This window comes from Aythya ferina (assembly GCF_964211825.1).
Source record: "Aythya ferina genome assembly, chromosome: 14".
Classification (NCBI taxonomy): Eukaryota; Metazoa; Chordata; class Aves; order Anseriformes; family Anatidae; genus Aythya; species Aythya ferina.
In genome coordinates, this window is record NC_140312.1 from 13,726,119 (window position 1) to 13,949,218 (window position 223,100).

A 223,100-nucleotide genomic window follows, 5' to 3' on the forward strand; every position below is an offset into this window, starting at 1 on the left:
CCCTTGGTTTGCATCCATGAGCGACTCTTACTGAAAAAGAATTTATGGAGGACTTCGACATTTTAACCTCTCTGAAAAAGGACAGCCAACTTTCAGAAGGGATGCGGTGCATATTCCGTCCATACCCAGCATGCACACAAAGAAACAACCTCAGCCCAAGGTAACGGATTTGGGGAACTCTTCTGCCCACAGATGGGCCATGCAGGGGGTGGATACTTTACAACTACACTCATTTGACAGATGAGCACCAAAAACACATGAATTGATGCTCAGGAGGACAGAGCTAAGCCTCAGCACCACGACATCCAGTCGCAGCGATGAGCAAAGGCAGGATGCAGCTTCAGCCACACGCTCCAGGGTAGAGCCTGGAAGCACAAAGCACAGAGCCACACCACAATTTTTGGACATATAGATATGGATATCTAGGCCACAGAAAAGCTTAGCAAGCAAGGCTGTAATTTCTAACAGAAACTCATCCATGGGGACGCTGAGCCCTGCAGGAGACCAGAGCTGGGAGAGGGTCTAGCCCGGGACACAGCCCACAGCACGAGTCCCATTGCTTCCCCAGCAGGGCTGCAAAGCCCCTGCAGCCCCTACCCAGCCTTCTGTCTCCACCGAGGGACCCCATGACTGGCACCACTGATCTCAGGTGTGCAAGGAGAAGTGTTGACCACGTCATTGCTGCTGGGAAGCCCAGCTGGAGAGAGAGGAAGGTCTCTGCCTGCAGCCTGGGTGAAAAAAACAAATCCATCGAGCAGCACTGAGCAGAGAGCTGTGAGGGATGCCCTGAAGTCCCTGGGCAGCCAGGGAAGAGTGGAATAATGTGCAACGGAATCGTAGAAGAACAAATCATTGTAAATAATGGAATATCAACCTTGGCAGCTTTCATTTAGCAATACAAACGGGAGGGACAACCAGCTGGGACAGCACCGAGTCCCACAAGGAGGGAGCTGGCCAGGACCCCCCAGCCCGCCCAGCTGGCCCATGGAGAGCAAGGCTGCTCCCAGGAGCTTCCTGGGCTTCTTGGGAACAGTGGCAATGGCATCGCTGCTTTACCTTGGGCTTTCTCTGGTCCCACCACCCACAAGCATCACAGGTCCCCTGGGAGAACATGCGGCAGCTGCTCGAGTGCTTCTGGAGGGAGGAAGAACAGACAAACCTCTGCAGAGGACCCTACACAAACCAGTGGGAAATTCCAGCCTTCGCACTGCATTAAATCCTAGAGCTTGGCTCCTTGGATTTATATTCCTCCATGGTTTCATTTTTCCCAAAAAAAAAAAAAAGTTGCAAGCTGTTAAGCTTCAAAACTTAATATTTCCTTAACTCGGAGCTTTTCAGCTCAACAGCTCTTAAACATAAACCTCTTTAACTGAAGTCTCCTGAATTAAGCTGTCTCCAGCAAGTCCCCACCTCAAGCCCAGCCCATGGAGCCTTTCTTCCTGGGGGAACAGGTCCCTGCCCACGCCACCACCACAGCTCCCAGGGACTGTCCCACGGGCAGGACCTCACATGGAGGCTGCACGACCACGCGTGGCCCCGCGGCTGCCATGTGCCACCCCAGGGCAGCTTGGGGCTGATGTGATTTGGAGCAATGTGCAGCCCTGGGCGAGGGCTTTTGGTTCAGCATCATCCCTCCTGGATCTCCAAGGCCTTCTACCGGAGAGCATCAGAGCTGTAAGCAGTCAGAAGCAGACGTACCTGTGCAGGATTCGGCTGGCAGCGAGCACCAGCAGTGAAGGTGTGTTGTGCTCCTGCGCAGGGCTGCAGGGACAGCCCTGGGTACTCTCCTGCTGGGATCCAATACGTAAGGCAGGCTGCTCGCTAGGAGATGCTCCTCAGGCTTTATGCATCCCCCCTAACACAGCAGGAGGAAAACTCACACCGGTAACCGCACACTCAGACTGCCACTGAAGACCAAGCAGAGGCCACTCAGCATATCCCACTGAAATCTTTTCTTAGCTTTGCAAAACAAAGTTGGGCAGGATGATTTTTTCCTTTCATGTACCTGCATCAGGTAACTTTCAAAAAAAAAAAAAAAGTCAAAAGAGCTCAGTTCTTTCTAAAACTGAGGCTGAAAAAAGTACATTTCTACCAAAGAGCACCTGGCTTCAGAGCCAGAACTTGAAGTGTAACAGATGGATGGGTCGTCTTGCTGTTTCCACAAAATACACCCAGACAGGACCCTTCCCTGGAAAATCCACCACAGCTCTGCAAAAAGACTCCCTGGAAGTCCCAGTGTCCAGCAGCAGGACAGGGCTGGACCCATTTACCTCTGCAGCTCTTCATCCTCTCAGGGACACTCCATGCTAGAGCCACGCAGCAGGGAATGGATTCATGCAGGGGCACGGGGTTCACATCAGTGTTCAAATGTTGTCTAAATACTGTGAGAGCAAGAGGGACCAGGAAAACAGTGCTGTAAGTGGGAATGAGTTGGCAGGGACTGTTCTGAGCCACAAAGCTAGAGGGAACAAGCAGAGGCATCTCACCTTAGTCCGAGACCCTAAAAAAGCCCAAATCCTCCAGCCTCTGTGTTGTTCTGCAGTCTCGGGATCACAAGGCTCAGTTTCCTTTGTCCTGGTGACCCCATAACGTGTTACTGCCCTCAGTAATGGCTTGTGGCAGTGGAAGCCTCTCGGCAAGGACGCTCATGGCATAACAACACGTTCACCATCCCCGTTCCCCCAGCTTAACAAGCCCACGGGCAGCACGGCACTGCCTGCCAGGGCACCTCTGCAAGCTGCAGGCACCATCAGAGCTCCGTGGTGACCATCCCCTGCAGGGTCTCCACTCTTCCTGCCCTCATTTTGATCCTCAACCCCATTTGCTCTTTTTTTGAAGAATTGCCCTTTCTGATTCTTTGTTTTCTCCTGGGATCCTTTTCCCACAAAGACCCTTTTCTGGCTGGGTTCAGGAGAGCTGATAGATGTGGCGCAAGGGGAGAAGAAAGTTTCTGAAGTAAGCAGCAGCACAAAAGTCATCCCAAAACAGCTGACCACAGCCCATGCATGCAATTAGAAGAGTCAAGTGGTCTCCACATTGCACTTTTATAACATCTTAATTAACACACAATATATTTTTGATTGACTTATTTGGTCCAAATAAAGCACAGCTTCAAATCCCCTCTTAAAAGAACCACTTGCATAACAGACGACCAACAGCCAGCCACTGAAGAGCTGATCCAACACAACACACCAAATTGCTTACAAAAGCCTAAGTGTAGGTAAAAAGCAAGCAGCAAGCAGAGGGAGGCTGGGGGATTCCCTCTGCTGTCCGAGAAAGGAAGGACAATATCAGCCCTCGCAGGCACCTCAGCACATCCTGTTCTCATGTGCCTGCCCACGCAGGCTCTGCTCTGCCCTTTCAGATGGAGGAGTCAGTGCTCAGACAAAGCAACCCTTAATAAATACCAGATCACAAAGCCTCCAAACCTCACTCAACACAACCAGTTGCGCGTGGTGCCGCTTGCCAGGACCAACTGCCCATTAGACCGGGACAGGGAATAAAGGCACTCCATCGAACGCTCAGCTCCAAACCACCAAAATCATTTGGCGCTTTGTCTACGACATTTCACAAGCGGGATGCAGCCTTTAATTCCCCTTTGGGGAAGCAGCAAGAGGAATAGGGATCGGCTTGTTCCACAGGGAACGAGGGAAGGAGAAGTTGGGAGAGGTTGGCTGCAAGTCAGCAGTGGCACGTTGGAAGGAGACAGGACACAGCCTGGGGCACTTGGTAACGTTACTAGAGGAGGGGAGGACAGAGCATGTTCCAGCATGAACTTAGCCCCGAGGGACCGTCTGGGTGGCAAGGAGCCCAGAACCACCACCCATCCTGGCCCTGCTTTCCATTACCTCAGCCCACACACGCTCCCTTCCACCCTCCTGCCAGCCATGCTGGGGTTGTGCCTCTCCAAAGGCTCCAAGCGGTGCTGAGCGCAGGTGAAGCAGCCGAGGCCCACGCTTGTCTTAGGCTCCGAGATGTCCTAATCATACGGGAGCAGCAAACAGAGCCCCAGGGCAGAGTTAAGGAAGCCACAAGCACTTTTCTTGAGCACAAGGAAGAAGACACAGACCAAGACCTCGACCTCCTGAAGAAGCTGAGAAAGGCAGTTTCACTGCAGGACCTTCCATCACCTCCTCAGCAATGAGATGTCCAGAAGCAGCAGACCTGGAGACAAAACACGTATCAGGAGCGGCTGCGGCCAACACCATGCAGCAGAGGTTGAGGAACAGCCACCTGAAGAAGTGTTGACCCCACTGTGAAGGCAAGGCACGTTGCTTTGCCATGGCACATGAGAACGCCTGTGCTTGCATCACCGCTCTTTACTCCTTCTCTACCTCTGTGCTCTCAAATAAGCTGTCCTCAAGGACCAGAACCATACAGGCTTTTGTAGTCCCTATCATTGGATGCAACTATTTCTATCGAAACATTCCAGTTTTAGTGCAATCATGCCATTAACATGTTCAAGGGAAACACTGCAGGAAGTCAAGAGCAATACTTAATACTTCAGCAACCCATCTTGTACTTGGTATCTTCTCTTCAAATCTAAGCTTAAATGCTTTAATTCAACCTTTTAGGCTCCAGTCAAAAGAACTTTAATTGAAAGAACTGGCAGCTGCCTGTGAAATCCTACCTGGAGGACACAGCTGCACAGCCCAGGAAGCCCAGAGCAGTCATCGGCCGGCCAGTCCCAACAGGACCGAAGCGTTTGGAGACGTGACTGGCAGGAGTGGGCAGAGCCTGGCTCTGAGAGGGCTGGGGCAGAGCCACGGAGCTGGGCGGGGAGCAGGCAGCAGAGAGCCACCAACTCCTCGCAGCTGGAGCTGCAAGGACGTAAACTGACAGAAAACAGAGTAAGCCAACTCACTGGAGCTAATTAGAGGTACCATTTTCATGCCACGATGTAGATGCCTCATGATGCGTAATGGCAGCCTGACAACGATGTGGCTTTACATACTTCAAGAACACATTTTCCCACTAGAATTGCCCATATAGGCTTCATCTTCCCCCTGCAATCCTGCCAAACATAGCTGCACCCCACTGTCCTGCTTTGTCAGTGACCTGTGGGCACAAAACACCCTGACTTTTCTTAAACATTTAATATTCAGAATATTTTATTGGCTGGATAACCTCTTGCTAAAATTACTGTACAATTTTAGTATGTTTCAGCCAAAATTGAGGGCAATTTTGCTTAAATGAGCCTGTCTGTGCCATTAGCTCTATTTCACTAGGGAAATTCGCGCTCACTTGTGCGTATGACATCATCTATTGACATAACCCCACCGAAAGAGGCATTTCAAACGCTCATGCTCTGCCATTTCACATGCTGCAATTATAGTCAAGCTTAAATGCATCTTTGACACCAGACATGCACTGTGGTTCAGCTTCCCTACCATGCGCAGTGCTTGGCTTCATTTTTCCCAAAGGAAGCGTTTGCTTCCAGACAGTTGCATCTGCTTCCATCGCACCCAGAATCTCCACTATAGAAATGAGTTTTTGTAATAGCAAACTAAATATTTTCATGGACAATTTTACAAATTGATATATTCTGCTTCTAGAACAATTCAAACACCCTAGAAGAGATCCCATGCCCAGCTAGCACAACCCAACATTTTGTTTCAACCATGTGGTACAAAGGCAACCTCTGTAGGACCCCAACTGTTCAAGTCCTTCAGGCAGAAAAATCCTCAACCTCTAAGACCTTCTCTAATGCCTTTCAGTTCCCAAGTTTAATATTTCTGCTGGGAAAAATATGAAGTTGCATTAATTCTCACACATAGCAAGGAAGGATTAAATCAAGCTTAACAGTTACAACTGTTTAAGTGTTTATTAAGTATCATTTAGATCTTTATACCATTACTGCAGTTACTACACAGATAAAGCATTCGAGCACCTGAAGCAATACAGCATTTAGACAAGAGCTTTGAGGACACATTCACAATGCCAGGTATATCATCCACGCTTTCCTTCCTCCCTTCACATTGAAGTACCTTTATATCTTGGCATTTCTACTTTGTATGACAATAGGAACACACCCAACAAGTAATTTTAAATCAACCTCATAGTATCCTTAGGATCAAAACCAAGAATAGCTAGTAAGGCTCCATTGTGCTATCTCAGCCACTTTAAAGGACGTTTCCTGCTTAGAAAGTTTCATCATGTTTACTCTGAGAATTATTTTTCCCCAAAGGCCAATGTTAGAAGTAGTACAGAAATTGCCCCACTTAAACTGAAGGATTAAACTTGGACAGCCATTATCTGGAGCACCTCGGAAAATGATCCGAGTAACTGCCTACCTGCCCATCTGAGCTTCTGGGATTTGCAGTCCTCAAAGACTGGAGATTAGCCCTCCACCATTCCCAGGAATTTATCCACTGGTCACTGATCTCCCTCGGTCTGAGTTCTCTAGGCACACCCTTCGGCACTGAAGCTAACTCTCCTCCACAAAACCCTTACCCCAGTCATTAAGTGAGACAACCTCAGAGACTGTAGCCCCTCAGAGGAACAGCACTGCCAGCAATTCCCAAATCAAAAGCATTACATTTTACAAGTGGAATCACAAGCCCTACAAATTTAGTTGTTAGAGAAAAACCATAAACCAAAGAGCAATGAAGCAGGTCAGAAATTGAGATGCAGGAAGGGCTGTTTTATGCAATTATATCATTAGTGGTCACTTCCAGACAAGAATAAAGTCCCGCTTACCACCTAGTCTTCTCACCAAGCTGAACGCTCAGTAGCTGTAAAACTAATACAAATTGGGATAGTTGTTTTTGAAGCTGACAACACTGATGACAAAGTTGACTGATGAGTACTTGCTGAAGAGAAGCAGCTAAAATACTTTAGAATTTTATTCTGTAGTTCCTACAAGAACTTTAAAGTCCTGTTATCTTCTGCAGTGAGTATGCAGACTACCCCAACCCATAAAAAAAGAAACGATAGTACTTTATTAAAATACTAAATTTTATTTTTTTTCCACGTACATTTAGTCTTCCCACCATTTCCATTTGTCTGACCACCACCACCACCATGCCTTATCAAAACATTCCATACATACTTAAAATGAAGCTGAGGGTGGAGTCCCATCTTTAAAAACTAAACAGGCATTTTGGACAACACATTCTTGGCAAGGTAATCTGGATGACATTTATCAGACACTGTAGGGAAAGCTCTTTCAGCATTTGTAAAAAGGACAGCCAAATAATGGTTACAGAAGTAAGACTGCAGATTTTAATGAACTGTTTAAACTGTTTTCTTTTCTTACAGAGTCTGTCTCCACTGCCAGAGAGCTTGAATGACCTGGAAGTGTACACAAAAAAGTTAGTAATTGAAATCTATTTTTATTATTTTCAGTTTACTATCTCCACTTACTCTCTATAAAATATTAACATTAAATTACAACAAAACTGTACTTCTTTCGGAGAAAATTAAGTTGAAAACAACACACTAGCTCCTTCTGCTAAAAGGCTGTTATTCACTCAGTCGCAATAGTAAGAATTCAGTGAAGGTAAGAGGATGGGTGTGGACCAGCTAGGCAAATATTGGCTGAACTCTGCCTACCCTGGCTAATGTCAGACCAACTCCAGTAGCTGAGGCTAACTGCTTTTAAACATTCTTTCAAGAACCTATCAATTTGTCTATCAGACAAGTTTACTCTGAACCACTGAAGGAAGCAGGAAAGCATAAGGAATTCTGTCACTGGAAGAAAGTCTTAACTTACAGGAATTTTGATAGGGAAATCTAAGACACATTTTAACCTAGTACATGTTGAGTAATAACTAATTCAGAAACTTGCTTCCTGATACCACCTTTTGGCTTGCCCTCTTACAAGAGTTCAGTTGACTTTGGGAGAAAACGCAGCAAGAAAGCCATAATATCAATTGCAAAACAGTTCCCCCTCCCAGACACCCTCCCCAACAAAAGGCTGAACAGCAGACTGGCCTAGGTGGCCAACTTCAGCAGCAAGGAAAACCACAGCTCATTTCCTTAGCCAATATGGTGCCAAAAGGAAAATTCTGTGGGTTTAGTAAGCAAGAGATAATTTACCAACCATATAAAAGCTGGAAAAATGTAATAAAATATTAGCTTTCTCATCCTAGCCAACTAAACCCTTAAAACTGTTCCCATTTATTTAATTTGAAGTATTGTTCGTGGTTTGTAACCCTTTGAAACAGTCCAAAGCTTGTAAAGATTAAGAAGTGGAAAAGAATCCTTAAGTCAGGTTATAAAAGTTTTTGGATTTTATCAAGTTTCAATAAATTTAGTTACCTTCTGGTCCTCCGTCCTGAAACAATTCTTAACATAGTTGGCGAATTTGGGTTCCAGCTTAGGAAGGGAAGAACCCTATTTTGAAAAAAATAAACTTTAGCGTATGCAGGCCGTTTCATCATTCCAACAAACAACTCCAACAAAGCTTAAATCCCTTGCAATACAAGTGGAATTTTACCAAACTCAACTTGCAACATCCAAAACCCACCAAACCGTTTTTTAAAAGTTTGCTTTTCTACAGCACCCAGTTATTTCTCACAGCAGCGTGCCTACACACTGAAATGCCCATACAAGCATCGTTGCTCCAAAACACAACAGCAAGCAGTCTGTAGGCAACATTCCTGTGCTTTTCAGATCAACTAATTCTACATTTAAGGATTCCTACTGCAGGGTGCAACTTGTGACACGTATCTGCTTTAGCTCTTCTCCCAAGCAAAAATTTAAGTCATCTCCCACCTACATTCCCTCTACCAAACCCCTTACATCTCATTCTGATACAGCAGTTCTAAGAATTTAATGAACTGTTTGAGATATTTTCTTTTCACCTCTGAAACTGTTTGTATGTACTCAAACATACAAAACAGACTGAGTAACTCACGATCTAGGTTCATCCTCACACCTCCCATCTCCAGGGGAGATACAGCACAGTATAATTATCCTCTTACATGCCCCATGAGCAATTCTTCAGGTACATCAGTTCAAGTATCTAGCTAACTATGACAGTACACCTACCAGGTTGGCAATTTTATGTTCAAGGGATACAAAGCTATACTAAGATCATGTGAAAATAAGATACTACAACCAAAAAGCTTGTATTTGGACAACGTCTTACCTACCAAGTACTAACACTTTTCTATTAGCTCGCTGACATCTATTTACTGGATCGGACCCCCTGAATTAAAATAATAAAAGCTGTTTCTGAAGCTGTTAACTTGCTGGCTGTTACAGCAAAAAGCCACACAAACCGTTTGACTTACTAAGGCAAACTAACAGCATCTTAGAAAGCCTTAAAGCTGCCTGCTATTGCTTCTACGGTATTTCTGCCTACACAGCACTTCCCAGTAAAAACTTTTCAGCAATGAGAAGTGTAACCTACAGCTCCCTGCCAGCTAGCTGGTGTGCATCCTTCCTTCCAAAGGGACATCTCTGCCTACTATGAATAGCTAAGCCCCTTCTGCCTACACTGCAGAAACACTGATCATTGCTCCTCCGTGAGTCATGCACGAAAACCACCCTAACGCCCATCTGATCCAAGAGGTTAGCTTGACCTAGCAGAATGATACCATCCATCACCATCAGGTTCACAATTTAGAGTTAGGCATTTCTATCCCAATTAAGTGTCATATATCACTCCTTGCTTAAGTGTCATACATCAGTGTCATCATAAATCGCTCTGCACCTACTATATACACCTAAACCTTTTTTGCTCTATTTCAGAAGTTTGTGGGACCAAACTGCCTTAAAGCTTTAAGAATCTAAACCCAAGATAAACCTAATGCTTCCGCAATCATCAGAGGGCTGAAGCACCTCTCCCTCTAAAGACGGGCTGAGATCTGTTTGGCCAGGAGAAGAGAAGGCTCCAAGGAGACCTTACAGCAGCCTTTCAGTGCCTAAAGGGGGCTACAGGAAAGCTGGGGAGCAACTCTTTGTCAAGGAGTGTAGTGACAGGACAAGATGTAATGGCTTTAACCAGGAGCGTAGATTTAGATGAGCTATTAGGAATAAACTCTTTACACTCAGAGCATGATGAGGCACAAGGTTGCCCAGAAAAGCTGTGGATGCCCCAAGCCAGGTTGGATGAAGATGTCCCTGCCCATGGCAGGGAGGTTGGAACTGGCTGATCTTTAGGGTACCTTACAACCAAAACCATTCTGGGATTCTAATTCTTTAGATGACTTGAATGCCTGCATAAGGAAAAAACAGTTCTCAGACCAAACTAAAACCAGAACTCTTTGTAGCACTGACATCAGCAGAGGCTTTAGCTTTGTCCAAAAATAAATTTCCAACCAAGACTTTGGATCAGTTACATGCTTTCTGCAATTCTGAGTCAATGAAGAAAAACACAACAGTAGCATAGTGTACATGTCAGATCCCCACTACCACCTATGCTGCAGTAAAGCTTTGTTTGTACTGTACTGCACACCTAGATAGCACACATCCAAATTTGGCTAACAAGGAAAGAATTGCTATTACCCTCTACACTTTTACCCAGCCAACCTACAGACAGAGCACCTACTAAAATGCAGTTCTTTTAATCACAAGCACCTACCTCCCCCTTCTGGAAGTTACGAAGCCTTACAGGCAGCACAGTTTAGTCATGTCATCCCCCCATCACCACAAATTAGGACAGTTCACTGACTTCACATATTGGTAGAATAACAATAGAATTTGTTATTTGTTCCTTTCCTTGTAACAATGCTCATCTTTGTCCTAAGTGAGTTTTCATTTCTGAGCTTCAACATCAATTTACTCTGCTAACAAGACTGCAAGCAGTGACATGTAAACATATCTTATCAACATTCTTCTGCTGCACAAGTATTATAAAGCTGATGAAACCTGAAGTTTTAGAAAACTCACCTTGTCTATGGAGGCCTGCATTTTTGCTTTAATCTCCTCTAACGACAGAGGGACTTTTGGTGTTTTTGGAGTTAGAGATTTATCCTTCTTGGAATCTGGAGTCTGAAAGGTATTGTTAGAAAATTGCTTATTAAGCTGTTCAGTACACAAAATCATTTTTTTTCTGAAAAAAATCGTAATTTATATTTAATAGAATAACTAGCTATCACAGACATTTCAGATTATTTTCAACAAGTCACAGAAAAAGTTGTGTTTCCAAAACATTCTTCAAAGAAAATGTAAAGAATGCTAAGTTAGGAATTTAACTGTAGTTATCTTATGCTTCTGGGCAAACGTCAACACAGCTGTTTCTCCCAACACAAATGAAACTGAAAACAGGCCGAACATTCAGTGATTTCACATTTGCTCCACAACTGCAGCCAGATTCAATTCATACTTCAAAAAAGGTACACAGCCACAGTGCTTTCCAGGTGCTATGTTGCTGTCCATCCCACACTAATTTCTGTATTGACCTTCCCTGTTTGAGTGCACGCAGGAAGGAAAAGCTGCATAAGGAAGCTTGACAATTACAGAACTGAAGAAAACTTTCAGCTCTCACATGGATCAGTTTCCGAACCCAAGATATTATTAAGCCATAAAAGCAACACTGCTGGGACAAGGTAGGCAGCAAACTAGAACCAAAAGTGAGACTCCCTAATAGCAAGGGTCTCCTGTTGTACTGCAGCTGAGTGTTGGATCAACACTCTTGTAGAAGCAAGTAGCCCAAAAAATATACACTAGCCAATTAAACAACCGGTTTGCTAACTTTCACAAGGGACAGCAGAGCTGATTACAAGTATCAGCTGTTGTAGTTGTATAGGCAGTTTTACTGAAGAGTTTCACAAGGCAACACAATGCAATGAAGCAACAGCATGGTTCCTATTCATTCAAAAACTTAGGATTAGTAGATTTTGTTTCTGGTAGGCAAGGAAACTAGCTTCCACAGCAGAACAAACATTTGACTCATTTGCCTTCACTTACTTTTGTTTTGGATGCTGGTGTGGACGGCTTAGAGTCTTTTCCATTTTGCTTTGCTTTCTGCATATTTTTTCCTGAAGGCTCACGGACAGGCTGAAAAGAAAGCATTTAAGCTTGTCATGAAAAACTGCTGTTATGCTCACTAACATACTACTAGAGACTATGACAAATACATACTATTTAACTGCAAGCAAAAAGGCACTCTCGTTTTCCATGCAGTATGATCAGTGCCTCTTATCTGAGCATAAATAACTTATGCAACAGAAACTCAAGTGACAAACTGCTGGTCCAACACAATACAGAACACAGTCAAGACAGTTTGGTTATGATGCCATACAACTATGTGGGACTTTATTTTCCATACATTTATATAATTATCTAAGGGTATATGTAAGACCATAGGGTTTTTCTGGCAGAGATGGTGCAAGGGTTAAGTCTTTTTTTTTTTTTTTTTTTAATGAATTCTAGATGTCACTGCAAGCCTAAGATCCGACCAGCACCACTTGTTATTTGTAACACAATCATTAGCTCTTCTATGTATGTTATACAGAAATCTTGTCCAGGATGTGCAAAGGCAGTGCCAAACACAGATTTAAGAATGGATTCTTGTATTCCTATATAATCAAGGGACCATTTCCTTCAGTCACACTGGACTTGATTATATAGCCAGAAACTTGCAGTCAAACAGTCTTCACCAAACATTAAGCTACCCTGCACTATTACCTAAAGAAATTCATCAGGAGAAAGAAGCATTTAGTGAAATAAAACATTAAACGTGTTTCTAAGAACGTCAATATGCAAAAAAAAGTCTTTTAAAAAAAATATGCCATCTTTCATCTCTATAACTGTCAAATTGTCTTCCTTTGTTTTTACCACCAGATGGCACTCAAGGGCTGATGTAATTTCACATTCAAGCACTTGGCTGCCTAAAGCAAGTCTTTTCCTATAGGCTTACACAGTTCAGAACTTTTTTTAATTTAAAAAAAAGTCACTAAGACCTTTCTCACAACATGCAGGACTAATTGAAATGGCGAAGCACAATCCACATGTATCACCAGCGTTTTATACATAAAACCAAAATAGCCTGACTCCTGCATGTGGGTATACGCGGACAGTTAAGAAGTACCCAGACACCCCTCTGTAACAAAGTAAGAAATCATATGCCTATTTGTCAAATTCATGAGAGTTAATTAACACCTATTTAAAAGGAGGTGTGAGTACTTGTCCCTCCTGTCCGGATGAACTGTCCATCTGGCAGTAGCACATAAAGAGGGGTCACTATGTCTACATTCAATAGATACACACAAACATGCCACTTACTTTTTTCATTGGCGTTTTGATCTCTTCCTCATCATCATCCAGGTCATCCTCATCACTAGAATTAGAAAGGGGTCACTCACCATAACTTGTTTTAACACGTGACAAGGTGTTAGGCCAAATAGTCTTAGTACTGTTCAAGTATTTAAAGGCACTCCCTTTGCTTTAGTACTCAATGTGTGAATCTTAGGGCTTTGCAGTAGTACTAAAGAAATTCTAAATTTACTCAAAGTTACTGAGTTACGGTAAATGAAGTTTCCTAACCCAGTATTACATATTTGAATATGTAATTGATTCAGGTTACATTGTGGAGATAAATTTGAGCTCATTTTTGGTAGCTAAGACCAAGAAGTAGCTTCCTCACTTAACATCTAGTTATGTCACTCAACTCATTCTTAAAGTTATCCTTGTGTTTCAAAATATATGATCAAAACTAAAATACATACTCATCCTCATCATCATCTTCATCGTCATCATCTTCATCATCTTCTGATAGTTTTGCTTTTTTCTTAAAAAAAATAAAATAAAAAATAAAAAAAATTAAGGGTTTACACTACAGTGTTTCAACAGAATCTCAAACTCTTGCAGCACACTAATGTTTATTCAAAAATCTGCACATACTGAGTTACTTCAGTGTCCAAAGTTTCTACATAAATAGCCTTCATATTAGCCTATCCAGCAAAGCTTTGAAAACAATCTGTAGCTAACACATCCTTTAACTTAAAACATCTCAAGATCTAAGTACAAAATAGCCGCCCGCTGCCGCCCCCCACCCCTCCGAAATGTCAGAACATTTATTAAGTAAATCACTGCAAATAACCTAACCACTCCTTGGCAGAATAAAGACCAAACCAAAAGAAAATTCTGCAGACCAACAAATTAGAAGAATACCTGTGGTGTTTTAGCTCCTCCTCCACTCGCTGGTCTCTTTGTTGAGGCATTCACAATTTTTGTATCTTCCTCCTCATCCTCTGATTCTGGTTCTTCCTCTAATGCTGATAAAATGATGGCAACGTGTAAAATACCCACCTCATTTAACAATAGCAAAAAGAAGATTACTAGTAAAACAAATTATCACCCGCAACTAAGTAAGGCCTTCTTGGGATGCTGGAACCAATTGAGCAAGCATCCTATCAGCACTAACCACTACGTCCAGAAGCTTTTCCAGCTGACTGGGGGCAGGTACTACTACACCAAAATCGAAGAATGGAAAAAAAAAAAATACCCATATGCTACAACACTCATCTCACAAAAAGCCATAGAAGGTAAGAGCAAGTACTTCTTCATATCCAGAACACGTTTAAGAATTTCTAGAACGATGAGCTTCAAGACAGTTCTATGAAGAAAAAGTTTATCCTTTACTGAAAAAAAAATAAATAATAATAATTCACAGAGGCTCTCCTCTGAGTCTAAGGTAAGGAAAAAGTTCCCATATGGGGAACAGCAGCGTCCATTTTTAAGGGGAGCGATTAGAACCCAAATTGAGAGGCTGACAAACTCCCCTTATCCATACAAAAATGAGGCATGAAAAGTCTATATAAGCAGTTCTCTGAACTCCTTTGCCCTCAGTTACTTCAGGCTTCTGAAGACATTCAGTGCATTGCTCAAGATACCAGATACACCGCTAAAGTTCTGGTGGTGCTGTCAGTAAGGTCTCAGGTCTCTGCCCCAATGCAATTCAGGCTCAAGCATGGGAACTTTCCAACAGCAATGCCTTAATTAAGCACATGGCACTGCTACAACATAGCATGCTGACCAGCTGTAACACGCATGTTGACTTCAAGAACATGTAAGAAGCCTTTGCTTTGCAAATTAACGAACATTAGTTTTGAAGATTAGCAACCAGAATACATACCTACAAGATGTTGACCGCTGACATAAACAGGCCCGGAACCACATTTCAACCTCAAGGTGACTGGTGGCGTGATCTCAAAGCCGCCTAGTGAAACCTAGGTGAACAAAAAAAAGCATTAACTATGGAAGGTGAGGTGTGCGTAACAGTCAATCCATTCAAGCAAAACCAGCAGCACCAACATCTGGAGATTCCAATGGTAATACAGCAATTGCAAGTTTCAAACTGGCAGAATATTTCATAAGTGATTCCAGTCTAAGTGCCACAATAGGGTCGAATTTACAACAGTCATGGCATATCATAATTAAAATCACGCTTTTCAAAACCAGACCAATCCATGTTTCTGTACAACATTGCAGCAATGATAATTTCAAGATCAACCATCACACCTGCCCCCAGCATTGTGCAGTTCCACTTGCACAACATCAACAACCCCGATTCAAATTACATTCCAGATGGCAAGAACCAAAGGAAGGTGCTTTTAATTCCACAGAAGGTAGCAATCATCTTCGCAATCTTATAAGAATTTCTGATCTGAAGGAAAAAGTAGATTTTCTCATCCCAGGCTCCAAGAAAGCAACACAGACTAGAGATGCACCCACTTGCAAGTACATACATTTGTATACACGGAGATGACATACACAATTAATGTAGCTTCTTTAAAAATGCGTAATTTGAACCGAAGTCTATCATCTCCAGGTGACTAGAACAAGTCTGCTAGGTGCAAAAAGATATATATCCATTTAGCTTGCATTCATGGCATGTGCGAAAGGTGACTCTTCTCTGAACCCACTCACTATGCCTCACTACATCACTTGCAGATCATTACAATCCAGACAACCTAGACCTTTACTAACTTGTCCTTCTCACCTGAGACCCAATTTGTAAGAGATGTTTCCTTGCTCATTTACTTACTGTAGGCTGCACAGACATTTTCAGAGATGCCAGTACTACTTTAATAGGGTTGCCTTCATAGTCCAATGCCTCTGCTTCTACAACGTGTAATTCGTCTTTGGCTCCAGCCCCTAAAGAAACCTGTGAAGCAAAGAACAGTACACATTCTGAGAACCTCAAATACTCAAAGACTTTTAGAGTACATTCACTGTTCTGTGACTCAAGACTCATGTCTGTGATTCTGAATGCTAATGACTGAGTTGCACTCCTACCCCAGCCAATAACCTCTTTCCCAGTAACACTGGTGCTTACAGGGTGCGATTGCAGACAATTGCTTCAATGAAAACACAGTAAAGCTTTCTGGGGGGTCAGTGCTAAGTCCTACCAGCACTGGAGGTGGTCCATAGGAAGAAGCACAAATACGTGACTACAGAAACAGAATCAACTACTTTCATTCCCAAAGTATCATAGCCTCAAACCTTACCTTTTTCCTACCATGCTTCATCTGCCAAATCTTTCACCACATCACCTACTCTATGCAACTACAGTATGCACTAAGTCTGAGGAGGAGTTAAGTTTTATATAGCTGCTGAGTTCAATGCTATTCTTTAGGCAGGAACCTTCTGTATTCATTCACCAAGGACAGAGCTGCTGTCCCAGCATATTTCAAGTTCCTCTACTCCTTACACCAACTACAACAATGGCATGTTCTGAAGACTCAGAATCATAGCTGAAGGGAGGCACAAATGACAGACACGGGACAGGCCTAAAATTCCTGTTTTAACCTCTGAGTCAGCATTACATCTAAGAGCTCTGAAAACCAATAATGCTCTCAAGTATTACCATTATTCCTGAGACAAGTTAACAAGGCTCTCTCTGTGCTCTTTTCCAATGGGAATGAAAAGAAAGTTTCCCACCCCCCCATGGAAGATGTGGGTGTAAACTCTTCAGGCTGACAGTGGCACACTCAAGTTCCCATTCTTTAAGAGCTGTGTTTTAGTCAAGTTATCACGATCCAGGGAAGGCTTTTCAGGCTGAAGACTGAGAAATAGGATACAAAAGTTACTAATGCTGACATGTTTTGTTACTGTAAATTTGATCAGGGGAAATTGGTGCTCTGATGTCATCTCTCAAATGGGTTAGTACCACAATGAATCACTCTGCTGGTGGGTCTACCCACCATGACAAGTTTCATTACAGAACTTGCCCCCACCCCCAGCTACCATTGTCATTTGCACAGCTCAAGCAATACTCTGGCTCCTGTTTGCTTACTGAGTGGCTGGCAAGTAGCTTTTCTTGGGCTTTGCCTTCTGCACTGGAGAGATGCACAACTGCAGTACGTAGGCAATAAAGTGGTGACCACCCTGCTTTATCTCAGCTTTCATTAATAAGACATGTACATCTGTCCCCATACAACTTTCTGCCTCTACATGCATCATCAGTCCCGCTTCCCCTTTCACTTTTACTTTTTTCTCCTCACTTTTCTGCATCTCTTACCTACATGCCCTGCATGACATGTGTCAGCCCTTGTTCACCTAGTATGTTATCATGTGCACAGATCACAGGCACAGAGCTCACTAGCTTCAAGTTTCATCTCCCAGTACCTCCTTTCTCTGCTTGCCACGGTATTTTTTGTTGACAGATGCTTCTTAGAAGCTTCCAAACTATATTCCAAGATATTTCCATTTTGTTCCTTCTTATTTCAACCCCCATAACTCCTGTGGTCAATCTTCTCTTTCAAAGACAGGTTTTTGAAGAAGACCTCTTTCCAGACAACCCTAAAAAACTAAGTACTGATTAACATTCAATCTGGTTCATCCTCAGTGAAGGATGTACTCAATCGGGACTCACTCAATCGAGAGATGCCATCAGTAACTTCCCAAATCAGAATCTGTGGATAAAGCCATACAATTAACTGTCACTCTACAATTAACTGTCACTCACACTGACACATTTAATCTGCATTAGGTGTGAGGATTACCAGATGAACTTGCCCTGCCTATACTAATTATTCTTCCCTCAAAATAAACTTTAAAAGGTTACCAATTAAGTACAAATTAGTCATTGTCAAGGCTGCAATTTTCATAAAATGCAAGGACTGAAGACATGTAATTTAAAAGACTAACGTGTAAATGAAAGCATTGTAACCATTGTTTTAAGTTGTGCCTTGGACAAGACTAGCACCCAAGTCTCCCACAGGAAGCAATTCCCAATTCTAAAGCTCTTCTGTCATCACGATGTATCTTTGCTCTTAAATGATAAAGCACAGAAACAGTACAACTCAAACTCCTTGCCTATGAAGTTGTGGCATCTTCTGCTTATGCTAACCGTAACAAAACATGCTCAGCCTTGAGCAAAGGCCTTGACATGCTGTGTCTTGCTTACTGGGGCAATAAAAGACACATGTTATTCGCTGTTTGCGGGAAGGAAAAAAAAAAAGGCACTGGAGTTTTATCTGGGAAATGTACAGAAAAGCTTTCCAAAATAAAGTTCCCATAGTCTTCTGAAGGATGTCCATTCATGATTAAAATAACCTCTTCTCCTCTTGTGCTCCTGCAGCATCTGAACTATTAACATTTGATTTGTTAGCGTGTATACTCCAGCCTTTAATACCTTTCAGCAAACACTTACTAATTTACTCTAAATTAATTTTTAAGCTTTTTCAACCTTATATCACTTCCTATAAAGCATACAATATCAGTGGACGTTTTTGTTACACTTATCACAGAAGAGAATGAATTTACACATTAAACGCACTTCTCACAAGATCACCCACCAGTACTTCAGCTTAAAACACGCATGGTACTTGCCGTTCTCAAAGACAGCTGATGCTCGTTTTCTTCATCATCTACTTTGAATTTGTACTCCTTATCTGCTTTAAGCTCGCAGCCTGCGAAGAAACCACCGAGCGATGAGCAGGGCGCGATACGAACACGGTGCGCTACTCACGGGCAGGCATCCACCACCCTTTACCGCTAATCCCACCGCTCCAAGGCTCCCCGTCTCCACGAACCCTCCCCCCCAGCCCCACCACGTGCGGCGGGCAAGGCCGCGGCCTGGTGCCGAGCACCGACGGGACCCCGGAGCGCCCCACAGCAGCACCGCCCCTCCCCGGGGCCGAGGTGCGCAGAGCCGTGCCCCCCCCCCCCCCCCACGTGCTCCCCACGCGCGGCCGGGCCGGGCGCGGAACAAAGCCGCCACGTGCCCGCCACGTGGGGCGCGCGCGGCGGCGGAGAGCGCGCGCGAGTGGCGGGAACAGCGCCACGCACCCCCCCCCCTCCCCTCACCGCCCCCCTCCCTCCTCCCCCTCCCCACCCACTGAGGCGCCCCCAGGCCGCGGCCTGCGCCAGGCCCCGCGCGGCGCGGAGGAGGCCGGATGGCGGCGGGCAGCCGTTACCGAAGAGGAAGGTCTGGGGGCGCAGCGGGCCCATGCTCTCCATGTCCATGGCGCTGTCCTCCATCTTGCGGGCCTGCAGGCGGCGGCGGGGGGGGAGCGGAGCGGAGCGCGGCGCGGTGCGTGCGGCGCGGCGGGCGGACGCGCACTAAAGGAAGCCGCGCGCCCGCCCCCCTCCCAGATATAGCCCGCCAGGTCTCGCGAGAGCCGCGCCGCGGCCACGCCCCCGCCGGGGGATGCCGCGCGTGCGCAGTGCCGACCCCCCGCCTAACGGGGCTGGGGGGGGGGGGCGAGAGCGTGGCCGTGGGGGCGGCCTCAAGATGGAGGCGTCGCTGAGGGGGCGCTGGGGCTGATGCGGCCGGGGGAGGCCTCGGTGCTTCAAACTGGATGGTTTAAAGCTAATAAAGATAAATACGCCTTACCTGAGCACCCCCTCCTCAAACTCTGAACGTGCAGCCTCAGAGCACGAGCCCCTCTGTTAACGTGAAGTGTGTAACTCGCATCCATACCATCTGCGTTCACCTTCACAGAGTAGGAAATTCAATTCTGTTGCCAAAATGTGACAAGTGACACGGTGGTGAAATGAATCTAATCCCCCAAAATGCACCATTCACCTTGCTCCCTCGCAGAGCTCACCCCGCCTTTCAGAAAGAGTAAATGCAGTTCTACAATCGCTTATTTTCCAGAGTGAGGGCTCGTATTCTGGTCCAAAACTCAATTAGTTCCCCAAAGGTGAGGTTTCGTGAGCCCTGGGTTTATCAGGATACATCCCCCTACAATTCTGTTAACATTAAAGCAGATTGTCTGCCGAGGTTTTGTCAGGTGGATTGCCACAGGCTGACTCAAATACAATAATAGTAAAATTGACTTGTGTGTGAAAACAAGGTAGAGGAATAAATAGGGCGGCTTGCTGTGTGAGTGAAGGTGGGGGACCTGCACCCTTGTACAGACATAACACCTTGATGGATGTCAAGTCACAAAAGAGGAGTTTTGCACTTCTTCATTTTAAGCCTGGTCACAGCTCCTGTGGAAGCTCTGCAAGCGCCATGCGCTGCACACCAGCTCTGTTACTGCAGTGGGCACACACTGAGGGTTGGGGACCACCATCATCCCTCTGGAAAATACATTCATGTCAGGAAAAAAAGTAACTGCATTGAGGCAAAGACATTAAGCCAGGTGCTGGGCTTGTGCTGGGAACAGTGAGGGGCATGGAGATTTGTGCTGTTACAGTGGGCACGGGGCGCTGCATTTCGGTTCAGCCCAAATTCTGTCCTGCCCTTCACACATTCTTTCTGAGGAGCAGTATTTTCCCACCTGCTGTGCCTTTGTTTCCTAACACTGCTCATTCATACCCTAGTCATATTTTCTATGCAGAACAGTTTTTGCCTCTGGATGTGACAAACCATGAATGCCCATAAGGAAACTGGAGGTCACAAGAGAACATAAGTGATCCTGAGTATGTAATAACTCATTCCATGAACCTGGAAATGCAGAACTATCTAAAATACCACAAATCTGGTACAAATAAGAAATAACTAGTAGGTCTGCATGTAAGAAGATCTGCATCTGTTTTCCATTATAATGCTAAATCTAAGAGCTTCATATAAGACATTAACTTCAAGAGAAAAAGAATAAAGATGGGTGTTTCAAAGCATATGCTTTGCTCCAAGTAAATGTAAGACAAGAGTAGTGTCTAACCTTATTATTTCATTAATTGTCCACTGGCAGATGGATGCCAAACAAAAACTGCAAGGAGTGTGCAGTTTCTTTAAACTGGTAACAAAGCCTGATTTCTCTGGAAGGACCAGAAGTTGTCAGGAGATGGAGGAAGTTTTCAAGGACAGTACAGGCTTTTCTATGTCTTTCCTAAGCTCCTGCCCTGGTGCTAGACCACAGTAGTCTTCTTTGTGATTTTTGCAGACAGAACTGCCACACCAAAGATGCCGTGGTGCCACTCCTTTTCCTCTGAGTAACAATTTTTTGGGTAAAGCTTCGATTATCAGCAACCTGAGACTAAAGCCAGGAAGTGAACTCAGAACAGAGAGAACTTCTAGCCCTCATAGCTGTGCAGAAAAACTTCAATCTTAGGAGACTCAAGTATCAGAGAGGAAACAAGCAGCCTGTGACCAGCTGAGCTGAGGAAGGCTGGCTTCCTTCGAGTGGGTGTCCATAGCTTGTGTCTGACAACGTGGCAGCTCCCCCACAAACTGCTTTCATCATCAAAGTACTGAAAATCATTCTGTGTGGTTCCTCTGGTGTCTAAGGATGAGCTCACATTTTTTGGGTGGGCAGGAACCAGGGGAGGCAGGGAAAAAAAAGTCTCCTGTCCTCCCCAGCCAGTCTTATGCACGTGTAACAGTACTTTGAGCCCTCTGCTAAGCATGTCTGAAATTCATCTGCAGTCACTTCTTGGTGTAAGGGCAGAGTGATCACACAAGCAACATGAACATCCTTTCCAATTTACTGCACTCGAAATCTCTCTAGGACACCAGAGAGGGAACAGTGTTTCATTTTCTAACTTCTGGCTTGGCTCATTTCTCATGATCTTTAAGAAGCAATTCCTTTGAAGGGTGACCTTTAAAATATAGGTAAAGAGTGGGAGCTTGGCAGTGCAGGACAGGGAAGACAGGCACAGGGATCTGTGAAGCAGCAGAGGAAGGAAAACCCATTGAGTATGGTGGCCAGCGTCAACTGGCAGAGCAAAGGCATTGTTAATTGATCAGGCATTTCAGCCAAGGGGAGCTGTACAGATACAGATAAGACATTTGTTTGATCTGGCTCGAAAATAGGAACTAGTATCAAAATCTAAAATGAAGTTTTGGCACGACCCTAACAACAAGCAGCCTGGAGTGGGAAGGAGAAATTCTACATGGTCACAGTGAAAGAGGCTGCAGCTGTTTGCACGAACACCTACCTGGTGTAAAGCCAACGGGAGTACCTGGCTGCTTGTCAAAACCACCCCACAACTTGCTCCGTGCAGCGCTCAGCAGCTCACAACGCAGGCTGTGCTTGCAGAAGTCCATCCAGTCCTGCCGAAGGGAAGCGGTGCAGCCACAGCATGTTCCTCTTCGTACAGAGTCGCTTTTAATTCAATTACAGTCTTCCATTACCGAGGAAATAAATGTGGGAGGAAACAAAGGACAGACACAGAGAAGCAAAACACGGGTAGCAAGTAGGAGATATATGCTTACTGCATCTCGTTTGGCTCCACAGGGCTTTAGAAGGGCTGTCATATATCATGACATTTATTATTTCTGCCATGTACTAGGATGAGAAGTCCATTACAATATCGATCATTTTACTCTGCTCAACTCTACGCCATCTAGTACTCACATAGCTGAAAAAGCTTACAAGTGATTTAGAAATAGCTGCACAGGGAGAACTGAGGAAGAAATCGGAGTCAACATGGTTTCCCTTAATGGAATTCTCTTTTTAGTAAGCTTTTACAAAACTTAGGAAATTGCATTTTAAACATTGTTAAAGTCATAGCACAGTTGCATTCAAGCAATCAGAAGCTACAGACACGATAAAGGTTTTCTATGCAATCTTAATTTACACACTGCCACGATGGTACAACGTTCAGCTCCCTTGCTGTCACATAACCCCCCACAGAGCTCCTCCTCCTTTCACCGGTCAATAATTCCTAGCCCAGAGAACTCCAGAAGAAATTCTTAAAAGGCATCAAAACACTTACCCTTCCTTGACATCAAAAGGTTTGACTTTCAAACCTGAAAATCCCTGTGGTTCCAGTGAACCTGGAGTAACTGCAGTAATCAGACCAGGTGGCACAGGGGAAGTACAAGCAGTACCTGGCAGCAGGACATGCTCCAGCACTGCAGCAGCAGTGAGGACACAGCTGTCCTGTAGCTGCAGATCATCTCGGTGCCTCTCAGCCTTACCTGGCTGTCTTCCCTCTTACCTGCAGTCTTCCTTTTACCTCTGAGCCTGCCAAGGGTGGCACCAGAAGTTTTCTCTATCCTCCTTTGTTAATGTACTGTCTGCCCCAGGCCCAGCTTCTCCAGTATCTCATTATTTATGCAGAGCAGCCTGAAGGTTTGCATCAGAAGATCCTTCAACTCTAGAGAATGCTGCAGTCTGGGACTGAAGCCAATAGTGGCTGGTGACCAGGTCAGTGTGCTAATGACAGGGTGTGCTGGTGCTGCTCCATCTCGTCTGTGTTCTTACACGTAGCTTTCAAGGGATCCTTTTTGCATAGGGCCCTATTCCAGAGATTCACTCCTATAAAGGAGGAATGACAGACAAGCCATGATGTCCACAGGAAGGCTCTCAGGTGGCACAAACTCGCACAGATAGATTACACTGGGTGCAAGCATCACAACAGTAGAACATGAGCTAGGCTGAGCTTTCTCTTTATTTATTTTTTTATCAAGTACTCCAAAAGCTGTAACAACAGATGCAGGGTCTAAATACTTGGTATGAATGAACAAGCCTTGAGTATGGGATAATTAGCTCTAATTTAAAAATAACACATCCAGCACCTAAATTAAGGTCCCTTTAAATAAAAAGACTTAAAAACTGTACAGTTTTTGTGTGTGTGTGTGTGTGTGTGTGTGTGTGTGTGTGTGTACAGCTTAGGCTCAGATATGGCTCTACTCATGCCCAAGTGGATGGCATGGGCTTAGGTTTCAGCTAGTTGTAATACTAAAGAGTAAAAGTTGGATTCTTGGGGTGTCTTGGGCCATACCAGCAGTATAGAGACCTTCGTACGTTCTGGGATCAGGGCTCTGAGTGACACAGGAGCCGGATAGTGGAGTACCTGGGTTAGTGGGGCCACATTTGGGGAAGGATGCTAAAAATCTGCTTTTTCCATTGAGTTATATGGCCTGATGCAGGGATGAGCAGCAAGAGCTGTCTTTGCTCGCCTGCCTTCATGCTGGGTATGAGTAAAAGCCACACCTTGAAAGGGAACAACAGGTAAAAGCTGTGTACGGGATACACTTCAAAGGGACATGGTGTCCTGAACTTTCTCACCAATATCCAGGCCCGTCCTTACCAAATGAGAGCCTCTGGTCCTTAAACAGGGTATCATCAGAATATAAACTGAATTCTAATGACCTTGTACATCGTGCACATCTGCCTGCTTTGCAGCAGCATTTCAGACCCAGGCTGCTACCAGCACGCCCAGCTGCTGTTTCCTCCCCAGGAACCACGACCCCGGGGCATGCCTTACACACAGCTTCTCCTCCTGCACTGTCTCTGGGAATTTTTGCCTGGAAAACATTGCCCCTAAAACTTTACGCACTTTGACACTTTCTGTGCCCTGCTAGTCCCAAGGGTGAGACTGCCTCCCAGCAGGACATCATTCACTGCCCTGGACCACTGCTATACCTGCTGCCAGCTCACAACAACCCTCTGCTTGTTAAACCAACGAACCTGATCCCGAAATGATGTTCTGCATCAGTGCATGAGTTCTCCTGGCTGTCTACAAGCAGCTGTGGCTCAGTCACAACTGAAGGCATGGAGACAGGAAATAATACGTGGTGCTCCACATAAAGTAGCCTGTTCTGGTGGTCACTTTTCACAAGTATTTCTTCTGCGGTCCAGGCTATAAAATATCCCCCGCCATGCGCTGTTCCTGCAGGCTCTGTGAGGGCAGAGCTAAGGCTGTGAGGTGGGACCACCGCAGACACTCGTCCAATTTCTGAACTTCCCACGTTTGATGTAGTTCATTTCTATGGCTTCAGTGTCAGAACATGAAGGGCAAGTCCATGTGGTGTTTGGCAAGCAGGTGAGATGCTGTCAGTCAGACATAATTTTGGGCAGGTGCTCTGGGTGCCATCTTCAGGAGATGCCTTCCTCCGAGCTGTCTGTTCTCATTTCAAGATCAACAGCACCATCTAGTGACCCCAGGCCAGCTCCTGATACCTGTCTGCCTCCTCTCACATCTCATCTGTTCCTCCAGGTCTCCCCGAAGGGGGTTGTCTGTCTCTTCCTATCCGCAGCATTACAGCTCGAGGTTACTTAGCTGAAGGTCTTGCATGGTGCAGGCTGAGAGCACTCAGTCACAGCCCCCTGAGCAGGAATGAGATGATCCAAATTAACTTGCAGACCAACAGACATCTCTGTGTCATGTACCAGACCCCGTCTGGCTCAGTGCAAGCCTTTTCTGCCTTCCTGGGCACAAGTCACAGCTTCTGCATTCAAAATAAATCTCTTCAGGGAAATAAATAATCCATCCTCTGTCATCTGTTGGTTCTCTGCTGTGCTTGACCTTGCCACATGTTTACACCATGTAAAGCAAGGACCTCAAACAGAGCAGTCAAAGGTCATGTTTTGTCCCCAAGTTCCCAGTGCATGTGTAGCTGATAACACAGATGTCAAAAGAACCAAAGGCATGAGCAGATTTATTTCTACTCTTGGCTTAGAGCAACAGGCAGCTCCCTATATCCAGCATGCAACGAGCCCTTCTGCTCCTCTCCCCACCAGTCCCACTGCTGCTCACCCCCAAAAAAAAGGAACACAAGGAAAACTTCCAGGATCTGCACACAAACCCGGAGAGGCACCTGTTTCCTTATCATCCCAGCCCCTGCACCACTGCAAGGTGCAGGAAATAACATTAAGTCACTGTGTGAGTGCAGGGCACAGCCACATCTTGACTTCTACAGGGAGCAGGTGTCCTGTCAAGAGAAAAAAAATAAATAAATAAAAAATAAAGGACTATTCAATGACAAGAAGCATGGAGACTGAGAAACAACTGTCTGCTGTCTCACCTAATAGAAGAGACAGAAGGGCATAAAATGAAACATGTAGGTGGCAGATTAAAGGTAAATAAATAAGGAGGCAGATCTTCACCCAACATGTAGCAGGGCAGAGGAAGTCACTGCCACAGGATGCTGAAGACATGGGAATTTTACAAACATCTGGAGAATGGGTGGGAACTGTATGTGTACTCATGGGACAAGAAAACTCATTGGAGGGAGAGTAGACAACAGACCCGATCCAAAATAACTGCTTGGGAAGACATTCTGGGGAAAATACAACCCCTTTGACTCACGTTTGTCTTCAGCCCAATATACACCACCGTGCTGGTTAAAAGACTCAGGTCCAGACTCGGGTTCAGTGCTGAGGCTGACCACGCTCTTCTCAGCGGGGTTCCAGGGCAAGCAGCAGAGGCTTAGGAGATTTGGGCTGGCCGTGTCCCTCCAGGTGCAGCTGTCTGACGCTCCCACACGTGGAAGTCTGTTGGCGTGGCCCTCCCTCTGGTTCTCTGCATTTCCCACACCAGTTGGATACTCCGGTCAAGAACGGTGCAGGCTCGTGTGATCCAGGCTTTTAAAAGGCTGATGAGGGGGTTACCAGTGGTGGCAGTCCCATGGGATGTTAGTTCCCTAAAGAACTGAGAACTTCCTTTCCAAGAAAGAGGATTTCCACCTTGCTCAGGAAATAAATAAATAAAAGAGATGGTTATTTTTCAATACTCCTACTAATCTCTTCCAGAATTTGAAAGCCTGAGCACAGGTAACAGCCCCAAAGCAAGAGCCCCCCTCTGTCTGGTACAGCACTTTTCAGGCCTGGCTCTCTGCTTGCAAATTCCTAGCGAGCTGCTGCTGACCTCTTTGCCATCTCTGCTCTGTTAACTACAAATGTGACCTGTTCGGACATAACCAGCTGTACTGCACACATCTGAGCAGTGTCCTGCGGCTGCCAGGTAGGGCCCATCCAATTCATTCACTTTTGTCGTGGCGCCTTATAGCATTTAATTACCAAGCAGCACTCCTTGGTCACTTTACTGCTCATCTGCCATTCCCGTCACCTCAGCAAGAGCCCAGAATCTCTCCAGCTTCTTCACCAGCAGGGTTTTGAGGTGGGAAGGTCTGTCCCAGGTACATCGTTAATGGCTAGCTGTTGACAGCTCAATTAGCCCTTGGCACTCCTGACGTTAGCATCACCCGCGTGCTGCCCGCTTGCAGGCCGCTTTGTCACTCGTACATTCCTGCCCAGCAAACACGCCTGGCATGGGGCAGGGACACCTCCCGTGTGCTCGGGCACTGCTCAGGGCAAGCAGCACATGGCAGCGCTGAAGCTGAGCAGAAAACCAGGTGGATGAGCTCCACAGGGGCCACAAGGTCCATGGTGGCATCCCTCTGTCCCGGTCATCGTGGCGCCCACCAGCAGGCAGCCTCAGCTCCAATCTGAAGGGAAGCAACCACGATCCACACTGTACATTAGCTGTAGGGGAGCACACGGTCAGCTGAGGGGTGATGTGCCTCAGGTGTCACCTGCCACCAGCACCTGAGGTCCCTGCAGAGCCACAGGATCCCTGCTGCTGGTCTCCATAGCACTGAGGGTGCCTAGCCTCTGCGTCACAGAGGCTCCACTGTTCTTCTTTCATAAGACGTAGCATCATGGTAGGTTTATGTTTCCAAAACTAATAGATCTTAAAATAAAAAATTTTTAAAAAGTCACTGCATGCAATGACAAAGGGGATCATGTTCTCAGCTGATACAAGCGTCCTCAGGGTCACAACCTCACCCTCCAGGTATGTCAAATCCACAGAGTCGATGCAGATAGAGCAAGGATTATCTTGTCTCACTTTTTTCTTGTTACTACACAGGAAAGCACGGATGAATTCTGCCACCACATTTGCATGGCGAGGCCCACGGCACCACGCCGAGGTACCACCACCAAGACCACTGCCCCACTAAGGACCCGTGCTCCAATTATTGATCTCATCAGAGACAATACACACCCATTTTTGTCGCAGTTTTGGGCCCTGGGATGGGCAGGACCTCAGCTAGCTGATGGGAAGCCTTGGGGTACTCAAGATAAGTCCCTGTCAGTGCAGTCGCCAGGTCGGGACTTGCACTTGGATTTGGTGCCCCCTCGGTGGACCAGGGGTGGATACCCGCAAACTGACACAGGAGTGGATCTGTCTGCACTGGAGCTGCCTGTGCACCAGAGGGCACTGTGAAATTACATATGCCGAAGGAAAATTTATCGTGCCGGGGCTGGGAAAAGACCTCGGCTGGCAGGAGGAGGGAGTGGGGTCTGAGGCTGTAAACAAGGGGTTTGAACCTTCATGCCACCACGTAAGCATCACTGTGAAATATTAAAACTTGTAAATAAGAGATTATACTGAGAAACAGATTATTTTGCTAATGATTTTTATTTTATTTTTTTTTTTTTTTTTTTAAGTCTTAAAAGCAGCATCAGTCCTTGCAGTGTTTAAGTTTGGGCTTGATTTACCTTTCCTTTATGAAGGTGTAACTTAAGGTGCAGCTTTGCTGGGGTCAAAACCATTTAATCGGCATGAGATCTGACTCCAGGGTATCCTGAACTGCTAAGGAGTCTTCCTACCCGTCCCTGCAAACCCCAAACTTCACAGTGCCACCGATTTCCTGGAAAGATGTGGGAATACAGGCACGCGAAGCTCACCGGGGATTCCTTCGGGTGGAAGCCCCGTGGCCACCAAGCAGCCCTGAACAACCAAATCCCAAAAGTGCAGGGGCTGCAACACCCAGACCCCGGCTGGCAACATCACCACTAGACGGCACGAGCAGCTATGCAGAGGAGCAGATCAGCCCTAGAAAGCCCGAAACGCTCCCCGGGGACACATCACATCGCCACATCACATCACATCTTGGCTCTGCGGACAGATTTCTCCTCTCTCACTGCGAGCGCAGCATCCTTCACCAGCGCTGGCCTGCTTGCTGCTGGTCTCCTGCTGGCACCCCAACAGCCCAACAAGCCAGCACCCCGACCCCAAGGGAGGAGGGCTGCAGGAGCAGGCAGAACAGCCCGCTGCAGCTGGTCGAGTCCACGGGGAGCCCGAGGAGGGGACCCGGGAGGTGCAGGCACCTCGGCAAGTCAGTCCGAGGATCCCAGCTCAATAACTGAGAGCCAGATAATAGCATTTGAACACTATCTTCTCCAATTCAATTGTATTGATTTATTGCCTGTCCAATGAAGCTGTGGAGTGTACAAAATGGTTAATCTTATATTTTTTTTTCCTTCTGTCTTCTCAGAGGAGTGAAGCTGTAAACACTAATCCATGCAAGTGACGGGGGGGGGGGATATCTGACTTTCAAGGCAGATGCTACAGCCTGCCCGTGCAAAGCTCATCCCATCTCAGCGCGGGGCAGGGGAAGGACACAAGCCCTTCTCTCCCACTGACAAGCTGCTCTATGAGTGCCTGGGGCTTGCTTACAAACCCCACAGGCATCGCCATAGTGCCTCAAGCTCCAGGAGCATGCAGGGCAGGAGATGGGATGAGGCCAGACCCTGCCACGCTCAAGGTTTGTGGGGCATTTTGCAGGATGCTATGGGGTGCAGCAGCAGCAGAAACATCCCGTGCTGCCCTGCCAACCCCAAAGCCAGCTGCAGGGATGCTGGGCTCCACCATACCATCAGTACACGGGGCCAGCACAACTTGCACAACTCACCAGGTCGTTTCAAAGCCCTGCAAGCAACATTTCAGCCTCGCCATCAGAGCACCACGCAGGAGACGTTGGCTGCTTGAAGCACACTGCTTCAAGGTGGGCTGCCACGATGCCCATGGGTGCAAGAGGGTGCTGGGTCCTGAGCTGGCCAGCTGGGAGAGAAGGAAACCGATTTACTTAAAAGAAACAAAACAACAAAAAAAAAAGTATTTTCTTTCAAAATGTACATTTGCAATTAAAGGCTAAGTATGCTGTATATTTTATTAATGATGTGGGATAGCAAGGCATTTTAAAGGTCTCTTTTGTTTTGATGATTTTTTGGAGGAGGGGAAGGAATTGAAATGGAAAGCTTAACACTTATAATTTCAAAAATTTGGCTTATATTTTAGGTTCTGGTAACATGCAATTACAGGCACTTAGAAAGAATTCCCTTTTTTATACTATGCCCTAGAGCATAAAATTAAGAGGCCAATTCAGGCTTTGTACTGCTTTCAGAGGCAGTTTGCTTCAGCATAGATCAACATGGAGACTGACTGTCGCCTTTCTATTGAATTAGGTCTATATTTTTGACAAGTATGGCAGCAGTATCATCACTTTAATCACCAACAATCCATTGTGTCTCTTTATGCTAATAAATAAAACATTCTGCGTTAAATATTTCCCAGTAAGCACTTGAAGACCTGCAATCACCACTCCTTCTATATGTTCCCAAGTAAAATAATACAATGGTAATAAAATCAAATGATGTCTAGGAGTTTTATAGACAACTAATAGCAGTTATTGCAAAGTGCACATCAGATACCAATTGAAGGTTACATTTCTCTTTAATATAATATAGCATGCATATTTCACTAACTGTCTCTGTATGTCAAGTGAATTAAACAATGCGATGATATAGGTCAAAAACCAGGTTCTTTAGGAGAGGCCTCCAGGCTGAAGAGCTTTGCTGGAGGTGTGTGTGGAGCACCAGATGCAAAAAATAATAATAATAAATAAATAAAAAAAAAGGAAAATCATCTGAAGTTACTTAGAAATTCCAAGGAAGCCCCCTACCCTTCCCAGACAGACTCTCCCCTCTTCGTGGGGTGCTGCTGGTCGTGAGGGTCTCACACACCGTCCCAAAAGAGGCTGGGAGAGACCCCAGCCCATCACCCTGGCCTCGGTTCAGGGGGAACATGCTGGTCTAGGACCAGAATGTAGTCGGAAAGCAGGGATTTTGGTCCTGGGAGAAATGCAAGCATCAGCGCCCAGGAGTCACCCCAAAGAAATCCTCGCTAGGCTTCAGCCCAGCTTGGCGGGGGATTTTTCCCATCCCCGTTACTAATATACCTAATATATTCTGGGGCCCCGCCTCAGTCAACACAAATTGTAAACCATCTCTCTAATCCCCTCAACAATACCCTTCCCCAAACCTTTTTTCTAGCTTAATTAGATATTCTATCCCTTTGGTTTAAAATAGTATTTAATTTCACTTAATGATTTCAACAAAAAATATTAGGATTCCCCAAACAGACATGTTCCTTCTGAATTCTCTCATTCTTTTTCCAAGGGCTTCAGTTTCATCTTTTTGTTGCTTTGTCAAAACACAGCTAATTGACTGTCCTAAAAGTACAATTTTAGTAATTTCTCTCAATGAAGCATTGCCGCCTCCTCTATTAGCACTACCTAATTGGACTTCGAATCCCCAGCCGGTGACTTCACCCATGCTACGGGCCCGAATCGCTGCAACAGTAAATATCAGCACTCCAGTTAAATGTAGGTTGGCTCACATTCCCCCAAAATTGGCTTTCTGCTCCTCGGAGTACAATCCGATGTAATATTACATTAACCGTGTTTTTTGTTTTTTCATGTTTTTTTTCCTTTTTTTTTTTTTTTCCTTTTTTTTTTTTTTTTTTCTTTTTTGAGGGGAATTGGAGGAACCGAGGGGGAGCCGAGGCTCAGCTCTGCATTTCAGCTCCCCGGCGCCGGCGGGATGGGCACGCTGCAGGGCTGCGGAGGCTGGCAGGAGCCTCCCCAGCCCCACAACCTCTCCTCAAGGCCAGCTTGCAGCAGCTCTGGCCGCAGGGAAAGCGCCAGGTTAGGGGACATCAGCATCAACCCCTGCTGGGTGCCCATCAGGACCGGCCCGATGGGCACCCAGCCCAACCCATCCATCACCCAGGGACAGGTCCCAGCCCGCTCACCATTTCCCATCCCCTCTCCTCCACCTCCCAAAAGCACAGCACATGGCTTTCAGCCACCAAAGACCTCGGCACACACGGTGTCAGCCTTCCTGGCCATGCCACACCGCAGCAAATGGCCCACGGCGTTATCTGCAGCGGCTCTAATTATCCTCCAGCATCTGCTATCGAAATGCAAGCATCAGGCCAGGCTACGAGTAGAAAGCAGAACCAGAACTCCTCGTTGATGCCCATAATAGGCACCGAAGGCGTGTAACTCTGCCTAATTGCTAATTGTTAGGAGTACTGCGTTGCTGCCAGAGGTGCCCGGAGATGCCCCTTCGCTGCTCCCCTCCCTGTGGGATTTGGGAAGGCACCGTTCCTGCTGCCACCCGTGCCACCTCCCTTCCAGGGGACTCCCCAGAGCTGCCCCATGCCCTGACCCCTTCCTCATGTGCCAAAATGGCAAAGGGAAATTGAGCAGCAAGTGTAAAAACGCAAGCTCAGAGCGGGACAGAGCGCTTGCCACACTCCGTCTTTCAGCTCCAGCAGTGAAATCCTCTGGGGCCCAATGAAGGCACTTGACCCCTTGCCCCCCCTCCTCCTGTCTGCAGCAGGGGATGTCAATGCTGCCAGCAGTGCGGGGGGCGTGGGTGGGCTCGGCGAGGGCTGGCAGGGCTGGGGCTGCACCTGCAGCAGTGTGGAAACGCCGTGAGATGCCCCAAGCATTACGCAGCGTTCAGAGAGAGAGCTCACAAATGCTTTTTTCCCTTTCCTTCGCCCTCGGAAGGGGTCAGCTGCAATCCAAGTTTGTGTTTTGGGATGACACCTCCGCCACCCACGCTGCTGCAGGCGCGATGCCCTTGCAAGGCTCACAAGCACACTCCTTTCTGCTCTGTCCTTGCACAAACCACTTGTAAACTCACCACCAGCGAGCCCAACTCCTCCAAGGCAACTCACTGCTCTGATTCTCAGCCTCGCTCCGAGCTCACTGTGGCCAGGCAGTAATTTTGGGGTCTACCCCGGGTTTCCTCCCGTGGCTGAGCGTGGAGGCCGCCGCTTAAAAGCTGTTGCTCTCATCTCCTCCCTTATTGCCAGCAAGCGCTCCGGCGATAAATGTTTTCTTGTAAACATGCCATAGATGGAGGTAGGAGCCAACGAGATGGAGATGCCAGAAGCTTTTTGTCTTCGTGATTTAGTTTCTTATTAGAACATGCTACTGGGAAAGAAAAGATATCATTGATAAGACTGACATTAGAGTCAGCCAGTAAAATTAAAACCCTAAGGACTGGCCTGGCCCTTTTCTTGTCAGCAAGGAATACAGACTCCCTGCCAAACTAACACTTTAAGGTACTCATAAATGTTAGGGACAAAACTTTAAAAAATAAAATAAAATAAAACCAAGAGCAGGATTTTAGCTGCCTCCAGCTTGGGCGGAGCAGTGTGAGATGCTCTCAGGGGTCTGGCCTTTGCCCCAGCCCTGAGAGGTGCCAGCAGCTTTGGGCTGGGGTCAGAAGAGCCTGGTGTCAGTGCTTCCTTCCAAAAACATTAGTCCAGGTGATGCTGGGGAAAGCAAGCCTTGGAGCACCACCGAGAGCTCGTGGCAGCACCCAAACCTTGCGAGCATACATGCACCAGGCGCTGACGGATTCACCCAGCCCAGCTGCCAGCTCCTCCCAAAGGCTGCGGGCTCATGAGGCTGCAGGAGGGGGAACAGCGGGCTGCTGCTCACGTTGGACTTAAATAAGCTCCGCTCTTTGTGCTTGCAGATTTTAGGGATGCGTTTATCATGAAAACAAGCCCTTAGAATAATCTTGCAACGAGCACTACTGTAGGTGCTGCGCCACGAGGGTGAGGGCGGTGCTGGGTTTCTGCAGGATCAGCCTCGTGGCCACGCGCCGGGCTTTGAAGCAGCAGCAGCAGCAGCCAGCCAGGCTCACAAAGGGCTTCCTTAATAAATTCTGATTAATAGCGAACGAGTTCCTCCTGTCCCAGCCCCTTTCACGGCTTTCCCAACAGCAGCAGCCCAGGCCTGCCTGCACACGTGCACCACACGAGCTTTACACAAATGTTGCGTGTCATTAACAAAACACAAACCAGCGGGCATATCTTAACGGGAAAAGTTAAATCTCTTTATGCAGTTAAATAAAGATACCTTGTCCAGTCATTAAGAAGTGATTAGCTTATCTAAGAAATAACAGCGCTAGTCCTGTCAGACTGGCACACAAACACTAAAAAGAGCAGGGATCAGATATCACATTAGGCTAATTATAAAGAGAAGCAAAGACAAGCAGAAGCATAAAATAGCCATGTGCACAGCATTTTGCTGCATTTTTTCTTTGCGTGGAAAAGCCTAAGTGCGTTCTGCAAAAGAGAAATTTAAGTATTAAAAAATTCCTCCTCTGGCGTTATTGATTTAGCACCGCCTGCACCAAGGCAGCGTGGACACATGCAGGCTCCCGCGCTGTGCGAAGCCAAAACCCGGCGAGGACCAAGGAGTGCCTCAAACCTGCTGGAAATCCTCGTACCCATGCAGCAGTGCTGGGGCTGCCAGAGCGAGGCGGCGATGCCCCAAATGCTCACTGCATTTAAGAGCCAGTCCCAGGGACTGCTGGAAGCCCTTGCTGTGTGCCCACCTCCGCTGCAGACCTTCAAGACCCTGGTAGCCTTGCAGGGACACCACCAGGTGCCCAACTGCCACTGGAGAATGCTGTTGAGGCAAGGAAATTCACCACCAGCAGCAACCAAGCCTGAAACCTGCAAAAATTTTGGCACTCAAGAGACCTTGGAGGCAGGTGGAGGGCTGCCCAGAGCCCCCTCATCCATCAGGACATCACCCACGAGAAAGCCACCCAACACACCCCAAGTTTTGCTGAAGCTAGCAGACTGGCAGAAATACCTGCTCCCTGCTGGGGGAGGTGGGAGGTGGTTTTCCATTTTTAATACTTGCATCCTTTTTAAAACTTTCATTTGCCAAAACCTAATATGAATAATGATGGCAGGTCCTATTTTCCTTGAGGTAATAACAATTTTAATGCATTGTGTCTTTTATTTTTTTTTTAACATAACTGTAGTATTATTGAGGAGCAAGTAGTAAATGATAGATACTTTAATGTAATATGAGTCAATATGTATTTATATGTGCTTTATGACTTAATCAATATAGCTACATTAGCAAGAATAAATATGGTGTTTCCTTTTCTGGCCTTGGAAGGAACAAATAAGGAAAGTCACATCGCGAAGTTTAGGGATGAATAAAATCTCAGATAATTTCACAGACAATTGAGGAAATCTCTGACATTCATTTGCTCTCCAGCACAGAGTGAGTATGACCCTGGGCAGCAGTGCCAGGAGGCTCAGCTTGTGCCCCTGCTTCAAGCTGCTCCCAACACATCCCTAAGAGGAGCTTAGAAAAGGAGACAGGCCCCAGCACAGCGCCTACGTCCACTTTTGGCTCTACCACTGAAGAAGATGAGGAGCCCACAGCTCACATCACCCCCAAGCTCCTGCTGCACCCTGCCAGCTCCCTAACAGGAGGGGATGGGGCAGTGCTCCTGCTCTAATCCATCGGACTCCATCCGCTGCTGCCAAAACTAGTCATGGAACATCCACTGCTATCACGGACAGAAGCTTTCCCATCAATTACTTGTTCCATGCAGAAGACACCCTCTGCATAAACGTCGAAGTGGAAAGCAGCCAGTGCTTGCCTGTTGCCCTCTCGATAACAGGAACAGACCTTACAGGAGGGGCGCTGACCCAACCAGCACACGAGAGAAGCCCGGCCCCACCAGCGAGAGGTTCATCCTGCATGTCCTACATGTTCTCCCCACAGCAGCCAGCCTTTGGCTGGAGCGAACCCACTGGGGAAGCCCGTCCCCAGCTCCTCTGTGCCCACGAGTCATAGTTATGCTTCTGGCCCCTCCTTGGGCACCCTCCTGGGGATGCCAGTTCCTACCCCAGGGGCTCGGTTACCAGCACAAGGCAATGCCACATCCCCTTGCTCTCCTTGGACAGGCAGAGGGAGCAAGAGCCAGCACGTGCAAGCTGCCCTTGAGCACCTTGAGTGGGAAGCAGGGCAAGGCTGGCCTCTCACAAGGCCTTCAGATATCCCCAAACCATCGCAGCAGAGAGAAGCTCACTCCTGGCAGTACTGCCGGAGGCCAGATCCAGGCAGCATTTGAGGAGAAAAACAAAACCAAAACCAGTGCTTGCTCATGCCCGCAGACCCCGGATCCAAGCCCATGATACGCATTGCTGGTGGCACTCCCAAGAAGGACGGTACTTCTGGGTGAAAGCAGAGCATTTACTGCTATTTACTGCTTATTCTCCCGGATGTAATGAGTTCAATGCAGAGCAATGTTGGTCTACAGAAATAAAGCTAGAAAGCGGCTTGCAGTTCTGCCTCCTCTAATGGCACTGAGGATGGCTTGAGAGCCAACTTTCAGAGCTAATGCTTCCAACACCACTTTGCCTTGAAGACCCCAGTGAGACTCCCAGCCAAGGTGCACTCTGGGGAGTTTAAGACGGGATCTTAAATCACCTTCTCTGGCTGAAGCCACTCAAAGCAGTGACCAGTGTCCCTCCACGTCACCCAGCCACCTCTTCTCCCCCCCCAGAGCCCACCCAGCCGCAGCAGGCAGCTGAGGGCCGCTCCTCCCAACACCTTAATCCTCGGCTGGAGTCACCCAGCCCCATGAGGACCTCGGGCCCGGCCATCCTCACTGCAGGCCTTCAGCAGAGGCCGTTCCCTCTGCTAACAGGGGCCGAGCTGGGCTGTCTGTGATCTGAGATGCTGTGTGGGGAGCTCCTCTGGAGAGCGAGGGCATCACAACAGCTGAGAGCTACCTATCGAGGGGATAAACCTCTGGAAATTCAGCTGCTGCTCGTTACTGTGCTTTTGGCACAGCCGGATGGGTTCTGCCTCCATCCTGCACCTCCGGAGCTCCTCGGGATGTTCACTTCTAGGGCTGGGCTGAAGGGTTTGGCCCAGAAGCGCTGAGTTCCTGCTAGACCCACCTCAGGCCAGCTGTGGCTGCCCAGAGTGAATTAGGTGCAGCCTTTTCCTCGTCCAGCCCTCTCGTCCTCTGCTGGGACCCCCAGGGTGTTCTTCTGCCATGCCGGATTTACTCGGGTTCCTGTGGGGTCAGGGCTTGGCCTCGCAGGTGACTGAGCCTGGACTCACATAAGGACAGGGACAGGAAAAACAAAACCAAACCAAACCCAAACAATATCCCCTCCAGCCCAGACCTGGGGAGTTTAGCAGCATTTGTTTATTTTTAACAGATTGCTGCTGCTGCGTTTCAGACCTCTTCCTGTTGTGATCGTTAGAACTTTTAACCGGATCATAAATCTTTTATTAACGTTTGGTATTATACTAATTAAAACTGTTCCATATATGTATTATTAATTTCTCCAGCACTTCTTGCGAGGGTGACATTTTTAGCTGGCTTAGCAGAATGCACCATAGTAAATAAGGAGAAACTCATTTCCAGGCAATTAGGCTTGCAGAAAAATAAGTTTCTTAATGGAGGGCACGATCATTACAAATTTTACCTAAATAAACAGGGTTTCTTAATGGTAACTCTTCAAGCTAAGTAAACAGATTGGTGTGGTAATGTCCTAAGCAATACTTAAATGTAACTGTTTAATAAATTGGTAAATTACTCATTTCATCTTAGAACAAAATGGTAATACTGTAGTAATAACCTAGTATATATTCTGTAAATATGAAGCATTATCACTTTAGCTCTGAAGAAATCACCACTGTGATATGTCAGCATTGATCTAAAACTGCAGCATTTTATCTCAAGTTTATTACCCATTTTTGAGAATCGCTGAGATTTTCAGAGCATAATGGCAATAAAAGAAGAATTTAAAAAGCGCTTAAATGTGCATAAGTTAATCAGAGGTATCCTCGGGGGGAAAAGGAAATTTGGTAAAACATGAATTATAAGCATCATTTAAACTTACTTTGGACACTAGAGATAATAAATGGCACCATAATTTAGAAATAGCTTTTAACATCAATGACTGTAAGTAGCACTTTACTGTTCATAAGAATTGCAAAGCAACAGTGCTGAGGCCAATTTTATTAGCCATTTTTTTCTTTATAAAAGCAATCCAACCATTTCCAAACTGAGCAGACAGGAACAAGAGTTACGTGTTAATATGCAAAATGCATTTCAGTTTTTTTGTTTTTGTTTTTCTTTCCTTTTTTTTTTAAATAGCCAGCAATAAATTTACTCAAAGATACAGTCCGAGGACAATTGAATGATCATTTAAGAAGAATAAAGCTCCTTCAGAGTTTACATATTTGGGAAAAGTGGATCAGAGGAGAACAGGAGAGAGAGAGAGAGCCTGGCTCGTAGATCCCTATTTACTGGGGAACGTCGCGGCGCTTCCGAGCGGGGGCTGTAAATCCAGGCAGCCACCAGAGGAACACGGCTTTTCCTTGCTGACTTCTCGCCACTGACAAGCCAGCCAAGGATCACAGCGGTTCCTCCACCAGCACTGCCTCCTTCCTACAGGCAGGGACCTCACATCATGCCTCTTGGAGCTGCACCCCTCACACCAATGCATTTCCATGCTCTTTGGGCACACAGACACCTGGGTGCTTGCTCTGTAGCTTGGGAGAAATTACTGTATTTTTGTCTATATTTTAATTATTTTGCTCCTGGCCACTTTAGCACAAGCAAAATCTAACAACAGCCTTTACCCTACGCTGCCCACCCAGCTCCTCCACACTCTGTCAGCCTCACCCCGCGCTTGGCCCCCCAGTAATTTCTGTGGCATGGCGCGGTCACGCACCAGCCCTCAGACAAAAACGAGCAAGGTTGCTCGCGTTATTTCCTGGGGAAACAAATCCGAGCCGTGCTGGTACCAGATGGCTGCTGATTTCGTGTCGATGTCGGGAAGATTAATTCAACCACTAAAAATCAGAGCCTCGACACGGACACTGATGCTGCGCAACAAAGTGTGTAAGGAGGGAGGCGGTGTCACGCTGACTTGTGAGCGCGGCCTCCTCTCCAGGACCTCAGCACAGCCTCCAGTGGAGCCCAGCGCCAGAGGGACGGCCGCCTCGTGGAGCAAAGGCAGAGGATGCAATGCCAGCACTTCTCCTGGCTAAGCTGAACAAAGGGAAAACCCAGAGGTGAAGCAAATCGCAGCTTCCGACACGGGAATCCAAAATGCAAACAAAACCACATCGAGCAAACAAGTGTGCCACAAATTCCAATGGCTGGAAGCAAAAATTATGCAAAATCGGGCAACAAAAATGGGAGCAAAAGATCTATTTTTACCCTGACTGTGATTTGGCACTTCAGCAGAGAATTGCTTCTCCAGCACGAGGAATGTTTCATTCAAGACTCGATTGCTTGTTAAATGACAGATCTTAGCTCAAATCAGGGTTTATTCAGGAGGAAGGCATTGCCTGTGCTATTAGACACCTAATTAGGATGAACTTGTAATGGAACAACTAATTTTTAATTTACTCTTCTTAACAGAAAGCAAATCTCTAAAAATCTTAGGGTGATTTTTTCAAGCACTCATGTAAATCTTACTGTGATTCCAAGTGGACATCCTCAAACACCGCAGGGCGGTCCCAGAACAACTTCTAGCACAGATTCGGGGAAACCTGGCCATGCAGCTTTACCCAGAGAACTCCAGTGCTGTGCTCCACAAGCTGGGAAAAGCTTCCCAGAACCGAAGAAAACCTGCAGTGTCTGTGCACTCCCAGCAGCAGTATGTCCAGCTCCAGCTGCACCTGCAGGCGGGCAGCCCCAGGGCAGCCCCTCCAGCACCCATCTGAGGTGTGCAAGAGGGTGCAGGGCACAAGCCCGCTCAGCCAGAAAGCAGAGCTGGATCTCAGCTCCATCCGAGTTCCTGCTGCCCGTCACGGGCTGCACATGCTCGTCTGTCAGTCTAGACAAGCCTTCGTACATGCCATCAGGAAAACTAAACGCGTGCAGTTATGAAGATTAAAACTCCAAACAAAAAACGTGCGCCGAAGCATTTGGCAATGAGAGGGATTGTTAAATTGTCCCCACGAGCCAGATTTTCAGTAAATCAGAAGAGCTCTGCGAAGGCTCTGTCCCAGCCTACGAGCGGTATCGCAGAGCCCAGGAAACACTCGTGCAGCAAGCACAGGCCGCAGCGCGCTCCTTGTGCCACCCCAGCGCAGGCCCCGCACTCACCACTGGCACTGGGCAGGAGGAAATCATTCGATGTTGGCTCCCTCCGAGCCACTGCAGGACTGGGGGCGGCTGCCGGGGCTTGCCCGAGCTGGCTTTGGCCTCTACCCCAGCCCTGGCCACTGCTCGAGTGCCGAGCGGGGCCGTGTCCTGCGCCGCCTCGATGGCCCCTCGTGCGCTCGCCTCCTGGCAGAAGCTGCGCCCGCTCGGCTCGGCCCCCGCTGTGCACTAACGACATGCGGGCGGCACGAGCCAAGAGCTGGGAGCAGCTGAGCTCCCCCCCTGCCTGGTGGGCTCAGGAAGAGTTACAGGTGTGGGACTTGGCTTGGCTGCTTCACTTTGTCCTCATCTATTTCCATGCATGGTTCAGCCTACGCTCCAGCCGGGGCACAGAAATCGCCTCAAAACGGATTTATTCACTAAAACATTAATGGGAAAGAAAATTAAAAATGCATTTCTCTGTAACCAAGCACACCACGAAAGCCCTACCTGGGGGCTGCCCGTGGCCAACCCTCCCCTGGGGCCACAGGGAGCACGAGGGGCCCGGGCACGCAGGCGGCCGAGCAGGTGGCAGCGCGGGCGGCCTCCCCAGCCGCCGCCCTGCCGGGCCTGTCAGCCCGCGCCATCGTCACCGAGCACAGATGTCGGCCGGGCAGCCAGCGCCGTGCCACACGCTGCCCGGGTGTGCTCCAGCGGCTGGCTGCGAGCCGCTGCCGGGGCCTTTTTGGTTGTTTTTTTTTTGGAGCATCCTCTCATGGGGGGGTTGCCGCAGCTTCCTCGCACGTGGCTTCTCTCCTTTCCCCCTGCCACTCGTGTAACGCAGCTTTCCCTGCTCTGTAGGGTTTGTCAGTGGCTCGTACCATGTCTGGGTGTGTTTGCTGCCTTCTGACTTGCTCGCTGGCTCAGGGGCTTCACCACATTGCTGTCACAGCACTTGCCATCCGGATGGGACCCCCAGGGCACTGCGCACAGGAGTTTCCCCTTCCTGCCCCTTTACATGGCCTCACCCCAAATTATTTGGGTTCCTGAGGTGATACCCGGCTGCTTGCTCATGCCCAGCCCTGCTGCGCTGGGGTTGCAATCACAAAGATGCATTTTCTATCAGGGTTCTGGGAGGTCTCTTCCTGCTGATCCTGCCTTGCATTTCTTGCTTGTGCCACGCACCCAGCGCTCCCTCACCAGCTCACCCCCACACATGGGGCAGAGGCTCCCAGAGGCATTCAGTTTGGGCAGAAAAGCCACAGAGCAGCATCAAGAGTGGGCAAGGAGATAGCAGCAAACTGAGGTGGACAAAAAAAAAGGCAGGTTCAATATTTTGCCCTATTCAAAGTGGCAAAAAGCAATTTACGCTGCATGCATCCACCCAGAGTCCCCAGGTTTATTCTCCACTTGTGGACGTGCCGCTTCAGATGCGGGACCACATCTCACACCCAGATGAAAGGCTCCAAAACCCTGCTCTGGGTAGTGGGAAGAAGAGAAGACATCTGTCTTCTCAGATGTGCGAGAGCACCTGGCAGAGCGCACAGGGAAATGGTGGCTGTCCTCATGAATTTTGAACAGGAGGCTTAGGTCAGACAGGAGCTGCTTTTCACTGGGAGCGATTTAGGAGTGGATCACACAGGGAAGGCTGGAAGCTTCACCTAAAGAGCTTTTTAGACAACCACATCTGCAGTGTTTGAAACGCAGCCCTGACATGAGGAAGGGCACAGGCTGCTGTATTTTCCCTGCCCCATCTGGTAGCGGGGGAAGAAAACAAGAAGAGCGTAGTGGTTTAGCTCCAACCCCTGTACAGCAGAACCGTATCCTTTCCCCTCTAAGCACTCAGCCAAGGTATAAATGGAGAAGGGCAACTCCGTAGATTGATGTTGGAAAGCCACAGCATGACAAGGCAGTGGAAAAACAAACAAAACAAAATCTAAAACCCCACAATTTCTACACTTGGTAAGCTCAGAGAAGGACCATTCTGCAGCTCTCCAAACAGGTCCTGTGCATGTTTTTTTCCTGAACCCTTCACTCATTCCAGGTACCCCCAAATATTTCAGCCTGGGAAGGTAGGCAAAGGTGTTTTTCCTGCTTGGGCTCTCAGGGTTGATCTCTTGCCACACAGAGTACATAGGCACCAGGTTTGATGGCTCTAATTTGGCATTTCAAGGTGAAAGTCCTAACCCTGACGTGCCAAGCCAGGCACAGAAAAGCCTCCTCGCCCACCACCCCCACGCTCCCTGTTGGCCTCCTGCTGACCAAGGGGGTCAAATTCAAGTTCAAAGCATTCCTGGTGAACACCCTGAGGACACAGGAACCTCCACAGCTCCTGGCAAGCTGGCGTCAGTGCCATGCACAACAGCTGCTCCGCTGGAGCACTGAAACCACAGAGCTCCCCAGTGCAAGGCGGCAGCCTCAGCAACCGGGTCCCCAACTGTGCAAACTGCTTTCAGAATCAATTACCCGTCCCAGCCTCTTTGGGCAAGAGGCAAAATCCTGCTTCCTTCTGCAACCCCACAAAAAGGGTTAGAGCAGCACTAGGACACCGCTCTAGCACTAGAAGGATGGGCTGCAGGAGGGCTTGGCTCCATTTGGAGAGAAAACGGTGGCACCGGGAGCAAAGCGCCCAGAGACCACCAAGGGGCTGCCTGAAAATGAGGGCTGAAGAACTGCTGGGGAGCAAAAATGCTCTGGCTGTGACCTGAGAGTGGCAGGGGATGCAGGCAGCAGCAGAGGCCATGTGGAAATGGGACACTTGCAGTAGACACAAGCGCCATGTGGAGAAGGAAGAAAACCAAGAACTCCCAGTAGAAGCACCGCCATGCAGTACTTTGTTCAGGAGCACAGGGCGAAAAGAAATTGTGAACCAGGCTGCAGGACTTTACCTCCCCTGCCCTGTTTTTGGGTGCCAGAACCACAGCACGCTGGGCTACCAGCAGGGCCCCACTGATGGATGACCCAGCTCCCACAGCAGCAGCAGCCCTGCGGACACCCCGAGATGCCGGGGGTGCAAGCAGTGATCACAAGGGGCTGCAGAGCAGAGGCCCCCGAGCTGCTGCTCCCACATGGCCTTTGTCTGGATGCAGTGGAGTCATTAGAAACACTTCCCCTTGTGGCAAAACTCCCCATTTTCCAAATTTGGAGGAAAACAAGAACTCAGGTATGGATTGTGCCATCGCTACCAGCAGCAATGCCGGGTGGAAAGGAAGGGATGCTGCCCCCATCAGCGGGGACATCCCCATCCCCATCCCCTCCTGGCACCACCAAGCCCCAGTGCAGGCACCCTCGCTCTGCCTCCTGGCCAAGGGAAGGACCTGCAGGCTGCTTTAATTATTAACCCTGGGCTTTGTCCCCTCCCCAGTGGGGCGCCAGCCCTGGTGGGACCGGGCTGTCCCGCAGCGGGGTCCCTCGCAAGCGGCTCCATTACCATTAATGGGAGCGGCGCGCGCTGGCGAGCGAGGGAGGGGAGCCTAATGTCTTTATATTATACCACCAATTAAGTACTCGGGGTCATGTCCTCAGCTGATGTAAAGTAGATGAGATCCACTGAGCTTAATGGATCTCTGCTGATTTACACCGAACGAGGAGCTGGCCCTCTCTGGCTCCTGTTAAAACATCTCAGCCCTTCCAGCAGCCTTTGTGTTTAACAGCCCCGTGCTCCAGCCAGCCTTTCCTACCACTCCAGTCCATAAACCACAAGCTTTATTAACTAATAATTAGTTTTTCAAGTTAAGTTTCACTGTCGTATTTTAAGAAGCTACTGCCCTTACATCAGGTGGGGAATTTGGAAGCGACTCGAAGCAGTGGAAAGAAAGCAGAGGAGAGGCTTGGCCAGGCTCCGGGTGCTTAAACCCCTGCAGGTGCACCCCAGAAGGGGTCTCTCCACCCACCCACCAGCACCCAGCTCCCCGTGGCAGGAGCTGGGCACCTCAGTACTACCTGCAACGCACCGCCTGAGCACGTAGGGATGTTTGGAAGGACTTGCCACAGGCTCCCCTCATCATTTTTTTCCCCCAGTCAAATACTAAGGCATCTAAAAACACCAGCTCAGGAGCTAAGCGTGTGATGAATGCCAGATTAAATTGCAATTAGAAGACTATTTTTGCAAACACAGATAATTTCTTCACACGTTAAAACACAACTTCCAGCATACGTGAGCTTCAGCAGGCACACAGATCGCTCTTTTTTTTCCCTTCTGTCACTGAATTGAATAAGGAATGTTTAGTGTATTTCTGCCACAACAAGGAATAAAAGCAGCATGCTGTACAGAGCTGGGGAGGAAAAAAAAATAAAAAAAATCACAACAGCCTACTAACACAAACGTTCTGAACAAGGAACGTAATATGGACAGCTCTTACAGACACAGTTCTCGTGCAATAACTTAAACAGTGCAGATTACTACTTGGGGAAATAAAAGACAACATAACTTTGAAACTTGAAAAGCTCTTTCTTCGTTGTAATCAATTGCAATAATCCATGTCAGTGATTTAGATGAAGATCAACTTTACCTTTCTTTGCTGATGACACAAAACTAAGAGCAATAAAAAACTTAAGTGCATTTGCGCACAACTAATGGATTGGATGTGGCATGTGCCAATGGAAGTCAGTATGTATAATGCAGCACATGCTGGATGCCAAATTAATGGGATCATTTGGGCATTCTGGAACACTTGTGGCATCGAGCTTAAGTCATCTAAGGAGCCTGGCAAGGGTTGATGACCTTCCATTTTCCAAAGCCTGCAGAAGCCTTGTAACATTGTCGGCAAAACATGACCGTGAATTTTACCCACTCCATCCAGCTGCTATTTAGTCGAAAGCAGAAAGATGACGAAACTAAGACAATGCACCCGTGCCTGGTACCCCTAATACAACAAACAGACAGAAGTGCAGGTTGACCTGGACGGGGAGCTGTGGTCAGGCGCACAGATGACAGACCAGGTGCTGCCATGCCTGCAGAGCCCGATGATCTGCATCGGGCCAGGGGCTCACACATATTTGTACTGTGTTTGCTTCCAACCTGGATTAAATCCTGAAGCAAACCGATCCCAATACGGAGAGGAATGCCCCTGCCTGCTAACAGCATCACCGAGAGATGCAGAGGTTTGTCCTAGCAGCTCAGGCTAGTGACGGAGCTGGAGATGCCATTCCTCTCCCCATTCCCTGCTCCCAAACCCTGGCAAACAGGGCCAGGGGAGAAAGGAACAACTCCTGGGGCCGTGGCACAGCTCCCCAGCTGGCCAGGCACAGCTGTGCAGAGCAGGATAAAACGGGAACAGAACCGCCTGGCCCCGATCCCTGCAGTGCAGCCACCTAATTGCAGTGAAGGTCCCAATCCCACAGCCTCGTCCACGGGAGTGCACTGGGTACTCCACAGCTCTGGCTGAAAACTTCAGTGAGGCCACCAAGGTCCACATGGTAGGCACGCCGATCCTTGCACAGGTGCTCTGTAAATGTTACTGGGAAATGTGCTGCATGAGTCCCCTATCCAGGGACAGATTTCACTTTAAAAAATGTAATCAATCAAGGTGTTTTGAAGAATGGCATGGGGCACAGCAGCACATTGTGCCCAGCTCCAGAAGAGATGCGGGAGCCTTCACCTGTGTCACCCAGAGAGCACAGGGAAGCTGTCGGGTGCCTCAGCTCCACGGACACGTGGACATCTCTGAATGCACAGCACAGAGGCTCCTTTAGTCAGCCAGCTCCTATTTTCCACAGTGACTTCAAGAGAGTATTTTACCTTGTAGCTGCAAATAAAATTCATAGGAGTAAGATATCCAAATGCCATTATTGCTCTAACCTTAACGCTGCTGCAAGTCTGAAAAGTTCAGAGCTTCGTGGCCCCCAGAGAGTGGGCAAGGGAAGCACAGCATGAAGGGAAACACCCCCAGCAGAGCAGAGCACAGCACAGGGTGCACGTTCCCCTTCTCCCCAAAATGCCCAGCTGCAGAATGCTGTCACCCCGCTCCAGTTGGCTCGAGCAACTTCTACCACTTCGGGAGCAGCAGCTACAGCAGCAGGTGCTCACCCAGATGAGCCACGGCCCCCAAATTGTTCCTCATCAGTGGTAGTGATGGTTGCAGTGCAGAAATACACGCTTCAAGGAAAATTCCTCCATGAGAGGGAGGTGTAAATCTCAGTATTATTTATGTTAGCTATAAATAAGCTAAATTATGACCTAGCTGAGTGAAACACTTTCATAAACCGAGGCTCTGAATATTGTGCAGTTTGCATGTTTACCAGGGCCACGCTTTCATCACAGAGTGGAGAAGGAGAGCTAATAACCCATTGATTTTAAGGGCCATTTAGGAAAAGGATTGCCTATGCAGATCTGATCACCGTGCATTACTTCGTAACATCTAATACCCTGGGCACAAAATAATGCTGAGAGATGCAAATTCTGCAGCCATTTTTATACCGAGAGGGGTTGCGCCCGTGCATGCGAGAGTGCTAAGGGGCTGCTTTGGGTTTTGGCTGGTAAGTCAGGAGGGACCCTGAGGAAAGGGTGAGTGTTTCACGTGGCCCTGGTTGCCCTGAGCCCTGCACTGTGCACTCACGCACTCAGCTGCTTGGCCCCACTCAGAAAATCACTTGCACACCTGATTAAGCCAAGTTAAGACAGCGATCTGCCCAGCGTTAAGTCCCATGGATAATTCAATAACACTCACCCTCGTTTTCCATCCCCATGTGTTTGAACAGGAGTTTTCCCAGGCTTGAAGCTCCGAGAGGAGGGAAGGTAAGCACGCAGCCTGTGCCTCCCAGGGTGCCCGTGCACGGAGACGCGGCCGTTCAGGCTGCTTAGGAAAGATCATCCACATGCTAAGAATTATCAGTTTCCTAACAGCATCAAACATCAACATATTAAAACGGCTCAGGGGGATGTGTAGCCCCTCCAACACTCTTAGGCTGCGTCTTTCTCACAAGGCTCATGCAGCCTCTGCTCAAAATGCACCCCCCGAGTGAGCCGGGCCCATAGGAGAGTGGCCGTGCCGCAGTATGGCTGTCGGAGCTGCTGCCCTCGCTCCCTCTCCCCCTTCTCTGGGTGTCTGCAGGAGGTTCCCACGAAGGGAAGGGGGCATTTGGCAGGGGTGGGAGGTGGGGGCAAACCAGGCTGCGTCAGAAACCTGCAAGTCAAACCGCTGCCCGCAGACAGCAGCCCGGATCGAGGTGTCCGAGGCACCGCGCACAGCCCGGGGGCAGCATGTGGGCAGCACTCCCACCAGGATCAGCACAGCCAAGCAGCTCACCCCAAAAAGGAGCCTTCTGCTCCCCGGGCATCTGCACCCCCAGGGACGGACAGGCTCACGCTGGGAGCACCAAAGGTCCCCGCACGCCCCGTGGCTGGCTTCACCTATTGATGGACATCCCGAAACGCACAGCAGGGAGCGTCGGGCAGCCCTGCCACCCCCGAATCGGGCTGCCAGGGATCGCTGCTGTCACCCACGGGGAGGGAAATGCAGCGTAGTCGTTCCCACTGGCGTTTCCCTGGCGCTCCCATGAACATCGCCCAGGCAGGGGCTGGAGCTCTCCCCGCTTCCATCGCCTTCCTCGCAGGGCCACATCAGTGCCCCCGAGCCGTCTCACCCCACACACCGCGGATGCGAGCTGCAGCCTGGCCCTTGCGCTCTGCACATCTCCGCACCCCGAGACCCTCTCCTCTGGAACAAAGACACCACGGCGAGCCCCAGCACACCAGCTCCCCGTGCCAGCACCCTGCTACCGGGGCGATTCGCACGGCAGAAACGGCAGCCACCGGTTTCTGAAGTCCTTCGGAAAGTTGGGGCCCCCCCAAGGCCCGATCCTGCCGTCGTGCCCCCAGCACGTCCCGGGGAGGAGAGCGGAGCCCTGCCGGGGCTGGCAGCACCGGGCCGGCCCCAGCGGTGCTGCGCCGGTACCGGGGCTGGCGGCGCTCGGTGGCTTTGCCGAGCTCCGCGCCTGCCGCAGAGCCGACCGCGGCGGTGCTGAGCTCTCCGACAACGCGCAGGGAAAAAAATAATAGAAAAAATATGCAGGGAAATCGGGAAAATACAGCGGCGTGGGGCCGTGGAGTACTCCGACAGCTAAAGAATAAAGAGGCGTTGAAAAAAAAAAAATAAAAAAAAAAAAACGCAGGCAGTTTGTAGCTGGCAGGGGGCACCGACCAAACACAACAAGGAACAGGCGTGAAAGCGGGGGCCCGCTTACTGCAGCCCCCTCCCGTGGTGCTGAGCTCGGCTCGGCCCCGGGGCAGCTCAGCTCGGCCCCGGCCCGGCCTCCCCCTGCCCGCTGCCGTTCCTGGCGCTGCCCGGCCCCGGCCCCGACGGCGGCGGCGGGGACGGGGATAGGGATGGGAACAGGGACAGGGATAAGAACGGGGACGGCCAAAAGCTGCGGGCAAGCGGCATTCCCGAGAATCCGTGGCCAGGGACAGACTGCCTCGTTGCTTTTTTTTTTTTGGTTATTATTATTTTTGATTTTTAATCCTCCGTTCCCCGCCAGCCACCTCCTCTCGGCCGCCGCTGCCCAGCTCAGCCCGCACACCCCCGGGTGCTGAACGGCGCCGGCCGAGCAGCCGCAGCGCAGCCCCGGGGGCAGGATTGGGCCCGGCCTTCGCACCGCCGCAGCCCCCCCCCGGGCTAAACCAACCCAAACCCAACCCAAATCCAACCCAAACCCCTGCGGCAGGGTCAGCCCGAGCCCCATCGCCCCCGGGAGCGGCGCTGGCAGGAGATGCGGTGCCGCTTCCCCCCCCCCCACCCCGGGGACGGGCTCCAGCCCCAACCCTGACCCTTGCCGGGGGTCGAGGCCAGCCCAGGAGCGGGCGACCCCCGGCGGCCCCGTTCGCGGCGCCCGGCCCCGCTCCGCCGCCCGCCGCCCCCGGCCGGCCCCGCAGCCCCCCAGCGGCCCGGCCTTCGATAACGAATAACCCAAACGCAAAATAAAAGCGGCAAACGAAAGGCAGCGGCCGCAGCCCCCCGGGCCGGCGGGGTCGCGGCAGCGGCTCCCGAAGCCGCCGACACCGCCCGGAGCCGCGGGTGCCGGTGCGGGTGCCGGTCCCGGTGCCATCCCCGGTGCCCTCCCGGTACCGCCCCGGTGCCGTCCCCGCTCCGCCGCCCGCTCACCTCCGGCTCGGCCCCGCCGTTTCCAGCCCGGCTCGGCCCCGGTCCCCGTCCCGGTCCCGGTCCCGGTGCGGCGGCGGCGGCGGCGCCCCGAGGCACGCAGGGAGCGGAGAGGCGTTTTTAAAGAAAACGTTTATTTACACGTCTCGGCAAGTACAAAGTATTATACATGGTCTGTGTCAACCCCAAATCTTCTTTATTATGAAACATAAGGCGCTTTCTCTAGAGTCGGTGGCGAAAGGAGAGGGTGCGGGTGCTGTTTCGGTGCGCTAAGCTCGTCGGCAGGAGAAGGTGAGGACGAAATAAAGTGTGTGTGTCGCCTGAAAGGAGCCCTTATTACTACGGTGAATAAATTACAGCTGACATTAACTTCACCTGGGACAGATGGAAGCTACCGCTTTTCAGCTTAATAGGGTTTCCTAAGCTAATGAGTCATCACCGGCTCCACTTAGTCCCCTCCGCTAAGTGATAGGTAGGTGCGTTTTTTTTTTTCTTTAGACTATCCTCAGAACGGGAAAAAATAAAATAAAATAAAATAGCCTTTTGTTCCAAAGCCAACACAAAATCCCTATGTCCGGATTTCGATATAAATAATCGAGGTTTTATATAATTCCATATTAATAGTGCCCAAAATCTCGATGCATAAATAAATTAAATTATTAACACTTCTTACAAAAAGTGACATTATCTCCCCTCCTAGTGGAACATCGACACGAAGATACAAGCGGAGCGCGGGGCCCCGCCGCGGCCGCCTTGGCCCCGGGGAAGCGGCGCGGGGGGCCCGGTCCTGCTGCTGGGCCCGGGGACGGGGCCGGGCCCGGGGGCTTCGCTCGCCGCCGCCCCGCTCGTGCCGGGACCGGGACCGGGAGCGGGACCGGGAGCGGGGGCGAGTCCGCTGCGTGCCCGGCGGTGGCCGGGGCTCAGACGAGGGAGGTGACCGGGGGGATCTTGGCGCTCTCCTCCTCCCAGGGCTGCAGGTTCTGCAGGGCGAACAGCGACGAGTTGTGCAGGCACAGCGGGTCGGGCTGGATCGACTCGTTCAGGGACTTCTGGAAGGCGTCGTGCTGCAGCTGCAGCATCAGCCGGCTCGCCTGCTGCCGCTCGGCCTCCCGCTCCTCCGCCGTCTGCCGCCTGCCAGGGGACACGCTCAGCCCGGCCGCCCCGGGGACGGGCACCGGCACCGCCGGGACGGGGACAGGGACCGGGAGCGGGACCGGGAGCGGGGCGGCCCCGGCGGAGGCGCTGCGGGCGGCGGAGCCCCCCGAGCTGCGGCGAACCCCCCCCCATTTTGCAGAATATCTGCCCTTTTCGGAATCAGCCGTTTGCCGGACAACCTATCCGAGCAACCCCTCGTTTTCCCGATATTTCCCCCGATTTTTCCAATCATTCCCCCGAATTTTCCCAGTAATTCCCTTCCTTCATTTTTTTCGTTCTTTCCGAATAGAACGTTATGTAAAAAAAAAAAAAACAAACAAAAACAAAAAACACAGGAAAATAATAACAATAATAATAATAATTAAAAAACCAACAACAAACAAAACCAACCAACCAAACCAAAAAAAAAACCAAAACCAAACACAAACCAAAAAGAAAAACCAAACCAAACGAACAAAACAAACACGACCCAAACCAAAGCAAATAAAAAATAAAGAAAAAAAATCCCAAACCGAACCCAACAACAACAACAACAAAAAACAACCCAACCCAAAATAACTAAGGAAAACCAAGGGAAGGAGGAGCGGCAGCCCAACGCTGAGCCCCCGGCTCCCGGCTCCCGGCCCGGGTCAGGGCGGCCGCGGCGCTCCCGGGGCTGCGGGCGGTGCCGGGCCCCGACGGGGCGGCCCCGGGGGCGCGGGACTCACCGCCACTTGGTGCGCCGGTTCTGGAACCAGGTCTTCACCTGGGCGTCCGTCATCTTGAGGGACTTGGCGAGGGCGGCGCGCTCGGCCGAGGCCAGGTACTTCTGGCGGTGGAAGCGCTTCTCCAGCTCGCAGATCTGCACCCGGGAGAAGGACGTGCGCGGCTTCTTGCGCTTCGGCGGGGTCCGGTTCTGGTAGGGGTGCCCGATCCGCCGCGTCACCGTGAACGGCGTCAGCGCCGCCGCCGCTGCCCGGGGGGGAAGCAACAGGGGTCGGCCCCGGCCCGACGGCGGCCCCGCGCCCGCCGCCCCCCGACGGCGGCTCCGTGCCGGGGAGGGGGGCCGGGGCCGCGCCGCCGCCCGCTCCTTCCCCCCGCCGCCACCGCTATTTTGTTACGTTTTTAATTTTTATTTTTTCGATTTATTTTTTTTTGTTGTTCTCCTTTTTCTTTCCGTTAGCCGCGGCCCGGCGCCGCCTTACCCGTGAAGCGGTCCTTGACGAAGCGGCGGCTGCTCTCCATCCACGGGAAGTTGAGGCCGCCCAGGCCGGGCACGGCGGGGATGGCGCTGGGGATGGGCGGCGGCACGGCCCCGGGGATGGGCCTGTGCGCCGGCACCCGGATCACGCCTCCGGGGGCCAGGCTCAGGTTGACGCCGTACGAGCCCGAGTCCTCGAAGGGCGCCGCGATGGCGGGGAAGGGCGCGGGCAGCGCCGGGTAGGGCGCTCCGCCGCGCCCGCCCAGGAAGGCCGCGCCGTCGGGGCCCCGGGGGGGCGGCGGCGGCGGCGGGGGAGCGGCGTCCGGCTCGGCGCCGCTCAGGATCTGGTCGATGCCGAAGCTGATGGGCTCGTGCTGCGGCTGCGGCTGGGGCTGGGGCTGCGCGCCCGCCGCCGGCTCCATCCTCCTCCCGCGCCGCCCCGCCGCCGCCGCCCGCGCCCGCTATAAAGGAGCCGCTGGCACCGCCCGGCGCGGCGCGGCACGGCCCGGGACAGCGCGGTAGGGCCCGGCTCGGCCCGGCTCGGCCCGGCACCGCTCGGCACCGCTCGGCACCGCGGGCCCGGCCGGCCCCGCCGAGCGCCGCGCGGGAACTTTGCGGAGCGCGCGCCGCCCCGCCAGCCCGCCCGGCATCTCCGCGGGGCCGCCGCGCGCCCCGCGCCGCGTGCGCCCCCGCCGCCGCCATTGGCCGCCGCCGCCCGGCCTCTGCGCTCCCATTGGCTCCCGCCGCCCCGCCACCGGGGGAGAGCCCCCCCCACACCCCCACCCCCCCCCCCCTCCCTCCCGCCCCGAACCGCCGGACCCGCGGTGACGTCACTCGGGGCGGGAGGACAATGGGCGCGCGCGGGGCGGGGCGCGGGGGCGGGGCCGCCGTCGGGGCGCGCCCGCGGGGGGAGCGCGGGGCACGGAGCCCCCCGGAGCCCCCCGCAGCCCCCCGCAGCCCCCCGGGCCCCCCCGGCCGCCCCGTCGGGCACGGCCCCGCCCGGCCCCGCCCGGCCCCGCGGCCCCCGGCGGCGGCGATCGAGCCCCGGCGCCCGCCCCGACGGCAGCGGGGAGCGGGTCTGGGGTTTTTTTTGGGGGGGTCCCGGCGCGGCCCCGGCCCCGGTTAATTGGCGGCGGCGGAGCGGGAGGCGGCCGCTAAGCGAGTTTGCAGACGCTCCCTGACGTCCAAATTGGACTAAAGGCGTTAAAAATTAAATAACGCTCAGCCGCATTTACTTAGTTCCCCTCTTATAAAGGGAAATGAAAACAGGGAATAGAATTTTCCTTTTAATAGAATGTAATGGTATTTGATCAGCACCTGGTAGGGCGAGCCCGTGCTCGCAGGAGCGGTGACAAGGCGGCAGTTTATTAGTTTGTACAGCCCGGGATTCAATTACCCCGGCGCGCCCAGCGATTCCTACGGCAGCGTCGAGCGCGGGCGGCCCCCGGCCCCCTGCCCCCGCCCCGACGGCCCGGGGGGGCTGTGGGTTATAGGGCTATGGGGGGCTATGGAGGGCTGTAGGGGGCTATGGGGGCCCCCTCGTGTCCCCCCCGGCCCCGGTTGAAGCCGAGCCCCGGAGCCGCCGCCGCTCGCCCACGGAGCGCGGCGCTGCCCGCGGCCGTCGGGGCCGTCGGGGGGGGGCTCCCCGTGCCCCGCGGTCCTTCAGCTCGGCCGCTACCGGGCCCCCCCCCGTCCCCTCCCGTCCCCCGGGGCCGCCCGGGGCCACCCCCGGCCTTGGGCAGCCCGACGGGGCCGTCCCCGCTCGGGGCCGCCCGCAGCAGCCGCCGCGGCTCCCCCCCGGCCCCGGAGCGGCGCTAATCGGATTTCCCCGAGCCCGGCAAGATGGTGCGGGGCCGGGGGGCGGCGGGGGGCAGCCCGCGGGGACCCCCCCTCCGGCCGGGCAGCGCCGACGGGGAGAGCCCGGCTGCGGGTGGGGGGCGGCGGGGAGAGAGGAGGGGGGGACACGGGGAGGGGAGCGGGGGGGGGGGGGCGACAAAAATAAAAGCAACCCGGGGGAGGGTAAATAAATAAATAAAGTGACACCCGGTCCTGAATCAGGGCAGGCTTTGTTAGAGAAAATTGCAGCTTGATCTGCATAATGGGAACTCTGGCTGCCCAAGGCTATCTTTTTATTGCATGTGTGTCTGCTGTTATCAATTTTGTGAACGATTTCACAGGGAGCCTGGCAGACTTGAGCTGGAATAATATGCAAAGATGAGCTTTGAATAATGAATGATGTGCTTTTAAACCAATTCCAAAGTGTCTGTGATAGTACAATATGAAAAGGGGTGGTAAGTAATAGTATATTTAAAAGGCGCTAGTATGTTTTTATTACTATATTTAAAAAGATATCTATATTATTTTTGTGAAATGGATAATATATCACAGAGTCTTTGATAATCAGCTAAACAATACATTTTTCTTTGGGAAAACTCTCCCGGTTTTACACAGTTAAATATAGAGTAGAGCTTTGTAACGCTCGGCTACCTTATTAAATATTAACTCTATTTTAATATTAGCTTTTAAATTTAATATGTTGACGTTCTGCAGTTTTACTTTAATTACGTTTTATAATTAATAACCCGGGACGTATGGTATCCTTAAATGCGGCTCCCCCGCTGCCGCCTCCTCTCCCTCGCCCCTCCGCGGGCCGGGGGCGCGCAGCCCCCGCGCAGAACCCGCGCAGCGCTGGGGCCCCGCGGCCGGGCTCGCCCCGACGGCGCGGCCCCGGGACCCCGGCGGGGGCTGCTCGGGGCCGTCGGGAGCCGGAGCCGGGCCGGGGGCAGGCAGCGGGCACCCGCGGTGGGCTCGCAAGGTTTCCCATCCCGGGAAAAGTCTTGCTGCGCCCTGCCAAAGCACTGCCGGAGCCGGCGGTGGGGGTCTGGGGAGCTGCGCCCTGGGGTGCTGCACCCTGGGGAGCTGTGCCCAGCCACCTGCAGAGGCACCGGGGGGAGGAGGAAATCGAAGGGGACAGAGGAAAATAGTGGCACACAGGAGGAATAACCAACCGGCTCCCCAGCTCCCGGAGTTTGCCCGCAGGAGGATCTGGGGGCGGCCAGGCAGAGCCCTCCTCGCCTGCCCCAAAACCCAGAGCTGCGCCCGGCCCCGTGGCTGTGGGGTGTGGAGGGGGATGTGTGACAGCCCGGGGGGACTGGGTTTGGTTGTGGGGTGCACGTGAACCCCTCAGCCCCTGCTACGTCTGTGGGATTGGATCAGAAGGCGTCCTCACAGGCCCTGCCACATGCCAGGCAGCAGCTGATGCCACCGTCCATCTGCAAGGAGCTTCCCGTAGGCTGGGAGAATAAAACCGTGATGAAATAGGCACTGCCCCAGTCCCAAACGCCTTTTAAACGAGTCGGCTCCTGCACCCCTCTTCCATTGCAGCCCCAGACATTTCGGTTCCTGCGTTTGGGGCAGGTTTGCTGGCAGCAGCCCCAGCTGTGCTGCCCACACGTGCTCCTGCACCCCATGGGCCATGGCAGAAAGAGGCAGCAATTCCTGGAAAGCAGAGGCAAGATGGGGATTGTCCCCTCTCCTGGACATGTCCAGTGCCAGGGAAAACGAAATCCCTGTCAGGAGGAGGCTGGTGCTGCCAACTCGAGCATCCCCACCTGCCCCCTGGTCCTGCTGCCACCCTGAGACCACCCATGGGTGGCTCTGGGGGACCCAGGGCAGCCCCTGGCTTTAAATCCGGCTGCACCCCGAGGCAGCATCCCTCCACGCAGCTCTGCCCCAAGTAGCCTTGGTGGTTAAATGTTTATTGACAAAATTTAGCGTGGGCCAAATGATCCATTACACTTTTTTTTTTTTTATATAATTTATTTTTTTATCATATTTACCATTAATTATTTTTAAAACGAGGCATTTTGTTTCAAAGGTGAGAGGGACAGATCTCTGGGAATGAGACCAAGAGAAACCACTGCGGGACTCCTCCAACCTTTTAAAACCAGGAGGCAGCGTTTTATAATAATGGGCCGTTAATTGATGGCACATCGCTGCGCAGCTCCTAGGAGCGGGAGCGCGGGGCCGCAGCGAGATCGATGCTCGCGCAGGAGACCTGAGGCCGGGAGGCCCGGCCGGGCTGGAGCAGAGCTGCTACAGCCAGCTGGAGAGGAGAAGCAACCCCAGAGCTGGGGAAAACATCCACCCCGAGCCCTGAAGAGGCTGTGCAGCCCACCCATGTCATGCAGGTGGATGTAGGAGTGCTGCAGCCCCCCCTCCTGCCCCATCCAGCTGTGATCCTGCATGTCCAGCGCCTCCTGCCCGGTCCCTGCCTCCTGCCCCAGCTCCAAGGGCTCCTGCTGCCAGGGCCTGGGCTGGCAGTGGCCGCAGGACCCTCACCAAAGCCCTGCTTGAGTCTGAAACAAGGTAGGAAGAAAAAAGTGTTGTGAAGGTCGCGTGCTCATGCCTCTGACCTAGCACCAGTATTCAGCAGCATCTCCGTGCTGCCTCTCTGGCGGTCTCACTGCCACAAATAAACCCTCCTCCTTTAAAGGATGCTCAGGGCACCGTCTCCTCTCAGGTATCACCCCCTGTTACCCCGAGGCTGTGCTTTGATGCAGGAATTCAGCCGCTGCAGGGCAGCTCCCCTTGCAGCCAGGTCCCGCAGCCACCAGGCCCGCTCGCAGGACCTCGCATCATAGCCAGCCGCAGGCCTGCAGGCGTGGACACGGCACCCCAAAAGCAGCCCCCGATGCTGCTTTGGGTTTTGTCTCTCTCCACACGGGGCCTGGGAGCAGCAGTGCATGCGGAGGTTTCTGCTGCAGCGCCTGGCACTGGCAGCAGGCAAGGCCGGGCTGGCTCTCTACGGCCTGTTCTGTAGGGATAAAACGGGGTGAGAATTACTAATAAATAAAATCCCTTGGGTAACCCCCAAACATGTCCTTGAACACACAGCACCTGTCACTACTTATGGACCCTCTGCAGAGGCTTTTGCCAGGCCTCGCAGGCCGGCGGGGTGAGGCTGGAGCGGGCAGGGGAAGGAGGACGGGCGGCTGGGCAGCAGCCCCCACCTGGGCAGCTCTCAGCTGTCCCCTGCCGCTGTCCCCGCTCCTGCAGGGCCCTGCCAGGCTGTGCCGTGCGTCCCTTCCAGGCAGAGCCCCCCAGCTCTGCCCCCCTTTCACCTTCCCACACCTCTCCTGGCGCAGAGGGGCGATGAGCCCCCCGCCAGCACAGGCTGGGGGAGCTGGGGTCTGCGCTCACCGCAAGGCACCAGCCTCCAAAAAGCAGAGGAGGGAGGTAAATAAACCCCATGGGTCCCTGCGGAGGGGTCGGAAGGGTTAAACGCTGCTCAGAGCAAACGGGTAGAGGTGGCTTGCAGCCTCAGACACCGAACGTACCTTAGTGGCTTCAAGTCACGTTTCAGAGTGCATTTTTATCCGGTTGGTAGCCTTACAGGTTTTATTAGAAAAGCCTGAACTTTGTTTTGGCTCAAAATCCGTGCATCGCTCCACACCAAAGCGTGAGACTCGGTGACGTGGGGAGGGCGCGAGGGAAGGAGCCGGGGCTGAAAGGAGAGCGGCAGGAGGACGCGGGGCAGACGGGGCCGTTTCTTTCTGCCACCTCTGAGCACCTCAGGCTGCGGCGGAGCTGAGGGGAATGTCCCGGTAACGGGACAAACCCTGCAGGACGCGGCCATCGGGTCCCCACGCCTCGCCAAGGGGCTGCGGGGAGGTGCAGGTGCTCGCTATGTAAACCCGGAGCGCAGCCGGTGCCTTCCTTCTCCTCTCCTATGCTTATTTTATATACCAACATGCGGTTGCTGCCAGATTTTTCTACTAAATATGACTTTTGTTGGGCAAATTACATTAGGATGGATGCCGCAGGTATCCATTAAGGTTTATTTATCGTGATACTGTTTGGATCTCACACTTATAAATAACTTATGTTATGGCTTTTGTTTGTAGAAATGTAACTTACATATTTTATTGCACTTTCTGTAAGCCTCAAAAAGAATGTTGTCAAAGAAGCGCTCTTAACAGCAATCTAAACTATGGTACATAAAATCTACACTAACATTATTTTTTAATACAGCAAGGAAGCACGTTATCCCTCTACAGTTTGAAAGGTTTGCTGTCATCATAAACTCATACTACAATAAAACATTAACAAGTCCAAGGAATTATTTTATAAAGTGTGCATATACTCACGGCTGAGTTTCTTCAAAGCCTCCTTATGCAAGCAGGACAAGATATTAAAACTTTGTGTTTTCCTTAGAAAGCTGCCTTTGCCTGTGCAAGCAGAGCGAGGCTGCTCGAGGGGCTGCTTTATTCTCCCCTCTCAGGAGGACGGATGCTTACCTGAGATTTGTTTCTTGGTGCCTCTCGCTGGGACAGCAGAGAACACAGCTGGGGGAGACTCAGAACTATTTTGCAGCCCCAGTTGGTTTGCATAACCAGACAGACTCACATTAGGCTCTTGAGAGGAAAACACTGGGGGCCAAGTACAGTCTTCCTTTCTGATTTTTGTTTTCCATTTTTTCCACTTTTTTTTTTTTTTTTTAGGAGAAAAAAAAAATCCAAACCTCTTAAGGTAATTATGTGTTAAAAAAGAAAACAAAAAACAAACAAACAAAAAAAAACCCAAAACAAAACAAAAACCAAAAAACAAACCATGCACACAAACCAAAAAGTAATTACACATCCTTTGTAAACATATGAGGAAATTCTGTGCTGTACCCACTTTGTCAGTACCCTTTTAAAGGCTGACACTAAAGACTCTCGACAAAGAATCTGGAGTCATAAAATACATTATTTGCTATGCTATCCATTTTCAACCTAAAAGCAAGAGTATTTATATGGTCAGCTACTCTAAATAAGTTCCTGTTGTCAATTGTTAACCAAGGTTGGAACGCTGTTCAAATAGGCGCATCGTGTGCCCAGTTTATAAGGTGTTCTTTAGATCTTACTTGTAAACTGTAACAAGGGATGTGTTAGAAGGGAAGTTTCAAAAACGCACTCCTGCGCCCCAGGGAGTCAGCAGCCTTATATTAAAGCAAGCCCTAAAGTCTGAGTGCCAAGTTACGAGGGCACACGGTACTCTCCTTTTCAGCATGCCAAACTTCAGCTTTCAGCAGAGCAGCTCATTTAACCAGCAAACTGACTGCTCTGTGAGCACAAGCAGCTCGTATGCAACCGATATTTATTTCCACCCTATGACAAGGAAAACCGGAATCACAGAACCCATTAGCTTTCAACTGAGCCTTTTAATGCCAATGTTGAGTTGTAAGGTTATGGAAGGGTTCGTACAGCAAACCTGCCAGAGAGGCAGCGGCACGGCTCAGCACTGAGCCCTGCAACCATTTGCAAGGTAGAACGGAGAGACTTTTCCCCAAATCCCACTCCCCACATACACACATTCATGTGTACATTCGCACACGTGAGCGTGAACCAGTCCACAAGTTTTGCGGCTTGTAAAATTTGACTTGGGAGCAAGGATTCTAGGTTCCTTCAAGGACCGAAGTGGAAGGTGAACAGCTGTACTAATTCCTATTTGTTTCAGGTGTTGATAATGATCACCCACTTACTGTGAAGTTTTCAAACCTTGGCACTTCGCAATACCAAAAAAACTCTGCTCTTTACTGACTCCATCGATCCTTTTCTCAGGTACACAGCACTCCTGGAAATCAGACCCTTTGGCTGCATGTTAAATAATTTCTCCAGCTAAGCTTAAATGAAAACAAAAAGCTGCTTAACAAAATGATTTCCTTTCAGATCTAGTTCCTGCAGTTTAAATGTGCAGAAAAATAAAAAAGAGTTGCAAAGAAAAAAAATGGAAAAATCTATAGGAAATATTGGTATGAACTTTTGCTCCCTGATGGCCACAATAAAAAAAATCATATTCTGATCTAAACAGTGGTGAAATGTTCCTAAATACAACAATGTAAGCAAGCGTGAAAAGCACATGAGATCAATTATTTACATAAAAAAAAAGAAAAACCCAACCCAATGCCGATAGCTTCTAATTGCACATAATAGCATTTGTACATTATGAACTAATTGACTTACTGCTTAAATAGTTCTAATTTTTGTTAGATTTTGCTTCAATTCATTTGTGTATTTCATCAGCCCACACAGTGCCTCGTACCCGCCACAGAATAATGACATTAATTGTTCCACAGAAAATCAGCGTGGCGAGCTTACGCGTGAGCTTCAGACTGGAGGAGGGATTTTGTTTTGGTGCACACTGAACTCTTTATGTCCTCTGACAGGTGAAGACAAATTTGCTGAATTTGCTGGTTTAGATGCATGTGTTCATCTTCATTGTGCCACAAGCCATTTAAATATGGGCAATAAGTCTCTGTAACTATCTGCTTGCTTTTCTGTAGCGGTGGATGAATTAAATCCCTTTTAAACAGTGTCATAACGTTTTGCATTTTTCCCCCCTCTCCATTTCCAAGGACCTGGAAAATTTGTACTTGTAGAATTCAAACAACTATCAGTATTTCATTAATGGTTGCTCCATCAACCATTATGTTGCACATTTTTTATTATGTGCAACATGCTTAATTTCCTTGTCATATTCATAGCCTAAAATGCTCATTTTTACTCTTCTTCCACTTTGTTATCCATGTCGTCATAAACCTCCTGTGTTGAAAAGAAATGTATAACATTTTGTAGAAAAATAGCAATTTTATTGTTTCAAAAAGATGTCATATAAAATTTGCACTGGTTTTCAACTCATTTTCCAACAAGTATGAACTCAATCAGAATGAGCTCAGGGTTTTTTATTGGTAAGAGATGTTATTTAATACTATATGCAGAACTGAGAATCATTAACTAATGCAAGTTCAGAAGGAATGCATATTTATTTTGTTCTTTGGTTAAGTACTGTTTCTATACCATTTTGTAAAGATACAAGAACAAGATAATAAATTTTGGTAAGAAAGGCTGAAAATGTTCAAGCTAAGGCTGATTTTACATTGTTTTCACTATTACAAATCCTTACGTTTATGCCAGAGATATAAAAAGGCAGAAGTTATCTTAAAAAAATAGTTTTCATAAGGGACAAAATCTAACAATTTAACAGGGTCTCAAAACTTTCAAAGTAGTTTTCTTAGCCAGTGCTCTGGTTTCCTAAGTCGATGTCAACTCATCATGTCCAAACTGCCGGGATCCGAGGCGCCTTCGCTGCGCAGAGCTTCAGCCATGTCTCTTCGAAAGACTGACATATTCTGAGTGAACCTGGGAAAAAGACAACCCAAACATTTTGTTAAATGAGACCTGATACTGAGGTATCGGTTTCAATAATTGGTAAAAGGAATAACTAAAATCTAAATTAAACTGAAAAAAGAACAGAGGAAAATGCAGAAACAAAATCACTAGGTGCCCTCAAAACCCAGTTATATAAAATAATAATGAACTTACTGGCACGTACGGAAAGTGTAATAAACTCATTTCAGAAGTCAGCTGGGAAACAAACGCATCGAGAAACCTTTTCCTCTCGTGTGACTTGGAACACGTCCCCTCTCTCCCAGCCTCCAGCAAAGGGCTCTCTGGGACGTGTCCAGAGGGTGATCAAGTCCAGGCTATCTCAGACCTACCTTCGCCCCCTCTGAGTACAACCCATCTCTGTGAAATGTGGCACCATCACCTATCTGGCACAGAATGATTCACAGAAGCATTTCCCAATAGTTCTCTACTGGCATCTGTTGGATGGGAAATCTGTCCAGTGGCATCAGACATGAGACAAGGAGAATTCTGACTCAGCTTCTATGATGGCCCAAATCTGATCTACTTCCCTGGGCTATCTTTAGCTGAAATGAAGCATTTGAATGCCATTTATCATACACCGTGTATGCGTTTTGAAAATAAAAAGATATTTAAAATGCCAGAAAAGTATATTGCACCCTGCATGTAGGATCTTTAGGTGTTCCTTTGTTTGTTGCCTCAATGCTCTTTGCTTTGTGTTAGACGTTGCTGGCTCACTATAGTGAAGCTAATAAAGTTTCCCAAAGAACAGCTCCTTAGGGCTCCTTCCTGTGAAGGGCTGTGCGGACAGGTGCTTGCAGAACTGACGGGATCTCAGGAAAGCTCTCTTTGCAGGACTGGGGTCATAACCCTTCCCTTCCTGCTTGCCTCCACTGTACTGTATGTACTTCACGGGTAGGTGTAGCAGCAGTGTGGTAAACGGGGGCTGACTGTGTGTGGAAATACAGGATGCAATTACAAGTTCATTCTTTATTCTATTCATAATTTTTTACTTTTGAGTTTATTTCCTTACTAATGGAAATTGATTTCTGCTCAAATTTAAACAATCACAGTTAAAAGAAGCCTCCTGTTCCCCAGCAGAACTCTGAAAAGGATTACAAATCATGGGCTGAAAACAGAAAAGCCATCGTATTAACTCATGCTGCCTGTTGGGGAAGTGATGGCTTAAAAGTCTTCCTAAGTTAGACAGGCGGATGCTACTGAGACAGACGAGCTGCTCGTTCGACCAAATTATCCCTAACCCCCTCACACCTGCACCCATCCCTCCCTGCCTGCACTTCCACAAAAGCTCCCTGAGAGCTTCCGCGCCACTGCCTGAGAACACTCCAAAGAGCTCAGAGATGAAAATCTGTATTAAATCTATGTGTATTCCAACCTAAGCTTTGCCAAATCTAATATCTGCCAGCAGCCTCTGTCCGTTCCTTGAACAGGGGGAGCACAGTCAAGAGCTGGATCCCCAGTGTTGTCCAGCACCCCAGGTGCCTGCCTGGAGGTGACAACAGGGGACCTCAGCCTCCTGCCCATCGTACTCCTTCCCTCAGCCTCGACTAGAGCATCCAGCGATCCCCCTTCTGCCTTAACATCTGTTGTTCTGGGAGTACGGCAGCTCAGAGAACCTGCACATCAAAGCCTGCTTTTCTCAGAAAACAATGTTATCTTAAGGACTTCTTGCCTTCAATAAATACAGTTATAGAAATAAGAAACTACCTCATTCTAAGAACAAGTTTTACTCAGTTTCTCATTTGTTCTTTTTTTTTTTTTTTTTTCTTTTTAATCAGGAAGGACTTTTCAGTCAAATGAATCCCCCCGGAACTTACAGCTGCGAGGTCAGACCATGTCCTATAGCCCACCACTATCAGCTTGGATTTAATTTGTTCTAACAGGCATTCTTCTCCTTCCTTGTGGGTTCCGTCTTTTCCCCATTTTTTTTGCTGATCCATAATACATACGAAGTCTGGCAAATTTATTGTTGACAAGGGTGCAATCTGTACTTTTCTGAGTTCACTTCCAAATCCCTCTGTCTCTGACTATCATCCACAGTCAAGCCTTAAAGAACTTATTTTAATACTGGAATTTAACAGGAAAATTAAACAAAATAAAGATGACCACAACTAAGGCAAAACTACACAAGAATTAAAAAAAAAAAATGCCATTTTTTACACTGAAAAATAGAAAAGAAGTCATGGACAAAGTGTCACCAAAAGGTTTTAGTCTTCATTTCTCTTCAAGACATTTTCCAGTTTGTTTCAGGCTTTCCAAGAAGCCCCACAGTCTGGGCTTTGATTGCCTCTCTCTACTTTCAAGGTTTGTTTTGGTTGAATAATGCATATGGAATATAAGAGAACAGCTAGCTGGTAACAAAAAGCTAGCATGCACATTAAATGCTGACAGACTCACTGCTTCTTTTGTGAAGCTTCCATTCTGTTTTTCAAAAGAGGGCAAGATCGGGTTAATTTGTGATTCATGTTAAAAAAAAACATCCTTGCCATGTTTATCTCCAATGTATAAGTGTCCCCTTCTTATTCTGTCATTTCATAAACAGTTGCTTAACTGCATCACCAGCAAGAAAAGGCTCTGTCAGGACAGCAGTACCACTGAAGACTGAAGCAAATGTTTTGTCAGAGGGGTTTAGGGTTGGAGAAGGGGAGGCTCTGAGGCTTACCTGCTGAAATGAGGCAGTTTTGCCCAAGTGAAAAAAGCAGCAGCTGCAGCCTGGCAAAGCATGACTTTGGGATTAAATCCAGAAATACATCTCTGACCAAGAATATACATAATTATCAAATGTTCAGACTCTGTTAAGTCTAGGGATGAGATCTTTGATAGGGTGTGATCCTTCTTTCAAAAGGAGATTCAGTCCACAGTTCCTTACATTGTCACTTTTTCCAGTTTCCATTTGTCTTTTGTATTTTTCACCTGCTTATGTGTTATGAACTTACCTGTCTCTGTTCTTTACCAAAAGGTTTTGCTCGACTCCTTCCATGAGGTTCCTGAAGCACTGGTCAAGGACTTCTCGTTTGCTGTCAGGCTGGCTGTTTATCAAGGTTGCCCTTAGCTCACTGAAGTACTATGATAAAAAAACAGAAAACATTAGAAATGTGATTTGGTTATTTGAAACTGGAGTTACTCACCTACACCTGGAGCATTCTTGAACAAATGCTTCGCACATTGCCCTCTGTGCAAGGAGCTTGGCAAATAGCAAGAATTGGGTTTCAGAGGCTGCCTTCCTGAACTGCACCAGCTTCAATCCTCTGTCATGACTAAAGTTTAGTGATGGGCCACATCAACAGTGGCTCTGGGCCCAACACATAAAGGTTCCAACACATAAAGCCACCTAGGAGAGGTGACATACATGTTCTCTGACTACTTTTTAAGGCTTTTTTAGAATGGTGCAAATTTGTGCACCTCACTGTGGGATCTAATCCACTTCAGCGCTGTGATGAGACAGAATCACCTTTGCTTCTTTAGAGGCTAGGTATTCTGTATCATTTTCTATATTACTATTCCCATTATATTCTGGCAGATCTACAGACTAGTTGGAATAGAACTTTTTACCACCTTAGGACAAATTTTGGTTGAGTCTAGAAATATGGAATAGGAGGGGACCTCCAGGGTTATCAGCTGCCCTACTACTATAGCCAAGGAAGTCATATAATCCTGTTTATTTTTTATTATATTGGCTATGTCAGTCATAGTTTTATGGCCTTGGGCATAAGCACATCCATGGTATGAACACTGATACAGGCAATTATTCAGAGGAGAAGGAATCATTCTGATGAACCTGTGCCCAAGTATCTGGCAGAGATTCAGAGCAGTCTGATACTGCAGTCGAGAAGGCTATTGCTGGTACTACTCTACCCCGTTTTACAGTACCTCTTCCATGCCTAATTATTCAAGAGGCAGAAGGAGCTGGATCTTTGTTAAACATGTTAAACTCTCAAGTTAAACCAAGTTTCCCACCAAAAATGCAGCTTTCCTGTACACATGAAAAAACATGGGATAACAAAAAACAAGGTAGTAAAACTGCAACACTCTAACTCCAAGCCCCTGACAACTCAACAGGATTACAGAAGTACAAATCCCTTTAATGTCTGCTTGGCAAATTACCTGCCCTCAATCCAGTTCCTTTCAAACCAGAAACATCCCGTGTTACACATCTCTGTCGGCCACTACAGCAGCACTGCAAGTGAAGGCAGCAGCAGATCAAATAGCTGGGTCCCAAACTACTTAGGAACTCAAATTTTAAAATCACACGGGAGCTGGTGTAAAAGATGAAATATCTGCTTGCAACAAACACGTTCCCCGAAGCCTTGTCTCAAGGTGACAAACACAGAGTTCAATTTAGAGAAGGCCACAAGCCTGAGATCTCCTCTGGTGCCCACAAGTCGTTTTTAGAACAGAGGTGTTCCAAGAACGCCTTCAGTCAGCCCCACAGCATCGCCAGCACCCTCAGCTAACAGTAAGGAATTACACCTTTGCCTAACATCAGTGATTGCAGCCTCCCCTGTAGGACCCTCCCATGGCCTCACTGCCCCAACACTACGGAGCTGCTCCCAGCACCGGGGTTTCTAGGGCTTCTCTGCAATAACATCACTTTTGCCCATACACTCAAATGCCTGTGGTTGTCTTCTCTGGCTGAGGGACAACAGCAAGGAGACGACACAGTTGCTATGTTATCAAGATATAAATGGCTCTCCCTGCCAATTCCTTCCCACTAGGATTTAAATTAAACTTGCTGCTGCACTTCAGTATGGGAATGATGTCAGGAGCCACCAGCAACCATCCCATTTCATACTAAGCTGATGCTGTCTCAAAAGATTTAGCGTTGTTTTAGGGTGGACTCTAAGCAAAATTCCCATTTTGGCATAACTAAACCTATTGGGACAAGCACGCCTGAATCCCAATTTTTTGAGTCCCTAAGTAAACCTGCTTCCTTCCCTTTGAGATGAATTATTGGCAAAGAAGATATCATTAAAACAAAAGTAGAAGAGAACAAGCAGTAAAACGTGGTTAATGTGTGCTTGCTATCTCAGGAACTGTAGAGACAGAGACCCTACCTGAAATAAAAGAATCTATTTTCAATAAATAAACCAGCAGTGTACTGAAATGAGCCAAGAAAAGATGACTTTTACAGCCATATATAAGTACATTACCTCCTCTTTTCTGAACACAAAATAATATCCTTGATGCAAAATGGGCAATACAAATATTGTAAATTATATTTCCCGTTCTCCACCCTTCCAAAAGAAATGCAAGACTTGTTCATAAGTAAAGGTGCTTGTACATATCCATGTCGGCTAAGCAAAACACATAATCATTAGAACTAGTCTAATTTCACTAAGAAGAATATTCCGCCAGTCACAAATTTATTTCTTATGATTTACAGCTCCATGGTTTTATCTTCAAGTGAAATATTTAATTTCTTCTTATACTGAAGCAGCTAACATCAAAAAACACATAATTAATATGTAGTCAGGCTAATACTTAAACACTATAAATCAGAAGCATTATATAAACAAAAGTGTCGTCTTGAACAAGATTGGGAATGCACAAAACTACTTATTTCCCACTTTTATAATGATGCAGTGACTCAGAGCAGATAGAAAATGATTAGTTTTCCTTCCAAAGTAGGAAATATTGCTTCCATCTGTAAAGTATAATATTGTGATGTCATAAAGTTTTCCTAAACACTGAATTTGCCCTTATTCCCTCTCAATCATTTTAAAAGAACTGCTCTCTCTTATAGAGCTTGGATTTAAATCACAATAACACACCAAGAAGATGAATGACAGTGCTATTGGATATGGCTAAAATTGGATCCTTCAGCACAGGTGAATGATGAGACAGCGCTTCTCTTCTTGATATATTTTCTTCTTCTATTAGTTTCCTTCCATAGCTGGGATTTCAGTTTGAATTTTAATGTATGCGGTTGCTGCTAATCTTAGTGTCTTATTTTTTTCCAGCACCCTCTTATTGTATAGACAATTCATTCTCCAAAGCAGTAATACACTGAGGCTTGTGACTGCCCAAGAGATAAAGCAATTCAGAATAAAGTTAGAGCTAGCTCTGAACTATGGAGAATACAACAGGTCAATATCTTCAGAAACAATGCATTGCTATACAAAAAAATGCACACATTTACATCAACTCGCATTCATTTACTCAGATGGTTTCCATTTCAGACAATATTGTCTCTATTAAGCCACAAGGGAAACATGATGGGTATATCCAAATTCATAGTTTCAGATTTTATTGAAAGGGCAAATTGCAGAGTATTTCCTGGTTTACAGAATCTGCCACAGATGAACATAATCCAAATTGCAATCAATGCTGGTACTTAAGTGTAAGAGCTCAGATAATACCCTCAAAGCTAGTTGTTCCTGTGAAACCTTTCAGAAAAAGAAATTGGTTAACTCTTTTTCTAGGAAGCAATTTTTCTGATGTGATTTCCACAGCGTTCCTGTTTCAGATTTCTATCTAAAAGCCAGATGACCTTGCCTATTATTTCTGCTTAATTCTGAAACAGCAAAGATGTAAAATCTATTTAAAAATGTTCACCATATTTGCATGATACAAGGTTGGGTGTAAAAGTTGGGGTGAAGTTTGAGAGGATTTTCTCATCCTAATTAAGCCACTCAGCTTTTGTGAACAAATCAGTAGAATACCTAGATGAGCTGATTTCTGCTCTCTGTTACTAGTGTGAGCTGAGTCCCAAGGAAAGAGATGGGGAATTTGAAAGGGCAATGGGCAACTTTGTTTTACGTGAAATAATGATTTCAACTACTTGGGCACATGAGGAGCAAAACTGGTAAAATTCTTTAAATACTTACTTTCTCATTGAGAAGTATAAGCCCAAGCAGTGGTCTTGACACAGACCATTGGTTTCTGCAGTCCTCAAAAATGATGGTGTTCATTAGGATTGACATCATCTGAAAGAAAACTCAGACAGTTTACGTGAATATGGATACTGTTACTATACTGTGTAACTTGGTGAGTGGGAAAAAAAAGGAAACCTTTACTAACTGTGCTGAAATTTCATAGATAAGCAATGGTATCACAAAAATCATTCCTCCAAACACTTATTTCCATAACAAAAACTACCAAGTGAAGAAACTTACAGAAAACAAATGTCAAAACTCAGCTCCGAAGTTGTAGTTAGAGCAGTCAAAATGAACAGGAATTAAGACTTAGAGTTGTATTAATTCAAGGTACAGACTTGGACTTTACTACAGGGATCTGCTGCTTTGTCACACGACTTCTGGGACAGTAATACACACGTGACCAGTAATCTATCATAGTCACACATTAATTTCTAGGTGCTATTCAAGATTCTGTTTTTATCATGCCTATCTTCCTTCTTGTACAATACTGCAAGGTATTTAAAGGGAATCTCTGTTGCGATGAGGCAATCCTGATTACAGCAAGGAGTCTATAAATCTCTATGCCACTTCCACAGAAGTTACAAATCCAGCCTGTGATTTTGGATGTTTCTGTGACTTAATTTGGACATACTTCTGTGACTTAATTTACGGAGTGCTGCAGTCGGGATAAAGCCACTTGATCAACTTTATAAAGCACGAAGACCTATCAACTTGTACATTTAAGTTCTTTTGGCACACAAGCAGAAGACAAATAATTGGTTTGCTTCTCGTCTGGCTGTAACCAGAGCCCTCAGCTACCACCACATGGGGTATTCTCCCTTGGAGGCCTCTGCTGGTATTGCTCTGCATCTTTACTGCCAGTGTGCATAGCTAGGAAGGGTAGGAATTATTTTAGGGATTTGCACAACTTTTGTAAAAATAAATTACAAAGTTACTATAGAATCCATTTAAAGATAAAATCCTCAAAGTCATCCTGGAGATACGTTAGTCCGAAATGCCAAGGGCCATAACATATACGAACCTAAAAACATTACTCAGAGATTAAACAGAGTGAAAATTTGTAAAATGTCACCCGTAAATAGTTTGACTCACATTTATAAAATATCTACACCCTAAAACCAAACAGAGAGGAAGTAGAAAATCATTAAATCCTTTCTTCTAGGCCAATGAGTAGCTATGAGCAGGGTCTCCAGAGAGCTGCCACACTGCAAACTAGCCTGTAATAACTGACCAAGGCTAAGTCAAACAGCATGTTTCACTAAATGAAAAAGATGAATCCTAGCACTACAAATCACCTGCAACAGAGATATCCACAAATTATTTGAGCTTTCAAGTTAGAAACATACAGACTGGCGTGGGAAAGGCTGATTTTTCTCCTGACTCCACAGTCTATAGATCAGACAAAATATTTTCCATTACTCATAGAACAAAACCAGCTCTTTGCAACTAATGCAAGGAATTCAAATGTCTCCATGCAGGCATCAGTAGGTGCTTACCATCCAGACATGAACAATAATTACAACTCCTTATAATTCATTCACCTCTAGATTTTCCTCTGTGGCACCAAAGCCAGCTGTTAGGACAGAAGCGTTTTTAAGTATTGAAACAAAATCCCCCAGGCTGTAACTCAGTCAGAGCACCAAGACTGACGTATCTGTGTTTCCTATAAAAATGCATGTACAAAGACCTTCAGTGTGATGCTTAATCTAAAAAGTGAACAAGTTCACAAGTGACCCAGAGGGAGGAAAAGTGCCATTTCTTCAAACTCCAGCATCACCAAACAACTTAGATGTCTTTTGGGTCTCTAGCCCAGAATTGCTACTTAATATCCTGGGAAAGTTTTTGGCCTCTGTAAGGAAGAGAGACCGCTGTGCACCCAGATTCACCAAGGAAACATTTGTCTCTGTGCATAAGCAGAAGAGACGCCACGGAAATAAGCACGGAATGGGATGAATGTTACAACGTGTAAGAACAAAGCCAGCACAAAGCAATCTGCACAATGCTAACTACCAAAGGTGTGCTTTAGTACTGGCCAACCAGGAGAACAGCAAAAACTTCCCTCCCAGCTCCAAGCTTTTCCTCTGACACAATCCCACCGTGGAACATTTGTAGTCTCACTTCTCAGGGTTAGTGAGAGAACCCTTTCAGAAATCAGTAGCAGTGCAGGGAGCTCTGCGGCATTCCAGTCAGCTAGGCCTCGTGCCTGGGCACACGGATGGCTGGCCCCATGGGGGTCCACCCGCCGCCTCAACCAGCCACAGTCACCACACCACCACTGCTGATGTGCTCCAGATCAAGTTATCTCCAATTACAGGAACTTCTGGGACGAGTGGTACTGCCTCACTAACACGAACAAGGCCGTAGTGCCTGCCTGTGAACAATCCAGAGCAGATTAATGCCCTTCTTGAAGAGATGTAAGATAACTACTTTCGGAGGTGGACAATTTGCAATTCCATCACATCGCCTCTGCAGATGTCTTCTAGCAAGGGTAAGACAAATCCATTAGGTGTACAGGTCAGCATGAGGAGATGCAAGCATAAAATTGAGGCAATCCAATCTATCACATCCAGACCTCTGTCTGAGGCTGTCAGGAGTGCATTACAGCACAACCCAATCAGCAAGTACTGTGCCTAATTCCTCCAAGACGAAGGGCACCAAAATCCAGGTAATAGCCTTAAACTTCCTTTTCCTGTTTTCCACACTAACTCCATCACAACTATTGCTAGCACTTTGTTTTACTGCATAGGTTTGGTTTCCTGTGCTATTTCTGCATGAGCCTACAGCAAGCTGTTTGCATTCCAGATCCTTCACTTTACAGTACTGCTGACACATGCCAAAAGAGATTGTGCCCGTGAACAAGCAGTAGATCGCCCCTGCCATAAAAAACTTAAGTCTAAGTGATGCAGTCTGCACAAATTCATCTGCAAGGCAACAGAGCTAGTCTAGACGAGGCTTGTGGTACCTTATAAAGAAACTTTGCCTCAGCAGACAGCACATTTATTGATGATGTACCAGACTAACTCTCTCTCAGGTAGAAGTACCAGGCTTTCACTTAATTTCACTAATTGTCCCACCCCTAGCTCTCTACCTTTTCCACATGAGAACAGCCTCTTCCTGTGTTGACCAGTGACATCTTCAGAGTCCTCCTTCAGACCTCACATGATCATTATTTGGCTCTGTTCCTGCTATCGTGAGTCATTGGGAGAAACAGGTTGACCCATGCAGGAAAATTTCTAGATATCTGACACACAGCTCTACCTGTATGCCCATTTTTGTTGTTCCTCTGTGTTGTTCAGATTACAAAAACTGGAACTCTTTGGCCTTCTGAAGGGGCCTCTGAAATAATGTGCCTCCCTCTTTGTATTTTATTTGCTGATGCATGTTTACATGTATTTGCATTTATGATGCAAACCACACAGAAATAATAACTGCAATGTTATGAAGACGAAAGCTTGCCCAACAACACGAAAACGAGGAGGTGAAGGCAGTTCCCAGGCCAGCAGCACTGCCCAGAGCTGCCCTGCTCGGTCCCAGGCCGGCAGCCAGACCAGTTACACGAGCAAGCACCCAGCAGCGGCAGTGCTGTTTGCATTCTTATTTCAGCTCTTTTGAGAACTGCTGAGCATTTTTTGGACATTAGTTAGCTTCAAACTGGGCCAGTGAGATACATCGGTGTTACCACTCTATTTTACAGAAGCGTTGGCTGATTGGAGAACACAAAGCAGTATAATGGCAAAATCAAGCAAGAGCCCAGTTTATCAGTCCTAGGTAGGGGTATTATCCTAGGTGAAAAATACCCTACTGGCTGAAACTGAAAGGAAAATGACTTCTCAGATCCTGCCCCAGCAGGTGTGGGGCAGGTTCAATGTCACATGCTGACTCCAGCAGAAAACAAGCTCTCAAGGTGGGGAAAGAGGCACTAAAAAGGCAGGGGGTGTGGGAGCAGATAATCTATTTTCTACTTAGTTCAAATTGGCAACCTTGCCTCTGTTCTCTTATCTTAAACATAAGGCATCACTTTATCTGGTTCAATAATGTTTCTCCTGACACATTTGTTCTGTACAAAAGAAACTATTGACAGAAGAGGCAAGAGTAAAGAACCATTCTTCCAATAAATTAATTCTTCAGAGCCTCTTTTCCTTCAGAGCCTCTTTCTTTCTTGGGTGGTGGAGGAAAATGTTGCTCAAGACACCGTTTATTCTGAAAACTTTTTCTAAAGAAGCTGGAAAAGAAACTGCCTTCCATTTTTTTTTTTTTTTTTTGCTGCTTCATGTTATCAATAGTGTGGAACTTGCATCATAGCAGGTCCCATAACTCATTTCTCTCTCCCATATGTCGGGATGAATATTTTATTCTGCTGCAGCTAATCACATTTTTAACATAAAGAACATTATGTTAACACTGGAGACAGCAGCATGTAATCCTTGACAAAAGATTTAGAACGGTCTAAAAACATACACAGCTTTTAACCAGACCCTTAGCTGCTAAGAACACGTTTTTTCCACTCAGATCTGAAGAAGATTCAGGTTTTCGTTGTTTAGCATACAAAATTTGGTAGGATTATGTCTCTAGCTTCAGGCAGTCTGCTCTTAATTTAGGAGCTGTGATTATTAATTTAAATGTCCTTTAGAGTTCTCAGTTCTTTCAACATGAATTCTTTCTATATCAATAAACGGATCATCATTTACTAATAATATTAGGAAGATTTAAATGCTCCAAGATTATTAAATACCTTAAATTTTAATCTGTTGTTTTAAAATATTTATTTTACTAGAAAAGCTAACTTTCAGACTGATATTTTTGATGTTCAGCCTTTGTTCAAGCTAAAATTTCCAGTGGAAATAAGAAACTAAGTCTTGTATTTATTACAAGAGTAAGAACGAGTCCATTATTTCTGAACTAAAAAACTTTTAAATTGTCAGAAATAGCAAGTTGGCTGGAATTTCAAATATGTAGGAGTTTAAGAACCATGTGCCTTGTCATCCTTACTTTGTGAAATGACATTAGATCAACAAAGATCTTTAAGTAAGTTGCTAACATGTAGCAGAAGCGACAAGGGCTGTCATGGGCATACATGTGTGCTACTGTCAGGACCACTGGCCTGCCACAGGATGTGACCCCAGCATCGTGCTTGCTGGACACCCCACAACTTTCTCCTGTTCTGTGGCTATTTTTTTTTTCCAAGTATATGAAGAAGGGAGGACTTACGGTAAGAGAGAGAGAGAGGAAAGAGGGCAGCAGACAGAAAATCCAGACAAACCATGAACCTGGGCTGGCGCAACCACTGTACTCCTTGCAACAGCTTTTGTACTCAGAGCCTTTTAGGCTACCCTCAGAACAAGCTTTTCTTTCAGCTTATATAGGCAAGATTCCACCAAATTTCTAGTCACATAATATGGTATTCTACCCTATCTATACATACTTCCTGTATGTATGTATAACTCAATTAAACATTAATAACTAAAATTTCGTGATTCAACAATTGAAGCTTCAGGAAATATTAAGTCTAAGAATAAGATTGTGCAGGACCCAATCTTATATCTCAATTTGGAGTAGTTCAATTGGTTCTGGACTTTTTTTTTTAATGGCAAAAGGTAGGGTATAAATGGTTGAAAAAATCAGGGCAGGACATCTGGGTGACACACTGCATCCCAAAAACTAGTATATATGTGCAGCTGGTGGACTGAAATACAATGTGAGTGTCTGTACCTTTCACAGGCTATTCGTACCAGTTAGATGTTATGTTGTGCTGGGAGGGCCTTTTTTTTTTTTTTTTTTTTTAAACCAACATTCAGAAGGGATGGAAAAAGTGGTAATACATGTAAAAAAAGGAACGGTTACAGAGCATGGAGCTTGTCATTTCCCTGAGTATGTCTTTAGAACTGGCCAAAGGGTTGCAAGTATAGGAGTGCTCACTTGAAGTAGGTCCAAATCATGAGCCAGAAGAAATAATCATACAATAAGATTGTACTAACTTATGTCAAACCCGACTTTGTATCTGAAAAAGAAACATAAGCACATACTCAGAAAGAAACATTTAGGATGATAGCTTAAGGCTAATGACAAGCACCTGCAACGCGCCCAATAAATTTGCTATACCAGAGCCACTGCAAGCGGCTTTCTATTTCTTCACTGCTAAAATGAAACTGGCACAATAACGTAGACCAACAGAGCAAAGTAGACTTCTCAAAACTAAGGTTTACTTTCAGTGTTGCCTACCTTTAGTCGGTAGTGACGTGCCTTTCAAGCAGTCGACAGGATGACAAAGCAGCTGCCTGCGCTACGCTAGGATGTAACAACCGCAGAGCTGGAGCATGGGCAGCAGCTGCATCCTGCACACAAGCTGGTCACGGTGAAACACTTGGTCCCATACTCACTGGTTTTCAAACAGAAAGTTTAAACCCTTTCCTGTAATTTGAGGACATATTATAACATGACAGACTCTGTTCTTTTCCAGTTGCATCTGTTTATGTGAAGATCTACGATACTGGGGCCGTTCTCACCTATCCCTGTATCCTAATGGAGACCCTGCTGCTGGGTGAGCTGGCATCCATCGGGGTGAAGAAGAGATGCCAGCTGACTGTTACAGCCTCGCTGACAGCAAAGCAGTGAGTCTCGTGTGACAGAGCAGATTTGCCTAGCCCAGGGGTGGCTACATCACACACTGGAAGCAGAACAGTTAACTGCGGCAACGCAGAAGACGGCTGATGAATGAAATACCTCCTCTTTCTGCAGGGAGGAGGGGATACATTTCATTAATTATTACCTTCCAGGGTATGCTGACTTGCTTCTGTCTGTGCTGAATTTCATGTAAACCCTCTGTTGAATGTCACATACTCATATGCTGCCTGAAGTGCTAGATTTTCTATTTGGATATCTGGTGCAGCTGACAGATGTTTACAAACTCATGTATCTGCACGGCTTCTTTCTGCCTATCCATCTGTGCTCCCTGATAGACAGAAAATTATTCTACCTCAGGCTGGAATAACTTATGATTGTAGCATCAACTTTTATTCTGCATTTTTAGGTGGCAGTGTTCATAGATTTTCAGTTACAGATACTATAGTGGTCATTCTGAATTAACCTGTGCTGTTTATTTAAGATTCATCTATTTCTGAACAAGTGGCCATGAATATGCAGCACTGCAGCTGTTTTTAGAGATGACAGAACTTTGATTAATTGGGGCTTTTGGAACATACAACTTGTCAACTTTGCAATTTAAACTTCAGGTTGGTTTGGAGTAATGGCTGAGCTCTTTAAAATCCTTGTAAAAAAAAAAAATATGCATTCATCTTTCTGCTTTTATCAATAAAGAGGAAGCCAGGTCCAGATCTTTGTGAAACAGTCTCATCTCAGAAGATCATCCTTAGAGTTCCTTTCCAGCCCTCAGGGTAAGAGCCTCTCCCTTCTTGTTCAGCCAGTACTCATCTAGAGGTGACAAAGGAAGAAGTCCATGTCCACTACCAGCACCTCTGAAAAAAATGACTCATTACAGATTATTTAATCCTCTTGAGAGGAGAGAACAGCAGTTTCACCTACACCAATGCCTTCCAGCAAGTCTCTCTCTTCAGGAATGCAAATGGTCCTGCATCTACATCTTCTAGTCTTCCTCTCAACTAACAGTACGGCTTACAGTGTGTACATTCCTCAAACATGAGCTGCTGTCACCCTTCAGTCCTGTATGACTGAGCTTCTGAACAATTCACTGGTGTGTTCCTTTACACTGAATGCTGATGGTGCACAAAAGCAGCAGGGGATTTTCCATGTTGCAGCAGCATTTCAGCATAGGAATTGGGATCTTTACCTGTAGGATGAGGTTTCTGAAATCTCTACTACAGGAAAGCCTACCAAAATGCCAGTCAGCTGGGGAGGGAAAATGAGGTCAGAAAATGCTAGTACTGGAAAAACAGAATTATTAGTCTAAAACCAATTTGAAGCTAATCTCAAACTTAACTACAGAAACATTCTGGATCTGTAAAAAGCTGCATATGGAAGGAAAGGCAGAGCACGAGATCATCTCCAAATCCTTCTTCCAAGGAACCTGACGGTATCTCGCACTGGGCATGTGTTAATCCCTGCATCTGAGCATGCTGATGCCGTGTGGAAGCGTGCCCAGCGCAGCCCTTGGGGACACAAACCCCACACGCCGAGCAGCAGCCGTTAACCCGCGATGAAGCTCGCACTCACCTGCAAGCCAAGTCCCGCTGGGCATCCCTCACGTAATCCACCTGGCCTTGCAGCAGCGCCACGACGTGCACATCTTTTACGAGAGCCCTGATGTTGCTTGCCACGAGGCAGCTGGGATTTGCAGGCGGATCAAGTGTGGGCTCAAACTGTGTGGATGTCTGCCAGCAGCAGACCTGGAGGCGTCCCCCACACAGCAACAGTAATCAGTAGTATCGAGAAAATTAGAACCAGGGTAATTGTTTTACCCATATTTACCTTAGTTTAGCACAGATACAGATATAATCAGCAGGGACAGAGAGGCAGGCTGGCCTTTTAAACCACACCATGAAGGCAATTGGGGTTTAAGAAACCCACAAGCGTGACTCTAACCATTATTCAAGGACCCTCCATAAAGCAACGTGACCTGCTCAATTTGAGCAGCCTAATTGCACAGAACTTAAAAAGGCTAATCACAGTATTAATTACCGATTGCCTAACACACTTCAAGCATCCTCTGTTTTCAAATTGTTCATAAACCGGTCCTAATTTCTACTGTGGAACAATTAAAAGTGTTTTCGTTATCCTGGTGAACTGAACTGTAACCAAAGCTGTTGCGAATAAACATAAAAGACAGATGATAAAGATGGTAATAAGCATATTGCTACTGTGTCTTGAATAGTCACCAACACTTCTTAGTGAATATCATCTTTCACAACAACAACAAAGGATAAGAGCACAAGGCTATTTCATGCAGTCATCAAAACAAAATGCACTGAATATTATATTTCATACTAAATACATTACACTGGCAGTTTGACACTCAACATTTCAATAGATATTGCGTCTCTCTCAACATTCTCCCTGAATTTCTGCAGATGGACTTTTAAGTATCAATGGAAGATTACTTTACTTGTCACACTAAAAAGATTTTAAAGGATGGCTGCACACACTTCATTTTTAATTTTTTTTTTTTTTTTTTAAAGGGAAATGAATCATGAATTGAGAAACATGGTTATACTGAAAGGTCAGATACTGTGTTGTGCAGGAGTCCTTTGTGTGTATCGCTCCTGCAGTAGCTAGCTGCCTCTTGTCCCTCGTGTGCCCAGCAAAGCATTGCAAAGACCTTCTGAAGTAACACTACGCTAACCTACACCATTCCAAGCTAAGCTAACAGTATTCCCAAATTGCATCAAACTGTTGCAATTTTTTATTTTTATTTTTTAAAACTATGCATGCTCCTGGAGATACATAAATACAAAATAATCTCAATTTTCAGTGAAAAGAGCCACAAACGAGTAAACACAAGGACAAAACCCCAAAGATTTCAGGTTTCATGATCTCAGAGGACTCCCTGAAAACCCAAGTATCTCTGCGGATCACAAAAAACAAAATGGAACAAAACAAGCAAATAAACCCCCACAAACCAAAGACAGCAACCATTTATTAGCCTGAAAAAAACATGGATTGAGGTACAATCCCAGAATCCTGAGAACTGGGTTAAAAGGTTACAACAAGGTTAAGCAGAACAGGTATTTAGCCAGCCAACTAGAAAGTTTTCTGCAATGAAACAGCCCCCATCACCTGCCGCCTACCTTTTCATCTGCTCAAAACGAACACCAACGAGGTCGGAACGCCTCCTCGAGCACCGGATCTCTACGTGAGCATCGCCTCATCCGCTATAAGGCTTGGTGGGCCGCTGCTATCGTATCCAGCAGCAATTAAACATCTTTGTAAGCCACTGCTATTCTAGAATTTTAAATTTGATTTTTTTAAATGGGGGAAGGGGAGGGTGTTTGTTCACCGAGAGTGAGTTTCATTACTCACATGGCAAATCTGCCAGTAGCAGACCATGGAATGGATTGTTACCTTTCCCTATCCATTTTGTAAAGATATTGCTTTCTTCCAGACTGCAAGCATCACTTCTAACTGGATTTTGAATTATAATGTGAACTTTACAAAATTATTGGTGCTATTCATATCGCTAGTTAGATTCTATGGAATGGCAATATTTTTTGCCCTTCCCCTAACCAGCACCTCTTAGTGTTTTATATAAAACCACCACGGCCAGCAGAAATCGAACATTTCCAAGTAATGTAAAGTATTACATTGCACTGAGTAAACAAGGAATAAAACATTTTTATACTTCTCCTTAAACTTATTTGCTTTTTGAAAATATTTATGCAGCGCAGAAGGCATGAGGTTATTGAGAAATACAGCCAGTTCCTCTTCTTTAATTGAAACATTTATGGTTTTTGTTCTGCTAACAAAAAGCAATGAACAGTAATAACGTGAGATAAATATACAAGAAACTTATAGATATGATTGTAAAACAACATCATCCTAATGTTTTCATTTAATTACCCTGAAATGTATTCTATTTAATATTCATTACTCAAAAGCCAATTTAAAAGAGAAAGAGGTGAAGGGACTTATTCAGAAAGACGGACTGTCATTCACTGCAATAGTTATCTAATATACAGAAGTTAATAAAGCAGATTAATCTACAAGTCCCTTTAAGCCATCACTGAGTTTAGAACAACTGCCTCTTTGACCCTTAACCCTCCCGCTGTGCACCAGTAGCAGGTGCCAGCTGCACTAAAATGATGGCTGACGCATTTTAACGCAAAGTCTTTTCTTACTTTGCTTCTGACCAGCAGCTGACCCTGTAGGAACGATTGTTTCATGTGCTGGCCTAAAGGCTACATAAACCAGTAACTGATAAACAAAAGCATACATACACCAGCTGCCTAGCCCGAGGGTGCACATCCAACACTGACACCTCTAGCAGTTTGTGCTGCAAGCCGAATTGCAGCTTTTTGTTTCCATGCATGAATTCTGTACAATACTTGTTACATCGTGGCCCTAAACTTCTCTCCATCCCCAAAACTGTTTGTGTAAACTATAGCACAGCTTGAATGATTAAGAGGAGATGCCCAATTTGATTTAGCACCATTATTAAGAGCGTGAAATCTTCAGATACATCACTAATGATGATGCATTTTAACATTAAAAGTCTTTAAATCAAATTACTCGATTCACATGACAACGAATCACAACAGGGCTTTAAACAAAGCAGGATCAGAAAAGACACTAAGCTCATTAATATTGTTTGATTTCTTAACTGACAGCACTCATGTAGTGAAAGCTATACGTTTAGCAATATTCTGGAGGCCGCTGCCGCCTTTACACGTGTGCAGTGAGACGCACGTACAGAAGAGTAACCTATTTTTCATGAAGATAAGATGACTTTGACATAGTTATTTTGGTGATACAAATTACACAACCACAAAAACAATCAGAGTAATGATTAAATGCAGTTATGTACATGGGAGACTACTAGTGCAAATGTTAACATATTTAAATGGGTTCCCTTCATTAAAAAAATTATATATGATATTAAACCATCAATCAAATCGAAACACTAGAGTCTCAACGTATTGTCACTGGTTAAAATAAATGACTTTGAGACTGAATTTTGGCTCACTCAATATGGTGCCTTTTCTGTTGCTTAGCCACCCAAGTCTCTGCTGGCTTGGGCTACAGCTGGTATATCTCCATCCCTTTCAATTAATAAAGAAAGTTATGATAGTATTGGATAATATTTCTAAATTGTGCTAAGAGGTTGAAAACAGATGTCCCAGGGAAAATCCCTTTCACTGCCGTATCAAACCTTTCAAGCCTGCAAAAGCTGAGCACTCTGCTCCTGATAAGCAGAGCCTTTTAACACATTTAATTTTAAGCAAAGGAACAGTTGTACCCGCGGGTTCGATCTGCTCTTAAAACTAAGCATATGCTCAAACATGTGGCTTAAGGTGCTCAGGCACTCAGCGCCTTGCACAACTGCCCTCTGTCAGTGCAATGCAGATTTCTTTTTGTGATGTGCTCATACACAAGTGCTTCTGCACGTTTCTCTGCATAGGGCCAGGAAGGATGCAGTACGAACACATCTCCTCTGGATGTTTTTATTTCAATTACGTTGCATAGCTCTACACTAGCTGTATATGGCACCGAGGTTTATCTGAAATACAAAACCCTAACTGATTTTACTGCATAAGAGGGAAAAAAGGAAGATGGCACTTTACAATGTTTTTATTTTACTAGTAATGCTTGATTTTTATTTGCAACTGGCATCTTTACTTTCTGTTTTACATTTGCTATGCAGTGCTGCCGGGCTGCTTCATTTAGTGCACCTTTGTCACTTGCTGAAGTTGGAAGTCACGAGTGCTCAGCTCCAGCAAGCAGCCTGCATTAAGCTGCTGCACATCCTCCTCTTCCTGCACTACTGCCTCCTGCCCCATCCTTGCCCAAATCCCTGCCATTTTTCCTCTACTGCAGCTCTCCTCACTTACAGCCCCCAGAAGGGCTCAGAGCAGGCACAGCCCCCTACCAACAGCCCTAAAATAACTGCTCAGCACAACCGCTCCCAGCTGTGGGCCCACGTGGGCTGGGAATACACAGGTCAGATCTAATACAAATGTTTGTCCAGCATTTGAATTTACTAAAGCAAAAAAGTCCATGGGCTTATCCAATACTTCTCCATACCAAAACTAAGAGTCTCATGTGTACAACACCACAAGATGAGCATTAGTGGAAGATAAAGGCAGTGTTTTAAACCCCCAAATTACACTTTCATTCATAGAGTGGAGCAAACACTTGCTTGAACTGTTTTAGATGACATCAGAAAGTCGCTCCTGAAATAACAGCAAATGACAGTGGGAGCCTTTTAAAATTATTTATGAAAGTGCTTATAACACAGCAATAGCTGACTGTAATACATTTAATACTGCTTTCTACCCATATATCTCAAATTACTTTACACATGTTAATTCAGTTTAGTTGTAAGACATCATCACAAAGCAGTTGTTCGCAGATTAAGCTTGGACTAAACAGCTCGCCCTAGGGAGCACAGCAGAAAGCAGGGCCACAGTCAGCAGCCCCTGTTGGCTTCGGAAGGACACCGCTACTTACACCTAAACCTTAAAGTTGTTTCACTTCTGTGCTTCCTATTGCTCCTGTCTTTGTGCAGTCACACCTACTTTTTCAAAAAAATAAATCACAGAGCTGCTGTGGGATGTACCTAGGCAAACAAAATATCAATTAATAGGTTTTAATTATACAACTCCACTACCCTAGGGGCTAAGAAAGACGCGAGCATCAGCCATGGATACACACCTATTTACTGAGCCGTATCCCGACGCCGAATCGCCTCGTTTACCAGTGAGCGAAGGCTCGGCTGTAACCTGCAGGCAGAACGGCCACGGCACTGCTGGGAGCCAACAGGTTCCCCTGCAGGGCCTCCAGCAGCACGGCCCCGCACGCCCTCGAAGAGGGGCTCGGGGCAGGGGCAGCGTGAAGCCCCCGGCCCGCAGGATGTGAAATGTCCTGGGGAAAGGCCCCAGCAGCCACTCACAGGTGAGCTCGGAGGTTGCTGCTGCTTGCAAGGAGCAAAGCTGGTGGGGCTGAGCCGTGCTGCAGCTCCTCAGCTACCGGGATGACCTGAGGAGGGCTATTCCTGGAGTGCCCTTGGAAATTTTCATCATCCAACTACTTCTACAGATCCAAGGTGGAAAAACCCCATGTTCTAACTAGTAAATAATTGCAGTTATCATTGCATCAGTTTAGTCTAAAGAGCTGACAAACCCCTCTAAACTCTAAGCACAATTAGTCATTAGGGTCTAGTTTTTCAGCACTGTTAAGCAATTTGTAACCCATTGCTTTTAATAGGGTTATGCATTACTTAACCGACACAGATGTCTTGAAAACTGAAACCGCTGGTTATGAAGCAGCAACCTTGTTCATTAGCTTCCATGATAGTCAAATCATCTATAAAACCAGTGTTTAATGGCCAGCCGATGAATAATCAATGTCTCACTTTTCATCTGAGTGTGAAAATGAGAATAACCTAATACATCGTCCCTTTGGTAGAACGCAAGGCCTTGGGTTCCGCTTCTATTCAGGGCTGATTTATAACCCAATGGAAACCTGATGTAAACATATGATCAATGAGTCCCATCATTGCTGATAATAACCCCCAACCGGCCCACTCCCTCATCTCAAAAGCCATCCCTTTAGGCTATTAGTTTCGTCCAGCTAATCCTCTCTACTATTTCTGCCTGCTGCTTTTACCTTGGCCATCCGTTCAGTCCGGCAGACTCAGAAGTAATTTTATACGCAGCAGAGAGCGGGTGGAATTGATTTTTCACTCAGTGCTCAGTTCCCATCTGAATAATTATCAATTTTACTGCCTCATAAAGGGAAGAGTCAAAATTTCAAATCAATTCAAAAGAGCTTCTGAGACTACAGAAACTGTGCATGAGAATAAAGGTCAAAGTTGTCAGTGACCCCGGGAGATGATGTCAGATATTAGTCCGCTGAGCAGTTGACATCAGAGGCACTCAATATGATATGACTAGTGCTAATGCAAATCATATTTATGCTGACTACTGGAGACCGGCCATTAATATTTAAAAGAGTACGTGAAAGCCTGCATTCAAAATAAATATAACATATTCCGCAGAATCTGAAGTTAATAAAGACAGATCACTGCCCGGTCATATGCTGTAAAGTGAAAGATTACTGCATATTAACAGACAAACTATTACATTAGGGTCGCCACAGATGCAGACAAGTCCAGCGCCTGGGCTGCTGCTCTGTCCTTTCTGCCCAAATCACAGTGTGCACGGCGCAGTGCTGAGTAATTTCCAAACACTGACTTCACTGCTAGTGTCTGTGAAACCCCTACCAGGGAGAAAACACGAGCACTTGTAATATGACAAGGGAATCGTCCTATTCTGATAATGATGCCAATAATAAACATCATTAATATTCTCCCAATATGCAATATAGTGCCAAGAATATATTAGTTCCTTTTCACCTTCAATTAGACCAGTAAATGAATGACAACAATGCTCACGTGATGAAGGTGACTATGCCAGCTTTTTTCCAAATGACAGCGTATCTATTAGGGAAGCAGAATGACGACCACACTCATCATTTGCATTTTGTTAATAACTTCCGTTTTCATTAAAAGCCTCCAGACCTGCGAAACGCATCTCCTGAAGTGGCATCTTTGCAACTGCATTAGGAATCCAAGGAGTCTAGTAAATACGCATCTCCAAATAGCTTAATGAGATTTTAAGGGAACGTGGCATGGAGCAAATGTGGAGAAACGTAGCTAAGATCATCTTAATCTCCTCTTAATGTACTCAGGCTACAATAAACTTGACTGAGCTGGGAAGGGGAAATCTTTCCTAAGTACTGCAGCGACCGCTTCCTTTTCAGAAGTGAGATTTAATTTCTATCGTATTCACCTTTAACTGAAAAATCCAACTGTGAGTCACCTACTGCAAAGTAAACATTCACACTCAATAGCATACAACCATTCAATTTAGACATTTCATTACCAAAGTCTGTGGTTCAATGCCATAAATTGTTCTTCTACAGTAGAGAATGTTCCTCACCGTTTTTCTACAGAAATGTATTGATGATGTTGCATACCGCATCCTTTGAGCACAAATGGAAACCAAAGTTTTAAGATCCTGTACAGCCAAGTTCAGTATCTACGCTTTCCAGTATGACAAAAAATGTCTTCAATCTTTGGTTGTCATGAGAACACAGCTGAAGCTACTCTGGGTTGCATACCAGCCCAGGGAGATTTGTTCTGTTACTAAACAGCCTGCACTACCCTGGCATTCAGTACCACAAGGTCCACAAATCAGAAAAATTTATAAAATTAATGATATCCCACAGAGAAGACTGACAATTCACCTGCTGTAGTACTTCCGGGTTCTGCTGCATGAAATTAAACAATCTTTGTCCATCCTGTGAAATTTCTCTACATCGTAGGGTCTTCTTGCCTTCTTTAGCTATGTGCTTGAAGAGGTATGTGACAATGTAGTCTAAACTAGCGCAACAGCTGGAGGAGACGATTGTATCTGCATAAAAAATGAAACAGTTCTGAAATTGTTTCCATAAAAGAATAACTAATAATGACATTTTATAGTACTCAGAGCTCAACTTTAATAATCTGCTTGACATTAGCCTAATCAATACATCAACAAGACTGCTTTTGATGTATGAATGGACCTGCTTTGAAGACTGTCTTTATTAGCACACAGTGGTATTAAATCTTTGCTGTATTAAACCTTTCAAATTCCTGAAAACTAAAATTCTGTTTTGATCTATTTACCAAAAAAGTGAGGTTGAATAAGTAGAGCCGTTGCCCAGTTCTTTTCCCCAAGCAGCATTTCACAGTGCTTCTCTGCCCCAAACAGCCCACTGGCAATGGCACACAATGGACAAGAGCCATGCCAGGTAGTAAGAGGGTGACCACAGAGCAGCCTGGTGGTCACCGTGGTTAACAACTAATAATTCAAGTAGGTTAAAATATATTAAATCTGGCAAGCAACAACGCAACTGCAGTCACTGACCAACACTTAATGAACGTCCCCGACACAGAAAGTCATGACAGCAAGGAAGGATACTGCTGAAAAGCATAAGCAAAAGCCACTTCATATCTTTAGTTACTGTTTCTATAAGTAAGGGAGATTAAAAGCTTAAACCTATTTGCAAAGTAAATATGTCTGCCTGATTTATGTAAGTTATTTTGTTGCTAGGTGTTGCCTGCTGTGCTGCTGCTGTGAAAGAGGATTCTGTTCACTTGTGTGCATCAGCATGATGGCAACGGTGCACTGGTCCTGGTTTCTCCTCCTGAAAACAGTGGTGAGCCCCTTCCCCTGTCCAGCTGCTGTCTCCTCCTGCCCTGACCCCTGAGATGCTCCCAGGCCCTAAGAAAGGGGGCAGCCACCTAACCTCCCCACTCCATCTCTCCTGATGAGAGCCACGGTGTTAATGAGCTGCCGGCTCCTCACCACACCACCAGCAGCTGAAGCTTTTTGCATACTTGCAGGGGTTTGACATGCTGGGTGCAAGGTTTAGCCAGAACTGATATTCCCTGCAACTGCGAAACCAAATCCAAACGTGTGGATTTCGGCCCCCATCCAGTTCCCAATGACTTCAGCTAGAAGTTGTCTAGGCCTTTTATAGTTCACAGCATTTATTTTAGATGGGCCACTGGAGTAAGAGATGTGTGGGGGTTGCAAAAGGAATTAAACTGTTAAAATGCTCATTCTGAGGGAAAAGGGATTAGAAGGATCCAATTAAATGTACCTTGAATTCTTTAAACTATGCTAATTTGGAGGCCTGCCAACCTTGCAGTGTTCATTTAAACACATCCCTCTAGACACTGAAGTATTTTGATCTGTGTCTGTTTTAACTCCTTAAGCTCTGTGCCAGCATTATTAACTCTTTGCCATCTAAAAACTAATTGTATTTTGCTAGCAGTTTGAAATTAATGCTGAAGAAGCAGTTGCTAGCGAAGAAGCTACAAAAGGTCTCCTAAGACTTGATCTTCCAGAAGTGCCAGGTGACTTCGCAGCAGGAGCTGAATGTGGTCTATCGGATTCCAGGAGCGAGCTGCAGCGTCCCGACTCCGTCTCAGACTGACGCTGGGCATCCCAGGGCTGCATTCAGCAGAGCCGAGTCCTAAGAAATGTTGCCTGCAGAAGGCTGAGTTCAAAGTTATGAGTCTTGCCAAAGTAAAGACTGCAGAAACTGGCACTCATCATGTTCTCAACCAAAACAGTCCTGCATATAAACTAGAAATGCAATTCATAGTGGAATTGAATCACCATCAATAACAACAAGTGAGAGATTTGAAAATACATATTTCATAGGAGGGCTCTGCTGTATTTCTAAACCAGTGCTTAACTCTATTTCTTTTTAAATTGAATAATACAAAGTAAATCACTATCATCAGTTTACAAAACAGCAGTAGTTCTAAACATGCTGATACTGTACAAGTAGATATTTTACATTCGACAGTAAGTGATTTTAGCAGGACAGCAGACAGGTCTATGCTATCATTTGCTCATGAGAATCTGATATGAGTGTTAAGAGCTACTTAAATTTGCCCATAACTATATATCAAATATGCTTCCCTATGCTCATTTTTCCTTTTGATTGCAAGGATATAACAGACAGGGAGCGTCAAGCAAACTCCCTTGAATGACTCTTCTGGGCATGAGGAACCTCATGCTGGAGCAGGCTAGCGTGCTCACTAAATCTTAGTGAGACAAGCCAGGCAACCAAATAAATAGAACAAACAAGTGCAACAAGGAGCTACCATTTCTGGGCTGTGAACAGAAGAAATGGATGAAGAAGACATAAGATAGAATAATAAAAGACACAGAGGTAAAAGCTTGGGATAATCAGGAAAAATGCAGTCAAACCACACTTCTCATTTCTGGTCAGCTCAGCTCCACCACCTGTGAACTAATCTTCTGGACTGTGAAGCAAGCAGGCCGTGGCTGCGGCAGAGGCCAGGAGCAGCTCCGAGTGGGCAGCAGGGATCCAGCAGCAGGGATCCAGCAGCAGGGATCCAGCAGCAGGTCCGCAGCTCTGCCCAGTGGAACTGAGCTCCCACAGGTGCTGGTGGCGGGGAGGGGACAAGGGCGATGACCCTGGTGCCAGTCACCATCACGTTCAGCTGCCTCTTTTAGTTCTTTCATTTCTCCTCTGCCAGCATGCATTCATTTAATGTGCTTAATGCTGACTCTACCTGAACTTTTTTTTTCCATCTCCATGTTTTCTCATTACGTATGTGATTCCAATTAGCCGTTAGCTCAAATAAGTGGCAGTAGAGCTTATACATTAGATATTATTACGAAAAAAACAACAAAGAAACCAAACAACTTTTGGTCTAAACAGTATGACAACAGCATGCTGAATGGGAATTATTTCTGAATGGTTTAATGACCTTCCTGAATCTCTGCAAATTAAAAGATTTTGTTTTGTTTTCCACATAAAGGTAAGGAGAGGGAGTTAAGTGGTATTTTCCCTGTCCATCAATCGCTTACAGTTCAATACCGACGTTATTTGCCTTTGAGACCAAACCTAGAAAGTAAAACGATTTAGCAATTTAACATCTAAATTAGGCAGCAAGACAGAAAAAATGTTTTACTTTTTCCTCAATGAATAGCATAGTACACTATTAATCATATGAGAATTAGAAAAGCTTTGCAGAGATTAGTGACAACATGCCAGGCAGACTACATTAAAAGGCTCTGATCCACTGAGTCAGCTGTGAAAAAGCCAGGTAAACACTTTAGAAGAGAACTATTGGAGTGTTTATCCTCACAATAAAAGCTTAGATGAGGGCTTCCATTACAGCTGATTTACAGCTAGGGGCTTCCAAAGGAATACATATTCTTCCACAGTATTTATAAAGTGTGGAATCAAGCAAGGTATTTACTCAGAATGAACACTCCTAAGAAATAAGGATTTGGGGAATGTTTATCCTACAGCTGACAACAATGAAAATCTCAAATGTTTCACACGTGAAGGGAATAGAGAAAAAACAGATGCTTTTCTTTCTGTCAAACGGAAGCGATCTCCCAGTATTTAATTTTTAAAATAAAAAGCCAGCTATTTCATTTTTATAAACATTTTGGAAAATGACTTGTATGTTCTAATCAGTTTAAAACACAATTCCCCCTCAGATGGTTCACAGCCCTGAGCCCTATTATTCTGACAGTGTTCTTGTGGCACTGATGTAATTCAGTGAAAGAGGCAACACTTGGGTATACTTACCCATTTACTAAGGGCAGAAGGATGCATGTGACCAACTAACACAGAAGAAACAAAATTTTATTTCACTGCCTGACAATTGGTAATGCCCAAATACCAAAATTTTAGAAGGGATGAAAGATTTAGAAGAAGCAGTTTAAGAAAATGCATTGAGAGGTAACAAACTCCAGAGATGATTAAAAAAGACCTGTAAGGTAAGGGCTACAAACTCAGCAAAAAGTAGTTCATCTGGACATGGCATTATAAGAGCGTGGAAAATTATTCAATACATAAATAAAACTTCTAGAACATAAATGAGGAATATAAAGGCCTACATCAATATCATTTTTTGATATCTGCAGAATTAAGAAATGTGGTATTGAGGAAAAATCATCACTTCAAAAAATCACTTCAACATAAAAAGTAAAAAAAAATAAAAATAAAAAGAAGCATTTTCTAGCTGACTAACTACAGTAAGTACTTATTGCTTTTAATGTGCAAGAAATGTTCACAGAGATTAAGGGCTGCATAGGCATTTAGACAGGAAAAGATATTTTAGAAAGCTAGAGAATGAAAGTAGAAAATCTAGGGAAAATACCAGTGGGATCCTACAGGTGGTGGCAGAAACCAAACAGAACCAACCCTCCAGTCCAAGCTCCTGCTCAAAACAGGGTCAACATCACCCAGGTTGCTCAGGGCCCTGCTTATTATCTTGGAATATTTTCAAGGATGGATTTTCCACATCCTCTCTGGGCAATACGGAAATGGCCTGGTCTTAGACAGATCTCACAAGTTTCAATCAAAGACTTAAAAATGACTTTGGAGGAATGAGAGTAAATGTAGAAAAAAAAAAAAAGAAAAAGTAAATGTAATAGCTTTTGATGGACTGCATCAAGCTGTCAGTGAAATTAAAAAAAAGTCTTAAACACTTTATTTTGGTCTTTATCAGCAGTCCTGGCGATCGGGGGAGGTCCCAGTTGACTGGCGGCTAGCAAATGTGACGCCCATCTACAAGAAGGGCCAGAGGGCAGACCCGGGGAACTACAGGCCTGTCAGTTTGACCTCAGTGCCAGGGAAGCTCATGGAGCAGATCCTCCTGAGAGTCGTCACGCAGCACTTGCAGGGCAAGCAGGCGATCAGGCCCAGTCAGCATGGGTTTATGAAAGGCAGATCCTGCTTGACGAACCTGATCTCCTTCTATGACAAAGTGACGCACTGGGTGGACGAGGGAAAGGCTGTGGATGTGGTCTACCTTGACTTCAGCAAGGCTTTTGACACCGTCTCCCACAGCATTCTCCTCAAGAAACTGGCTGCTCTTGGCTTGGACTGGCGCACGCTTCGTTGGGTTAGAAACTGGCTGGATAGCCGGGCCCAAAGAGTCGTGGTGAATGGAGCCAAGTCCAGTTGGAGGCCAGTCACTAGTGGCGTCCCCCAGGGCTTGGTGCTGGGGCCGGTCCTCTTTAATATCTTCATCGATGATCTGGACGAGGGCATCGAGTGCACCCTCAGTAAGTTCGCAGATGACACCAAGTTAGGCGCGTGTGTCGATCTGCTCGAGGGTAGGAAGGCTCTGCAGGAGGATCTGGATAGGCTGCACCGATGGGCTGAGGTCAACTGCATGAAGTTCAACAAGGCCAAGTGCCGGGTCCTGCACCTGGGGCGCAATAACCCCAAACAGAGCTACAGGCTGGGAGATGAGTGGTTGGAGAGCTGCCTGGCAGAGAAGGACCTGGGAGTGATGGTGGATAGTCGGCTGAATATGAGCCAGCAGTGTGCTCAGGTGGCCAAGAAGGCCAACGGCATCCTGGCTTGCAAAAGAAACAGTGTGACCAGCAGGGCTAGGGAAGTGATCGTCCCCCTGTACTCAGCTCTGGTGAGGCTGCACCTCGAGTACTGTGTTCAGTTTTGGGCCCCTCGCTACAAGAAGGACATGGAGGTGCTTGAGCGGGTGCAGAGAAGGGCGACGAAGCTGGTGAGGGGCCTGGAGAACAAGTCCTACGAGGAGCGGCTGAGGGAGCTGGGCTTGTTCAGCCTGGAGAAGAGGAGGCTCAGGGGCGACCTTATCGCTCTTTTTAGGTACCTCAAGGGAGGCTGTAGCGAGGTGGGGGTTGGTCTGTTCTCCCACGTGCCTGGTGACAGGACGAGGGGGAATGGGCTTAAGTTGAGCCAGGGGAGTTTTAGGTTAGATGTTAGGAAGAACTTCTTTACTGAAAGGGTTGTGAGGCATTGGAACAGGCTGCCCAGGGAAGTGGTGGAGTCACCATCCCTGGAAGTCTTTAAAAGACGTTTAGATGTAGAGCTTAGGGATATGGTTTAGTGGGGACTGCTAGCGTTAGGTCAGAGGTTGGACTCGATGATCTTGAGGTCTCTTCCAACCTAGAAATTCTGTGATTCTGTGATTGTACATTTGCATTTGTTTTTAGGTACTTAAGATGAAAAATATCTTATTGGCTAAGCAAGTTTATGGTTTATAAAAAATTAAAAAAGTGCGTTTTTTTTTGTTGATACTCTTCTCATTAGAAAATCAGGAATTTCACCAAATAAACATTTGATTTCCCAAAATTTATTAATTCCTCATGACACAACTCCCAGATACCTAAAACACAAGACTTGTAAACTACAATTGGAAATACACACAATTTTCTTACTCCTCAACACTTTTTGAGAGGGGAAAATAAACAACACATGCAAGCTGAAGCTTATATAGCTTTTAAATTTTCTTCTCTCTCTTTTACATGAATTCAAATTGTGTTTCAAAGAGATGGTTAAAGTAAACTTGGTATGCTAGTGAATTATTAAAATGAATATATCCAATACCTCAAATGGAAGAGATGTAATGTGGAATAATACCAGAGATCAGGAACAGAGCTTACTAAACTAGTAGCTGTCAGTCAAGCCAGCACTGAGTACAACATATCCATTTGCAAACAATCAACAGGCAGGCTCGCAGCAGAGCTAGCCAATAGGCAGAAACTGCTGTACCATCATTACAGGTGACAAAGCACTCAAAATATCTGGGAGAAGATGGATTTCAGCATTATATAATAAAGTGACCCGAATACTACTTTACTACTGTTGCTTAGCTATTTACTACCCATTTTCTTTCTAAGAGCAGTTTCCGTCTTGCAGCAAAAACTGCTGAATGTGTTTAACATAGCAAATGCTTTGGGAACCTTGGTGCATTCGTGCATTCCTGTGGGGCTTGACTGACACTTGGCAGTAATGAGAAACACCGGCTATTATGGAGTAACATCCATACACACTAATGTTATACATTCCTATTTTTTTTCCTTAATAACCACCCTAATCAATACATACTACTGTAGGGTTTTAAACAGCTTCTCAGTTGAAAACCATATAACTGCATGGTATTCCAAGGTCACCAGGATACAACTGCATGCTTTATTTTTTTTTCTCCCAAATGCCCAGTCTCCTCTTCCATATTCCAAATGAATTTAAGCTATCAAAAAAGAAAACCCATCAACCCCCCAAATGTTTAAACAGTCATCTGGTTAAAAATTGTATATTAAATTGTGCAAGAGAATAAAATGAACGACAGTCAAAGTGCCACATTTTTATTGTTAATCCAGGTATGCTTCTGTTACACTGATTCCACTCTGAATTGCATTCAGGAAGTACTGAATAATTAAAAATCTAGTTTTTTTTTCTACTTATAAGGGCATCCTGAAATTTCTCCAATCATATCACAGCTGTGCAGAATAAGCATGTATACAACAGCTATGTAGAGCAAATAAAACAAAACCTGGCAGATTCCTGTAGACATACTGATATATTTTACTTCTGAGGAACAAATGCATGAATTTCCAGTACAATTCTAATGGAGGCAAATGAATAATTTTACTAGTTCTGGTTTGTAAGAAAAGATCATTTTAATTAAAATACTACCTGCACAAACCTACAGGTTAGATGTTCAGAAGAACTTAGCTCCGTTAACTGAAGAGTCTTAACATGTTCAAAATCCAGCATCTTCCACTGTCACTTGATTTTCATTTTTTAAAGTATGAATGAGTGTCCTAGTAAGGTCTGAGCTTCTTTGAAAATCTCCCCATTTACTTTAAAAGTTACAAATAAACTTCAACTACATATTCCTTCAATTCCTTCTTCAGCTGTATGCAAGCAATGCTTACCTATTGCAGTAAGTCCTTCAGATATTGACGTAAGGATATAGATTAGGACACGAGGCTCTAAGCTGGTAATGAAACTCATGTGATCCTGGGTCACACATTCCAAAAGTGGGTAATAAGACTGGCTTAGTTTTCGATATTGCTAGGGGAAAAAAAAAAAAAAAAAAAAAGATATACATTGATATGAATATTATGATTAACTAATGTTAATGACATTAACAGATGACAGAAGATAATCGTATTTTTATGATGTGATAAATTCTAATTTAGCCGTTAAATCAGAACATTCAGAGAAACAAGATGTTTTCTTGTCTTTGGTAGTTTTTAACTTTTCAAATTTACCATAGGATATAAACTCTATTAGTTTAAAACAAGTTCTGGATAATACTGTCATACTTTGACACTCTACACAGCATTCAGTCTAGTAAAAGTAGTGTAACACCCTGTTTAGAAGGTCAGTTAGACAGGATTGGTGCCTGTATCTTACTTTCTGCAGGAAATCTGACCGAGGTTTATCACAGATTTCCCCAAATCATCTCAGAGATGCACATTTTGTGCTTAAATTATTTCCTGTAACAGGCTTTGCAGAGGAAAAGGCACTTGCCTGACTGGCACTAGGTAACTTACTCTTAGGGACCCTTATTTAAAAGAACATATTTTTGCATGGCTAGGAATGTGACAAATATGTAGTCTTTACTATACAACCAAAAAACTGGTTTTCACTGAGAGAAACTTTTCCAGTTCTAAGGACTTTTTGTGACAGGCACAAGTTTGGGTATTAACTATCCAGAATTTGTCCCTTCCTGCAAGAAAATGACAGTTCTGAACAAAAATGCCTCAATTCAAATTAAGGCTGATATTGCACAAGATCTGCTGTCTTCCCACAGAGATGTGGGAACATTGTGTACTTTAAAGTTTTAAATTCTATGGAAAATACATAGTGACAATTTACAGACTAAAACTAATTGCAGAGTGGCTGAATACGTGAGGACATGTTGCAATGCATGCAGGCAACCTAAATAGGTTTTGAAGTATAGAAAGGAACAAAATTTTACATTTCTCTTTTTTCAATAAAAGCTTAACGAAAATTCTGGAAAAGCTCCAATTTCATACGGCAGTTCTATCACACCTGTATTTTGGATGTCGCTATATAAATAGATCCAAGTAATTGAACTGAAAACTGCATTTGAGCTGTTCTAGATCCCTCTGTCTCATTATAACAATACAAAGCCTGTGGTGGTGTTATTTCATATTTTACGTAAAGACTCCCAAGATGAGTAATTGCTTACTAGCAAGTCACTGTGGGATACTGAAAGCAGCATTTTGACAAAGGCCTGAAGTACATTGTCAAAGTGGTTGTCCCCGTACAACTTGAAGACGCCAAAGCTGACATAATTTCCACATAAGGCAGATTTGAGTGCAGAGTAACAGATGGAAATGCCCTTGAGTTTCAACGGATAAACCTGATCTTTTGACAAAGTCCCAAGAGAGAGGATCTGATTACCTGTTTTCATAAAAAGAAAGAGAGAAACTTAAATAAGCAGCTGCAAATATAAAATATTTTGATGGCACTATCTAAACTCATTTTTTGTCTTTATTTTCATTACTATTCAGAAGTATATTGGTTTCTGCATTTGGTGTAAAAGATCTCTTAAATAAGCGTGACTAGAGCTTAAAAGCCACCAAGGAATTAGTATGCAAAAATTAAAATATAAGCGGTGGAATTGCCATCGTTGATTTACATCCAGACCGTGACTGAGTCTATCAGCATGAATTCCTTAATCTGAACAGAGTTGCAACACATGGTTTTATAGTTTCTCATGCTGCAGCAAAGCCTGGTTTTGATCCATTAGCATGATGGTCTCTTGGGATAGTTGCTGATGTATACACACACTAAATATATCCCTCAGAAAACAAATATGTCCATTACAAAAGCCTCTATTTTACCAGTCACAGATGGGAATGATTTTTTAATTAAAATCCATGTTTATACTGTAAAAATAACAGCTAACTGTAAATATTTGCTGTTGCTATTACCAGGCAATAGTGACTTTTGGATCCACTCTGCAGCAGTGCAGCAGATCCCGCTGCAATCCTCTGTACAAGGCCTCATTATCAAGTTTTTTTTAAAGGATCTTGTAACAATTTAATACTTATCTTCACAGCACCCCAGAGTTAGGTTGTCTTCATGACAAAAATGCATTATTATTTTAAAAAACATTAGGAAATTAATGAAGCAGAGCTGCAATAGTAGAATAAACACAGCAAAGATTAAGTGTTTCAGTTCTATCATTAAATAGTCTTGCTAGGTTGACCCCATCTGATGTTAACCTTGACAAGCCTGGCAGGCAAAAAACCCCAACCTGGTCTTCACTCCATTGCTACTCAACAGGAGATGATTCTAGTTAATTTTAACCAGTTGAAAATAACACAAAACCTTGCATTTTTAAAAGCATTCCTACAAATGAATGCATACAATTTGGCAGATCAGATGCTCAGCTCACCTGCTTTCAGCATCTGCCCTAGCTGTCACGGCTATTAGGGCACCTCAGAACAAGCAGCACACAGGTGACCTGCACCATTAATTGTTCAGAATTCCAAACATTGCCAGATGAGGGAGGTATTGGTGGTGACTCAGTTTTGGTTCTGTCATAGGCAAATCAAATACACCCCTGAAAACTTGCCTGACATCACACAATGCACATCTCAGGTTGCACAGCATTGTTAATCCATACTAAGGCTTGATACTGAACTGCCTCTCCCCATAGATACCCATACCGATTTTCACCTCCACTTACCTGCCTTATTTTAAATATTTTTCTTAATATTATTGATTGGTGCTAATTAGAAATTTACCTCATGTAATTAGAAAAATGAGGGGAGAAATCTTGTTTCTAAACACAGCACATCAAAGCACCATGTGTTTGATATTGTTCATGCAAATAGGGAGAGAAAGTAACGTGACACCATTTAAAACATTAATGTTCTTCACCACTCCAGCAAGTACAAAGCATTTTATCCATCAGGTTGTGAAGGAAGAGCAGACTTAAAAGACTGGGAGTACAATCGGGGATTACTTTGAAGTAGTAGCTGGGATGTCGAAGAAGTAGGAATGGCATCACAGAATTATGGAAGGTAGGAGAAGAATCAAATATTTTGCTAGGAAAGATGGTCACTTGCAATCAAAATTGAGGTCTCAATTTAAAAACAATTAATATCTATGCATGAAAATACAGACTGTTTTTGATACTTTAAATGGTCGTGGATAAGCGTCTCTAGTACCCTGAAAGTTACAGACATGAATATGATGCAAGTGGGGACGAAGCTGCAATTCCAGTGACTGCTACCACATAGAAATTCCTTCCAGATGGTGTTAAATCTCTGTTATACTACAAATGACATGTATCCAAACGATCCCTTTTGAAAAATAAGACACAGTAGGAAAGAAGAATGTCTTGTAGTGTACTTGAATATTCACTTATTGTAATACTTTACATTACTGATTACACTTAAATAAAATGAAAATAAAATCCATTTAGCTTCCTACAAGTGCCCAGTTTAAGTTATCCCAGCCAGGTCATCTTAATTAGTATTACTCTTTTTGACACGACCTAGTCTAGTTACTGAGAGTATCAGTGAATTTCAGATTCTATAAAATCAATCAATGAATCAATCGGGCTGTGAGATGAAGTGGAAAGGTACACACTATTTTTGAAAGCCACTACATATAAATAGAGTACAATTATTGCGGCAAAAGTCAAAAAAGTAAGCATGCTGTAAGCTTCCTTATCTGGTTTCCTCCACTATTAAACTTTGTGTTGAAAAGCTTTACTTTAGTAACACCGAAGCGCAGAAGTTCTCCATCCAAGAAGGTACCAGCCCAGAGTTAATAGCTGTGCTCTCCAAGCACGACACCATGAAATCACAGCTCCTTCAGTGTAATATGCAACAACAGATGGAAAGAGCTTAGTAGTTGTCAACAAGGCAATTATGTACTTAATATGGAAATTAATTGGAAGCCAATGGAAAAAATAGAATGATGAGAAAAGAAGTTGAAAAAAACTAGGAATCCCTGAGCCTGGGAAGATGAATTCTAGGAGTTACATTCTACTGCTGATCTTCTAGCAGTTTTATTACTTGACCAGGAAAAAATCACCGTATAATTATAATCTTAAATCCATTTCTCAGCATAATCCATTCAATTTAGGAAGGCACAAACTCCAGCCCCTCACACTGCCTCACCCTGGGGAGCCATGGCAGGGAGGAATTCAGTGCCCATCCCCTCTAATGAAAACATCGAGAAGAATTTGCGACTAGTCCAAGATTAAAAGCTGTTTTGTGCAAGTGGACAGAGTCCACAGAGAACTGTTCTGTGTTCATGGACTGATTTTAAAAGGGCCTAAGAGTAGGAACAGCTGATTTCAAATTAGCAGCAGAGGTGAAAGACCTCGCGGTCCCTGTTACCAGTGCCCCAAGCCATCAGCCTGTGAGTCAATGGATACTGTGCTGCAAAGACGAGTGTTTTAGCATTAGTTATTGAAAAAAATATGAAGTACGGTGCTATGCCTGACCAGATAAAAAGGAAGAATGGTCTACTTGTAACATTTAGCAGGAGCTTCAGGGGAATATTTTCACGCACCATAGACACTACTGAACATAAACTAATTTACGGAGGTACTTGGAATCAGGTCAAGAACAACTCCTCAGCTACTGAGGATACGTTTACATTTATAATCCTTGTAGTGGAGGACTGGAGTACAATTTTATAAACTCCTATTGTTAAAAGAAATGACTTAAACTAAATCAACATAAAAATGACCTTTGATATGCACAACTTTTAAATTGTATTTGAAATTCATGGCACCTGTCAAAATGTAGATCTCTGCAGAGATTAATCAGTGAAATTTCAGTGTTATGACTGAGTATTAAAACCAAGTAAGTCCAAATTACACCCAATTCTTTTTTATATAGGAGAAACTGAATTTACAGAGTCTTAAAAAATACCCGACTTTCAGAATTATTATGAATCTCTTCTAATTTAACCTTTTGTCCAGCATTTGACAGCAATATGTCACTGACAAAAAATTATAAACTATTTCAGCCTCTGAGGTGATACTAAATTCTTGCAGGAATGAGAAAAGGATTTTTAAAGATATTGGGTAAAACTGGCAGGTAGGAAATAAGGGTTTCAATTTGGCTGATAATTTACACATTACTGAAAGAATCCTCAGTAAATAAACAAAGGAGCTGTAGGAAAAAGGGAGTGCATGCATAGAAGGAATACAAAGGCAGCTAAAACAACATCTTGGGATGCTCTGACCGAAGATAACATCACCATGCCTCAGAATCCCACAGGCAATATGCACCAGAGCTCTTTGCACAGCTCATTCCCTCACTCCCTCCTAGATGTGGGAGCATGTCAGGACAGGCAGCTTCCCTTTCAGTTCTCTTGCTTAATTGCTTTTACAGTAGGAGCTATAATACAGATATGATTTCCTTATGGCTGAGTTCCATTTAAGCAGGGTTTGTTCTAGAATTCAGTCCAATAAGCAGTATTTGTAATAATACAACTAAATAATGTTTTAAAGTGTGAATTGGATTAAGTTAAAAAAAAAAACAAACAAACACCACACAACACTTTGGTAAGACTAAATAAAGGATGTGAAAACTTACCATATTTAGAGGGGAAAGGCGTTGGGGTTTTTTGTTGTTTTGCCTTTTCCCCTTTCATACTTACTATTATTCATTACTGTCCCATAAAGATGGGTTTTGAATGGATGCTTCCCAGGCATTCAGAATGCTAGGGCAGTATAAAGAAGTGGCCACATAAAGAAAACTAAAGGAAAACATTAATCACAAAGATGAGAGCAAGCTTCAAAAACTAATTTGTTAAAGCTTCCACAACAACAAAACATGCATAAAACCTCTCAAATCAGCACAACAAGCATGAATACTGCCAAGATAAATTTGCCAAAAGAAACGGATTATGAAATCTGAGTCAGTAATGAAGAGCAATATATTATGGGACTAGTACTGCAGAAGGGAGGACAGCAGAGGAACAGCCACTGAGAACAGTGAGCACTTCACTTTTAAGCAAATCTACTGATTAAAAATACCTGTTATGCAGCACCAATCAGTTTAAGCAAAATTTTGAAGAAGAACTGCTACCTTATGAAGTTGCTAGCACTGAATGAATTACCACACTAAGTTCTGAAATACATGTTCTAGAAGCAATTTAAAGCTCATTAGAAATAATCGTGTCTGGCTACTGGAAAATGTGGTAAAATTTAATCCACATCCAAATGCTACCTGGGCTGTGAGAACAGGAAATTGTTTTGTGCTACTGTGGCTAACCTCATTGCTGACCTTGAGCAGTAACTGCTACAACAGCTGAAAGCTGAAGCAAAATTAAAAACTTACATCAAAGTATATCATGACAGAATGTAGATAAATAAAAACAGCATATTGAAAATATTATTTTTATATTGGTCTCCTATAATGAAAGGCAAGAGGTTTACTAAAATGTAAGGAAACCACAAAACAAAAATAGATGGTCCCGAGATGTACTGAAACATCATTCCTATACCACTGGGAGTTCAAAAACACATAGTAAAGGGACTTGTACATACAGAATTAAAAGTGAAATATATTGGGGATGAAGAATGGTGGACTACACTCTTCCTACTCCTTTCAATTTCCTTCCCTCAGTTGTTTATTTTAAATCACTATCACTCAGTTGGCCTGGCTGTAGCCATAATGGACAAGACACAACACCCTTTGCCAAGCAGCTGCAGAGCCCTAACAAGGCTAATTGACTACCTAAGTGCCTTTTGCATCCCATGCCAGGGTTTACATCTTTTGAACATACAACATTTGTGAAGACATCTTAGGATTGTCTTCTGCACTGTATCATTGGTGGCTAAATCATCAGGACAGGACACACCGCTACTACCCTCATCGCAGCGCTGGATCCGTTAAGCAAAACGAAGCACTTGCTGAGGTGCTAATTTTCAGAAATACAAAGATTTCATACTTTTATTCAGTGGCAACTGACAGTGGTTAGTGTATTTTTAAAATAGGCAGTTTAGATTTTTGCTGCTCTCCATTCAAAAACGAGCTCATTGTACACATGTCTACAGGAGAAAAAAATGCATGTGCTTTGGACAAGAATTACAGAATCACAGAATTTCTAGGCTAGAAGAGACCACAAGATCATCGAGTCCAACCTCTGACCTAACACTAACCAGTCCTCCACTAAACCATATCACTGAGCTCTACATCTAAACGTCTTTTGAAGACCTCCACAGATGGGGACTCCACCACCCCCCTGGGCAGCCCGTTCCAATGCCTCACAACCCTTTCAGTAAAGAAGTTCTTCCTAACATCCAACCTAGATTAGAAATAGATTTCAGCAGCCATGCTCACATGCATTCATGAACGCCCCAGAAACAGTTCTATCCTGCTCCCCTTTATTTTCAGCCCAAGCACCTATCTTACAGAAGATAAATGAGGTAAATGGAGGTGCCAGGTAATAATCAGGCATTGCAAAATTTGGCAAAATTTAAGATGGACAGAAAGTGGGATGCTACAAGATGTCTGTTTAGGAAAGTTATTCTGATTTAAACAACAACCACGTGTTTAAACAGAACAATTCCATACATAAATTCTAGATTTTCATAACCTTAAAAAGGCCACATTTACATTATCAAAAACTGCTTTGATCAGTGTAGTCCAGACTTAGGAAAAATCAGCAATATCCACCAGTGCACGGTGCTCTGATGCTGGTGAGTAAAATCACCTGATGCCACCCTAGTTCAGTTACTAATTCCTTGCCCAAGTGTTAGCAGGATGTATTTCATACCAACTTTTTATGTGTCTATAGGTTGATATAGCAAGAAGACTCCCACCATACCTAACCCGCAACTGGAACGTTTCTTCTTGCTGAGTTTGGTGCTAGTGAAATTTCTGAATGTAGTTGTTAAATATCTTGGTCTATGCTCTCAGTCACACAGCCTGAATGCTGATTTTTGGGTAGACCTGTGTGGAGCCAGGAGTTGGACTTGATGATCCTCGTGGGTCCCTTCTGACTCGGGATATTCTATCATTCTAAATACTTTTAGTAGCACTTTCTGTACAACACCAGAAGTGAGGGAGAAGAAAAATTCCAGATCTAAAATGAACTTTAATTTTGCTGACCATAGAAGCACAATACAATTGCGCCATAGTTTCATTTATGGTTTGTACATTGGATTTTTTTTAAGAAAGCAGAGCAACCAGGCTAGGAATCACCCTCTGGAGGTGAGGGCCAAATCTCACCCTGGAGAGCTGCTGAGCTGTGGAAGAGGAGCTCTCAACACCCAGGGCAAGGTGAGCAGGAGAAGTAAGAGGAAATGAGCGAAGAGGTAACAAGCCCGGTGTTCATGCAGGGATTGCCAAGATGAGCAAACACAGACAGGCCTCCAGGTGACGGAAAGACCTTCCCAGCGATAAGAGGAGGCTGGGCAGACTTTGTGGCAACCTGCTACGTCAGTGGATTAACTCAAAGGGAGACGGAAAGGAAGGAAGGAGCTTTCCGCAAGGACAGTGCGATGAAAGAAATATGTTTGCTTCTGGTTTTTCCCCTCTGTCTCATCTAGTCACTCTGTGCTTCTCTTAGTAAAAAAAAAAAAAAAAAAAAAAAAAAAAAAAAAAAAAAAAAGTAATTATTGTAGTTTAGATTACAATCAAATCTACCCTGAGTTTCAAAAGTCTTTTTGATCAACTCTGAGGAGCTCCCTATGACCTGCAGGCGCATACAAGAGGTTTGTCTGACTTGATAAGATAAATAGCAAACGCTTTCTGTTGTCATCTCTTGACATTTACTGTACATCTTCTGCTTGTTCACTAATGCTTCCACCATAAAATCATGCTGAATGTGAGAATCTCAACTATCGCTTTCAAAATTTTATGCTATTTGCACTTATGGTACAGCAGAATCACACTTATCCAAACGTGAGGCTGAAAATACTGCTCAGGAACACTGTACTGAATTTTATGATTGTCACTTGGTTTACTTGTTTATCCTTCCTTATACGTCTGCCAAGATTACATATGCTTAGAATAGAAATATAGATTTAAAAAAGCCAGAGTATTATGGATTAAAGTTTTCCTTTAAAGCACAACATAGGTTTTAAGATTTTTAGAAAGGCATTTGAAATTAATGAAAAATCTCTGAATATCAGTATTTTTATAGAGATTTGTATGTTCAACGTATCATACAGAACTGAATTAATGAATCCTCGCAACACATCTCCAAGAGCTGCATCTATTCTATCCACTGGAACAGTAATTCCATGAACTGGTGGTAAATGGTGATAAATGCTCTAAGTGTTAATAGCAGTTATTCAAAGGTGACTAATTGTGAAATACTTACAGTGGTCAGTAAAACCTTCCCAGAGTGTAAACCAGCGACCACTTCAGAAATAGCTATAGCAATCTGAAATAGCGCTAACCTAGGATGTTTATTACAAGGCCCACAGCTGAGCCGTGCTGGTCAGAACAGAGCTGCCCATCTGTGCCAGCAGAGCCAGCTGGATTATTTGAAATCCCTGCTTTAAGAGGCTGATTCAGCTGACTGCGCTGGGGGCTCTTTCATGTTCATTTTGCGGTGAGTCCAATCCTGGAATAAATACTGACAATCACTCACAGAACACTCAAAAGAGTTTCTCTAAATGTCTCACCAAAACAGTGGAAGGATACTGCTGTGATCCTTTCAGACACTGATGACAGTATGGATATGTTTTAAAAGCAAATTGGAAATAAAATATTGAATATTTAAATAAATATATATAATTATACACATACACATTGATTGGAGGTTTTCTCCCACCTCCACATCTTTCTTCCAATTTCAATTCATAGGTGACCTCCACACCTTTCTTCCAATTTTAGTTGATAGGTGATTTAAAGTTATTATTTTGAAGGAAATCAAGGACAGTTTTCCTCTTGCTACTTAAATCTGTTGTGAGTAAAACATCTTTCCATAGCAAAATAATTACAGAGGACAGGAAAGGAAAATGTGAGAGAAAGCTCTTATCACCGTTTCATTTCTTTCTATGCCACACATCTCCAAATAGATGCCACACATCCTCAACTACTTTTCACAATAAGCATCGTTTAACTAAGAAGGCAACAGGTGTTTGGACACGGGCTTCAACAGACCCTGTGACTCCATTGCTTAATTTACACCTTAAATTTGCACTGTCCTGAAATTTCCTTTTACAATACCTAATTAACTTCTCGCATGAGCCAGAAGATGCTATCTGGTCTGTATGTGCAAGAGCTTTAGGGCTGAGAATTTTATAATTTTCATATACACACCATAAAAACTGCACCTGAAAGCTAAAGGTTTCTTAATAAAGTGTTTTGTAGACCTTACTTTGGAATGAAGCAGGTTGAAACCAGCCATTGTGGCTGACTAAGCAAGGATTAGAAACTGGATGCCAACAGCTGAGAGAAATGGATGGCCAATGATAAGGTAGCTTTCTCGGAAGAGCAGAAAGGATGGTAAAGGCTGATTGAAATTAAAAGGAAAAAAAAGGATCAGGTACCGTAAAACAAGTGGGCTTGAAGCACCACCATAATTACATTTATATTTTTCTGTATTGTTAAAAGAAAGTTTAAAGCAGTTAAGTATAAATTAAGTACACGGATAATAGAAGTTTAATAGTAAATTCTAAAACTTTACCTCTTATCTTCTCTTATAAGGAAAACCTGTTTTTTTTTTTTGTTTATTCATTCTAACAAATTAACCAAAAAAACGCATCTTAAAAACTAGTGCCGGCTATGGTATATTTGAAAAAGAAAACAAAGAAATGATTTTGCAAGGAGAGAGAGTTACATGGTTGTAATTTTTTCTGTCGTAAGTATTTGTTTTATGCATTCTGCATATACTATTTCCATACCCTGCAGATCAAAAGCAAAATTACACTTGTATGCTTTTTTTTTTTTTTTTAATAAAGGCAGCCATGTAACAAACAATTTCCAGACCTAAAATGCAACCTGAACACAGTGAAAGCAAATTCAATGCATAAATTTTCTTTCATTAAAAGTAACAGGACACTTACAACTATTCCTTTTTACAGAAACTACAAACCTACAAAAACTTGGTAACGTTCCTTTCAAAATATTTAAAAAGCGATTGTAAGCGATGAAGTTAGTTGGAGTCTAATATAAACACTTGGTGTCGAAGACCTGTTGCAACTGAATACTTGAGTGGGAGCAGTAAAATGAAGCAACTTATTATGAACAGTTTTAACAGCGCTCTAGGGTAAAGCTGTTATGGTCCTATTATGTTTTGGAACTGCTGGAATATAATTTGAATACATAAAATCAACCCACACCTATCAATCAGTAGCCCAGATCAAACACCTCACGAGTATTTGTATCTTTGCTGAAATCCAGTTAGAGCTGCTAAAAGACAGGCATTCAAGTTAAAGTGATAGAAGCAACAATTTTACATGAATGGACACTGATCTACGAAGGTAAATGAGCTCCAAAGGTCTGCCATGTGAACCCTGTACCTTACAAAAGGCTGATATCAGCTGTACTAAATTGCAGTCCTGCTACACACTCCAAAAATCAAGCAGTGCTCAGGAATATGAACTAACAGGATTTTTATATTACAAGACAGGCAAAGAATTACATTGCAGAGGAAATGTTAATGAATACCTACCGTATGTGCAAATCATTTTACTAGCTTCTCTGAAGAGAAGAATTCCATTTGGAGATGATACATCAAAATTTAAACGTTGTGATCTAAAAAATAACAGCAAAAATATTCAGATGGTCATCGAAGCAGAAAACTGCAATGGATTCATTCCCTAAAACAAAAGAAACGTATTTGCTGATTACAAAGTACACTTACTTGATAAATTATTTCTAGCTTTCAGTCCAAAGATGTACAGTTTCTTAGGCAACAGATTTAGATAACTCATCATGTGATAAAATACAAAAAGAAAATTAACCAAAAATAGTGACCAGACATCGTGTGTTTCCTTATGCAGTGACTGGTGAGTATATTGTGCCTTATATAATCCAGAAGAATGCTGCAGATTTTCTACGATCCAAGTAGTTAGGCTAACACCTTGCTTCTGTTCAGTTTTTAAAATCAGCTAAACCCTACTCGTTATTCTGGTACATAAAGTCCGTGGCCATCATGAGACAGTTCTCCACGTGTAAATTGCAGTAAGCACTTGCCATGAACATTCAGACCTGAAGAAGACCAAACCATGTCGTCTCCCCTAATGCAAATGCTTCAACAAAGCCAACAAAAAACATTTTGTTCCCAATTTGGAAACACAGTAGAGCCCTTGCCTAAGTTCCTGTTGTATCTTTCTATTTTTTTTTTTGTGATAAAGAAGCCTAACTTCTAGTTTATGCCTAAATGAAAACCATTAAGTACTTAAAAATTAATTTTCAACACAGATCTTAAACTTCTGAGTAACTTGCAAAGTTACCCTTAGTGTTTATTTAAACCAAAAGGGAAAGGATACATCACTGAGTGATGTACAACAGGAAATCCCCTGCTGACCTATTTGGTAGTCCTCACTTTTGATGATATGTGTAGTACTTGTACAACCCTTGTCACAGAGACAGGGGCAGGCATCTTTCATTCCTGCAAGTCCAATTTTTTTTGTTTTCTGAGCCCATATCTGCAGGGTTCTGTGCTGCAAATTCTGGAGTAAATCTGGGTGTTTATAAATAAATAAAATGTGCCTTATATAAAACATTTGTGTATTCCATATGCACGACATGATAATGGCTTGCAGAGGCAAAAAAAACACACAACAAAAACAGCACATCTTCTCAATGTCAGAGTGGCATAATGCACAATCTGATACTCTGTAACATATTTTAACCATGTCAAAGTATATTGTATAATGCATTCTAACCTGTAAAAGCTAATGCAGTACACAACTCATGAAGAACTCCATCCCAGATGATGTTTTCTAAAGGGAACAAGGCAGATTTTCTGAATACCAATAGGCAGAAGAATAACATGAATATGGAAAGTAGCTTGAAGAGCCATCTTTTGCATAAGATTTATTGTTCCAGTTCCTCTTTGCTTTCGTTTACTATTATTAGAGTTCTGTGTTTAGGTTTTAACAATCTCCTCCTTGAAATGCGTTGCAGCCCCATTAGAGCATACTGCTTGTGCCTTGCATCATGAATAAAAATAGGTTCAACTTCTCCAGCCTTTATTATACTACGACCAGGACAGAAGACATAACGAACCTACACAAACCAAAGAGGAAGCCACAGCGAGCAACTCAACACAAACGAGCAGGGAGCTCTGCCTCGAGGTCTGTGTAGCCATTGAGGGATTAGGAGTACATCACACACACTCGTGCTTGACTGGGAGCCAACTCGGAACAAAGCACCGATTTCCTATCACTAGATTAAACTAAATATTATTTCAAACTTCAAATACTGCAACTTTTGTTCTTTGTAAGTTTGATTTGCAAGGCAAAATGAAAAGCGGCGAGAACACATACTTTTCTGCTGAAAACCCTAATTACTTTGGTCATGAAGATAACCAGTACAGAGACATTACGTATCAATTTTTCATTTCAAAGTCTTTTTTTTTTTTTTCTTCCTTTGGGCAATACACTAAATATTTCTGAGTGTAATGATAGTTTCCCCAAATAAATTGTTCTGTTAATTGTGGTAAAACAAAAATTTCATTCTAACACCTGCAATGCAAAGTATTGACATCACCTCCCAGAATTGTTCTGAGGTCTCTTTAGCGAGCCCATGGAGAAGAAATTAGACATGGGAGAAGTTACCTACAAGTCGGTTATAAATACTGCTGTATTGGATAATATTCTTTCCTATTTGGCTAGAAGAGTTGAGCTAAGGAAAGAAACTGTAAAGGGAGTTGCAGTTTAAGAAGTACATATGTACACTTGTGCTTGGCTTAAGGCAAAAATTCAGCCTGCAGCAAATCTTGACAGTAGACTATTTTCAAATATTTAATTATAAAGTCAGAATTTAACTAGCTTTTTTTTGTTTTGTTTTTCCTAGTTAAAGCATACAATTCCACTAACGTGTAATATAAAAATCACAGCAGTCTCTCTTTCTCACACATTCCCGTTGATAAAACAATACATTGACACTGAAAGCTGAGCTCTGTTTGTTAACTTTGCTCCAAAATACAAAAGTAGCAGTGTTAAAGACAAAGTCAGACATCATAAGGATCAGCAAAAGACAGAAAGATAGGATGCAGAATGCATACCACTGCAGTATTCATCACTTACATGATTCTCATGTGATTCTTACCTGTTTTGCATGAATTCTGCCATCAGCTTCAAGATAGGAGTTGTACATGCAGGTTCCTGGTACCACAATTCAATAGCTCTTTGCAGAACAGAAATGTATGCAGGGTATCTTCACCAAAATTAAGGTTTGTACTGACAAAACAATGTCTTCCAAAACTAAATCTAAATCTAAACCACGGTGTCAGACGGGTGGGCCAGATACAGACCCTGACAGCTCCTTCTGACAAGGAGACTACCAGAGCTGTAACAAAGGAAAAGGAAAACGTTTTGTACACGTGAAGCTAACTTACCAGTATAGATATGAGGTTGGCTTTTAATGAATGGCAGAATTTAATTGCATTTAAAACTAGAAAAATTTACACATCAGCAAATCCTAGGGTCCACAATTTCGGTGCCACCTCCTATGTATTGCATTTGCTATATAGTGGTTGGGAATAGCTGCCTTGCATGAAGTTTGTTTCCAGAGTATTCAAGAAAAAGAATTCAGATAAACTGTGCGGGGGAGGCCAGGAGTTAGATTTCTAAGAACTCTTTCAGGAGGGCTGTTTGCTCGTCGGTACCCAAGAGATACCAGTTCTTCTAAAGCAGGATTTGAAAGAATGCAATATAGGAATAGAGTCTCGTAGCCTCTGCAATGTAGCTTAAAAAAATCTTATGAGTTACTGCCTGTATCAAAATATTTGATATGATGATTTGATACATAGCTGACCCCTAGTTTTCCCAACATGCTGAGAAAAGGGTTTGGATAAGAATGCAGACTGGTAAATGGAAGTGAGGAAGCACAGCTTGACTGGCAAAGAACTAAACAGTTTTTATGATACTGAACCAAGAGATTCTAACTGCAATTTGCTATTAAAATATGATCAAGCCAATATAGTCAATGGTATTATTTAATATTAAATTTATTTTTCATTTCTAACTTTGTTTCATCTCATATAATTCTGCTTTACTTAACTGACCGCACTAGAAATAGTGACTATTCTTAGGAAAATGCTATTGCCTATTCAGAGCATAAAGGCAACTACTGTGAATCTTACCAAGTAGAATACATGCCAAGCACTCAGCACTGGATTGTGAAATAGAAGTCTGAAATGTGTAAAGGTTTACTTGCTTCTAGGATATGTGGACAGTCATGTCCCAGTTCAATACAGCTCTTCTGGTGAAGGCAAAGCCCTCACACATGGCACTACTGATGAATGACAGTGCTGTGCAGACAGATGGAAGGCATTTTGGCTACTGCTGTCTGTCTGAGGCATCTAAAGACTTGTGCATTTTTGCAGCCAGCTGCTTGAGGCACTGTAGGCATAAACTATATATAGCAGAAAAGGTTGATGCAAAATAGACTTCTAGACCTTGTCTCTCTCTCCTTTAGGGAGTTCTTTACATTTTAAATTAGACAAATTAGAGCTAAACATACTATGGAGAGTTACTCTGTAATATACATGGATTTAAATTCAAGTTCCATTTGCCTAAAATACCCTCAAAGGGCACAGATGATCCATGCCACCTCATACCTTTATAAATTCACTAATGCCAGTTGAATTTTTATCTGAGGTGGACTTCCAATGGGCTCACTCTCAACTAGAGGATGGCCAAAATACTCACAATACAGCAGATGTCATGTAGGGTACAGAACTGAACTGAGCTGAGCTGTTGATTCTCCAAAGTCACGCTTCTTCCTTGGTGGAATGCAGCAAAGCCCCATTTTGTAAGTTTGTGGGGTAAAAAACAATTGCCTTTTCAGATTTCAGAGAGAACAGAGTAACTTGACAGCCAAATCCACAGCCAGAATATAAGCCAGCCATATCAAAGGCTGCTAATATATCCGGTATGATTGGTTATCTTAATTCAAAAGTTTGAGCATTAAGCCCACATTCACTGTCAAGCAAAGACTGAAGCTGTACTCAAGTTTTATAAATGTTAGGGGTCAACAGAAAGGCTTCAGCAATTTGCTATATAAGAAACCAAACAAATGATAGATTAGCTTTAAAAACAACATTATTTGTAAGTGTTTTCAACCACAAGCTTCAAGTGATCTGGCTAATTCAGCAACATAAACTGACCAGTCAGCTTTATTGGTCAAGCTGAAAAGAATGCAAATGGGAAGAAACGATGCTAAATTTTGAATCAACACAACTGGCAGTAGCAGCTATTAGAAACACATTAGTAGATCAGGTAGCCTCATCTCATTGGAAAAGCTGTTTAAGGAAACATCCATCTCTACAGTTGTTGGGCTCTTTCAAGTTTGTAATTCTGAACCCTTAAAACATACAAACTTAATATTTCTGATTCTATTTTTCAAGAACTTTTTGATCAAGCCATCTTACCATTACACACGTTTTTATTTTGTTAAGAAATACCATACAAATTTGGATAAATAAGCATTAATGGTAGTTTGATTTTTTTTTCCTAGTGATCCACGCCTGAAGAAGCATATGCTCAAACATCCAAATATCAAGGTCAGTTGCAACTTTTAAATGACCATCCACTAGATAAAGCATCTCCAGGATGGATGAATTCTATAAAGGTAACGGTTATGGTATCTCTACCTATATAGAGATCTTCATAAAAAAAGGCAGAATATTTCAACAATGTCATGCACTCATGCATACACATCCCATGCTAGCTAGCAGACTGCAACTCTGAGCCAACCTAGTCATGTAATTCTTGCAGCCCATTTTCTTATTGCAACCCTTTTCTTTTACAGACAACGTAAGTCATTAAATACTGAAAATCAACTGGGAGGAACAGAGGAAAAAAATGCCTTTGGGTTACCACCTAACTTTAAGGACCACTAAATGAAAGTAACAAAAAAGTGGATATTACTCTCAACTCACAACTGAATCTCCATAGACTTATCTGACTGCAAGACCCAGGACCCTTAAACTACAGCCTCACATTAATATGTAATAAAACAGATTAAACATTCAAAATCTCATCCAGGCTCTCTTGAAGTAAATAACAGAATGAAACGTACCATTAAGAAAATCGGACTTTGATTCTACTCAAATTGGCATGGGGGTTTTCTGAGGCCTGAACACCTGCATGTTGAGGACTGACCTACAAATTACAGAGACCAGATGTTATGATTACAAAAGGCAAATAAACTTTCCAAAGCCACGGTACTGGAATCATCATTGACAGCTTGACATATCAATGTTTCAGGAAGAATAAATGACTTTCATATCCTTTTTTTTCCCCCCTTCTTTTTGTTTGTTTGTATGATGTTTTTCTTCATCTTTCATTACTGGAACTCTTTGGGAAGATGCTATACTTAACACCTAAAACTGCTTAAAATATTTGGAAATATTTTAATGAAGTCTTTCGAGAGATCACCTAATGCAACTTTAAAACAAATTTTACTATTATTATCAGTATTTTCTCTTCATCCCTTGCCAGAGGAAAACTATAAATCTTGTCTCAGCTGAATGAACACCATTTATCATATTCATTTTCTTGTCAATACAATTATGAAAAGCCTTTGGCCTTTTTCCAAGGAGCCTGATTTGCTAGAGAAACTCAATTAGTATAAGCAAGCCTGCTACAAAACAGCCCTATTTGGCAATCTAGTGCAGCTTCAGCATACCTGACGATTCACCTCTAAAGCACAATCCTAATAACTCAATCACAATGGCAAAAGAGAGCATACAATGCTGTTGTCCTCCCCCGCTCTCTGCAAGACCAAAAGGACTTAAAAGAGATTATTTCTGCTCATTTTTGCCATCTACTGGACAAAAGTTAAATCCTAAACACTTAGGAAACAACACTCGGGGAAAAAAAAAAAAAAAAAAAAAGAAGAAGAAGAAGAATCGCTCACCTGAGAGAATACTAAGTGTAATTTGTTTAGTTATGGACAGGGATTAGCTCCAAAGTATCTCCTGCAATCACTTGGAAAGTTTATCGATGCTGCCTTCTGCCAGTGATTTACAAACGATTATTTCTGCGTGTCTTCAGTACAGAATTATCGTCATCTTATGGTATTAAAAGCCAAGGCTTTTATCCCTTGCCTAACTGTATTATTTATTTACTGAACAAATGCAAGAAAATCTGATTTATTTTGGCTAATATTCTGTATCTGCTGTTTTTAATACTGAAAGACTAGGGCTTAAAATATTACAGAATAAAATCTGTTTGCAAAACAGCTTGTACTTGGTATATTAAAACCAATTTTTAATTTTCTGATGCTATATTTGAAACTACAAAAGAAATATATTAATCAATGGACATTTAAACTTAATATGATAAAATCAGCATCTGACCATTCCTTCTCTTCCCATTTCCCTTTCTGTCCTTATATACAGTAAATAAGAGCTGAGATAATAGCAGCTTATTCTGCTGTAATTCTCTGGATCAATATTTGGATGAAGCTGGACTCAGCCAAATGAGGTGAAATCCACTGAACAGAAGCATGCATTTACCATTTACAGCCAAAGGTGGGAAGGAAAGAATTTTTAAACCTGTGCAAGGGAAAGGTAACTGAGAAAGCCTGGGCTTTGAACGCCACAAAGATGTATTTTAGTCTGTTTATGCTGTTAATACAGATTAATGAAATCCCCAGAATTTAGGCTGTTTTTATTTTTTGAAATTAGTTTAATTCATAAAATAGAATTAATAAAATATTTTAAAAAATCACTCAGAAAAGGGTCCTGAGGATTACATATCCTAGATCCTTTCATAAGAAACCTCCTCCATGTATTATATGAACCTTTTCTTTTTTTTTTCTCAGATGGAGAGGAGGTAAGTCTCTCTTATACCTCCCTCTACAGCTGGAGATTTGTACTTCTGCACAGAACAGCACGATATTCATACTGCACTAGGAAAAACAAAGTAAAAAATTTGAAATTGATGCATTACTGATCTACTTTTATACATTGTCCGTGTTCTATTATTATGTTTTAGGGTAACATAAGCACAAACAGTACTAATGAAGTTAAACGTACCCCGATGGTGCCCACTAGAAAATGAGATGCTAATTCACAGTCTGGCTTCGGTAGATTTTTTTTTTCCTCTAGTCCTCTAAAACTGAAATTAAGTAATGCTTTCCACTGATTTTTCAGGGAAATGAAGATTATACTGCCTTCTGTTTTGGATTTTCTTTCTGCAAGCTGTGTCACGCAAGCAGAGCCTGCACATGGAGAGAATCATTGCTGGCTTGTGAAGGTCTTAAAAAGGGCTTATCTGAATTCTGTGGTCATCAGAATTCTAGCACCTACCACATAAGGACATCTACCAGATCCTATCAGGCTTTGTTGGACAGCCTTTAAGTCCTCTCAGGCTAACTTCCTAGCCAGAATTTCTGATAATGCATTCCTCTTTTATACTCCCCCAAAATAAGTGAACAGCAGATTTTCATTATGTACTCAAAGTATTTTTAAAAGCTTGATTTCTAATAAAACATGCAATTATACTTTAACATTTTTTTTTCTGTCCGTAAAATAAACAAATGCATAATTCACTTCCACAGCTTTGAGAACTAAATTATAAAACCCGTAATTTCAGTTACTTCACTACATATTGCAGTATTTTGTTACTAATATGACTGTGTGCCTAAAAAGAATTACAGCTACTGTATTTATGAAAATACAAAACATTTCTCTAAGTATTAAGAAAATACCCATGAGTATTATCATATTTCTTGGCATAAAAATGTATACAATATTGAAAGCAAATAGAACTGCATTATCATTATTTATTGAAGAAAGCTAGAGCCTAAAGATTTTGATTTTGTTTTCAGACGTCCATTTTCTTCTGATCAAGAAGACTGCAGGTGTTGTGATATTAATAGAGTTGACATAAATAGAAAGTAACTGACTAAATTAAAGACATGATTCATACCAGAGAGAGAAATCTCCCCAGATAGCACTTGTATAGTATTTTTTTAAGCACTTTTGATGTTAAACCAAATGTAGGTACATTGTGCTTTGAGTTAAAGACACAGCTTTCTCTTTGTGAAAACATTATGGATTTATGAAAGGAGAGAAACCATTTGGATATGTTTTCTAGATTAGTAGTGTGACATAACAAAAAAGTGACCTCTCTGTGGTCCTTCCCAGTTAACTGCATGGTTGCCATTGTGCTGTAATTTTAGCTGATTACACATTAGTTCATTTAGCTTTGTTTCCTCTTCCCCACTGTGCCATACTATTAAACTAATGCAAGGGGCCTGGTATCCCTCTGTGCACAGAGCTGGTATTGTCATAGTGTAATAAGGATACATCCAGTCAAACAGCATGGTGTAGCTGGTCTTTGTGTTTAGTGCAAAGGCAATCCCTCGAAGATCTCTTGCCAGCCCGATCAACATACGCTGTCAGTGGGAAAGAGACACAGTAATTGATTTTCACGTTAGCACAGAGCAGATGGAGTAATAATCAGCCAATAATGACCACATATCTGATTTTGATTCATTAGTTTAAATGTCTCGCTCAAATCCTTTTTTATAAAAAGCACAAAGATTCTTTCAACAAACAAGATTTCCACAAGTTTTATAGTGCTAACACTAGCAAAATGCTTAGGAAATGCTTTTGATTATTCAATATCCTATACTAATGAATAATGCAAATTAAAACATAATATATGAACACAGTGTATTAAAGTTTAAGAGTGCTTCCTGCGTTAATATATTTAAAGTAACAATAACAATAAAGCATTAATTTAAGCTTGTAATATTTTAAATGAGGTCTAAGACTAATTGGTACTCATAACAAGCTACAATTAAGGTTACACTGAGATTCTCATTGTATTGTTATTTTAACTTTTTTTTTTTTTTTAAATCATCTTCCAACTTAGGTTTCTTCAAAAAGTCTTTATTTTATTTCCAGAAGACCCAGCTAACATTTATCTGTATTAATGTTAGTTCTGAAACGATTTTTTCCCCCTTTAGTGACTGAATAGTGGCTTCAGAACCCTTTCAGCTCAAAAGCAGACAACACTGTGTAGATAATTAGCCCCTACTAAAGGGCTGTTTTCAGGATAATTAATAGAAATCATTAAAAAGAATACCAGTGAATGAAAAAATATTTTCACAATACAAACCAACTTTCAAATGTAGTTAAACAACTATTCTCTTTTTGACAATGAACTAGTATTAATAAATTTTATCCATATGTTGCAAGGTGGGGTTTCTAGGGCTTTTCATTATGAAAGACCACAGCACTGCAAAGCTTAGTAAAGAAAAAAAAAATCAAAGAAGCATGGCAACAAAAAAGTAAGGAGCTTGCTTTTTAAAAACAGAGTTTTCAATAATGCAGCACTTGATGATAATATTGTAATATTTATAGCACTGAGAAATGCAAAAGGTAAGATTCACATATTAATTCTAAATGGTCACATAAAAAGCAAATTACGACTGATGCCTTGTTAAACTGCTAAATGTAATCTTACACAAGGGCTAATTTCTACTTTTCATATACAGACACATTAGTCCAATTGACTTGGATGGCACACACGTAGATTTATCTGAGGATAAATTGAGTTCCCTACGAAATGCTGGTAAGGTTGCTAGGAGTATTTTAATATTTGTGTTTCCTTTCTGTTGTGCATTGTAATGGCCTGAACTTGCAAGATGCTCAGAGGTCTCAACTCTCATTAACTTTAATGGAACTCTGAAATCACTAGAGAGGAAGTGTTCAATACTGAGAAGATATGACACAAAACTGTAACTTTATCCTTATATTCATTGTATTTTCATACTTGGTGCATTGTTTTGTCCACACAGAAAATAAATATTTAGCAGATACAGCTGCCAAAACATCAAGAATGAAAAGAACTAGGAGCAACACTTGATACTTCTTTCCAAAGGGGTACAGAGATACAACAGCATATACAAGGAAGTGGAAACCTTCGAGTGATTTGGGATCTTTTGCCCATTCTAGCCACGGAAAATGATGTAAGCAAGACTGCACAAAGAAAAGGCTGATGCAAGGAAGAAGGGGAGCTACAGCCCTTGGCAAGACATGAACTTGCCTTTGTTTGAAGATGCACTCAGAGGGAAAGAACTCGCCATCTTACTGCGGTCTCTGGAACATGGACTAGATAAACACAACCAGCCAAACACATATTCCCGTAACAGGCTTATTCTGTCTTTATAAAAACAACTGGTTGTAAGAAAACACTCTTTCACAAATGTATTTAGAAAACAAATTGTTTGTGAGCATTATAAACTGTTAATACAACTCAATGTGCAACATACTTTAAACTACGGCTCCAGATTTGCGAGAGCCCATACAAATACCAGGTAATTTCAAACAACATTTGACCTTCAATTCTAAAGAAAGGAAAAAAAACACTACACATGCTACATATCTCGGCTTTCTATTCTTTGGCTTCAGATATTGCTATTAAAAAGTCCATGCCACTAACCACAATATTCTTAATAAATTACCTCAATCTACAAAGCACCATAATATTCTTATGCCATAAAATAACAGTGAACTCGGTGGTTTAGTTATTATCCATTGGAACTCAACTTCAGGAAATAATGCCAACAGTTAGCAGTATCAGGGCAGCCTGAATCCTGAGATAAATCCTGCTCCTGTTAACTGTCTGGCAAAAATACCTTTAAACTTAATCTGGAACAAAAATCATCCTAAATTCCACATTTGCTTAAGTCACACTTAAAAAGAAGAAAAACAACCCAACCAACCACCAAACCTACAAAACTTCTGAGACACCCGAGTTTATTAGTCCATTGCAAGTTTTCAAAGAGCATCTGTATGCACAAGATTTATTAGTGACAAACAATATTACAAACTTGTACATCTACTTTTAGTATGTCATGCTGTGGGACTGAAAGAGCCCTGCAAACTTAACAGTACAATCTGAGGAATACAGTAACATAGGGCTTCATTCACAACTGAACACCAGCCATTTCTGGGCCAAAGTGACAGCTGATAACAACAACAGCAACTGCAAAACGAGTAAGATGAGAAGTGAAGCACAGTAAATAAAAAACACGTAGTAACAAGAGCTTGTCAGTGGTATGTGGGCTTACACATTGATTTTCTTACTAAGGAAAATTTTGTTTGAATTTCAGTTTCAAAACACTCTTCCCTGAGCACCAAAGAGATAGGTCTCCTTAAGATTAATTAAAACAAACTGATTTTTAAGAATTCTTGTGTGTTGGCTCACAGTCCCGAATAAGATTTTTCAATGGATTTTTAAAGGAAAAGAGAGGATCATTTAAATATTTGCAGGAAAAAAAACCAACAAACTGTGACTTGCCAACATGTGCCAAGTGTCTGACTAACACAATTTAACACAGACGAGACTACTCACGCCACCCACCCCCAAAATGGGGTTTGTAATGGAAAGTCTGACAGACCCTTAACTATAGTGGCACTACTGGGTGCAGCTATAATATTACCCTCATAATTCTACTATATAATAACAACAAAGGAAAAAAAAGGTGAAGGGTCATTGCGCTTTGTCTTTAGAATTAAGATGGCTGTCTTCATCCTTACAGCATACTCTTAATTCTGGAGACACGTCTTAATAACCTCTAAATAGTTCCAACAAAAGAGCCGTGTCAGAGGAATGAGCAGGCCCCAAGGTGTTTCAACTGGAGTGTTTTCATCTGCCTTTATTGCTCTATCCCTCTCCAGAATTAAGGCAATAACCTGTGATAAATTATTCAGGAACTGCTACAGGGATCAAAGCAAAATCATTCTGTTAAAGTGCTGTTTGCAACATTTGGCACTTAGTGTGAAAACTTTTAATGTGTGCAAGCTGAAAATCAAGGATTTTAAATAATTTAACAGCATGGAGTTTCTACAAACCAGCTAAAGATAGCATGTTGCTATTTAACTGCTTTTTCCTCAGATACTTTTTTTCACGCGTTTCTATCAAACCTGATGATGTCACAACCATAAACAAGGTACGACAGAGATTCCGGCTACCCAGTCGATATATTACTTAACTGGATTGTCAACAGGAGCCTTTGAAATTCTTAGGAGAAAATTAGCCACTGTTTTAATATTGGACATCTTTCCTATTAATATAAGACTGTGAAGAAAGAACCAGCAAAGGAAAAAAAAAAAAAGGCAAAAAGGAAAGTACGTAATTACTTAAGCCATCTTCAATTATATTTGATCTCACTGGAAAAGAAGCCTAAACATATGTTTTGTATGCAGATTTAATGATTACAAATGTATTTTAAAAAGAAAGAGCTCCCTTGCTGTGATTGTTTTTCAATGGTGTATTTCAGAAATATTAAACAAAAACCCTAGCCAGTTAGAAAGTCCTAGTAAAAACCACAAATTAAATGAATTTGGCAGTCCTGGACCATTTTCATAGTGATATTTTAACAGTGTCATCTCCCTGTGGATTGGAATACTAAGCATTTTATTGAAGAACTGAACTGTTTTTGTTTTCAGTACTTGCAAAATGAAGTACCTGAAAGCACTTTTGCATGTATTATTTATTCATCATGATAGAAAAATAGCTTTAACCTAATAAATTATGTTTAAGAGAATTTAGAGCAAAAGTTTTGTTTATGATAAAGCAACAGATTTAGTTCTTTATCAGTAGCTTAAAGCACCAAGTTTTCTTTATACAAATTAGACAGATGGTGCTTACAGTAGAATTTACTAAAGGTCTGTCACAACAAATGCAGCCAAGCTGCATATTTAATCACTGCAGAACCTTGTCTACCTGCAGCTGCCAACTGCTAATCCAATTTCCCTGATAAATGTGGCAAGAGACACGATCAGCAATAAAGAGCATCTAACTCCATTTTCCTGCAGGGCGTCTTTTGATGAACATTTAGGACGGAAGCACGGAGTGCACTGTGTGGCCCTGGCTTGTGGCAGCTGCATGCATTTTGAAGACACAGTTCTCAGGTTACTCACTTAATTCTGCCACTATCATTATGTTGCTATTGATCTCAGTAGCTCTTGTCTACACAGCATTACTCTAGATGAAGCTGAATCAGGCAGTTATCATGCATCAAACTTGCTCAAAAGCCTGGAGATTTCCCCTTAATTACTTGTGATTTTATTTGCAAATACCGTTAAAGTGTAATCAAGCAGTCACTTTCCAGGGTCGTTAAGAACTTGCTAGTTTAGGAATATATCACTGGCACTCCATTAAAATTTCTCTACTAAGATGGTTTCAAGCAAACCAGACAGGACAACAGCAAAATTATTTTAATAAACGGAACCCTCATGAGATAAATGCAGTTTCCTACAGAAGGATAATGCTATCCAATGACCACTTTGTTTCAATTTTTAGGATTTTAAACTTTAAAATATAGAAGATGATTCCAAAATAGTTTAACTGTATTTAACAAATGAAACATGATTAAAATCAAATACATAAAAAACAAATGAGGAAACTAGAATTAGGTAAATATTGAAATAATATCTGGTACTACTTATAAAAATAATAGCTCAACTCCAGTAATTATTGTGAATTGTGCATCTTCTTGTAATGTGAGAGATATATTGCATATAAATTATTTATTAAATATTTCTAGCGTATTTGTTTATTTTCTTATGAAAATAAGTAGACTAAAGTGGCGACGTACATTTAACTTTCCATTATCTCATGAAAAAAATTACAGTGGTGAATTAGAAATTACTCTTAGGGTGTCTTCAAAATTACCCTGTGTAGCTAGAGCAAGCACTCCAGTGTGCATTGTTAACTAGTTATGCAGTGACAGTAGAAGGGGCTCTCTTTAATGCAATAGTGTTTTAAGTATTATCATTCCTGATGATGCAGCTTGCATCTAGCAAATCTTTTTCTTCCCTAAAATATACTGTTGTTTTGACACAAACAGCTTGCTACACTTAAGGATTTTACTAATAAAACATAATGTTGTGTTAGATATTATGACTGTTGCCACAGCTGAACTGACTTGTCAAATCAATCCTAATATGGCTCCCACAGGCACATAAAAACCTTATTTAGCTATCAGTTATCCTAATCACTTTGTTCAGTTTAAGGGTGCAATACTTCAAGACCAGTTCCTATTTATACATATATGCCCAGCCATTTAATAAAGTCTTGATTTATATAATAAATTCTTGTTTGAAAAAAAATACTTTAAAGCAGCAGTGTTTTATCAAGTGTGTTACAACATGTCTCCTTATACCCCCAAATAAATATGTTAATACACACAAACAGGATACTAACATGGAAAAGGGAAATGTTACATACAAAACAGATAAACTATCACTGAAGAAAAATGTATCCCTCTGATTATAAACAGGGCTCAAATGGGGTCACTTGATCTGTAAGCACTGAAAAATCCCAAAGTTTTTATCAGATATTTATACAAGGTTTCTTTTAGGATAGTCATTCATGGTTTTTGTATCCCTGTCGTCTACATTCTTAATTACATATATGTATACAGGTATTAATATACATATAAGTATACACATATATGCATTTCAGAGACAGACAAAAGAAAGATGACAATCTGTTGCTAAATGCTCACCCAACTATCATTTTTTTACACCAATAACTTATTTCCCTGTAATTGAAATAAACCTACCTTTGCCTCTTCTTGTTCAAAATTACTGTTGAATATCTGAGTCACACTTTCAAATGAAACTGTGAGAGGCAGCATGAAATTCTCAAATTCATCCTCGTCTTCACCTACAGGAAAAACAAAACAAAACAAAACAAAAAACCAGCAAAAGCATCAGATCATATTCACACCATTGTTCATAGGGGTCAGTCTGTTAAGCTTTTATAGAAAAATCTCACTGACATCATCAGAATTTTCAGAAGAAATACAGGAACAACAATTTGAGGTTTTACATTTTTTACTGAGCTATAAACAAAAGACAAACTGTTGATCACAAACAACTTGTATCTAAGACTACCACGTCTCCACATTTCGTACCTTTATCCTTTTCATATTTCTGTTTTCTCTGCTAATCTAACAGCATTTGCTCAATACACTAGGAAAAACACTCACAAAATACAGATGAGACTCAACAGTTAGAAAACGTTGGATTTAAGTTGCAATAGTAAATTAGACCATTCCCTGTGTATACTTCACAGCACAATGTTTAAATCACAATGTTTTATGATGACATGCTATTTTCTCTACTTCCAATCTATTTAGTATAGGATGAACCTGCCATGGAAATAAATCTGGACTATGCTGGGGTTATTTGCATCACATCATTGTCTCATTTGCTTCAGAGGTGTGAATTTGGAGTAAATGAGCAAAATGTTGTGGGAATGGAAAAAAAAAAAAAAGTGATCGTCTTGGCTAGACAGCAGGAAGACTGGTCTGTTTCTTTGCCTTGTCATGATGCTGAACATCTCATCATAAACAACAACAAAAAGTTTTTATAAATGACAACTTGCATGGGAAGTGGTACTTGTGCTACTTATCTTCAGGTGCTTAACGAAGGTGGCTTGCCTCTTGCATGCTAATTCCTCTCTAGAGCAATGAAGAGTAGGAACTAACTTACGTTTTTTAAAGAGTTCTTTGCTATAGGGCTTCTCTCCCTTCTCTTTTCATTGGCTAATCAAGCCTGGGGAAATCAAGATAGAGAGGAAACAGTTGTGTACTTTGCCCTGGGCATCTATAAATGGTCAGTGTCAAACACAACACCTGGTTCAGACTACTCCTTGAACCAACACTAGGACCTTTTTCATTCTCTGCTTCCCAACAATACTATTAATTCTGGACTCTTATTTTCTGGGCAACTGATAGATAAAACAGACATATGCTAAGTTGCAACTGAAATTACCTGAGTCTTTTACGCATAAAATTAGTTGCACAAATCATAGAATGGCTTGGGTTCGAAGGGATCTTAAAAGATCATATAAATCTATTCCCCCTGCCACAGGCAGGGATGCCACCCACTAAACCTACAAACCACCGCCAAACCTGGCATAAGCTTTACAAATTTATTTCTTTTCTTCATATGCTCATTTGCAAAATGGGTTTAATTCCAGCTTCCTATTTCTCAGGGATACTGCAAAAATCAAAGCACTCACCCAGAAGAGGCCAGGAAGAAAACTTCTGTCTTCAAAACAGAACATACTGACCAACATACAAATCCAGGTGACAACCCAGAAAAAACCTACTCAGTAGTTACTCACTAAGCTAGGATGACACATCTGAACTGAAAGAGGCAAATATCTGCTGAGAGAAGTAACTGTGATCCTACAATTAAAGCTGTCTCATAACAACATATATATTTCCAATGCAGAGGAAATGGAAGTTTCATAGTCAAACCCAATTATGGCATTTTCTCAATTCTGAATACTCAGCTTTGTGACCTAAACTGCTTCCTTTTCACATAGGACTTCCATGTCCAGCTTTCCAGATTTTTTTAAAAAGCAAAAGAAACACTTCCGATAACTTAAGTGTGCTGCATTGGTCCACAACAGTATCAGAACCTTCAAATAGCAAACTATGTTCAAGCAACCATGCACCCTGCACATGCAGAACTAGGGAGGCTCAGACACTTTGTGGCAGCTTTCAAAGCCCCTGCTGGCAGCAATAGGACTTGGTGGACTTTGGGAAACTGGACTCTAATCCCATCCATCTTTGCCTGTCTCCTCTGCCATCTCCATTCCTTTCAACCCAAGTCAGTCTTTTTATTTGCCATTTCTGGAACCTTTGTGAACTCCCCCTTGTTCATGGTAATCTCAGACCATTCATCCAGCTTTTTCTATCTACCTCCTTCCTTAGCCAGCTCTAGTTCCTCAGTCAATTCCAATACAGTATTAGTTTGTGCTCCTAATTTTTGCTCAACCAGAGCTTCCTCTTACGCTTCTAGAAGTTAAACATTTACTGATCATATTATTTTCTATTTCTTTATGTATTGTATACCTGTTGCTTTGCCTCTTAATTACATATCCAATTACTACCTAAACATTTCTTCCACATTCTCGCATGAGCCACATTCACATCCCGTGAGCAGCACAGTATTAATGAGGAAAGGAAGAAACTATGCTAAACAAACCTTCCATGGTAAATTGTTCATTTGCTATAATTCAAACAACACATACATATCCTTGCTATGTCCTTTGGGAAGGAAAAAAATTGCATCACTTGTTCATTATAGTAGGTCTGTGTGTGGCTTAAGGCAATAGTGTTTTAAACCTGCTTTACTTGGAGAGGTTTGGCACTGAGCATGACTGCATATACCTGTAAGTACAGGACACTGACAAATCACGCAGAATAGCTCCTGAAGGAATTTTCTACAGTTTAGATCTACTGCTTTTGGTAGTGCAGAAGAAAAAGAAAGAAGTGATAAAAATTTATTAATCCTTATAAAAACTTTTATTTAAACACAACTTTTACTGGTGTTCTTCTATTAGTTTTGGTAACTATGTAATTCACACACAAGAATATTCAGTTTACTTTAGAAATCTTGGACCAAGAACCAGTTGGACAAAATGGTGCAATTCTAAATGCCCCCCAAAATTATCAAAAACACAACCAAGGCACACAAATATCAAAGTCTAATTATATCAATACAATGCTGAAATTATCCAGCAGAAACCCAAGTGCATTTTGAAGCAAATACTAAATAATACTGAATAATATACTAATAATATACTACTGATTTTTCCTACTATAGTTTGATTTTGTTATTTACTCCAAGAGAACGTTGTTTAAAATGTAAATATTCTGAATTTACTGTATTTCATTCATCCCCCAAAATAATTCTATATTAAACTATTACTCAGAACAGCCCCATTAATGATAATTCATCTTCATATTATTCCCACGTAAATAATTTAGATACATCTCAAGAAGATTACATACAAAGTTCTTCTTGTAATTTGAAAAAGCCGGAGAATGCAATTGGTACAATGCTTTTTGGTCTAAAAATGCTGCTATGCACAGTTTGAAAAATCTTTTGATTCACAAGAGTACTGTCACTTAATGCTTGCACTAACACACAGAAAGCACAATACGTACACTTTTAGTAAAGTATACTTTACTTTTTAAATTTGGATCCTAACATGACGCTCACAATTGTTTGTTTCTATAGATGTGTTTGTTTATTTTTTATACCAATTCAAATCCAAACTTATTCCAGTAGGAACAAAAAGGACAATAGCCAAAAGAGCAATGCACATTTTCTTCAGATACTCCTGATCATTTCAGATCTCATAGAGTTGTCAATCCAGAAGAGTCACAATGATCTATTAGCTTGAAGCCAGTCATAAGTCACAAGCTTGCATTTTGTTTGTCTGGCGTATCTTTACACAACCTGTACTCTGATATGTAATTTTTAATACTTGCGATCCTGTTTTTACCAAATCTTTATTTTTTCTCCCCCACAGAAGAATCTACTGAAACTGCAGGTGTAACCTACTTTGCATTAGAAAAATATACATATTGCTTATGTAAATATGACACTTAGCCAGTATTGAAAGCCTTTTAACTGCAAGTGATCACAGGTCCAGCTCACAATTGCCATTCTTAAAAAAAAAAAAAAAAAAAAAAAAACTGATGAACATAGTTTGGTCTCATCTCCAACTCAACTGTTTTCAGAAGCATTCAGTGGCAGACACTACAGGAACCCATTCTCATCAATGGGAATCTCAGCTACTTTTGGCTTACAACGTTGTGTCCATCTTCTGCCCATATGCTGTCTAGTCAAGTCCTTGCATGAGGATTAGAAATCAGCATACAAAAGACTTGCCACCTTATTTTTGGAAGCCCTTATCAGTGGCCCACTCTAAGAACAGGTGTCCACACTCATGAAAGCATTCTGTAAGGCAGATCCTTAGCTGACACAGGTCCACGACCCTGAATTGGGCCTCTTGTCAGAACTGAGGCAATTTGTGATATGCTGCAGTCTTCATCATCAGCTTCTCTAACACATGATTTGTTTCAGTGTTCATTTCAGCAAGCCCAGCCTTCCCCCATCTAGACAAGAAAGAGGTAGGCAATGCAGATGGAGCTCTGCCTTTTAGTCTGCTGGCCAAAGGTTGTGTCTGGATTCCAAGCAACTGAATCCTTTATTACATTGAGCTATTACATTGAGTTTTACATGCATCGAACTGCTCTGATCTCCCAAAAACGTCTCAGGATATAATACCAAGTGCATGCTCAAGTACTACTGGTTGAACTGCAGAATTTTGGCTACTGTTCTTACAAAACTGAAGGTTTTTGTATATTAGGAACTTGCACAAATAAATGAATTAAAAAATAAATAAAACAAAACCAACAATACTTCTACTAGAGGCTGGAAAGTTCTGGCATAACCAGGACATTACCAAGAATCTCAAAGCACTTATTTAATCATGTATTTTGTAAATACCTCATATCTGATAAAAGAAATGCTTCTATATGAAAAACAAATAAACACAAATATCAACTTATCTTGCTTATTTCTCTAATAGAAGGCAACAAACAGGCTATCAATGCTTACTGTCATAAATCTCTAAAGTTAATAGGCAGTGATTTAAATACCACTATAAATAAATATTTATTGTACAATTAAACTGCTTTTTAATTAGTTAAATAAACTTAAAAATCCATAGCATTACTAACTCTTAACAAGACAGCAAGGCATCTCAGGGATGTCTGAGGAGGACCTTACCTAAATCTACCATGAGAAGACGAGTGAGAGCGGTGTAGAACATTGTCCGGCACCTAAGGTCACTGAGGCTGTAATTATCACTGATGCCCAAGAAAGGGAAGTGCTTACTCTGTTGAAACACAAGTGTGTGAAAAGTTTAGCATTCTACAAAATTTACTACAAACTTAACATTTTTTAACATTGTAAGAAAACTTACTGTGTGGTTCTGAAGCATGAACTTCACAGCCTCTATTTTCACAAGTTTTTTAAGGAGACTATAAGTAGCAGGTGTTAAGGAAATATCAGCCTTGCAATATTGTGACTACATTATCAGGTTGTACAAACTTTCAGGAATTTTTAGTGAGAAAAAAAAAAAACTAACTGAAACAACAACAAATGCAAATTTAAAAAAAAATATCTTGAATTTCATCTAGAAATATGTCATGAAGATATTCTTTAGTACATTAAAGACCTAATCTATTATTAATTAAAGCAATTACTTTTCATGGCATATATTCTAGTCACAAAAGAGACAAATGAACTAAATGACTTTTATAATTAAACAGAGAGTTTCCGATAATAAATGGTAGTGTGTTTTCCCCAGACAGCCCCATGTTATCAGCATGGTAGAAAAGAAGTGTTTCTGCAACTGCCTGTGTTGAAGACTGGCCTTGGCAATGGGATGGGCAGCAGCCCTGAGCAGCACCGAAGTCATGGCCTCAAAATCATGGATGGGATCTTACAGGCCTGTCATTATTTCAGTTACAACAAATAAAAGTGTATCTCATACATATTCAACTATGGTTAACCACTAAACCAAAGAATTTTCAGATGTTTAAGAAGCAAATGGAAATTTCTTAAGAGCATACAAAGATTCAGAAGCAAAACCACAAGGTGGTACAGCAGGGAATTTTAGACGTATCTACGGATACTTCCACAGTAATGCCAATTTTTCAACCTTGTACACTTAAAGCCAACCTAACTGACCACTGCTGGGCATTAACTGACTTCCTCCCTTCCACAGACTGGCCAAATGGAAGGCAGTGACGGGGCAGATGACAAGTGAGCACCACGGTCCGGGGCTAGGCCCCAGTGCCACACTAGCAGAGCTCCGAACTTCACAGCAGCTGCCTGGCCCCGTCCTGTCCCGGTAACCCTCAGTCTGACAGCACCTGCTCGTACACAACGGCTCCCAGGGAGATGTACACTAAGTAACATAAAAGTAACCTATTCTGTATTAAATCAAAAGCTAAACTTGTAAAAATTAAGTTAGAGAAGGCCTTAACGGTCAAAAGCTCAAGACTTGTTTCGCAAGTTGAATCCTTTCCTAGGTGCAAATTACAAGCATCTTTAACTGCATGAAGACATGCTAATTCCCCAGCTCAAATGAACTTGGGCTTGGGGGAAGGAGATAATATCAGCCACTCCAGTAAGCGCCATGACAACTCCTCTGTGAGCTCTTGTTCAGCAGGTGACTGCTGCCACCAGGCATGTCTGCAAGTGAGGAGTGGACATGGGCCAAGCAATGGCCTGGTTTTTCTTACTCCTGCTTCTCCTTCATTTGAAGTAAAATTGCTCTATGACTTTCAGCAAGTCAGTTAAATTCCAGTGTCTCAGTTCTGCATTGACATATCCAAGTATACTAATATACTTTTTTAGAAATGCCATAGAAATGTTCAAAAAACAACAACATCCACAGGCAATGAAGGCATGAAATGAAAGAAGAGACTTATGGGCTTGTACATTCTATGACAAGTATTATAAAAATAGGACTTATTTGTTTGCTGAACACAGTTTATCACTGGCATTGATGAAGTTCTTTAGGAAATAATCAGTATGTGATTGCATAACGTTACAGAAGTGCATATGCTCCTGTACAGATGTAGAAGATTTTACAAATACCTGTAACTCTTATTATCACTGGTTGTTATTTTTTCTCCCTCTCCAAGTACTTCACTCTGTCATCCTTGCAAATAATTGGTGCAAGTGTTGTGTTGGATTACTTTTATAGGAACAAACAATTTCCTTTTTCATTTCAAATGGATTTTTTTTTTTTTAATAGGTAAAAACATACCAATAGGTTTTATAGCTGCTACTAGAAAAATCTCCTAATCTAGTTTTAGGATGATTCTTTTGTCAACTTACAGCATTTTACATATCATTGCCTGTTTTTATACCGCAAAGCTACATTCTTTTTTCTCCATTAAGAGAGAGTCTTTCATAACACTGGAAGACTAACAAAGATACAGATAAAGAATTTTTGAGAGACCATAAATATTTTAACTCAAGTTATTATACAAAGTAACAATGAAACTGTAGTTATTTTGATACAAAAATATACAGTGAAAAAGTTAATTATTAGAAAGAACTAAACATGCATGAGGGAGCACTATGGCTTCAAAGACATAAAGGAATGAGTAACATATTCCATTATGTAAATGAATTCAAAGATATTTCAGGACTGATCAGCTAGGAGGGACATAATGATTTATAATTCAAATAACTGAGCTTTGAAATCAAATTGGGCTAATATATTTCGAAATATGCAAACCTGGAATAATTGTGAAAGTAATGTAAACCATGACACCAGCTCCAATCATTTGTTGCCTTTGTTGTTAATAATGCCCTATGTTTTTTTCATTTTTTTCCTCCTCTTCTATACAGTACAGCTACTGGGATTATTATTTGCTTTTAATTCTAGATTATCCTTTAGAAAAAAAAAAAAGGGTATTAAACACACACACACAAAAAAATACCAATTTTGAAGACTGTCTAGAAGCTGATTGACTTACAGGACAAGTACTGAAATTAAATAAATTATTATTTTAACCTTTCAGGCTAGCCACAATTTAATCTATATCAAATACTGAAAATTGATCCACTGGATCCAGCATCTTAACAATACTCTGTTTCTTTCAAAGCAATATATACCTAATACCTTAAAAAAAAAAACTAATATAATGTGAAAAGGCCAAAGTTTGCAATGCCAGGAAGTAGTTATAAACTACTTCATATGTTTGAAATAAAAAGTACTTCAGTATTATTATTAAAAAAAAAAACTATTGGTAGAGTTTTTTATAGGAAAAAAATACATATCTTTAAAAGCCAAAATGACCAGTGAAATTGGGTTGTACATCATTTTCTGGGAAAAAGGAAAAACAGCCTCGACAGGTGTAATTTATCATTTTTCTGATTTAATACCAAAGAAATATATTAAAATAATAAAAAGAATCCTGAAATCCTCAAAATTTGTAGTGATAAATAGCCCTCCCTGTCTTTATTGCATTATGCCTACTAACAGAAATATTGCATGGTGGATTTTGCCAGACAAGGACGATTATTTTCCAATAAAAAGTTGCATATTAAATTCCAGCACAAAAGTGGGTGTCTAATACTTTTGAAATCTTTTATGGTTTGCCATGGAACACAATTTTAAACTTAACTAATACAACATCACAGTGAAGTGAACCAGCATTAAAGCTGCCTTTGTACAACCCCACCCATCTAAGCAGAAAAGCTGCTGTTCTCAGAATTTGAAGTATTTCCATTGAAAAATAATTGAATACATTTTTGGTATTTATGTTTTCAGTTAATCTCACTTTTTACTAGTCTTTAAACATTTCCAATGAGGTTTAAAACGTATATTTATGAAGGCAGTGCTGCTTTACATCCTGACTATGCATAGGGGTCTGAAACTGCTCTTGCAACAGTTAGCAAGTTTCTGCAAAGAAAAATACAATTTCATCACAATTTTATTCTTCAGGAGAGCTTGGGTTATTAAACATCTATTTTTTCATCCTTTCTAGGTCCTGATATTATTATGGCTATTTCATGCGCAGAAACTCATTTACTGCAAATATAATTTTAGTAATTTGAAAACTAAAACTATCAAGACATTTCAGCCTTGGAAAAAGTATTATTTACGTCAGTACTTTATACTGACCCCCATTCTTGAGAGCTAGAATGTGAATAAATGCCTTAGAAAGCGTCCATAATACAATACGAAATGCTAGATGCTTGTTGGCTTTAACAATAACATCAGGCTGATTATTTCAGCATGTACACATGTATGAATAAATAAGCAAGCATTGTAAGTTAGGGGCACCATGTTAAATTTCTTGGTTACTTTTATGTTTTGAACCCTACTGAAGCTGTAAGTATATCCCATAATAGAAGAGAGAACTCATTAGTCTCTTCATAAATCTTATTAATGAAGTAAATTCCCTTCTGTTTTTGTAAAAATTTTTAGTGAAGTTTCATTTTCAAGTCCTTTCCAGTCCTATTTCTGTGATGCCATGAGAACATAAACATGCATATTTAAGAATATTTCGAGTTATCTGTTTAATGGTATGTCAACGTACACATTGTTTGATTTTCACTGAACAAAATTCACTTACAGAATGTAGAAAGCTACAATCATCTTTCAACCCAAGGAAATATATTAAAATTCTTCTTATATGATTAGAATTCTATGGAGAAATAAAATGATTCCAGTCGTCATATTCCACCTGCCTACCCCTCTGCTTGTCTAACAATTAATCTTCTCTAGAAAACTACTGAAAAGTTGTTTTTATTTTAAAACAGCAAAGGATTTCACTATTGAGTGTTTTCATGAGCTCTGGTGGTTTATTATCTGTTGTATACCTATACATATTTTGTCACAGCAAAAATAACTACCACTTTTAAAAAAAAATCTTCTTGCTCAATTCACTGAAAATTCAAAGAATGAAGAATGATCATTTTTAGAATCACAGAATGGCTTGGGTTGGAAAGGAGCTTAAAGATCATCTAGTTACAACCCCCCTGTCATTCTAGGGATGCCACCCACCATACTTGGTTGCTCAAAGCCCCATTCAACCCGCCCTTGAACACCTCCAAGAATGGGGCAGCCACAGCTTCTCTGGGCAACCTGTGCCAGTGCATCTCTACCCTTTACAGTGAAGAATTTCTTCGTAATGTGTAGTCTAAATCTATCATCTTTTAGAATCATAGAATGGTTTTAGTTTAAGACCAATTCCCCTTGTCCTATCATGATCAACCTGAGTAAAGAGTCCCTCTCTATCCTTTTTATAAGACTTCTTTAAGTACTGAAAAGCCATAATGGGGTCTCCCGGAGACTTCTCTAGGCTGAACATCTCCAGCTCTCTCAGCCTTTCTTCACAGGAGAGGTGCTTGAGCCCTCTGAGCATCTCTGTGGCCCTCCTCTGGACTTGCACGAACAGGTCCATGTCCTTCTTGTGCTGACAGCCCCAGACCTGGATGCAGGTGGGGCCTCAAGAGGGCAGAGCAGAGGGGGGACAATCCCCTCCCTCCCCTGCTGCCCACCTCTCCGTGATGCAGCCCAGGATGCAGCTGGCCTGCTGGGCTGCAGACGCACACTGCTGGCTTGTGTCAAGCTTTTTGTCCACCAGAACCCCCAAATCTCTCTCCGCAGGGCTGCTCTCAGTGTGCTCTTCTCCCAGTCTGTACTCCTGTCTAGAAAAGATCCCCCAGTTCTACCCCCCCCCCCCCCCACCATGGGCAGTGACACCTCCCACTAGATCAGGTTGCCCAGGGCCCCATCCAACCTGGCCTTGAGCACCTCCAGGGATGGGGCATCCACAGCTTCTCTGGGCAGCCTGTGCCAGGGCCTCACCACCCTCAGTGTAAATAATTTCCTCCTTCTATCTAATCTAAACCTACCCTCCTTTTGCTTAAAGCCATTATCCCTTGTCCTATCACTACACACCCTTACAACGGGTCCATCCCCATCTTTTCTGTAGGCCCCCTTTAGGTACTGGAAGGCCACATATTCTATTCTTCTCCAACTAAGGAGACACAAGTGAATATTAGAACAAGTTACAAAAAATTTGCAACAAATAGCAAGTCAGCATCAATGACTTGGGAAAAAATTTCACATACTAGAACCCAGACAAACATCCTTATACAAAATTGTGGCTTTCTTCAGTGCTAATGATGACTCTGACAGAGTGAGGAACTTCCAGTCAGGCAAAAATAAAACATATGAAGAGGCTTGCGTTTAAAATCTGACTCGTGCTTCTTTTCTTAGTTAACTCATCCTTAAAGTAGAACAAATCCTGTTCCCAGCTGCTTACAGAATCAACCCTGTTCTCAATACTGTTGAACTCATCACCAGTATTGACTTCAAGATGATTCTGAATGGGATAGATAACTGTAAGCAACTAGTTATATTTTTCATTTGCTGCTAAGAAGTACGTGAAAATAACCCTGCTTTTGAAAAACCAGTAACCATGCAGAGGAAAAGATAAAGCAAAACAAATAAACGATAACATCCTAATTGGTTTTAAAATGTGGCACATAAAACAACAACAAAAATCTCATTAAATTTTACCTTATTATTTGCAAATTGTGTCATATACAACAAAAAGGATATCCAACTGAAAGGTCATTTAGAAACTGAAGAGTTCTTAAAATCACAGACTCACATCTTCCCCGGTATTTAAGATTTGTAACACTAGAATAAAAAAAAAAAAAAAGTGATTTTTTTAAACACAATTTTCTCTTTCTGAGAATTGCCATACAAAAGCTCAAACTAGTAGAGCACTATACTATGAATATATTCCTGTGATAAGTCTTAGGATTTTCCATTTATAAGATAGAAAATGTTATAAAAGTATGCCCAATGTTTTTATCCTGAACAAGTGATTCAAACATCTTATAATCCTGTAACAAATATCCTAATTAAAAAAAAAAAAAAGTAAAAAACAATATTCCTTTATTATATGTAATAATTAAAAGAAGCTTACCCTGACTTATATTTATCTAATTTTTCTACATAAAATCTGGCCACTTAACTTCGGCAGTATCTATCAGCCTAGTTCTCCATGAGATAAAACCAAATTGCTATAATTCCCCTTCAGCATAGGAAAAATAGGGTACAGAAAAACTAGAGGGACAGATCCAATGAGCTGGATCTGCTGCACCCAACTCCCGGTGAAATTCTGCGTTACGGTTCTTGTACCAATCCCTATTTACCTCTTCCCTCTTTCCAATACCAAGCACTTAACTAACAGTGAAGATACTTAGGGGATACTTCATTTCCCTAATTGCAACCCCTCTCAGACATTGGCATTTTGGAAGAGTATTCTCTTATTAATGAGCCAACACAAATTATGATATAGGGTAACACTAGACATGTTACCAGTCCCTGGGGACCACCAACCATGTACAACATCTTCCCATTTTTGGTGACAATGACTTGCTCTACTACCTTCCAACAGGTTAACTGTGAGACTTGACACCTATAGCTAAGAGCTTCTACAGCTTCTTCTATACTGTGTGCAGGGCAGCACAAAGACACCTAAGTGACCTGGGATGGCATCTGCTGTTTGTTCAGCTACTAGGCTTAGTTAGGAGGTGAAAGGGTGTCAGGAGCCTTCAAATGAAAGAGGTAAATTGAAGCCTGTGAACTGGAGGAATGGCATTTTTCTCAAGTGAGAAGCGGTTACAACAGTAAGTTAAGTCACTGATCCTGTAGTCGGGCATCTGCTAGCTTTCTTAAGGGAATGTCACGCAGGTCAGCGTCAAGAATCTTACCGAAGCCCAAATGTTTGATATTTCATGTTTTGGTTGTACATTCCTGCCACAAAGTCCAAAAAAAAATTAACACAAAAAAGTAGCCGAAACGCACTGATCACAATTATAGACCAACTACCAGTAAAACTTTTTTTAAAAGTAAAACTTTTTCTAGTACTCCTCTGAGAATCCCATTCAGGCTGCCTGGCCTAGAACAGGTTGCTTGCTCCTCGCTGCCTTTTTTGAAGGCAAGTACTGAGCCCTGCTCTTCTGGGAACATTCACTCCCACCTTATCAGAAAGCCATAGGGAAGCTGAATATCCCCTTCCTTCAGATGGAGAGAGAATGCTGTGTAAGAGAGAATGCGAGCACAGTTTCTGATACTGGATTCATCTGGAGAAATAGAAAACCTATTCCTGATCAAGGCAACAAATTCCTGGGGTCTATCTCAAACTCCCAGGTGATGAAGAATACATGTAAGTAAATTTACATTTGTATGCCTCTGTTTCCTTGTCCACAGAATAAGTGTAACAATTCTGACTTTAAGCTGTCAGACCTATTGATGAAAGTTGATGATCTAAGAGGCATAATCAGCACCAGCTATTTACACAGTGAAGCAGCAGGATTTAAATTTTGGGAATGGAGGACCTCAAGATGAAATGTTCAGTGCCTTAAAATCAGTGCTGATTATTGCCATCTTTTACATATACACAGGCTAAGGAATGCACTATACCGCATACACTAGACTTCTTTTTCAGGAAGTTATAAACTCAAGAATGCAGGTTAGGGCATCTGACTGTTTAGTATTATTTGCTCAGGAAAAGGCAAATAACAATGCAATTACTAAAGCAGTATTCTTCAATATATATTTGCAAACAAACATTGATTTACTTAACAAAATCTCTATGAAGAGCTACAGAGGTTCAAATTGCCTTAAAGAAATAGCCCATTCTAGCAAGTCCATAATTCATAGTTTATCCCTACTATGGGGAGTTCTGGAGATGTTTATAGTTGCACTAAATCCTTAACAAGTATATACCATACAATGCAATAAAAATGAATTTGGACTATCCAGATGTGACATCAATATCAAAATCATAAAAAGGCTACTTTGCAAAAGAGCAAACCCCTTGTCCTTCAGTAGCTAAATGTAAGACGTTTAAAGAAAAACAAGAAGTCACAGCAACAGCTTGAAGATAAAATTAAAACTATATGAGGAAGGCTCTTCAACATTTCATTACTTTTTTTTTTTTAAATTGTCTATCTTCTCATGTCTGTGTTTGGATGTTGAAAGATAGAGTAATAATATAAAAGCTAGAGAAGTACTCAAGAAGAGAGGCTGAAAAAATTCCATTATAATCTTAGCAGTTCCCATTTCTGTTTTTGCCTTATCAATAGCAGACTATATGAAAGGCACATAAAATGTAGTACTTTCAGAAACATCTGTGAAAGAGTTTAAGTATCTGAGAAAATTTGTAAAGATCCATAGAGGAATCTCAGAATACAAAAAGTGATTTTCCACCATTAAAGGAAGAGAAACCAAGGAATGAAAGAGAAGAAAAAATTTACAGCTCTCACAGAAATCTTGGCAAGACAGCTCTTAAATCCAAGTGCTGGTGTCCTTGTCTCCTCTCTCAAGTGGCTTATTGACTTAAAATATGAACTAAATCAAACTGAGTCAGAGCAACCAATCATGAAGTTTCAAATGAGTCACAGAAAGTCAGAATTTCATCAAAAGCTACACCAATCCAAATTAACAGAAATGTCTATGGTTATAAGCAGCACCGAACACATTTTAAAGGCAAATACAAGAAAAGTGGTAATAAAAAGTGGCAAAATATTTGCAATTTTGATAACTACACAGCATTAAAATACTGAACTAGGTGCAAAAAAATGAATAAAGCTATGAGAATTTAAAAAATATTAAATGAAACACCATTAAGAATCCAGTATACTTTCAAATACTTGCTTTTAGTTTACCTTTTTGTAAAAGGTAAACTAGAATAAAAGCCTAGCTTCTAAAAGCTACAGCAAAGAAGGTGAAACTTCCCATTTTCTCCCCTTAGAACCCTCCAGTTTGCTCTGAGACCTCCCCTGTCACCATCACTGCTTACTAGTGCAGTTCTATCAGTGCACCAATCACCCCTGCCCTTGTGACTTAAAAGTACAACTTTAGAGGTTTTCTGTTTTAAAATCTAAAATAGAGAAGAATGGGAAGGCAAATAGTGATTGTATATGCCAATTTACAATTCTCTGGGAAAAGTTTCATCCATCCACAGAAGAATCAAAATTCTTTGCACATTCCAAGTCATTATGATAGTTGAAAAAAAAAAAAAGGCACCAACATCCACTTCCAGCCCCTTAAATCCATTTCGTGACATTTTTGTTTTCTAACCCATTTTACTGTCCTTAATTTCCTGCCCTGTCCTTACTGTAATAGTTCTTATGGAAGTTGAGGACTGGAAATAATGCTGGTGGAGCACAGGAATGGGATGCCCAGCTTAGAAGACAGAACTGAAAAATGTACAACACAATTTTAAAAATAAAATTTTGGAAGAAAACAGAGAATCAGGGATAAAAGATAAAAAAGCAAAAAGATTTTTTTTTCCTTTTTTTAAATAAAAGCGTGAAGTCAGCAAAGAATAGGGACCAGAGAAAATCCATCTGGCCACATGGATGGTCAAAGATACGTATCTTGTCAAAGATATGTTGCTACCCAGCTGGAAGAGATGATAATTGCTGTAAACCAGCACATTTCGAGATTTGTTTTTAAATAATAAAAACAAAAACAAACAAACAATTAGAGCAGAATTAGAGCAAATTAGAAATCCTGAATCATGTAAATTTAGGAATAGCCTTTGTCTCAATAATACAGATACACTTGTGTTATAGAAATCAAAAGGACAAAAAAAATCACACAATTTAAACTAAACTTTCAAAGATGCTTAAGGTGTCTGCTACCAAACTGACATTAAAAAGTAGGAGAAACAATCATCCAAATCCCCTAAAAGAACTTTGAAAATATCTTCCTTGCGTGATAATTGTGTTTCAGTAATAACGAAGACAGCAATTTGTTGGGAAGAAGGCTCGGTACAGTCATGTTTTAATTATTTCTTGTACATTATCATCATATACAATAAAAGCTCTCTGTGGCTCAATGACAGTGATTGGATATATACTTTTCATTAGAGCTGGACAAAGGTGAATAGTTAAAAATAATACACATACTGTTATGAATAAAAGTGCCAAGTTTTAGTTTGCTGTGATTCATGGAGTCGTGTAAGTTCTGAGTGTTCAGAAAAATATGCAGATTCAGACTTTTTATGCTTATACTAGAATTTACACACTACATGGAAAAATCTCACTACTTATATGTATGTGTGTGTGTATCCACCACAGTGAAATCATAACAACAGTTAAACAAAAAATCCAACAGCAGTGTTGGATGCACATCTTTCATTCATGTTTCAGTTATTTTATCATGTTATACCAAAAATACTAAGCATTTGGGTGAACATTCTGTTAATCTACCTCATGAAAATCACTTCCACATATATTTGATAATAACTGAAAGGAACCCTAAAAGGCTTACAAAGAGTTTGTGAAGGAAAGGAAAGGAAAGGTGCTTGCTGCCAAAATAAATAAAAGACAATTAGGACCAGATGCCCAGGAGAGACTCAAGGAGCAGATGGAACTAAAACTACCCCAGTCTAAATGTCTCCTCGCCTCTTACCTATACAGGGAAGGATCAAGACAGGTGGGTAGCTACTGCTCAAAAAGATGACCCACAGAAGAAAAGAACTGCTGTCGTTTCTGGGTACAGTGCCTCACTCCTTGCCAAGAGTCCTGGCCTGAAGCCACTTCCCAGCAGGCCAAGAGGAATACATGACACGGCTGTTCTGGGAGGAAGCAGGAGTAAAAAGGATAGAGCTGGAGACAGACAGAAGAACAGCATGTGGCTTTGAAAACCAGTACCCTGGGTGAACAGGCTAGGCAAGAGAAAGTTTAAGGAACCAGACTGGGACCTTAGGTCATAGCCCTCCAGAATCTCATCATCCCCTGCAGCCCTACTGCCTCCTTCAAAAGCCCTTGGTTCCCTTTTACCTGTCTTCACCCGCACCTTCCTCCTCACAGCTTAACCCTCCTTGAACCTGTGCTGCTCTTGCTACAGAGTTGCTAAACATGGCTAAGAAGGCTCAAGGTGCCTTGCATATTAGAAAAATTTGGTTTGAGGCTAGGTATTTTTTCAGCTGGCTTTTCCCCCGTCACATGTATACCATTTTAAGATGATGGTCAAAGCAAGCAAGGGCAGTGATGTTAAAAGAGGTACTCAATAAATTTCTGCTAAGACTATGATGAAAATACAGCCATTAACAGATTATCTGCCTACCTAAAACTTCACCCCTCCAGAAACAATTTAAGATGAACTCAGTAAAAGGTACATTCATTAGCTTCCAATGGAAGTGTAATAAGAAGTCTAGGACCTGATGTGACAGCAGCACTTTAAACTACTGTCAAAAGATCTAAAGGACAGCTATTATATTGATATATCTCAAAATATTTCTGTACTTTGGAGAATACCTATTTAATGCAACCTTTAAACCATAAACTGATCAGTGGCTACTGCAGCTACAAGTAGCTACAGCAAGAAGCATTTCGAATTGTTTTCTGTTAATGACAGAATTCAATGAGGGTGAGTTAACATCTTAATGTTTTATTAAAAGTGTATTTTAAGAGAAAAAGGTGAATGATTTAATCACTCGCGTATCCTGTCCACTGCTCTTCAAATGTGTTAAGATTAGTGTCAGTAACAAATCATCAAAAATGCTGCCAGACTGGATTGCCCCATCAGACTGCTTGTCGGATTATGCATCAGTATGTTTGGGTTTCACACCCAGATTTTCCAATAGACATGCTATCACTGGGAAGAAGCTAGTTTATTAATTAGCACAAACATGAGTGTGTTTGGACAACAGCTTCACAGCCAGCTCTTAAAGATACTGACTGAATTGTCCAATTCAAGCTGTAACATTCATTCTGCAAAACGAAAATGATCTTCAATCTGATCAATGAACAATTCATAAACTGCATGTTTTGAAAAAAATATAGTAAGCCACAGAATAAGAGAAAATACTAACACAGAATGTGTAATCTCAAAAGCAGCACTGAGTTCTGCTTTTTATTTACCTGGTTTTCCTTGTAAAAACCTCCATGTAACATTAAAACACTATCTTCTCTTGATTTACAGTGCTTGTGCAAAACGAGCCACATCTAAGCTAAACACAGGTAGTACATGTACTTATCACACTTGTTAAATGATATACTGCTATTTCCTCAATTAGCAAGTGCAACATGGATTTCCTTGCAATGGTATGAATGAGTAGAAAGAGGGAACAAACTGATTCATCTGGTCTCCATACAAAAGTCCTCTTCTCTCCTTTTCCTCATTTGCTCAAGTTTTACTGTATTTTGAAAACAACAAAGTGAAGCCTAGTTAATTCTATGTCATGAAATGCTTCCAGAAACTCTGCAGTAAATACCTATCAATATTTTTCCTTTCATCACCCTCATTTACCTGTCTACAAAGCATTCTCTGCATAAATATCAAGGTTTGATGGGTACTATTGTTATCCTAGGGCAGGATGCAACACTCAGCTTCTGGTTTAGAGGAAGCAAAACATTTATGCCTTGTTTTCCATATAGAAGTTAAACCACGTTAGCAAATGACCTTGTCTTAATTGCTTCTGTTTCTCAAGGTTGGTAGTCATGGCAGCAAAAGACAAGTTCATGTTTAATACTGTCCAAACAGGTCATGGCTAACCTGGCAATGCCAGAAGAGATGCTTCCCTAGTAGGTCTAAGTCCACAGAAAATATTTAATGGTTATATAGGTCAGATTGAGGGGACATGAAGTTAATGACAGGATGCAATGTTTTCCTCACCGTAGAATGAAGACCTAAAGTACTCGTTTCTCTTTCTCCTGGCACACACACAACTCATTGTCTCCTGGAACTTCCCATATATTTAGTGGATATTCATAATTGTTTGGAGAGACCATTTTGTTTTGAATTGAGAAAAAAAATTATTTAGATGGAACTTCTGAGTCTGGAGAAATTCTCAGGTCCCACTAAGGACATAAGTAATAAAAGAGAAAATCCTAGAAGTTTTGTTGGACCTATGGACTGCAATAAAAGCACAAGAAAAAGAGCAATTCTCTAGGTTTATTCTTCAGAAGTACTGCAATACTTGTCTGCCAGAAAAACGCACCATCTTATCTCTGAGATGAGAATGGCTGACAATAATGCCCCTTGTATCCTTCAGTATGAGTCCTTAAAATCTTTCCATGTGAATCCATACTTCTAAGAGCAAAGTTCGCCAGATCTTACCAAAAAGCAAATCAAACAAACCTCCCCAAAACAAAGAAAGATTAGCTTAACTTGGCCAGCTCTCTGCTGTGAATCATGCTGAAGCTTTACAGGTAATCTACTGGCATCTGAGGGTGCAGGAATGAGAAGCGGGGAATGGAGGGAACTGCTTATTCCAGGACTGTCCCTGAACAAGCATCTACGAAATTTCAGCTTTATCCTCCCATAAGCCATTTCTAGAAGTGATGCAAGCACTCTGGAGTACCTATCTATCTCTAAGTGTTTATTTAGAGGCCTGCGGTACTTTCAGAAAATAAGATAAGGGTGTTTTTAAAAATAGTTATTCCTTACTTGAAATATTTAAAATTTACAGAAGACATTATTCTAGCAGAAGGCAAACTTAACAACATAAAATAAAACACGGATTTAAAGTAAACATTAAAGACAAAACAAAATACATATAGAATAGAACCCAAGGATAAACTCACATTTTTGTCATAAACGTTTCTAGAACATGGTTGTCATCTGTTATTCCTAAGACTTCTGACATTCGGGCATACACCTGGAAAAAAACATTTCAACAGTAACATATTATAGACATTTACAAGAACCAGCAGTTTAATTTATTCTAAAACCTTTCCCTATTTTTGCAGGAGAAAAGTACAGGCACACATGCCTGCTGTTCCAATCTAGCTAAAGCATTTGTAAGAGATCATTTACACACTCTATGATGTGTTTTGTGAATTTTGGAGCCAATCAGCTTTTAAGTGCCCTTGCAAACATTTCTTCCCACAAAAGAGAGAGAAAATTTTCACATTAAACTCACTTTATGGTTCACAGAACAAACACGCCTCTTTTCAAAAAAGTGTTTTATTACCAACGTTGCAAAGGGACAGAGAAAACATTCTTTTGTTGGTCCCTGTCCTCAGTGGGATACGATTCAGCACTGTCCCTTAGCTTCCACTTTCATGTTGCTGCACTACCAGTCACAAACTAGAGAATCAGGTACTCCTCAGGCATTCAGTTTTGTGTTCTCCCTTCCTGGGGCAGCCAAGTAACTTCTAGTTGTGTACTTTTTCCCTCTGCTTCAGATCCATGAGAAATTACCAGCCAAGTTTTCCAGCACCCCACCTACCAGGTCACACTGCTGTTATGATGCAGCAGCAAACACACAGCACACAACAAGTGTAATTTTTTACTTACAGTGTAATCTTCATACAGTTTTTTTTGTAGTTTTAGTAGCCAAACATTTAGTTCGGATAAAAATGTTTATTTGGATTAAATCAACATGAGAAATAAAAGGGAAATGAGCACTGCAAAACTTCTCAATGCTCTGCAACTCACTCGAGCCTGAGCTCAAGTAGCACTGCTATTTGCTTACGACTAGGCTAAATGCAGGTCGGTACATTTCATTTCGGTCATTTCAACCTTTAGTGATACTAAAACAAGTATTATGGGTTACATGTAATTCTTCCACATTACATGATCGAATCAAGTATCACCAAGGTCTGAAGCGCAGCACCGAGCCCAGCACAGGCAGCCTCAGTTCCCCAGCAGTGAAAGCCTGGTGCCATCTAGCTGTCAATTTTGTTCGCCGGCATTATATATTCTACACAAATTCCAATGAACATAAGATAACTTAATACCTATGTTACTGTATCTAAATTTGCTTGTACCAACTTCTGTTCTGCTACTGATGCAATGCTACAACTTTGGTTAAAAAGCAAACCAGCAGTATTCTACCGCTGCAGAAGTCAACAACAAAAAAAAATAATTGTATTTTCATGTTCCCAAAAATGCAGTTTTAAATTGGAGCATAATGAAGGCATGAGCAAATCAACTTGCAGCTGTAACCAGAAATTGCATCAACATCAAGGATAATTTACTTAACTTGTAAGGTAAAATATCACCTTTTGTAATTGCATGAATGCAGTGTTCTGTGACAGAAGTCAGCAGCGAAAGGACAATCAAAATATGAAAAAAGGAACATACTGTTTTTCAAACCTTGCAAAATATCATATTCACACTGTAAATGCAAAGCTATGATTTGCAGTAAACTGCAGCTACAATAACATATTCAAGTATAAAATTCGTATATTCTAATCTAAGAAAAAAAAAGCACCGCTAAACAGCACACTGCTGAAATGGAGCAGCTGCAATTTTAGCGACATCTCCGAATTCCCTTCCTCGGGAAGGGGAAGGAGATGGGGAAGGAGAAGGGGAAGGAGGAGGGAAAGCAGCCGGGCGAGTGCGACGGGAGCACTCTCTCTGTTGGCAAACGGGGCTCTAAGCCACGGCTGAGTTTAACAAATAAATACTAAACCAGCAGTCAGTGTTGACAAAGAGCAGTGCTTTAATCCACAATTATCCTTGTAACTCTTACTACTCCTTTTATCATCCATTAGCTTTGATTCCCATTATCCCATCAAGAACTGTGTCAACGCTTTTGTCCCTGGGGATTTCCCACAACTACTAGGATCTGACAGCCAAGCTTGAGTGCTAAGCAGGATCATTACCTCTTAAATCCACTTATCTGATCCACTGAATAGTAAATTGAAAAGCTCATTAACAGCAACAATCTGATTTGTTTTCGCATGTGACAGGGTCATTTCAAGTCAGCATGAATACAGTGCTGGTAATAAAAACTACTACCCGGTCTGTAATGTGACAAATTGCAAGCTAAAATAAACGTGATATTTTAAACACCTTCTTCAAAATCATTTTCAAACCGAAACACGCTCTTAGGATGTAAAAATAGAAGAGCAAACAGCCCCCAACCACAACAATGAAATGCCCTTAGACTTTTAAGCGCTATAAAAAATTAATGATAAAGCATTTTGGACAGATCATAATAAAAAACACTTCAGCAACAAAGACCGTGCTACGTATTCAAAAGGAGGAGGAAAACACTGTTGAAAGGGGTCATAAAAGGATGTGGAATTGCATGTGGAAGTGATCTCATCCTTGTTCGCATCACGGAGCCATGGAGGTGAATGCGGAGCTGGGGAGGCTGCGCCTGCGGGACCGGGACCGGGATGGGGCCGTGCCCAGGCGCCCACCTGCTGGCTCGCCCCCAGCCCCGGCCTCCCCCTTCCTCCTGGCAGCGAGAAAGAAACAAGGCTATGTTTGCAGTTCCCCCCGGAGACTTCGAGTAAGGAGCAGGATAATTAACTTTCAGTAGGAAACAACCAGTTTAAGACTTCTGTAAAGCCTTTACACAATTATTCCCAAATCCTTACAACTGTGGGATTTGTAGCTTCCAATACAAACCCTGCATCGACACACAGCGCTGGGCAAGCACGGCATGGTATCGCCACAAAATGTGAGCTTCTGAACCATCAAATATCACATCATTATCATCATCTCAACGTACATCAGTTATGAATTAAAGTGAGAAATGCACAGAAGTGGTAACAGGAGGCTACAACATTAGGTAAGCTTCACGGGTACAAGCACTTAACCAAAGCCCTTAAAGCAAGCTGGGCTGATACCACCACATCAACCCAAAAGCAACAGCACTGGCTGCAACACTCACAGGTGACAGCAATAGTCATGGGAGTGATGATAAGGAAAAGACCAGCAAAACACCTTCAATAACAGCTTCAAACATATTAAAGCAAAAAATCATGGAATTGGTCAGGCTGGAGGAGAGCTGTGGGCTCACCAGGCCCAGCCACCCCCGACCATGTGCCCCCACTGAGCCGTGTCCCCAGGCACCACGTCCACACGTCCCTTACACCCTCCCAGGGTGGGGACCCCCCCAGTGCCCCGGGCAGCCCGTCCCAGCACTCGGCCACCCTCTGCGGGACCAAATTCTGCCTGAGGCCCGCTCTGGGCCTCCCCTGGTGCAAGTTGGTGCCATTTCCTCACATCCTGCCGCTCATCACCTGAGGGAAGGGACCAACAGCCTCCTTTCAGGTAGTTGTAGAGAGCAACGAGGTCTCCCTAAACCTCTTATTTTCCAGACTAAATGACCCTAATGCCCTCCCTCAGTCGCTTTTCCTAAGTCTTGTTTTCTATCCCATCCACCAGCTTCCTTGCTCTTTGCTCCACTTCACAGAATAGTGAAATAGATTTGTGAATAAATGTATAAAATGAAAGGCGCCTCAGTGGAATTGAGGTGTTTAAGGGAGCCAGCAGGTTCACCAGCTCTGGAGCTGGTGTATCTTTTACTACCTAGCAGCTTTACCAGTTATCCAAATCGCATAACCTTACACTTCCCATCTACTTGAACCCCACCTGCTGCATTTCAAAAAGAAAGAAAATAAAATTGTGGAAGCAACACTTTATAAAGCAAAACATTCGCATGTAAATACAACTTCAAACAGAGAAATAATGTGGTAATTACACTAAAACTTTATTTCTCTGACTTCTCTACTCTTTGGCCCTAGATATGTTTAACTTTGCTTTGTCTTTAAGGTCTTCTCTTTTTGGTGCTATCGTTATAACTCTGAAGAAGCTAATTATGTCAATTCTTAAATGTGAAGCAGATTACAGAACTGGGAAGCTCAGAATATGAGTTCCTAAAGGTTGTATGGCTATATAATGACAGTCACAGAAATTCAATAACAGCACTGTATGGAATGTACTCAAACGCACCCCATGAAACAAATTAAAACAGAGCAATGAATCTCTCACACTGTGCAAATAAGAAAACACAAGAAAATGTTGGTTTCTATATGTTTCATAAGGGCTATTATAATGAATTAAGATTTTGGATAATGAATCTTCAGAAAATTACAGTAAAGTTATTACCCGTAGGCACAGCATAAATGCTTAAGATATTATAACTTCCTTGAAGCTCTGCAGGCCTTGCTGCAGAGAACTATCAGTGTAACATTAAAGTATTTTGTCATGAATACTGAGGGCAAAACCAGACCTTAACCATATTTGCTCCAAAACTGATAGCAACTGCATGGAGACAGCTGCTGCCGAAGAGGCTGGCATGGCTGGGCTGGAGAGCAGCTACCCACACAGCCCACCCCAGTTCTGCAGGCAACTCGCCCAGTGTCTGGGCTACCACAGCAGCTTCCTGGAGGTGCCACCTCACCTCTCTAATACCTCTACACTAAACCCACTAAGTTCCATGCTAATTGAGACTTTCTTTCCAGGTATAATTTTCACCGATTTTTCAAATTGAAATCTGGTATTTTAAATTTTAACATGCAGAAGCTCCATTACATGCAATTTGGAAGCTAGATTTCTGCTGCACGATCAATGAGAAACTGAACTTAGTCCCCTAATTAACTGAACTTAGTCCCCTAATTAATGGATCAGAGTGCCAGATCAACAACTTTTGCATTCCAACCAAAGTAAAGGCTTAAAAAGCCTTCACTTTTTTATCTCATCCACAGCAGAGGAAACCTCGGTTGCTCATAAAGCCTCCGCTCCTGACCAGCTGTCTGAAAAAGGTAACATCTCCAAACACTCCTAACTCTGAGTCTAAGCCCAGAGGATAATCTGTTGTTATATAGTTAGCTCCCTACAAGAAAAAAAAATTCTTAATAGGCCTTAAGAACTTGCCTCAAATAGTTTCAGATGGGATCTCTGAAGAGCAGATGAAGTTGGGCACTGCACTATACAAAAAGGAGGCTGTCCTCCCACTTGGTGCTGCATGTGTTTTTAAGCAACCAGAGGAAATACATCAGTTATATAAATAATACGGCATCTACTGCCTTATCTACACAGCCAGCTTAATCAAAATACTATTCCTCAGTTGACAGAGACCTACCATAAAACAACGTTTAAAAATTAGGGTATTGCTACTGCAACCGGGTGGAATGTTGTAGAGTAAGTACACTGAGTGGCTCAGAGTCATAGTTACAGATGCTATTTCCTTGGTAGTCTGCTGAAAGACTGTGTCCCTGTGAGTCCAGACAGTACGAGGAATGAGCAGTTCCCTCATGGGATGTGTTCCAGGCCCCTGCTCTCTTAGCTCCGTGGAGCAGAGGATTCACAGGGTGTGGGTGTCACTTGCTCCAAGCCTCTTGCTCCATTGAGTGCCTGAGCAATGCCAGCAATAAACCTTTTCTTAAGTGGAAATCGGTCTTTTCATTTCAATGACTTCCTCTCAGCTTTTGTTTTTATTTATTTATTCATTTTCCAATTCCTCTATTTTCTGAAAATCTTGAGAGAAAGCCCCATAATTCTGGCGGACTTGCTACGGGAGCTGTACTACCAACTAACTACTGTTACCACCAATGCAGCATGAGGACCATGCTCTGAAAAGAAACCAGTTTACCTGCTAGGTCTTAGCCAATTGTTAAAAAGGAGTTTAGCTTTAGAAGTCTTTAGACTATCAGTCTTGTAAACCACTGTTACAGATTTCTAATTCCATAGCCTCTTTTTGTATTAATAGATGTTACTTTTGAACATCATCCCACTGATTTTTAGTTTTCAAGGCACAGTTCTAGCAGCGTACAGCTTTCATGGAAAACACAGACACTGCAGAGATTCAAGCCATCTAGGCAGTCATCTATTTGTTTTAATAAGAAAGTAAAATGCTGCTTTAAAAATCCTCTAAATGATTGAAATGAAACAATACCATATAGATTACAATACACGAATAGATTTGTTCTTGTACAGGAGTCAGAAAACTCCCAAACCTGAAGTAGCAGTAATCTATGTTCTTACCTGCCCCTGTCCAGCTTAATTTTATTCAGCTGCTTAATTGCATCTAAACAAGTGGCCCACTCAGCATGCTTACGTGCAAGCAACTTGACCATTTGATATCCTTTAACACCAACATTAGTTTGGCACTTAAAGACAAGTAATAAAAATCATAGCTATTTATTTCTAAAATTTCTATTTCTAAAACTATTTCATTGTACTGACTTGAGCATAGCTGCAGGTGTTATGCATCTCTCAGGATCAAGCCCTAAGCACACCAAATTTAGTGATATCACATATTTTAAAAAGGTTTTGCACCGGAGCTGTACATCAGTGCTTTTTGCACATTTATCCCACGGCATAAGGAGAGGTGTTACAGCCACCACAGCTAATACTAGCAATTTGAACAACCCTCTTTGGCAAGCCAGAAATAAGATAATTGTTCAACATAGGCTGGCTCTTCTGAAATACTGGAAGCATTGCCTGTAATTATAGACATCTGTCATTGCTAGCCACTCAGTAGTAACCCTGACATCAATATACAACTATAACACTAAACTGCCTGCAGGCATAGCAATGGAAGCCAGATACGAGAGGCGGGCAATCATCTGCCTCATCCAAACTATCTGTCAAAGGTTCCTAACCACAAATAGCTCTTACGTTTTGTATCCTTAGGATAATATGTTGATTTATTTTAGATCCTCTAATATTTACCGTCTAGGCCATCTACTAAAATAAAGAAACAAACCTTATGGCTAATGGAGGCAGTTACCGTTCAAAATCATCACGAAAGGTCATAGCTCACCACTCAAATGTTAAACACTGATGGCTGTTTTGAACATGCACCTGTGTATAAACTTCCCTGCTCCCTCCTCCAAAATCATACGTGATCATTTCCAACTACAATTTACAATGATTGCTCTTCTCTTATCAGCCAACACTTCAGACAACATGAGGAAATATTTACATTTTGAGCACCTGGAATTATCTTTGCAAAAATACACGCGGTTCGCTGGACATACCAGTATGTTCCAGTGTCCTGGGGTTCACCAGGTCAGTACAGAAAATGGTTGGTGTTTTGCAGAATTATCTTTAACACCCAACTTTGAAAAAGGAATTAGTATTAATCATATAAAATATGTTTATGGATTAGATACTTCATCAGCTCTTAGCAGGAAGCTAAATTACACTCTTGGCCAAGGAATAAAGTTTCTTGAAATTCACGGATAAATGTGGATCATTTCATTTTAATTTTAAGGTGAAGAGCATGCTGAAACCCTCCATCTCTACTTTTTTTGTCTTCATTTGAAAATCAATCTCAGAAAGGGGCAGAAAAAGATTGTAGGTTTAAACTAATTAGGAATTAACATCCTTACAATTATCATAATTTGTTATTAACAAAACTGTGATTTCTTAGTATGATTCACAACAGCCTCTGCTGAAGAGAAACTATTAATTACTAGACAGACAGTTAGCTTACAAGTGAGCTGCATTTTAAAAACCTCCTTTAAAATACAATTGCTAAATGCCTTACAGTGCTGTAATGTGAGACAGGTTCAAATCTTATTACTTCACTGAAATTAAAACCTAAGTTTTAATACTGTTCAAGTCGAACAATGATTCCACACTTTATTGCTTTTGAAATCCCTTGATGATCATAGGAAAAAATGCCCTCGAGAAAAAGAGACTCTGTTTTCGATAAACAGAAAATACAGTTTGCACTCTTAGCCTCTTTGTCATCACAAAAAAAGGATTTAATGCCAATTCTTTAAAAAAAGACTTTTTTCACAAAATGTGCACCTTGTGTGCCATTTGTAAAATCAGCTCACTTTCTTTTATTTATTACTGCAGCGCGGCAAGGCAATAAAGCAGCTACTGATAGCTAATAAATTACATGCCTTTTAAAACAATTCTCCAGCTACAAAAACTTGTAACTACAAAGGCTTACATTTACATGGTACATCGTGTGAAATGTCTACATTTATGTTCTATTTAACCACATAAGTAAAATCTGACCCTTTATTAAACTGCCAACTCTGAAGCATGGGTTACACATGAGATTAAACAAAGGGTAACTTTTTAAGGCTCTCCTACGGATTTACATAATTAAACTTAAAATGCAACTGAAAATTGGCCTAAACAGTTCAGGTGCAAGCTATTTTAAAAATTAAATGAATTTTTAAGTATGACCTTCAAACTACCTTCAGGAAAAAAAAGCGATCACACGTTTTTCCAACTATTGCATGATAACAAACATTTACCTCTAAATCTAAAAATTGCATAAAGTTTTCAATAATAATAGCAACATATTACTGCAATATAAAACAATAATTTTCCATCACATACCATGAATACCAAGATTTGTATTTTTAATTAAAGTAAATGTCAGAGCTTTGGGAAAGCATTTTTTGGTTAAAACAGATCTGAAACAAAAAAGCCCAGCAGTCTTATTTCTTTAGGATATGTTTTAAATCTATATGTATCTACTGAACTCATTAAGCTGCTCGTAATGTTTTTTCTTTACAGCCTACCTACTAATTAGAGTTAATCTGCACGGAATACTGAAATGCATTGTCTTTTGGTTTTGTATTGCAGTATTTCTGGACTGATGTGCTAAACTATTTTCAGACATTTGTTTCTTACAATGTGACTGCCTCACAAATCATTAAACAAAGCATCACGTTCTTTTTAATTGTCTTCATATCTTCATGTATCTACATTTAAGATGGGCAGTTCTATTAATTAATTTCCTTCACTCAGTGTTATTTCTATAACATCTGTGACTTTGGTACTGCTTTCCTCACAACTTTCCTCATTGCTGTAGTTCCAAAATGGCAGTTCTATAATTGAGCATGAAAACAAACCTTAACTACCTACTAATAATTAAAAGCACTTAAAATACAGCTACTCAATTTAAGAAAACAGCCCACAACATGTTAGTAAAGATGCTGCACGATTCTAAATTCCTCACCAGGCACACCACCAACACGACTATCAATCATTTTGAATGGAGATGCTGTGGGGCAGATCTTTCAGTCTGACTGAGCACTGCTTGATGCAAAATGAGATGGGAAATAGTTTTCAGACACTTTTCCACTCCCTGAATCCTCAGACCACTTTTCCCTATGGTAACCAAAGGTCTACTTTGGTAATATGTATTTTCTAGTGCTTTATACATGTAGTAACAACTTAAGAATATTAAGACAATGACATTCATTATATAAAGCCAGACAAAATGGAGGTTTAACCAAGGAGATTAAACCAACCAGACAGCTGAAAAAGCAATGCAATGTCCATGGTTTCTTAATTCAGGTTAGTCTACTTGTGAGGATGAAACACAGCTGTAATTTTACTATGGTACAAAATAAAGAGTGAATGGCGCCTGGCATAGCTATACCATCCATAACTGGATTTTTAGAAAAAAAACTCGAATAGTGGAGAGGGAATTTAACAGGACTTATCAACAAGAGTATGGTTCAAGAGGAGTTACAGATATGTATAAATGCAACAACAGTGATATTCAGACATTGAAAATTCAAATTTTGAACTTATCAGCAAATGTAAGTTGATACAGAAGACACTGGAATCCAGCAAGAGGTTAGTAGAAAGGAATGGCACAGTCTCACCTATGCACACAAGGCATTTGAGAGCTGTATTATATGGAGAAAACTGTCTATAGCAAGCTTTTGTTAAATTATCGATCATAAATGTAGCTACAAGTTGACACAGCATACTCTAAGTTAAGGACTTCCAAACATGAATGTACCGTACAGATAAGTGTAAAAATAGAGCCTACTCTATCACCAACAGGGAATAGAATTATAGTTACATTTATTGAAAAGCTTACAAAACTAACAAAAAACTAATGAAAGTGATCAATCAAAATTGGTGAAGAATCTTGATCGATAATTATTCTCAGCAATGCGAGAAGTTTCAGACTTCAGCCTCTAATGTTAAAAAGAGGGAGCGACATCGAACTTGAACACTGAAAAACATACAGCATAAACTGTCTTGGCTTTGGCTGGAAAAACAGACCATCATCCAGGCTAAGAGGGAAAAATACAGAACAATTCAAAAGAGACCATCACATCCAACATTTGAATTAGCCACACTAGAGGGCAGACAGTAAAAAACACCATGGTTCATGTTCCAGAATCAAGAAGTGACACCAGACAACCTCAAAGGCAACACCCAGAACAACCAAATTTCATCCATGCACATCTTTGGGTCCTGGACAACTTGGAAGTGTGGCCTCATCACCTACATTCTGCATGCACTTTTTCATGTAGTGCCATCTTTTTATAATATGACTGATAGTAATGGTCTTTAGTAATATACAGAGCAATATTTCGGTACATTTTGCTAACTTCTGAAGCAAACAAGATAGCCAAATCTGTACAAACATACCAGGTAACAAAACACTGTCAGATATGCCTCCACTCTACCCCCAAACAATCTGCAATGCTTGAGAAGCAAAGCAGTCTGGTAAGGCTCTGTACTATGAGGTGCTGACTCACACTTAGCTTAAGAACGGATATTGCAAAATTAATTTAACTCTAAAAGCACATTCATTTAGATGGATGATGTAAAAAGCAAAAATTAGTAATATTCTCATTGTTACTGGTGTTCAGTAAATTCGAATGAAATTGGTTGTTAAAAAAAATAAAAATGCATAAACTTGAATGTAACTGTGCTGATAAGAGCACAGCCAGTATGGGCATTATTTTGATGCTACTTAAATCATCAGCTCCTGAGTGTATTTTTTTACAAAATCTAAAATGATATTTAAAAAACAACTATATGTGCTTCTACATATCTTCTGATAAGCTGTTATTGTGTATTTGACATCTATACAAATCATTTAATACTTAAATTGATATAAAAATCCTGCTTCAGAAATAAAACTTTTGTTCCCATAAGACTGCTTTCTCAATAGAGCTACACGCCTCAAGAAACAACTCGTCAGTAGTGAGAATGCTCTGGAGAAATAATATGGAGCCTTCCTCGTGGCCTCCCTAACTGCAGTTCTTTTCGTCCAAATTGATGCCAACTACCGACTGCTCCAACAAAGAAGATACAGACAAAACCTATGTGGAACAGGTAACTGAAACGCGTTTTTTTTTTCTCTCCATGCCTCAGAAGAATGACAGGTGACAGAAGACAGACAAGTGTTTGCCCTGCTGTGATGTTTAACAGAAGCGCATTCAGCACTGAGCGGAGTGCTTCAAAAATGTATTCCTCGATTATAGCCATATGCGCTCCAATTCGAGACTGCACTGCACTTGAAAGCCCCAGAGTAGGACAAGATACCAAGTTATGGAATATAAAGCAGTGGAAACAAACACCGTCATCACCACATCCCAAAAGGGACGCACAGCGTGCTGGGCTGCCCCCGGCAGGCCTCTGCTCAGCGCTGGTGGGACATGCCCAGTGCTGGGCCCCCTGTGGGGCTGGGCTCCCCAGGACAGGAGACGTGGATGTCCTGCAGCAATTCCTGTGAAGGGCCACAAGGGATTAGAGTGTCCGACACAGGAGGAGATGCTGAGAGAGCTGGGACTGGCCTGGCCTGGCCTGGAGCAGAGAAGGCTCAGGGTGATCTTAGCAGGGTGTGTGAGTGTCTGATAGAGACAGGAAAGAAAAGGGAACCAAGCTGCCTGGGGGCAGGACATGGGGAAAGAGGCACAAATGAAAATGTAGGAAACTTCATTTCAACAAAAAACAAACAAAGAAACATGGGGCTTGTAGCTGAATGCTGGCACAGACTGCCCAGAGCAGCTGTGGTGTCCCCGTGCTTGGGAGATCCCCAGAACCAAGCCAGCCCTGAGCACTCCGGCTGACAGCTCCAAGCACGAGGCCTGAACCAGACAACCTCCAGAGGCCCCTCCCGGCCTCACCTGCTCTGTGATCTGGTGATACTTTTGTATTTTCTTATAATACTTGCTTTTATGGTAGTTCTATTTCAACCACTACAAATTTTAACTTCAAATGACTAACGTTAACTTAAATTTTACTCTATTTTGAGTTTTTGCTCTGGGAATTACTTTAATCAGCTCATTAATTTATCTGTTAAACTTTTACATTAAAAAAAATAAGAAATACGTATTATTTATTTTTTTTAATATAACTGAAGATATATATAATAAACTTTTTGTCTTTCTTTAAATATAAGTTTTTTTAAATGCACATTTTCTTTAAATGTAGACTCACAAGTAGCAAGATTTTCCTGGAGGATTAGCCTGCATTTTCCACATCACCAGAATGGCACAAAGGAATTGAAGCAGCGTTCCTGCAGCGTTGCAGAAACTGGTGTTACTAAGAACAAAATGAAATAAAATGAAGGTGAGGGAGCCCAGTTATTCAGTTTTCACAGAGCTGCACTTTCAGGACTTGCCCTGTGTCCCTGGTTTGATTCTTCCAGCACTGTTAGCAGGAGGAGGCAATCAGTATTACAGTTGGCACCAGTGCCCAAGCCAGAATGTAGGCACACACCTTCAAACAGCACGGTGAAAAAGACAGCCTATTAATACAAATGACACATAACCTGTCCTAGTATTCTCCCCCATACTATTAAGTCTTTATGACCAACAGAATAACAGCATTCAAATTCAGTATAAGTGAAGGAAGGAAGGTAGTTAACTCTGACACTCTAATAACCTACATTTAACAGTACTGCCTGTAGCCTATGGACACCGAAAAGCATTAAATTGTTAATGGCTTATTTAAAATCTACTTCTGTCAAGCTCAGTCTTTGAGATTTTTTTTTTCTTTTACTTCTCAAGATTATTATTTTTAAAATTCTTTTAATCTTTATGCAATTCATTTTTTAATATCTGCATGGTAAGTGTTGCATCTTTTAATCTAACTGGGACAGACAGGTCCTAGTAAGTCAATTTACTGTATGTGCAAGACCCAGCTATCTGATTAGAAGTTCTGCAATGTTTCCCCTTGCAAAAATACAACTCTGTCATTATTAGAACACTCAATGCAAATATCTCATTTATCTGGGAACTAACCCAGAAGCCTAGGTTAGCAGGCTGGTCTTTCCCATAGACTTCTTTTCGCAGGAGGGTAAGCCTGTTCTCCTGTTAGATCTCCCATCTGAACACATACGCTGTTCTACACTCTTGTAAACAATTAGCTATCTAAACTTAGATCACAGAAAATGCCACTAGAGGGCTCACATTATTATAAAGATATCACATCGTTTCTATGCTTACCAAAGTTTACAGAAATCTGCATTATTCCATTATTAAAATTCTTCTATGCACAGGAAAAAAAAAAAACACATCACTGCCGAATGTACTATTGGATCGCAATTTAACTGACAACATACTCTGAATGGTCAACAGTCAATTGGGCAGGTGGATGTCAGGTCAGAAGAAGGTATCTGTATTTTCTACACAAAACAAGCAGTTGAAATCCTTGCTGTCTGTACAACACAAATCACCACTAAATGCAGGTCACAGTCAGTGTCATATTACATAAAGTAATACTACAATGACATACTATAGATAGTCTTTCACGTTTAACAATGATTTATTTATTTATTTATTTTTAATTTTAAATCCAGGTTTTATTGGAATGACTGTATTCACTAAATACAAACGTAACAGAGATGCTGTCTCTGAATCACTTCATTAAGTAGGAACCATGAAGAACTGCACCCTGCACCATGATGGTCATTTCCTATGCTGTGCTATTTACTCTGGTAAGAGCAGATCGTATCGAGTGCCATGGCAGGTCAGGCCTTAACAGCCCAGTATCATTAGCTTCCCACTTCAGAGGCCAACACACAGAACTGCGCCATTTAGGACTACTGTTACACTTCTCCCACAGACAGAATAAGAGGCAGGATCTAGCTGGACAGGAATCAACAAAAATGAAAAAAAAAATTATATGTATGGTCTAGATTGTACAACACATTTTTATTTCTGTCCACATTAAACTGCACTCCAAGAAGACAGCAAAAAGATGGGATTGAAATATATCTGTCAATTATGAAAGGAATTAGGTTGAAAACATTTTGATGCTAAATGATAAACTCTAAACAAGTATTTAATTTTAGAGCTAAATACCAATAGTATACATTTTAAACAAAAATATTAGTTGACTGCAATCCGTCTGACTTTAAAAAAATCAACTAAATAAATATTAAGATTAACACAACAGTGTGAGAACAAAATTAACGGTCTATGGCAGATGAATCCTCTATTGCACCTGTCCTCCACTGTGCGAAAGAACATCAGCCTGCCACTGATTATTTCTTTTTGACATGATTTATCGCCTACTATTCTTTAAACTTGATAAAGCAAATTAATCTTTGATTGCAGGAGCCACTGGAGGTTGTCATTAGTCATGTAGTTTGGTGAGGCTGCATGTGTTTCATTTACCAGTCACAAAGAAATGAAAGCCCAGCAGCCATCACTGGCTGCTTCAACTGTTTTCCTGATCCACCCAAGAGAAAAGATAACAGAATTCAGTACATGGGATTTTAAGCAGCTACTCTAGAACTGACCCACATAAACAGAACAGAGTATTTGCTTTTCCAGAAAGAATGCAGATGCACTGAAATTTATGTTCCCGGAAAACAAACAGCTAATGAACAATTTCAGCCAATTAACCTACTTCAATCTACCAGACTATTCGGTAGTATGAGCAATATGTTTCTATGTACTGAAAAAAAAAATCTTTACAAAATTATGTACTCATCTAGAAACAGAAAAACTGTGCAAGACTTTAATAAGCTGACTGAAAAAAACCCTTGCACTTCCGGACTGATGCTGGACTGTCCGTGTCAGACCCCTCACCTCTCCTGTCCCAGCACATTTTCAGCCATTTTCCAATTGTGCTCAGTCTCATCGTAACCTTCTACATCCAACTCACCCTATGCCTACTTTCTCCCTGCTGCTCCAAACCCACCTTCCCCCGTTTTCTGGGACCAGTGTGGGAGGCACCACCTCGAGCTAGGGATGAGTGGCCGACCCGGACCACTTCACTGAGCAGCCTTCACACCACTGAGCAGAGTCCTTCTGGACAGAAAGCAACTCCTCCAGATCTAGCTCTGCAACAGCAAAGGTCTGAAATGCAGCTGCAGCATCCCGGTAGTGCCCTGTAGCGTGTCCAGAGAGCAAAGCAGCCTGAGTGCAATTTGGGGGCTGAGGGTGGGGGCTGTTCCCATGCTTAAGTAACCAAAAAGAAAGCAATATTGTACAACACCTTAACTGCAGGGGGCTGGGAGGTATTTCCCTAGAAAAGGTCAGGAATTATTGCCATGAAAAACAACAAGGAACAAACAGAGGAACTCCTATTCAGAAAAACTCCCCCAAATCAAAATGTAATGACATTTGGCAATTCTACTATAATGCGCAAAACTCTATGAGGCAGGAAACGAATAGCCACTGTTAGCAGCTCCAGATGCTATTCTGACAAGTGCCGTTAAATAACAGCCTCATATGCCATATGGACACAGATACGATAAAGAAAACGTTCTTATATTAGGCTGTATTATACATACGTTAAAAAATTGTTGGGCTCACAATTATTTATATATCATTAAATGTAATGGCACAAACCCTCACACTACCTAGGTGTTTCCGTCTACAGTGGAAAGGTGTGTGTTTTAAGGGGTATTAACTGGTGACGCAGACACTGCTACTTTTGAAACTGATTGGGATTTTAACATATAAAACCCAGTTATGGGGCTATACTGCCTACCTTGCTTGAATTATGTATTTAGGAAAAAAAACAACCAAATAAGTAGTGTAATATACTAGCAAGCTTATGGAACCAGGGAAACTAAGGAACATAATCATACAACTCAGCTCCTGAAATTTAGTGTTGCTGTTAATATTCCTATCAACATTTTATTATTACAACTCCATATGTAGAAAAAAGCTCAAGAGTTTTTTCTTTGATCTCTTTCTGTACTTAAATAAACAATTCCAAATTGTTGTGAAGTGCTTACTCTGATGCATTACTATTTTCTCTCTCTCTCTTCTTTTTTTTTGCTTTTAAACTGAGTACTTTAATTTAGAAGTATTTATATGGAAACTACACTTTGCTACTAGATGAGTTGTATTGCAGAGTTAATAGCAACAAACACATACAAATAAAGGAAAAGCCCTCAAAATATCACCACAGGCTTCTCTGTAGATACTTGAGAAAGCAGAATAAACACTCACTTAATTGTGAATTATGAATAGTAGTTTCCTCTATGAAAATGCATTTTTAAAAGGTGAAAACCTCTATATTCAGTAGATGTTCTGTCTTTTCCTTAGTTGCGCAGATAATTCTATGTTTATTTAACAGGAATACAAGTACAATAACTTACTATTCATATATAAATACATGCTTACTGTTTGGCTCCATTGAGAAGCTATAAATTTCATCTATTGAACATTAGCTAAAAAATTACATGTGTTTATCATCTGGATTATTCTCAGATTAATAGAGATAAATGACAAAACATAATCAGCACCAACTCTGCAACTTAATCATTGCATCTGAGCTATAGGAAACACTTAATTACTCTCATTTACTAGGTGCAATCTAATGAGAAGGCATTAGCCAAATGAAAAGAATGCAGTACAAACAAACAAAATAGTTATACCATCATTAAAAAGAAACTCTGACAGTGCAGGTGACAGCATATGCAGGATAAATTACCATAATGTCCTAAATGCTGAGCTGTCAGCATGCTAATGCAGTGATCAGATACCCTGGGAATCTCAGCACTATAGCTGTCAGAAACAGGTATCATAAATCACCTCTCTCTACTGTACTGCTCATTACCACAGCTTTCTTATACGTGGTTCTCAGCACAATTTGGTACAGCCAGGAAAGAAACAGTCCCCTCATATAACACCCTAACGCATACCTGCTTTTGGTGTCCTTCAGCAAGAAGGGAACACTTCTATAGTCTGCATGCAGAAGTATCCAGGCTCTACCTGTGCCTGTAGACTCGGTTTCATAATGACGGACAAAATGATCTTACTGCAGGTTCCTGCCTTTGCTTACAACAAATTATGAACATCAAAGTACCACAAAAGCAAAGCGTGGTTTCTCCTATTTACACAGCCACTTTACAATTAAAATAATTACTTGCATATATTTGCACCTTGAAATCTTTAAAGCAACAAGCAAACCAGGAAACAAACGTGCTCCAACCAGAATGATGCACCCAAGCATGCAGGTTCGTGAGCCCCGCCTGCATGCTTTACCCTCATGTGCCTACTATGTGAATGTAGCAAACATCAAGCTCATTTTCTTGCAAAATATAGTTTTTCCTCCCTGACATGCTCTGGGGAATATAATGGAAGTATGAAACCATGAAACATAAAGGTACATGTTCATTTCTCCCACACATACTCCATACTGCATTTCATGCCAGCTGACTGACAGCTAAGCTTAAGATTCAGCAAGACAATTAAGAATATCCATGACTCTCCTTAGCCAAACAATCCACTAAAGCCATCAAATAGGGCACAGCCAAACACCTCAAAACACACCCAGCCTTCATTTGAAAAATTGGGAGATAAACATTACCTAGGGCTATTGATATTTGAGCATAAATAAATTAAAATATGCTTTAGTGTCTTCTTTTTTTACTCAGAGAGATGTGCAGATGTAGAATATTCATGGCCCAAAATGTACGTTATTAGAGATGACTCTACTAAATGGGGGCCTTTTTGGTGAAGGAAGTACACTGAGCATGTCACTAAACAACCCTTTTGTAACCTCAGACACCAGTTATAGGACATATGAACAGAAGACAGCAGTAAGAGAACTTACGGTCACCTTGCACCTAAAATCCTGTACCTTGGATAGCAGCAGAATCAGAGTGGAAGAATTTTTAAGTCCTTACTTCTGTAGAACATTTGAAGACATGCATGGCACATTAAAACACTAAAAAGCAGACCTGGGAAGCAGAGAAACGTGGGCATTCAGTCAAAAGCTTCTCAGCAATGGTGTTCTGCCTCATCTCTGGAACTAACTGAAACCTGAACAATTGTTTACTTCTATGCTAAGTTTTGCTTAGGTTATACTAAGTTTGTGTTCCTCTAACTAAATGCACCACCGAAGTCAGGCATACTAGGAGAAGGGGACAATTTATGAATGCAAAACTCTCTTTTTGACTTTTCTACAGCAATCTTCTCCAACAAAATACCTTTTTTTTGTAATTACACTTCAAGTGTCTTCAAAATTATGACTTAGAATTGAAGAAATAATTGTAAAAGAGCAAATATAGAAGAAAAGATAGTATAGAGCTCTGCTAGGTGAATGTATGTACATTACACAAAATACTGGTCATACACGTTTTGCAAAGTATAAACCATTGGGTGGTAGTGGCCAGCACTGATTAGGTGTTTGTGTAGTTCTCAGCACAGTGAAACCTAGATGAATTATGGACAAAGCCTATTGACTGTACAGAATTACAAGTGCTGAGTAAATTCTTATTCATATTGTAGATAGTTGAGTTTAAAGTTCATAGTTTTTTCTTTTTTTCTTTTTTCACTTAATCAGATAATACCACTTCTGAGAAACATTGCCTCATGTCATTTAGAAAGCACATAACCTCAGTATCAGTCACAAATTTTTGGGCGCAAGGATTTTTTATTTATTTTTTTAGTTGTTGTGGCACAGTGATGAAAATCAGTGGAAAAGGGGACTGCAATAATATTTCTGTTTTTCATTTGACCTTTCAGATTTGCTATGCTGAGTACAATAAACATTCATTAAACTTTGAGAGCTGTGAAGTTTCAGATACCTGTGGGTGGGTCCAATTGAGAGTTCTTATATACACACACATTCATCTTATCTCACCTTTATTTTGAGCATCAAAGTCATAAGTGATAGAAATGCTAGGGAAGGTGCAGCAAGTTTGAAAGATGAAACTGTTTGATCTACAACAAAGCAATCATAAATCACCCTCAGATTGAGGGGAGAAATGAACTTTAAGAGCTTGAAATGATAAATCTGAGAATTAAAGAATATTTAGGTTCTCAAAATACACGAGAAGAGATCTTACTATTAAGTGATCTGATTTTCAGGTGTGTTAAATTCCTACCAATTTTGATGGCATTAATAATACTGATCACTTCCAAAATTAGGCCAACAGGCTTTTCCATTCATGTGTGTTAAATATTGTAGCAGAAGCATGATACAGAAAATATTGTTCAGATATGAAAACCTAATCATAATTTTTTACATTTATACTTGTGGGGAAAACTCTTTGCCCTTCTTAATTAAGATGTTGGAGAAAAAAGCAGAGCATTAAGGTATCTCATTTACATGAGACTTTTGTATGGCACAGGCTGAAACAGAAATTGGAAAGTTTCTGTCTGTATTATGCAGATAACGCCCATGTGCAAATGTGTTTGAGAGGGAGAATTATTTTAACACAGCATCTTGTATTACTCAAGCAACTATTCATCATTGGTTTACTAAAAGGTATTATTAAGTCATTTGTTCCCCAGAAACAAGATGACACAGAAAGGAAAGATTGAGAAAGCAATCTGATACTTCCAGGTAATAAAATATTTTTGAACTGATTTCAAAGATCCAGTACTGAATTTGGGTGACCGTTTTTATACATTGGTAATTGGCAATGGTAATTCCATTCTTCTGTAAATGCATGCATATAACTCTTAAGAATTGTTGGCCGACATATAAAATCTACTAACAAATCAGTAACAAATACTGATTTCTGTCAACCGACTTTAGATACAGCAGTTATAAGATGTAACACGGTCTTGGGTTTAAAGAAGATAAAGTAAATCCACCCCCGAATTTACCACTCATCACATTCCCAATACCTCTCTTTGTTTGCTCATGAAATCCTGCAGTACCTTATGCAAATTGTAAAATACTTTTCTGAAAGATAAAAAGGACAGAGCTAGTTAGAAAGTTAACACAGAGTGGGCAGTGACCTCTGTATAGATAACAATATTTGTATCATTAAATCCTGATCAAAACCAAACTTAAATCATTTTCTGTTCTTTTATGTCAAACATTATGTTACTTGAATTTTATAGATCAAGTGTTTCTTCCTTATGTTCTATACAGGAATTAATAACTAAAAAATAAATAAATGCAATTACCTTTTTTCAAGATCTAACTATTAAGGATATGAAATAAATGTAACATTTTTAATTCACATAATCTGGTTCATAATAATTTTTAAACAAAATTGTGGACTGGTACAAACAAACAAACATAACTTCACGAGGCTCCTGTGTTGTAAGAACCAATTGTCTCCTAACAGTCCCTCACTTATCTGCTGATTGAGAGCCTTAACTAAAAATATGGCCCAATTATCTTTTAACCAGTGACAAATCTGTACTTGCAGAAAATGGAGTACGGAAGAAGATAATGGGACTTAAAAAAAAAAAAGAAAAAAATAGAAAAAAAAAAAGACTGCAAAGTATTGCAAAGTATTAGTAGGTGAGGACAATATGTGAAAGACTCAAAGTACATTATAAGTCTTCTCAAGAAAATAAAATTTATTGCTTTTCAAAGATGACATATTCTAGTAATTCCATGTTTATTTGTTTAAGTGGGTTTTAAAATCAAATTTTCAGTACTAACAAGAGAAAACAGCAAATACGAATTATTGAAGCACATGCTAAAAATCTTCTATATATTATAGACATGTAATGGGATTTTTTTCTCTATCATAAGATATTGCAGGGGTGGACAGATAAATTACTGTCTATATTCATAGAATAATAATGAAAAACTACTCTTTAAGGGAAATCCTTCCAGATCTGTATAACACTGGTGACAGCAGCAATCAACCTAAGAAAAAGCAGTCAGTCCTTGACTGATAGCCTCATTCATTTTTATGATGAATGAAGTATATTAAAGGAAAACAAATGCAAAAAGTTTGTTTAAAAACACTGTGCATATTCATGCAGTAATGTGTAACAAGCAAAAAATAAATAAATTTAAGTGGAATATCATTTGCTTGTTAGGTCTGTTTGATATAAGCAAGGAAGTAGCTATTCAGCATTGTCATTGAGTATCAATAGAAATGAATACATAAATTCAATTTATCTGAGAACAGTAGACTTGAAGGACCATAATTTCAAATACTGTTTTTAACTCAAGATTTTGTTTAAAAGCTGTAACAAATATATGGAGCCCTAAAGAATGGGGCCCTAATAATAAAGGCCCTAAAGAATTTTAAAATACCTTTAGCAGTTGAGGAGAAGTTAAGGAAACTTATGCATTTGCAGTACAAATAAAAATTTCAAAACACTGACAGAACTATCTCATTTAGAACAACATGGATTTCTCTTTATAAAACATTTCCTTAAGCAGGTTTGTTTATAACGTGTCTATTTGTGAATCCTGTTATCAACAGACAGAGCACTGCCAATGACCTGGTGTGCATAATGCACCAAAGTAAGGTGTTGCTGAAGCTGTGAATGATGTATTATATACATTTATTATTTAACAAATCATAAGCACTTTTTTTAAAAAAACACTTTCTGAGGAAATGAGCAAATTATTATGTCTATCTCTTCACAAGAAACCCTCTTTGGGCAACTATCAATTGAGTGTGACTGTAATTGATAACCTAAGCTGATTTTACATTCTGTTACAAATCCAGGTTCAAAAGGTTAATTATGGCCCGGCCACAGCTCATCCGGAAACATGAAGCTGATTGCTGTATGCCTATTTAATGAAGATGTACTGCATGTATTACAGGAGCTCACTGACAAATGATCAGGACCTCTAACATCACTGCAACAAGCATTAACATCCACTCTGTCAGTTTAACTGTCAACGTCATATTTACAACCCTGCCACTCTTTAATTCAGAAAATGTATTGCTCTTTTAGTCCTCTCAGATACCTTTTGCTTCACTTTCTTATTCTATTATATCCAGGGGTCAATAATAGCGTGTCAATCCAAAATGTGTTACCTATTAATATCCAACAAACTTAACAAGAGGAAGGGTCAACACTTGGCTACTTCTGCAGTCACCTTCCTCGGGAGCACTGAATTCAGCCACGCGAAGTCGTCCCAGTGTATTTAAATGATACCCATCCAGAAAAGCAATGCATTTTAAAGACCTACAGAAATTAACATAACAAACCACTTAAAAGGCCAGAGATGACAGAACAGGCATTGCATTCTGAATGAAGAGTTAATTCATTTCATCCAGAAACATTTCAACCTGGAAACAGGACCCTCTAACACGCATACCACACGCTTCCTAGTGCAGAAGAAAGGGGTTTACAATTTAACAAACAACGTCCAAGGTCAAGGAGCAGAAAAAAGCCCTCAATCAAACACAGCACTTTGCACTACGGGAACTTTAGCCCTGCACTCAATTCTGTTAGCGAAGGGGAAAAAAAAAAAAAAAAGCAAGCAGAAGTTTCCCGCAGATGCATAGCGTGCTTTTTTATTCTTTGCTCACAGACTGAAGATGAGGCACTACAGCAATCTCATGGAGATGCTGAGCATCAAGATTACCTGTCTGGGTGCACTGGAGAACAGTACTAGTATTTGCAAACTTAATGAGACCACATATTAATAAAATCCTCTTTTGACCTACTGTTTTGCACTTCTTATACAAAATGCGGTCACTGACAGTAGCTTAGAAAATAAAGCAGACAGTAGAAAAATAATGCCAACCAGTTCCATTTTATCCAGATAAGTCAGTGAGGATGTTCGAGCTGCAGAAACACGACTGCCTTCTGAAGAAATTCTCCCTTCTTTTCCTCTCCAACTTGTAAACCTTTGATGCAGGGTTTATCTTCAAGTTTCATTTTAAGATAGAAAAAGGACACAAACACTAAAAGTTGCATTCTTTCAACTTTATATTCATAGATTCACAAGCATTAACACAGGGTTTTAAAAAGAAAACTGTAGAATTCTTTCCTCTGTGATTTAATGATGTTAAACAAAGTTCAAGTATATAAAGAGACCTAAAATATATAAAAGGGACTTTGAGGATGCTGAGTACAGTTTCTTACCAATACAGGCAACCACGTCACTTAATCCTTTTATAAATTGCTCAAACTTCATTTTAAAATCTGTTAATAATTTTCCCTCCACAAGCTCCCCTCTGGGAGGTTCTTCTGGAACCTCTGTCTTTTGATGAGTAGAAACTATTTTTGAATTTCTAGCCAAAGGTTATTGATAGCCATATCCATTTGTTCTTGTGCCAACAGCATCCTTAGTTTAAAAAGCTCTTTTACCTCCCTAGCATTTTTAGCCCTGTCCTTTCCCTTCCCCCATGCATATTTATGGCGATCAATCACATCCTATCTCTGCACTCATTTACGGGGCGAATCAAAGCAGTGCGACGAGCTCTCCATTTCAAGTTTATGGCCTTTCTCCACACTCATTCTATTTTGAATGAATCTCTCAAGCAGATGTAACTGCAATTATGACAAAACCTCTCTGACATTCCATGCAAAGGTGGCTAACATTCATACATTTTTTACTTTATATTTGCAATGGGACAGAAATTCTCAGATAATAAATTGCTGTACCTCAGGTGCTGGGCAATTAAGCCATTATAACACAATCTTTTGTCATCATCTCACCTTACCACTGTCATAAGGATAAGCCAAATAAAAATTCTGAACCTTCAGGCCAGAGAAGGTGATTTTTTTTTTTTAATGTAACACAATCTTGATAACTGGATATAAAAATGAAAAAAAAATAATCTAAGAAACAGTAGATTTGCACATTGGTATTAACACATTCAGTAGTTAATTGATCCACAGAAACTTTAATGAAGTAAGGTAAAGCTACATGAAATCAACAAAACAGGCTAGTAAACAAAACCAGTATTCAGCATTAGCATTTTAATACTGGCAGTATGTTAAGATGTACGTGGGTCAAAAAATTGAAAGAAGGGCTTGCTGTACTGAGGAAACCTGCAGACTTTTGGCCAGAAGCCCAAATTGCTGGCCCCAAAATAAATAAATAGAATTTACTTACTTATTACTAACTTATTTATTTATTATTAAACAGCATTTTTAAAAAACGTACCAGACTTTAAAGCAGTATTGCTGCTATTCAGTTCTCTGCAATTTCAAATTCAATTTCAAATAAAAATCTAATGAAAATGTAAGAAAACATTATATGCACAAGCTTTCCAAATTGCTTTATCTACTTCACATATGCAAACTATCTCAAAAAGCATATGCAAAAAAAAATCATAGTAATTTCTACGTGCAGACAGAAAACACAGTTTGTCATATTCTTCTCAAATAGCAAACGCTTTCTTGTGTGTTTAAGTAGCTCTGGACTAAATCTGGAACAACTGCGGCCTCTTCTTGAGGGAAGAGTGTGGAACTTAATACATGAGCAGCTCATCACAAGTACCATAATACATACTTCCAAACAATAACTATGTCGTATTACAACCAAACGTACTGTATTTGGGAACATCTGTTTTATAGGAGCTGTAGTCCTTCTGATCCAAGCAAAATTTGTGTATTAATCTTGATTCTAACATCCCCTCTGTCACCTCATAAGACCGACTGCATCTCTACTTTCTGGAAATAAAAAGGATCATAACGCTTTTTAACTGGAACGATGTATGCATTAAAGTGTTCACACACTGTATTGAAAATTAAGGTTGGAATTTCAAAAAGCAAACGTTGATCTATCTGCTAAATATGGAATCAAGTGTGATCATCACCATGTTCATGATTTAACTAAAATCAAACCAGTGTCCATTAATTTATAAAACACACATTAAGGTATTCTAATGAAGTATCATCATTATCTACTTATTTTAGAAGAAAGCAGAGGAACCAATGAAGCAGCAGAGTCAAGTATCCAAGCCTTTCTTCTTAAAATGATGAAAAGGAACTGAAGGCAGGATTTCAACCTGTCACCACGGTGTAAGAATCCCCTGAATGTATAAAGATCTACTACAAACTTAGCAAAATTATCTACTTAATGACAGGAAATCTAGGACACTGTCAGGTTAATCTACTTAACGTGAGCTAAAGAGCTGGCATGTTATATTTCCATTGTCTATGTTCCTTTGCTTTGTATGATTATATTTATATTAAAAGTCATCAAAGAATAAGGTTCCAGGCCTGAAATATTTCTGCTACTTCTGTTAGTTAAGAGATTGGTTTTCTGATAAATGAAAGCCAGACTACCTACTGCCACCAGAATCCACACACTAGAACATAGTGTAGGAAAATGCCAACAGAGCTGGCCCGTGGAGGAGATATTCTTTATCTTCCATGCCCTGTTATCAAATCTGCATACTTGGCAATGACTTCACTGAAACAAAACATACACACACACACACTGCACAAAACCGCACTGTACAAGCATCATCAAGCACCCACCCACTTGTCAAGCAGGTAAATGATTCTACAGACTTCAGCAGGACTCCAGCTGCGCTTAAGAGTACGCTCTTGCTTAAGCGATTTGCTGACTGAGGGCAGATTTCTCAGCACCCTGCAGAAACACTACGTTAATCTGATTCAGCTATATTACAGCTCCACCACTATGCAGTACAAGGGAAAGCACAAAGGCAAACGCAATACAGGCAGAGACAGGCTGCTTCACGAGAAACAAGGAGGAACTGCTTTAAATGTTTTTCACCGCTCTGTGCTCAATACAGCTAATCAATTGAGATAAACTACTGAAAATATTCCATCGGCTTGTATGCAGTAACTCCAGTTTAATAATCATTGAACAGAGTTGTAGCCAAAGCACTGCAACCTTAAATCAAAGATCACTTCATATCAGGAGGTCTTAAGGGACGATTTTGTCTAACACTGTATGTGACATACTCAGATATTAGCATAAAACTACAGTTGTTACAGTTATTTTCAATATAAAAGGTTGTCTACAAATCAAAATTAAATCCCCTTCACTTTATTCAGAGTAAATGGCTGCATAAGGATGCAAACAAATTAACTGAAAGCTTGAAAGTCAAGTTCTCAATTACTATTTAACAGCAACTTTAGTACATTTGAATATAATTTACTATATACTTAGCTGTTTTAAAATGGAATCCAATACTGTATAATAAAAAAAACAAATAGCACAACAAATGATTGATGATGATGCAAATGTATGAATACTTGGGTCTGAACAGTGCTGTTTCTGGATATATTGCTAAATACTGTACCATCCTAGCGTCTAATAAATCATTCATGAAAAGCAAAACTACACAATTTGTGGTGCAACTGCTCAAAACCTGCATCACTTCTAAATGACTGCTGATTCAATGACTTCAGAGTAGCTTTTATTCTCAGTTATTAAAAGAAGTTGAGAACTCTCACTTAAATAAAGCTATTTCTACTGACACGGGGTAAACATAGCTAAAACTGAAAGGTTATAAACAGCAGCCATTATGACAGAAGGAAGACATGAGTTCATAGTTTAAATACTATCAAATACACATAAAATTATTTTGTTGACCTACACCACCCATTAATTAGCAAGATTATGAAGCAGCACCACACGTCTACACATAAAAATACAAACCAGCTGCATTATCATGGAAAGACACATCTAACATCATCTCTGTAATAATGATGAAGTGCTCTATGCAGAGTGTTCTATTTGCAGCCGTGATTCATTGTGCTAGGGGAAAAAATGCTGACACTTTGAGAAGATATTTTCCCGTAAAAGGTTGAAGTCCTTAAGCAGCAAAAAACACCAACGTCCATCATCTTTAAACTCTATTGATTTCTGGTGAAGATTTAAAAGGCTGTTTACTTATTTCCCATCATTTCTGTCAGAGCTGTAACAGTTCTCTTCCCACTGAATAAACCTCTCATGATCCTCTTGGTGATTAAGGTCAGACAAAATGTCAAACTCCTAATGCTAAGTGCTTTCACATTAAAAATTAATACCAAATCACCAAGTAAAATCCAAACAAGAAGTCAGACATGTAAACAGTACACAACAAGGGCAATACTGACCATTACAAAAAAGAGCTATAATGCATACATGAAAAAACATTTGGCAACAGGTAAGAGCACATTCTTTCACTTTTGCATCTTTAACCCCCTTTCTTATTTTAGAGTTATTGTACTATGTTTGACACAATCCTTTTAAAAATCCTTTTTCCATTAAAGCTTGCAGTCATCTCCTCTATTTACCCTGAAATGCCATTTACTATGACTTAAGTATTACAAGGATTGTTTTTATTTTATTCTGAACTTCATCCAGGAAGGAAGTATTTGTATTCAACAGCAGCTGTAAAAACAAGTCAGCAATACAGGTAACAAAAAGACATCCGAAGGACCCCCCTCCAACAAAAGCAAATGAATTGCTAATCATCTATAAAGTATTTTAAACTAGAAACCATTGTATACTTGAATATATACATACATGAAAAGCAGGTTACAGAACACAGCCCTGTTAAGAGGCTTCCTATGGATTTTATCCAGGCCATTGCTACTTCAGGCAACCAGACAATATTACTTCATTCATAAACTTATCACGTTCAATCCTAAAACTAATTACTTTCTTCAACCTTTTAAACGGTTACTCGTATCCCGAGGAAAAGCATGAAACCAACATGTGTAGAGCCAAACTTCCAGGGTGATTGGAAGTCTGCAAGTAACCATATAATAAACTGTGAAGGTATATCGTAAATAAGGTACAAAGACAGCCAAGGGTGAAAATACCAGTTTTGTATAAGTAACTGTGAGTTTATTTAAGCAGATAACTTTAAAGTTTTGGTCCAGCTTGCCAAGCTAACTACAGAAGACTAATCTAGTTTCAAATACAACAATGTAAATGAGATATTCACAGGCGATAGGGTGAGGAAAATAATATAAGTGGGTTCTAAATGACAAGACTTCATCCGTTTTTTAACTTTTGTAATGTTCTTTAGAAGTGACAATGGACTGTTCAATCTTGTCTTAGAGTTGGCCTACCAAGCACCAACACCATATTCACAGTCTGTAGTGGAAGTATCTCAGTTGGTTTATGCACATTTTGGTCTACAGAACTGTGCATGTGCTTTATGCAGGTGCCTAGGAATTGAAGAAGAAATTATGAGTATCACCTGTTCTTTTATAAGCAATATGCATTTACTTAACTCTGAGAAGAGTCAGTTCACTTATCGTCAGCAAGAAACATACTTCTACATCAAGGAAACATAGTTCTTCACAACTATTGTAATACTTACTCAGACTATTGTAACGAACAAGGTATAAGCAGAGTTCAGCATATCACAAATATCTCTTATTTCAACTCAAAAATTTGACCTGCAAATGCTTAAAGAAAGATTAAACACTACGAAATACAAGTTTAGTAACTACCACATTTTCATATTTAACATTTTCATGTTTTTTCTTATAGAAAACAGTTCTTTTCAAGATCACTTCCTAGAGTAATGTGTATTTTGTTTAATATTTCTTAAAAGATGATTTCAGATATCAGTATTTAGATGATTCAGGAAAACCTTCCATTTTTGATCCATCTAAAACTTTTCTATGATTTATGCTTGTTCCGTTTTTTTAAAAAATAAAAATAATTAATTTTCCTAAACCTTAAAGACTTTACTTCCTGCCTGTGAGACACATATTTATAATACAAGCTTTTTGTTTATTTAAAAATGAGTTAAATTGCCTAATGACATAACAATGAGTATAGGAAAATGTTATAGTACACCAAATAAAAGAAATTAATGCTAACAATTTTGTTAAATGTCAAATAGTAGCTGGAACTCATATAAATCTTCCTACCTTCTTTACCTTGTTGCCATCCATGACTGGCAAGCACGTTGGTTCTGATCTTTATCTCAGGATCATTTTATTTTATTTGTAAATCAATGAGTTTTAAATATAGATGCATAAATGATCTGCAGTGCAAGGATGACCTCCCTTCAATCCAAACAAGATAACCACTACGCAGAGCGGTGCTTTCTTGCTCTCCTTCTAATCCATCATTCTTGTTTGCATAATGGCATTGACTGACCAAGGAGGACACTTCAGTTAGGGTACTACTTCACAGATAGGAGATGCAGACCTGCACTCCCACAAACTTCACAGAAACTTAATACCAGCCTCTCACTTCCTGGGAGAAGTATTCTAACTGCTCACCTGCCATACAAAAGACAAAATACAGTACATGCTGCAAGGTTGGGAAAGATACTAGCATTACATGGATTCCTGGGCAAAAGAAAAGGTCCAGCAAATATCTAAGGATGGATAAAGGTATCTACATTTCAACCTTAATTTCTACACTACTCACTCGTTATAAAAATAATGTGCTGCCCAGTAAGGCAGCACATTTCCTTTTTCCAGCTCTCGGAGTCCTTGAGATTCGCAAATCTGCAATTGTAGGCAGTGAAGACAAACTTCTGGTCAAGTTTTCTAACAGAAGACTTAATGGCTCAGCAGGACAGGTAAACTTAAAGTAGTACTTTTGGTAAAAAGATGTACAACATGTTAAATTAAAGAGTATGCCACATATTCAAGAATTTGTCTCTTGGACTTTATCGAGTGGCCACATGGTCTCTCTGTTGTACTGCTAAGTTGCAGAAGGAGGTTTATCAGAGGTTTAACGTTTGGTCCTTCTTTAATTAGTAGATACTACCTGAACATGATGAAATATTATGAAATGTAATATTATGAAGAAATCAAAACGAACCAAAAGTTTAAAAATACAAGGGTGATTTTTTCCCAAAGCCAGAGGTAGATTTTCTATTATCTGAGCTGAACAACAAGGGGTCAGTTCTAGACCTCCCAAACTAGCAGGGAATTCCTGTAGTTCCTGGGCACGACAAATCCTGCCATTGTGAACAAGGAGACATGCCATACAACAGCCTCCCAAAATCCTGGGAGTGAAAATGTTGGCTCAACCTCAAGGCAGTTGCAAGACTCACTGAGTTTAATAACATTTAACTGATAAAGTTTGATATGTAGTGTCCAGAGACTTGCTACACTTTACTTTTTAAGTTCATTTTCATCAATCTACAATACTCTAAAGACTACTACATATTCTCAGTATCTTGCTCATAAAAACTCTTTGAGTCTCTGAATGAGTCACACTAATGAGTGTACATATACCTGCTAAAGAGCTGTTCTTCAGATGACTGGATAATCAGAAAATAAAGAAGCGTAAAGTCGCCACATCTCAGAAAGAATTCAAGAAAATATGTTAATTGATAATACCAAAGATTTTGTTTGATACTGTCTCTGAAGATATGCCTAACTTGCCATTTTCTAGCAGTTTTCTGTCACTCAAACAGATGAGACAGGACAGTCATCTTCATAGCAGAAATTTATGCACATAAATCTTTACTTTTCAAAGTCAGAGCACAAAGTGATATTCAGTGACTATACATAGGCAAAACACCAACAAAAAAGATCCTTATTTTCTCACTGGATTTTCAGATATCTACTAAACTAAGTTGTCGTGCTATTTAAAGAAAACTACAAAAAGAGACTGCCAAAACAAAGACTTCATGTGCAAGAAGAAACAATGAAATAGATTAATTTCTGCTTTTATAAGCCCTAGATTAATCATAAAGGAATACTATTAAGAACACCTGAATTACTCTTCACTAATGTTTTGCTTTCCACACATACTCAGCTTCAAACAACAGTCCACTCATGTACATTTTATATTAAAACCTTGTAAATATCATACATATTTTTTGAACATTTTCTGGGTAGTTGTTACATTATTTAAATGAAAGAGGAAACCATTTAGGCTAAATTAACTGGAAGCCTTTAAGACCAACTCTTAGTTTGAACGTGGAGATTTTCATATACTAATGACATTAAACATGTGCTTAACCTTTGAAAACTGGAATTTAACTGTATGTGTTTCATATTATACATAATATAATCTATGAACCTCAGGGAATTACGTTTCCTAATGATTTTTGTTTAATTTGGCCCCAAACAAGTGATTTTTTACTTCATTTGACAAAATTTAAGAACCTTGAGCCCTATGAACTTTCCTGAAATTGAATTTCTATTTGTAAAAGTTATTCACATTTCAAAAAAAAATACTATGCCAATAATTTCTTCATAATTTTTATAATATATTTAAGTCATTTGAATGTTTTGAAAATAGAAATGTGTTTTTCAGAGAAGACTCCATTATGAGCACTACAAAACTGTTGAAACTGTTAAAGTTATATATTCTAATTAGTTTGGCAGAGCTAATACAAATTATGTTTACAGACTAACAATAATAAAATTGAAGTACTAGTTAAATATCTAAAATAATTAAAGGAATCATTTTTAGCTCGGCATAATTAGCTAATTCACTTTACAAGCATTTATTAAAATGAATTCACATGTTATATTCCATAGGTAGTTACACAATAGTGTTTATACAGGAAAAATATAATGAACCAAACTCTTTGTATCCAGCCCTCCACAATTAAAACGAAGACTCCCCAAGTAATATCAATCTAGGATAGACTAATTAAGTTTGGTTTGATAACCATTCATTTCTTCTATTGCCTCTGAGCAAATTGTTTATTAGAGAAAGTTATTTTACACAAATCAAATCAAACTGGGTAAACCATTATATTTGAGAGAAACCTTAGCCATCAGTCAATTAATCCATCATTTTCTCCAGACACTTTTGTTTAACAAGCAGATCATATTATCAACAATTTAGATATCGTATGATTCAATTATGACAGAAAATTTATTGACAGCTTCTCTAATACTTTTGTTATGAATAAATATTAAATGTTCTCCACTGTTGATGGGCAAACTAAATGCAATAATGTGTTAAATCTAAATAGTCAAAACCTGAGTGATATTTCACAAATGGCATTTTTTAAAAAATATTTTAAACCCAAGTAATTCAAACTATTAAAAAAATATAAAATGTACCTCAGAATTTGAGAAAAAAGCATGCAAGGTATTTGATGTACACTAACTGCCTGAACGAAAACATATTCAAAAGAAGATTACTAAATAAGTATGAAGATAGATAAAAACACAAGGCTTTATTTATTGTACTGTAAGACAAAAGGTACTATTCTGTAAAAATGGCATTACCAAAAAAAGTTGGAGACTCTCTGCAGCTATAAAAAAGAATTGCCTAAATGTTAATAGAAATAAGATCCTCTAAACTTAATATGAAGATATTTGATGTTAGGGATCATGACTATTAAAAAAAAAAATCAAAAAACAATTTGCGAGGTGTTTGTAATTACGGCTGTCTTAAAGTCAAGAAGAGAATATTACCTAACAAAGATTACTCCCCGACCGTTTAAACCTCTTGACAGACATCTCTCAGAAGAAATAAGATACTGACTCATTTAGAACTGAGCTAACCAATTCATGATGAAAGGATGAGAGGACAATGGAAAAGCTCCATCAAAACTAATGTCCATTAACGAGATAATGGAATTACGCAAACTTCTATCAATATATTAGAACATCGTCATTACTTCAAAGTCTTCTTTTGCTTGAGACAAGGAAGTTGCTTTTATAGTGAAGGGGGCTGTAAGTAGGCTTACAGCTGCAAAGGAGAAGCACTGCACCTCAACATCAGGGAGGTAAACGTCCACATAAGGATAACAGACCACACATTTCAGCAATAACGAACAGTAAAAAATGCTTAACAGAGAATTAAAGGGGTGTTCATAACCATCTCAGACAAAGTCTCCTCTTCAGGTCTTCCACGCCTAACACATTCTAGTTGTAAAACTCAGATATGCTTTTGTTTGTAGATCCCGTATTAGCAATATGTTGTGACCCTTTCTTAACATGGAATGCTCTTATCATACATATCTGAATTAAATATATCAAATACAAGTACTTTACAGACCATAAACAACAAAACCATCATTTCCTCCCTCTCCCTACCTCCTTCTATTTGAATTGGTATACAATATGCATTGTGGTTAACAGACATTGCATCTGCTTCTTCGAGAACTGAGATGACAGTCTTAATTTATGCCAAATGGAAGCAAATGACTGTTCAAATGTACTTTGTTAAAAATCATGTATTTCCTAAAACCCTGGCAAAATTGATTTCACATCAAGTCACTTGCTGCCTCTCAAAAACTCTATTTTTTCAGTGATATCTGTTAGGAAGTCCAGAAGCTGTCACGCACCAATATGGCCTGTTACCATTACTTTATGATCTAAAAAGAGGGGGAGCAGAGGGGCAGGCGCTGAGCTCTGCTCTCTGGGGACAGTGACAGGACCCGAGGGAACGGCATGGAGCTGGGACAGGGGAGGGTCTGGCTGGGGGTTAGGGAAAGGGTCTGCACCCAGAGGGTGGTCGGGCACTGGGACAGGCTGCCCAGGGACGTAGTCACGGCCCCAGACTGCTCGAATTCAAGAAGTGTTCGGACAACGCTCTCAGACGTAGAGGCTGGTTTTGGGGTGGTCCTGTGTGGAGCCAGGAGTTGGACTTGATGATCCTCACGGGTCCCTTCCAACTCGGGATATTCTCTGATTCTATGAAAACTTGAATTGTCAAGTACGTTGCAGTACATTGCCTCACAGCAATTGTACTGTCTTACAGAGCGCAACAAGAGTTAGTTTACTTGTAGGCTTTTACTTCAATAATTTATTAAAACAAACAAACAAACAAACAAACAAACAAAAAAAAAACCTCTCAAGATCTCTTGCTTTAATTGGGAACTTACCTGTAAAAATGGAAAGGAAGTTAAAAAAAAAAAAAAGTGACTGACTGTATTTTAAAAACTCCTTTCTGACATCTGCCCGTGTGCCTGAGAATACTAGGGTATCAGTAAATAGTAACGAGCAATGATTTGTTCATTTGTTCATCAATGATTGTGCCTGCTTTTCACAATGGACCTCCACACTGATTTGCTTCCCAAACAGGCAGGTCTACAGCAGCTCCCACTTGCTTTCTTGCCTGGACATTACCAATTACATTGTCATGACTAAAAACCAATTCTAAATAGAAGAAACCTTAACTACACGGCCATACAAATTGTAATGACAACACAAGCAAGACAGGAAAAGGGCAGAATTACCTTTCCAGCCGTAGAGTGGTTTTATATCAACTTAAATGGCCCACAAAACCGTGCTGCCAAAGTTCATTACATGTGATTCCTGGAGCTTTGACATCTCCATTGATTCCCCTTCCAACAGATCCTATTTCTACCATACGTGAATTTCAAACACAAAATCAGCTTTTTAGTCAAATGAAGCCTCTTACCAGTATCCAGAACTCCCTACAGTGTAAGGTCCACTTATATGTCATACCGCAATTGTAAATACAGCCTATTACTTACAGATAGTGGTGCCCCCCCCACACACATTTTGGTAAATATGGAGTAACTAGAAGATTAGACTAAAGCTCTGACTACTTCATGCTTGATGTGACTATTTAATACAAACCACGTCCAGCACCATTTCACTGAGCACTAGAGATAAGCAAGCTTAAAAAGGGAAGAGACAGGAAGTATAAGTGTATATGGATGAAAAAGATTCCTTTTACTTGTAAGCATTTTTTTTTTAAGAATAGTAATTCAAATGGCTATTCATACACTGAGAAAAAACAAGTAATAACATAGAAATTCCTATTTATAACCTCTCAGCAAATGTGAAATGAATAAACTTTTCAGTGTGTGTATAAATGTAGCTTTATGTCTGGAGGAAGGCACTGGGATAAATAGACATGGCTTCATTTTGATAGCTCCTAAGAAGTTTGAACACTGGCTATTACCTTTTTCAACAATCTCTGCACTGAGATAACCAAGCCCTAAGAAGTCTTCTCCCTGACTCCTTGTTAGCCATCAAGAAGTGCTTATAACGCTTGACCATGTGAAAATTCAGCTACTCAGTTTTCAGAAGCAAGATCCACCTTTCCAAGCAAAGAAACAGATAATGCATTTTGCTGTAATATTCTAAAAAGGTTGAGGAGGGAAGAATTGAATATTGATGAAAGATGGCATAGAATGCAACACAAATTTAGAAGGGTGTGAAGATTTGGATCCTTCTGAGGAGGCTAGTAAAAAGGATGTTACAACACTGCTGAAAGACGAATAACTTCTTGTCACCATAACAGACTATTTCGTCTTTTTCTTTCAGAACCTATCTTTGAGATCTGATGGTAACAAATGGGGACTACAAAGAGAATCTTGGCTCTGAACGTCTCATGGCTGGAAGGCCTAAGTATCAGTCAGCAGTAAATAAGGAGGATGGAAATTTATCTTGTTGTTTGACCTCGTCACACAAAGCCACATAGGTGAAAACACATCCATCTCCATCCTAAAACACCTATTAAAAACAATACTCCCAAACTGGCATTGACGAACTACCCCTGACATGAGCTTTTAGGAAAAGCAGCAGGATACTTCAAACTTTAGGTCTCAGACTGCCAGACATTCCTTTTTAAAGACAGGGGAGAAAAATTCCTTGTTGTTACCTGTCACCTGAGAGGGAAACCAAAGGAATACAAGTTCAGGACCTGGAGGCCCACACCAGAAGTGTTACAAATAAGCACACACATGAAGAGAGATCTCAAGAGTGCAGAACCACATCCATGCTACCATTAGGACAGTGCTGCATCTGATTCTTTCATTGTAGTGCTGACGCGGTAGAAGTCTCCTAGAAAACAGCAAGATCTTTTTCTGTATAAGATCAGCAGTTGTTATTGCACAAGAAGATTAAGAATCATTTGAGCTTTCTAGAGAGTACAAAGCTAGCCTCTTTTTTTTTTTTCTTTCCCCCCACACAGCTCTAGTAAAGAATATCAACACTTGCTTAAGAAGAAAGTCCCAAAGATTCCCTTCCTGCTGACAACAAGCATGTGGCTTAAAGGACACGCAGATATTAAATTAGTAAAGAAGATGCACTTATATTTCAAGAGTTTTGCCTCCCACAAAACAGGCAAACAAAAACTGCCTTCAGTTGGATTGCCTGTTCAGGAGAGGTGACGAAGCTGGAAATACTTTAGCAACATGGAAGGACAGAGCAGGAATTGAAAGAATACATGAAGAAAAGCTTTGTTATTGAAAAAGATAAAAATAAAAGTACAGCTAGGAGTGTTTTGCCTTTACATTCATACTCATTTAATAGGGATGACAGGGAACAGGTTGTGAGAACACATACACTCATGTTTGATTGTAACAGCAGAGATACTGTTGTACAACTTTCTAGTAAGAAAGTAGCATTTGTTTGCAGGATAACAATACATGTAGAAAGGCAAGAAGTTAAATGGCTACTTATATTTTCCCTAATGGACAACAAAATTCCTTAATTAAAAAGAAAAAAAAACTTTTTTTTTTTTTTTTTGTAAAAATACTTGCTTATAAAGGCAGTTAAGTGTAACTTTATTTTAAAGAAGCTTAGCTGAAAGCCTTAAGAAAACTCATTTACCTTCCAATGTACCCACCTGAGCTTGATGGTTAGAAAACCTGCTGAGTTGACAATGTTAAAATCAGAAATATGTTTGACAAAGGAGAAATCAAACAGCTGTGCGTGGTTAGACTTAAGGTATTTTTGACTAGGATATTTATCTACTTCCTAATCTGACTTTGCCTTCCTGCTCAACTAAGGTGAAATAATTACTTGTATTTATTCTCTCACACACTTTATGTGTTTGATATTATAGTAGCAGTAGAGCTTTTAAAAGTGAAATTTGCTTTATTCTCTTTGTCTCCCCACTTATTCAGTTGCGTTTATCTAGTCGGACAGATGATAACAAAACTCTCGGATGACAGAAAGTATTAGTCTGGCCAGTGAAGTTAATCTTACTTAGATTAACTGTATTTAGATGAATCCTCCAAAAGAAATACCTTGGATGGCCTTTTATAGTAACAGTTACTAGAGTCAACACAATTACTGTTACTCAAGAATAAAAACAGGAGTCAGGAGCAGACAGCTGAATCCTTGGGATCCCAGCCAAGCTACAGCAAGATAACCTTGAAGATTTACCACCTCTTGGTAGCCAGTCATTCAAGTCTTGAAACAAAATAATTGTCCCAGACAGACATAAGGGTACACAGTCATGTTCCCGTTTTCCTTTCTGTTTGTTGTGAGGACCTGTTGTTTCTCACTGTCCACTTGAATACAAGCTTCCAGAAACAATGATTCCATTTTCACTATGGTTCATAACATCCATTTACTACATGCCCTCTTAAAATAGGTCTGACATATATGGACACTAATAGCTTGGTACTTGAACATAACCAAGGCTTGTAGCTCCTCCTGAAACACGAGTAATTGATCACTGTAATAACCTGGAACCGCTACAGAAGCTCGGAACGTTTCCATTACTCCTCAGCAGAATGGTGCATGCCTGGCCTAGTAAGAACACATTCAGTTATGGAACACTCTAAATTCTACATAATAAAAGCTCTAGGTGTATGAATGAATTAGCTCAGGTGATATTTCAAATTCACTGAAGAGATTTAACACAGAAAGAATTTATTGTGAAAGAAGCAAAAAGGAAAGCAATTAAGGAGAAAAAGAGGGTGTAAGCAAATGGAGAGAAGAAAGCAAGAACATGGTATCAGAAGTTACCTTGAGAGCATCCTGAGTCCTCCTGTTGTAAAGTGAAAGTCCCCAGTTCTTTCACAGGGGATTGTTAAGTTCCCCAGAGTCCAAATTCCGTTTTTTCCTCTTTTAAGATCTTTCTCTACAGCTCCTAAAATTCCTGGTGTGTATTTTGCCTATGCTCTGTTTGGAGAACTCAATCAATTCTTATCAGCTGATGTAGTTTTTCTTCAGCTTCTTTTTAGCACAACATAATACAACTGTGCATTGCTACGGATGCTGTACCAGCCTCCCCACCACCTCTCCACAGCCATCCCAGTACTTCAAAAGCCATCAATCTGTCTCTAGAGGTGAATGTTGCAGTGCAGTTCCTAGGTTTTAAATACTTAAATATAAAGAAGGCCTATTTGAAATATGAAAAGGGTATGATTCATGAAATAAGGAAACAGTAACTTGATCATAACAAATATATTTGACCTTTAAAGTACTAACAACAAACATTAAAAACACTCAAGTTCTCCTTTGCTGCCAAGTTTATTTTCCTCATAAGTTGTGCCCCATTATGCTACAATAATCCTTCATTATTCCAGTACAATAATGCACAGTCTATCGTCTACCTATAGTTGTCTGGTGTCTATTTAGTTTTATAGCAAGCAGGCAATTTGAGAATATGGTAATAAAGCCTCAATCACAGTAATGATGTATGATGGGCTGTAATTTCTGTGTGCTAATGGGTTACAAACAGTATTACAATGATGACGGGAATCTCATTGATTCATTATATGAGTGCAATAATATCAAAATGACTTAATATAGATCACTATTTACTCATGCACATACTGATAACAACCTCTATATATTTCTATATACAGATATATAGAAATAAAATTAGTATTAGTCTTTCCACATAAAAGTTCACACAGCACAAAACATTTTGTGTAGAGTTTCCTAAATCAATGTATAAAGTTGAAATTACTGCATTGAACGGGTTCTTTGAAAAGCAACCCATTGATTTTAATCTGCTTGAAGCAATCAATTACTCCCTGTCCTCTTTATTCCAAACTGTAATGAAAACTAAACTGCGTTGTCTTGAAAACTAAATGTGAAGATGATCATAAACAGAATTTAAACTCCATGGATTATTCATATCTACCCATTTAGATTTGCCATTTCCATTATGAGTACATTTGCCATGAGCATTTAATGGACATCTAAAAGGGAATTCATTAAAGCAGGAGCTGTTGGCAGCACTTATGGGCTTCAGACTGCTTTATGTTTGCCTTTAATAGCTCACTATTATAAAAGTGATATATTGTGTTCATCCCATTAGTAGTTTGCAGAAAGGTCTGTAAGACATAACAAATCCTTTTGAGTATTGTCAGAATCAAAACTAAATCACAAGGTATTTTTTTTTCAAGCAGCGTATTACGACCCCAGCCATGTACCATATTAGGTCATCTAAACTTTGATGATCTTAGCCAAGTAAGAATTTAATGACCCTACAGACAGTTTGTTCTTTTTTTAATGAAACACACATGAATTATTAATGCCATCTCAGATGCACAGATTTTTAAAAACTTGTCATAACTATTGAGGTTAAGCATGCTTAAAAATGAAACATGTTTTCCTCTAAGTACTTTCTCACTTGTTTTGGGCCCAAGTAGCATCAAAGGAAGTAGGAAGCTCAACGTCACCAACCTGGAGGTGAAGACACCGCAGAGCGATCAGCCTCCACCCGCCTGCTTTCATCCCCCTGGCCCTCCAGAGATGAATGGAAGGTAGATACCCCCACAAGGTACTTCCTTACTGGGCAATGAAGAAAGCAAAAGGGCAACTATAACAAAGTCACACTGCCTCATAATCAACTGCTAAAAGTAACGCAACTATGCTCACTCTTTTATTTAAGGTTCATGAAACATCCCTACGTACCATAGCTCAGTTCTACACGACAGCCCTATATGCCTCTAGAAACAACACTACCTATTTTACAGTCTAAGTGTAGTCAAGCTGGTAGTATGAAAGTGTTACTGTGATTAGTTCTTTCTAGACTATGAAGCAAACAAGTATTTGATTATTCACTGCTTGTTCACTGGAACCATTTCAGTCACCAGTCCATCACACTGAATATAATTCTGTTTGTTAACTCGTGCTCCCTCTGCTGATTTCCTACTTGAAATACAAATTACATCTTTCCCAATACATGTTATTTATTTGTAAATATTTGTAAAGGAAATGGCGGATTTTAGGACATAGACCATGGAAGCTCCCTACTCTTAAAAGGATTATGATAAACACTAATAAATATGAATCAAAGTTTCTCTCTGATTCTGGATATTTACTTTGCAAAATACAAAATTCCCTCTAACCCTAATTGTTGAGGAGAACACCTTTTCTTCTTAGCTTCAAAAGGTACTGGCAGCCTTAAGGAATAGTCCCAATCCTATACTAAATTTAACCACAGTAACTCATGACTGTCAAACATCACTTACACAGAAGGGCTATATAATATACAGGCAGTTGGTAAGCCTGTGATTTATCTCATATGGCGAAGATCATCTCTGTACTTTCAGCGGGAACACTAAAGAAACAACTTTTTGAAAAACTGATATCATGAAGAAATAAGCAGTATTTATCACCAGTCAATTAATTTCAAAAATGACAGACGGAGCAAATGATGGTGCAGCAATTCCTGATTTGCATGAGAATAATGAAATTATGTGTATTAGTAGAGTAAACGTCCAGAGAAACAAATGGCCGTTTTCCCTTCAATTCATTTGAACTTCCAAAGATCATCATTTTTAATTTGAAGGATGGTGAGTTAATGAATCTCCCAAAAAGCTACAGAAAATAATATACTATTACAGAAAGGAAATATAGAGATACCTGTATCTATGCAACAGATTAAGTGGAAGGAAGCAGAACTACCAGTGAAATTTCTCTGTGGCTGTTGATTAGTCAAAATTCCAAAATCCCTCCCCTTGACCTAAAAACAACTAATTGACTTCAGTGAGTTGGTAGGTGATGACTTATTTTAGATAACTGTAGGCTAAAGCAGTGTTCTGTTATAATTCAAAGGATGCGTGGATTTACTTAAACATGTTATTAGTTTGACATCTTTTTTTAACAACTTTTAAGAAAACATGGAAGTCTGAATAATATAGATATCTATGATCTCCTCAGGTCCACATTAAACCATTAGAAACTGCACTTCTAGAATTTATGTCTCTCTAATAGATTATAAACAACCTTGTAATAGCAATAGGAAACAGTGCATCTTATTCTCACTCACAGTAGACTTGGAATGACTCTAGTTTCTGAAGAACCTCAGCTGGATATGTAGCTGAACATGGGCAGTAGCCTATGTGGAAAAAAAAATCATGTACGTGCACTGCAAGTACTGCAAGTGTCAGAATCTTCAGTTCATGGAAACTTACTGGTGAACTTGCTTTCTGAAAGAAAATCGGAAATAGTCATATATCCTGCTTGGAAAATTATCTACTGCACTGTATATCTACTATCAGGGGCCACACAACCAGAAAAAGCAGCTGGTATTCTCAGTCCTGATCTCAGCTGAAATCATTTATTTCATAGCATGTTAAAAACACTTTCAGAAGAGCCTCATTAGTCAAAGTTACAGAATTCAATATTTTGTTTGAAGGAAGAACAAAAGACTATTTAAGAAAGACATTATACCACAGGAATTCCTAAAGTTCAAGATGTTCACATTGTAACAGTATCCAAAATAGGCAGTAAGATGGTGTGAAATGGTTTCCAACCTGAGCACTGTGGCCTTGCAAAAATAGGCTTATTTCAATGGCTTGGAAAGTTTAAAGAAGATTGCTTCTTCAAAAAGTTAGACTACCAACACTACTACAGACACCTAAACTGAAATTCCTCATCTCATATTGGTTAAAAAAATAATTCACTGGCTTACTTTGCTTGGATGGAAAGCACACTTAGAGACACTGACTTGTCACCCGGACCTTTATCTCATAAAGGTTCTCTAGATCTGCAAGTGGCAAACCAAACCCTCCCTATGGCGGCGAATGACCCAGGGTAGGCTGGTTTGCCACAAGACTTCCCAGACGCCAGTCTTCTATGCAACACAAAAAAGGAAATAGAGTAGAAATGGGTTCATTTTCCTTTTTACTGGAGAAAAAAAATACTCATATACACCTAATACCATTAGATAGCCTCTGATACAATGTCTTGTACACCCGTTAGATTGTGACCGCCAAAACTAATCACATCAAAGGAAAATGTCTCCATATTTATTATTTTTAAGCACTATTTTCCCAGTCAAACTTGGAAATGTAAAGACAAAGACATTTAGTATATCAGAGAATACCATTTTTCCTACAATAAACTGGGACAAAAAGCACACATGATCCATACATTTAGTGGAAAGCGGAAAAAAGTAAATAAATCAGATTTCATCAGCCAGACCACCTTCACCAACCCACTTCTGAATAAAATTTCAGAATGCTGCTAGGCTAAGAGTCTCATATCAACTCCATTTAATTGTCTTGGGCTTTCACAGTCTCTAAGTTAGGTAACCTTTTGCCCGTAGTTCTTACTCCAATTTTTCAAGGACATGCAATCAATCTCTCAAACCTCCACATCTAAAGCCCTAACATTAAAACTTCAGAAAACCCTTGTTGCCTCAGCTTCTGAACTCAATGGGTCTCACTGAATAGAAAACAAGACCTTAAGCAGTTACTCAGAAAGTTGACCAAACTTCTCAAGATTGATTAAATGCTAAAATAATGCCATGAAGATCATCAGGAGGGCTGCAGCACTTCTTCTATGAAGACAGGCTGAGAGAGCTGAGGTCATGGACTGGAAATGTGTAAGGTCAGGCTGGATGGGGCTTTGAGCAAGCTGGTCTAGCAGGTGTCCCTACCCATTGTGGGGAGAAGAATTAGATGACCTTTACGGTCCCTTCCAACCCAAACCATTTTATGATTCTCTGATTCATTAAGACTGGAGAAGACGAGGCTCCAGAGACCTTAAAGCAACCTTTCAGTACCTAAAGGGGACCTACAGGAAAGCTGAAGAGGGACTCCTTATCAGGGAGTGTAGTGAAGGGACAAGGGGTAGTGGTTTTAAATTAAGAGAGTAGATTTAGATATTATGAAGAAATCCTTCACTATGAGGGTGGCGAGGCACTGAAACAGGCTGCCCAGAAAAGCTGTGGATGCCCCATCCCTGGAAGTGTTCAAGGCCAAGTTGGATGGGGCTTTGAGCAACCTGATTTAATTGGAGGGGTCCTGGCCCATGGCAGAGGGTTGGAATGAGATGATCTCTAAGGTCCCTTCGAAACCGAATCATTCTGCGATCCTTCCTGTGTAGTTGTAAGAAAATACATTTGCAGAAGAGAAGATCATTTGAGCACACAGTTAAGAATCACCCCCAAAAATAAATAGTTCAATTGTAATCAATAATCATTCTACACATTTTCTACACTCAAAATTATCACAAAGAAAAAAAAAATCTTAGTTAAGAATGAATCAAAACCTTCTTTTCATCCCCACTTTTATGACAGTCTTTTTTTGTTGTTGTGAATGACTCTGCAAGTATTTCCAATGAGCACTGAAGAAAGAACATGCCTAAAACAGATGAGAAAAACAGTTTTAAAATACCCAGTTAAAATTCAGGTGCCCATAAAAGTCACTCACACAATTTCCCCACACTTGATCTCTTGCTTTTCATTTCCCCATTATTTCATTGATTACTTTTTAATGACAGAAACAGAAGAAACTCAGTTTCTGAACTCCCTAGGCCTAGCACAGAAAGTAAAGCTTGGGGTAGTAAATGAGAAGAGACTCACCAAAGCAACCGACTGAAATGAAACATTCCACTAGGGTACTGGAGGGAGTTGCACCTAATTGATCTTTTGATAGGTATTATGAATTGTCACTTTTGTGTGTTCTTAACTCAAACAGACCATTCTCTAGAAAAAGTATGTTTTAGGGATTTCTCATTTGTCTACTATACAATCAAGTGAAGGACTATGTGTTATAGCCACAAGAACTAACTCTAGTTTAACCCTTCTGTCACAAAGAGTCTCTGATTATAAAGCAAACCTTTACATCTCAGCTGAAAAAGGGAAACTCCCCTGTACAGAATTACTGATCACCTGCTCACCAACTACCAAACAATGTTATTGTCTCCTGTCCTGACTGGGAATTAACTACTCTAGTTAAGTGTCCTGAGATCCCGTCAATTAAGTGGAAGGAAAAGCTCAATTAGGAGAAGCATAAGACTGTGCATTGCAGTTGTGCAGACCACTACAAAAAGGTCTTCAGTATTCTGGGATATATGTAGAGAGCTAAACCACTGCACTCTGTAACATTAAAGGCCTAGCAAATACCCATTTTACATTTCACTTTACTAGTAAGTCCTTGAGACTGAAAGGCCACAGCTGACCTGCTAGTCAACAGGAGGCAATGCTGCTAAAAGCATTCAGAAACACAGATGTAAATCCTGAACACTCATGCCTGGAGTTTATTTGATCTTGGTAACAGTATAAATAACCTAGGTAATTAACAAACGAAGAAAAGCATTGGACTTAATGGAAATATTTCCTTTAATAGATTACGGCAGGAGCAAGATGAAACCCCCTAACACTAACAGAAGACACATCATCAAGGAATACCTACCTCATTTATTTATTAATATTTGGTAGCAACTTAAGACTGAATCCATTTTTTCCTGGAACATCTTAACTCACTAGAGAATACCTAAAATTACGAAAGCACTGGAAGGACTGTGCAGGCACTATCAAAATGCTAAGATGAGCCATGAATTGACATACTGGTAAGAACAGGAGTGCATACTGGAAACGATCAAAATACACTTTCGGCAGAGGTTTCTGAGCAAATCTTTCTTAGTAAAGTTATTTTCATATAGATGCTAAACACAGGACATAGGAAGAACACCACAGGTGACTCAGAGGAAATCCTTCACCAACTCACTTGTAACCTTTTATGTTGATAGGGATATTTTCCTTACTATGCTAAACTCAGCCAGCGGATAGTATCAAGCCATTTATACTTTCATATTTGCATATGGCAGGTAAAGCCAAGTGTATTCCAAATTAAAATCCTGATTCAGAAATCTGATGACTTCATCATCCTGGAAAGTTTCCAGATGAAAGGAAGTGCAAGATAGAGGAAGCAGCTGAAGCCTCATTCATATCTCAAACCCCAAAAGGTTTCTCATAGTATATCCTGGGTTTGACTGCTGCTGCTCTGCAGGAAATAGTTCTTAGCAATTCAGTTCCATTGACTTTATCTCTTCTGGAGTGGAAGTGATGTATTGCTGGCTAGAATGGATAGTTAGGTGACAACAGCTTGATAAAAAGAGACAGTTGTCTGTACATGCTGCTCTGCAATGCTCGTTTCCCTTCTTAATTTTTAAAGGATCAGCATTCATCTTTCAATATAAACACTTGCTATTAAGTCTAAAAAGCATGAGGAAAATATATGAATAAACCATCATAATAGGCATGCAAGCCATCTAATCTTGTTTAAGGGGAAAAAAATGCCGTGATGTGAGAGGAGAAGGTAAAAGGAGAAATAGAATGTTCTTTGCAATTCTGGATTTTGCTAGAACTTGTGCCTCACAAACCAAGCAGAGAAAATAACCTGAGACTGACAGTTCGCATATAACACTTAACATAGGTCAGAAACAATTGTGGTGGTTTTGTTTTTTTTGTAAGGTCAAAAACAATTGACCTTGAGGTCACAAAGAACAGAATCTTGTACTTTATCCACTTAATTATCCCATTTGCTTCACATGAAAGTGTGGAAAATATCAGTGCATAAATCTACCTGGAAAGATTGTCGCTTGGGTAAAATAATACCTTCAGAAAGAGAGCTTGATAATGAACTATAGTACTCTAGAACAATTCCAATTTAAGAACGCTGCTACCCCCCATATAAACCTAAAAGGACAACACAATTCTAGGAGATGGTTTCAGTAATATACTGAAATCACTGGTAACTACATTAAGTTCTTAAGCAATTTTAAGGAGATGCTAACCAGCTGATCAACTAAAACACAAACAGAAAAAACCCTTTTAGCATTGCTGACCAGTGCAGTCTACAAACACGGTACTTAACCAGACTTGGTATTATTCACCAGTATCAACAAGAGCAATCAAACCTCCCAGGACTTTGCTTTTTTTTTGCAGATATACTTATCATGGTATTTTGCAGATTTCTTCCTCTCTGCATTAAAGAAATATGCAATTTCATAATTAAGTTTAACTTGAGTCATAAAAATTCCAGTAGCCTAATATTAAAGAATTATGCACTCCGATCCGAACTCTGATGGCTAATTTACTTACTGCAAGGTCTGTGAAATTAATTCATTAAGCTACTTAAATAATGAGGGTAAGAGGTCAACTTACAGCAACAAACTCAATAGATCTTAGATGAGTAAGTCACAAGATAGCCTGTTTCAGATGCCCTGCCTCCTACTTATTCCTTCTTGCTACGCTGGTATGGGATATACAGCACAAGTGAAAAAGGTCCAGCAGTCAGAAATTGCTCAGAGTCTGGCTGAGGTGAACTGAATTATCAAACAAAAAACAGTAGTGACGTGGTGAGAAAACAGGTAATATCATTACAACTAAGTCCGATCATAAAGACGAAACAGAGCTAAGTAAGACAAAAAGTAGAGGTACATGAAAGCAAAATTTGAAACTACTTTTCTAAAATAGGAAAAAGAATTATATTAGATGACATCAGGTAGAAGTTGCTAAACAATGCAATAGTTTCGCTATGCTAGAAATATTTCAAATGCACTTGCACTCAAAATAAGAGAAAAAAAAAGCAGTAAGATGGATTCTGTTTAACCTGTATCCCTCCGCCTGCATTTCCTAAGTTTCAATGTATGAGACAGGTAAGCAAACTTAGGGCTATCACTCACAGGGGGTTAGAACAAAAAATTAATTCCTGAATAGTCAGCTACTGCCATGCATACTTAGCATGTTTTTTTTTGTGTGTTGCATTCCCCCCAGTTGCCTAATATAACTACTACAGGAAGACAAAACCAAACCAAAAAATGTACCTACAATCCTTGCAACATACTGTACCACTGTTTTATCAGCATTTGCCTGTTACCACCACTTCTCCCTTCTCCTGCCACCCGTTTAATTTGTTCTGAGCACTTGCTATTTAAAAAGTAGCAGTCTCTTTCAAATCACAAATTATAATTGCATCCAAACAACCCAATAATGTATTTGCCAAATACTTAAGAAGTCAATAATTTGTAGTGGAATTAGGATTAGTTTTTAAGTCCGGAAGTGATGGTATCAATTCTGAATCGTTTAAATATTAGTTTACAAATATTGCTTATAGCTTAATAGCATCATAGATGTAACTTCACAAAGATATTGGCTCTAGACAGTAATTATATCCTCAGCCTAATGTTGCAGTTAATGGACATACACATTTCAATGATAATTGCGATGCCTGAACATGATAATGTGCCTTTATTAGCAGCTACAAAATAAAGCTCAGTTACAGCCAACTGCAGAACTCAACTGTGCTAATTATTTATTTTTAAGATTGCCTGATTTGTGTTACAAAATTATAAAATAAAAAAGCACAGCACTTTACTGAAACCAATCCTTTAATTGCAAGTATATGATTAACTAATGACTACATAAAGGTTCATTCAGGTTGTAAGATGTCATGAGCAACGAGCTAAAAGCTAACAAGTTAGTAAGATAAATGCACAGGTAATCAAACAGCAAGAACACAGCAGTTAAAAAAAAAAAAAGAAAAAAAAAAACTTTAAGAATTTAAATATTTTAAATAGCATCAGAAAATGGAGGAGGAAAACTAGGAGTACATATATATATATTTTAATTTGGGAAAACAGAGAACAAAACATTAAGATAACAAGCAAACATAGAGGAGAAAGTGTAGTATAGTCCAAGAAGAAAAACATATTGACTCCTGCATAAAACAACCAAGTAAAAAGAAAACAACACAACTGAAGATATGTAAATAAAGAATACTTTACTACTTAACCTGATGAGGAAACTCAGAGTTTATGACTCTGCAAAGTCCTTAATATTTGTCTTTATGTCCTGATCGATTCTTTCCTAAACAGAATTTCAAAATTATAAATAAATTCAATTAAGCAATTCCTAAAAATAGTTAAACAATAGGGACAGTATATTGTGACTTAAAGTCTGCCAAGGCGTTATAAATAAAAACTGTTGCATTAAAATGTCTCAGATTATGGTTTAGTCCTTTTTTCTTTTTCTTATTTTTATTTTAATAAACAGAAGAGCAAATAATTAGGCAATAAGTATTTAAACAATCTTACAAAGTATTAGATTTCTTCGATGGAAATCCAATTATTTTTCACATGAAGCAAGAAGGTTGTCAGAGCAAGACACAACTCAAAATAACTGTGCATTTTTATAAGCAACGAACCAATTAACCTAGCTTGTCCCATTTTTGGACAATTAAGTTGAAATATTAGTCCAGGAATATTGGCTGAAATTTCTTTCCACTCACGAAGGACATGGTCTGTGCAGAAAACTAATATATTAGTTGCTCAACTTTAAAGCTAACATTGTTTAGAAGAAAAGGTTTACAAAAATGTCATGAATAACATTTCTTAGGTGGGATGTTTGTACCTGTTCTACACATTTTGAAAAATCCTGCAATATTCTGATCACCCACCACCATGCCATCTAGTTTGGTTCCTGTAGCAGCAGTTGTGTTCTATTTCATTCTGCAAGGAGAGCTACCTGAATTTGGAGGCTTTTATGACCAGCGCCATGTAGCATTTCCTTCACATCATTTATCTAAAAAAAAGAAAACAAACAAAAAATACCCACCATCCCTGTTGTGCCTGATAAAACCAACCACGTCCTACTTGTGACATTCTTGTCCTGCATATATAGCTTTACAGCTACATGCTGCCTCAAAAGAAAAAGGATTTTGCAGCAGATGTTGAAGTTTTTCATCAGTACGAGATAGATCCAATCTCCACTGAAGCCAATTCCCACTTGGTTTTCCTGTAGGACCTGCAAGGAGATTGGATCCAATACTAGAGGAAGAGGATCACGCTGCCCCACAAACAGCGGGGTAGCTGTGGACCAAGAACATGAGGTTTAGCCCAATTACATGAAAAACATCAGAGACAATACTTTTCTTCTGAAACAACCATTCTGTATTGTTCTTAAAATATGCCACAGAAATAAGTTGTATCCAATTCTCACTACAATGCTTCCTTAACAAACTCTAAATGTTAAACTTAAATGAGAGGCATTTCATGCTATCTGAAAAATATTCAGTTCAATTAAAAATAATTGATGCATGGTGAAATAATTCTTCCCAAAGCTGCTGTAAAATCTTCAAAAAATAAAGCTACTTAATAATTTTCATCTCCTACAGGCTAGAGAGAAGCATTATTGCATATTAAAAATTGGAGTGTGGTTTTCCCAGAGGTAAAAGAAAGTTATTAAAACAACCTATTTATTGTTGATATAACTATCCATTTGTGCTACACAAAAAGTAACAATTTCAGTACATTAAAAGAAAAGCTAATTAAGGCATAATTAGTATTTTCTATATTTTGATAATTAAGGGTTAGTTGGCTATTTCTTTTCAAATTCCTATTTGATGTACCCCAACAATGCCTTTAATGAGCAGCTAACACTATTGAATCCCTGATGGCTGAGGAGTTTAGTGACCACTACTACATTACTTTCATTTATCACTGCCTCTTTACCTATAAATTAAAGTAGCCCTGTAGCTATGTTGATCTACTTTATATCAATTTCTTCATCCATATCAGCTGAATATGTATGGCATTAACCTCATTTACTAGTTTGGAAAAGCTGAATTAAAATGAGATCTAATTTCTAGTGCACAGAACAATTTCAAAACTGCCTGCTAATTTCCACCACCTGTCAGTGTTGTGATCTTCACCTCATTGTAATGAAATAAAACAGTATATATATTTTACAGCTCAGAAGAGGATAATCATTCATAAGTGTTAAGATATCATTAATCATGAAGACACTAGGACCCAGAATCTTTTATGAGATGCACCACGATCCAACACCTTCACTTGCAAAGGTCCCCACTAAAATCAGTGGGATTCCTGCAGATCTCTGAGTCTTAGCATGTGCAGGGTGAAAGCAGTCAAAGCCTTCTAGCTATGTTTTTTGGTTTTGGTTTATTTTTTTTTCTTGTTGTTTGGTGGCATTTTCTTTTTTTTTTTTTTTTTTTTTTTTGGCTAGGTCATGATTCTGTGGCTGCAGGCAATGTAATCAAATATACATATACTGAAGAAATAGCAAACTAACATAAGTCAACAGCATACACATTACACATTAGAAGACAAACCTCTGTTCAGAGCTTAGATGATACGTGGTTACACATGTTTTTTGCTTTCAGCTACTGCAAATAACATAGCAAGGAAATGATATTTTTCCTCTCCTCTAAACACACTGTAGTCTAAATTCTAAACCCTCCGGATATTTTTTTTTAATCATAATGCAGATCTACCTCGCATGTCAAGTCTATAATTTAAAAGCTTTAAAAACACATTCAGATGTGATCCTAAATGTTAATGCAGTAACATATTTATACTAACCACATAAGCAAAAAAAAAAGTACAGGATAGAGTAAGAAATTCCATTTGCATCCCCCATCCCACTTGAAAATCATGCTTCAGCTTGTATTTGCAAAGCCTTCTTGTGAAACATTCCTGTCCTTGTTTACTCTCACCTGCCCTAGTGTAAAAAACAGACCTGATTCCACAGATTGCTCATCTGATGCACCTGAAGATGACGACATCCACATCTCTTCATCTGTACATGGGGTTGTTTCCCGGAAGCAGAAGAGTCAGAACTATAACTCCTACTCTTCTGCCTTGGGTCCCTTTCACTTTTATTTAAGGCTGGAGCAAAGCAAAAGCATGGCTTGCTGGAACACCCACTGATTTTTACTTCTGCAGGTAGCCCTCAAACTACTGCCACCTGGTAGGTTAAAATTACCACCAGAATACTCAAAACACAGTAGGGCTACTGTTTGATTAGAATGAGCAGAACAACAAAAAAATTGCTTTGTGGTAGAGCAAAAAAGTTACCTGAACACATTTTAATTTTAAACTATTTAAGGAAATAGCAGTAAGTTATTTTTCACATACAAAACAAACCTCAAACTTGCAAGCTTTACTATTCTGATTAGTATCATGGGTGAGATTTTCAACAAACTGCTTTGCTTATAAAAGCTGAAAAAACAACTCCAGCAGTCATCTGTAAACAGGCTCTGCTGAAGAGCACAGCTCAGTCTAAAACATTTGCTAGTACTAACGTTATTTTCACACCTTCCAGTTTTACCTCTACAATTCAGGAATGGCAACAGTAAACTAAAGGGATAAATCTAGTTAAATAGCGCCACATGCTGTAGAAAGCACACATGACAAGTGCAAAATTAAGGAAGATGAAATTCTTGTCTGTTAGAATGCAAAGAAAAAAACAGTGTGAGATGATCTACAGCTCTACACCCTAATTCTAAAGCCTATGTAATATTTATTATACAAATAATAAACAAATTTGTTATGTAGAATCGCTATAATAATCTAAACATTTTATTTTACTTTTTACCATCTGAAAGCATTCACACCAAACCTGAAGATGCAAACGAACTAGCAGTAAGAACTTTATTTCTGTAAGTATTTTTCAAGAGCACACTGCAAGAGCAACTCTCAAGTGTACCTTGAAAGAATTCTTCAACCAGAACAATCTTTGGCATAACCTTATTATAAGCCGCACAGATACAAAAAGCTGAACAGCACGCTGCTAGAAGTCATGACTCCTAGGCCCAGGACACCGGATTATGCAGACCCCTTAGCATTAAACTAAACTTCAAGTTAAGAAATTTTAGTAATCATCTTCAATAAGCTGAATTTCCTGTGAAATAATAACCAGCAAAACTTATCCATCAAGTTACACTTGGATCTGCTCTTGGCAATGGCACGCTACCAGTCTGTCACAGCACCAAATGTGAGCCCCGGTGCCATGAGCCACCCCTCCCCAGGAGGGGGTTCCCACCAGATGCAGTTTCAACCACTCTAGGGAAGGTTATGGACCCCTCCCAGTGCTTGTCTCTCATGTTGGAAAAGGAGGCAGGCTCTCCATGTTCAGATACTGTAATACCTGTCACCCTTATTACTCATATTATTTCTTCATTCAGATAGACCATACGGAATTATTGGGAACACACTGGGCTAAAATAAAAACCTGACATAACAGAAAAAAATGCGTATCAGTGGTTGATCAACATAATGCACAATACACAGGACTTATTTTCCCCCTAAGCATGCTTTATTGGCTAAGCCACAGCACACTACCACAGCCATTTATAATAGTCTTATCACAAAATGTGAGATTAGACCAAAGCAGGACTTCTCATTTGTTCTGTTCTTCACGGAAGAATGAATTAAGTACACCTAGACTAAATCAAAAGTCCCCAAATCATCCTGGTAGCCTTCATCAACACCCTGCTACTGCTATAATTAAAAAGCTTTCCTGAAATCTTATTAAGCCTACTACATCACCTTTCCCTTCAAGGACACTGAGAGCATCTATTCACTAGGATTCACCAGGATTTAGAAAACAACCCTTCATGTGTCCTTGAGTTGTGTCCTACGCCAAAATTCTTTGCTAAAGGAAACCAAGGCAGCTGGTTCTATACAGATAAGAATATTTATATAACTTATTTCTGTTGTCATACTCTCCCATTTGTCTACATTTTTATCAAAAGCATGGTGCCCACAACTGGACATGCTGCAGGTGAAGCCCCAGCAGAATCAAACAAAACTGAGTAAGAACCTCCAGCTCCTGACATAACATTCTACTACTACATCCACAAAGAGGTATTTTCTTCTGTGCAAAAGCAACACACACTGCTGAGTAACCCTGCCTGTAAAACACTCATCTCCACAGCATTATGTGAAATAATGATGCCTGGTCAGAGATTTGCCATTGCTAGTCATAAGCCTAAATTTTCATTCCTAAGCATGGCATTTGATCAGCATTTTCAACTTTCAGGCTAGTTCTGCAGCTTACGAAGGTCCTTCTGAATCCCAATCCTGTCCTATGTGATTATTTCTTCCCAGCCTAGTGTCAGTTACAAATGTAAATAAATAATTGTACAGTTGTTCATGTGTTAACCATACCACAAAAGAAAAGAGTCATTCAAATTCATGTTTTCTTTAATTAGTAATGTGCTGGATGTCGGGAGGCAGATTTCAGTGCAGTATTACACAACTTACCCTAGTGGCTTACAGTGGCACGTTAATGACAGAGCTGCCACTGTTTTGTAGGTAACTACTAGAAGATGAAACTATAGTTTCAGTACAGCACAACAAAGTGATTTTCCAGACAACTTATTTTCTATTACCCTGCCAGCATCTAAATCAGCAATATGCTACAAAAAGATCATTCTACATCAGCATTAAAACAAAACATATCTTGGTAGACAGACAAATATCAATAGTGCTATACAGTACCAAACAATCCTGTCTCGTATTTAACATAAATATAATATATATATTCATTCACTGCTCTGTCTAATTCAAAAGACGGTATCTTGATGTATTATTTTTGTATTGGAAATATAACAGTACCTAAAGTATATTATAATATCACAGAAGATATCTCCAAGGTTTTTCTGTTCTTCCTTAGACATCGAGACCCAGTGGACTGTTTAGTAAGTAGGCATTTACATGTATTTACCTAGCCAATTTTCCTTCTATAATGAGTTTGCTTTTATAATATGCACACATTTATAAATTAGTTAATTAATGAACAAAATTAATATATTTATATAACTTGTTCTACAATTTCATTCAACCTTTTCTAACCATTGTGTGCTTTTCTGTATGCAAGCATACGATCAAATAGGGAAATACTTCTAAAAATTATTTCAACATGGCTGAAGCAAGCAAAATTTCCATTACCCATTCTGTAAATAAAGACATTCAAGCAATCCTGAATATTTATATAAATGTGCATTAACTTAGTCATTTGATATACGTCTAATTTTTCTGCTTCCAAGTGCGAGCCTTTTTATTGCATATTTGTAGATACCTGCCAGCAAGACAGAGTATCAGAGGATTTACAACTGTGAGGGTAGAATGCCATCTGCTGCTACACTTGCTGTTACAGCAGGATAAAACCAGAAGAATCATCATACAAGTGCTGCCTTCTGTTGCTTTCTTAGCCATAAAATATATACAAATGTTTTGTTATACTAAAAATTAAACAAAAAACCCACAATATTTACAGTTTTTGTTGTATGATCAGTTAAAAGTCATGGGATGTGAACCACAGGATTCTATGAATGCAAATGAGAGGCTGTTTTATCAGACATACTACAGCAAACCAAAGAAAAAGAAAGTGTAATTTGACTGCACAATAAATTATGCTGGTAGATATTGTAATCAAACTACAAAAAAACACATTTTGAAAATGCATTTGTATGAACTAAGCGGTTGCTAGACTGGATCTATTTAGAAACATCCCTTGAACTGTTATGCATCTTTGTGAATTTTTTACTTTCCCAGGCTGGTCATATTCAAGACGTAAGTCATAACCAAAGGCAGAAAACGGAACATGATACATTGCCAGTTTGATTCATGTCCACTTATGGAATGGGGAAAAAACAACAGAACTACCACCAAAAAAATGTTTTCTTGAATTCAACCTTGTTTTCTCCCATGTCAGGAAGGGTTCCTTCTTTCTGATCTAAGTGCTCGTCAGTAAATCAGATGGAAACATTAGCTAGCATTTTACTCAATTATTTTCTCAGCATTTAACTTAGTAATTACTCAGCATTTAACCTTCCTCACACAATGCAGTCACAGAGGCAGTCTTACGGTCATTCAAAACACATAAATTCCTATGTCCAGAACTCTGGTGTGGCTGGCAAACAATCAACTATTGCTTTTTTTTTTTTTTTTTTCCTCTTGAAAAGGGAGCTCCAGGTGTGCAATGCTTCACCCACAATCCTATTCTTCTTCCAGCCTTGCCTAATGAAGGATGTGATGCCTAGGTATTCAATCTCCTCTAACACTCTGTTACAGCATGCTATACATTGACTTCACTTCTCCACACAGTTAGCATCCCAGTCAGTCAGACTACAAAAAGATTAAATCAAAACCCTCAAAACCGATCAAAACTGGACAGAAAGACAAAATCATCTGGGAATTAGAGATGAGAATAACAACTACTTTGCCTCTGAATTGCCATCAGTAGGAGTTTTCCTAGTGAAAATAGCAGGAGCATGAGTACATTTGCACTCCGTACCTTCCGTTACTTAGCATTACAACACTGCACCATATTTAAAAATAACAAATGAGCTCTGACAATTGAAAGAACACATTGCTTTTATGAAAAAGTAATTCCATATAGTGCAAAACTTTATTTTTAATTTTAAGTGAGAAACCATTCAATAAAGTTAAAGTACAGTTCAAACCTGAAGGAATAAAAGAATCCTTGAGATCGGGACTGTAGTACAGAAGTAAAAACAGATCTCAGTCACTGTCACAATTCTTGCTAAAGATTTGCTTGGGGCTCCAACCCAATTCTCTCGGTTTTTCTCAAGATCAATTGATCTCATCTTACTGACATTCTCTTTATAACATCTATATTATGACTGTCCCCTACAGTTAAGGTGAATTAACTGCTGCTTCTTCAGAAATGCATCTTACTTTTTCCTCTTCCCTATTTAAAATGCAGAAAAGCCAAGTAATGAGAGAAATACAGTGGAAACCACATAAATGAGTAACTGTCAAAAGAACAGAACTATTAAAAGAATAAATCTTGTGTACCCAGCTGTGAAATATAACACAATATAGCAGAACCCAGCTAAATGTTTGAAATAAAAAATTGAAATGCAAAGTAACCTAAAATTGTTTAATGAACATAGCTGTTAAAATATTAACTCCTTACATGCTGAAACTCAAGAGCATATATGATAAGGCAGCTTGCTCAGATGAGCATCACACCAGTAAGTTACCTACCTATCCACCTGTCCAATCAACCACCAGCTAAGCTTCACAGTTTATAAATGCAAGATATATTGGCAGGTCCATTGCTGCACAGGCTTTTCTGTTTCAATTTGCATGGTTTACAGTAAATGTTTACCTTTGAGGTGTGCTGAAGCTGGTCCCCCACATAGGTTTTGCGAAACTGATCCAAGAACCACAGAATTGCCAGTTCTACTTTTTCATTACTAGACTGTGGTAACTGGGCATCCATCAAAGATATGAGCTGAAAAACTCTTTAATGACAGAAAAAAGACATTTTCAGGAAAACTCTCAAGTTAAATGATATTGTAACAGCTAATTTCTTCAGGAACCCATCACCCATTTTTTGTTTGCCTAAGTATCTTCTAGGATTGTGTTCTGTTTAGATGCTAATTATGCTAATTGACCACTATTAAATATAAACATAACCATAATGCTTTTCTAATTACTTTGTCGCTTAAATTTTCTCAGATGCATATGTTATTCTGTGGAGAGTTTGTAAAATATTTAATTTCTTAGAGCATTAATTCCACACTGAAAGAAATATACTGAGAAGCACAGGTCACAAACTGCAAATGCTAGACAAGAGTTGTTCAAGTTCCCTGGAAGCTGAAACTATTGTATTTAGAAATACATTTATACATGCAGTATGTAACACACTGTCTGCATCATTTCTTTCTACTTCTGTCTCTCTTAAAACATCAGAACAAACACGTATTTTCTGATCGAAATCCTTACACAGTACATGTCTTCTTACTAGGACTGATTTCAAAGAATTGACTTCAGCTTTTATCAGCTAAGAGTATTTCAGCTTTTTTAATTTATTTTTTTTTAAGTCATAAAATTATTCTCACCTTTTCCCAATGCTGAAATACATAGTAACTCGATTAGAAGTCAACAGCTACTTCATCTCTAAGCCTGTATATTAAAACCTCTCACTATTAATAAAAACATAGTAGAAGACTGCTAACACCACACAGCCCCAGGGTAGATTAGGAAGGCAAGAAAAAAAGGAGAAAATGTAAAGCTTTTTATCCAGTTCTAAACTGTGTGCCCTTTTTCATGTGTTAGTTAGTGGGTGTAAATACCAGGATCAAAGATGCATGCCCTATTTCACATGCTCCTGGGCATAAACAAGGAATAAGGAAGTGTTTGGTACATTCTTGGTGTTTACCATAAAGAATATATGCAATTCACAATAATCCCTAGCACACCCCTCACAGTAAAGTTTGCATGATGGGGAGGGACTACAGCACCCATATTTTTTAAATCCAGAGCCTCATTTTTTATTCTGAATTCCAGTATTAAAGTTAGCCCAAGTTTTCAGTGGTTGACCAGCAGCAGGTTGACCAGAAGGAGTTTCTCTGCACTCCTTCACTTGCAAGACTCCTGATTAACATGAGGAAATAGTGCAGAAAATAATAAATAAACATACCTCACAATTAAAATAAACGTTTATATACAAGCATAGCACAAAAATGAGAACAGTTAGCTACCCAGGCATATCTAAACACTGTTTATAGTAAGAGATGTATTTGCCTTTAAAACTCTTCCATTCTCTGAAGCATCATTTTGAAATGACAGCCTTAATGACTTCTTCATTACCCAGGGTGATGACAGAGGAAAGATCAATGCAATTGGAATGGTCTCAGTCCACAGAAAGTCATACAGTCCCTGAACACCCACCATCCAAAAACTGGACAAAATATCAGCTGATACTGAAACATCACAAAAGAAAAAAGAAAGCAACACTTACCGACAGGACAATTCTCCATCCATGGCATCATGTTCATCAGTACTAGTGTATGTCAATCGTCCCCCCACAAAAGTACCCACAAAATAGACAAGCCATGCCAGACGCCCTAATGTTAAAAAGAAAAAAAGAACAGTTACTGATGATAAGCCATTATGCTAGCACAATACGCCTCCATAAGGTATCAGCACTTTTATGAGGTATCAGACTGTGGAATGCTGTCAAGAAAATGGTTAAGTTTCTCCCTTCCGCTGATTTAAAACCTATCCAGACTAATTAATTAACCAAAAAATCTGAAGAGAACTGACAGATCAACTAGAACAGCCTGTTAAACTGAATGCATTTATAAATAAAACACAAAGACCTAAGTCAAAATAGAAATTAAGCAAACCAGCCTGGTAAAGATTAGACATGCAATTAATCCAGTATATTCACTTGCCCGCTACAAATTCACAGGATAGAACACTTTTATCTACAGTGGTGCAATAGCACCTGCTCATGGCATTAGGAACTGGTTGAGACTTTCTACAGTTTGCTTAATTTCTTATTTCTATTTCAAATAAAGTATTTATTGTAATATTCAACCAATAATACCAATTTTGAAATTGAAAAACAGTTTGCACAAAAGACTTTTTTTCTGTTTTAAGTCAGACATATTCTTCAAGAAGAGAATCTGTAAACTACCATTAGTTTTGGAAGTCTCAGTGGGCTGTTTCCTAAGTTTGAAAGACAGAGGTCATACATTTCAAGCTATGTCATCATTCCTTCTGATCTTGCAGATTATTTAGTTGTCAGTTTCCACTAAGGCACCAATGGATCCCAGAACGGTACCTTAAGGGTAGAGTACAACATAAGGATCATGTCTGTAAAGCTTAGTTCCTGCAAACTCAAGAAGTTATTTATATTTCATGTATTTTGTACAGACTTTTAAATACTGAAATCTGACTTTATAAAATATGGAACTCAAGTTTACAAACACTCAACTCAGAATTAGTTTGGCCTCTCTCTGCTAGGCACTCACCACCCCACTGCGAACCTGGGTTATTTTAATCTCTTTGGCACATTATGGTGTAATACCTTTCATCTTTGACCTACCACTACCTAACCGAGCCATGCAGATTCCAGCCTCAGCTTTCTAAGCTGTGAATCCAGTAAGCAATGGTATCCTCTCTCAGCAAAGATGCAGTATTTCTCCTAAAGTAGTATCAAAACTAAGACTCATATACCAACGTAGCATATAGACCTGCACAAACTTCACGATGCCCCTAAAGGTTCCTTCCTCAACTAAAACACAAGGAGACTACAGAACGGTAAAGCCACTTTTAGACTCCACCTTCATTTGGCAAAAAGTACTTTGTAATAAATTCAATTGAAATTGAAAATAACAACAGTGAAGACAAGTGAAACAAAACAGCTTCCATGCAAGTTAAATCAAGTTACAAAGTTACAAGGGTTTGCAATAACTGGGAGATTTACATAAACTAGATGCCTTACCCTCATCACTAGGATTACACCAAGTGATGACAGCATAACTTACAAGAGTGAAGCCAGTACACACAGATGAATAAAGTGTCTTCAGAACACAGTTTGAAGTTTAGCATAAAGAAAAGACTACAGATAAGCAAATGTGGTCACATTACAACTTTAAAACATTCTATTTTGAGTATTTCTATGCACATATGGGGACTGCTACATGCAGAGCATTTGCCAAAACCTTGGAGGTTTTATATCATGTTTCTTTCACATTCTCTGATAAACTACTCTCCATTCACATAACATTAAATGGTACTTAATTTCCTCAGGTTTTGCATTGCTTTATTTTGGAAACCCCCAGAAATGAGATAAAAATGAATGCTCTAAGTCATAAGCTCCTTAAATTAGGAACCATTAATAGTTCTGAGATGTTCCAGCATCGTTATGACCTGAATCTGGTTTATTCCATATAGTTACATATACTACAAAACTAAGACATTCTGTTTCTGTCACACGTATATAGTACTGTGTATTCTGCACATGTAAGTTCTGTAGGTAGGAAAAAAGCCACTACAAAACAAAGACAGTATGATCAAATATAAACTAAATGATAATGAAGAACATGGAATAACATGCAGATGACTTCAAGACAAGTATTGGGAAGGTTTATCTTCAATCTCAGTCATATTTTAAAATATTTCCACACAAATAGGTATATAATGAGTTTTCAAGCAGAAAACACTGCAACAAGGAACAAATATTGACTTTTGAGATGAGACTCCTAAACGAGGAAGACTTCTGAATATCTTCATACATTGTTGCTGTTCCATTTGCAAATAATAATAATCTGAAGGGGCAGTTGATACTGTCCTACAACAAATATATTTGCCTGTTAATATCAAGACCTTTGCTTTATCACCAACAGGACAACAGCTCCAAGAAAAACCTCATCAGACACACCACAGACCGCAGTACCAACAACTGTTAATTTAGCACACAGAGACCAGCACCATCACTAGCTAAAGACTGAGGAGCTGAACTAAGAGAACACTTGGTACTCACATGAATTTAGCATTAAGAGCTGCCAAAGAATGGCCATTTGAAGATGGTATCAAAATGCAACTATGAAGTGGTGCTTGCTAGTTTAAAGAACAGGACAATCACTTTAGCCAATAACTTTTATTTTTTATTTTTTTTTAATAAATAAAACCTGTCTTCTGTTTTACAAATTGCAATAGCTCACGTGTAATTATATGATGATACTTGATGATGTTCTGAGGCATCACTGTTCCCTCCTCTCTTAGCACACTACCAATTAAAAGATGTAACTTCCTTTCCTCTTGTAGACTTTCACTATTTAAAATTTTCAATGCATTTGCTTTTGCAGCTACTTAGACAGAGGATGTCTTTTCTTTTAGAAAATAATTATTGCAGTAATAATCTGTAATTATGGTTTATAACAGCAATAATCCCAAAGAAATCAGTCATTACCATAGATCACAAGTAATCATTAACTACTGTTAATGACCCATTTCTTGGGGATTATTGTTTTAGTAAACCGTGACCACATCACTACCGATACCAAGAACAAGTCAGTATAATAAAATGGGATCTTAATATTATATTAACATATTTCGCAACATTAAAAGCCATTAAACATCTAAATTTAACCAACTGTATCTAGGGGATGTAGCAGTTATCATTCATTATCAGCACAACTGTTTAGTTTGCAGCAAAGAAACAAAATTTAAACTGCGTCAAATGTTTTCTAATGCATAAAGGCAGAGTCTCCAGAGCTCTGCTACTGAGAGATTCCAACCAATTCCTTCCTTTTGGCCCCCCTTACTGGGTAATAGAGTATAAATTCAGACTGCAGCTAGTCAATAAAACCAGGTTATTCAGTGAAAGTTCTCCCACAAAGTTGCTAGGCACATGGAAGAAAGGGGTATACATAAAATCAGTTAAGTAGGAGGTTTTACATGAACTAGTGAAAAATTAGCTCCTACACAGAAGAAAATCTGTATATTCAGACTGTCAACAGAAGAACAGCAAAATAAATAACATTTAACAGCATGCAGAGAAACAGCTGTATTGTGCAGTAACCTGTCTCATCTTCTCAAAACAACACCACTTATCCATGTAAAGATGCCACAGCCATATGATAACTATATTAGGAAAGATCCAGTAGTTATAAAGACAATTTAAGTGACACACAGCGCACCAAAATAGGCATGAAAAAAATGTTAGAAGTACTACTTATTTTTACAACTTCCACTACAATAAAATACTCGAGTTTCTCAAAAATCAGAGCTATTTGAAGTAAATTAAGGGGGTTTTAAGTAACTTTAGTATTCACAGAAGGATAAATGCAAAAAAGAACAGAAGTTAAGATCTTCAATTTCAAAAACTGTTCATCAAGTTGCAGCTGGTTCCCATGAGGCCACCTGGGGCACTAAAATGTTGATTTTCAGAAATTAAAAGTTTTTACAGCTCTCATGCCTACATTCTAAAGATGTAACAAGATATTAAACATATCGACTGCCAATACATCTATTTAACATAAAAACGGTGGAAATGTGGTGCAAGGTTACTTGGAACATGAATTTCTTGTTCCAGAAAAGATGTAGGGACATCTGCCACATGATTACTGCTGCTTCATACGCAAGGATATTTTTATTAGCACATAAAACACAGTCTAAAAATTAAATTAAATACTAACCTTCCTGGACTGTGATTTCTAATGGATTCCTACTAGAAGAGTGCAATAGTTTTTGGTAGTTTTGTGCATTTTGGTCAAACAACTGTACAAGAAGTGTACAGGTCTTTTCATATTCACACCTGCTAACTGTGCACAGCTGCTCCAGTTGTTGGAAAACTGTAGCTGTATCATCCAGTGGATCTTCTAAACCATCTCTGGAATAGAGACAAAAAGTAACCACTTAGCTACTATTTCTTGAAAGCTGATTCTTTGCTTTCCCATCCAGACCTTGCACCACTGTCAGCCAACTGCTGAACTACCTGTGAAAACCTTCGCAGCTTTTACACACAGCAGACAGACACAAGATCTCATTTGCTTTACATACACACCCATACACATCTACACCACAACAATCTCTTAACATACAGTTCAAAATGCAAAGAACTGCAAGGCAGAGAGGAGATGAAATTGGCAGCATAAACACGGAAAGGTAAATCCTGAAGACCTGAGGTCTTCTGTGCCTGTCTGTGCCTAACAAGCAGCACATTTTTCAGAGGATGATGATGGGAAAGAATGAAATACATAGCAGAAATGGATTTTGCATGTTCATCAAATTAAGCATAAGACCATGATACCAAAGCCAAGGAGCAAGCTTCAGTAAAGTTCCATGCAGCAGCTTTATTACAGGTTCTGCTGCAAGCAAGCTGTGATCCTACAGAATGCCTGGAACAAAAACACCAATAGTTCTTGCCCTAAAGTGTACCTATACTCTTTACACAAATCACAGTAAGGAAGGTTTATTCATTAGAAAGTTACTCTTTTGTTGCATAGGGAATGAAAAAACTGTAGTCTTCAGAAATGCTCTACTGGATATAGATAAAGCATCTGGGACTGGCGCTGTTTAACTTATTTGCTGGTGATGTGGACAGTAAAATAGAGTGCACGCTCAGCACATTTGCTGATGACACCGAGCTGTGCGGTGTGGTCGGCACGGAGGAGGGAAGGGATGGCATCCAGAGGGACCTGGGCAGGCCTGAGAGGTGGGGCTGTGTGGACCTAATGGGGTTCAGCAAGGCCAAGTGCAAGGTCCTGCTGCTGGGCTGGGGCAAGCCCAAGCACAGACAACACAGGTTGGGTTGAAGATGGATTGAGAGCAGCCCCGAGAAGGACCTGGAAGTGTTGGTGGATGAGAAGCTCGACCTGAGCCAGCAGTGTGCGCTTGCAGTCCAGAAAGTCCCCCGTACCCAAAAGCAGCATGGCCAGCAGGGCGATGGAAGGGATTCTGCCCCTCTGCTCTCATGAGACCCCACCTGGAGCCCTGTGTTCAGCTCCGGGGCCCCAGCACAAGAAGGACGTGGATGTATTAGAATGAGCCCAGAGGAGGCCACAAAGATGATCCAGGGGTTGGAGCCCCTCTCCTATGCAAACAGACTGAGGGAGCTGGAGTTGTTCAGCCTGGAGAAAACAAGGCTCCAGGGAGACCTTACAGCTGCCTTCCAGTACCTAAGGGAGGGCTCCAGGAAAGCTGGGGAGGGACTCCTTGTCAATCAGGGTAGCAACAGGACAAGGGGTAACAGCTTTAATTAAATGATGGTAGACTTAAAAGAGATGTTAGGAAGAAATTCTTCACTCAGAGGGCAGTGAGGCACTGGAACAGGCTGACCAGAGAAGCTGTGGATGCCCCATCCCTGGAAGTGTTCAAGGCCAGGTTGGACGGGGCTTTGAGCAACCTGATTTAATGGGTGGTGTCTCTGCCTGTGGCAGGGGGGTTGGAACAAGATGATCTTTAAGGTCTCTTCAACCCAAACCATCCTATGATTCTTGGATCCCATCTTCATGTAAATGAATGTAAGTGTGACTTTGCAGGGTGAACACAGCACTCAAAAGAAAATCAGTCAAGCAGGCTGTGAAAATAAAAATCTACACTGTATCTTAAAAACAAACAAAAACAAACAAAAAAGCTGAAATCTCAATATTTAGGCAACACTTCAAAAGTATAAAGGCTGTGAAGTTAATGAACTCGCTGACCTTGCAATGTTACACATGAAGTTGGGAACTGCTTCTTTCCAATAAGATGTATCTTCTTGATATTAAAATATTAAATCATGAGGATGGAGGTATCTTTTTTCTGATTTAACACCCACCAGGCTTATTCAGACTGGTCCCCTCTGCATACACATGGATTAATGCGCCCCAGTGCTAATACCCAAATGTTGAACAATGTAAAACAGCTGAGATTCCTTCTCTGTCTTAAGGACCAGCTGGATGGCCCCTGAATGCAGGGTAATGGTATCAACCATACTGGTGTGTACAGAAAATGGTCATTCCAAAAAACAGGACTTGTTTGCAAAGACACCAATTAATGTCCTTTGAGCAAAGAGAAGAAGTCTTTTGGAATCAACTCCCAGATGTCCTGTGTTTCTCAAGGATGGCCTAGACATTTGAGATTAAAGTGTACACTAGATATTACTGTCTACAGAAATACCACAACAGAGGATCTTCATCACAGAAGAGAGTATGACAATACTAGGAAGATACACAAATTACTTACAGCTGAGAATGGTTACACACTCACAGAATTAAGACTGTCTTACGAACGACACAAACTGGTCTAAGATCAGTACTCTCCTCATCTTTTTTCCTGATGGCTTTTTTCACAGATTAGAAAGTTTCTTCCAGCAAAGAACGAAGTAACAAGAACATCCAGAAGAATCCCTTGTCAGTGCCAAACTAAAAGAAACTGAACTTTCAGTGCTGTTGAAGACAATAACATATTTTCATGGAGCTGCTCATGCAAGATGGTGCAATCCAGAAGCTCAGACCTGAGTGCTTCATGTCTGAAAGCTGATATGGAGCACACCACTCAGTAGGGGAGAAAGCTGAGCCAAAAAGTGTCACCCTGAGAATACATCACAGAAAAGCAAAACTGAGAAGATAACTTTATAATGCCAAAGAAGTTTAGTCTGGTTGAGAAATGACCAGATAAAACTAACTGTACATACAATAAGTTGCTTGCTCTTCCATGTCCTAGCACTGGAACAGTGGAAGCTCACAATTTTAAACCATTAGGAAGTCAGCCTTTAACACAACTAGGGTGATAACCTCAGGCAAGTAATACCAACTATAGCTTTGTCTCTAAGAAGTGAGATGACAGGTTACATGAATTGCAGACAGAAGAGTTTGGCTAAGCTGAGACAAAAGGATAACAATGGTGAAGCTAAATGTACTTCCTCACACAAACAGAATAAATGACATCATCTCAGCAACTGAAAACTGAGAAGGCAAAGCAGATGTGGCTTGTTCTGCAGTCCCGCAGTCTGACACAATATCTCTCTAGTAGGAATTCATAAAAGCCCTCAGAGAAAACTAAATCCTTTCAGCAATCTAGACACTTTTTAAAAATTTGTTTTATTATAGTGTGGATTATATGATATGCTTTAAGTATAAAAACAGATATGAGCTAAGACATGAAGTAGGACAATTTCAGTCTTGCCACTAGAGCTTGTTCTACTTGGCCTGATACTTTCCCTATGCATGGACTTCCTTCTGCTTCCCCTCACTGCTTTACACTCCACAGCCCTAGAAAGTGACTCGTGTAGCAGTACACATAAACAGGTCACAGGTGAAAGAGTTAATTTAGATATTCTTCAAAAAAAGAAAGAAAGGAATTAAAGGCTTTTTCCAAAATACAAGGACTACGAGAAGAAAACCAACTAGGACTTACAGTTGATTTTGGCACAAATTATAGGTAAAAGGAATAAATCAGCATCTACTAATTAAGATAATCTAAAGAAATCACCGCAGTACTTTGTACATAGATTTTAAACATAACCAAAATACAATACACCAATAAATCAGAAAATGTAACGTTCTATATTACAAATTGCAATTTCGAGTTTACCTTATAACTACAGGAACACAATCCAGTCTAGAAGTAATATAAGCTTTTGTTATCTCAGGTGCGTATGTGTCTAAGAGGTGGGGTTCTGCCGTTTTCACAAAAGGTACAGATGCCACCATTCTTTGCCACAGAGTTAGCAAATAATGAACGCTGTTTGGAGCAAACTCCCAGTGCTATAAGAAAACAAAACACACGTCTGTTAAAGCATCCCAGTGTGAAATTTTAATTGTGAAACTCAATGTTTTTATCTTTAGCAGTCTTATTCATTCACACAACCATTGAAGGACCCAGACAGAACTGAAACATACGATGGCACACGTTACAGACTATGTAGTAATTGCAGTATGGTATTTGCAGGGACTCCCACCTCCCTCAGGTGAAATCCACAACAGCAAGCTCAGAGCGAGGCCTAGATCCTTAGTACATGGTGAGATTTAAGTGTTGTGAAAGGGCCATTCAAAAATCCTAAACATCGAGTAGGGAACTGTCTAGAGCAACCCAGTAGGGAATGTAAAGTACAGAAATGCATCTCAACCTTCTTTTTTCTTCCAAGTTTATAGAGCTGCAAACGGCCATTCAGGAATTTAAAGGCCAAAATCTTCTCCTAAAGGTGGTTATCTGCTACTGCTATTCTGAAGATTAGAGAAAGCCTCTGGAGGAGATGTAAAAATAGCAATTGCACTATTACTCAGTGTGGGAATAGAAATGCTTTTTTTGCAGAGTTACATTGTTTAGAGGAAAGGAATATGGTATTGAGATATGCTTGCAGTGATAAGAAAGCTTGGCAGCCTACCTTGTAAAACACAGACAACCAGAATCCTTAGAGCAATTAGGCAGAAACCACCGTGTAAGAAACATTACCACCTCAAAGAGTATAAAAGTCAAAAGAAATTTGACTTATAGCAGGCAGGCAACTGAAAGCCATGTATTGTCTATGAAGCGCCAGATAGATTGTGAACCTGGATTACCCAGTCAATGGGGAAACAGGGAAGGGTCCCAGTCCTCAGAGGAAAAAAAGGTATATAAACTGTGCTTTGGAACAAGTAGGTGCGCTCTCCTGCTTGTGGGACGCCCACCATTGTAATCACGAATAAAAATTACTACTTCACTGAGATCCTCGCCTGAGCCTAAGTTATTGGCTACAGAGTGTTTCTCACATTAGTGAGCATGCATTTTTCTTGATGTGTTTCAAAAATAAAGCTGTGATTTTTTTTTTTTTTTTTTAACACTGAGAATCTTGACCCTGTCTTTCAGGATCATGTCCTCCCTCTGTCCTTCTTATGTAGAGCCCTCAAAAATTTGAATAGCACTCCACCTAGCTTCTGATTCCAACTCAGTAGCTCAGCATATAAACAACTGTGCGTATGTTTGTATACATGTATGTGCGTGATACATCGAGATACATAGATAGATGCAAAAGCCGAACCCCAGGGATCTACTCAGTGTAGGCATTTCAAAGGTTAAATGGGAGCACAGGTGTAACCATTTTATGTTTTGACAGAGGATCTAGTTTGTTGGATTTTTTTGAGAGTAAAGACTAAAGCTTGAGGATTAATGTCTATGACCCATTTCCATTGTCTTTCTTTAAATCTGCTCCCATAACAAAACTCCACAGGAAGAGTGGGAATCAGCTGCAAATAATTTATAAGTTACACCACTATGAAAATACGTTTTTATGTAAAGGCAAGCTTTACCAAGTCCTCAAAAAAAAAAAAAAAAAAAAAAAGCCACACCAATGCAGAGAACCAGGATTGACACTGTCTTTCAAGAGCTGAAGAAAACAGAAAACTTCAGTATACATTCTTACCTGCAAGCTAGTAATAGTAAAATTTGCTATGAGCTGGATAACTTCTGGGTAATCTTTCACCATTACCAGCTCTCCCAGTTGATAGTTCGTCTTTAGCCGAGCCAAAAACCGACAGAATTCATGGTAAGTACCCGGATCAGATAAACCCTAAATTTGAAGAAGCAAATTTGTAGAAGTTAACAGCTTAATCTAGTAGAAATTTCACAGCACTATGGCTGATCAGCTGACAACTTTATTTACATAGTTTCTTTTTTTCCCTCTTTGTTTTGAATAGGAAATCAAAACAAACAGATGGCTGGCTGAGAGTGGTTTTAATAGATTCAATAAATTAATGACAATTGTGACTGGAAAAACAAATCCACATCTGTTTCAGCATTTCAAATAAACAGAATCAAAAATAAAAAGATAGATACCTGCGGATTTTCAAGTATTTGTTTCACTCCTTTGATTAGATTGCCAAGATACTTGGCACGTTCTGGATTGCTGAATAAAGATCTCCTCGTAGAAGCAAACTGAACTAAACAAGAAAGTGCCTAAAGAATAAAACAATTGTAAGATTTAAAAAAATAAATTTTCAGAATAATGATCTCTTATTGCTTGGAGCAATCCAATCTACTGATGTCTGTATTACGTTCAGTGACTGAAGATTATTTTTCCAGCAATGTCTGTAAGATCATTGTACATAACTATGGCTCAGTTTTAAAAATCTCTATTACAACAGCTTATGACTTCAAAGTAATTAGGAAGATACTTTCTGTGTGGCATAGTAGTACTGAAACTGGAAGGGTTTGAATGCTTTCAGACTCAGAAATGAAAACCAAGGCTGAAGAGAAGACATTGTGACTGGGCACTGAACCAGTGAGTTAATGGTTGTGGGACTCATAATATGCTAATGCACAGAATGAAACAGGGTCTTCTGGAGAAAGTACAGATATAAAAAAAAAGACTATTTACCATCATTATTTGAGTGTAAATCACTGTTTCACTTACTAACTGAGACAGCATTGGTGGAAGGGAATGATACAAATCAAAAAACAGGTCCAAGGTCCCTGGCTCCAGGAAAACTAAGGAAAAAGATAAGTTGGTTTTACCACTTTCTGCCAGCAATAACCATGTATCTTTATTTCAACAGAATTATCTCCTTTTTAACAACAAAAAAATACACAACGCCCAAGAATGAGATATCACCGTAGTTGAGAATAAACTATGGATAGATGCATTAATCAGCTCATTGTACAGTATAACACTGTTCTCTTTTTATCACATCTATTCTATAGCTCATAAAGAACACCTTCCTTAAACTGTAGATTATGCAATACTCTGTCTGTTGTCTACAGAATGCTATTCTGTAGTAGACATAGGTCACTGATTTCTTCAGGTTACTACAGTACAACACTATGACAGGTACCAGATAATAAGAATTAGTTTCGTGTATACGTAAGTAAAGGCAAGTCCTTAAAGATACCCAGACTACCCTAGAGTCTATAGGCACATAAACAGAAAATACTTTAAAGACTCTGTTACCCATTCACCATGGAAGCACATCAAATGAACTATAGTGTTACCCTCCTTCATGAAAAAGCAACAAGAGGGTAGAAAAAATTCATTGATAATTCATAATGATATAATCCCACAAATCAGGAAACATTCCAAAGTTGTTCAATGTGTAAACATTATTTTTATGAAGCCTTGTGTAAAATAATGTAACATAAAAAACATTAATTTCCTAACACACTCCTAGAGTTTAATGAAAAAAAGAAGATCCATGGAGGATTTAAAGCATCTAAACTAAAATCTTAGGAAAAACCTCTCCCCTTCACTTCTCCAGGTTGTCTTGGTAAATTGCTATCACTTGGGTAAATTCAGACTTTCATCAGTATTCCCCTGCTTGCCATATCCTTTGATGTACCTCACACTGTAATTAGAGGCTTCCGTACATTAGGGGAGAAAGAATGAAGTTACACGTGGAAACTGATGAAGAATAATACAGTTGATATCAAAAGCAGTATCAAACACTACAGTGCGATTTTATTCAAGTAGGGCAACAAAGATTGTGAAAGGTCTGGAGGGCAAGACGCACCAAGGACGCTGAGGTCCCTTGGTGTGCTCAGCCCAGAGCACAGCAGGCCGAGGGGAGGCCTCATGGCGGCCTGCAGCTCCCTCACGAGGGGAGCGGAGGGGCAGGCGCTGAGCTCTGCTCTCTGGGGACAGCGACAGGACCCGAGGGAACGGCATGGAGCTGGGACAGGGGAGGGTCTGGCTGGGGGTTAGGGAAAGGTTCTGCACCCAGAGGTGGTCGGGCACTGGGACAGGCTGCCCAGGGATGTGGTCACCACATCAAGCTTGGTCAAGAAACATTTGGACGAGGTTCTCAGACATGGTTTAATTTATAGGCAGTCCTGCATGAAGCCAGGACTTGGACCCAATGATCTTTGAGGTTTCCTTCCAACTCAGGATATTCTATGATTCCATGCCTCTAAGTAAGCCAGATTTAAACTCCCATCTTGGTTACATGAATCTGTGTAGCTGCTTTTGTTACAAGTAACAGACTTCCAAGCTGGCTAATTTATTTTGCCAAGAAGCAGGATAAATTAGTCTACAAGGAACTCCATACTGCTGGTATATACTGCTTCCATCACCCAAGGTAATTTCATTAAAGCTAGCTTGGATGTATTTATGCTACACTGCCATCTGCACTGTGCGAGTCCACGAAGTCAAAACTCTAGAGCCCAAGAACCAAGATGCAGCCCTTCTGCTGCCTTCATTAACAAATTCACATTCTAAAGAAAACAAGCAGACTTAAATAAACAAATAAACAAACACACACACACGGTTTTCTTATCAGGAAGAAGAGGAAAGAAAGCAGACATGCTATAAATGCTGTACCTCTTCAAGGTGTTCATATCTCAGGGATGAGAATAGTGTTCAGTGTGTCTAGTTAGAGTAATTTGATTTACTGTGAATACCTATGTTATAGACCACATTCATTATCTCTGTCTGTAAAGATAACAATAGGAAAAGTGTGAGAGAAATAGCAGAAGAGGTTTCCCAATAACTCACCAGTAAAAAACTCTACTCCACATAAAAAAGGATTTTATATTTGCAAGTATTGTGACAAAAGTAGTTAAACAGTGAGTGTAGAATGCTTCAGACTACTAACAGTTATGATCCTTTCTTACTTGTTCTCCAGTTTGTTGGAATCTGCACAGTGCATAGGTCATCTGCAGATTCATCAGCTGAATTTCCAATGAAATCAAAATTAAGACAGTTTAACACAAGCTTCAGAAGATGCATGGCTAGACTTTCTTGCTGTCGGTCCTGAATGGTTAAAGGTTTTGCCAAGAGCTAAGGAGAAAAAACATTTTGTCAGGTCACCTGCACAGAACATGTTTTATAAACAGTTTTGAAAAGGAAATTGTTTGGACGTAAAACTTCAAAGTCCACAGCAAGAGAACACATACTAAGAAAAAACTAAATCCTTTAACTATAAAACATACAGTACTCCTTATAGACAAGGGGAAAAATTATTATTACCAGGTAAGAGACATCATTCACATCAAGCTAAAACTCCAGGCCTTATACATATTTTTAAAAGACTAGTGAAATAACTCTTTGATATAAAGTACTTATAGGCAAAATGCAGCATGTCATTGATACAGCCTGGTAAAATACTGTTGATGTTCATTGCAAAAATTAAACAGTAATATTTCATGTTTTTCAGTTACTTCAGACCAGCATGGTGTATATGTCACGTCTATCATATGGTTAAGAATTATTGCAACAACTGTGGGTTTTTGTTGTTGGAGGTTATTTCAGTTCAATGCCTAAGATTGTCCAGGCTGCTAATTCCTTTGATATGTCTAGGAAAACCTCACACTAAAATTAAAAACAAAACTAAACTAAACAACAACAACAAAAAAACACACACACAAAACAAAGAAAAAAAGCAAACAATGAATAGTCTGTATGTAATCTGAATACAGCTATTTACAACTTCTGTATGAACACAGCTGTCTGTCTCCATCGCATTATAACCGCTGTAGTGTCAGAATAAAAACGTATTTTGTAAGCAAAATGAGCTTTTGGGATTTGGAAATCTACACTGAGCATACTGTAAGTACACCTTTTTACTGATCTGCTTCTGTAATTTAAGCAACATTTTATCTTAAAGAAAGTTACTGCCTCAAAATTACAAGAACAATATAAAGGCACTAAAAATAAGCCTCCAATTCATTAGTCACTGTTGGAGTTCTTGAACATTAGAAAAGAAAATTATCATAATTTTGTTTAAAAAAAAAATAAAATACAGTGGATGCAACAACTTTTTACCTAGTTCATCTGCTCCCTATTTATACTCAAATCATATTTCTCAATTTTATCAACAAAAAGGTTTTAAAATTCAGATGATATAGGAATGAAAATTACCTGTTTTGCTACCAATCTGCTCCTAACTTTCATACTCTTGCATGCAATAGGTTGGAATTATTTTAGTGACTCCATAATTAGCAGTTGAGTGTATTTTTCAGTGTACTATAGATGCTGATAAGTATTTCTAAAATTGGCTTCCTCTACTCAAGTTGGCATTACAAAAATGCCAATTAATATTTCATACGCTTTTGTCCAGATTATCTGTGTGATGTGAATCTGACAAACCTCTCAACATATGGAAGACTGAAAAAATACCTGTAAGACCAGCTGAAGTTGAATAAAGCTAGGAAGTTCTCATAAACACATTTATTATCTTCCTGTGCAATTGGGTTTAGTATATCTAGTAAGATTACACATTCTTCCAAAAAAAAATTAATTCATCTTTTAAATGATATTTGATTTCTCTATTAACTTGGAATTCCAACACATATTTAGAACAGCCTCTGTAAATTAGCAGAGCAATCCCTCTTCAGAAGCGAGGGCTTACCCTTTATTTAATTGTTATATAACAATATATATAGACTTCTCAGAGCCTCCTGTCTAGGTTCTGAGAAGGCCGAACCTTCAATTATCTCAAACGTTACAGAGAAGATGATGGAACTAGCAAAGGAGGAAACCACCTTAAGCCATACCACAAGATGGAGAATTGTCTTTCTTCTTGGTGGCTCATAGTTCAATAAATAATTCTTTCAGCAAATATTGAGATGGAAGGCCCAGCAAATCAAGATAAAATTAAATTAAAGAAAACATGGACAATGAAGGAAAGGAAATCATTGAAACATCACTCAGGATTTAGATAGTTCATCTTTTATGGCAAGGTATAAAGAGAGAGGGAGGTGGTACAGGCAGAAACACTGAGAGCAAGAGCAAGAGAGACAGAGGAAGGGAAGAAGACTAAAATTTTTATCTTTGAATATTGTTTGGTCTTGAGCTTAATTGGGTGCCACATAATCCACTGAAGTACAGAATTCAGTGACTCGGAAAATACTGGTGATTCAAACTGGAACAATTATGAAGTTAACAACTTAAATATTAACTGTAAACAGCCTCACCTCTTTTAAAAGAGAGCACGCAAGCATCAGTATGTCCTTTAAAGACGTGTCACGGAATGAGGTAGCTATTTTACGATGTTTTGCTGAAGGTCTTGAATAATCAACCTAAGAAAAGTTACAATATTATCAACAATGCTCCCTGCTCTGCTAAAACTAAATGATACGTGCATCTGGCAGGTAAATTATTTTACACTAGAAAAGAAAAAATATAGTCCAACAGCAAAGCTAGAACTTGGCAGCTTCCTAAAGTGCCTGCTTCTATTTCCCCTTCGAGGCTGCCACTCTCTGGATGGAAAGGTCTGAAGCACTTCCTCAGGTCAAGATCACAAAATAGAATCATTAGCAGAAATAAATTTAAAAGAGTTGATTTTTCAGTTCTCCTTACTAGTTCTAGTGAAAGGGATGAGAAACACTACCCTGTAGCAGATACGGCACATATCTGGTACGGGTGCAGTCTGTGCATTATCAATCTCTCTCTATATATTTTGGTAGAGGTTAGAAGGGGTGTTAATCAGTTTATGTCTAAGCAGTGTTTCTCCTAACATTTTTATGAAAGGCAGACACATGTGACATGCTGCTGCATCGCTAATACATACATCCCTTGCAGAAAGAAAAAACAAACACACATGCTTACTAGGTTCATTTCCTGAGTCAGTTCTGAGAGAATCATTACTCCAATTATATAATGGTCCACGGTGCCCTACAGAGGAAAAAAAAAAAAAAAATATATATATATATATATATATATATATATATATATGATTGCTCAAATACCACTGCAGGTACTTAAAATTTATCAACATAGAAACAAGAGGAATTATTAGGCTGAGATATGCTAAGTTGTTTAGAAGTCTTTCGTGACAACCTCTATCACATTAATAGAATTGGACATTATGCTCCTTAATTAACTCTGAAAAAAAAACTCATCATAAAACTTAAGAATGGTATGATAAAAAAAATCTGCCTGAAAACAATCTAAGCAACCACAACCTAGAAATTCACTATTACACATTTCTAAAAGGTTTGCTCAGTCTTCCAGAACTGATACGGTGAACTGCATAAAAATTCAAACCATTAAAAAAATTAAGCCATGCATGGATGAAGACAATCACAGGGCAATCTCAGAAAAATAATGTAGTTATGAGATGTAGATAAACAAAACTTCATTCTCTTCTCTCCACAGTACCCTGCAATGCATGCCCTTGAATTAAGTGATACATTCCATTTCCAAAAACGTGTGTAGAAAGGGAGGCAGTAGATACCAACTACTTGTATCTAAGGGTGTGACCTGATCGATAATAGTTAAGGCCCTTGGAATGCTTTGAAAATCAAGTAGAAGGTAGAATTTTACATTTAGTTGTCCTTACTGATCTACTACAAAGCATTTATTAAGCAAATCTGCTTTGTTAAAAATAATTAAAATCAACTGCAATTAGGCCTTGCCACTGATTTAATTGTGAAGACCTATGTCTACTTGCATAGCTGAAGTCTGCAGCCTCGGCTCCCTCGGTGTCCAAAATTCAATTTGTCACAGCCGAACTCATTATTTTGGAAACTCTTAAGAGCAACCAAAGTTCAATTAATGAAGAATCTGGCTGATACTCTTCACTGGACTCATTTTTCACAGTCATCTATTCTGTAATATCACTTACACCAAATCAAACCAAAAGGAAAAAGTTTGCAGAGCCCTCAGGCAAGATTTGTACTGTTGCCCTAACTGCCTTTTCAATAAGATTAAACATCTTATAATTTGAGCACCGAAGTTTCTTTTACATTTTGCATGAATGTTCCTTTGATCACATAAATCTGTAAAAATTGAAAATGCAACCTCTCTTTTTTCACTGGTGTGGAAAGCTGTTGTGATGAATTATGGAGGAACTGAGAACAGAATTGGAGATCTAGAGTCTATAATCTCTTTTACTGTATTAAACCACACTCGAATTCACACTGGATGAACTTCAATCTGGAATGTTAACGTGGAAGTATTTGAAGCTACCATTTGCTAATTATCAATATGTATCAGTATTATTTAGGGATTATTTTTCAATTTTTATATAAAATTTAATTCGCTAGTAGATATATGGCTTAATTTCCTTTTCCACAGGAATTCTTAATTTAACTAAAGAAATCTCTTAAGAAGCTAAATTTTGCATTTAAATCTCCATTTTTAATGAACTACACACCAAAGAGTCACACTGCAATCATTTTAATAATAAATGCAAAATCCAATTACAGTACATTCATAAAAATAACTGCAAAACGGTGGAGCAGTATACTTGAGTTTGTTTTTAATAAACGAGATATTGCAGCTTATCTTTTATTACACATTCCCAATGTAACTCAAAACCTACAGTAATTTGAATAGTACTATGAACAAAATCAGACTGCAATACAAGTAAGATAAGCTCAGTGGCAAAAAAGACAAACTAACTCCTTATTTTCTTGCAGAGCTGCCAGAATCACCAAGACATACACAAATAATGGATCATTTTGGAAGTAAATCTCCAAATACTTTACATTTTCTGATACTTCTTTTCTTAAGATAAGTATTAGGCTTAACGTCTACATAGACATCAGAAATAACTTTCAATGCAGATTAGCTATCTCCCAGCATTTTTTAGGGAACATTTATATAAATATTAAACATAAAATTAATTGTCGGGCTAATAAACCATATGATCACTTTCCCTGAACTTACTTCACAGAAGATGCTGTCTATTATATATATCATTAGCTACCATGTCTGATTGTACTTACTCTAGATTTGACATGTAAGTTTGCCTAGTGAACAGTGAATGAATGACTACACCCTGTTCTTTCCAATTCTCAAATACTATGTATAAAGATCACCTCTCTATCCTGTAACTCATCTTCTTTGCTCTAATGATGACCAGAGGGGGAAACAGGAAATAATGTGGAAAGAAATGTAACACAAGAACATTCCTGCTTCATTCAATTACTGGAGAGGGAAAATTAGTTATCTTTCCTCCCCAGATTGCCCATATCACTTTCTAGAATGGATAATTTTTGTGATAGGCTAAATACAAATGCCAAAATGGTTACAAAAACCACTCTAGATTGATTACCTATCTCCCTATGTTGTACACCATAATCCTAGGAGAGACAGAATAGCCTTTTTTTTTCTTTCACCCCTCTACATGTACAGAGAGAGAACATGCATATGCAGGTAGGAAAGTACCTATGCACACAAATATGAATCATCAATCCAATCTGGATAAGCTGGACCGATGGGCTGAGGTCAACTGCATGAAGTTCAACAAGGCCAAGTGCTGGGTCCTGCACCTGGGGCACAACAACCCCAAGCAGAGCTACAGGCTGGGAGATGAGTGGTTGGAGAGCTGCCAGGCAGAGAAGGACCTGGGAGTGATGGTGGACAGTCGGCTGAATATGAGCCAGCAGTGTGCTCAGGTGGCCAAGAAGGCCAACGGCATCCTGGCTTGTATCAGAAGCAGTGTGGCCAGCAGGGCTAGGGAGGTGATCGTCCCCCTGTACTCAGCTCTGGTGAGGCCGCACCTCGAGTACCGTGCTCAGTTTTGGGCCCCTCGCTACAAGAAGGACATGGAGGTGCTTGAGCGGGTACAGAGAAGGGCGACGAAGCTGGTGAGGGGCCTGGAGAACAAGTCCTACGAGGAGCGGCTGAGGGAGCTGGGCTTGTTCAGCCTGGAGAAGAGGAGGCTCAGGGGCGACCTTATCGCTCTTTTTAGGTACCTCAAGGGAGGCTGTAGCGAGGTGGGGGTTGGTCTGTTCTCCCACGTGCCTGGTGACAGGATGAGGGGGAATGGGCTAAAGTTGTGCCAGGGGAGTTTTAGGTTGGATATTAGGAAGAACTTCTTTACTGAGAGGGTTGTGAGGCATTGGAATGGGCTGCCCAGGGAGGTGGTGGAGTCACCATCCCTGGAAGTCTTTAAAAGATGTTTAGATGTAGAGCTTAGGGATATGGCTTAGTGGAGGACTGGTTAGTGTTAGGTCAGAGGTTGGACTAGGTGATCTTGGTGGTCTCTTCCAACCTAGATGATTCTGTGATTCTTTGATCAACCACATAACAAATATACACTGTCCCACAGTTTTGCATACTGTAATTCCATCTTTACACAAGCTTTCCTCAGTAGCCTCAGACACAGGGGTTGCTAGTGATTTCTGATAAAAATCGAAGTGCTAGTCAATTCCCACTGCTTATGCAGAACAGTAACAAAAATCACAATAAAAAATGCTCTAAAAATGTTAAAAATCTATCTTTTTGACCAAACATTTAAATTAGTAAACAGTTTGGCACAATTGAGATTAACGTTTAAAACATTTGACATTCTTATTCTTCAGATGGTGCAGTAACACTGCTTCTAATCAGGTCTTCTAATTAGCTGGAGCTAATAGCTTATCAGAAATATATCTCCACAACAGTTGAAAAAAAAAAAATGAAGGCATTAAATAGCATGGCTTGATATTAGAGGTTGATGTTTATATTCACAGTACAAAGAAGTGTTTTGGAAAAAGAAAATCAACAAAAACTCAACAGGACTATGAATAGTGAATGGCATCAATACACAAGCATGAACACCAGTGTTGATCTTCATCGTAGAACAATCTTCTGTTTTAAGTAATTCTCTTCACATCTTTTCCACTCAAGAGTAAAAACCTAATGACAAAACATGCCAATGAAAAAATGAAGAGTTCTAAACATAAAAATACGTAAGTGAACAATTGTTTCCTACCTGCAAAAATTTTTTTACATCAGCAGTAATATCTCTGAAGATAAGTTGATCTTTCAGTACCTCAAACCATCCTAATTTCGTAATTTTAGCAATGACTTGAACAAGAGCTTGCATGACAAAAGGAGCCAGTTTGGGCTGAGAAGCTACATAGTTCAGAATGTAATTTCCTGTAAAGAAGCATTTTTAAATCAGTAACATTAGTCTTCTGTTAAAAAAAATAAATAAAAATGATATAGTTCTAATAGAAAACTAAGGCATGAATTTGAAAAAAGGTACATTCTTTTGTTTAATACAATAACTAGGTTATGTTATATTCAATACAGCTAACCATCTAGTAACACAAAGCACATTACGTACATGATCACTATCCTAGGACACACATGACAATAGTCAGTGAATTCAAGGAATGATGGAAGGTAAAAAATACTGTAATTTTTTCATTTTGATCTTATACATGTGGCACTGATTTATTCAGTATGTAACCGTAGCTCTCACAACCAGCTCAAGGTACACAGAAGTCTTCTCAGACAAGAGACCCTACTGAATGTTCTCACTTCAGCCCAGAGAATTTCCTTGAGAAATATACATTTCAGCTACAGAAATTCCTCTCTAACTAGCAGAATAACCTGTTCCAAAAGCTGTTAAAATGTATGTAATTGAAGTTGATTAAAGCTGATTTTTACCTAAAAGAACACCGAAAGAACTTGTCTCAGAAGTGGATTCTCTGACATGCATTTCAGAGTACTACCATCCACAGAATTGATACAACAGTGGAGACTTTCTAAATATCTGTAACAACTTGTATGTTCCTCGTGCAAAGCCTTTCACTATTCAACCCAACACGTACTTGCTTGCTTTTTTAGGTTATGAAAATTAACATAGATCCTTAAAAGTACGGAAAATTCTGTAGCATCTCAATCCTGCAAGTAAGAACCTGCCCTGGCATGCTTTTTACAAATGTTAACACTTCACAAATGTTAATGCAAATCTCAAGAGCTGATCATGAGGAATGGTACATGTAAGAGACTGGCAGGTGTACTAGCAGTATCTGCAACTTTTATCCTTTGCAAATACGAACTAAATCTCTTAATCATCTTGTGGGATAAAGACAAAGTATGTCCTCAAAAATGAACTTTTGTTAAAATGTGAAATTATCTGAGCCAACGTATTTATTTATTTAAATTTTGAAACTCAGAAATGTTATATGTTCATTACTTGCAGAGAAGTGATTAAAGAACTCGTAATGACCATTATGTTCACACTCTCACAATGACTCCCTAACGAATAACAAGTTTGGTAAATGTAGAGACCTAGAGAAAAAAACAGATTAGCCACTGGATAGTTTCAGTGGTAATATGAAGTACTAGATACAACTAATGTAAGGAAATTTTAACTGCAAACTGTACTTACGGATGTCAATCCTTTGTTCAACCGGTAATGGAGATGCCCTGCTTACAAGCTTAGACAGGCATGTTGCTGCTAGAAGCTGAGCATATGATGTCTACAAAAAATATCAAAATATATTATTTAAATGTACAATAATTAAAGGCAGAGACAATGTCATATCAGTGGTTATCACATTTTGGTTACATTTAGGTATACCAAAAGTTTATGTAAGATGTATTTTAGTATTATTTTTGCTTAATTATAAATAATCATAAAACACAACCGAACCAGTACCAGAGGTGGAGTCCTAAAAACTTTACCCCTTTTGATGGTAGCTAATTGTCTAAAAGTTCTTTTATTATATCTGCAGTTCTTTTAGTTTTGAAACCTGCGCTTTTACACTACTTAATAGTTTAGAACCACGAGATGATTGGTCTAGTCCTGCATGAAAGATACTCGTTTCCCCTTTTTTTTTTCTTTTTAAAAGAAATGTACAACACCTTTAGTATTTGAGGATTTTTAAACCACAATAGAAAGTTCTCTTTGTTCCATTAAAAGCCTTAAGACTATAGATACTGCTAATAGTTCAAAACACCAGACAACTCCAGGAAATCATAATTTTTGTTGAAATAATTCTAAATGATTCTGTTGAATAAAGCTATGACATTTTTTTTTTTAAACATTCAGAGTCTGTTCAGCCTGACTTCAAATTTACCACAGAACAGTTTTTTTCATTTATATGTAGTAATTCAGTACCTGAAATTGTGAGAGTCCTGAAATGCCTTACACACTTTCTTAAGGAAGTGCTTAAGTTGTCTACACATCACATAAAAAGAAGAAATTAGAGGTACACAAAGACTGTTTCTAAAATGAGTAGATGTTGGGCACTACAGAATTTCTCATATGATGGTCTCCAGCACCCAGGCCAGAAATCGAGGTGTAGTGGAATGCTTCACAAGAAACCAGACAAGGCACAGCAGCTGCCACACCATGGACTTCAGAAAGTGGGCACAGGTTCACTGCTCTTGTTCAGCTGCCCGGTTCACAGGACATCAGTCAAGCAATTAATCCAGAGCTCAACGACTGACCCAAAACGGATTCCTCAGAAACAATTTTTACTGTACAAATTAATTACAGGATCAGGCATAATACACCCCAATAAATGTAAATATTTAAATACTTTTCTATAATGAATTCTGTAGGTGTAACATTTTTTTTTTTAACAATTAAATTATGTTAGAGCTGAATGAACTACTGAAGTATGCGCTAGAGCCTAATGGATTTGGCAAGTTCTTCCCAGGTATTACTGCTATCTCCCAAACATCCAGAGCATCTTAACAGCTGTCTTTGAATGATTTAAAAAACGATGAGAACTACACTGGGGTCACTTTGGACTATCAAATCAGAATCAACCCCCTCATCGCTTTATCTATTCTTAATCATGAAATTAAACACCAAAAATGGAACTGCGTAATGAGAAGAGAATGGTTTAAATCAGCAGACAACAGGTAAGCAGTTTAAAGGTGTGGGGTGTTTTATACAACTTTTTTTCCATCGCAGCTGAAAGCTGGAAACAGGAGCAGGTGATGTTCAATACCAGGTTATTCCAGACTGTGTCCCAACGCTGCTGTAGAGGTAACACACCCCTGATTACAACCTTCTGAAAGCACTGAAACTGAAAGCTAAGATGCTCTTCCCTTTTGTCCATGTCATCTCTAATGCAACATGTTGCCAGTCTTACAAAGACTGCTTTGAAATGTGAAATTTGTTAGAAAAATTTACAAAACAGATATGTATAAAAAAAGGGAAAACTATTTTGATGTTATTGTACTGACATAGTAACAGCCCAACACCGGGAAACCTATGTGAGCTTCCAATTACATTTATGGATAACACGTATTTCAGATACTTACTGTTCCTTGTTCTAATAAAAGTTGGCACTGGCTAAGACATTCTGGGCTATTAATTAGCTCCAAGAGTACCTTCTCTGCTTGCATTCGCTGTGCTAGATCTGTTCCTTCATATAGGTGGTTACATAGTACTTCTAGTTCTGCCAGACTCTGTTAGAAAAGAACACAATTGAAATTTCTATGGAGATTATTCAACCACAAAAGATTCCTCTGAATGCTTATAAAACTAGCTACATACCAGTAATATGAACTGTTACCTGTGCTAAACTTTCCAGGTGACTCGCATTTTAATTACTAAAAGAGAAGAGGTTTTCTGTGACAATAAAATAAAAAGAACTCTGAAAATGAAGCTTGTATATCTTACTCTCTCAGCTATCAAAGTGTTTTATAATATGGTTCAATCTACCTGTTATTCTTAGTCTTCATATGGGAAATCTGTATCTTTTCCAAAAAAAAAAAAAAAAAAAAAAGAGAAGATGGAGACTAGTGAACAGTTTGAGTTATGCTGTTTGGAAAACTTCTGGTAAACTTAATTTTAAAAGCTTTAACTGCTCATCAAAGTACTACACCTAGAAAAAATTAGCAGCCTTTATCTGTGGATGCAAGTATCAGTGAAAGACAGGACAATTCAGAAGCGATAGTACCAACAGAGGAGATAAAATTCCTCTCCACTTCAAAGTTGAAAAGTGCATTTCAGTAAAGGAAAAAAAAAAAAGCAAAAAGCATCTTCACTGTCAAGAATATGGTTTACATCTACTAGTGACAGTTTCACAAGAGAGATGAACCCTTTGGCCATGTTTTGGAAACTGCTACACAAACAGAAACTTGAGCATCCATCAGCTTTCCAAAGCCCGTGGAACCCTCATCAAGAACTGGCCCTGTCATTCGAAGGTGCCTAGTGAATACTTCATGACTTGAGCACGGCCTAGAAAGAGGTGGGGAAAAAGAACACCAATAAGCCTAATGCAGTATTTGACCAGCCTCATTTAAAAGTTTGAGCCCAAATCCTGTTTACCAGCCCTTCTGAGAAGATATTTTGTACTTGAAATACAAGATCTGGTTTAGCACAATCTAACATCACCTCTATCATAGCTCAAATGCCTTTTAAAAATCCAAGACCATAATAGTGTCTTTGGCAACCAAAACACATTCAGTTATGTTAACCCAAGCATGCCATTCCTTAGAAACATGTTTCTTAGTATAAAAGGGTCATTTTTTCTATTTTTCTTCTTTTTGTTTTTGTCCATATAGATTCCTTGGTTTTGTTGAGCTTTTTCTGAATTTTGAATTAAAGTGAAACCTAAGGCTCATAAAATGCAAGCATTCACATTAAGGAAAATGTAATACAACACAAAAACACATTATGGGGGTATAACGTGGGAATAAGGACATCTAACAAAGACAGTTTTCAGGCATAAATTACAATGCATCTTTCTGAAATGGAACAATCCCAACACAACTTGAGAAGCATGATTCAGATTCTTGTATCATTACGAGGAAAGGTTAGAGACCCTCCATATTTGATCTGAAATTTGATTTTCAGATCTGGACAAAGGTAACTTAGCAAGAAGTTCAGGAAAAGCACAGTACAAAACTAGGATGTAAGCCCAACCACCGAGGCTGAAACCATCAGTATAATAACTTATGTTAAAATAGTCCAACTATTTATAAGCTCACTAAGCAAAAATTTCCACAAGAATAACTAAAAGTGGATTTCAGGAACATATGTGTATCCTGGTTTCAGTCAGGACAGAGTTAATTTGCTTCCTAGTAGCTGGTAGAATGCTGTGTTTTGGCTTAGGATGAGAAGAGTGCTGATAACACCCCAATGTTTTAATTGTTGCAGAGCAGTGCTTACACCAAGCCAAGGACGTTTCAGCTTCTCGCTCTGTCCTGCCAGCGGGCAGGCTGGGGGTGCAGCAAGAGCTGGGAGGGGACAGACCCAGGACAGGTGACCCAAACTGGCCAAAGGGGTATTCCATCCCATCTGGGGTCATGCTAAACAATATATAGGGGTGGCTAGCCGGGGGGAGGGGGCCAGACTGCTTGGGGTTAGACTGGGCATCGGTCAGCGAGTGGTGAGCAATTGCATTGTGCATCACTTGTTTGTACACATTATTAGTAGTAGTGCTATTATCATCATTATTATTATTATTATTGTTGTTATTATTATTTTCCTGTCTTAATAAATTGTCTTTATGTCACCCCACAGGCTTCACTTTCCCATTTCTCTCCCCCACCTCAGAGAGGGAGGCGGGAGGGTGAGCAAACGGCTGTGTGGTGCTTAGCTGCCGGCCGGGTTAAACCACGACAATATGCATTAATGCACCCTTTTAGTATATTAAGGATACACTGAAATTTAGGCCAAATGTAAGAATTAATGTCTTGTTGACATGTTAAAACTGTGAAGTGTCACACTTGATCCAAAGGACAATGTTTTTTTTAAAGCATCCCTGAACAAAAACTAGACAATTTTCAAAGAAAAGTTGGCTTGTTGGAAATTGAAACTGATGAACTTCAGACCTCTGAAATGCTCTATCTGGATACGTCCGGTCTCAAAAGAATGTCCCTCATGGGTAGGCTGGAGGTATGGCCAGAAACTGCTCATAACTCTCTGAGTGCCGAGGAGCTTGTCCTCTGGGTTAGGCTTTGTGTGAGACCGAGGAGACGGACTGATTCTCCTTGATTCTGACAGCGACACCAACAGAGACAAGCTGAAATCCAGCAAGTAAAACAATCTTCTCTATGACAGAATTTCAGCAAAGCAACAGAGGTATTATTCAACTTCAATAAGAAAAAAGAGAAATCAAGGAGAAGTCGAGAGAGTGTCAAGAAGTCTACACTAGCTCTATAAAATACATACATACTTTCTTCAAGAAAACAGAAGACTGACATTGTCCCCCCCCCCCTTTTTTTTTTTTTTTTTTTTACTGTGATGCAGAACATGAACCTGATGCCTTCAGAAGCCTCTGTTACTCAAACCCTTATTGACAGCCCAAAGATGACTCCTAAGAAAACCACAACAGCACCAATGAAGAGCATGTAGCACTTGAACAACAACAGCTTTACATGTGTCAGAAGTGGACTGCCACAAGCAGTGGCACTTCTGATCGCAAGGAAGCGTTACATTTTCCAAGCAAGAGATTCACATCCTAATGAGAAAAGTAAGATGATAATTTTTTTCTGGTCGTCACACTTTCATAAAATTCTGGAATAACCTAAATAAAACTACCCAGATACTTCTGTCCCCATCTCCCAGGAGTCCCTGGCAGCTCTCCTCCTAGCCTGCAAAGGAGCCAAGGGCCAGAAGCGCTGGGGGCCCGGCTCCACAGCAACCCACCGGGCAGGCAGCCAAGGAGCCAAGCAAACTGGCAGCAAACCAGGTAGGTTCCTGATTAAAGTTCTGCTGACACTGACAAATTCCCACAAACATTTTGATTTTGATCAGCATTTTTCTGACTGAAAACGTTCCATTAAGAAAGTTCCACCAGCTCTACGCAGGAGCAACAGGACGGGCCCAGCTGCCGAGACGCCAGTCCAAAAGGCAGCCCTGCAGGTAGAAGGTGGCGGCAGGCGCTATTTTCGTGCTCCTTCTTTTATGCAGCATGTCTGATGCCCAAATATTTAAAGAAATGCTTAAGATGGCCTCCCTCATCCTCCAAAGCCTGCTGCTACCAACCTAGCGAAGCCACGAGGGTCTCTGGAGGACAGCTCAACAAGAGTCTTGCGAGGCCCCTCGCCTCCCCCCACGTCCCCCCCTTCTCCCTCTGTTGCTGGAGCCATCACTGCCCCGCTGCCAGCCGCTGCCCACCTCGGGCAGTCCCGGGGCGAGGCTGCCCCTGCCTCCCAGGGCAGAAGTTGAGCGGGGAGCCCCCCACCGCCTTCGTGAAGGGGCTGACAGCTCACACGGCCGCGGGGCAGCTCCAAGGTGAAGCCAACACGGCGCCGGGCGAGCAGCCGCGCGGCACGGGATGCGGATACACCGCACAGCCCCGGCACCGACATCGCCCCGCCGCTGCCCCCACTCCCACCACGGCCACCGCCAGCGCTGCCAGCCCGCAGCCCGCCCGACACCACCGTGCCCACCCCGCTCACACCTCCGCGGCCACCGCGGTTCCCCGGACACCCCTCGCTGCCCAGCGGGGAGCCCCTCCGCAGCCCCCCGAGCCCCGTCCCCGAGCCCCGCTCCCTGCCCGCCGTGCCCCGTCCCGGCTGCACCGACCTGGCCGCGCAGCGCCATCTTCCCGAGCGGCGCCGGGGAGGGGCCGGGGGTAGGGGGCAGAGCGGAGCCGCGCCGGGGCCGCCCGTTGGGGCGGAGCGGAGCGGGGGGGGAGCGGCCGTTGGGGCGGAGCGGGCGGCCGGGAGGTGGTGACCGGGAGGTGGCGGCCGGGGGGCGGCTGAGGGAGCGCCGCCGGCCCGCGGGGACCGGGGGGTGGCAGGGGGCAGGTGGGCGCCGCGGGCGGGAGGCGCCATCTTGTCCGGGCGGGCGGGCGGGGAAATGGCGCAGCCCTGACGGGCAAGGGCGGCGGTGAGGGGAGGCGCCGCGCTCAGGTGCGGCTGGGAGGGAGTTAAGGCCGGTGTGCTGCCTCGGGCGGGGAAGGTTAAGGTAGAGCTCCCTCGGATTTTGGCAATTCTTGTCATAACG

General features: G+C 41.1%; 3 protein-coding genes and 2 long non-coding RNA genes across 6 annotated transcripts; all 5 read right to left on the reverse strand.

Annotated features, from left to right (window-relative positions):
• Positions 1–6,936: 6,936 nt before the first annotated feature.
• Positions 6,937–19,480, reverse strand: NPM1 (nucleophosmin 1). The gene is made up of 11 exons (XM_084535473.1): positions 19,317–19,480; positions 18,730–18,809; positions 15,941–16,060; positions 15,029–15,122; positions 14,065–14,168; positions 13,620–13,681; positions 13,177–13,231; positions 11,860–11,949; positions 10,840–10,941; positions 8,263–8,337; positions 6,937–7,293 (listed from the first exon to the last, which is right to left on the reverse strand). Exons 1-11 carry the CDS (start codon positions 19,378–19,380, stop codon positions 7,255–7,257), a joined length of 885 nt encoding a protein of 294 aa, XP_084391599.1. The 5' UTR covers positions 19,381–19,480; the 3' UTR covers positions 6,937–7,254.
• On the reverse strand, positions 17,211–18,719 carry LOC311444370. The gene is made up of 2 exons (XR_014697866.1): positions 17,707–18,719; positions 17,211–17,492 (listed from the first exon to the last, which is right to left on the reverse strand). It is a non-coding gene; the product is annotated as an uncharacterized lncRNA (long non-coding RNA).
• Positions 19,481–25,654: 6,174 nt separating the features above from the next.
• Positions 25,655–49,220, reverse strand: LOC311444371. The gene is made up of 4 exons (XR_014697867.1): positions 49,142–49,220; positions 29,717–29,865; positions 26,329–26,705; positions 25,655–25,951 (listed from the first exon to the last, which is right to left on the reverse strand). It is a non-coding gene; the product is annotated as an uncharacterized lncRNA (long non-coding RNA).
• A 32-nt stretch (positions 49,221–49,252) lies between these two features.
• TLX3 (T cell leukemia homeobox 3) lies at positions 49,253–52,079 on the reverse strand. Its single transcript, XM_084535477.1, has 3 exons — positions 51,478–52,079; positions 51,001–51,244; positions 49,253–50,269 (listed from the first exon to the last, which is right to left on the reverse strand). Exons 1-3 carry the CDS (start codon positions 51,893–51,895, stop codon positions 50,059–50,061), a joined length of 873 nt encoding a protein of 290 aa, XP_084391603.1. The 5' UTR covers positions 51,896–52,079; the 3' UTR covers positions 49,253–50,058.
• Positions 52,080–60,083: 8,004 nt separating this feature from the next.
• On the reverse strand, positions 60,084–222,835 carry RANBP17 (RAN binding protein 17). 2 transcript variants are annotated; one of them, XM_084535478.1, is made up of 28 exons: positions 222,678–222,835; positions 218,459–218,605; positions 216,570–216,660; positions 215,160–215,326; positions 211,064–211,129; positions 210,430–210,534; positions 208,129–208,294; positions 205,940–206,013; positions 205,363–205,482; positions 204,950–205,096; positions 203,143–203,315; positions 199,263–199,456; positions 195,074–195,179; positions 193,436–193,571; positions 137,710–137,783; positions 129,716–129,796; positions 123,539–123,602; positions 123,343–123,451; positions 118,305–118,408; positions 112,030–112,118; positions 105,816–105,923; positions 103,210–103,292; positions 92,786–93,000; positions 91,500–91,638; positions 83,494–83,660; positions 67,510–67,608; positions 63,619–63,746; positions 60,084–60,655 (listed from the first exon to the last, which is right to left on the reverse strand). In XM_084535478.1, exons 1-28 carry the CDS (start codon positions 222,693–222,695, stop codon positions 60,559–60,561), a joined length of 3,267 nt encoding a protein of 1,088 aa, XP_084391604.1. In that variant the 5' UTR covers positions 222,696–222,835; the 3' UTR covers positions 60,084–60,558. The 2 variants fall into 2 exon arrangements, with proteins under 2 accessions (XP_084391604.1, XP_084391605.1); XM_084535479.1 differs by lacking the exons at positions 123,539–123,602; positions 129,716–129,796; positions 137,710–137,783.
• Positions 222,836–223,100: the final 265 nt, after the last annotated feature.

Coding starts and splice junctions, on each gene's coding strand:
- NPM1 (XM_084535473.1), bottom strand. CDS start 19,380: ATGGAGGACAGCGCCATGGACATGGAGAGCATGGGCCCGCTGCGCCCC. Junction 16,061..18,729: donor ATCAGCTGTCTTTGAGAACG/GCAAGTACCATG, acceptor TTTGCTTCACAG/GTTTCTTTAGGGGCTGGAGC. Junction 7,294..8,262: donor TCAGGACGGAGGACCAGAAG/GTAACTAAATTT, acceptor GTACACTTCCAG/GTCATTCAAGCTCTCTGGCA.
- TLX3 (XM_084535477.1), bottom strand. CDS start 51,895: ATGGAGCCGGCGGCGGGCGCGCAGCCCCAGCCCCAGCCGCAGCCGCAG. Junction 51,245..51,477: donor CGTCAAGGACCGCTTCACGG/GTAAGGCGGCGC, acceptor CCCCCCGGGCAG/CGGCGGCGGCGCTGACGCCG. Junction 50,270..51,000: donor AACCGGCGCACCAAGTGGCG/GTGAGTCCCGCG, acceptor GTCCCCTGGCAG/GCGGCAGACGGCGGAGGAGC.
- RANBP17 (XM_084535478.1), bottom strand. Junction 203,316..204,949: donor TTACTATTACTAGCTTGCAG/GTAAGAATGTAT, acceptor GTTTTCTTATAG/CACTGGGAGTTTGCTCCAAA. Junction 105,924..112,029: donor ACCATGCTGTTTGACTGGAT/GTATCCTTATTA, acceptor ATTTTGGTGAAG/ATACCCTGCATACATTTCTG.